The 288,358-nt window shown below is 41.3% G+C and overlaps 13 protein-coding genes and 2 non-coding genes across 29 annotated transcripts in view; 6 read left to right on the top strand and 9 right to left on the bottom strand.

Moving 5' to 3' along the window:
* Positions 1-2,679: 2,679 nt before the first annotated feature.
* Positions 2,680-19,505, bottom strand: LOC141768517 (desmoglein-2.1-like). Its single transcript, XM_074636870.1, has 14 exons — positions 19,389-19,505; positions 15,241-15,363; positions 14,929-15,087; positions 14,564-14,705; positions 13,320-13,480; positions 11,615-11,749; positions 11,205-11,390; positions 10,299-10,780; positions 9,100-9,242; positions 7,896-8,117; positions 7,522-7,764; positions 5,635-5,765; positions 5,201-5,494; positions 2,680-4,771 (listed from the first exon to the last, which is right to left on the bottom strand). The coding sequence occupies exons 1-14, from the start codon at positions 19,431-19,433 to the stop codon at positions 3,665-3,667; spliced, it is 3,573 nt and encodes a 1,190-aa protein (XP_074492971.1). The 5' UTR covers positions 19,434-19,505; the 3' UTR covers positions 2,680-3,664.
* A 326-nt stretch (positions 19,506-19,831) lies between these two features.
* LOC141768516 (desmoglein-2.1-like) lies at positions 19,832-35,776 on the bottom strand. Its single transcript, XM_074636869.1, has 14 exons — positions 35,626-35,776; positions 32,808-32,930; positions 32,500-32,655; positions 32,159-32,300; positions 31,421-31,581; positions 29,958-30,092; positions 29,548-29,733; positions 28,606-29,123; positions 27,407-27,549; positions 26,719-26,940; positions 26,021-26,263; positions 25,216-25,346; positions 24,694-25,017; positions 19,832-24,268 (listed from the first exon to the last, which is right to left on the bottom strand). The coding sequence occupies exons 1-14, from the start codon at positions 35,668-35,670 to the stop codon at positions 23,099-23,101; spliced, it is 3,699 nt and encodes a 1,232-aa protein (XP_074492970.1). The 5' UTR covers positions 35,671-35,776; the 3' UTR covers positions 19,832-23,098.
* On the bottom strand, positions 19,832-65,796 carry LOC141768529 (desmoglein-2.1-like). Its single transcript, XM_074636911.1, has 15 exons — positions 65,703-65,796; positions 64,652-64,774; positions 64,343-64,498; positions 63,978-64,119; positions 62,614-62,774; positions 61,151-61,285; positions 60,740-60,925; positions 59,888-60,318; positions 58,646-58,788; positions 57,444-57,665; positions 57,070-57,312; positions 56,270-56,400; positions 54,959-55,933; positions 41,864-41,910; positions 19,832-22,576 (listed from the first exon to the last, which is right to left on the bottom strand). Exons 1-13 carry the CDS (start codon positions 65,745-65,747, stop codon positions 55,727-55,729), a joined length of 2,325 nt encoding a protein of 774 aa, XP_074493012.1. The 5' UTR covers positions 65,748-65,796; the 3' UTR covers positions 19,832-22,576; positions 41,864-41,910; positions 54,959-55,726.
* A 13,593-nt stretch (positions 65,797-79,389) lies between these two features.
* On the bottom strand, positions 79,390-83,407 carry rpl36 (ribosomal protein L36). Its single transcript, XM_074636966.1, has 4 exons — positions 83,264-83,407; positions 82,416-82,510; positions 80,419-80,553; positions 79,390-79,514 (listed from the first exon to the last, which is right to left on the bottom strand). Exons 2-4 carry the CDS (start codon positions 82,506-82,508, stop codon positions 79,425-79,427), a joined length of 318 nt encoding a protein of 105 aa, XP_074493067.1. The 5' UTR covers positions 82,509-82,510; positions 83,264-83,407; the 3' UTR covers positions 79,390-79,424.
* Positions 83,408-85,310: 1,903 nt separating this feature from the next.
* lmnb2 (lamin B2) lies at positions 85,311-99,134 on the top strand. The gene is made up of 13 exons (XM_074636928.1): positions 85,311-85,742; positions 90,329-90,465; positions 90,609-90,765; positions 91,859-91,984; positions 92,306-92,404; positions 93,846-93,917; positions 93,998-94,123; positions 94,257-94,477; positions 95,049-95,286; positions 95,378-95,485; positions 95,966-96,085; positions 96,256-96,333; positions 96,686-99,134. Exons 1-13 carry the CDS (start codon positions 85,530-85,532, stop codon positions 96,719-96,721), a joined length of 1,731 nt encoding a protein of 576 aa, XP_074493029.1. The 5' UTR covers positions 85,311-85,529; the 3' UTR covers positions 96,722-99,134.
* Positions 99,135-103,889: 4,755 nt separating this feature from the next.
* Positions 103,890-111,957, top strand: commd2 (COMM domain containing 2). Its single transcript, XM_074636579.1, has 6 exons — positions 103,890-104,140; positions 108,289-108,366; positions 108,647-108,729; positions 110,264-110,338; positions 110,441-110,539; positions 111,465-111,957. Exons 1-6 carry the CDS (start codon positions 104,074-104,076, stop codon positions 111,660-111,662), a joined length of 600 nt encoding a protein of 199 aa, XP_074492680.1. The 5' UTR covers positions 103,890-104,073; the 3' UTR covers positions 111,663-111,957.
* A 186-nt stretch (positions 111,958-112,143) lies between these two features.
* On the bottom strand, positions 112,144-123,745 carry LOC141768349 (scavenger receptor cysteine-rich type 1 protein M130-like). 4 transcript variants are annotated; one of them, XM_074636576.1, is made up of 14 exons: positions 123,588-123,732; positions 121,632-121,729; positions 121,274-121,375; positions 121,161-121,193; positions 120,777-121,061; positions 119,371-119,685; positions 118,993-119,277; positions 117,567-117,881; positions 117,189-117,473; positions 115,771-116,085; positions 115,393-115,677; positions 114,128-114,442; positions 113,744-114,034; positions 112,144-112,794 (listed from the first exon to the last, which is right to left on the bottom strand). In XM_074636576.1, exons 2-14 carry the CDS (start codon positions 121,654-121,656, stop codon positions 112,775-112,777), a joined length of 2,871 nt encoding a protein of 956 aa, XP_074492677.1. In that variant the 5' UTR covers positions 121,657-121,729; positions 123,588-123,732; the 3' UTR covers positions 112,144-112,774. The 4 variants fall into 4 exon arrangements, with proteins under 4 accessions (XP_074492677.1, XP_074492676.1, XP_074492678.1 ...); XM_074636575.1 differs by lacking the exon at positions 121,632-121,729 and having other exon boundaries at positions 123,588-123,737; XM_074636577.1 differs by lacking the exons at positions 121,274-121,375; positions 121,632-121,729 and having other exon boundaries at positions 123,588-123,745.
* Positions 123,746-125,541: 1,796 nt separating this feature from the next.
* On the top strand, positions 125,542-153,853 carry trappc8 (trafficking protein particle complex subunit 8). 2 transcript variants are annotated; one of them, XM_074636573.1, is made up of 30 exons: positions 125,542-125,840; positions 128,119-128,328; positions 130,908-130,991; positions 133,681-133,770; positions 134,815-134,989; positions 135,245-135,398; positions 135,550-135,640; positions 135,973-136,235; positions 137,560-137,675; positions 137,781-137,931; positions 139,593-139,693; positions 140,130-140,235; positions 140,815-140,946; positions 141,367-141,591; positions 141,728-141,833; positions 143,208-143,402; positions 143,580-143,758; positions 143,835-143,909; positions 144,259-144,364; positions 144,895-145,052; positions 145,242-145,675; positions 146,938-147,094; positions 147,193-147,289; positions 147,602-147,670; positions 147,773-147,831; positions 148,967-149,149; positions 149,589-149,690; positions 150,023-150,162; positions 151,196-151,285; positions 152,643-153,853. In XM_074636573.1, exons 1-30 carry the CDS (start codon positions 125,684-125,686, stop codon positions 152,875-152,877), a joined length of 4,440 nt encoding a protein of 1,479 aa, XP_074492674.1. In that variant the 5' UTR covers positions 125,542-125,683; the 3' UTR covers positions 152,878-153,853. The 2 variants fall into 2 exon arrangements, with proteins under 2 accessions (XP_074492674.1, XP_074492675.1); XM_074636574.1 differs by lacking the exon at positions 130,908-130,991.
* Positions 153,854-155,737: 1,884 nt separating this feature from the next.
* On the bottom strand, positions 155,738-168,751 carry ctns (cystinosin, lysosomal cystine transporter). Of its 4 annotated transcripts, none has more exons than XM_074636572.1 (11): positions 168,624-168,751; positions 166,500-166,584; positions 166,140-166,218; positions 164,626-164,716; positions 162,988-163,091; positions 162,536-162,673; positions 161,745-161,844; positions 160,903-161,022; positions 160,257-160,427; positions 159,653-159,770; positions 155,738-156,217 (listed from the first exon to the last, which is right to left on the bottom strand). In XM_074636572.1, exons 2-11 carry the CDS (start codon positions 166,573-166,575, stop codon positions 156,069-156,071), a joined length of 1,146 nt encoding a protein of 381 aa, XP_074492673.1. In that variant the 5' UTR covers positions 166,576-166,584; positions 168,624-168,751; the 3' UTR covers positions 155,738-156,068. The 4 variants fall into 4 exon arrangements, 2 of the variants coding, with proteins under 2 accessions (XP_074492673.1, XP_074492671.1); XM_074636570.1 differs by having other exon boundaries at positions 166,500-166,604; positions 168,624-168,745; XR_012594058.1 differs by lacking the exon at positions 155,738-156,217 and adding an exon at positions 157,954-158,071 and having other exon boundaries at positions 158,838-159,770; positions 166,500-166,604; positions 168,624-168,745.
* A 2,336-nt stretch (positions 168,752-171,087) lies between these two features.
* On the top strand, positions 171,088-171,159 carry trnap-cgg (transfer RNA proline (anticodon CGG)). The gene has a single exon. It is a non-coding gene; the product is annotated as a tRNA-Pro (tRNA).
* Positions 171,160-171,606: 447 nt separating this feature from the next.
* trnap-ugg (transfer RNA proline (anticodon UGG)) lies at positions 171,607-171,678 on the top strand. The gene has a single exon. It is a non-coding gene; the product is annotated as a tRNA-Pro (tRNA).
* A 131-nt stretch (positions 171,679-171,809) lies between these two features.
* On the top strand, positions 171,810-174,266 carry LOC141768632 (uncharacterized). The gene is made up of 4 exons (XM_074637022.1): positions 171,810-172,126; positions 172,639-173,173; positions 173,617-173,721; positions 173,818-174,266. The coding sequence occupies exons 2-4, from the start codon at positions 172,803-172,805 to the stop codon at positions 173,861-173,863; spliced, it is 522 nt and encodes a 173-aa protein (XP_074493123.1). The 5' UTR covers positions 171,810-172,126; positions 172,639-172,802; the 3' UTR covers positions 173,864-174,266.
* A 4,223-nt stretch (positions 174,267-178,489) lies between these two features.
* rab6ba (RAB6B, member RAS oncogene family a) lies at positions 178,490-253,362 on the bottom strand. Of its 6 annotated transcripts, none has more exons than XM_074636564.1 (8): positions 253,069-253,362; positions 221,092-221,150; positions 206,011-206,064; positions 205,476-205,611; positions 204,154-204,265; positions 195,755-195,848; positions 191,923-191,989; positions 178,490-181,500 (listed from the first exon to the last, which is right to left on the bottom strand). In XM_074636564.1, exons 1-8 carry the CDS (start codon positions 253,136-253,138, stop codon positions 181,436-181,438), a joined length of 657 nt encoding a protein of 218 aa, XP_074492665.1. In that variant the 5' UTR covers positions 253,139-253,362; the 3' UTR covers positions 178,490-181,435. The 6 variants fall into 6 exon arrangements, with proteins under 6 accessions (XP_074492665.1, XP_074492666.1, XP_074492667.1 ...); XM_074636565.1 differs by having other exon boundaries at positions 205,476-205,602; positions 253,069-253,361; XM_074636566.1 differs by having other exon boundaries at positions 205,476-205,581; positions 253,069-253,360.
* A 2,676-nt stretch (positions 253,363-256,038) lies between these two features.
* Positions 256,039-281,453, bottom strand: slco2a1 (solute carrier organic anion transporter family, member 2A1). Its single transcript, XM_074636563.1, has 14 exons — positions 280,903-281,453; positions 273,387-273,524; positions 272,054-272,216; positions 271,308-271,520; positions 269,515-269,613; positions 269,284-269,423; positions 266,621-266,693; positions 265,685-265,849; positions 264,083-264,287; positions 262,081-262,228; positions 259,151-259,314; positions 258,400-258,464; positions 257,487-257,607; positions 256,039-257,390 (listed from the first exon to the last, which is right to left on the bottom strand). The coding sequence occupies exons 1-14, from the start codon at positions 280,960-280,962 to the stop codon at positions 257,270-257,272; spliced, it is 1,875 nt and encodes a 624-aa protein (XP_074492664.1). The 5' UTR covers positions 280,963-281,453; the 3' UTR covers positions 256,039-257,269.
* Positions 281,454-286,806: 5,353 nt separating this feature from the next.
* ryk (receptor like tyrosine kinase) overlaps positions 286,807-288,358 on the bottom strand; it is a 61,932-nt gene continuing 60,380 nt past the window's right edge. For all 3 annotated transcript variants that reach the window (XM_074636560.1, XM_074636562.1, XM_074636561.1), the window contains one exon: positions 286,807-287,968. In XM_074636560.1, coding sequence (XP_074492661.1) covers positions 287,857-287,968 — 112 coding nt within the window. In that variant the 3' untranslated portion in view covers positions 286,807-287,856. The remainder of the gene's footprint in view (positions 287,969-288,358) is intronic.

The raw sequence follows: 288,358 nt of genomic DNA, 5'->3' as shown, positions 1-288,358 counted from the left end.
TCAGCTTTAAGAAAAGAAAAAAGGTACAAAAGGCACAAGGTAATTACAGTACAAAATAAGTAGAACAATCAACTCAACACAATAAATAAATAAATTATTAAAATATAAAACGCCCTCAGTGTGGTCAATAAATAAACTGAACTACCCTCTGCATAGGAACGATACCCCCAGAATACAAATATACAGTATATGCTCCATGACCATGTCAAAAGAACTTGTAACTCTCAAAAATATTTATTCACACACTAAAACAATTTGGTTTTGGCCCAACCTGTCTACACTGGATTAAGGCTCTTTATCACAAACCAATTGCATGTGTCAAAACCAATGGTATGATATTGCCCCCCTTTCAGATTTTCAGGTCCACCAGACAGGGTTGTCCAGCTTCTCCAATTATTTCCACTCTAGCATTCGAACCTTTAGCATGTTTTATCAGAGCCAATCTAAACATAACTGGTATCAGCCTTTTTGGGTATGAATTTAAAACTTATCTTTATGCTGACGACATTATTTTAACATTATCCCACCCAGATGACTCAGTCCCACACCTTCTAAAAGTAATTGATCATTTCAGCCAGTACTCTGGTTATAAGGTTAACTGGAGTAAGAGTGAGGCCATTCCGCTTAACCATCTTACACACCCAGCAGATTTGGCTTCTACTCCCATTGTATGGAAGAGACAGGGGATGAAATATCTCAATATCATTATCAGATCTCCGGTTGAAAAAATATATGACCTGAAAGGACCGAAGCTTCTGAAAACTGTAAATCAAGATCTTAAGAGATGGATGACTATGCCTTTATCATTGTTTTGGGAGAGCAGAAGTTATTAAAATGAATATACTCCCAAGACTAACTTTCCTCACCTCTGCAATTCCTCTAAAGTTTCCTCAGCAGTGGTTTAAGGAAATAAATAAATTATTCAATATGTTTTGTGGAATGATGAGAATAAGTCTGAAAAAAATTAAAACACCTAGAAATTTGGGAGGCTTAGGTATACCCGATGTTTATTCATATTATTTATCCTATAATGGCAGATACGCACTATCATGGGCGTACTCAAAGCACTGTGAAGAAGATAGTTGGAGGTGGTTAGAACAAAAATTATAGCTGAAAATAATAAGTATATGTCTCTAGCCTCTTGAAAGTGAGGAAACCTAACTGTTTCAGTTTGGACAATTGGCTTAAGGAATACCTGGACTTGGTCTCAATGGAACAAGCGGCCACAACTCTTCAAAAACTGGACAGTGGCCTTGAAGGTCCTTGGACTTCTATCAGGTCATTCCTGAACGCACCGCATTCTGTCGCGACACACACTCTTGTGGAGTCTGACTGTCCATGAATAAATTATGTCTATGCTGAAATGACATGCAATGTGGAATGGATATTTTGTGCGACTGCTGTCAGTCATTAATATATTTAAAATGTTTGTTGTAAGCCGTGATTGCTCTCTTCTTTTTATTTAGTTATTTATTTTTCCTTTCCTTCTTGGTATCGTCATGTTACGTGTGTGTACATGTATGTATAATACTTTTTTTTTTTTTAAAAAGAGTAAATGTATCCTCTCACCCCGGGTTCATCAAGCTTTTCTGGTCCATGACCTCCTTTTTTAGTCTTTAGTCTCAGTATTGGTGACAAATGCTCCAATTTGCAAATGTATATGACAGTGTTGACAGTCAAGACCACCTAAACCGAGACCAAGTCATGACCAAGATCAGAGTGTATCGGGACCCAGACAAGACCAAGACTTTGAGGGGTTCAGAGCAAGTCAAGACCAAGACAGGGTGAGACTGAGTCAAGACCAAGACCAAGACCAAGACAGGACGAGACTGAGTCAAGACTAAGACCAAGACCAAGACCAAGACTAGACTGAGTCTAGACCAAGACCAAGGCAGGGCGAGACTGAGTCAAGACCAAGACCAAGGCAAGGCGAGACTGAGCCCTGCCTAAACACAGTGTGTTAACTAATAAATCAGTGCACAGGCAATTAAGTGATATCCCCACAGTCGTGGTCTTGACCGGTCTTGAAAAAAAATCCTGAGTCGTCTCTGTCCGAGACTGAGTCGAGGCCGAGTAAAAATGTGGATTCCGAGACGAGACCGAGACCTTCAAGAAGTAGTCTTGAAACTAGTCTTGAGTACTACAGCACCGGTATATGAAAAGTAGGAGTATTTTATGGTGTTCACAAATGTATTGTCCAATCCACAAGCAAATAGCAGCCAAATTCCACAAATTTAAATTGTTTTTACAAATAGCGGCTGTCCCTTTCCCAGAGTCAACTTCTTCCAGCTCCCCCCCGGCTGGTCGACATGGGCGACCTCCAAGCAAGGTATAGAGATGCACCGCCTCAGTGGTCCCATCTTCCACCACGCTTTTTATCAGTACCCCTAACACTGCTACTGCAATTACTATCACGACCAATAGCGAGCACCGTAATACATATAAAACGCTATGTTTCAGACACCTTATGTGTATCTTTCTGAGCTTCTCTCACTGAGATATTTTAAGCGGCACATGATGTTAAACAGTAATTTGTGTGGTACATTGTGTTAAGCTCTTCAAAAACAAAATTGTACTTGAGAAACATGAAAAACTCGATGAATATGAAGGCAGCAGAAAAGACAGCACATGTTCATATTGTGCTCGTCTCGATGACATATGCCAATTTTGACCAGTAGGTTTTTATATATCTTTTTTTATTGGTGCAAAACAACAGACAACATACAATAACAAGAGATAATAGAGCCAGAGCCAACAGAAAACATGAAGATGTACATTTGTACAAAACAAGTGTGAATCCGCAATAACTGCCACCATGTTCGCACATGTATCTACACACCTCCAACAAGCGTCTACAAGAAACGGTTCATGAGTTACGAAAGAAGCTTAGGGCTAACCTACACCATGGAGGAGGAACTCTGCTGCAATGATACCTCCCACAGCGCTTCATGAGTTTGGCAATGGTACGTGAATCTGTTTACAAGTTAAGCGCCTTTTTGGCATAGGCCACACACACTGCTACACCCCCTTTTTGCCAGTTGGCATGACCACAAACACACACCTTCACACCCACACACTCGAACTCCATGCCAAATATCAGCCTCCTCCACCTAAAGGGTGGGGAAAATTTTGTAGATCGACCGACAGAGAGCTACAGAGCTGCTGGACGCAGCTAAAAAATAAGAATAAAAAAGTATTACAATGCAAGACATATTTTTGGGGTCTGGAGATAGCTGTGCTGCAGTGCTTTATTCCCAAACCCAGTTTATAGCAGTTGAGACATTAGATAGGTCTGCTGGGATATTTTCAGAGTCTCCAATTGCTATTGTTATTATTCCACTTCAACGTTCACATTTTATGTCTTTATTTTCCCTGTCTGGTGTATTGAAGAACTACTGGAATGTTGCCTCTGGTTTGGGCCGCCCCCAAACCTTTGGGAAGTCAATGATTGAAGGGAGTCTCTCCTCATTTGGGATTGACAAACTTTTTTGAAAACTGTACTGTCAAATTTAAAAGAGGGATTATGGGGATCCTTCCCTCTCTCCATTAGCGGTCTTGCATTAGTTGAGTCCCACAAGCATCCCATCACCACCTGGACCAGGCCAGAGGAACAATCTGATTGGCATCACTGGAAAGGTCCTCTCTTGTCCTGACAATCTCTCACTCAGCGACTTTCTCTTGTCTCCTGCACCACCACCTTGCTGTAGGTGGGGATAGAACTCACTGTGGTGGTAGAGGAACCCAGCGTGCCGCTCTGAGGACCCGTGGATGAGCTGCCCTTGCTGTAGAGAACTCTTTGAGGCCCAGAGAGAGACCCAATCTTCTGGGACAAACTTCCTGCCTCCTGGACCAGGACCCTCTGAGATCCTGAAAGCCCTCCTGACTGCAGAGTGCCCCCCTGCACGACACCAATCTGGCTTCCATTCAGCCCTTTCATTGACCCTGTAGGGAACATGCCCTCCACCACCATCATGGTCTGGGAGCCAGAGAAGTTGCCAGTGTGGACCAGGTTGGCACCGCCGCCTTGGATTCCGCTCCTCTCCACCAGCATCATGTGCGGGCCCTGGGCTGGTCCGCTGGACATCATTGTCTGCCCTTGTACAACCATGCCTTGGGCAGGTCCAGTCTGGATGCCGTTAACCAGTACCATGCCCTGCAGGTTGGTAGCTGGTGCCTCAGCCAACAGCACAGTGTTTTGAACCTGTGGCTGGACTACGTAGTGCATGGGCTGCATCACAGGGGCGGTGGTGTAGTAGACAGGCTGCTGCTGCTGCTGCGGCTGTAGCAGGAGCATTTGGCCTTGATTTGCCATCCCTTCCTTCACTATAGTCATCCCTGTCCTCACTGAGGGCATCCCTTCCTTCACTATGGTCATCCCTGTACTCACTGAGGGCATCTCTTTCCTCACTGTGGCCGTGCTTTCCTTCACCACCTCCGATACCTCCTTGACCACAGTCTGAGGGGGGGTCGGCTTGGGTAGAGGGGGCAGCTGTTGGGCAGTCATCATACTTGACACTGAGGTCTGAGTGTTGATGGAGGCACTGGGCCAAGGAGTGTACACTGGTTTGACTTCAGTCGGGATCTTCTTGCCTCCGCACACTTCAGCCAGGGTCTTGAACTTCGTCCCGAGGTCATCGACGAACCGCAGGTCGTTGTCAGACTCCAGGAGGCTGCAGCAGCCCACTGACCCAGCGAGGGAGCCCTGGCCCTCGTAGTCATAAACCAAAAGACCGTCCTTCACTCCAAGGTTCTCGTTATCGCTGAGCACCTTCTGTTGAAAGAGAAAAAGGAAAACCACCAAGGTTATCTTTTTTTGTTGACTGAGCAGTCAAGTTTATTGGCATTCATGATGCAAACTCTGTTTTAATTTAATGAATGTAGAGGTGTCACCAAAAAGGTGTGTTTATAAACTGTTAGTATGTCCATTAACACACAGTGAGTTAGTTACCTTAAAGGACTCTTTAGAATAGGTTCTTACGAGTACAGGCCAACCTTAACCTTTGCTTTAACTGACAGGACAAGTGCACAGCGTGATTCTTTTGTTACTGCACAGACATTTGCAGTTGAGCTATTCAAAGTATACCTCTTTTATTTGTTTTCCAAACATATGAAAACAATCAAATTAATTACTTCCAGGATGACAAAATCCTACCATGGGTTTCAGTATGTAAAGAGTAGAAATATGTAAATGATTCCCCACCTGAGAGTAGTACTGTCCCAGAAAGTGGTCTGGCAGAGCCATGCCGTCATACATTCCTCCACCTCCTTGTGATTCTCTGCCATCAAACTCAGAGTGGAAGACACTGCCGCTCGTCTTGTTCATCATCCCCCACTCTCCCTGGCCAATTCCAAAAGCCCCACTTCCATAAGCCCCACTTCCAAAACCCTCTTGATAGGCAGCCCCGTTCATCCCATCAACGACGGATTTCTGGATATCGAAACTTTGGATGGGCACCACTGCCTCTTGTGTTGGCATGTTCAGCAACGGCACCGCCTATAAAAGGCCAATGATCCAAATGTTAGAGAACAGAATCAACAGTTTTTCTGCTGCCTGGAATCAAAAATCACTCAATGCAAACAAACGTCGTCAACACTGAAGGTCGTGTGTTTAAAGGGTAAATATGTTGGTCTTACCGTGTTCTCTCCCTGACCCTCGGTGTGGTAGTTAATGAGGTGTGATTTGGTCTCGAAAGGCATTTTAGTAAAGCCCCCTGGCAGACCACCAGCCCCGCCACAATGGCAGAAGAGCAGCAACAGAAGAAAGACTGTAAAACAACAACAACAAGTCTTAGTCGAACTTAATGATTCCTAAAATGTGGTGTGGGGACTGCATGGTTCCTCCAGAAAAGAGGGTGCAGGTACAGTTGACCTGGCACAATACAATGCGGTTATGTTTTTCTTTTATAACAGGCAACCATGTCGTTCTTTATGACCAACACTGGTGTAAGCTGCATGTTGTTATTCGCTTGACTTCAGTCTGGCCACAGATTTATCTACTGCCATTTGCTGGACAGACCCATGATCACATCTAAAAGTAAAGGGATCTGAGAATTTACCTTCAACAAAACTGTGGCTGTTAGAGACTTTACTATGTTATGGATAAAAACTTCATACTTGAAGCTACGTTTTCAGGGGCTCAAAATCTCCAGTCAAGACAGTGTAGAGGGTATTACAGTTTTTCTCGATTGTTTACACACATTTTCTGAAAGCATGCCTCATAGTCTCAGAACTCTACACACAAATCAAAAAACACACACACAATGGGCAAAACCCCTCAATTCTCCTGCAAAATGAAACTTTACATTCAAAACAATGTTATTTCTTCTCAAAATGGTATTTTGTTTTCAAATGACACACACAAACCATCATATGAATAGACATTTATAAGAGCCAGTTGAACACTGATGTGCTCAATGTAAAACACTATGATGAATGGAAAACACTTCTTCTCCATTCATCATAATGACTTAGGCCTTTTTGTTTGTTCAGTGTTACACTTACTACAGACAGTACATACATAAGTGTGTTGTAAAATATTTTAGAATATTGTTTTTATACTCAGAACACACAAATACACGGTAACAAATATATTTTATTTTCCCCACAAAAACAATGTACACAGTGTACATCCCAACCAACACAAAGTTGCACATACAGTGGTCTACATACAAAACAACAGAAGAATTTACTGTATACAGTTACAGTAAAAAAAAAAACGAAAAAAAAAACTATGCTGCATCCTCTCTTCTGTTTCGGTCTGGCCACAGCACCTCATCCACATCACAAGCAATGTTTTCCCTGGCCAAGCAGCGGGGGAAATATCGCTTAGCATGTCGAATCCAGCCATGAAAAGCATCAACTGCTATATCTCCACATGCGTCTTCCAAAGCTTGGAGAAGGGGTATACGCGTTTGTGGATTTCGGTCATACACTTTCCATGATTGCTAATTGTAACACTGTGTGACAGGTGTTTGCCCATGTGATGAGTCAGTGTGCATAGTAGGGCAATTGACTTTAGAATTTTGAATGACAGTGTGTTCCTTGTGAAAACGAGATTTTCTTCATGAAAATTGTGCCAAATGCAGAGAATTGTGTGTAGTGTTTTGAAAAAAGTGTGTTTTAGAACTGCAATTTGAGTGTAAAGCAGGAATTGTGCTTGTAGTTTAGCAGAATTGGTTCAGGGGGTTGGTGCATGAGTTACATGTTGTAGTCATTGTGTGTCAAGTACCAGTATTTGTGTGTAAACAATTGAGAAAAACTGTAATGCCCCAGGAAGTCCTTTTATGTCACACTTCTGTTTTTGTCTCGTGGGGTTACAGCTTAGAACAATATCCTATGAATAACAAGGCCATATACTGTTCATGGCTTGTGCAACTCTGCAGGCATTATTGGCTTTTATCAGCCGACATATATGTGGCTATTCACACACATATTTTGGGCCTTTTCAACTAAACTCAACCTGTCTGGGAATTGTCTTGAACACACAACCCTTCATCAGAATGAGCATGACATCCTACTTACGTAGTAACAGCAGCAGGCCCAGGAATAGCAGTCCGATGCCTGCAGGTCCTAACGATGATCCTTTGTCCATCTGACCTTGGGCCCCTCGTTTTCCACACACCACCCCATCCTCACAGGTGCAAACTTGGACCGTCGCTTTCTGTGGTTCTGGACAGAACAGTCCCTGCTGGTCCGTCACCATAAACTCCACCTCAAATGAACCAGGCCACACGGGCCCTTGGGCCCTCAGGATAGCTGCAGTGTCTGCAGGCAACAGGACAAAATTATGAAAAGTGTGGCAAGTCAAGAACCATTTCTAACTTCTATTTGTATGTTTTTATATCTCTTATATACTATTTACACAACTTTTGAATATTTGGCAGTTTCCTCCTCACCACTTAAATGCTCCACGTGCCATTTGCCCTGAGTGCCCTCTGGGATGACGGCAAAGTGAAACGGAGGCCCGTTAGGGTAGTAATCATCATCTTTAGCGTTCACGATAACACTATCAGCGGTGGTACACATAGTCTCGAAGGTACTGGTCAGGGTGGGGCAGTTGTCATTAAAATCTTCCACCTGGATGGCTACTGTGCCGGTCGCTGTTTTAGAGGGCATGTCTGTGTTGGAAAAAAAACAGAAAAAAAACCGATCATCATTCAGCTTTTCGTTTGTTTGTATTTCCATTCTTCGCTTCACTCGTCCTGCTGGGGGACAACGGGTGGTTTTTCTTTGTGCGAATTAGACTGCTGGATTGATTGCACAGTCTATATTTCTTTACCAGAAAGAGCCAATGTACTGACGTAGCAGAGGCTGTATCCTAATCCTACTGGTATGCAGCTGGGTAAACTCATGGATGAAATGTCAACACTGCACAAATTTAATAATCTAATAGGTAGGTTGGCATGACATTTGTCATCTATGCTCCTGAAAGGCTAATATTTTGTGATTTTAAAGGGTAACTACGTTCGTATTTTTCAAAATTCATCCATGTTATTCCTATGGTCAAAGACAGTCCAAAAATTTTAGTAAACATGAACAACTCTTTCTTAAATCCAAAAACTAGAGTACTAAATCTCAAACTTGTGATGTCATAAGGTATAAAGTCTGAAACTGCTCCATAGATGATGAATGGGGAGAGATGTTCTAGATGACTCTGAGAGCACCAATGGGAAAGTTCTGACTATATTATGGTAACATTTTCACAACTGACAACACTACAATAAAATAAAGAAAAAGAAAACAACCATTCTGTGTGTCCATTCATTGTCTATAGAGCAGCTTCACACTTTATACCCTATGACATCACCAGTTTGAGACGGTGACGAGCTCAGGTTCACACATATTGACTGAACTTTCCTAGGCCATGGAGATAACATATTGGAATCCTTCATTTAGGTGGTGTTCTTCTTTAACGGCATTTCCTCTAAAGCCATCCTCTGAGCAAACTTTACATTTCAGCTCCACAATTGGCAAGGCTGTATGATTAGCAAAAAGCTTGATGTTTCATACTGTCCCGCAGCTACATTTCACTAAGAATACTAACTAGTATTACATGTAAAACATCTGAAGCTGGAGTAGAAACATGTTGGAAACGTGTACCTTCTGTAATGCAGAGTACTTCAGCTAAATATGTCCCATTGACCAGGAATGGGGATTCTCTATCAGGCATCTTGTTCAGTCTGATCTCAGCTGTCTTTGGGTCGATGATCAGCCAGTTGTCAGGGTCGGAGTTCTTGGCATACCTAAAGCAGAAACAAGCTGCGTCAGTTATTACCACGGAGTGTAGACAATTAAAGTGGAAGTGAAGCATTCAACCAAGTTAAGCTGCTTTACTAAATAGATTTCCACTCTAATGAACAATTATGTAACAAACATGACAAATGGCAGCATTTAAAAGAAAAGAAGAAGCCTTGTTTCATCTTTCGTGGCAAGAGCGCCGCCATGTAGCAGTACTGTAGTCAGTGACATCACCAGGTTGGTTGGCTCGGCTGAGTTACACAGATACAACGGTAGAGACCGTAAAAGACAGAGAACGAGGAGACACAGGACGGAAGAAGACAAAAGAGGGGACACTATTGTTTTGTTCCTGGATGTAAAGATGAGTTTTACAGTTTTACAATGTTAAAACCAAGGACAAAACAGTCCGTTTCATAAACTGAACCTGAAACGGAGATCAGTAACGTTACTGCAGCGCTGGCTAGTGGCACTGAAAGAGTCCTCCGACAGGCCAGCTGACTGTCTCCCCATCTCCCGTCCTCTCTCCGCAGGAGATGGGGAGACAGAGACTGGTGATCAGAGAGGGGAAAGGACGAAAGATTGAGAGACAGCCAGCTGCAGAGTGCCTTTACTCCCACTAGCCAGCGCTGTCGTCAGTAACGTTACTGATCTCCGTTTCAGCGACAGTTTATGAAATTAACTGTTCGGTTTTTACATTGTGAGACTCATCTTTACATCCAGGAACAATACAATGGTGTCCCCTCTTTTGTTTTCTTCTGTCCTGTGTCTCCTCAGTCTCCGTCTTTTACTGACTCCACCGTTGTATCTGTGTAATCAGCCGAGCCAACCAACCTGGTGACGTCACAGACTAGGGTACTGCAACATGGCTGCGCTCTTGCCACGAAAGATGAGACGGGTCTTCTTTTTTCTTTTAAATGCTGATATCTGTCATGTCTGTTATATAATTGTTCATTAGAGTGGAAATCTATTTAGTAAACCAGCTGAACATGATGACCAATTCACTTCCACTTTAAGTTGACATTGAAGTTTTAACTGCAGAGGCTTTCATGTATAGCACTGACCTGACATTCTCAGCTGGTTTCCCAGTGTCTTCATCTGTTGCCTGGTATTGGGCAATAACATCCTTAGTGGTGTAGCTGCTTCCTTCTGAGATGGGAATAGCTTTGACTTTGGGGTCAAAACTTGGCCCCTCCGGCTGGTTCTTCACATTGATTTTAAGTGGATAGGTTTTAAATGTGGTCCCACCTAGCCATGTTGTTGTCCCACTTCCCACACCAGCACTAGTTGGTCCCCCTGTTCCAGACCCACCTCCCACACCAGCACCTCCCCCACTTGCCCCACCTGCTCCACCTGCCTCACCTGCCCCACCTGCTCCACCTGCTCCACCTCCTCCACCTGCTCCACCTCCTCCACCTGCTCCACCTCCCCCCCCTCCTAAAGCTATACCAGCTCCAGCATTTGTCGCAGATCCATCATACGGTGGAGCCACGTTCCTCACAGCTAGTCCTAGGTCAAGGTTCTTCATATCCTCATAGTCCACAGCCTGTGAAATGACACAAGCACAAAGTTTTGCTGTTTGTGTGTATTTGTCAATACAGGCTCAGACAATTCAATAAAATGAGGACTGAAATGCAGACGTGTTTTATATCCATCCATAATGATAAGGCTGTGTGCCATTGATGAGCCATTTTCACTGGTTCTTCACATCATCAAACAAAATGTACTGTGTTATTTTTAGATTACAAATGAGCCCAAATGAGACTTCAGAAGGGGGCCTTGGGTTGGTGTCGACCCTGTGACTTGCCATCTTAAGACTGCACCCCTGCAAGTATGTAAAATCCCAGAATGCCCCTGTCTAACACAGGCCTATACAATACATTTCCACAAAACATACCACTTACCACATTTATCCCACAAAAGACTGGGATACTAACCCATATGATTCATCCAAAGTGAAAGTGCAGTACCTTGTCGAGCATTAGGACGCCCTCGTTGGTCTTGGGGTCTGTATGGATGCTGAAGTACCCAGCCTCGTTGCCTTTGACAATTTCAAACACAGCTTTCCAGTTTTCTGTGTCCTTCAGGTCCAGGTCCTCTGCTTTGATCCTCATCACCTCCACGTTCTGTGTGTTCTCCTCAATGCTGCCCTCATACTGCAAGTACAACCCAGTATGAGATCAAAGTAACAGGGTTCATTTCTGTTCATTTGTTGATTAGCATTTCTTTGACTTTAATTTTTGATCTGTGACATAAGCATGTCAACATTTCCAATTTGTTTTCCTTAAAAGAAAACACGGAGACCGTTCAACCCCTCATGGAAACCATTTCTTCTACAGTACCACATGTCAATACAGAAGAGTGTGAGAAAGAAATCTACCTGCTGTTTTTCCAGGGTGGGAAGGTTGTCATTCACATCTCGTACATTAATGGTGACTGTGCCGGTTCCACTCATTCCCTCTGGTATGCCGTTTAAGTCTTGACCTTTCACTGTCAGAGTGTACTTATCTGCTTTCTGAAATTAGAATGGGAAGAGTTAGAGCAGGGACTCAGGACTTTGCTGTATGTTTCAGTCAAATTCCCCAAATAATCTAATAGGATGGCAAATGATGAAGCTACAGATTGTACAGTACTTTAAGCACTATAGAAAACATGTGAGGCATGCACATTACAGGTGACATGACATCCTGTGGACGTACAGTACCAGAGGTACATGCAGCGATGGCCGTCTGTGGCATGTCAGATATATGTGTTTATATGTTCTTGTTTGGTGCGTTTTGTTGCCAGTAATCAGTGTGACACCAACTACTGTCTGACGTCTGACATGCATCGAAGGCACTAAGGATGCATCTAATAGTGCACGTGTTGGCTGATGACCACCTGCTCTAACAACAGGAAAACACCCTTCCACAGCTGAGCAGACCAGTACAGTGACTGATTCCCATAAATATCACTTTAGTAAATCCTGCCCCAAGCGAGGGAGTTTCCCTCCGGCCGATGGGCAGTGCTTGGTTTTGGCTCACACTGTTCTAAACATGGCGGCCAGGTGACAGTACACTAAAATATCTTTCTAAGCAGCTGTACAATGCATTCTTGTAGTGTGACGGGGCGATTCAAGAGACAGGGCATCTCGTTGGCGGCTCCTCATTTGCATAAAGTTGAGGTCTAGGCTACTTTATGCAAGTCAGGGGCGTCCGACGCAAGTCGCCATCTCTGGAAACTCCCTAGAAACTTTTAAACTAACTGTTGTCAATCTAAAATAAAGACAGATTCATCAACTGCAGGATTATTTCTCATAAAATGTGTTCAGAAACACATTTCGGCGAACTATTTTTGTAATGTATGAGAAAAAGATTTCCAAACGAGCCGTCGTGTTGGTTCCGGCTAAAAAAAAAGCTGGGAGCAGCAGCCCACGAGGGAAGGTGTTCGTCCAATCAGGTGGCGAGTGTCTAGTGGCGGCCCATCAAGCGTCCATTGCTGGAACACCCCTGTGGACACGTACCATTATACTCCCAAAGCGGACGCGCACACGGACAGCTGCAGACACCACGAACGTGTAGTAATTATGTTTATATTGTACACTTGGAGGACGTGTTCCACACATGTGCAGTAGATCACTACAGTACCGTGTGGACTTTTCCGGACTTGTCCTTATGACTATTACGTCACAACATATTGGCGGTACGCAGATGCACACACAGAGCTAATATGTACGCCCACTGATGATGAAATTTACATCACAGGGACCCTAGCGGACCCAGAAAGTATAACTTCAGCTTTAAAGATAGGGTGAGGAGCCCAGACATCCGGAGGGAGCTCGGAATAGAGCCGCTGCTCCTTCGCATCAAGAGGAGCCAGCTGAGGTGGTTTAACATCTGATCAGGACCCTCCTGGACGCCTCCCTTTAGAGGTTTTCTGGGTACGTCCAAATGGTAAGAGGCCCCGGGGTAGACCCAGAACAGGAGAGTTCAATGTGATTGGTGATTGGTGATTGGATTGGCAATTGACATTGATCAGCTGATGGAGTGCAGAATTTCAGTTCTCTGGAATTGGCACTGGCCATTTCGATGCAATTCATACTGTACCTCTCTATCCAGGGCAGAATTTTTGACGCAGATGGTCCCATCCTTGGTAATGGTGAACATGTCACCAGGTGGGTTCTGATCAACGATGGAATAGGCGATCTGAGAGTTCACATTCCCTGGTTCATCAGCATCAGTTGCAGTTATTTTCATAACTGAAGTTCCTGTAAAAACAGCATTAAATGAAACAGTCATTAAATTTAATGTCGGTAAATTCTACTGTCTTCAGTCTGGTGTGCTCTGATGATAGCAAACTGAGAGCAATAAATGTTGATGTGGAACAGACAAACTGAGTTCATTAAAGAGGACATATGCTTATTTCCAGGTGCATACTTGTATTTTGGGTTTCTGCTAGAATATGTTTACATGCTTTAATATTCAAAAACGGTTTATTTTACTTCTCCCGAATGGTCTGCAGCTCCTCTTGAATTCCCCTCGGGATCAATAAAGTTACTATCTATCTATCTATCTATCTATCTATCTATCTATTTATCTATCTATTTATTTATCTTTTCACCCTCTATCAGAAATGCTCTGTTTGAGCTCAAAAGGCCCAGTCTGCTCTGATTGGTCAGCTGGCCAAGCTCCGCTCTAACTAACTTCGAGGGCGTGCCAAACTAGCTGTTATGCGAATGAGTTACTTGGTGACATCACCACGTTACAGAAGAAAAGGCGGGACTTCAAACAAAGCATTTCAGGCAGTTCAGGAGCAGTGTTTCTGTGGGGGAGAGTAGCTCCCTTTGGCCTGGACTTTGGGCTTTGTTACTTTGCAGAACTTTTACATGCACAAAAAATGATGTAACACACTAAAGGAAAGAGGAAAAAGCACAAAAGCATAATAGGCCCTCGTTAATGTTGATACTGAATGATGACTTCCACGGTTGAAAACCCAAATGATGTCAAAATGTTAACCAGAGCTGCTAGTTGCTATGTACCTTTTTAATAGCAGTTCAAGCTGTTTATAAAGCTCTTTACACACATTATGAACCTTTACAAGCAGTTTAGTTTTAGTTTAGTATTTAGCTAGATAAAGATGCACTCCCTGATTTAGTTGTAGCATCTACAACCAACCCCTCTTGGAACTACAGTATATTTTACAGTATGACCTTAGTAACAAAATATATAATGTTGCATATACAGAACCACAATCTTTTGTTTTATTGATATGAGGTCCAGTGGGATTATTTTGCCAACACATATCAGGGTGGGAATTCGTGTGATTTGTCCACAAAAGAGGAAACACTAACCTGCAGCACTGAGCTCCGGCACATCCCCGGCCTTTATGACTCCAAACACTGGTGCGTTGTCGTTCTCATCGACGACCTTGATTCGTATGTCAATCTTTGTCTCTGCCGCTCTGCCATCATTGAACTTAGCAACACCAGACAGCTGAAACAGAAGCATTTCTTAAATGTTGTTGTCTTTATCATCTTGTTTTAGCACGTACACTTGCAAACATAAATTGCCTGTGACGTTAATGTGTAGCAAGTAGCTACCAAATATCTCAATATGTGACATGAAAAGCACCAACCACTGAAGCTCATGAAGGGAAAAGTGACATCACAGTCAAAAAGTACAATAAATAGAACAGAAACTGTCATGTGTCACTCACATTGTACGTATCGATTTCCTCCCTGTCGAGTATTTTGGTCACCCTAATTAATCCAGTTTTACGGTCTACTACAAACACGTGGAAGGGATATTCACTTGCACCAATACCTTCCAGAGAGTAGTCAATATTTATTGATTCAGTTTCAAAATCTGACCGAATCTGAAACACAAAGCAGAAGAACAAAAAAAACGTGAAGACATTTGCACCAGAAAAGCACATGAGTCCTGCAGATCCATGCATGTCTGTGGTCAGATAGTCCCATCTTTGTCTGATTGTTCCACAGTTAGTGGGTATAATTAATCAGTGACTCACCTTGGCAATAGACTCCAGTTTAGTGTAGTCCATATTTTCCTTCAGTGGCTTTGGAGGGAGAATCCATTCTCTTCTTTTTCTTACCAGATTGTCTCCAGACTTAATAATCACCACAACAACAGCCTGCAACACAATAGATGTAATGACTTCACAGGGAACCCTCACTTAACAGATGAATCCATTTGTGTATGTAGGTAAAGTCAGCTGCATATCTAGGTACTATATGTAACTTTTTACACGTATAAATCATTTTTTTATTGCAAATGAGGGGACAGGTTGTAACCTAACCTAAAAAATGAGACCTTACGCGACTTTCTGTGTTTCCTCTTTCAGCCTGTAGACTGCTTTTAATTGTGAAGGGAGAAACCTTAACAAAACTGTCAAGTGTTCTGCTTTACATATTCTCAGACAACCCCACTAGAGCACTGCGCTCCCAGAATGCAGCGTTACTTGAGGTTCCTAGAGTCTCCAAAAGTAGAATGGGAGCCAGAGCTTTCAGCTATCAAGCTCCTTGTCTTAGAAAGCAGCTCCCAGTTTCCATCCAGGAGGCAGACACCTTCTCCACATTTAAGCGTAGGCTGAAGACTTTCCACTTTGATAACGCTTATAGTTAGGGCTGGCCCAGGGCTGGCTCAGGCTGCCTTGGACCAGCCCCTAGTTCTGCTGCTATAGGCCTAGACTGCCGGGGGACTTCCTATGACACACTGAGCTCCTCTCTCCTTCTCTCTCCTTCTCCTTCTGTATATATTCATGTCCGATTCATGCATGTTACTAACTTGGTTTCTTCCCTGGAGTCTTTGTGCTTTCTCCTCTCGCAGGTTTCATGGGTTATAGTTGCGCCTGGATTGTGGATTGTGGCTAAGCCGTGGTTCTGCTAGAAGCCAACTGCTATTTTTATTATTATTATTAGTCATATTTCTATTATGTTATTGTTGTTGTAGCTGTGCCAATGGGAGGGAACTAAAGGGAACTTTTTCCTTTCCGTCGCTCAGAGGGGAATGTTGGGTCTCTGTAAATGATATATACGGTCTAGACCTACGCTTCAGGAGATAACTTCTGTTGTGATCTGGCGCTATATATATATATATGGTGGAGAATTTATGCTGAAGATTTTATACTATAAAAAGAAATAGTAAGAAATACAACATGGTTTTAACTTACTGAGAGTTCATCAAATATGAAACATTGCTTTTCTGTTTTTTTTATATAACATAACAACGAAGGCAATGGGGGGGGGGGGGGGGGGGGTTATTAACAAGCTACACATTCCGATCGATGTTTATTATATGATTTATGGTCATTTTGTTTGGGCCAATACGATGCCCCTCTGTCTTCATAAGCTTCATCTACTGCAAAAAAAGATGTCTGACAGAAGTATTCATATTCTTGCCTCTTTCTATCACCTTTAGGTAGCTTGTTCAAATTGAAATCTTGAATTTGTTCTTATAGAACTTGAACTTGAGTATTTTTTGCTTCCTTTTTCAGTTGACTAGTGTCTGCTGACTAGTCCGGTAGATCTCTCTTAATCTTTACTTTTAACTGCAGTTTCAGTAAAACATGAAATTCTTAGTTAGCTCATCAACCTGCACAGGCGTTTCCAGTTATTCTGGCTGATTGGGGCTCTAACCAGTTTGAAGCTGGTGGAGCTATGCGTCATGAAACTCCATACACTCAAAAGAATGAAATCTGAAAGGTCTAACAAGAACAAAACAAACACGGTATAGTCGGCAAGATGTCAGTCGAGCACAGCGTGTACATGCCCAGACAGTCCTGAGAAGAAGTCTGATCTTTATTTCATGTAAATAAAGAAGGGGAACAGATGCAGCTCTAACCTCCTGCTGCTCTGGCCCAGTTCAGTCTGGCTGAAATTTGACATGCCAGTTTGAGAGAGCGGGTGGGGCTGACTTGTTGTTCAGGGCCTACTGACGGCCGCCTTTTATACTGTCTATTGCTGCTTGGTGAAAGTCACGGCATGTGTGTGGGCAGTGTGAGAAGCATGAAGCGACAGCATTCTACGTGTTTAAAATGAAGATGCGGCTTTCATTAAACACTGAGCTGTCTTTGTCATCAGTCCTCATTTTGATGTACCTGTAACTCCACTTCTGTGAGTAAATCCCTTCATCATCGGTCTTCATCAGAGACTTAATGGGATTAACCAACAGTGGGGCCCATTTAACCGTGTTTCCACGGCTGGTAGTACCCCCTTAGTGTATAGGGATTCTCAGCTGATCGCAGTAGCGACAGCATGTGAAACTGCCGTGATGTCATCTTCAACAGAACACTCGCAGATTAATTTCAACGGCAACCAAACAGAGGAACTTCCGCACTTCCGTCTATTCTACGGTGTCGTGTACGCTGGAGTTTTGCAAGCTGCCATTGTTTAAAATTTAACTCCACCTTCTAGTGTCAGCTCAGCTCGCTTGGAACCTCGGCTGAGGTGGTGCCAAGAATGGAGGGGTTCTGTTGGTACCAACCACAACTTCTGCTAATGGAAACACAAAAATAACCGTTCTAATGTGTAAAAAACTGAACTGAGCAGGTTTCACTTCCTCCACAGTTATCTCCTCAACAGTAGTTGACAACTAGAATTCTGGTCTTATTCATATCTAACAACCAAAATCTTCTGAGATAGGGGGTCCGTGACCTAATATGTATCAACGTAGGGGTCCTGGACACGATAAAGGTTGAGAACCACTGATGTAGAGCACCACAGTCTTGAGATTTAAAGTATTGTGAGGCCCTCTGTGTGAAAACATAGACACTTGTCTGGTCAGGTACTTGGAGGCGCCGACACACCCTACCACTCCCAGCAGATTTACTGAGCCTCACCTATTCAGTCAATGCATGGACATGTCAGGATGACACGTGAGGTATGGTCGACTCAGAAAGGAGTGGCCTCTCATCTCTCAGTGAGTAGGGAGGACAAGATCTTACTCATCAGATGCATGACATGGAAAGCTATCACACGTGATCTTAATTATTCATGTAAGACATTATCTCTATGGTCATTGCTATCCTTTCTCTCAGTCGGATAATTATTATTAAAAGTTACGATACCAGTACCACTAGCAACCAGTACCCTTGAAGTGATAGCGATACCAATAGAGTAGCCTACCGAGGATTTGGTGGCATCTCGGCATGCTGAACTAACTCAAAACGTCAAATATACCACGGTCTACTTCACCACAGCACAGCCCGTATGGGTTGTAGCTGTTGCAGTAGTGGGCCAATCACACGTCGCATTAAACCGAAGAACGCTCGTGGTGATTGGCTGCGAACGAAACCGTACAAATAGTCATTTTCTTTCTAGATCTGGGTACAAAAAGGATCAAGCAACAACATGATAACCTGGTCTGGTATCTGAACTGCACCGCATAATACTTGGTTCTGATTCGTAGTCTGTGGAGTTTGTTTCTCTTGCAAATAAACTGTTGTTTATGAATCATATTCTGCTGAGTAATCTATTACTGATGCACCTGGCATGATGTTTTTTGACTGTTGTTTTTTTTTTCAAAAGAATTAGTCAGCATTAGTTACTGCTATGCTTTTTAGGATGAATATGACAGGTTTGTACCATTGCAAGAGATCATAAATTATAATAATGTTTTCTAACACTTTTTTTTCTATGATTCATCCTAAACACACTGACCACAAATGGATTTGTGGTTACTAGGCCTTGTTTCATTAAGGCTGATGTAAACAAGCTCTCAGATGATGTTGAATGAGAAGTGAAGTGATGTCTCTAACTTGTGAAACTCAACACACCTGTCTGTTGCCATGGCAGCCAGGTATTTGTTCAAGTCAACATAGACAAGATAATTAGCCTGAGATGTAAATGTGTTTCAGAAGATGAGGACCAGTGGTGTGGACAGGTGACCGTACTGGAAGTACTTGTTTCTGAACGCGGATTCTTTGTCAGTTGTTGAAACTTGAGTACTCTGGCTCCAGGCAGATAACTAGGCTATAGGTTTATAACAACAGTGAAGTATAGTAGAGTATTGAGGAAATATTGTAGTATATAGTATATACAGTAGTATATAGTATAGAGCCTCTACTTAGAGCCGAGACCTATCTAAACCACATACAGAGTTAACTAAACAAGAGAGTTTCTAAAACACAGTAAGAAACTCCACAGGTAGGTTACTCACCGCACATAGCAGCAACACAAAGACGGGAGGAGAAACCCGAGTCATGACTGGAGAGAAGTCCTGTTATCCGTATCAAGTGAACCGGTAGAGTCCTGGTGGTGCCGGTAAGAGTTCCCGACAGACTGTGAGCTGATGGAGGCGAGGAGGAGGCTTATGAATGAAGAGGAGGAGTGCTCCACCACAAACACACACACCCACACACACCCTCAGGGTAGAGGGTGTGTGTGAGTGTGTGAGAGAGAGAGAAAGTAGCCTATATTACTTCTGGGTCATTCCTGTTATGCAGCAACATCTCTGTCCCCATGAATTACATTTCCTCTAACATGTGTCAAATATATATAATAAATATATAACAATATAAATAATATAAATATACATAACAAATGGCACAACTTATGTATTATAAGATCTTATGATAAAAAAAAGAATAATTCACATTAGAATATGTTTTCTTATTTTATTAAGTAGGAAAGAATAGTTTAGGAGTTTTGGAGACACGACAAAACTAAAAACAGACTCAAAGCAAATACAAAATGACTACAAAGACACACAAAACAATTAGAAAGAGACATGAACGGTTAGAAAGAGACATAAAACAATTACAAAGAGACACAAAATTACTACAAAAAGACACAAAGCAAATAAAAAGAGACACAAAACAATTACAAAGAGACACAAAATGACTAAAAAGAGACAAAACATAAGAAGACACACAAAACAACTACAAAATGACTACAAATAGAAACAAAACCACTACAAAATGTCCGCCCCTGGATCACGTGGCACACCCACTTTTTCTGACACACACCCAGCGTTTTTAGTTTTTTCTTGCAACGCTAGTGAACGAGACTCGCTCCCCCCAACCACCTACCTTAACCTTAACCACCTTAACCATTCAAGGTCAATTCACCATATTCACATGGCAGCTATTTTGCTCTTACGTCACACTCAGGGTGGGAAGGAGTGTTGAAACTAGTCAGACAACTACATAGCTATGGTGAAGTGGTCCAAACGTTTGACCCGTTCACCGCAGCGAAGTGTTGACACAATCAAACGTGGACGGATAGTTCTGTGAAGATCCCCAAAAGAGTCCAAACAAAGAGATACAGCGACTGGACTGAAGGTCCACGATGTTGGGGTACGCAAGTCAGATGTTTGGACCACTTCACCATAGCTATGTAGCTGTCTGACATGTTTCCGGAGATCCTTCCCACCCTGAGCGTGACGTAAGAGCAAAATGACTGCTGTGTGAATATGATGAATGCCTAACCTTAACCATCTCGCGAGAGTTTCGCAACTTTTGGGCTACCTTCTAGACATGACCCTCATCAGGGGGCTGGAAGTATCATGGCAGTTTTATACTATCTGACTGATATCCTCAGCACTAAATCCTCAGACTGTTGTTTGATCGGTTGCCATAGCAACTATCCAGGTGAAGTTAAACAGCAGATATATAAAAGTCTTTGTGGTTGATTCCCATGTTAGTTTGGTGGGCTGTATTTAATGAGAAACCTATTTCCTGATTCCTATTTCCATTTCCACCAGGAGAGACTATGAACAAAAGTTTTACCATTATAAATTAATACAGTGCCAGTGGGAACTGAGAGGAAGGCCAAACAAAACTTGCTCTCTACGTTGGGCGTCTTGTGAAGAACTCAGTGCGGTTATTCACAAAGCCACTTTTATACATTTCAACTTTTTATTCTTTGCTGCAGATTCATTAAATGGGATAATTTATCTAAAGCCTAGCAGTGGTTCATGTGCCACAATGACAAGAGTACAAAGCTGTTTTTAAGCCCCCGAGGTCCAAGGACAACAGTTTGAAACATTCGTATATACAGACATTAAAATATTACCAAGTTCCACAGGAAGGAAGACATTCAGTGGAACAGTAAGTGTTACGGTGTTTTTCTTTGACATTGAGTTTTTGCAACAAAACAAATGACTCAAAGGAGGGCTGTTAGTTGACATAAACAGGCAGGCAGGGCGTGGTGCTGTTTTCACTTGAATCCAGGTGTGTCTATGAGTCATGAAGCCAGAGCATGAGAATGCTATTGGTGTCAGTCAGTCTCTGTTTTGGGACTTTTAGTGCCATTGGCAATTTGGCACATGAAGAGAGATATTTAATTTTGATGGTGTCGGTGTTCTGCTTCACTTCTCAAAAGTTTTTTCTCAGAGCCACATCAACCATCTGAGAAACTGCAATCAACTGGAAAAGCTGAACGATAAAACTGAAAGGGAGTTGAGTAATCGCCGGTAGATTTTTACACTGTCACATCAATTTCTTGAAGATAGTCCAAGTGCCCCAAAATAAATATATGATGATCAAATATATGGGAAAAAAGCTGAGAAACAGCAGAGTTGAGGTGTGCCGCTGTGTGTTGTCCAAGGAGGGTGTGGACTGCAGGTTACAGGGGTGGAGTGAATCTATTCAGTGTCCTCAGGCTGAAAACTGGTTTTACAGGAAATTGAAATGAATGAGCAATCACTCACACACAAAGAGAAAACAGACAGAGAGAGTAAGCTGCCTCGACACGTCTAGTAATGTTTACTGAGAAACTAGTATGGCCTTCAGTGACCCTCCCTGCATGTCTGCATGCTGAAGTCAGCCATGTGGTTTTTCTTCAGAAACATCTAGAATCCCTTAGACATCATAACTCTTTACTGTCTGAAGCATTTATAAGCAGCATATGAACACTTAATAAATGGTTCATAACAGCAGATATAAGCGCATTTATTCACTGAAATATTTGTCAACAATTATAACTTCTGTTAACACAACATACTGTAGCTTTAGTCGTATTTAATGATGTCATTACACTCGGTTACATCCTTACAGTTGGTTTTAGATTGATCAACTGTTTAAACAGTTTCAACTGGTTAGATATGCCACATTTTGAGCTTAATAACTCAAGGTCCACTTCCTAGATTTCTTCCAGACCTGTCAGCCACATCTCATGGCCTTCAGTTGAGCTCAGTTATCACAGACGGTGAAGAAGAAGTATTTATGATTACTGGTTAATTATGGTACTGGGAGGGTGGTGATGTAGTACTGGGAGGGTGGTGGGTGGTACTGGGTGGGTGGCTGATATTTTTTTATCATTTACCATTTTACGTATGTTTGTGTATTCAAAATTAAACAGAGTTAAAGATGGTACTGTAACAGGTGGAGCAATGATTGGTGATGTCTAGTTAAAGAATCAGAATCAGAATCAGAATCTTGTCTATTGCCAGGTGTATCAGGTATACACTAGGAATTTGCTTTGCTTTGTTGGTGCAAATAGGCAGCAAAAATAACAATAGAATAGTTCAAAATGTCAGAATAAAGTAAGAATACCAATACAATATAAGATATAAACAAGAAATAAACATAATATAAACAGATAGTGCAAATATTGCCAGTGTACAACAATCAGGTACCAGAGAGAGAGAGAGAGAGACAGAGAGAGAGAGTGTGTTTTCAAAATTGAACAGAGTTAAAGATAGTACTGTAACAAGTGGAGCAATGACTGGTGATATATATTGTTAACTTTGCTGAAAACTGTACTGTCAAATTTAAAAGAGGGATTATGGGGATCCTTCCCTCTCTCCATTAGCAGTCTTGCATTAGTTGAGTCCCACAAGCATCCCATCACCACCTGGACCAGGCCAAAGGAACAGTCTGATTGGCATCACTGGAAAGATCCTCTCTTGTCCTGACAATCTCTCATTTAGCGAATTTCTCTTGTCTCCTGCACCACCACCTTGCTGTAGGTGGGGATAGAACTCACTGTGGTGGTAGAGGAACCCAGCGTGCCGCTCTGAGGACCCGTGGATGAGCTGCCCTTGCTGTAGAGAACTCTTTGAGACCCAGAGAGAGACCCAATCTTCTGGGACGGACCTCCTGCCTCCTGGACCAGCTGCCCTCCACTGCTTGTTGGCCCTCCGACCACCAGGACGCTCTGAGATCCTGAAAGCCTTCCTGACTGCAGAGTGCCCCCCTGCACGACACCAATCTGGCTTCCATTCAGCCCTTTCATTGACCCTGCTGGGACCCTGCCCTCCACCACCATCATGGTCTGGGAGCCAGAGAAGTTGCCAGCGTGGACCAGGTTGGCACCGCCGCCTTGGATTCCGCTCCTCTCCACCAGCATCATGTGCGGGCCCTGGGCTTGTCCGCTGGACATCATTGTCTGCCCTTGTACAACCATGCCTTGGGCAGGTCGAGTCTGGGTGCCATTAACCAGTACCATGCCCTGCAGGTTGGTAGCTGGTGCCTCAGCCAACAGCACAGTGTTTTGAACCTGTGGCTGGACTACGTAGTGCATGGGCTGCATCACAGGGGCGGTGGTGTAGTAGACAGGCTGCTGCTGCGGCTGTAGCAGGAGCATTTGGCCTTGATTTGCCATCCCTTCCTTCACTATGGTCATCCCTGTACTCACTGAGGGCATCCCTTCCTTCACTATGGTCATCCCTGTACTCACTGAGGGCATCTCTTCCTTCACTATGGTCATCCCTGTACTCACTGAGGGCATCCCTTTCCTCACTGTGGCCGTGCTTTCCTTCACCACCTCCGATACCTCCTTGACCACAGTCTGAGGTGCGGTCGGCTTGGGTAGAGGGGGCAGCTGTTGGGCAGTCATCAAACTTGACACTGAGGTCTGAGTGTTGATGGAGGCACTGGGCCAAGGAGTGAACACTTCATTTGGGATCTTCTTGCCTCCGCACACTTCAGCCAGGGTCTTGAACTTCGTCCCGAGGTCATCGAGGAACCGCAGGTCGTTGTCAGACTCCAGGAGGCTGCAGCAGCCCACTGACCCAGCGAGGGAGCCCTGGCCCTCGTAGTCATAAACCAAAAGACAGTCCTTCACGCCAAGGTTCTCGTTATCGCTGAGCACCTTCTGTTGAAAGAGAAAAAGGAAAACCACCAAGGTTATCTTTTTTTGTTGACTGAGCAGTCAAGTTTATTGGCATTCATGATGCAAACTCTGTTTTAATTTAATGAATGTAGAGGTGTCACCAAAAAGGTGTGTTTATAAACTGTTAGTATGTCCATTAACACACAGTGAGTTAGTTACCTTAAAGGACTCTTTAGAATAGGTTCTTACGAGTACAGGCCAACCTTAACCTTTGCTTTAACTGACAGGACAAGTGCACAGCGTGATTCTTTTGTTACTGCACAGACATTTGCAGTTGAGCTATTCAAAGTATACCTCTTTTGTTTTCCAAACATATGAAAACAATCAAATTAATTACTTCCAGGATGACAAAATCCTACCATGGGTTTCAGTATGTAAAGAGTAGAAATATGTAAATGATTCCCCACCTGAGAGTAGTACTGTCCCAGAAAGTAGTCTGGCAGAGCCATGCCGTCATACATTCCTCCACCTCCTTGTGATTCTCTGCCATCAAACTCAGAGTGGAAGACACTGCCGCTCGTCTTGTTCATCGTCCCCCACTCTCCCTGGCCAATTCCAAAAGCCCCACATCCATAAGCCCCACTTCCATTAGCCCCAATTCCATAAGCCCCACTTCCAAAACCCTCTTGATAGGCAGCCCCGTTCATCCCATCAACGACGGATTTCTGGATATCGAAACTTTGGATGGGCACCACTGCCTCTTGTGTTGGCATGTTCAGCAACGGCACCGCCTATAAAAGGCCAATGGTCCAAATGTTAGAGAACAGAATCAACAGTTATTCTGCTATTCTGCTGCCTGGAATTAAAAATAACTCAATGCAGCTTTGAATCAGATATCATCTCAGTAGCAAGTGGACAGAATGTATGCCAATAATCCTGTCGTCAACACTGAAGGTTGTGTGTTTGAAGGGTAAATATGTTGGTCTTACCGTGTTCTCTCCCTGACCCTCGGTGTGGTAGTTAATGAGGTGTGATTTGGTCTCGAAAGGCATTTTAGTAAAGCCCCCTGGCAGACCACCAGCCCCGCCACAATGGCAGAAGAGCAGCAACAGAAGAAAGACTGTAAAACAACAACAACAAGTTTTAGTCAAACTTAATGACTCCTAAAATGTGGTGTGGGGACTGCAGGGGTCCCTCAGAAAAGAGGGTGCAGGTACAGTTGACCTGGCAAAGTTTTCTTTTATGACAGGCAACCATGTCATTCTTTATGACCAACACTGGTGTAAGCTGCATGTTGTTATTCGCTTGACTTCAGTCTGGCCACAGATTTGTCTACTGCCATCTGCTGGATAGACCCATGATCAAATCTAAAAGTAAAGGGATCCGAGAATTTACCTTCAACAAAACTGTGGCTGTTAGAGACACACTATGTTAGAGACACACTATGACACACTATGTTATGGATAAATACTTCATACTTGAAGCCACGTTTTCAGGGGCTCAAAATCTCCAGTCAAGACAGTGTAGAGGGTATTAATGCCCCAGGAAGTCCTTTTATGTCACACTTCTGTTTTTGTCTCGTGGGGTTACAGCTAAGAACAATACCCTATTAATTACAAGGCCATATACTGTTCATGGCTTGTGCAACTCTGCAGGCATTATTGGCTTTTATCAGCCGACATATATGTGGCTATTCACACACATATTTTGGGCCTTTTCAATGAAACTCAACCTGTCTGGGGATTGTCTTGAACACACAACCCTTCATCAGAATGAGCATGACATCATACTTACGTAGTAACAGCAGCAGGCCCAGGAATAGCAGTCCGATGCCTCCAGGTCCTAACGATGCTCCTTTGTCGTTCTGACCTTGGGCCCCTCGTTTTCCACACACCACCCCTTCCTCACAGGTGCAAACTTGGACCGTCGCTTTCTGTGGTTCTGGACAGAACAGTCCCTGCTGGTCCGTCACCATAAACTCCACCTCATATGAACCAGGCCACATGGGCTCTTGGGCCCTCAGGATAGCTGCAGTGGCTGCCGGCAACAGGACAAAATTATGAAAAGTGTGTCAAGTCAATATGCTTTATGGTATTCTGGATTAAAGACTTGGTCAAATTTGAATTTAAATTTGTTAGTCCTGTCACAGCATCCTCTGCACTCTGAATCACAAAGTAAATATTATGGTTTGAAAAATCGACCCAGAAGTCTGGAAGTTTGAGTTGGGAAAAGTATGGAATATTGAAATGGAAAATGTGTAGGAACCCTGCTAGTCAAAACAAGCTTAATGATAGTTTTTAGGTCATAAATTGTTATTAACTCGTATGTAGAATTTGAAAATGTTTCACTTTGGCAGCCCCTAGTATTAAAACAAAGAAAGACATCTGTGGCAGACACCAACACAGAACCATTTCTAACTTCTATTTGTATGTTTTTATATCTCTTATATACTATTTACACAACTTTTGAATGTTTGGCAGTTTCCTCCTCACCATTTAAATGCTCCACGTGCCATTTGCCCTGAGTGCCCTCTGGTTTGACGGCAAAGTGAAACGGAGGCCCGTTAGGGAAGTCATCATCATCTTTACCGTTCACGATAACACTATCAGCGGTGGTACACATAGTCTGGAAGGTACTGGTCAGGGTGGGGCAGTTGTCATTAACATCTTCCACCTCGATGGCTACTGTGCCGGTCGCTGTTTTAGAGGGCATGTCTGTGTTGGAAAAAAACAGAAATAAAACAGATCATCATTCAGCTTTTCGTTTGTTTGTATTTCCATTCTTCGGACGCTTCATTCGTCCTGCTGGGGGACAACGGGTCCAACCATTCTGTGTGTCCATTCATTGTCTATAGAGCAGCTTCACACTTTATACCCTATGACATCACCAGTTTGAGACGGTGAGGAGCTCAGGTTCACACATATTGACTGAACTTTCCTAGGCCATGGAGATAACATATTGGAATCCTTCATTTAGGTGGTGTTCTTCTTTAACGGCATTTCCTCTAAAGCCATCCTCTGAGCAAACTTTACATTTCAGCTCCACAATTGGCAAGGCTGTATGATTAGCAAAAAGCTTGATGTTTCATACTGTCCCGCAGCTACATTTCACTAAGAATACTAAATAGTATTACATGTAAAACATCTGAAGCTGGAGTAGAAACATGTTGGAAACGTGTACCTTCTGTAATGCAGAGTACTTCAGCTAAATATGTGCCATTGACCAGGAATGGGGATTCTCTATCAGGCATCTTGTTCAGTCTGATCTCAGCTGTCTTTGGGTCGATGATCAGCCAGTTGTCAGGGTCGGAGTTCTTGGCATACCTAAAGCAGAAACAAGCTGCGTCAGTTATTACCACGGAGTGTAGACAATTAAAGTGGAAGTGAAGCATTCAACCAAGTTAAGCTGCTTTACTAAATAGATTTCCACTCTAATGAACAATTATGTAACAAACATGACAAATGGCAGCATTTAAAAGAAAAGAAGAAGCCTTGTTTCATCTTTCGTGGCAAGAGCGCCGCCATGTAGCAGTACTGTAGTCAGTGACATCACCAGGTTGGTTGGCTCGGCTGAGTTACACAGATACAACGGTAGAGACCGTAAAAGACAGAGAACGATGAGACACAGGACGGAAGAAGACAAAAGAGGGGACACTATTGTTTTGTTCCTGGATGTAAAGATGAGTTTTACAGTTTTACAATGTTAAAACCAAGGACAAAACAGTCCGTTTCATAAACTGAACCTGAAACGGAGATCAGTAACGTTACTGCAGCGCTGGCTAGTGGCACTGAAAGAGTCCTCCGACAGGCCAGCTGACTGTCTCCCCATCTCCCGTCCTCTCTCCGCAGGAGATGGGGAGACAGAGACTGGTGATCAGAGAGGGGAAAGGACGAAAGATTGAGAGACAGCCAGCTGCAGAGTGCCTTTACTCCCACTAGCCAGCGCTGTCGTCAGTAACGTTACTGATCTCCGTTTCAGCGACAGTTTATGAAATTAACTGTTCGGTTTTTACATTGTGAGACTCATCTTTACATCCAGGAACAATACAATGGTGTCCCCTCTTTTGTTTTCTTCTGTCCTGTGTCTCCTCAGTCTCCGTCTTTTACTGACTCCACCGTTGTATCTGTGTAATCAGCTGAGCCAACCAACCTGGTGACGTCACAGACTAGGGTACTGCAACATGGCTGCGCTCTTGCCACGAAAGATGAGACGGGTCTTCTTTTTTCTTTTAAATGCTGATATCTGTCATGTCTGTTATATAATTGTTCATTAGAGTGGAAATCTATTTAGTAAACCAGCTGAACATGATGACCAATTCACTTCCACTTTAAGTTGACATTGAAGTTTTAACTGCAGAGGCTTTCATGTATAGCACTGACCTGACATTCTCAGCTGGTTTCCCAGTGTCTTCATCTGTTGCCTGGTATTGGGCAATAACATCCTTAGTGGTGTAGCTGCTTCCTTCTGAGATGGGAATAGCTTTGACTTTGGGGTCAAAACTTGGCCCCTCCGGCTGGTTCTTCACATTGATTTTAAGTGGATAGGTTTTGAATGTGGTCCCACCTAGCCATGTTGTTGTCCCACTTCCCCCACCAGCACCAGTTGATCCCCCTGTTCCCCCTGTTCCAGACCCACCTCCCACACCAGCACCTGCACCAGTTGGTCCCCCTGGTCCCCCTGACCCGCCTGCTCCCCCTGCCCCGGCTGATATCCATCCCCCACCTGCCCCACCTGCCCCAACTGCTCCACCTGCTCCACCAGCTCCACCTGCTCCACCTGCCCCCCCTCCGAAACCTATACCAGCTCCAGCATTTGTCGCAGATCCATCATACGATGGAGCCACGTTCCTCACAGCTAGTCCTAGGTCAAGGTTCTTCATATCCTCATAGTCCACAGCCTGTGAAATGACACAAGCACAAAGTTTTGCTGTTTGTGTGTATTTGTCAATACAGGCTCAGACAATTCAATAAAATGAGGACTGAAATGCAGACGTGTTTTATATCCATCCATAATGATAAGGCTGTGTGCCATTGATGAGCCATTTTCACTGGTTCTTCACATCATCAAACAAAATGTACTGTGTTATTTTTAGATTACAAATGAGCCCAAATGAGACTTCAGAAGGGGGCCTTGGGTTGGTGTCGACCCTGTGACTTGCCATCTTAAGACTGCACCCCTGCAAGTATGTAAAATCCCAGAATGCCCCTGTCTAACACAGGCCTATACAATACATTTCCACAAAACATACCACTTACCACATTTATCCCACAAAAGACTGAGATACTAACCCATATGATTCTTCCAAAGTGAAAGTGCAGTACCTTGTCGAGCATTAGGACGCCCTCGTTGGTCTTGGGGTCTGTATGGATGCTGAAGTACCCAGCCTCGTTGCCTTTGACAATGTCAAACACAGCTTTCCAGTTGTCTGTGTCCTTCAGGTCCAGGTCCTCTGCTTTGATCCTCATCACCTCCACATTCTGTGTGTTCTCCTCAATGCTGCCCTCATACTGCAAGTACAACCCAATATGAGATCAAAGTAACAGGGTTCATTTCTGTTCATTTGTTGATTAGCATTTCTTTGACTTTAATCTTTGATCTGTGACATAAGCATGTCAACATTTCCAATTTGTTTTCCTTAGAAGAAAACACGGAGACCGTTCAACCCCTCATGGAAACCATTTATTCTACAGTACCACATGTCAATACTGAAGAGTGTGAGAAAGAAATGTACCTGCTCTTTTTCCAGAGTGGGAAGGTTGTCATTCACATCTCGTACATTAATGGTGACTGTGCCGGTTCCACTCTTTCCCCCTGGTTTGCCGTTTAAGTCCTGACCTTTCACTGTCAGAGTGTACTTATCTGCTTTCTGAAATTAGAATGGGAAGAGTTAGAGCAGGGACTCAGGACTTTGCTGTATGTTTCAGTCAAATTCCCAAAATTATCTAATAGGATGGCAAATGATGAAGCTACAGATTGTATAGTACTTTTAAGCACTATAGAAAACATGTGAGGCATGCACATTACAGGTGTAACTCCCTAGAAACTTTTAAACTAACTGTTGTCAATCTAAAATAAAGACAGATTCAGCAACTGCAGGATTATTTCTCATAAAACGTTTTCAGAAACACATTTCGGCAAACTATTTTCGTAATATATCAGAAAAAGGTTTCCAAACAAGCCGCCGTGTTGGTTCCGGTTTAAAAGCTGGGAGCAGCAGCCCACGAGGGAAGGTGTTCGTCCAATCAGGTGGCGAGTGTCTAGTGGCAGCCCATCAAGCGTCCAATGCTGGGAGGCGAAGCGATCCGTTGAGTCCAATAACACCCCTGTGGACACGTACCATTATACTCCCAAATGAACGCGCACACGGACAGCTGCAGACACCACAGACGCATAGTAGTTCTGTTTATATTGTACACTTGGAGGACGTGTTCCACACATGTGCAGTAGATCACCACAGTACCGCGTGGACTTGTCCGGACTTGTCCGCATGACTATTACGTCACAACATATTGGCGGTACGCAGACGTCCACACAGAGCTTATGTGTAAGTCCTCTGATGATAAAATTTACATCACGGGGACCCTAGCGGACCCAAAAAGTATAACTTCAGCTTTAAAGATAGGGTGAGAAGCCCAGACATCCGGAAGGAGCTCGGAGTAGAGCCGCTGCTCCTTCGCATCAAGAGGAGCCAGCTGAGGTGGTTCAACATCTGATCAGGATCCACTTGGACGCCTCCCTTTAGAGGTTTTCTGGGTACGTCCAACTGGTAAGAGGCCCCGGGGTAGAGCCAGAACAGGAGAGATTATACATCTGGTCTGGCCTGGGAACGCCACGGGGTCCCCCAGGAAGAGCTGGAAAACATTGCTGGGGAAAGGGACGTCTTGAATACCCTGCTAAGCCTGCTGCCCCCGCGATAAGAGGAAGAGGATGGATGGAAATGTTGTCCAATATTAACTATGTATAGGTCACTGTGTTGTGTTGGTAGAATTAGCAATAATAAAAGTCATGAGGGTGAGAATGGAAAGAAGTAAATTGACATAAGGCATGGACTCCACCCCGTTGTTACCAACATGTCATTCTTGACTGAAGATGATTGGTGATTGGATTAGCAATTGACATTGATCAGCTGATGGACTGCAGAATTTCAGTTCTCTGGAATTGGCACTGGCCATTTCGATGCAATTCATACTGTACCTCTCTGTCCAGGGCAGAATCTTTGACGTGGATGGTCCCATCCGTGGTAATGTAGAACATGTCACCAGGTGGGTTCTGATCAACGATGGAATAGGCGATCTGAGAGTTCACATTCCCTGGTTCATCAGCATCAGTTGCAGTTATTTTCATAACTGAAGTTCCTGTAAGAACAGCATTAAATGAAACAGTCAATAAATTCAATGTCGGTAAATTCTACTGTCTTCAGTCTGGTGTGCTCTGATGATAGCAAACTGAGAGCAATAAATGTTGATGTGAAACAGACAAACTGAGCTCATTAAAGAGGACATATGCTTATTTCCAGGTGCATACTTGTATTTTGGGTTTCTACTAGAATATGTTTACATGCTTTAATATTCAAAAACACTTTATTTTACTTCTCCCGAATGGTCTGCAGCTCCTTTTGAATTCCCCTCGGGATCAATAAAGTTACTATCTATCTATCTATCTATCTATCTATCTTTTCACCCTCTGTCTGAAACGCTCTGATTGGTCAGCTGGCCCACTGTTGTGATTGGTCAACGGAACCAAACTCTTCAGACTCTGCTCCAGCTCCGCTCTAACTAGCTTCGAAGGCGTGCCAAACTAGCTGTCATGCGAATGTGTTACTTGATGACATCACCATGTTACAGAAGAAAAGGCGGGACTTCAAACAAAGCATTTCAGGCAGTGGGCAAGTGGGAATTTGTGTGATTTGTCCACAAAAGAGGAAACACTAACCAGCAGCACTGAGCTCCTTCACCTCCCCGGGCTTTATGACTCCAAACACTGGTGCCTTGTCGTTCTCATCGACGACCTTGATTCGTAGGTCAATTTTTTTCTCTGCCTCTCTGCCATCACGGTACTTAGCAACACCAGACAGCTGAAACAGAAGCATTTCTTAAATGTTGTTGTCTTTATCATCTGTTTTAGCACGTACACTTGCATGCGTTGCAAGTAGCTGCCAAATATCTCAATATGTGACACGAAAAGCACCAATTACTGCAGCTTATGAAGGGAAAAATGACATCACAGTCCAAAAAGTACAATAAATAGAACAGAAACTGTCATGTGTCACTCACAATGTACGTATCGATTTCCTCCCTGTCGAGTATTTTGGTCACCCTAATTAATCCAGTTTTATGGTCTACTACAAACACGTGGAAGGGATATTGATTTGCACCAATACCTTCCAGAGAGTAGTAAATATTTGAGTCAGTTTCAAAATCTGACCGAATCTGAAACACAAAGCAGAAGAAGAAAAAAACTTGAAGACATTTGCAAAAGAAAAGCACATGAGCCCTGCAGGTCCATGCATGTCTGTGGTCAGATAGTCCCCTCTTTGTCTGATTGTTCCACAGTTAGTGGGTATAATTAATCAGTGACTCACCTTGGCAATAGACTCCAGTTTAGTGTAGTCCACATTTTCGTGCAGTGGCTTTGGAGGGAGAATCCATTCTCTTCTTTTTCTTACCAGATTGTCTCCAGACTTAATAATCACCACAACAACAGCCTGCAACACAATAGATGTAATGACTTCACAGGGAACCCTCACTTAACAGATGAATCCATTTGTGTATGTAGGTAAAGTCAGCTGCCTATCACTTAAAGGTACTGTATGTAACTTTTTACACGTATAAATCTTTTTTTTATTGCAAATGAGAGGACAGGTTGTAACCTAACCTAAAAAATTAGACCTTAAGCGACTTTCTGTGTTTCCTCTATCAGCCTGTAGACTGCTTTTAATGTGAAGGACTGGAAGGACACCAGGTCAGTGTTCCAGTGGATGTGACGTGCTCGCGCGTCCTTTCTCTCTTCAGTTCAGCTGAAGAAATGGAGAAACGACCAGCCCCCATCACAACGCAGACTCAAACAAAATAAACATGGTATAGTCGGCGAGATGTCAGTCGAGCACGCGTGTACATGCCCAGACAGTCCTGAGAAGAAGTCTGATCTTTATTTCATGTAAATAAAGAAGGGGAACCGATGCAGCTCTAACCTCCTGCTGCTCCGGCACAGTTCAGTCTGGCTGAAATTTGACCTGCCAGTTTGAGAGAGCGGGTGGGGCTGACTTGTTGTTCAGGGCCTACTGACGGCCGCCTTTCATACTGTCTATTGCTGCTCGGTGAAAGAATACAAGTGTAACCACGGCATGTGTGTGCACGGTGTGAGAAGCATGAAGCGACAGCATTCTACGTGTTGAAAATGACGATACGGCTTTCATCAAACACTGAACTGTCTTTGTCATCAGTCCTCGTGTTGATGTACCTGTAACTCCACTTCTGTGAGTAAATCCATTCATCATCGGTCTTCATCAGAGCTTTAATGGGATTAACCAACAGTGGGGCCCATTTAACCGTGTTTCCACGGCTGGTAGTACCCCCTTAGTGTATAGGCGGGATTCTCAGCTGATCGCAGTAGCGACAGCATGTGAAACCGCCGTGACATCATCTTCAACAGAACACTCGCAGAATCCTTGCAACGACAACCAAACAGAGGAACTTCCGCACTTCCATCTGTTCTACGGTGTCATGTACGCTGGAGTTTTGCGAGCTGCCATTGTTTAAAATGTAACTCCACCTTCTAGTGTCAGCTCAGCTTGCTTGGAACCTCGACTGAGGTGGTGCCAAGAATGGAGTGGTTCTATTGGTACCATCCACAACTTCTGCTAATGGAAACACAAAAATAACCGTTCTAATGTGTAAAAAACTGATCTGAACTGTACTGGACTGGACTGGACTAAACACTGGACTGCTGGGAAAAAAAATGGTTAATTGGTTATCGTCACTCTTTAATCCACTACAGAAGTGAATCCAGTGTGAGTCATAAGAGAGACTACTCTGATCATAGGTTTCACTTCCTCCACAGTTATCTCCTCAACTGTAGTTGACAACTAGAATTCTGGTCTTATCCATATCTAACAACAAAAATCTTCTCAGACAGGGGGTCCGTGACCTAATGTGTATCAATTTAGGGGTCCTGGACACGATAAAGGTTGAGAACCACTGGTGTAGAGCACCACAGCTTTGATATTCAAAGTATTGTGAGGCCCTCTGTGTGAAAACATTCACACCTGTCTGGTCAGGTACTTGGAGACCACTCCCAGCAGATTTACTGAGCCTCACCTATTCAGTCAATGCATGGACATGTCAGGATGACACGTGAGGTATGGTCGACTCAGAAAGGAGTGGCCTCTCATCTCTCAGTGAGTAGGGAGGACAAGATCTTACTCATCAGATGCATGGCATGTGTGAGAAAGTTACTGAGCACAAAGCATTCAAACGTGATCTTAATTATTCATGTAAGACATTATCTCTATGGTCATTGCTATCCTTTCTCTCACTCGGATAATTATTATTAAAAGTTACGATACCAGTACCACTAGCAACCAGTACCCTTGAAGTGATAGCGATACCAATAGAGTAGCCTACCGAGGATTTGGTGGCATCTCGGCATGCTGAACTAACTAAACACGTCAAATATACCACGGTCTACTTCACCACAGCACAGGCCGTGTGAGTTTTAGCTGCTGCGGTAGTGGGCCAATCACACGTTGCATTAAACCGAAGAACGCTCGTGGTGATTGGCTGCGAACGAAACCATACAAATTGTAATTTTCTTTCTAGATCTGGGTACAAAAAGGATCAAGCAACAAAATGATAACCTAGTATGGTATCTGAACTGCACCGCATAATACTTCTGATTAGTTCTGATTCGTAATCGTAGTTCGTAGTTTTTTATGATTCATCCTAAACACACTGACCACAGATGGATTTCTGGTTACTAGGCCTTGTTTTATCAAGGCTGATGATTAGAAGTACACTTTCCCATGTAAACAAGCTCTCAGATGATGTTGAATGAGAAGTGAAGTGATGTCTCTAACTTGTGAAACTCAACACACCTGTCTGTTGCCATGGCAGCCAGGTATTTGTCAACATAGACAAGATCATTAGCCTGAGAGGTAAATGTGTTTCAGAAGATGAGGACCAGTGGTGTGGACAGGTGATCGTACTGGAAGTACTTGTTTCTGAACGCGGATTCTTTGTCAGTTGTTGAAACTTGAGTCCTCTGGCTCCAGGCAGATAACTAGGCTAAAGGTTTATAACAACAGTGAAGTAGAGTCGAGACCTATCTAAACCACATATAGAGTTAACTAAACAAGAGCGTTTCTAAAACACAGTAGGAAACTCCACAGGTAGGTTACTCACCGCACATAGCAGCAACACAAAGACGGGAGGAGAAACCCGAGTCATGACTGGAGAGAAGTCCTGTTATCCGTATCAAGTGAACCAGTAGAGTCCCAGTGGCGCCAGTAAGAGTTCCCGACAGACTGTGAGCTGATGGAGGCGAGGAGGAGGCTTATGAATGAGGAGGAGGAGTGCTCCACCACACACACACACACACACACACACCCTCAGGATGGAGGGTGTGTGGGTGTGTGTGTGTGTGAGAGTGAGAGTGAGAGTGAGAGTGAGAGTGAGAGTGAGAGAGAGAGAGAGAGAGAGAGAGAGAGAGAGAGAGAGAGAGAGAGAGAGAGAGAGAGAGTAGCCTATATTAATTCTGGGTCATTCCTGTTATGCAGCAACATTTCTGCCCCCATGATTTACATTTCCTTTAACATGTGTCAAATATATATAATAAATGTATAACAATATATATAATACAAATATACATAGCAAATGGCTTAAATTATGTATTATAAGATCTTCAGATAAAAAAAGAATAACGCACATTAGAATATGTTTTCTTATTTTATTTATTATTATTATTATTATTATTATTATTATTATTATTAAGAAAGAATAGTTTAGGAAAGAATAGTTTAGGAGTTTGGGAGACACGACAAAACTAAAAACAGACACAAAGCAACTACAAAATGACTACAAAGACACATAAAACAATTACAAAGACACAAAATTACTACAAAGAGACACAAAGCAACTACAAAGCAACTACAAAGAAACACAAAACAACCACAAAGAGACACAAAACAACCACAAAGAGACACAAAGCAACTACAAAGCAACTACAAAGAGACACAAAACAACCATAAAGAGAAACAAAACAACTATGGAAGCAAACATCTGTAGAATAATGTGAGAGAGCAGGTCATGTTGATTTTGGTTTGTACACACGTACGTACACAGATACTATGGAAGCAGTCCAAGGAGCGATTTGTATTTGACTCTAATATGTCAACAAAATGAAACAAGAATGTTTAACCTGGCTTTATTCAATGTTCACATTTCATTTAATTAGATAATGCCTCATTTGCACATTTAAACATAACATTTTCAAAAATACAAAAAAGAATCGTCTTAATATCAAAGAATCAACTGGTGAAGTTTTATGGTGATATCTAATTGTTATGGTTATTACCCCGTTTACATGTAGTGTCTCCTCTTAAACTCTTTATGAACTTTTAGTTAGAACTCAGAGCTGTTACATTACTGTGAGGTATTAGAGTAGTAGTAGTAGAAGTGGTAGTAGTAGAGGTATTAGGGGAGGAACCAAAGAAATGTATTGACAATGCAGGTGGCCTTGCATTTTTTGAAAAGTCTCTAAGCTACCTGCTAGTTAAAATCACAATGTGTGATTCATGGGTCAGATAGGCCTATAAAAGATAGAGCATGTAAGAGCAGCCTGGGATTAGTTGGAATACTTATTGGAGGCAGATTTTAACAGTATTTTGCCATGTTCACATCCCCGCAGGGATGACGTATTTCTGTAGCATCGCCCTGGTTCCCTCCACTAACAGCCAATGGGATTGTTCCATTGGGTTTTGGATTATTGCAGAAAATAATCTCTGTGGCGAACACACGTTTATGATATTTACACGTTTTATTCAGCAAGATAACACTTTATGAATTTTAAAGTGTGAATGCAATCAGCAGAAGTAAAAAGCTAATGTTAGGCTATAAACGAACGACACCACGGAGTGTGAATATACACAACGAGGCTGTAAAGGAGGACGAGTCGGCATGATGACGTTTAGTAGTCTCATTTAGCCTTTTTAAGACACATAAAGGTTTCAAAAGTCCTGAGTGAGATATTTCCTGACGTATTTTATGTCGTAGAACAAAACGTTAAAATCTCTTCAGCTTGTGTTAACCACAGACCTTCCTTCAGCCATCTAACTAAAAAGCTGTTGACCTCCAGGTGAGGGAACAGGAAGTGCTAAAATGCTAACTCATTTCTGGGTTTTAGGACTCTAAAGAGACCCAGATATGACCCCAGCAGAGAACAACAGTGCTCACTGTTAGATATGATGAGGTATGAGTTACAGATTTAATAGTGCTGATCCACTGTAGTAACTGGAGAGAACACTTGGAGTGTCACCAAAAATAACAATCATGATCTATTCCGAAGTACAACTCAGCTCTTATGGCAGCAAACAAGAGCAAGCACAGACACATCCTTTTTCAAAATAATCCCTCCCCTCCCTCATCAGGGAAGGTAACCTACAAGTGGTGAAAACATGTGAAAACTCACACACACAAGACCAGCATGAGAGGCAGCAAGAGGCAGCTGGCACACCCAAAAATCAGATGCTGAATGAATTGTTAGTCTTAGCCAGTACGCAAAGCCAAACTTAAGCCTGGTGCTATTAGGCATGTAAACAAAACACCCAGCCTCTATCCATCTGCAGCTGCTCTGTATTTCTACAAGGAAAAATGCCCTCAGCAGTCGTTGTGTGCAGCCGGCCGGGGACGGGGACGGGGCTATCTTAACCTTAACCACCTTAACCATTCCAGGTCAATTCACCATATTCACACAGCAGTTATTTTGCTCAGGTTGGGAAGGAGTGTGAAAACTAGTCAGACAGCGACATAGCTATGGTGAAGTGGTCCAAACGTTTTACTTGTTCACCGCAGCGAAGTGTTGACACAATCAAACGTGGACAGATAGGTCTGTGAAGATCCCTGAAAGAGTCCAAACAGAGATACAGCGACTGGACTGAAGGTCCACGATGTTGGGGTACGCAAGTCAGATGTTTGGACCACTTCACCATAGCTATGTAGCTGTCTGACATGTTTCTGGAGATCCTTCCCACCCTGAGCGTGACGTAAGAGCAAAATGGCTGCCATGTGAATATGATGAATGCGAGAGTTTCGCAACTTTTAGGCTACCTTCTAGACATGACCCTCATCAGGGGGCTGAAAGTATTGTGGCAAGTTGATACCATCTGTCTGATATCATGAGCACTAAATCCTCGGACATACGTTTCGCGTCTGCGGACAGCTGTGGCCAAGTACCAGTCGAGACCCACATGCAGTTCCATTCATACCACAACTGAGGGTCTGTGTCGGCCTGGCGTTCCATGCATGCGCGTTTCCCGATCCGCGCTCCATTCCAGTTGGTAGCGGTAATGCACCATAATGTTGTTTGCCAGGAGTTGCCAGGAGTTTTGTCAGCCTTTGTATTCCTTTAAAGACGACCTATATACATGTGGGTAACGGCAGATCTCCTCGCACAAACTCTCTTCTAAACAAGCCTCCACTTTGTTATCTCCTTCTTCTTCTTCCTGGCAAACCAGTTAGAGGTGCATACGTGTGTCCGTCCACAGACATGGACGGATGACGACATTTACATCACACAGACCAAAGTGGACCATCGCAGATTCGCGGACCGGGACCGTCGCGGATACGCGGACGCGTAAAGTATGAATTGGCCTTGTGACTGTTGTTTGATCGGTTGTCATAGCAACTATCCAGGTGAAGTTAAACAGCAGATCTGTAAAAGCCTCTGGGGTTGATGCTCATGTTAGTTTGGTGGGCTGTATTTAATGAGAAACCTATTTCCTGATTTCCAATTCAGTGGAACAGTAAATGTTACGGTGTTTTTCTTTGATCTTGGGTTTTAGCACCAAAACAAATGACTCAAAGGAGGGCTGTTAGTTGACATCAACAGGCAGTCTGGGCATGGTGCGGTTTACAGTTGAATCCAGGTGTGTCTGTGAGTCATGAAGCCAGAACATGAAGATGCTATTGGTGTCAGTCAGTCTCTGTTTTGGGACTTTTGGTAGATTTTTTATTTTGCTGGTGTCGGTGTGGTGTTCCTTCAGATTTTTGGCAGCGTTTGACACAGAGATTTCCAAAGAGATGCTGCTTCACTTCTCAAAAGTTTTTCTCAGAGCCACATCAACCATCTGAGGAACTGCAATCAACTGGAAAAGCTGAACGATAAAACTGAAAGGGAGTTGAGTTTTTGACAGTGGATTTTTACACCGACACCGACACTATCTTGAAGATAGCCCAAATGCCCCAAAATAAATGTATGATGATCAAATAAATGATATAGGAAAAAAGCTAAGAAACAGCAGAGTTGAGGTGTGCAGCTCGCTGTAACCATTAACAGACAATGTGCCACTGTGTGTTGTACATGGTGGGTGTGGCCTGCAGATTCTATTCAGTGAAAAACGATTTTACAGAAAATTGAAATGAATGAGCAATCACTCACACACACAAAGAGAAAACAGACAGACAGAGTAAGCTGCTTTGACATGTCTAGTCTGAGAAACTAGTCTGAGAAACTAGTATGGCCTTCAGTGACCCTCCCTGCATGTCTGCATGCTGAAGTCAGCCATGTGGTTTTTCTTCAGAAACATCTAAAATCCCTTAGACATCATAACTCTTTACTGTCTGAAGCATTTATAAGCAGCATATGAACACTTAATAAATGGTTCATAACAGCAGATATAAGCGCATTTATTCACTGAAATATTTGTCAACAATTATAACTTCTGTTAACACAACATACTGTAGCTTTAGTCCTATTCATATATATATATACAGACGTAGGCAAAGTTGTTGGTAACGTTCCGTTAAAGAGAGAAAAACCCACAATGGTCACTGAAATAACTTGAAACTGACAAAAGTAATAATAAATAAAAATTCACTGAAAATGAACTAATGAAAATCAGATATTGTTTTTGAATTATGGTTCAGCAGAATCATTTAAAAAAACAAACTAATGAAACTGGCCTAGACAAAAATGATGGTAACATTAACTTAATATTTTGTTGCACAACCTTTTGAGGCAATCACTGCAATCAAGTGATTTCTGTAACTCTCAATGAGACTTCTGCACCTGTCGACAGGTATGTTGGCCCACTCCTCGTGAGCAAACTGCTCCAGCTGTCTCAGGTTTGAAGGGTGCCTTCTCCAGACTGCATGTTTCAGCTCCTTCCACAGATGTTCAATAGGATTTAGATCCGGGCTCATAGAAGGCCACTTCAGAATAGTCCAATGTTTTGTTCTTAGCCATTCTTGGGTGTTTTTAGCTGTGTTTTGGGTCATTATCCTGTTTGAGGACCCATGACCTGCAACTGAGACCAAGCTTTCTGACACTGGGCAGCACATTTCGCTCCAGAATGCCTTGATAGTCTTGAGATTTCATTGCACCCTGCACAGATTCAAGACACCCTGTGCCAGATGCAACAAAGCAGCCCCATAACATAACCGAGCCTCCTCCATGTTTCACATTAGGTACAGTGTTCTTTTCTTTGGATGCTTCATCTCTTCGTCTGTGAACATAGAGCTGATGTGACTTGCCAAAAAGCTCCAGTTTTGTCTCATCTGTCCAAAGGACATTCTCCCAGAAGCTTTGTGGCTTGTCAATATGCATTTTGGAAAATTCCAGTCTCGCTTTTTTATGATTTGGTGTCCTCCTCGGTTGTCTTCCATTAAGCCCACTTTGGCTCAAACAGTGACGGATGGTGCGATCTGACACTGATGTACCTTGACCTTGGAGTTCACCTCTAATCTCTTTGGAAGTTGTTCTAGGCTCTTTGGTTACCATTCGTATTATCCGTCTCTTCAATATGTCATCAATTTTCCTCTTGTGGCCACGTCCAGGGAGGTAGGCTACAGTCCCATGGACCTTAAACTTCTGAATAATATGTGCAGCTGTAGTCACAGGAACGTCAAGCTGCTTGGAGATGGTCTTATAGCCTTTACCTTTAACATGAAGGTCTATAATGTTCTTTCTGATCTCCTGAGACAACTCTCTCCTTAGCTTTCTGTGGTCCATGTTCAGTGTGGTACACACCATGATACCAAACAGCACAGTGACTACTTTTCACCCTTTAAATAGGCAGACTGACTGATTACAAGTTTGAAGACACCTGTGATGCTAATTACAGGACACACCTTAGTTTAACATGTCCCTATGGTCACATTATTTTACATCTTTTCTAGGGCTACCATCATTTTTGTCTAGGCCAGTTTCATCAGTTTGTTTTTTAAAATGATTCTGTTGAACCACAATTCAAAAACAATATCTGATTTTCATTAGTTAATTTTCAGTAAATTTTTATTTATTATTACTTTTGTCAGTTTCAAGTTATTTCAGTGACCATTGTGAGTTTTTCTCTCTTTAACGCAACGTTACCAACAACTTTGCCTACGTCTGTATATATTGGTTTGTGTTTTTTCAAAATTGAACAGAGTTAAAGATGGTACTGTAACAGATGGAGCAATGACTGGTGATATCTATTGTAAAGCCTATTGCAGCAGCACACCGTATTATAGTATATAGTCAATGATTCATGTCAGGATGCTATGTGAAACTAAAATGGCCTCGCATAAGTACGAGATGTGTGTGTGTAGGTGTGGGAGAGAACAGGGCGTGGGAACTCGTCACTGTGTTTTCTGTCTGCCTCTCAGTCGGGTCATCGCGGCCTTCGTCTGTTTCCTCCACATTCCTCCTCTCAGCCTCCCCCTGCTGTTCACCTGACTGAAACATGAGCCTTTACTAAAGGGAAACATGTTGCCCTGTAATGTGAGAGCTCAGGCCAGTCGCTCAGACAAACACCACACTGTTCATAGAATACTGGGGAGCTCTTAACACGCCGTTTAAATCATCTTCAGCAGCGATACTGATGACTGAAGGAAGCATGAATTAGAGCAGAAAGTAGTGTGTGAAATAGTTTGTATATATATATATATATATATATACTGTATTAGAATGAGCCGTTGTTTGTGTTTTAACGTTTCGTTTAGGAGTTATTGATCCCGGATGTTTGAATCTGTCAATATTTTTCCAACTTTACTGAACTAGTTCAGTTCTGCATTAGTCTTCCATGATGAAAAAGTGACTATATTGTCAGGGTTCATTCAATATTCTCAGCATTTCATTCAATATTCTTAGGATTTTATTCAATATTCTCACAATTCATTCAATATTCTCAGCATTTCATTCAATATTCTTAGGATTTTATTCAATATTCTCACATTTCATTCACTATATTCAGGATTTCATTAAATATTCTCAGGGTTCATTCAATATTCTCAGCATTTCATTAAAAATTCTCAAATTTCACATTATATATCTATAATAATTTCCTAAACGGCATGCCATAGTATATATGTGTGTATATATATATATACTGTATAGTGTGTGTGTGTGTGTGTGTTGGCAAGTTATGTAAATTAAAACGTAGCTGGAAGAAGACATGAATGCTTTCAGTGGTCTTTAGAACATGGGGTAGTGGTGCACTACATGCCTCTTGTGGCCAGAATGAGCTTGAAATGAATGAACTTAGAAAAATTATCCTGGCCAGACATTTTTTCACCTGTTCTTATAAACACAGGACAGAAAACTATTTGGATTGATTTTTTGTTCTCGCTTGCCTCTCAGGGCGTCTGTAGCTGTCACAGTCATGTGCCCACATCTGTCATCACCAACCTGTCATCACACAGGTTGTTGGGATACAGTCAGCTTTACGTCACATGCGGGAAAGTATCGACTGTGTCTGGTCACTGGGCATTGCCTTTCAATTGTACATGGCAGTTTGATGAGAGTGCAACGCAGACTTCAGGAATGTTTTGTTCCACTATACGGCTATGTTTTTAACCACAGCTTCTCCAACTCTTATATAACAACACAAGAGTTTTATTCTTTTATGTTTTATTCTTGTTTTATGGAGTCTGTGTTGACGTTCTCTTTTATCAGCTGGTATGGGTTGCTTACCCTCAAAAACAGGAACAGGTTGCAGAGTATAGTCAAAGTGTGCAGCAAAATTGCAGGCACCACCCTGAATGACTTGACTCCTCTGTTCCAAAGTAGGACCTTGAAGAAGGTTCAGTCGTTTCTAGCTGATCCTAGCCATCCCCTGTCCATTGAGTTCAGGTTGCTCCCGTCAGGCCGCAGATACAGTTTGCCTAAACTTAGGACCAATACACTCAGAAATTCTTTTGTTCTGACTGCCATTGGTTTCCTAAACAATGCCCTGTAATGTTGTATGTTGTAAGCTTTTGTATTTATTGCCTTTAATAGGCTATTTATTGTGTTTATTGTAATTGTTTGATGACTGTGTGGTTCTGCTGACTGTACAACAAATTGCCCCTAGGGGATAATAAAGTTTTCCTTGACCTTGACAACATCTATTGGCGTGTTGCAATGCAGCCAGGACTCAATGCAAAGCAGCACTACGTGAATGCAGAAGTCGGCAACGGACAGTAAGTTCAGCGGTTTAGAGCCCTCTTCTTTCCTCTTTTCAAAGGGAGACAGAGAACAGCAACAGCCCAAGTTCTTTATCCATCTATTATCTCTCCACCTGCTCCACCTGGTCCAACCAGCACGCATCATGCTGCTCCATCTCTCCTGCATCCTCCAAACTCATTTAGAGTTTTAGAGTGAGCCCTGTGGCTGAGGTTATGCACAAACACTCATAATGGATGCAGCCTCAAGTCTAAATGCTCTACATGCTGAGTCTCAAAGTTTGATGGATTCCACCTGTGCAAGTGTGATGTCATTTCCTGTCAAACACTGACTTCTTATATATAAACTGCAAAAAACAGTACACTTTGAAAAAATGTACACAATAGTCCTCCTCACACCGTACAGCCTAGTGAGTATGTAGTCAGGCATACTGGCATAATAGTCCAGATGCTGGGATGACAGGCCAGGCAAATATATGAATCAAGAAGGCCTTGTGAATAATATCAATAGTAGCACTGGAGTATGGTGCCCACTGGTGCAGGTTAGGTGAAGGATCCCACAGGCAAGTACACCTACATGTTGGAGAGCCTGGTGCTTGTACATTCCTGCCTATGGTGGCATATTATTTTGCCCATGAAGGCCTGTCTGGAGGTGTCTGTTGTCAGTTTGCATATTTGCTTTGATGATTGCATAGAGCAGCATGGCTTTTACAATGCATGCTCTGACTTGAATGAACAACTAAGACTGTTTTTATTCAACATGTTGTGTTGTGGGGACACCATTACTTCATGTGAAATTGTGCAAATTGAAATGTGTGTATATAAAAAGAAGATGTAACAATAAGGTTGTTACATGGCAGTAGTGATGAACTTATGGGGTCTATATCCTCTGTTAACCAGAGACACTGTGATCAGCAGACTTGAAGGACAAGATGAAAATGACCTGCCTGATGCTTTTCTTTTTTATTGGGGTTCACATACTCTACACGCACTCAATGGGCCTCATTAACTATTTCTACTGCAGTGTCAAACTACACATGGACTAAAGCAAATCAATCACATACTGGCACCGATGACAACCTGAATGTAAAAAAAAATTAAGAATAAGACGGGCACTTACAAAAAGGTGGTTAAAATACAAAATTACCAGAGATGACTGAATCATATTTACCTTCAAATATATTAAGTTACTGCCTAATGGAACTAAAGGAGGTCCGTGTCAAAGGCCCGAGACGGCTTCTGGAGGTGGTTCAGAGCAGAGCTGTGTGTTATTCAGGGCGGTCACATCAGAGGGGAGTTCCAGGTTGATAACCATCAAACACCCCCAACTGAAAGGGCTCCAACCAGCTAGAGATTTATTATGATGTTTAGATATGACAAATATGTCATTATTACCTCCGCCAAGGCCTAGGAAGGAGGTTACGTTTTCTCCGGCATTGGTTTGTTGGTTGGTTTGTTTGTTTGTCCGTTAGCAGGATTACTTTAAAAGTCTAAGATGGATTTGAATGAAATTTTTTGGAAGGGTTGGGGTGTGGCCCGATGAACAATCCATTAGATTTTGGTGGCGATCCGGATTCAGGAATATATTTAAGGATTCCGATCAGCCTGAGCATTAACACATTCGCAGTGTAGTTGATGACTCGTTGATCAAGCGTGACCACGCCTCCTTCTGAGAGCAGAGATACGTGTGTGGATGTGTGTGCGGGAGCTGCTGGCCGTCCGCGGTGAGAAAGAAAAAAGCGGTAGATAGACATAACAAGGCTGCTGAATGAGAGAGGCATCCGCCGATACGTTACACGGAAACACACCGTATTAATAATAAGCCGACCATCTCACGTAACCGCTGTGAGCTGTTTTTAAAGGTCCCATTTTGTAAAAAGTGAGATTGTCATGTCTGTTATCGTATAAAGCAGGTTAAAGTGCCATATAAATACTGTGAAAGTATTGAAATGTTCAATATACGGAGAAATACACACAACCCGTATTCAGAAATTGTGCGTTTGAAACAAGCCGTTAGGATTTCTGTCCATTTGTGATGTCACAAATATACAACATATATCACCACATGGTTTTAGACAAACATTCTAAATGTGTCCCAGTTTATTTCCTGTTGCAGTGTATGTAAATAACATCAGCTGACAGGAAGTAACCATGGACCCAAACTGTTGCCTAGCTACGTAATTCCGTTGTAATGTGCTAAAACAAAGTGTTTCAGACAGAGGGTGAATACAGGTATATTCAGGCAGACAGTACAAGGAAAATAACGTGTTTTTTTTAACATTACAGCATGTAAACATCTTCTAGTAGAAACACAAAATACAAGTATGAACCTGACAATGAACTTAATATGGGACCTTTAAAGTCACGCGTTGGCGGAGGTCTGTGCTCTGCGAGTGCCATTCTAGTGTTACTATTCTAACTCATTGTACCCCGAAATAACTTACAAAAGTCCTCCATTAACACCTGTCAGTGGTCTTAATGTTATGGCTGATAGGTGTATATTCTAGCTTTAGTCCGTTCAAACTAATTACTAAAAAATATCTTCCTTCTTTTTATGCCGGTCCATTTTAAATCGTGTGCATCGTGGCACTGATTCCATATAAATAAACCTGACTGGATTGATCATCTTTTGTTTCTCAGGAAACCCAAAGACATCTCTGGAATTACTTTCTACTAGAGAGGGAAAAGGTGATAGTGTAGCGGTGTCTTTGCTGTTATGGAACACACTTATTTTGAGGGAGTGGCATCAATTCCAGATAATTATACCTCTTCTGTTGAGTCAGCAAATAAAGGTGCTTGTGACGAAATACCATAAACACATTTCTGTGAAGTTTACGGGAAAAACATCAGGAGCAGAGTTTACCGTTAACGTTAGTCAAAGCAGGAAGCTGCATGAGGCCCCAAACAGCTAGAGATTAATTATGTTTGATATGAAAAATATTGATTTATGTTACTATACTAACTCATTGTACCCAAGAATAACTTACAAAAGGCCCCTAAAGCACGTCAATTGAATTGCTAGGCAACAGCTCGGGTCCATGTTTACTTCCTGTCAGCTGATGTCATTCACATACACTGCACCAGGAAATAAACTGGGACACATTTAGAATGTTTATGTTTAAAACCGTGTAATGGTCTAAATATTGTTGTCGTGTGATGAGTCTTTAGAGTGAACCCAAACGCAGAGTGACAGGCAGGACAGGTAGTTAGAAAATAAAGCGAGCTTTAATCGAGCTGAACACATCCAAAACACAAAAGGCAGGGAGGGGAACCAAGGACCAAACAACAATTAGAAACAAACAACAAAAACCAAACAGAAGATCAAAACCAAAAAATCACAAACCTGGGAAACACGAGGAACACCAGGATAGAGCAGGAGGAAACAAGGAAACATGGAGGACAAGGTAGACGGGGCTGGAGAGACAAACGAACCGACAAGGGCAGAGGGGGAAACACACAGGCTTAAGTAATAGACAAGATTACACACAGGTGACACAAATCAGGGCGGGGCAAACAATCAACAAAAGGCGGGAAAACAAACAAAGAAGGGAAGTAAACCCAGACAAGACACAGGAGGAGTGAACTACCAAAATAAAACAGGAAACACCGGAAATATATACAAATAAACCAAATCACAAATCACAAAAGTAAATAATAATAAGCTGGCACAGCCAGAACATGACAATTGTAGATTTGTGACATCACAAATGGACAGAAATCCTAACCGCTTGTTTCAAACTCACAATTTCTGAATACGGGCTGTGTGTATTTCTCTGTATATTGAGCGTTTTGATAGTGTAACAGTATTTATATAGCACTTAAACCTGCTTTATAATATAAAAGACGTGAAAATCTCACTTTTTACAATATGGGACCTTTAACACCTGTCAATGGTCTTAATGTTATGGCTGATAGGTGTATATTCTAGCTTTAGTCAGTTCAAACGAATAACTAAAAAAACATCTTCCTGCTTTTTATGCCGGTCCATTTTAAATCAAGTGCGTCATGGCACTGATTTCCTATAAATAAACCTGACTGGATTGATCACGTTTAGTTTCTCAGGAAACCCAAAGACATCTCTGGAATTACTTTCTACTAGAGAGGGAAAAGGTGAGAGTGTAGCGGTGTCTTTGCTGTCATGGAACACACTTATTTTGAGGGAGTGGCATCAATTCCAGATAATTATACCTCTTCTGCTGAGTCAGCAAATAAAGGTGCTTGTGACGAAATACCATAAACACATTTCTGTGAAGTTTACGGGAAAAACATCAGGAGCAGAGTTTACCGTTAACGTTAGTCAAAGCAGGAAGCTGCATGAGGCCCCAAACAGCTAGAGATTAATTATGTTTGATATGAAAAATATTGATTTATGTTACTATACTAACTCATTGTACCCAAGAATAACTTACAAAAGGCCCCTAAAGCACGTCAAATATATGCAACTCACCTGTATGCTACTTATTTTTTATTATTTTATATACTTTATTTTTTCCCTTTTTTTCGAGGTTGTTTTCATATATGCAATTTACAGTTCATAATTACAATAATTTATAACCCAATTTTTAAGTAGTTTAGTTTAGAGACGAACACATTAAGTACACTAGAGAAAACAACTTCAGCATTCAAAATTGAAATAAAATTAAGAAAATAAATAATAATACAATTAATAAAAAGAAAGAATAGAATAAAAAAAGTAAAAAAAACAAAAAACAACAATAATACAAAGATAAGAAAGTTATAATAATAAATTAAATAAACAAATAAGTTAATAGAAAATAAAGGGGGGTGGGGGGCGCAGAGATATAGTAATATCATTTACATGGGCACACACATGCATCCTCCTACACATGTCAGCTCACCTCCAAGCATATGTACAGTGGAGGAAATAAGTATTTGATCCCTTGCCGATTTTGTAAGTTTGCCCACTTACAAATAAAAGAACGGTCTATAATTTTAATGGTAGGTTTATTTTAACAGTGAGAGACAGAATATTAAAAAAAAAATCCAGAAAATCACATCATATAAAAGTTATAAATTGATTTGTATTTTATTGTGGGAAATAAGTATTTGATCCCCTAGCAAAACATGACTCAGTACTTGGTGGAGAAACGTTGTTGGCAAGCACAGAGGTCAGACGTTTCTTGTAGTTGGTCACCAGGTTTGCGTACATCTCAGGGGGGATTTTGGTCCACTCCTCTTTGCAGATCATCTCCAAATCCTTAAGGTTTCGAGGCTGTCGCTTGGCAACTCGAAGCTTCAGCTCCCTCCACAGATTTTCTATGGAATTAAGGTCCGGAGACTGGCTAGGCCACTCCATGACCTTAATGTGCTTCTTCTTGAGCCACTCCTTTGTTGCCTTGGTCGTATGTTTTGGGTCATTGTCGTGCTGGAAGACCCATCCACGTCCCATTTTCAGTGTCCTGGCTGAGGGAAGGAGGTTGTCGCCCAACATTTCACGGTACATGGCCCCGTCCATCCTCCCTTCGATGCGGTGAAGTCGTCCTGTCCCCTTAGCAGAGAAACACCCCCAAAACATAATGTTTCCACCCCCATGCTTGACGGTGGGGATGGTGTTCTCGGGGTTATAGTCTCTTCCTCCAAACACGGCGAGTCGAGTTGATGCCAAAGAGCTCGATTTTGGTCTCATCTGACCACATCATCTTCTCCCAAGCCTTCTCTGAATCATTCAGGTGTTCATTGGCAAACAGACGGGCCTGTACATGTGCCTTCTTGAGCAGGGGGACATTGCGGGCGCTGCAGGATTTTAAACCATTACGGTGTAGTGTGTTACCAATGGTTTTCTTGGTGATTGTGGTCCCAGCTGTCTTGCGATCATTAAGAAGTTCCTCCCGTGTATTTCTGGGCTGATCCCTCATCCTACCTACCCCACGAGATGAGATCTTGCGTGGAGCCCCAGACCGAGGGCGATTGATGGTCATTTTGTGTTTCTTCCATTTCCAAATAATGGCACCAACAGTTGTCTCCTTCTCACAAAGCTACTTGCTGATGGTCTTGTAGCCCATTCTAGTCTTGTGCAGGTCTACAATCTTGTCCCTGACGTCCTTAGACAGCCCTTTGGTCTTGCCCATGGTGGAGAGGTTGGAATCTGATTGTGGACAGGTGTCTTTTATACAGGTAATGAGTTGAGACAGTTGTCTTTTATACAGGTCACGAGTTGAGATTCGGAGTACTTTCTTAAAGCGAGAGGACTAATCTAACCGGTCTGTGGGGGCCACAATTCTTGTTGGTTGCTAGGGGATCAAATACTTATTTCCCACAATAAAATACAAATTAATTTATAACTTTTATATGATGTGATTTTCTGGAATTTTAATATTCTGTCTCTCACTGTTAAAATAAACCTACCATTAAAATTATAGACCGTTCTTTTCTTTGTAAGTGGGCAAACTTACAAAATCGGCAAGGGATCAAATACTTATTTCCTCCACTGTATATAATACAAATATACATAGCAAATGGCTTAAATTATGTATTATAAGATCTTCAGATGAAAAAAGAATAACGCACATTAGAATATGTTTTCTTATTTTATTTATTATTATTATTATTATTATTATTATTATTATTATTATTATTATTATTATTATTATTAAGAAAGAATAGTTTAGGAAAGAATAGTTTAGGAGTTTGGGAGACACGACAAAACTAAAAACAGACACAAAGCAACTACAAAATGACTACAAAGACACAAAAAACAACTACAAAGAGACATAAAACAATTACAAAGACACAAAATTACTACAAAGAGACACAAAACAACCTCAAAGAGACACAAAGCAACTACAAAGCAACTACAAAGAGACACAAAACAACCACAAAGAGAAACAAAACAACCACAAAGAGACACAAAGTAACTACAAAGCAACTACAAAGAGACACAAAACAACCACAAAGAGACACAAAGTAACTACAAAGCAACTACAAAGAGACACAAAACAACCACAAAGAGAAACAAAACAACCACAAAGAGACACAAAACAACCACAAAGAGAAACAAAACAACCACAAAGAGACACAAAACAACCATAAAGAGAAACAAAACAACTATGGAAGCAAACATCTGTAGAATAATGTGAGAGAGCAGGTCATGTTGATTTTGGTTTGTACACACGTACGTACACAGATACTATGGAAGCAGTCCAAGGAGCGATTTGTATTTGACTCTAATATGTCAACAAAATGAAACAAGAATGTTTAACCTGGCTTTATTCAATGTTCACATTTCATTTAATTAGATAATGCCTCATTTGCACATTTAAACATAACATTTTCAAAAATACAAAAAAATAATCGTCTTAATATCAAAGAATCAACTGGTGAAGTTTTATGGTGATATCTAGTTGTTATGGTTATTACCCCGTTTACATGTAGTGTCTCCTCTTAAACTCTTTATGAACTTTTAGTTAGAACTCAGAGCTGTTACATTACTGTGAGGTATTAGAGTAGTAGTAGTAGAAGTGGTAGTAGTAGAGGTATTAGGGGAGGAACCAAAGAAATGTATTGACAATGCAGGTGGCCTTGCATTTTTTGAAAAGTCTCTAAGCTACCTGCTAGTTAAAATCACAATGTGTGATTCATGGGTCAGATAGGCCTATAAAAGATAGAGCATGTAAGAGCAGCCTGGGATTAGTTGGAATACTTATTGGAGGCAGATTTTAACAGTATTTTGCCATGTTCACATCCCCGCAGGGATGACGTATTTCTGTAGCATCGCCCTGGTTCCCTCCACTAACAGCCAATGGGATTGATCCATTGGGTTTTGGATTATTGCAGAAAATAATCTCTGTGGCGAACACACGTTTATGATATTTACACGTTTTATTCAGCAAGATAACACTTTATGAATTTTAAAGTGTGAATGCAATCAGCAGAAGTAAAAAGCTAATGTTAGGCTATAAACGAACGACACCACGGAGTGTGAATATACACAACGAGGCTGTAAAGGAGGACGAGTCGGCGTGATGACGTTTAGTAGTCTCATTTAGCCTTTTTAAGACACAAAGGTTTCAAAAGTCCTGAGTGAGATATTTCCTGACGTATTTTATGTCGTAGAACAAAACGTTAAAATCTCTTCAGCTTGTGTTAACCACAGACCTTCCTTCAGCCATCTAACTAAAAAGCTGTTGACCTCCAGGTGAGGGAACAGGAATTGCTAAAATGCTAACTAATTTCTGGGTTTTAGGACTCTAAAGAGACCCAGATATGACCCCAGCAGAGAACAACAGTGCTCACTGTTAGATATGATGAGGTATGAGTTACAGATTTAATAGTGCTGATCCACTGTAGTAACTGGAGAGAACACTTGGAGTGTCACCAAAAATAACAATCATGATCTATTCCGAAGTACAACTCAGCTCTTATGGCAGCAAACAAGAGCAAGCACAGACACATCCTTTTTCAAAATAATCCCTCCCCTCCCTCATCAGGGAAGGTAACCTACAAGTGGCGAAAACATGTGAAAACTCACACACACAAGACCAGCATGAGAGGCAGCAAGAGGCAGCTGGCACACCCAAAAATCAGATGCTGAATGAATTGTTAGTCTTAGCCAGTACGCAAAGCCAAACTTAAGCCTGGTGCTATTAGGCATGTAAACAAAACACCCAGCCTCTATCCATCTGCAGCTGCTCTGTATTTCTAAAAGGAAAAAAGCCCTCAGCAGTCGTTGTGTGCAGCCGGCCGGGGACGGGGACGGGGCTATCTTAACCTTAACCACCTTAACCATTCCAGGTCAATTCACCATATTCACACAGCAGTTATTTGGCTCTTACGTCATGCTCAGGGTGGGAAGGAGTGTGGAAACTAGTCAGACAGCGACATAGCTATGGTGAAGTGGTCCAAACGTTTTACTTGTTCACCGCAGCGAAGTGTTGACACAATCAAACGTGGACAGATAGGTCTGTGAAGACCCCTGAAAGAGTCCAAACAAAGAGATACAGCGACTGGACTGAAGGTCCACGATGTTGGGGTACGCAAGTCAGATGTTTGGACCACTTCACCATAGCTATGTAGCTGTCTGACATGTTTCTGGAGATCCTTTCCACCCTGAGCGTGACGTAAGAGCAAAATGGCTGCTCTGTGAATATGATGAATGCCTAACCTTAACCATCTTGCGAGAGTTTCGCAACTTTTGGGCTACCTTCTAGACATGACCCTCATCTGAACTGAAAGTATTGTGGCAAGTTGATACCATCTGTCTGATATCATCAGCACTAAATCCTCGGACATACGTTTCGCGTCTGCGGACAGCTGTGGCCAAGTACCAGTCGAGACTCACATGCAGTTCCATTCATACCACAACTGAGGGTCTGTGTCGGCCTGGCGTTCCATGCATGCGCGTTTCCCGATCCGCGCTCCATTCCAGTTGGTAGCGGTAATGCACCATAATGTTGTTTGCCAGGAGTTGCCAGGAGTTTCGCCTGCCTTTGTTTTCTTTTAAAGACGACCTATATACATGTGGGTAACGGCAGATCTCCTCGCACAAACTCTCTTCTAAACAAGCCTCCACTTTGTTATCTCCTTCTTCTTCTTCCTGGCAAACCAGTTAGAGGTGCATACGTGTGTCCGTCCACAGACATGGACGGATGACGACATTTACATCACACAGACCAAAGTGGACCATCGCAGATTCGCGGACCGGGACCATCGCGGATACGCGGACGCGTAAAGTATGAATTGGCCTTGTGACTGTTGTTTGATCGGTTGCCATAGCAACTATCCAGGTGAAGTTAAACAGCAGATCTGTAAAAGCCTCTGGGGTTGATGCTCATGTTAGTTTGGTGGGCTGTATTTCATGAGAAACCTATTTCCTGATTTCCAATTCAGTAGAACAGTAAATGTTACGGTGTTTTTCTTTGATCTTGGGTTTTAGCAACAAAACAAATGACTCAAAGGAGGGCTGTTAGTTGACATCAACAGGCAGTCTGGGCATGGTGCGGTTTACAGTTGAATCCAGGTGTGTCTGTGAGTCATGAAGCCAGAACATGAGCATTTATTTTGCTGGTGTCGGTGTGGTGTTCCTTCAGATTTTTGGCAGTGTTTGACACAGAGATTTCCAAAGAGATTCTGCCTCACTTCTCAAAAGTTAGTTTCTCAGAGCCACATCAACCATCTGAGGAACTGCAATCAACTGGAAAAGCTGAACGATAAAACTGAAAGGGAGTTGCGTTTTTGACAGCTGATTTTTACACCGACACCGACACTATCTTGAAGATAGCCCAAATGCCCCAAAATAAATGTATGATGATCAAATAAATGATATAGGAAAAGAGCTAAGAAACAGCAGAGTTGAGGTGTGCAGCTCGCTGTAACCATTAACAGACAATGTGCCACTGTGTGTTGTACATGGTGGGTGTGGCCTGCAGATTCTATTCAGTGAAAAACGATTTTACAGGAAATTGAAATGAATGAGCAATCACTCACACACACAAAGAGAAAACAGACAGACAGAGTAAGCTGCTTTGACATGTCTAGTCTGAGAAACTAGTCTGAGAAACTAGTATGGCCTTCAGTGACCCTCCCTGCATGTCTGCATGCTGAAGTCAGCCATGTGGTTTTTCTTCAGAAACATCTAGAATCCCTTAGACATCATAACTCTTTACTGTCTGAAGCATTTATAAGCAGCATATGAACACTTAATAAATGGTTCATAACAGCAGATATAAGCGCATTTATTCACTGAAATATTTGTCAACAATTATAACTTCTGTTAACACAACATACTGTAGCTTTAGTCGTATTTAATGATGTGATTACACTCGGTTACATCCTTACAGTTGGTTTTAGATTGATCAACTGTTTAAACAGTTTCAACTGGTTAGATATGCCACATTTTGAGCTTAATAACTCAAGGTCCACTTCCTAGATTTCTTCCAGACCTGTCAGCCACATCTCATGGCCTTCAGTTGAGCCCAGTTATCACAGACGGTGAAGAAGAAGTATTTATGATTACTGGTTAATTATGGTACTGGGAGGGTGGTGATGTAGTACTGGGAGGGTGGTGGGTGGTACTGGGTGGGTGGCTGATATTTTTTTATCATTTACCATTTTACGTATGTTTGTGTATTTAAAATTAAACAGAGTTAAAGATGGTACTGTAACAGGTGGAGCAATGATTGGTGATGTCTAGTTAAAGAATCAGAATCAGAATCAGAATCTTGTCTATTGCCAGGTGTATCAGGTATACACTAGGAATTTGCTTTGCTTTGTTGGTGCAAATAGGCAGCAAAAATAACAATAGAATAGTTCAAAATGTCAGAATAAAGTAAGAATACCAATACAATATAAGATATAAACAAGAAATAAACATAATATAAACAAATATTGCCAGTGTACAACAATCAGGTACCAGAGAGAGAGAGAGAGAGAGAGAGAGAGAGAGAGACAGAGAGAGAGAGTGTGTTTTCAAAATTGAACAGAGTTAAAGATAGTACTGTAACAAGTGGAGCAATGACTGGTGATATATATTGTAAACTTTGTTGAAAACTGTACTGACAAATTTAAAAGAGGAATTATGGGGATCCTTCCCTCTCTCCATTAGCAGTCTTGCATTAGTTGAGTCCCACAAGCATCCCATCACCACCTGGACCAGGCCAGAGGAACAATCTGATTGGCATCACTGGAAAGGTCCTCTCTTGTCCTGACAATCTCTCATTGCCCCCCTGCACGACACCAATCTGGCTTCCATTCAGCCCTTTCATTGACCCTGCTGGGACCCTGCCCTCCACCACCATCATGGTCTGGGAGCCAGAGAGGTTGCCAGTGTGGACCAGGTTGGCACCGCCGCCCTGGATTCCGTTCCTCTCCACCAGCATCATGTGCGGGCCCTGGGCTTGTCCGCTGGACATCATTGTCCGCCCTTGTACAACCATGCCTTGGGCAGGTCCAGTCTGGTCTTGAACTTCGTCCCGAGGTCATCGAGGAACCGCAGGTCGTTGTCAGACTCCAGGAGGCTGCAGCAGCCCACTGACCCAGCGAGGGAGCCCTGGCCCTCGTAGTCATAAACCAAAAGACCGTCCTTCACGCCAAGGTTCTCGTTATCGCTGAGCACCTTCTGTTGAAAGAGAAAAAGGAAAACCACCAAGGTTATCTTTTTTTGTTGACTGAGCAGTCAAGTTTATTGGCATTCATGATGCAAACTCTGTTTTAATTTAATGAATGTAGAGGTGTCACGAAAAGGTGCATGTTCAGCAACGGCACCGCCTATAAAAGGCCAATGGTCCAAATGAGTCAACAGTTATTCTGCTATTCTGCTGTCTGGAATTAAAAATAACTCAATGCAGCTTTGAATCAGATATCATCTCAATAGCAAGTGGACAGAATGTATGCCAATAAACCTGTCGTCAACACTGAAGGTCGTGTGTTTAAAGGGTAAATATGTTGGTCTTACCGTGTTCTCTCCCTGACCCTCGGTGTGGTAGTTAATGAGGTGTGATTTGGTCACGAAAGGCATTTTAGTAAACCACCCTGGCAGACCACCAGCCCCGCCACATTGGCAGAAGAGCAGCAACAGAAGAAAGACTGTAAAACAACAACAACAAGTTTTAGTCAAACTTAATGACTCCTAAAATGTGGTGTCAGGACTGCAGGGGTCCTTCAGAAAAGAGGGTGCAGGTACAGTTGACCTGGCACAATACAGTGCGGTTATGTTTTCTTTTATGAAAGGCAACCATGTCGTTCTTTATGACCAACACTAGTGTAAGTTGCATGTTGTTATTCGCTTCACTTGTCTCACAGTCTGGCCACAGATTTGTCTACTGCTATCTGCTGGACAGACCCATGATCAAATCTAAAAGTAAAGGGATCCTAAATTTACCTTCAACAAAACTGTGGCTGTTAGAGACTTTACTATGTTATGGATAAATACTTCATACTTGAAGCCACGTTTTCAGGGGCTCAAAATCTCCAGTCAAGACAGTGTAGAGGGTATTAATGCCCCAGGAAGTCCTTTTATGTCACACTTCTGTTTTTGTCTCGTGGGGTTACAGCTAAGAACAATACCCTATTAATTACAAGGCCATATACTGTTCATGGCTTGTGCAACTCTGCAGGCATTATTGGCTTTTATCAGCCGACATATATGTGGCTATTCACACACATATTTTGGGCCTTTTCAACTAAACTCAACCTGTCTGGGAATTGTCTTGAACACACAACCCTTCATCAGAATGAGCATGACATCCTACTTACGTAGTAACAGCAGCAGGCCCAGGAATAGCAGTCCGATGCCTCCAGGTCCTAACGATGCTCCTTTGTCGTTCTGACCTTGGGCCCCTCGTTTTCCACACACCACCCCTTCCTCACAGGTGCATACTTGGACCGTCACTTTCTGTGGTTCTGGACAGAACAGTCCCTGCTGGTCCGTCACCATAAACTCCACCTCATATGAACCAGGCCACACGGGCCCTTGGGCCCTCAGGATAGCTGCAGTGCCTGCAAGCAACAGGACAAAATTATGAATAGTGTGGCAGGTCAAGAACCATTTCTAACTTCTATTTGTATGTTTTTATATCTCTTATATACTATTTACACAACTTTTGAATATTTGGCAGTTTCCTCCTCACCATTTAAATGCTCCACGTGCCATTTGCCCTGAGTGCCCTCTGGGATGACGGCAAAGTGAAACGGAGGCCCGTTAGGGTAGTAATCATCATCTTTAGCGTTCACGATAACACTATCAGCGGTGGTACACATAGCCTGGAAGGTACTGGTCAGGGTGGGGCAGTTGTCATTAAAATCTTCCAACTGGATGACTACTGTGCCAGTCGCTGTTTTAGAGGGCATGTCTGTGTTGGAAAAAAACAGAAAAAAACAGATCATCATTCAGCTTTTCGTTTGTTTGTATTTCCATTCTTCGCTTCACTCGTCCTGCTGGGGGACAACGGGTGGCTTTTCTTTGTGCGAATTAGACTGCTGGATTGATTGCACAGTCTATATTTCTTTACCAGAAAGAGCCAATGTACTGACGTAGCAGAGGCTGTATCCTAATCCTACTGGTATGCAGCTGGGTAAACTCATGGATGAAATGTCAACACTGCACAAATTTAATAATCTAATAGGTAGGTTGGCATGACATTTGTCATCTATGCTCCTGAAAGGCTAATATTTTGTGATTTTAAAGGGTAACTACGTTCGTATTTTTCAAAATTCATCCATGTTATTCCTATGGTCAAAGACAGTCCAAAAATTTTAGTAAACATGAACAACTCTTTCTTAAATCCAAAAACTAGAGTACTAAATCTCAAACTTGTGATGTCATAAGGTATAAAGTCTGAAACTGCTCCATAGATGATGAATGGGGAGAGATGTTCTAGATGACTCTGAGAGCACCAATGGGAAAGTTCTGACTATATTATGGTAACATTTTCACAACTGACAACACTACAATAAAATAAAGAAAAAGAAAACAACCATTCTGTGTGTCCATTCATTGTCTATAGAGCAGCTTCACACTTTATACCCTATGACATCACCAGTTTGAGACGGTGACGAGCTCAGGTTCACACATATTGACTGAACTTTCCTAGGCCATGGAGATAACATATTGGAATCCTTCATTTAGGTGGTGTTCTTCTTTAACGGCATTTCCTCTAAAGCCATCCTCTGAGCAAACTTTACATTTCAGCTCCACAATTGGCAAGGCTGTATGATTAGCAAAAAGCTTGATGTTTCATACTGTCCCGCAGCTACATTTCACTAAGAATACTAACTAGTATTACATGTAAAACATCTGAAGCTGGAGTAGAAACATGTTGGAAACGTGTACCTTCTGTAATGCAGAGTACTTCAGCTAAATATGTCCCATTGACCAGGAATGGGGATTCTCTATCAGGCATCTTGTTCAGTCTGATCTCAGCTGTCTTTGGGTCGATGATCAGCCAGTTGTCAGGGTCGGAGTTCTTGGCATACCTAAAGCAGAAACAAGCTGCGTCAGTTATTACCATGGAGTGTAGACAATTAAAGTGGAAGTGAAGCATTCAACCAAGTTAAGCTGCTTTACTAAATAGATTTCCACTATAATGAACAATTGTGTAACAAACATGACAAATGGCAGCATTTAAAAGAAAAGAAGAAGCCTTGTTTCATCTTTCGTGGCAAGAGCGCCGCCATGTAGCAGTACTGTAGTCTGTGACATCACCAGGTTGGTTGGCTCGGCTGAGTTACACAGATACATCAGTAGAGACAGTAAAAGACAGAGACTGAGGAGACACAGGACAGAAGAAGACAAAAGAGGGGACACTATTGTATTGTTCCTGGATGTAAAGATGAGTTTTATAGTTTTACAATGTTAAAACCAAGGACAAAACAGTCCGTTTCATAAACTGAACCTGAAACGGAGATCAGTAACGTTACTCCAGCGCTGGCTAGTGGCACTGAAAGAGTCCTCCGACAGGCCAGCTGACTGTCTCCCCATCTCCCGTCCTCTCTCCGCAGGAGATGGGGAGACAGAGACTGGTGATCAGAGAGGGGAGAGGACGGGAGATGGAGAAACAGAGACTGGTGATCAGAGAGGGGAGAGGACGGGAGATGGAGAGACAGCCAGCTGCAGAGTGCCTTTACTCCCACTAGCCAGCGCTGCAGACAGTAACGTTACTGATCTCCGTTTCAGCGACAGTTTATGAAATGAACTGTTTGGTTTCTACATTGTGAGACTCATCTCATCCAGGAACAATACAATAGTGTCTCCTCTTTTGTTTTCTTCTGTTCCGTGTCTCCTCAGTCTCCGTCTTTTACTGTCTCTACCGTTGTATCTGTGTAACTCAGCCGAGCCAACCAAACTGGTGATGTCACAGACTACAGTACTGCAACATGGCTGCGCTCTTGCCACGAAAGATGAGACGGGTCTTCTTTTTTCTTTTAAATGCTGATATCTGTCATGTTTGTTATATAATTGTTCATTAGAGTGGAAATCTATTTAGTAAACCAGCTGAACATGATGACCAATTCACTTCCACTTTAAGTTGACATTGAAGTTTTAACTGCAGAGGCTTTCATGTATAGCACTGACCTGACATTCTCAGCTGGTTTCCCAGTGTCTTCATCTGTTGCCTGGTATTGGGCAATAACATCCTTAGTGGTGTAGCTGCTTCCTTCTGAGATGGGAATAGCTTTGACTTTGGGGTCAAAACTTGGCCCCTCCGGCTGGTTCTTCACATTGATTTTAAGTGGATATGTTTTATATGTGGTCCCACCTAGCCATGTTGTTGATGATCCAGACCCACATCCAGTTGGTCCGCCTGGTCCCCCTGCCCCCCCTGCTCGCCCTGCCCCACCTTCCCCACCTGCTCCACCTGCTCCACCTGCTCCACCTGCTCCACCTGCCCCCCCTCCGAAACCTATACCAACTCCAGCATTTATCGCAGATCCATCATATGGTGGAGCCACGTTCCTCACAGCTAGTCCTAGGTCAAGGTTCTTCATATCCTCATAGTCCACAGCCTGTGAAATGACACAAGCACAAAGTTTTGCTGTTTGTGTGTATTTGTCAATACAGGCTCAGACAATTCAGTAAAATGAGGACTGAAATGCAGACGTGTTTTATGTCCATCCATAATGATAAGGCTGTGTGCCATTGATGAGCCATTTTCACTGGTTCTTCACATCATCAACAAAATGTACTGTGTTATTTTTAGATTACAAATGAGCCCAAATGAGACTTCAGAAGGGGGCCTTGGGTTGGTGTCGACCCTGTGACTTGCCATCTTAAGACTGCACCCCTGCAAGTATGTAAAATCCCAGAATGCCCCTGTCTAACAGGCCTATACAATGCATTTCCACAAAATATACCACTTACCACATTTATCTCACAAAAGACTGAGATACTAACCCATATGATTCATCCAAAGTGAAAGTGCAGTACCTTGTCGAGCATTAGGACGCCCTCGTTGGTCTTGGGGTCTGTATGGATGCTGAAGTACCCAGCCTCGTTGCCTTTGACAATTTCAAACACAGCTTTCCAGTTTTCTGTGTCCTTCAGGTCCAGGTCCTCTGCTTTGATCCTCATCACCTCCACATTCTGTGTGTTCTCCTCAATGCTGCCCTCATACTGCAAGTACAACCCAGTATGAGATCAAAGTAACAGGGTTCATTTCTGTTCATTTGTTGATTAACATTTCTTTGACTTTAATCTTTGAACCGTGACATAAGCATGTCAACATTTAAAAAAAAAATTTTCTTAAAAGAAAACACGGAGACCGTTCAACCCCTCATGGAAACCATTTATTCTACAGTACCACATGTCAATACAGAAGAGTGTGAGAAAGAAATTTACCTGCTCTTTTTCCAGGGTGGGAAGGTTGTCATTCACATCTCGTACATTAATGGTGACTGTGCCGGTTCCACTCATTCCCTCTGGTCTGCCGTTTAAGTCTTGACCTTTCACTGTCAGAGTGTACTTATCTGCTTTCTGAAATTAGAATGGGAAGAGTTAGAGCAGGGACTCAGGACTTTGCTGTATGTTTCAGTCAAATTCCCCAAATAATCTAATAGGATGGCAAATGATGAAGCTACAGATTGTTCAGTCCTTTTAAGCACTATAGAAAACATGTGAGGCATGCACATTACAGGTGTAACTCCCTCCAAACTTTTAAACTAACTGTTGTCAGTCTAAAATAAAGACAGATTCATCAACTGCAGGATTATTTCTCATAAAACGTTTTCAGAAACACATTTCGGCGAACTATTTTCGTAATATATCAGAAAAAGGTTTCCAAACAAGCCGCCGTGTTGGTTCCGGTTTAAAAGCTGGGAGCAGCAGCCCACGAGGGAAGGTGTTCGTCCAATCAGGTGGCGAGTGTCTAGTGGCAGCCCATCAAGCGTCCAATGCTGGGAGGCGAAGCGATCCGTTGAGTCCAAAAACACCCCTGTGGACACGTACCATTATACTCCCAAACGGACGCGTACACGGACAGCTGCAGACACCACAGACGCATAGTAGTTCTGTTTATATTGTACACTTGGAGGACGTGTTCCACACATGTGCAGTAGATCACCACAGTACCGCGTGGACTTGTCCGGACTTGTCCGCATGACTATTACGTCACAACATATTGGCGGTACGCAGACGTCCACACAGAGCTTATGTGTAAGTCCTCTGATGATAAAATTTACATCACGGGGACCCTAGCGGACCCAGAAAGTATAACTTCAGCTTTAAAGATAGGGTGAGAAGCCCAGACATCCGGAAGGAGCTCGGAGTAGAGCCGCTGCTCCTTCGCATCAAGAGGAGCCAGCTGAGGTGGTTCAACATCTGATCAGGATCCTCTTGGACTCCTCCCTTTAGAGGTTTTCTGGGTACGTCCAACTGGTAAGAGGCCCCGGGGTAGAGCCAGAACAGGAGAGATTATACATCTGGTCTGGCCTGGGAACGCCACGGGGTCCCCCAGGAAGAGCTGGAAAACATTGCTGGGGAAAGGGACGTCTGGAATACCCTGCTAAGCCTGCTGCCTCCGCGATAAGAGGAAGAGGATGGATGGAAATGTTGTCCAATATTAACTATGTATAGGTCACTGTGTTGTGTTGGTAGAATTAGCAATAATAAAAGTCATGAGGGTGAGAATGGAAAGAAGTAAATTGACATAAGGCATGGACTCCACCCCGTTGTTACCAACATGTCATTCTTGAATGAATGTGATTGGTGATTGGATTGGCAATTGACATTGATCAGCTGATGGAGTGCAGAATTTCAGTTCTCTGGAATTGGCACTGGCCATTTCGATGCAGTTCATACTGTACCTCTCTGTCCAGGGCAGAATTTTTGACGTAGATGGACCCATCATTGCGAATGGTGAACATGTCACCAGGTGGGTCCTGATCTATGATGGAATAGGCGATCTGAGAGTTCACATTCCCTGGTTCATCAGCATCAGTTGCAGTTATTTTCATAACTGAAGTTCCTGTAAAAACAGCATTAAATGAAACAGTCATTAAATTTAATGTCGGTAAATTCTACTGTCTTCAGTCTGGTGTGCTCTGATGATAGCAAACTGAGAGCAATAAATGTTGATGTGGAACAGACAAACTGAGTTCATTAAAGAGGACATATGCTTATTTCCAGGTGCATACTTGTATTTTGGGTTTCTGCTAGAATATGTTTACATGCTTTAATATTCAAAAACACTTTATTTTACTTCTCCCGAATGGTCTGCAGCTCCTCTTGAATTCCCCTCGGGATCAATAAAGTTACTATCGATCTATCTATCTATCTATCTATCTATCTATCTATCTATCTATCTATCTATCTATCTATTTATCTATCTATTTATTTTTTTTTTCACCCTCTATCAGAAACGCTCTGTTTGAGCTCAAAAGGCCCAGTCTGCTCTGATTGGTCAGCTGGCCCACTGTTGTGATTGGTCAACGGAACCAAACTCTTCAGACTCTGCTCCAGCTCAGCTCTAACTAGCTTCGAGGGCGTGCCAAACTAGCTGTCATGCGAAAGTGTTACTTGATGACATCACCACGTTACAGAAGAAAAGGCGGGACTTCAAACAAAGCATTTCAGGCAGTTCAGGAGCAGTGTTTCTGTGGGGGAGAGTAGCTCCCTTTGGCCTGGACTTTGGGCTTTGTTACTTTGCAGAACTTTTACACGCACAAAAAATGATGTAACACACTAAAGGAAAGAGGAAAAAGAACAAAAGCACAATATGTCCTCTTTAATGTTGATACTTAATGATGACTTCCAGGGTTAAAAACCCAAATGATGTCAAAATGTTAACCAGAGCTGCTAGTTGCTGTGTACCTTTGTAATAGCAGTTCAAGCTGTTTATAAAGCTCTTTACACACATTATGAACCTTTACAAGCAGTTTAGTTTTAGTTTAGTATTTAGCTGCATAAAGATGCACTCCCTGAATTAGTTGTAGCATCTACAACCAACCCCTCTTGGAGCCTCTCAGGAACTACAGTATATTTTACAGTAAGCAGCTGTTAAGCAGCTTAGTAGAAAGCTTAGTAGAAAGAGGTAACAAAATATATAATGTTGCAGATACAAAACCACAATCCTTTTGTTTTATTGATATGAGGTCCAGTGGGATTACTTTGCCGTCACATATCAGGGTGGGAATTCGTGTGATTTGTCCACAAAAGAGGAAACACTAACCTGCAGCACTGAGCTCCTTCACCTCCCCGGGCTTTATGACTCCAAACACTGGTGCGTTGTCGTTCTCATCGACGACCTTGATTCGTATGTCAATCTTTGTCTCTGCCTCTCTGCCATCAGTGTACTTAGCAACACCAGACAGCTGAAACAGAAGCATTTCTTAAATGTTGTTGTCTTTATCATCTTGTTTTAGCACGTACACTTGCAAACATAAATAGCCTGTGACGTTAATGCGTAGCAAGTAGCTACCAAATATCTCAATATGTGACACGAAAAGCACCAATTACTGCAGCTTATGAAGGGAAAAGTGACATCACAGTCAAAAAGTACAATAAATAGAACAGAAACTGTCATGTGTCACTCACATTGTACGTATCGATTTCCTCCCTGTCGAGTATTTTGGTCACCCTAATTAATCCACTTTTACGGTCTACTACAAACACGTGGAAGGGATATTCACTTGCACCAATACCTTCCAGAGAGTAGTCAATATTTGAGTCAGGTTCAAAATCTAACCGAATCTGAAACACAAAGCAGAAGAAGAAAAAAAGCTTCAAGACATTTGCACCAGAAAAGCACATGAGCCCTGCAGATCCATGCATGTCTGTGGTCAGATAGTCCCCTCTTTGTCTGATTGTTCCACAGTTAGTGGGTATAATTAATCAGTGACTCACCTTGACAATAGACTCCAGTTTAGTGTAGTCCACGTTTTCCTGCATTTTCTTTGAACCGAAACACATTACTCTTCTTTTTCTTACCAGATTGTCTCCAGACTTAATAATCACCACAACAACAGCCTGCAACACAATAGATGTAATGACTTCACAGGGAACCCTCACTTAACAGATGAATCCATATGTGTATGTAGGTAAAATCAGCTGCATATCACTTAAAGGTACTGTATGTAACTTTTTACACGTATAAATCGTTTTTTATAGATCTGGGTACAAAAAGGATCAAGCAACAACATGATAACCTAGTGTGGTATCTGAACTGAATAATACTTTTTTTTTTTTTTTTTTTTTTTTTTGGGGCATTTTTCCATTTTTTATTGACAGGACAGTGGATAGAGTCTTGAAAGGGGGGAGAGAGAGAGAGAGTGGATGCGGAAAGGGCCACAGGCCGGATTCGAACCCGGGCCGCCGCGGCCTTAATACATGGACGCCCGCTCTACCAACTGAGCTAACCCAGGCGCCCCATCGCATAATACTTCTGATTAGTTCTGATTCGTAATCATAGTTTTTAGTTTTTTATGATTCATCCCTAAACACACTGACCACAGATGGATTTCTGGTTACTAGGCTTTGTTTTATTAAGGCTGATGATTAGAAGTACACTAACCCATGTAAACAAGCTCTCAGATGATGTTGAATGAGAAGTGAAGTGATGTCTTTAACTTGTGAAACTCAACACACCTGTCTGTTGCCATGGCAGCCAGGTATTTGTCAACATAGACAAGATAATTAGCCTGAGATGTAAATGTGTTTCAGAAGAAGAGGAGCAGTGGTGTGGACAGGTGACCGTACTGGAAGTACTTGTTTCTGAACGCGGATTCTTTGTCAGTTGTTGAAACTTACAGAGTCCTCTGGCTCCAGGCAGATAACTAGGCTAAAGGTTTATAACAACAGTGAAGTAGAGTCGAGACCTATCTAAACCACATATAGAGTTAACTAAACAAGAGAGTTTCTAAAACACAGTAGGAAACTCCACAGGTAGGTTACTCACCGCACATAGCAGCAACACTAAGACGGGAGGAGAAACCCGAGTCATGACTGGAGAGAAGTCCTGTTATCTGTATCAAGTGAACCGGTAGAGTCCCGGTGGTGCCGGTAAGAGTTCCCGACAGACTGTGAGCTGATGGAGGCGAGGAGGAGGCTTATGAATGAGGAGGAGGAGTGCTCCACCACACACACACACACACACACACACACACACACACACACACACACACACACAGACCCTCAGGATGGAGGGTGTGTGAGTGCGTGTGCGTGTGTGTGTGTGTCAGAGAGAGAGAGAGAGAGAGTAGCCTATATTAATTCTGGGTCATTCCTGTTATGCAGCAACATTTCTGCCCCCATGATTTACATTTCCTTTAACATGTGTCAAATATATATAATAAATATATAACAATATATATAATATAAATATACATAACAAATGATCTTCAGATAAAAAAAGAATAATGCACATTAGAATATGTTTTCTTATTTTATTTATTATTATTATTATTATTATTAGGAAAGAAGAGTTTGGGAGACACGACAAAACTAAAAACAGACACAAAGCAACTACAAAATGACTACAAAGACACAAAAAACAACTACAAAGAGACATAAAACAATTACAAAGACACAAAATTACTACAAAGAGACAAAACAATTACAAAGACAAAACATTACTACAAAGAGACACAAAGTAACTACAAAGAGACAAAACAACCTCAAAGAGACAGAACAACCACAAAGAGACACAAAGTAACTACAAAGAGACACAGAGCAACCACAAAGAGACACAAAGTAACTACAAAGCAACCACAAAGAGACACAAAGCAACTACAAAGAGATACAAAACAACTATGGAAGCAAACATCTGTAGAATAATGTGAGAGAGCAGGTCATGTTGATTTTGATTTGTACACACGTACGTACACAGATACTATGGAAGCAGTCCAAGGAGCGATTTGTATTTGACTCTAATATGTCAACAAAATGAAACAAGAATGTTTAACCTGGCTTTATTCAATGTTCACATTTCATTTAATTAGATAATGCCTCATTTGCACATTTAAACATAACATTTTCAAAAATACAAAAAAAGAATCGTCTTAATATCAAAGAATCAACTGGTGAAGTTTTATGGTGATATCTAGTTGTTATGGTTATTACCCCGTTTACATGTAGTGTCTCCTCTTAAACTCTTTATGAACTTTTAGTTAGAACTCAGAGCTGTTACATTACTGTGAGGTATTAGAGTAGTAGTAGTAGAAGTGGTAGTAGTAGAGGTATTAGGGGAGGAACCAAAGAAATGTATTGACAATGCAGGTGGCCTTGCATTTTTTGAAAAGTCTCTAAGCTACCTGCTAGTTAAAATCACAATGTGTGATTCATGGGTCAGATAGGCCTATACAAGATAGAGCATGTAAGAGCAGCCTGGGATTAGTTGGAATACTTATTGGAGGCAGATTTTAACAGTATTTTGCCATGTTCACATCCCCGCAGGGATGACGTATTTCTGTAGCATCGCCCTGGTTCCCTCCACTAACAGCCAATGGGATTGATCCATTGGGTTTTGGATTACTGCAGAAAATAATCTCTGTGGCAAACACACGTTTATGATATTTACAAGTTTTATTCAGCAAAATAACACTTTATGATATTTTAAAGTGTGAATGCAATCAGCAGAAGTAAAAAGCTAATGTTAGGCTATAAACGAACGACACCACGGAGTGTGAATATACACAACGAGGCTGTAAAGGAGGACGAGTCGGCGTGATGACGTTTAGTAGTCTCATTTAGCCTTTTTAAGACACAAAGGTTTCAAAAGTCCTGAGTGAGATATTTCCTGACGTATTTTATGTCGTAGAACAAAACGTTAAAATCTCTTCAGCTTGTGTTAACCACAGACCTTCCTTCAGCCATCTAACTAAAAGCTGTTGACCTCCAGGTGAGGGAACAGGAAGTGCTAAAATGCGAACTAATTTCTGGGTTTTAGGACTCTAAAGAGACCCAGATATGACCCCAGCAGAGAACAACAGTGCTCACTGTTAGATATGATGAGGTATGAGTTACAGATTTAATAGTGCTGATCCGCTGCAGTAACTGGAGAGAACACTTGGAGTGTCACCAAAATAACAATCATGATCTATTCCGAAGTACAACTCAGCTCTTATGGCAGCAAACAAGAGCAAGCACAGACACATCCTTTTTCAAAATAATCCCTCCCCTCCCTCATCAGGGAAGGTAACCTACAACCGGAGATCCTTCCCACCCTGAGCGTGACGTAAGAGCAAAATGGCTGCCATGTGAATATGATGAATGCCTAACCTTAACCATCTCGCGAGAGTTTCGCAACTTTTGGGCTACCTTCTAGACATGACCCTCATCAGGGGGCTGAAGGTATCGTGGCAAGTTGATACCATCTGTCTGATATCATGAGCACTAAATCCTCGGACATATGTTTCGCGTCTGCGGACAGCTGTGGCCAAGTACCAGTCGAGACCCACATGCAGTTCCATTCATACCACAACTGAGGGTCTGTGTCGGCCTGGCGTTCCATGCATGTGCGTTTCCCGATCCGCGCTCCATTCCAGTTGGTAGCGGAAATGCACCATAATGTTGTTTGCCAGGAGTTGCCAGGAGTTTTGTCAGCCTTTGTATTCCTTTAAAGACGACCTATATACATGTGGGTAACGGCAGATCTCCTCGCACAAACTCTCTTCTAAACAAGCCTCCACTTTGTTATCTCCTTCTTCTTCTTCCTGGCAAACCAGTTAGAGGTGCATACGTGTGTCCGTCCACAGACATGGACGGATGACGACATTTACATCACACAGACCAAAGTGGACCATCGCAGATTCGCGGACCGGGAACCATCGCGGATACGCGTAAAGTATGAATTGGCCTTGTGACTGTTGTTTGATCGGTTGCCATAGCAACTATCCAGGTGAAGTTAAACAGCAGATCTGTAAAAGCCTCTGGGGTTGATGCCCATGTTAGTTTGGTGGGCTGTATTTAATGAGAAACCTATTTCCTGATTTCCAATTCAGTGGAACAGTAAATGTTAAGGTGTTTTTCTTTGATCTTGGGTTTTAGCAACAAAACAAATGACTCAAAGGAGGGCTGTTAGTTGACATCAACAGGCAGTCTGGGCATGGTGCGGTTTACAGTTGAATCCAGGTGTGTCTGTGAGTCATGAAGCCAGAACATGAGCATTTATTTTGCTGTTGTAGGTGTGGTGTTCCTTCAGATTTTTGGCAGCGTTTGACACAGAGATTTCCGAAGAGATTCTGCCTCACTTCTCAAAAGTTAGTTTCTCAGAGCCACATCAACCATCTGAGGAACTGCAATCAACTGGAAAAGCTGAACGATAAAACTGAAAGGGAGTTGAGTTTTTGACAGCTGATTTTTACACCGACACCGACACTATCTTGAAGATAGCCCAAATGCCCTAAAATAAATGTATGATGATCAAATAAATGATATAGGAAAAGAGCTAAGAAACAGCAGAGTTGAGGTGTGCAGCTCGCTGTAACCATTAACAGACAATGTGCCACTGTGTGTTGTACATGGTGGGTGTGGCCTGCAGATTCTATTCAGTGAAAAACGATTTTACAGGAAATTGAAATGAATGAGCAATCACTCACACACACAAAGAGAAAACAGACAGACAGAGTAAGCTGCTTTGACATGTCTAGCCCTGTAATGTGAGAGCTCAGGCCAGTCGCTCAGACAAACACCACACTGTTCATAGAATACTGGGGAGCTCTTAACACGCCGTTTAAATCATCTTCAGCGGCGATACTGATGACTGAAGGAAGCATGAATTAGAGCAGAAAGTAGTGGGTAAAATAGTTTGTATATATATATATATATATATATACTGTATTAGAAAGAGCCGTTGTTTGTGTTTTAACGTTTCGTTTAGGAGATATTGATCCCAGAAGTTTGAATCTGTCAATATTTTTCCAACTTTACTGAACTAGTTCAGTTCTGCATTAGTCTTCCATGATGAAAAAGTGACTATATTCTCAGGGTTCATTCAATATTCTCAGCATTTCATTCAATATTCTTAGGATTTTATTCAATATTCTCACAATTCATTCAATATTCTCAGGATTTCATTCCATATTCTCACATTTCATTCACTATATTCAGGATTTCATTCAATATTCTCAGCATTTCATTAAAAATTCTCAAATTTCACATTATATATATATAATAATTTCCTAAACGGCATGCCATAGTATATATGTATGTATATATATATATATATACTGTATAGTGTGTGTGTGTGTGTGTGTGTGTGCGTGTGTGTGTGTGTGTGTGTGTTGGCAAGTTATGTAAATTAAAACGTAGCTGGAAGAAGACATGAATGCTTTCAGTGGTCTTTAGAACATGGGGTAGTGGTGCACTACATGCCTCTTGTGGCCAGAATGAGCTTGAAATGAATGAACTTAGAAAAATGATCCTGGCCAGACATTTTTCCACCTGTTCTTAAGTCATAAACACAGGACTTTTTTCTCACTTGCCTCTCAGGGCGTCTCTAGCTGTCAAAGTCATGTGCCCACATCTGTCATCACCAACCTGTCATCACACAGGTTGTTGGGATACAGTCAGCTTTACGTCACATGCGGGAAAGTATCGACTGTGTCTGGTCACTGGGCGTTGCCTTTCAATTGTACATGGCAGTTTGATGAGAGTGCAACGCAGACTTCAGGAATGTTTTGTTCCACTATACGGCTATGTTTTTAACCACAGCTTCTCCAACTCTTATATAACAACACAAGTTTTATTCTTTTATGTTTTATTCTTGTTTTATGGAGTCTGTCTTGACGTTCTCTTTTATCAGCTGGTATGGGTTGCTTACCCTCAAAAACAGGAACAGGTTGCAGAGTATAGTCAAAGTGTGCAGCAAAATTGCAGGCACCACCCTGAATGACTTGACTCCTCTGTTCCAAAGTAGGACCTTGAAGAAGGTTCAGTCGTTTCTAGCTGATCCTAGCCATCCCGTCCATTGAGTTCAGGTTGCTCCCGTCAGGCCGCAGATACAGTTTGCCTAAACTTAGGACCAATACACTCAGAAATTCTTTTGTTCTGACTGCCATTGGTTTCCTAAACAATGCCCTGTAATGTTGTATGTTGTAAGCTTTTGTATTTATTGCCTTTAATAGGCTATTTATTGTGTTTATTGTAATTGTTTGATGACTGTGTGGTTCTGCTGACTGTACAACAAATTGCCCCTAGGGGATAACAAAGTTTTCCTTGACCTTGACAACATCTATTGGCGTGTTGCAATGCAGCCAGGACTCAATGCAAAGCAGCACTACGTGAATGCAGAAGTCGGCAACGGACAGTAAGTTCAGCGGTTTAGAGCCCTCTTCTTTCCTCTTTTCAAAGGGAGACAGAGAACAGCAACAGCCCAAGTTCTTTATCCATCTATTATCTCTCCACCTGCTCCACCTGGTCCAACCAGCACGCATCATGCTGCTCCATCTCTCCTGCATCCTCCAAACTCATTTAGAGTTTTAGAGTGAGCCCTGTGGCTGAGGTTATGCACAAACACTCATAATGGATGCAGCCTCAAGTCTCCATGCTCTACATGCTGAGTCTCAAAGTTTGATGGATTCCACCTGTGCAAGTGTGATGTCATTTCCTGTCAAACACTGACTTCTTATATATAAACTGCAAAAAACAGTACACTTTGAAAAAATGTACACAATAGTCCTCCTCACACCGTACAGCCTAGTGAGTATGTAGTCAGGCATACTGGCATAATAGTCCAGATGCTGGGATGACAGGCCAGGCAAATATATGAATCAAGAAGGCCTTGTGAATAATATCAATAGTAGCACTGGAGTATGGTGCCCACTGGTGCAGGTTAGGTGAAGGATCCCACAGGCAAGTACACCTACATGTTGGAGAGCCTGGTGCTTGTACATTCCTGCCTATGGTGGCATATTATTTTGCCCATGAAGGCCTGTCTGGAGGTGTCTGTTGTCAGTTTGCATATTTGCTTTGATGATTGCATAGAGCAGCATGGCTTTTACAATGCATGTTCTGACTTGAATGAACAACTAAGACTGTTTTTATTCAACATGTTGTGTTGTGGGGACACCATTACATCATTTGAAATTGTGCAAATTGAAATGTGTGTATATAAAAAGAAGATGTAACAATAAGGTTGTTACATGGCAGTAGTGATGAACTTATGGGGTCTATATCCTCTGTTAACCAGAGACACTGTGATCAGCAGACTTGAAGGACAAGATGAAAATGACCTGCCTGATGCTTTTCTTTTTTATTGGGGTTCACATACTCTACACACACTCAATGGGCCTCATTAACAACTTCTACTGCAGTGCCCCTGTTCAAACACCCCCAACTGAAAGGGCTCCAACCAGCTAGAGATTTATTATGATGTTTAGATATGACAAATATTTCATTATTACCTAGGAAGGAGGTTACGTTTTCTCCGGCATTGGTTTGTTGGTTGGTTTGTTTGTTTGTCCGTTAGCAGGATTACTTTAAAAGTCCACGATGGATTTGAATGAAATTTTTTGGAAGGGTTCGGGTATGGCACGTTGAACAATCCATTAGATTTTGGTGGCGATCCGGATTCAGGAATATTTTTAAGGATTCCGATCAGCCTGAGCATTAACACATGTGCAGTGTAGTTGATGACTCGTTGATGAAGCGTGACCCCGCCTCCTTCTGAGAGCAGAGACATACGTGTGTGGATGTGTGTGCGGGAGCTGCTGGCCGTCCGCGGTGAGAAAGAAAAAGCGGTAGATAGACATAACAAGGCTGCTGAATGAGAGAGGCATCCGCCGATACGTTACACGGAAACACACCGTATTAATAATAAGCCGACCATCTCACGTAACCGCTGTGAGCTGTTTTTAAAGGTCCCATTTTGTAAAAAGTGAGATTGTCATGTCTGTTATAGTATAAAGCAGGTTAAAGTGCCATATAAATACTGTGAAAGTATTGAAATGTTCAATATACGGAGAAATACACACAACCCGTATTCAGAAATTGTGCGTTTGAAACAAGCCGTTAGGATTTCTGTCCATTTGTGATGTCACAAATATACAATATATATCATCACATGGTTTTAGACATAAACATTCTAAATGTGTCCCAGTTTATTTCCTGTTGCAGTGTATGTAAATAACATCAGCTGATAGGAAGTAACCATGGACCCAAACTGTTGCCTAGCTACGTAATTCCGTTGTAATGTGCTAAAACAAAGTGTTTCAGACAGAGGGTGAATACAGGTATATTCAGGCAGACAGTACGAGGAAAATAAAGTTGTTTTTTTAACATTACAGCATGTAAACATCTTCTAGTAGAAACACAAAATACAAGTATGAACCTGACAATGAACTTAATATGGGACCTTTAAAGTCAGGCGTTGGCGGAGGTCTGTGCTCTCCGAGTGCCATTCTAGTGTTACTATTCTAACTCATTGTACCCCGAAATAACTTACAAAAGGCCTCCATTAACACCTGTCAGTGGTCTTAATGTTATGGCTGATAGGTGTATATTCTAGCTTTAGTTCGTTCAAACTAATTACTAAAAAATATCTTCCTTCTTTTTATGCCGGTCCATTTTAAATCGTGTGCATCGTGGCACTGATTCCATATAAATAAACCTGACTGGATTGATCATCTTTTGTTTCTCAGGAAACCCAAAGACATCTCTGGAATTACTTTCAGCTAGAGAGGAAATGGTGAGAGTGTAGCGGTGTCTTTGCTGTTATGGAACACACTTATTTTGAGTGAGTGGCATCAATTCCAGATAATTATACCTCTTCTGTTGAGTCAGCAAATAAAGGTGCTTGTGACGAAATACCATAAACACATTTCTGTGAAGTTTACGGGAAAAACATCAGGAGCAGAGTTTACCGTTAACGTTAGTCAAAGCAGGAAGCTGCATGAGGCCCCAAACAGCTAGAGATTAATTATGTTTGATATGAAAAATATTGATTTATGTTACTATACTAACTCATTGTACCCAAGAATAACTTACAAAAGGCCCCTAAAGCACGTCAAATATATGCAACTCACCTGTATACTACTTATTGTGTACTTGTACTTCAGAGGATTGTAGTACATTTACCCGACAGAGAATTGTTACTGGTTACGAAGGAGATTCAGATTTGACTCAAAATATAACAATTCGAATATGATAGTCAGTAAATGATCCAGCATCATATTAGAACATAAAGCTCCACCTTGAACAGACGAGTACATTTCAGTACATTGTGCTGATAATACCTCTCTGATCAGCAGTGTAACTGATGACGCTCGACCCCGCCTCCTTCTGAGAGCAGAGAGATACGTGTGTGGATGGGTGTGCGGGAGCTGCTGGCCGTCAGCAGTGCGAAAGAAAAAAGCGGTAGATGACGGGATGAGAGACAACGTAGTGTAACGTTATACAGACATAACAAGGCTGCTGAATGAGAGAGGCATCCGCCGATACGTCACACGGAAACACATCGTGTTAATAACAAGCCGACCATCTCACCGCACCGCCAGCTGTGAGCTGTGATCTGTTTTTAAAGTCAGGCGTTGGCGGAGGTCTGCGTCCTCCAAGTGCAATTCTAGTGTTACTATTCTAACTCAGTGTACCTCGAAATAACTTACAAAAGGCCCCCATCAAAGGTCCCATATTGTGCTAATTTTCAGGTTCATACTTGTATTTTGTGTTTTAACTAGAACATGTTTACATGCTGTAATGTTAAAAAAAACAACTTTATTTTCCTCATACTGTCTGCCTGAATATACCTGTATTCACCCTCTGTCTGAAACGCTCTGTTTTAGTGCATTTCAACGGAATTGCAACGGAATTGAGTTGCTAGGCAACAGCTCGGGTCCATGTTTACTTCCTGTCAGCTGATGTCATTCACATACACTGCACCAGGAAATAAACTGGGACACATTTAGAATGTTTATGTTTAAAACTGTGTACTGGTCTAAATATTGTAGATTTGTGACATCACAAATGGACAGAAATCCTAACCGCTTGTTTCAAACCCACAATTTCTGAATACGGGCTGTGTGTATTTCTCTGTATATTGAGCGTTTTGATAGTGTAACAGTATTTATATAGCACTTAAACCTGCTTTATAATATAAAAGACGTGAAAATCTCACTTTTTACAATATGGGACCTTTAACACCTGTCAATGGTCTTAATGTTATGGCTGATAGGTGTATATTCTAGCTTTAGTCAGTTCAAACGAATAACTAAAAAAACATCTTCCTGCTTTTTATGCCGGTCCATTTTAAATCAAGTGCATCATGGCACTGATTTCCTATAAATAAACCTGACTGGATTGATCACGTTTAGTTTCTCAGGAAACCCAAAGACATCTCTGGAATTACTTTCAGCTAGAGAGGAAATGGTGAGAGTGTAGCGGTGTCTTTGCTGTTATGGAACACACTTATTTTGAGTGAGTGGCATCAATTCCAGACAATTATACCTCTTCTGTTGAGTCAGCAAATAAAGGTGATTGTGACAAAATAACATAAACACATTTCTGTAAAGTTCACGGGAAAAACATCAGGAGCAGAGTTTACCGTTAACGTTAGTCAAAGCAGGAAGCTGCATGAGGCCCCAAACAGCTAGAGATTAATTATGTTTGATATGAAAAATATTGATTTATGTTACTATTCTAACTCATTGTACCCAAGAATAACTTACAAAAGGCCCCTAAAGCACGTCAAATATATGCAACTCACCTGTATACTACTTATTGTGTACTTGTACTTCAGAGGATTGTAGTACATTTACCTGACAGAGAATTGTTACTGGTTACGAAGGAGATTCAGATTTGACTCAAAATATAACAATTCGAATATGATAGTCAGTAAATGATCCAGCATCATATTAGAACATAAAGCTCCACCTTGAACAGACGAGTACATTTCAGTACATTGTGCTGATAATACCTCTCTGATCAGCAGTGTAACTGATGACGCTCGACCCCGCCTCCTTCTGAGAGCAGAGAGATACGTGTGTGGATGGGTGTGCGGGAGCTGCTGGCCGTCAGCAGTGCGAAAGAAAAAAGCGGTAGATGACGGGATGAGAGACAACGTAGTGTAACGTTATACAGACATAACAAGGCTGCTGAATGAGAGAGGCATCCGCCGATACGTCACACGGAAACACATCGTGTTAATAACAAGCCGACCATCTCACCGCACCGCCAGCTGTGAGCTGTGATCTGTTTTTAAAGTCAGGCGTTGGCGGAGGTCTGCGTCCTCCAAGTGCAATTCTAGTGTTACTATTCTAACTCAGTGTACCTCGAAATAACTTACAAAAGGCCCCCATCAAAGGTCCCATATTGTGCTAATTTTCAGGTTCATACTTGTATTTTGTGTTTTAACTAGAACATGTTTACATGCTGTAATGTTAAAAAAAAAAACTTTATTTTCCTCATACTGTCTGCCTGAATATACCTGTATTCACCCTCTGTCTGAAACGCTCTGTTTTAGTGCATTTCAACGGAATTGCAACGGAATTGAGTTGCTAGGCAACAGCTCGGGTCCATGTTTACTTCCTGTCAGCTGATGTCATTCACATACACTGCACCAGGAAATAAACTGGGACACATTTAGAATGTTTATGTTTAAAACTGTGTACTGGTCTAAATATTGTAGATTTGTGACATCACAAATGGACAGAAATCCTAACCGCTTGTTTCAAACCCACAATTTCTGAATACGGGCTGTGTGTATTTCTCTGTATATTGAGCGTTTTGATAGTGTAACAGTATTTATATAGCACTTAAACCTGCTTTATAATATAAAAGACGTGAAAATCTCACTTTTTACAATATGGGACCTTTAACACCTGTCAATGGTCTTAATGTTATGGCTGATAGGTGTATATTCTAGCTTTAGTCAGTTCAAACGAATAACTAAAAAAACATCTTCCTGCTTTTTATGCCGGTCCATTTTAAATCAAGTGCATCATGGCACTGATTTCCTATAAATAAACCTGACTGGATTGATCACGTTTAGTTTCTCAGGAAACCCAAAGACATCTCTGGAATTACTTTCTACTAGAGAGGGAAAAGGTGAGAGTGTAGCGGTGTCTTTGCTGTCATGGAACACACTTATTTTGAGGGAGTGGCATCAATTCCAGATAATTATACCTCTTCTGTTGAGTCAGCAAATAAAGGTGCTTGTGACGAAATACCATAAACACATTTCTGTGAAGTTTACGGGAAAAACATCAGGAGCAGAGTTTACCGTTAACGTTAGTCAAAGCAGGAAGCTGCATGAGGCCCCAAACAGCTAGAGATTAATTATGTTTGATATGAAAAATATTGATTTATGTTACTATACTAACTCATTGTACCCAAGAATAACTTACAAAAGGCCCCTAAAGCACGTCAAATATATGCAACTCACCTGTATGCTACTTATTGTTTATTATTTTATATACTTTATTTTTTCCCTTTTTTTCGAGGTTGTTTTCATATATGCAATTTACAGTTCATAATTACAATAATTTATAACCCAATTTTTAAGTAGTTTTGTTTAGAGACGAACACATTAAGTACACTAGAGAAAACAACTTCAGCATTCAAAATTGAAATAAAATCAAGAAAATAAATAATAATACAATTAATAAAAAGAAATAGAATAAAAAAAGTTTAAAAAAAACAAAAACAACAATAATACAAAGATAAGAAAGTTATAATAATAAATGAAATAAACAAATAAGTTAATAGAATATAAAGGGGGGGGGGCGCAGAGATATAGTAATATCATTTACATGGGCACACACATGCATCCTCCTACACATGTCAGCTCACCTCCAAGCATATGTATATGTGCATGCGTGTTAACCCATGTAGCTATATTTTTCCTTCTGTTAGACTCCATCTCTTCTCAAAAACATCCTCCATTTTCCTTATTTGGTGAGTTCCCTTTTCCATAACTTTTACTTCTTGAATTACACTTTTCCATTTTATAAAATCTGGGGGTTTAGGTTTTTTTTCCACCCTTTTGTTATTTGCTTCAGTGCTGTGATTCTGAGTATTCTAAATAAGTAACATTCATCTTTACCGAGACCAATTGGAGTTATATATATTTGGAGGTTATTTCAGGTGTCAAGAAGTATCTCAAGCGAATTCTCTCCAGAACAAAGAACTGGTTGTTATGTATTTCACTCGACATCTGTTTCCATTCTTCGTCAGTTATTTGTGTTCCCAACTCTTCTTCCCATTTTATCTTTGTATTTATTGTTTCTTCTTTCCCTTGTAAGATTTGATATACATTACCTATAGTATATTTGAGTTTGCCATTATAATTGCTTAAAATATATTTCAACAGGGGGTGAATATTTTGTATGTCTTTTATTTGTTTACTTTTTACATAACTTCTAATTTGTAGATATCTATAAAATCGATAGTTAGGTATGTTATAATGTTTGGAGATGTTTTCAAAAGTGTCCATTTCATTACCAGTAAACATTTGTCAAAATCAAACTAATCCCTTTTTTTTTACCCATGTGTGTTAAAGACTGTCTCTTGCAATTGGTTTAAATTCTGGATCTCCAGCTATTTCCTTCAGATAAAACATTTCATTTTCTGTTATTTTCATTACCTTAAAAATCCTCCTCCATGTTTTTATTGTGTTTGAAATGCAATAGTTATTTATTTCTCTATTTTTTCCTTTACTTCTACCAAATATTACTGCATCTAATGATTGGACTGAGCTTTTTTTCTATAACTTTCCATTTAGTTTTTTTCTGTGTCACTCATCCATGTCAATAAGTGCTTTATCTGGGCAGCATTGGATTTTAATTGTTTTACATTTTTCAATTTCACTCTTAGTTTTTTGTCTTCTCATATCAATTTTCTAAGGGTATTGTGCCATTCCTTAAAATGTTTTGGTTCCAACAAAGTAGGTACGTTTTGGAACTGTATACTACTTATTGTGTACTTCTACTTCAGAGGATTGTAGTACATTTACCCGACTAATGTTACTGGTTAAGAAGCAGATTCAGATCTAACTCAAAATATAACAATTAAAATATGATAGTAAATGATCCAGCATATTAGAACTTAAAGCTCCACCTTGAACAGACGAGTACATTTCAGTACACTCTGCTGATAATACCCCTTTCACTATTCACTTGAAGTTAACATTTGAATGCAGGACTTTTACTGTGCAGTATTAATAGTTTATAGTTATACTTGGTATAACAGCGCCCCCACCGGTGCATCAGTACAGTTCAGGTGGAGTGGTACTGCAGCACAGGAGACAGCGAGATGCTTCCAAAACAAAAGCCTACATTTGTGGGGAAATTAAACTCTCCAAGTACACCAATGTTGTACTGCAAGGCTGAAGATGAAATTCTTCTAATGTAACATTCATGTGTTATGCACACACATACACAAACAGTATAGTGCCAGAAATATCCATACAATCTAACATATACAACAGCCCTGCAGTAAAACATGTATACATTAGTGTCCATTAACACCACTTGTGAATTGCAGTACACCATGTTGGTATTTTGAAGCCAGCTTAATGATTTTCCCAAAAAGAAAGCACAACATCCTCATAGAACACACCGAGGTGGATCTCATTAGCGATCGGGGATTAACAAACATGCTGATAATGGACCTGATGAGCAAAGCAGAAGACAAAACGGAACACCAGGGCAGAGTTTGTAGTTTAGCAAACGTTTATTTAAGTGACAGATTAGTCCTTCTTGGCAGCAGCTTTCCTCATGGCAGCCAGTACGTTGCTCAGCTCCTCTCTCTTTCTCTTGGCACGAATGTGAGTGCCGATCTGTCGAGGAAATACAGAAACATTAGAGCGACCCAACGGCACAACTCGGCAGGAAAACAAAAGCTCAACATTAGGACTGAGCTAAAGCCAGTGTTTCCCATTAATTACCTAGATGGCTCGCCATAGTCCAATTAGTCACACCACAGTAATGTAATTAACCAAAAATATTTTCACATTTCAGCAGGTGGGGGCTGGCTGGCCCCCCTCTAGTCCGGCTATGAAAAACAGCTCCGGCTGTGAGCTTTACAATTTATAATTATTGATGCATTAATGTGCTCCTCACTTTAATGTTGCAGCTGATAAATGTGAAGCTACTTTGAATGACTTTATATACATCATAGTGTATTAGCTGATTTATATTTAGTATTAAGAATCTGAACCTGTAAAGTAACTAGTAGCTTAACTAATAATGTCAAATGTAGTGAAGTTAAAGTACTTATTTCCCTCTGTGATGTGGTGGAGTTGAAGTACAAAGTTACATAAAATGGAAATACTAAGTAAAGTACAAGTACCTCAAAATTGTACATAGGTACAGTACTTGAGTAAATGTACTTAGTTACATTCCACCACTGCTAGAGCATAAAGTTCTTCATAGATATAGCCTCTTCATTTTGCTCTCCAGGAACACCAGATTGAGGCATTTAACTTTAAAATGTACAACATTGTGTTCCGGGGGAGCCCGACCTCTGACGCCCCCCCCCCCCCCCCCAGAGGGTCCCAGGTCCACCCACCAAAGCATCACTAAGTCCTGTGGGAAACACTGGAAGCTGTGTGCACACGTCGCTCAGGCACTGAAAGTCTGTTTTCCACTCCGATGGTTACCATAGATGAGACATTAATGGTTAAGGTGCTACCGTGGCTTTCCCAGCAGGTGGCGTATGAGCCAACAGAAATACCAACTCACCCTCTTCTTGATAAACTTGAGGGCTCTCTTGTCCTTTGACACCTTCAGCAGCTCCATGGCTCGCCTCTCATACGGAGCGAAACCACACACCTCACGGATCATGTCCCGAACAAACTTGCTGTGTTTGGTGAGACGCTGCAGAGGAAAAGACGAGGTGCATTATAGACAAAGCTTTTTAAATGTGATCCACTCTAACTGAGCGGTGTGATCCCTTTAACTCTCCATTGTCATTATATATATTACATCTGCAGCATGTTAATAACACTGAAACAATTATCAAAGTCTTATGACAATGTGATATACACATGCTTTACAGAGGAGTTTTGTCTTCCACATATAGCAAACATCAGCCCTGAGAGCTGCATCTGTGACAGCTTCACCACAGTTCGCTGTAGAACACAGTAATTGTAAAAAGGACTTTAACTGGAAGACATATGACCACTAATATTACTGTACGCATTTTAGGGAAATATTAGAAATGTATCTGACATATAGAGGACACGTAGAAGGTAGGGGTGTAACGATTCATCTACAACATCGATAGGTACTCGGCAAGTTGTCCTTCACAGGAGACGCATATCAATATAAAATCGTTCTGAAACGCAAAAATCGATACTAAGGATTTGCACCTTGTATTTAAGGACGAAAGATGTTATATAAAAATGTGTTTTTTTGCACTTTTATAGTAAAGAAATGTGAATGTTATTCCGGTTCACTCTGCAGACATGCGCCAGCTTGTCAGCTTGCCCTCTGCAGCACGAGCACGCATCCATGGCGTGCATGCGGACGAACGGCGCACTGGACTCCTCGCTCTCTCACCCGGTAGCGGCGTGGAGGGAGACGGGCGTCGGTCTGCATGTTTAAGGCGATATCAATCCACTTGACGAGGGCGGCTTCACCCACAGGTGCTTTCCCCGTGCGCTGTCGTTTTTCCATTCAGAGAAAATGACTTTCCTTTCCCCATCATGATATCTATGTGCACGCAGCATCAGCCTCACGTATCCAACTGGAGAGCAGACGGTCCGCAAGGCAAATTATCACAGAAGTAAAAAAATAAAAATTTGACTAACGTTAGTCCAACGTAGTTTTAAAATGTTTCTCTCAATGTTTTCATGTATGAAAAGACCCTAAATGAACACTGTAGGTGGACTACTTGATTACTTTAAGCAGATTATTTAAACAGTGTTTGTAGGGGAATGATTCTGTCCCAAGCTGTTTGATCCCTATCAGCGGTTGATCTCTGTATTATTGCTCTACCGTTTATATTGAAAATGAGAACAGAAGCAGCAGGTTAAACCACTGTTCATTTAACTTGAATAGAAGTTGGTTTATTCTATTTTTTCTTAATATTGCACTGCCTTGTATCTTGAGAACTGAATCAGCAGGTCCTGAAGTTGCACTTTTTTATTATTTTCAAATACAAGCTGTACGTATTTACCATTAATCGTTGTTTATATCCATAATTAGTTTATCCCCGATTGCCTTACAAGAAAATCTTTGAGGAATCCTGACCTGCACTGTACAGTATCAGATATTTTCTCAGTCACACTGACGGAATCTTTGGCAAAAAAAAGTTACTGTATCAATTTCAAATCATTGAATCGTATCGTACTGCATGAGCCAAATATCGTCTTTGAATCGTATCGTTACACCCCTAGTATAAGGCCATCTGTGGATCAAGCTGCAGGATAGAATATTTGTTTGTGGTCTGATGTTAAAGCTGAGCTGTGGAACATTCAGTGTGTAATCCTAATCAAACATCCATCACCTTCAAGTGGTGGATTTCACAGATTCACAGCACAACAGCACACAAACTGCAAAATGACATGGTGTCATATGTGGTTGCAATACACATCTTTATACCAACTGCTCTCAAAACCAGCTCATAAGAGTATCAAATCCACTTTATTATTATAGAGTGGTTCACAGCTGCATGCTTCAAAATGTTCGGCAGGAAAATAGAAAAGCAGCTGACAGACAGACAGACAGGTACTCACCCCGCGCCGGCGGCTGTGTTTGGGAGCAGTCACATTCTTGGTGACTGGATGGCCTTTGTTGAGGCCAACAGCCATGGGGTAGCGGATAGCCATATCTGCAGAACATCACACAAACAGGGTTTCATTAGCTGCTCGGTGACAGACACGTTGTAGTCAAGATGAGGAGCACCTTCAGCCACAGACTCATCCCCCCTCGGCCCAACACAAAGCGCCTGGGTCAGTCCTTCATGCTGGTAGCCATCAGGCTCCACAACCAAGTCTGACCCCCATATGAGAACTATGAGGACTTTAAACATGCACTATCTGCAACCATCTTGGACTCTAAACACTAGCGCACTTTACACTATACATCCTATATACCACTTTAAAGACCGCACATATGTACATATTACATGTATTTATTGCAGCATAAACAGCATCCACATGTTCAACAGCAGCACCAGGTTAGCTCAACATGGTCCTCCGAGACGAGGCTTCATGATCCACACAGGAGTTCAGTGAGCCGGTTAGATGACTGATAGTCACGTTAACTGCACATGTACGAGGTTCAATAATACCGTTTCTTGTCTCCGTACGTCGTGTACCGTATCGGGACTGTGAATGTATTAAACGGAGGAGTGAGTAGCTGCTGCAGCGAGCTGAACGAGCGGAAACATGGTCGCTGGTTAAGTCGCTGACGCGGAGTCATCTTTATCATTACTTTAACGTGTTGTTGTGCTACAATACTGCACACAAGTGTTAGATGAAGTCATTATATAGTTGTAGTTTCAATTCCTTCGGTTGAAATGTACGGATGGCGGAGATTAGAGGTGGGTTTTGTGTGATGGTTGTCAACATTAAAGTCTTACCTGCTGTCTGTGATGGCGGTAAAACCGGAAGGACTGCGAGGAGAGAGAAGCGGGGTAATGAGAGGGTTGACCCGGAAGTTACTCGACGTCAGCAGCGCAGAGCAGCGCCCCCCGGCGGACTGGAGGAGCTACTGCTGCTGCTTCATTAGGGCCTAAAATAGATTCCTGAAATCAAGACCAAGTTTCTAAGTTTTTCATAAGGAGCTGTGTCTTTACTTTTCATCTCTGAAACATATGAAGAAAAAGAATGCTATGAAGCTTTCAATGTCAGTTGAGGACCTTAACCTTACAGAGAACCCCTATAGCACTATTAGCACTATTCACACATTCCCTTACTTTGGTTTTTGTTTAGGTTTTTTTTCTCTCTCTTCATCCACACTCTTATCCACTGTGAGCCAATTTCCAGGCTTGTCTGTTCCCTTGTTAGTTGTGGACTGTTCTGTACGATGCTATATTGTTATGTAAATTTCTCAATAAAAAAAAGTAAAGTTTCATCAGGGCCGATCCCACTGTACTGTGTCAGTGAAGCTCCAGGTTTGAATGATAGATGTATAAAGAAAAAAACATATTCTGACGGAAATCTGATGATGTTTTAATTTTTTTAAAGAATTAATTTTGAATAAAGAAATGTGAGACCAGGAGTAAACTGGTCAGTTTTAAAGATCAGCTCTAATAGCAGAGGACTCATCACAAACTGTAGTGCATTGCCAATTGTAAGGATTTCCTTAGGATTACCACGGTTTTACACTTGCCGGCTGCTACAGTTACCGCAGCCTTGGAAAAGGAGGAGTAGGCAGAGGGGTATTCAGTTGGTTGCAATCTGTAACTTCAACACTAGATATCACTACACACTATGCCTTTAACTTAAACTTTAACGCTCTTCTTTTCTTTATTAGGCTATGTGTTCCCTTTTGTAGTTGTTATGTTATGTACTTGTGAGTTGTCTTTAGAGTGAGAAATCAAGGGCTGTGCTCTTGAAGTGGATTTGTTTGGTAAACACCCTGGAAAATGTAAGATAGCCTGTCTTTATTATAGGAAATGAAGGAATGAAGGACAAAAAAAAAAACTACGATCACTTGGACAAAACTAAGTGAACAAACTAAACTACATAAGTGACTAAGAATCTTTGACCTTAACTGAATAAAGTGAAATATGAATCGTGACTGATTTCCACCTTTAGCAGCCATCATTCTCGGTTCATTCATGGATGTAAAAATATTCCTTTGCTGGGTGGGGTGTTAAATTGTGGTTGTAGTTTGGTGTGTGTTAATATCTTAGCTCAATATTATATACAGAAAATGATATGGCTTAAAAGAATACCCTCCTTTTATACTTTTAAAGATACTGATTTTAAAACACATTTGACTATGATTGAAAACTTAAAAATCCAAAATTCTAAATTGGCAAAAACTATAAGTTTGTTTAGACAATTTCAATTTATTTCAATTGTTTAAAAGACCCTGATTATGTTTTTTTTAATTCATCTTTCCCTTTCCTTACATTTTATTTGTTGTATAATCTTTTAATCTTTTTTATTATTTTTTAATTCATCTTTTCCCTTCCTTACATTTTATTTGTTGTATAATTTATTTTATTTTTTTAATGATTTTTTAATTCATCTTTTCCTTTCCTTACATTTTATTTGTTGTATAATTTATTTATTTATTTCTATTATTTTTTAATTCATCTTTTCCTTTCCTTATAATTTATTTTATTTTTATACTGTAAAATATATTTGCAGATTTTTTGTAATGAAAAATCTGGACGTGTTTTATGTAACTACTGTACTGAACTTCTTAAATAAAGCATGAAAACAATCCGTTTTCAAATAAGGTTTAGTGTGTGTGTGTGTGTGTGTGTGTGTGTGTGTGTGTGTGTGTGTGTGTGTGTGTGTGTGTGTGTGTGTGTGTGTGTGTGTGTGTGTGTGTGTGTGTGTGTGTGTGTGTGTGTGTGTGTGTGTGTGTGTGTGTGTGTGCGTGCGTGCTTGCTTTCTTTCCCATTCTCCCAGCATGCATTGCGAGACAGGAAGTCGTCTCCGCTTTTGGCGCGGTCTTGATAGCGGCGTCGGCCATCTTGGATCACATCATCAGGTTCCACTCAGAGCCGTTGCATGAGCACGCGACTCATTGATTGACCTCCTGCCGTTGATTAGAGAAGACCAACCGTTTAACCGTTCACCGACGACAGCCGTTAAACCCGTGTGTGTGTTTTTATTGCTCGCGGAGCGGACAAGCTAACTGAAGGATTGTTGAAAGAAAGAAGCGTCATGGCGACCGCTACCCCAAGCCGTGAAGCTGGCCGGTCGGCGGCCTCGACTCCTCTCTCCCCGACCCGCATCTCCCGCTTACAGGAGAAACAAGACCTGCAGCACCTCAACGACCGACTGGCCGTCTACATCGACCGGGTCCGCTCGCTGGAGCTGGAGAACGACCGGTTGATGGTCAAAGTGTCCGAGAAAGAGGAGGTGACTACCAGAGAGGTGAGGCAACTCTTCACCGCTCAGTTACCGCTCCATGCAGCCGAGTCTAGTCTGATTAGCTCCATGCAGCCGACCAGCAGACCACCACCTGGCCACTACCGCTAGTCTCACTAGCTCCAGTTGCTCTACCGCAGGGCTCAGCAACCTTCACTATCTAAAGAGACATTTTAGGCAAAAAAACAGACACAAAACATCTGAGCATTGTGATGAAGGTAACAGTTTATAGTCTAAGTGTATATAGTATATAAGTCTAATGCAGTGAGGGCCAAAGAGCAAATGTACCACGGAGTATTAGGGTCACATTGAGGGAAAAAACATAGGAGATTTACAGAACAAAGTCATATTACGAGAAAAAAATCGTAAAATTACGAGATTAAAGTCATATAATGAGAATAAAATCATCATTTTACGAGAATAAAGTTATATAACGAGATAATAAGTCGTAATATGGCCCTAATACTCCATAGTACCATAGACTTGCAACAAGGATAAATAAAAATGTAAACAAAAAAACAGTTATTAATTTCCACTATTTTTGTATAAACCCCAGGGAGCCACTGGAGAGGGGCTAAAGACTAAAGTGCTTAGAGACCGCTGATCCAACGCTGATCTAACGCTAGCTAAACACGTCTACGTGAATCAACGGAGACTGTTACACAGCAGTAACTATCCCTCGTTACTCAGCGTTACTTATAGCTGCCATCTGTCTATAAAAACATGTGAACTAACGTTAGTTTACCGGTGTTGTGTAGAATACTGTTTCCCCCTCGATATGTGTGTGACATACTACCGGCGGAGATTCTCTAGAGATACGTTAATGTGACTGTGTTAACGGTAGTAGTATTAATATAACTGTTAACGGTAGTAATACATCAAACACTGCTGCATTTCCTGATCTGCATTCAAACGTAACGGAACCGGGAAGATTGAGCGGGTGGTTCTGCGCGCCAATCTATGAGTATGAGCTAATGTTAGCTTCTGAGGTTTTATTGACTCGTGTGTGTAAATTCACTTCACTTGACGGCAAAACGTTTCATCTTCATTATCCTGAAGCATTTTCATGTTTCAGCAACGTGAAGTTAACGCTTCAGGCAGACTTTGAATGAATCTGTGTAATGTCCTGCTTTGGATCATCATTACTGGTGCAGATCCAGGTCTCCTCTTGTCTAGTTGTGACCTACTGAGGAGTATTCTGTTAGTCAGTCAGGTCATTAAAGGGCTGTAGTTGTACTTGTATTGGTAATAGGTCAGCCTATGTCTGCTGATGAATCCAGTCTTTTCTCTTTCAGGGTGGTTAACCCACCCAGAGACCACAACCACGGTCTGAGATTAACTTTTTTTCCGCTGCCTGCCACTGTGGCAGGCAAGTATTGTTTTTATCTGCCACTTTTGAAATCTGTTCGCTAAATGAAGAAATCTCATTTTAGATCTGATGTCATTCAATGTTTGATATATTTTACATGAAAAAAACATCATATGTATGGTAAATTACAGTGTTGGAATTACACCGTAGCTTCTGGGGAGCCCTGTTTTTGGGGGGTGGGAGGGTACTGTACACAGTACTGTACTTTTCTATTGTCATTTATAGTGGTTATTTGCATAACACACAATTCAAATGATTATTTAAATATTTGCTTTGATTAAAAAGAATCTTGGCATTAGTAGTTTTAATGGTGTATTATAAGCTGCTTGGAGCTAGTGTTAGGAAGTTAAACAGGTCATAAACTCTAATGTCTATTTTATTTAGCTGTGAAAAACATCTTAAAACAACTTGGTTTATTCAAGTTTCTCACCAAAAACTATATTTTACAAGTTTACATTTGAACACATCACAATCAGGGCGCGAGCTTAAGGACGTCCCGTCGCCCCGGGGCCGAAAAAATATGATCGGGGAGAATGGAAATTAATTTCGGGATGAATTTAGGGCGAGAGTTGAAAGAAAAATACCTGTTACATTAGAATGAACGGTGATGAAAATGACTGCACGTTTTGTGTAGCGCCCTGTTATCATTAAACCTCCTTGACAACATAAACACACACACACACGAAGTTGCCAGGGAAGTTCAATGGTTTCATGCTTCAGCAAGCAGAGTAAAAAGTGAATAATAACCGCAATCTAATCAAAATGAAAGATTTTGCTCATGCTCAAGAAGAGAGCCCTGATCAGAAAAATACTGGACCTCAAATTCAAAAGGATTGCTGATGACAAGGATGCCACATTAATTAATGTGTGATTAATCCATTATTATTTTAATCAGTGTATGTCACAGCAGCCCTTTCCCTGAACTGGAGAATCAGCATTTTAACTTAAGTACTTGACTTCAAACTTAAAATGGTTATGACATGGATTTGATTTCATCGCTGGAGTAATATGCAGTTAAGATTATCCCTGGCAAATGTATTTTTGCATCAGTGTGGGGCAAGGGAAACAATTGAAACGATTTACAGTCTGTAACGTTAGTTAAAGCCACTGTCTCACTCATACACGGTCGTTAAAGTAAACAGTCTTGCTGCCGTCTTGACAAAACGCTTTCTGATGAAGTGTTGGTGCATAACCGTTGTACTGCTGTGTTAAACCATTTCCAGTGTGCAGAGTTTACAGAGCAGCACATTGTTTTGTCTGTGTCCAAACTACTTCCAAGCTGTAGAGGATCGAGGGTGGGGTTTTGTAGCTGCAGCTTGTTCTCTGGCGGAATGCCTGCTTTGACCGTTGATACTTGCAGCATGCCGAGGCACGTTATGCAAATCGACATATTTTTGTGATTGATGACGTCAATTACGTCGACGAATTGGCCCCAGCCCTGGGTGGGACCCACATCTGGAAATTCCTGCCGCTAAAAAGGCTGCGTTCAAGAGCAGCCTGCAGTATCATAAAGCCACTCTCTGGACGGGTCTACATATAAGTCTTCAGGCATTCAGCTGTAAACTGAACCCCCGACATCAGAACACCTGATTAGCAGACTGTACGAACGGTTTTATATGTTTTTAATTGTCTTGTTCAGAGATGAGCGTTATTTTAAGCACGGGCCGCCAAGACCCTAGAGTTGGTGAATTTTTGGTGGCCCAAATGTAAACGTATCAGAAAAGGCACTTTAATGCAACTTTCACAGCCTTCTTTAACTGTGACATTAAAAGAATGAAAATATGTAATTATTTATTTAAATTTAAAGTTTATTTAAAAGTTCTTTGTTCTCTCACACTACAAAAGATACATCTGAAAGTCGCATACTCTGCACCACATACTCAACAAGTGTGCTATCGTTCAACATAATTCTGTGTGAATAAACAGTAGTTTGTATCTTTTCGGACACACTGAGCAGTAATTTACGTCGTCACTTCCTGAGAGCTTCCTTGCTGGTTGGAGACGTGTAACCAGGGTAACCCGTGCCAACCTCACGTGACCAAAACGACAGTTTGTGAGAATCAAAGTCTGAATTAATTAAAAATATATATTACGCCTAGCAAAGTGAAATCGTATACTTACAGTTATGTTGAAGTGTTATTGACGTTACAGAGCTGTCCGTCAACATCCGTTACGCCGCCGTAGTGTACAGCGTTGCATAGTGTAATACTTCACCGGAAATAATATGCAATTTGCGTACTAGTATTGGTATTGGTTTCATACTAGGGTTTCGGACATACTAAAATATCTCGCATACTGTTTTAGCTACTAAATAACATGTTAGTGTGGAATTTAGGATGCAACCACAGTCTGTCTTTTTCACATAAAAACACACAATTCAAATGATTAAGAAATGAATGATTGTATTTTTATTTAAATATTTGCTTTGGTTTGATTGCCATTAGTAGTTTTACTTATGTATTTCAAGCTGCTTAGAGCTCGTGTTAGGAAGTTAAACGTGTCATAATTCACCCTCTAATATCTATTTTTTATTGATATGAAAACTTCTCCTTCAAACAACTGGATTTTTTCAAGTTTCTCTCCGCCACATTTTTACTGAATATAGCTTGATTGCACAATGTAACTCAATGGAACCTCCATTGAGCTGTTAGCTCCATTAATTAGCCAAGCAAGACTGTGCTGCCCGCCGACTGCTAACGGCGACTAGATAGCATGAATGCTGCTCTCCCGATCACATCCCTAAAGATAACCCCATTTCAACTTCATGAATCAGTCGTTCCTCGTCAGGGCGTCAGACAAAAGTTGAGTCGCGCTGCGTCACTAGCGACAAGTTAGGACACTCCAGTAGAAAACAATGCTATCAAAGTGATTTTGACGCTGACGCTTCATTTAGGACACGGACACCGTAATCTCACTAAGACTTGCAGTCTAAATCTCAAGAGAGACCTGATGAAACAGGGGGCCACCTACAGCGGGTATTTGGTGGCCACAGAGTCACTTTTTGTGGCCGCGGGCCATGGTTAATGTCGGACCCTATGTGTTGTAATGTATGTACCCAGGACTGACTGGAAAGCACTATTGATACTGAGTGGATTATCCTTGTGAAATTAAAGTAAATTAAGGATTGAGAATTGTAGAAGATTAGAGTCAGTAAATTGTAATTTTACCTTTTTTTCACCTTGCCAAGCCATGTTGTAATGAATGTGTGTGTCCTTCTCCTCAGGTGACCGGCCTGAAGGGTCTGTATGAGGCAGAGTTAGCTGATGCTCGACGGGTTCTGGATGAGACCGCTAGAGAGAGAGCCAGGCTCCAGATCGACCTGGGCAAGGCTCAGGCTGACCTGGAAGAAGCCACACGCAGGTGATACAGTACACCTAATTATCACAACACATCCCTTTGTTTGAGATCAGATGAATCTGGGGAGCAGATAAGATAAGAAAGGGAAGGGCCAGTGGCCAGTTTGAAGCTGTAACCGTTTTCTCCTTCCTCTGTCCATTTTTCAGTGCCAAGAAGAAGGATGGTGATCTTGCTGCAGCCATGTCCAGGGCCGCTGGTTTGGAAAGCCAGCTGAACAAGAGTGAAGCATCTCTCGCTACAGCTCTAAGCCAGAATAATGCTCTGACTTCTGAGCTGGCTGATGTCAAGGGCCAACTGGCTAAGGTGTGTACTGCACAGAGGAAAGAGACAGGAAAGGCGTTAATAGTCTGAAGAAAAATCAAGTGTGCTTTTAATAAAGGGCAGTGTTTCCCCACAGTATCTAGTGAGACTTTGGGCCTAATTCCAATCCGGCCCCTAAACCCTCCCACTCCGGGGTGGAGTGAACTCCGTTTGTAGTCACACTCACAGCTCAATGAAGCTCCTTTTTGAAGGTGGAGGGTATCAATACAAAACTTCCCTCTCTCCGGCAAGGAAATAAATAAATATCAGAAATACTTTATTGATCCCCATGGGGGAAATTGAGTTACATTTTGCTCCTGTTCTAGAATATAAATATATACAAATAGAGTAATAATAAGAAATATATATAACAGTGCAAATAATAATGCTGGACAAATAGGATCTATGCAAATAATATATATTCAAGTGTAAAATAAGAATATTCTGTTCTGTATAAATAAGTGCATGTGTCTATATATCCTGAATGCAATCTATTTACTTTGTTGTTGACGTCTGGCGTCGCAAGTCATCGGTAAGGGCAGCTGGTTAAGTCGGCATCGATGCAGGCTCGCTGTTGGGGGGATTTTATAACCCCCTTACTCTCCCCGCTAACTGGTTTGGAATGACACTTAATATGGGAAGCACAAAACGGAGTGGAAGTGGATAGTGTGGCGCACCGTGGAGGAAATTCGCCTGGCAAAGGCCAGTCAGCCAATGGGTTAAGAAGTGTTAAAATATTTTCTGTTCCTTATGAAACTGGTGGGACAAACTAGGTAATTAATGGCAAACCCTGATGTTGAGGTTAACTGAGGTTATCTTTATCACCCGGCTGGCCCTAAGTGGGGTTCACCAGTGGTGACGGTGTCAAAGCATTCTCCATTAAACTGAGGTTGTGTAGAAAGGTTGAGAAAGTGTGGCAGTGAAGGCTCAGAGCTCCATAAGAGACTCTTGTAACCATTTTGATGTGACGTGGATGTGAGGACTGAAAGCAGAGGGCATCGCCGCATGATGACATCATCCACTGGGACGGAAATAAAGTGAATGTAGTGGAGTCAGGTAAACGTGTTGAGCTTCCTTGTGCTAATATTTGTTATAGGCAGAGGACAGCCATGCCGTTGCTAAGCGCCAGCTGGAGGCAGAGACGCTGATGCGTGTCGACTTGGAGAACCGCTGTCAATCACTGAGTGAAGATCTGGAGTTCAGGAAGAGCATGTTTGAAGAGGTAAGAGTGTGTGTGTGTGTGTGTGTGTGACAAATTCTCATCTCAAATTAATCTGACTAAAGTAACAATCCACGCAAAATTAGAAAGAACTGCTGTTTATTAACTATTGATTCAATATACTTAAATGTTTTCTGTTGCTTTGGGTAACGGTTGTGTTTTCTGCTGTAGTATCTCCCACGATAGATTTGCATTGTGTTTAGAGGAGAATACCATTCCTAATAAAGTCACATCTGCATCCAAAGCAGGGATATGGTTTTGGTAGATGGATGAAATTTCTGTGACATCTCACGGTTGCACTCCCATCTCGTTCCTTGTGTTCAGGAGGTGCGTGAGTCTCGGCGTCGACAGGAGCAGAGGATAGTGGAAGTGGACTCTGGAGTCAGACAGGACTACGACTTCAAACTAGGACAAGCTTTACAGGTATGTTGAGGGACATACTATCTGTGGAAGGGGCTGGGCAATAGAAACAATATATAGAAATAAACAGTGAAAACGAATGCAAATATGGGGTTGATATGAATTTATGAAATCCCAGTACACTGTTGATCACTTGACAACAGCAAGAGCCAATCACATCGCAGATGTGCAGAGTGAAAATCAGTGTTTTTGAATTTTAAATGTGTCTGTGGGCAATGTTTTTCTGTAAATTACAATGACAGCACTACAGTACTGCACCTTTGACCATCTTATTGCACTTGCATGTTACCTCAAAGTATGATCCATGTTTGGCTGGGCCCACAGTGAATGTGACTATTTATGTGAAAGGGGCTCTGAGGCCTTAAAGTTAGGGTCGGTAATCTTGAGAAACTACAGTACTGCAGTACTTAAACCCGGCCCAGTGTTGCCAACTCTTCTTCAATGAAATTAGCTAGCAGCACTAGCTCCTAGAGAGAAAGACACCAAGTCATCAACAGTGACAGTCCGTCCCTTCAGGCCTCCCTCCAAAGCCACTCCCCCAACATTATCATTAGGTAGTAAGACAGGTAGGTAGACAGTCCGTCCCTTCAGGCCTCCCTCCAAAGCCACTCCCCCAAAATTATCATCATCAACATAAACAACCAACATGGCTATTGTTAGTACTCACAGCGGTCAAGCTAGCAGCTGGTGGAAAACTCTGGTGATGAGCAATGAGTGCACGGGAAGAGTGCAGACAGGCAGGCAGGTAGGTAGTCTGTCCAATCATTACCTTCAGGCTGAATGAAATGATTGGACTGGTTTACAGTCCTGCGACAGCCACAGATACCAGATTTTCTTCTTTTTGATCGGAGCATTTGATTGATTGATAGCCGTCATGATGTAAAGAGAATTTCAACAAGTATAACAACAATGTTTTTGAAGAACCCTACTAACCCTACCTTTTAAATGTCCACCAGTCTAAAGATCATTAAACTGAGATTTGAGTTTATCAGGTCTCAATTTTAATAAATCAGATTCTGCATCCGTTTTGCCAGAATTAGCTGATGACCTCAATAAACCCAACCAACCTAAATGCTTAGCACCACACTAGGACAGGACAGTCCCCTTGTACTTACCCAAAGACAGAAATCAAGTAAAAAGCTCAATAATCAGTGTTAAGTAGAAAAGCTATGACTACATGGTTCTGTTGTTGTATTAACTGAATAAGTGCTGTGGGAATGTGCAATTTGCTGAATTTACCATGTGACCGTTAAAAGCAGCATAGGGTAGCAAATATGATTATGCAGAAGTCTAGTTATCTCTCAGAACACTTGAATTACAATATGAGGAAATGTTATTATGGGATGTTTGCCAGTGATGCCAACAATTTTGTGCCTGCCCCCGCTTTAAGGGAGAGCTTTTCTTTGAGAATCGGTATTAATCGTGTCTGTGTGATTCTCACCAGGACCTACGGAAGACACATGATGAGCAGGTATCTCTTTATAAGGGAGAACTGGAGCAAACCTTCCAGGCCAAGGTGAGAGACAAATCATTTTTCTTCCTTTTATCTTTCGAAGCTCCGACTCTCACACAAAGTCTGTCTTGTTCTCACTCTAGTTGGATAATGCCAAGGTGTCCTCGGAGATTAATGACAAGGCGATGGGCACGGCCAGGGAGGAGGTGCAGGAATCCCGTATGAGAATAGAGAGCCTTGGATATCAGCTCAGTGCCCTGCAGAAACAGGTATGGCTTTATGACCACCTGTGTACACACATCTCACCTTTTCGTTTCAGCTCCTTGTGCCATTCAGCTTCAGGAATTGTATTGCTAATTAGCTGGTTACGCTGGTCGGATATGTGTGTTTGTATTTTTGCAGGCGTCTGCCTCAGAGGATCGCATCAGAGAGCTGGAGGAAATTCTGTCTGCAGAGCGGGACAAGCATCGCCGTACCATCGAAGGAAAAGAACAAGAGATGAGTGAACTGAGAGAGAGGATGAACACTCAGCTCAGTGAATACCAGGAGCTGCTGGACGTCAAGCTTGCTCTAGATATGGAGATCAATGCATACAGGAAACTGCTGGAGGGAGAGGAGCACAGGTACAACACACACTCGCAGGCCTAGGATACACACTACACACACAATACTATGTGCAATATGTACTATGTGTGAGCTCCAGACAGGAAGTTTGTTTGAGCCAGAGTTTCCCCCAGGTTGTCAGCCAGTCAATACAACTCTCTGACTTATGGAACATTATGGGACATATTGTGCAATATCATCCACATTCAATAACATAAACCAACTAGTGGAATTCTTGGCCTCTGGCGTTCTGTTTCTGGAGAACTACTTCCTTGGGTCGTCAGCAATACACCTGCCATGACTGATAGTCGCGTCACACACCCAAGTCACAGCTACTCATGGTCAGAAAACACGGTGAAATACACTCCAGGGGCATGTTTTTAGGGTAGCCAGTGTAATTGTGTCTTGTTTTTACGGTAGAAGGTGCAGAGGAAATGCGTAAACCAGGTTGGAACCAACAAGAACAGATCATTTGTTTTTTGTTAGTATTGTCATTTTAATAGTGGCGTGGCCTCTGGCAGCTCAGACCCTTGCTGTGTCATGGAGCGATGCACAGGTTTAACTCGCTGATGACCGCTGTGCTTCTTTCAGACTGAAGCTGTCCCCCAGCCCATCTGCTCGAGTCACTGTTTCCAGGCTGACTGGATCTTCCTCCTCTCGCACCACCAAAAGGAAGAGGGCGGAGGTGGAGGGTATGGAAATGCCAGAGGTGGAAAGAGGAGAGGGGCAGCTGCTGGTGTCGGAAGAAGCCACAGCTAGCGGAGCAGTCACCATATCACCCACCGACATGGATGGAAACGCAGTCACACTCACCAATGATACTGAGGAGGTGTGTAGGACTGGACATGGTGATGGACGAGGTTTGCTGTTGAACGGTCAGAGATCCTGTTCTTGTATGTTAAAGCTCTTGTGTTTTGTAGGACCAGCCGATGGGCAACTGGAGGTTGAAAAGACAGGTCGACGATGGGGACGAGGTCATCTACAAGTTCTCCCCAAAGTTTGTCCTTAAGGCTGGACAGACTGTCACGGTGAGAAATATCAAGTAGAAGAGAAAGTGCGAGTGCTGTCTCTAGTTTCAAATGTTTCAGGAAAGTTATCACTTTATTCATTTTGCAGTGTTCATATATAATGTCACACTTAATCCAAGTGATGTGTAGTAGTGTTATCAAGATTTCTACTGCCGCCGCTGTTCAACGGGGTTGAGTGATGTCTTTCCAATCACAGCGTCACTCAAGATAATCCACAGCGCTCCATGTGAACACTTGTAGTTGGACCAAAGAAATAGAGCTGGGTGCAGTAGTCTAAATGGTACCGTTCATACCACTGTCTCAGTTTCGTTGAGTCAGGGAGGTGAACACAGATCAAACTCTCCGTGGTATAAAAGCAGCTGAGAAGTTTTGCATATTGACGATACGTTTCAAAGTGAAAGATTTCTTTTTTTATTTCTCCGAGTGCCATCTCAAGTCTTTGAAAGTAATGATGTATTTACCTGCACTGTGTGTATACAGGTGTGGTCTGCTGATGCTGGCGTGACCCACAGTCCACCAACTGACCTTCTGTGGAAGAGTCAGACTTCCTGGGGCACAGGAAATGACATCGTTACTACTTTGATCAACGGTGATGGCGAGGTAACGATGATCGATACATTTCCATGTCTTTGATTTGGTGCTCAGAGTCAGACCACCAACACATGCTACATGTGACATGTTGTTCCTGTGTTATCCTCGGTGAGGGCACCTGAGCTTGGCACGGTGGTGTTTCTGTTTTGACTCATGTGGGCTGACTGACTGTCCTGCAGGAGGTGGCCACGAGGAGCGTAACCAAGACTGAGATGGAGATAGAGAATGGAGAGGACGAGGAGGAAGAGGCACAATCGGTGAGTATACTTGTTTTTCTTGCCAGATTTAGTTTAATGAGGCCAGAGTAAATAACAGAAACACAGAGGGATAGAGAGAGAGCAGCGATGGTGGAGGGGGCTGTAGACTGACTGAAGAGAGGAAGCGGCGATGGTGAGAACAAAGCAGCGAATCAGAGAAAGAGGAGGCAAACACGCCATGACCATGACTTTTTAACTTGCCTGAACATGTCATAATGACAAATGCCGATTCAGCCGGTTGCATAAGATCAAACTGGTTTAAGCTGGTACAACGGACCAGACCTGACCGACTTTAATGTATGCCTCATACAATGTCTTTATGATAATCTGAATCTTTTTGTTTGTCCTACAGGGCAAGGTGTCCTCCAGAGAGTGTGCTATCATGTGAGGTCTTCCCCTTCTGTCGGCTGTCAATTCCCCATTATATATCTATTTTTTTTCTCTAGAGCCACTCGGATATGATCCTATCCACTGCCTCATCATTATGCGTTTTTTATTCAAGACAATATAAGAATTTTTGGACTAATGGACTCTTTTTACCGTTCTCCATATTTGTGGAGCTGCTTTTAATGAGTCAAGTTTCTTAAATATTACTAGCAGTGCCACCGTCTGGATCACACTGATGATGATGGATCCAAATCTAGAGACTGTGGTGTAGCAGCCGACTATTCCCATCCCGACTACTACTAGTACTCTACATGTCTGCGGTCCATTCGTCCTTCATGCACAGTAGAACACGATGTGCAACCATTGCACAGAAATCCACTGAAAGAACCTGGTGTTTTGAGTTCTACAGATAAAGCTCCTACATGGATGGATTGCTAACTTAAGTGTTGAACAAATGATGGGCAGCTCTTAATTGGATTTCGGAGAACAGTGTTTCCCATCTATAACATTTATCTGTGTGGTTATCAGATAGATATCCTCTGGATTTTTTTTTTATATACGTCTTCCGTTGAAAGGTCAAGTCAATTCTCTTTATATAGCCCAATTATGACACATTTTCCTCCCGAGCTTTACAGTGTGTACAGTACAACGACACCCTCTGTCCTTAGAGCCTCCCTTCAGATCAGGAAAAACTGCAGAGATATGCAGTTGATATGATGCATCGTTGTGCGATCGTGTCTGGTTTCCTTAATCTAAAATGTGCTTGCAAATCAGTCAAGTGTTGGGACTTCAGAGATTAGACCAGAATGCTGATCTCAGTCCTGAAGCAGGCCGGTGACTCCTCCAGGCAGCCCAGCATATACCTATGAGCTTCACAGTGATGACATGAGCACACTACTAGTGTAAGCTGCTCGAAGGTCGGTGGTTAATATACCTGTAGGAGACGTCACCTGCTTCAGGACCGTTGGCTTATAATGAGAAATCCTTTGAGTTCAGTGATGGTCCAGCTCTGACTTGAGTCCTCTGTTGATCTTAGAGCTGCAGACCAGACCTGACTCAGCAGGCTTCTCCTCATCTGGCCACGTGTTTTGTAATTCGGGTGGGAAGAAGGGGGGCTCGTGACTGTCCGACCATTGTACACACAAGATACGGAGTGAAAGCAACCCTGGTGCGATACCTGCGTCCTGCCGTGCTAGAGGACATTGTACGAGTGTTGCTCTCACACCTTGTGGACCGTCTTGGGAATACTCCATTTTTCTCGTGTGTCTGTATGCTGTGCTTTACATCGCTAGTTATTTTTCTATAGAGTGCTTGTCTATGTAATCAACCTGTTTACACGCTATATCTCATGTATTAATTAGTGTTTGGGATCTCTGGGAGGATTATGGTTGGGTGTTTATCACCTTAAATGGGTTTCAGGATCCCGATGAATCGATACTGAACACTACTCCTGCAGTGTTCTGCTGACAGTTTAAAGGCATCACCGAGTTTCTTATTGGCAGAAGCAACTACTTCTTGTCTCATAATTAACAAGTGACCAACTTTGAAGTCTGGCAGTGTTGGACTAACTGCCTATTAAGTTAATACTGATCTGATTTTGATTGTTTGTAAGGCTCTGAAATCCGATGGTAATGCAGTCCCTCCAGGATTCTTTTGATTTACCCACAAGAATTAATGCTTAGAAAACTTGTCAAATGAAAAAGATGGTAAGCTAATGCAAATTTTACCAATCACTAATAATCGAGCTTCAGTCTCGACAAGAACAACTTCCTCAGAACTACATGGTGGAGTTATTGTTGCATATTTGTATGCATGATCATCAGTTTGCAGCTGAGTTGCAATTTTTAAGTTTTGGAAAATAACACAAAATGTCAAAATGGAGCCAAAGGTTAATTTAGAAAAGCTGTGCTCCTGGAGGGACTGCGAGGTGACACGGGTCTGACCAGCTGTGCTACATTATATTATGTGACTGTGATTTTCTGTTGAACACCATTTAAGGGGAGACACTCCAGGTGAACAAGGTAAAACATTTAACTAATAGATACCGTCAGGAAACTTCCCCAGTTGATTACTGACATAATTGTTTTGTATTACAAGTTTTCTGAAATGTTGTGATTAATTATGCAAATGAGGCGTTATGTAATGCTAACTGAAATCTACAGACGCAAATAAATGTTTTCTTTCCACTGGTCTGAGAGAAGACGTGTTATGGAAGCCAAGTAGCCCCCAAAAAGTTCAAAATTGATCAGTGCACGAAAACTGATGTTTTTGCCTGTTGTGTCTCCGCTTAACCTGGTATTGTTACTGTGGGCGGGGGGGGCATGCCAAATGTGAGTTTCATTCATTCATTCATTCATTCATGATTAACTGTTGTTGAACTACTTTTTGTACACACAATAAATGTTTTACATATACACATTTGATATCTCTAGTGGTTATTAATACACACCCGTCTGTTGAGCTGCTCGTCGGGGTAAGCAACACTGAGTGTTTGTACACTTCTCAGGTAGAAATCATTCAACTTGTGTTTTTATTTACTGTTAAAATTTTCCTGAAAGACCAGGAATCAGAGATGAGGCAGTAAAGCACCGTGCTCTCTGTAGTAACGGTCTGTCAGGGGAACTAAATAGAAGTTCTATTGTCATCTATTTATTATTATTATGGAAAGCATGCTGACCAGTGCTATTAGAGCATGAAATAGTGTCTGACTGGTCTCATCTTGACTGTCATTAAAGAGATAGATACTACCATTCAAACCCTGCATAGTATAACTCTCTATCCAAGATGAGATCACACTTTATTTCAAGGGCAACTGCTGTGCAGCAATCACAATACAAACTGGGAAGAGTGCAAATACAAACAGAAAATGTTTATGTTGTGAAAATGTTTCATATAGTTACAATAAACTGGGGAAAAAAAGTTCGGAAACTTGTGTTTGGTGGATTATTTCTCTGTTACAATGCTAATTGTCATTGTATTTTACATCGTTGGAAAGCCTGTTTATTTACCTTTGCAATGATGTCCAACTTGTAAGGATCATGCATTTGTGGGATGAGCAGCACAGCTGATTATGTGGGTAGCGCCAAAGAAAAATTTGCCAAAATGCTCCGCCAATGGTAAACAAGTTGGACATCATTGTGAAGGTAAATAAACAGGCTTTCCAACGAGGTAAAATACAATGCCAATTAGCATTGTAACAACAGAGAAATAATCCACCAAACCAAGTTTCCGAACTTTTTTCCCCAGTATATATATATATATTTCAATCAGGAGAGACTCGTATGAATTGAATGGTGATTTGTTACAAAGTGCACGAATTATGAATAGTAACATTCTTTGGCGATTTAAACCCACAATGGTCACTGAAATAACTTGAAACTGACAAAAGTAATAATAAATAAAAATTTACTGAAAATTAACTAATGAAAATCAGATATTGTTTTTGAATTGTGGTTCAACAGAATCATTTTAAAAAACAAACTAATGAAACTGGCCTGGACAAAAATGATGGTACCCCTAGAAAAGATGTAAAATAATGTGACCATAGGGACATGTTAAACTAAGGTGTGTCCTGTAAATAGCATCACAGGTATCTTCAAACTTGTAATCAGTCAGTCTGCCTATTTAAAGGGTGAAAAGTAGTCACTGTGCTGTTTGGTATCATGGTGTGTACCACACTGAACATGGACCACAGAAAGCTAAGGAGAGAGTTGTCTCAGGAGATCAGAAAGAACATTATAGACCTTCATGTTAAAGGTAAAGGCTATAAGACCATCTCCAAGCAGCTTGATGTTCCTGTGACTACAGCTGCACATATTATTCAGAAGTTTAAGGTCCATGGGACTGTAGCCAACCTCCCTGGACGTGGCCGCAAGAGGAAAATAGATGACATATTGAAGAGACGGATAATACGAATGGTAACCAAAGAGCCTAGAACAACTTCCAAAGAGATTAGAGGTGAACTCCAAGGTCAAGGTACATCAGTGTCAGATCGCACCATCCGTCACTGTTTGAGCCAAAGTGGACTTAATGGAAGACGACCCAGGAGGACACCAAATCATAAAAAAGCGAGACTGGAATTTTCCAAAATGCATATTGACAAGCCACAAAGCTTCTGGGAGAATGTCCTTTGGACAGATGAGACAAAACTGGAGCTTTTTGGCAAGTCACATCAGCTCTATGTTCACAGACGAAGAGATGAAGCATCCAAAGAAAAGAACACTGTACCTAATGTGAAACATGGAGGAGGCTCGGTTATGTTATGGGGCTGCTTTGTTGCATCTGGCACAGGGATGAGCAGCACAGCTGATTATGTGGGTAGCGCCCAAGAAAAATTTGCCAAAATGCTCCGCCAATGGTAAACAAGTTGGACATCATTGTGAAGGTAAATAAACAGGCTTTCCAACGAGGTAAAATACAATGCCAATTAGCATTGTAACAACAGAGAAATAATCCACCAAACCAAGTTTCCGAACTTTTTTTCCCAGTATATATATATATATTTCAATCAGGAGAGACTCGTATGAATTGAATGGTGATTTATTACAAAGTGCACGAATTATGAATAGTAACATTCTTTGGCGATTAAGACCCAATGTGAAATAATAAGGGGGAAGTGAGGCTGTAGTAGGATTTAGGATTATTCGCCCGGGTCTAGACACTGGTGATGGTGGTAGTGAAGATTGATGCAGATCTGATGAATGAAGTGGAGCAGGAGTACTCTGATGTGATGAATCTGGAGGTGATGGGGTGGCGGAGGGTCGCATCCGTTTGTGCTGAATACTGACACTGAAAACAGCATAGAGGAGAACGGTTTTTAAACTTTTGACAGCAGCAATGTGATTTGTTTAGGGAGATACGGCAAGATCTGATTGGTCACTGAAAAGAGAGACGCCCATAATCAGCTGACATATTAATAGCCCATGAGAGAGACCCAGAATGAATGAGAATGAATGAGATTGCACCCCTAGTCTTCCTGACTGAATTTACGCATAAGCTTCATATATATACAGACGTGGACAAAATTGTTGGTACCCTTCCGTTAAAGAAAGGGTACAATGCAATCAAGTGATTTCTGTAACTCTCAATGAGACTTCTGCACCTGTCGACAGGTATTTTGGCCCACTCCTCTTGAGCAAACTGCTCCAGCTGTCTCAGGTTTGAAGGGTGCCTTCTCCAGACTGCATGTTTCAGCTCCTTCCACAGATGTTCAATAGGATTTAGATCAGGGCTCATAGAAGGCCACTTCAGAATAGTCCAATGTTTTGTTCTTAGCCATTCTTGGGTGTTTTTAGCTGTGTTTTGGGTCATTATCCTGTTTGAGGACCCATGACCTGCAACTGAGACCAAGCTTTCTGACACTGGGCAGCACATTTCACTCCAGAATGCCTTGATAGTCTTGAGATTTCATTGCACCCTGCACAGATTCAAGACACCCTGTGCCAGATGCAACAAAGCAGCCCCATAACATAACCGAGCCTCCTCCATGTTTCACATTAGGTACAGTGTTCTTTTCTTTGGATGCTTCATCTCTTCGTCTGTGAACATAGAGCTGATGTGACTTGCCAAAAAGCTCCAGTTTTGTCTCATCTGTCCAAAGGACATTCTCCCAGAAGCTTTGTGGCTTGTCAATATGCATTTTGGAAAATTCCAGTCTCGCTTTTTTATGATTTGGTGTCCTCCTGGGTCGTCTTCCATTAAGTCCACTTTGGCTCAAACAGTGACGGATGGTGCGATCTGACACTGATGTACCTTGACCTTGGAGTTCACCTCTAATCTCTTTGGAAGTTGTTCTAGGCTCTTTGGTTACCATTCGTATTATCCGTCTCTTCAATATGTCATCTATTTTCCTCTTGCGGCCACGTCCAGGGAGGTTGGCTACAGTCCCATGGACCTTAAACTTCTGAATAATATGTGCAGCTGTAGTCACAGGAACATCAAGCTGCTTGGAGATGGTCTTATAGCCTTTACCTTTAACATGAAGGTCTATAATGTTCTTTCTGATCTCCTGAGACAACTCTCTCCTTAGCTTTCTGTGGTCCATGTTCAGTGTGGTACACACCATGATACCAAACAGCACAGTGACTACTTTTCACCCTTTAAATAGGCAGACTGACTGATTACAAGTTTGAAGATACCTGTGATGCTATTTACAGGACACACCTTAGTTTAACATGTCCCTATGGTCACATTATTTTACATCTTTTCTAGGGGTACCATCATTTTTGTCCAGGCCAGTTTCATTAGTTTGTTTTTTAAAATGATTCTGTTGAACCACAATTCAAAAACAATATCTGATTTTCATTAGTTAATTTTCAGTAAATTTTTATTTATTATTACTTTTGTCAGTTTCAAGTTATTTCAGTGACCATTGTGGGTTTAAATCGCCAAAGAATGTTACTATTCATAATTCGTGCACTTTGTAACAAATCACCATTCAATTCATACGAGTCTCTCCTGATTGAAATATATATATATATACTGGGGAAAAAAGTTCGGAAACTTGGTTTGGTGGATTATTTCTCTGTTGTTACAATGCTAATTGGCATTGTATTTTACCTCGTTGGAAAGCCTGTTTATTTACCTTCACAATGATGTCCAACTTGTTTACCATTGGCGGAGCATTTTGGCAAATTTTTCTTTGGCGCTACCCACATAATCAGCTGTGCTGCTCATCCCACAAATGCATGATCCTTTCAAGTTGGACATCATTGCAAAGGTAAATAAACAGGCTTTCCAACGATGTAAAATACAATGACAATTAGCATTGTAACAGAGAAATAATCCACCAAACATAAGTTTCCGAACTTTTTTTCCCCAGTTTATTGTATAAAAACGCATTTGTTTTTTCACAATATCAAGGTTCTATATTTTTTCATATGATTTTTCATTTTGTAACGTCTCATTTATATTAATATTGAACACTTTGTATAACTTCTTCTGCCCACATCACAGTCATGAGTAGCGGACCGGTACTGGTCCTGGTCCTGGTCCGGTCCAGTAGAGGGCAGCAATGCTGAAAACACCACAGAAGAAGAAAAGCTGCGGGCCAGCTGCTCTTCCGGTTTCAGGACGAGGCCTATAGAAAGGAGGCTGGGCCCCGCGTCATCAACGCGTCATATCTTCGGGGTACAACACATGCGCAGTAGAACCTGGTCTGTACCGGCTGAAATTGAGCCAATAGCAACGCGCAGCTCCAGTTACACTGCGCAGGTGTCAGACCCCGAGACCCGGGACCCTGTCTGGTCCCAGCCTTCTGCTATAGGCCTGGTTCAGGGTTCTGTTGCCGACTGTTCCGGACTGACTGTTGTTCAGGACTCCGCCGGTTGTTCGGGGCTCTGCCGGTTCTTCAGGATGCTGCTGGTTCTGTCTGAGGACCATAAAGAGCACCTCTCCTTCCTGCCGAAGGTTGATGCAGCAGGTCAGTAGCTGGTCTTGGATCAGTAACCGTGACAACGTGTTGGCTGCTGTAACAGTTAACGGCTGACTGTCAGCTGACTGTACACCTCTGCATGCTAACATGCTATGTTAACACCAACATACTAACATACTACATACTAGTGGGGGGGCATTTAGTGTACGTTACGCGGGAGAGACCCGGATGATTAGCAGGACTCTGATCTGAGACGTGAGTTTACTGTTTTTACTGTTTTTACTGCTATTTAAAGGTCTTATTAATAACATTTTTATGTAAACGAATAATTTTTAGACAATAATACATCCACAGAATAAAAGTATGACTTTTTCCTCAAAAAGAAATAATGATTGTGAATGAATCATTATAATATGTTTGATGGGTTCAAAATGAATGTTTGGTTCCCATTTCTAACAAGCCAATAGTATACTGATGTTGGTATCACGTGGTGTCTCACGTGATGACCAATCCAAGTCCATTTCCTCTCCCTGATCTGGGTATCGATGAGTTCTTGGCTGTATTCGAAACCGCATACTGCATACTACTCAGGAGCGCAGTATGCAGTATGCAGTACATACTGCATACTGCGTTCCTGAGTAGTATGCAGTATGTGAAAGTTATGGTACGTGTCCACAGGTGCGTTTTTTATCGCGAGGCGACGCGACGCTTCCCAACATTGGACGCTTGGTGGGCTGCCCTAGAAACAAGGCACTCGGCTCCTGATTGGACGAACGCTTTCCCGCTGTTGGCTGCTGCTTCAAACCGGAACCAGTATGGAGGCTCGTTTGGAAACTTTCTTCTCTTATTTCACGAAAATAGTTCACCGAAATGTGTTTCTGAAAACATTTGAGGCGAGAAATAAGCCATGCAGTTGCTGAATATGTCTTTATTTTGGATCGACAACGTTTATTTTAAAAGATCTTCGGGAGTTTCGAGAGGCGGCGAGTCGCGTCGGACGCCCGTGATTTGCATAAAGTAGCCAGGACTTCAACTTTATGCAAATGAGGAGCGGGCTTCCTGCACGCCTAGTCTCTCGAATCGCGACGCCACGCTACCGGAATGCATTGCGCGGCTGCTTGCATAGACAATGAATGGGGAGCGTGGAAAGCACGGAGCCTGTGGACACGTACCATTAAAGTGATGTATTTAGCAGTATGCTAGACGAGGCCTAAGCCTTCAAACCAGCTCTTAAAGCACAGGACAAAAAAACTAACTTGTACCACTATTACAATATTATCAAAAAATACAACTTTGATTTTGTTGTTTATGTTGTGCTTGTTTACTTTATAAGATACTGCAGGTTTAAACTATTTATTCTGACAGCTCATAAAGAAGTCCGACAAACAGGATCATCAACGAGGAGAGACGGGAAATATAAAACATTCATCCACAACGTTTACTTTACTCAAACTGCTTTTTCAGTTACAGCAAAAGGACTGATCTCCCTCCAGATATTAGAGAAATGTTAAAAAAGTGTCATGTTGTCTCAGCAGGAATCTCTCTGCCCCGTCAGAAGCTGCTCTTTCCCTCTCCTCTTCTCTCTCCTCTCCTCTTCTCTCTCCTCTTCCTCTCCTCTCATCTTCTCTCGCCACTCTGCTGCTCTGCAGCCGCTCTGTGAGCGTCACTGGCCGGCTCTCCAGCGAGCTACGCCCGCGGGTGATTGTGGAGCTTTTTAACTCGAAAAAAGGCAAATAAACACAGGTTCCTGTTAAGTTATAATGGACATCTGTGTTGTGATATTTAAACAAACTATCCGTCAACAAGGAAATCAAAGCCTCTCGTCTACAGACCGGTCTCTAGAGAGCTCCAGCAGCTCATAGCGGTCTCTGAGCGTGACTACCCGGCTTGCTGGCAGCGACCCGGGCAGGCGCTCGCTGGCTGTCACGGTATTCTGTGGAGCTTCTAAACTCCGACAACGGTGGAACAAATGTTCGATTCGCCATCTAACTTCGTAAAACTGCCGATATTAATAATCTACACAGTTGATTTCTCGCCTCAAAAACTTTCAGAAGTGAATTTAGTGTTGAAATGGCTACAGAAAACGTAAAAAAAGAGCAGCTTTTGGCTGCTGTTTTTATACCCGTAGCCTGTGCTGTTCCGCCGCTTTGCATTGTGGGATACAGTAGGCGAGATAGACTGGTCCGATGCATACTGGAGAATTTTTCCAAATCAGTACGTCATCCGGGTATTTCTGGCATACTGTAGATTTTGCTTTTGTTCGCATACTGCATACTACATACTACATTTTGGCCAAATCAGTACGTACTACTAGTATAGTATGCGGTTTCGAAAACAGCCCCTGTCTTGTTGCTTCCCATAGTCTGATGATGTTGCTGATGGTGTTTGGCCAGGTTATGTGTAGGATCTGTCTTAGGCATCTGTTGATAAAGGACTGGATTTGTTTGAGAGATGTTTTTGTTGTTCGCCATGTTTCTGAGCCATACAAGAGCACCGGACACTGTAATAGTCCTTATTTAAATCATTAGGTCCTAAAAGTTGTAAAATACACTAATAGCTGAATCCAGAGTTATTTCCCTTCATTCGTTCATGTGAATGAGACCCAGACCGAGGCTGGAGCGAAGGCTGGGTGGCGGGCTTAAAGCTGAAGTAGGCGAGATTGGAGCAAATATGATTAAAAAAGTTATTTTTATACAACGGTTGCTATATCGTGACAGTAGTACATGAAACAGGTAACCTGAAAAAAATCATGTTCCTCTGTGTCCTCCGGTGTCCTCTGGTTCTCCTAACGGCATCTGCAAGATTTCACAGACCGGAGGAAAACAAGCAGTAAGAGCTGATCTGAGGTCTGCTGTCCAGCTGCCGTCTATGAGAGCCGGCTGTCAATCACTCGCCAACTCCGACCAAACGGTCAAACTAGGCAGCGCTGATCAAATATGAATCAATATTCTGTTACGTTAATGCCTATTTCTATCCTCAAATGTTTTCAGAATCATCTTGTAGTGCACGGTTTAGCTGTAAAATGAGAGTTTGTGAGTTTGGCCGTCATTGTGAAATCTGTTGAAGGAACGACAAATTCTGGTCACATGACCGGAGCACAGCCAATAGGAACGTTCTCTCTCTGAAATGACATGTGATTGGTCAAAGTCTCCCATCACAGGCTAGATTTACAAAAGCCTGAAAGCAGAGCCATGAGGAGGAGCAGAAGTCTAGTTATCTCTCAGAACACTTGAATTACAATATGCTGAAAGGTTGTTATGGAACTTTTGCCCAATGATGCCAAAAATATACTGCCTACTGCCACTTTAAAGGAAATGCTACTGCCCAGCTGTAGGTTGGTCCGGTGGCGAGCCAAACAGGAACATGTGTCGGCCGGTCCAGATTTTCTTCTCGAATGTTTGCTGTTTTCACTCAGGTTGTTTTGTGCGTGAATTGAAAATGTGCATAGAACAGGTGGATGGAAATGCCCCGACCTAATAACACTATCATAATCATCACATCAGTCATAGGAAGTCAGTCAGATGTGATTATATTATTATATTATTATTAATAGTGATGAGAGAAGGAGCATGAGACCAACTACAGCCGTCTCTGTGGACACTGAGGGGAGGCCTGCTCTCTGTCCTGCCATAAGGGGGACGTCAGGCTAACTCACAACTACCACATTATAGTTATCATTTATAGTACACAGTAGTGGAAGAAAGATTCAGATACATGACCTAAGTAAAAGTAGGTAAACTACTCTTATTTATTATGTGACTTTATGTACAGTATGTTTCTTAGTTGTCAGTTAGCACCGCTCAGTGATTTACTGCTGTTATGTGCCACTGTTATGACATAGTTATTTTAAATTTTCTTCATTGTTACGTCCCTTGTGCAATCCATGGAAGTGTAATATTAAACTGAGACGGTCAGAGACATTGGACACTGTGTGATACTCTCTACACTACCAGTCAAACCAGTTGGAGTAGCAAAGCAGCCCTCTGCATGTGGCTGACACCAAAGGAACATTTGTTCTTGATAATGGCGGTGACCCGTCTCTGGTTGAAGGTCCACGTACGTCTCTTGTTTGTCAGGTGCTGTTTCTGTGTGAATCATTGGATCATTGCATAAATACCAGAAGAGTCTCTCACTTCTATATATATATAATCCTGTATTAAACTGAGCATATGTGTCCACGTGTCTTTTGTCCTCAGTGGTTGGAGAGTTTGGTCGCATCGCGCTGGAGTTCTTAAGGAGAGGAACCAGTCCCAAGATCTATGAGGGAGCAGCCAGTAAGAACACAGCTTTCATTACATCCTCCTTACCAAGCAGCTGATTGGTCCACTCCGACTGCTGCTAACAGCACTAGTCCACACTGTGGTGTTGGTGGACTCATATTAATCTGGTTTGATTTATGTGTTGACTAACCAATACATCCCATGATTATAGGGGTGGTTTAAGTTCATTATTATTAGTCGTTAGTATTCATTAGGACATGCTACCTACTTGCAGCATGAACTGTACCACCTGCCAGGATGTCAGAGTAAAAGCATAATGAGCCTCTGCTTGCAGGGAAGCTGTGTGTTCCTGTGGAAATGGTGCAGCATGGAGTGGAAGGCCTGATGTTCCTGATGACCGAGAGCTCCAAACACATGGTGACTCACACACACTGGGACACTTCTCTCTGTGTTTGACATGGCAGAGGTTCATAAAGATTGTTTGACATTGTCTACACTACTCTGACGGTCCTCTCCACAGATCAGGTTCATTGTCCACATGCAGCTGCCATTGCATGTGCCATGGTGCTAACGCTAGCTAACGTTAACGCTAGCAGCCAGAATCCAGAAACAAACCTCTATGGTTCATTGTCCGTTTGATAATCTAAACAGAGAAGATGTTTTCTTGCTTCTGGCTTGCTTCTTCCTAAAATGAGCAGTGGTGAAACTCAGCCTGCTATATTCTCTTATATCTACAGTGACCATACAGTGACCATATTTTCAAACCCCCAAACCGGGACACTTAAAGGGACTGTTTGTAACTTTTTAAGCGTATAAATGTACCGGGTTGGGACACATGTGCGCTGGCATATGCGCGCTCGCGTGTGGCCGGAGCCTCTGCTCCTCTGCCTGCTTGCCTTCACTCAGACACTGCGCGCGTTCTCGCGTACTCACTCCACCTCTAGACGTGAACGCGCGCGCACTCCACACTGCAGGAGAGTTAGTAGCTCTGAGAATATCTAGTGAATGTACAGTGGACGTTTGTGCAGAAATAACTGCTGCAGCTCCTCCAGACCAACAGAGGTTTCCCGTGTCTTGTGAAGTGACTGAGCTCCGCAGCGAGAAACATTATCGTCTCGTTACCGACCGGGTGCCGATGTCTCCCTGCTCTCTCCGGCCGCGGGCGGAGGCGATAACGTTACTATCTGTGGAGCCCCGCTGCCTCAGCCTGCGCTGAGGCAGGAAAAGCCAACACTAGGATCAGCATTGATTCATGGAGAGACCTTCGTCTGGTCAGCTAACATTACTGCCAAGCAGGTGAAATATAGAGTAATATTGTGGTTTTAGCTGACGTGTGTCGCCTCACTGTTTTGAGCGATGCTCGTTCAGGTATATTTAGAGCGAGCAAGCGCGAGCAACAGGACGCTGACTTTCGTTGACTTAACAGCCACAGGTGTCGCTGTTAACAAGCATTTCTGAAAGTTACAAATAGTCCCTTTAAGTGTACCGCACGGGCACGCACTAATATGCACGCACCATAGGCGTTTTCATCAGTTAACACCCGTTAACAGCGGGTTACTGTCGTTAACAGTGGGTTACTGTCGTTACTGCCGTTAACAGCGGGTTACTGCCGTTACTGCCGTTAACAGCGGGTTACTGTCGTTACTGTCGTAAACGGCGGGTAACTGACAGTAACCCGCCGTTAACAGCGGGTTACCGTCGTTAACAGCGGGTTACTGCCGTTAACAGCGACCACACTGCTCTCTAAATTCTAACCACATTGAACACTTCTTCCATAAACACTCTCTTAACTTGCATTACACCCAAGAAATGATTCTGTTTGATAACCTACACATGACTTATTGTACATTATACATACATCCAAATATTGAGTCATCTTTTCTCTGTGTGTGTGTGTGTGTGTGTGTGTGTGTGTGTGTGTGTGTGTGTGTGTGTGTGTGCGTGCGCGTAGATCTCTGAAGTGGATTTCCTGGACTCAGTGTTGGTTTTGGGCTTCGGTGAAGAGCTTAACCAGATCCTCTTACAGGTGACTTTGACTGTGTTTTATTGATCTGAGGTGATTTGCAGTGTACTCTTTGAGTGACAGTTCCCTGCTCTCCAGCTGAGTGTGTGTGGGTTTATGTTGCAGCTCTACCTGCAACACCACAGTCAGATCCGCAGCATCCTGAGCCAGCTACCCTCCAACTTGCCTGCCTATCACAACCTGGAATGGAGACTGGATGTACAGGTGTGTGTGTGTATATAGATTACTGTTAAACTGCTGTGGATTCAAGTGGAAAATGTGCTAAATATGTTTTTTATATTCAGCTATGTGCAATCTTTTTATGTGTGATTGTGTTTGTTCATCAAAGTTACTGTGAGGAACTTTTAACTGGTGACGAAACCGTCTCAGTTTAATCCTGATGCCTCTATATGGCCTGTACCTAGTAAACGAGACCACCAGAGAGAAGACTGTCTGTTTCTATATAGTTATTCTTAATGCTCGTCATCGGTGCCACCGGGGTCAGATTCCGTTGAAATCAGGCGAAATCACGCAGGTTGACCAGAAACTCCTTCAGCTCAGACTCCAGCGGGGCCTCCGGCAGCGACCTGCAGTCGGAGCTCCAGCGGGAGGTGGAGAGCTCCGCACCCGGGAGCAGCGGCTCTTCCTTCGGCCAGGAGCAGAGCTTCACCTCGCTGCTCCACCGGGAGCCGACACCACGCTGCTGGAGGCCCAGGCCGTACTGGGCCCGCTGGAGGGAAGGGAGGCACGGGAGAACCAGAACCAGGACTGAGCGGGGCAGACTGTCAGACTCTGCTGCAGTAAAATGAGAGGTTTTCTAATGGGACTCTGGTGCTCGGAAACACTACCGCTTTTGTCCACAGGGACCGCCAAAACCAACACAAAATGATAGTTCCTCATAGTAATTTTAAACTGATCAATTATCGAATCACTTTCCGCCATCAGAACTTGCGAGCCTGCAGGTATGAAATTAGGAAAGGAGGAAGTCAGGGTACACTACAAACTGAAAAAATATGTGTGCTCATATATGTTGTGTTTTTGGCACTTGGAGCTGTAAAGGTTCTGTTTACCAATGTTCAGATTTGAACTTCTTCTTCTATATGTTTCTCCGTCACTTCTTATTGTGGTTTCCCCCACTCCTTCCTGCCAGTTGGCGAGTCGTCCAGTCCGTCAGCTGGTCATTCCCACGCTGACGATGCGTCTGCTCCTGACGGGCCACAGTGACCACAGCAAGAAGGTTCTCCAGACAGACCCCAGTACCCTCCTGCACCTCATCTCCACACTGGAGGCCGCTCTGGCCGCCATGAAAACCAGTCACGCTCGCCGCATATTTCGCAACATCAAGTAACCCCCCCCCCCCCCCCCCAGATAACTTTCTGTGTAACATGTGCCTTCTACCACCTGCGAAACATCACATGACTGCCTTCATACCTGGACACATGAAGCCGGGTCTCTAAGTTCTGCAGCGCAGTGTTGATCCGATCCTGAATGGTAAACTAGGCTTTTGCCCACCTGACTGGCAAAAGGTCGTCGCATTATTACCCTAGTTGAGTCACAATATGTGCCAGATGGTATTGACTGTATTGTATATAATGTTTCTACTGTGCTGCTGATATTGTATTAAAGTGAAAGACAAAATGAAACGCCATCCTTGTGGTTTGTCAAAGCATTTACTGTTTACAAGAGACAAACGGTCAACCCCATCAGCATGACTGTTGAAATAAGTCAACACATGCTACCAAATGAATATTGTTGCTGACCATGTCCATCCCTTTATGACCACTGATGGCTACTTCCAGCAGAACAACGCACCATGTCACAAGCTCAAATCATCTCAAACTGGTTTATTGAACATGACAATGAGTTCATTGTACTCCCAGTCTGTCACCAGATCTCAATCCAATAGAACAGCTTTGGGATGTGGAGGAACAGGAGAGTCACATCGTGGATGTGCTAGCAACTGTGTGATGCCATCATGTCAATATGGACCAGCATCCCTGAGGTTGAATGTACTGTATGCCACAAAGAATTAAAGGGGACATATCATGCTCTTTTTTCCGTTCACGTACTTGTATTTTGGGTGTCTACTAGAACATGTTTACATGCTTTAATGTCTGTCCTGTCTGTCTGAATATACCTGTATTCATATATATATATATATATATATATATATACAGTATAGTGTGTATATGTATGTATGTTATATATTATGTATGTTTATATTTGTATATATGTATATACTGTACTGTATGTAAAGGTATGTATATACAGTATATATATGTATTAGGGATGTGGCGATTCACTCAGCTCACGATACACGATATTGGGTTCTTGATCTATATACGATATTATAACAATAATTTTAATAAAACTTGAATGATGAAAATATATGACTGAAAAAGTAGCCATTTATTCAAAAGACACAAAATCCTCCTGTCCTCTGTCCTCCATCAGTCAGTATCAGTCCTTCCTCCTGTCCTCTATTATGAAATAAGAAAATTCCATAAGTACAAAATAAAGTAAAATTCTCATTAAATACGAAAATTCCTTAAGTACAAAATTAAGTCAAATTCTTAAGAAATAAAAAAAATCCTTAAGTACAAAATTAAGTAAAATCCAACTCCTCTCTCCTCGCGTCTCTACCTCGCCTCCTCAGCTCGCATCTTTCATGGGCGGGACTAAGACGCGAGGCGAGGAAAGGAATCGAGGATGTACAAACTGGGAAATGGGAAAGGCCTACAGACAGACAGGTGCATAGAGAACATAGAGACCAATGTCATGTGTCCAGCTCGGAGGAGGGCTCGTTGTGATTAAAACGAGGCTGTAGCTCGTTGACTACCTTACTACGGTTAGAAAGAGCCCTTGTTGGTGTTTTAACTATGTTTCTCTTATGAGTTATTGATCCGGGAAGTTTGAAACTGTGAATATCTTTCACGCTTAACCGAACTATCCAAGTTAGCAAAGGCTTCTGCTAACACTGTTCAGATGCTCTGTTGGGCTGATATCCAATGGGAAGCCTTAATGAGCAACGTCATGACAACAATTCTGACTAGTTATAATGAGGTTTGAGATATCTGTAACTGTAATTTAGGATAGTCAGAACTGAATTCCAGATATCTCTAACTGTCGTTTTGACTCGTCACAACGACGTTATACGTAGATATCTGGTAAAAAAAATTCTGACTAGTCACAATGTAAATACGACTAGCCAAAATGTAGTTGTAGGTATCTCTGATGTTAATTCTGGATAGTCAAGCTGAGCTATTAAATGTTAAAACGGCTTGCTATACACTTCTCTACACTTTACGATGTCATTGTCCTAGATGACTTTACAGTTCAGTCCAATGGAAACCACCGATTGTCACTGTGACGGAGGAAGGGACATACTGGAAACATTACTGTCATAGATGATGTCACTGATGGGCTTACCTGAGCAGGTGAGATCCAGGATGTAGAGAGAGGAATCTGATGTTGCACAGTCCCTCAGAGAAGATCCAGACTGAACACAGTCAGACCTGATCCACCACACAGATCTAAGTGAGGACTCATTTCTCCGTCCTACAGAAACAGCAGGGCCACAGTCCAAGTGTCTGCAGGCAACAGCTGCTTCCTTGAGGGTCCAGGCAGAGATACCGTCCCTCACTGGTCTCCAGTCTCCCTGATATTTCACCTCCAGTGTACCTGCACAACGACTATCTCCTCCCACCAACCTGACGGACTCTGAACAGAAACAAGAGAGTCGTCAGTAAAAGAATAAAGTGAGTTTCATTAGAACAGAAATGAACCAGATCAGAGCTGCAGCTCCTCTTCTACCTGAGCAGGTGAGTCCAACAGCTTTGCCAGGTGAGCAGCTGTTTCTATCTGAGTCTGAGCTTCTACAGTCCAGGAGAGCAGACTCATTTCCGCCACACTGGAACTCTTTGGTCCACATTGGATCCTCCACTTCTCCATAGAGCGCCCCCTGGAGGACTGAAGGAGCCCCACAGTCAAGCTCCCTACAGACCACCTCTGCATCCTGCTGGTCGAAGTCAGCTTCACACACTGAGGACCACCCCTGGTTAGACTGGTTAGACTTCACCTCCAGTCTGCCTGAGCACAGATTAATCCCATTCACCAGCCTGACAGAGTCTGGAGAGATGATAGGAGATAAAATAGAGAGAGATAAAAGACACCAGACGCTAAATAAAAAGATGTCATGAAGCAACAATTCAGTGATTCAAACTGGACTCAGAACAGTTCCAACATGAGTTCATCATCAGGACACATCTTTTCACTGCTCATTGACAGTGACAGACTGGAGAAGTTTAGAACGGTTCATGCCATCGATTAGCTAAGTTAGCTCAAAACACAAATATCGAAAGCCAAAAGATCAAAAACATTTTTATTCAGACTGGGAGAAGGATCATCCTTTTGTTGCCTCATACTCTAACTGTCTGTCTTATCTACAATGTGAGCATGGCTTTACCAAAGAAGGTCAATTTGGAGCGGCATTACAAAACGGTGCACTAATAGTTTGACGCCAAATAAAGAAGCGTCAGGTGAAGGCTCAAGAGGGATATAGCCACCTGAAAGAGTGTATTATATACAGATTCCCGTTAGGGAGGGACAGGACCAATACATATTGAATTCGATTTGCAGGGTCTCTGTGGCGGCGGATACATGTTAGATCAATATTTGGGTTGACTCTGGGCTATCACCTGTTCCAGTGTGCCCTTTGGATCATTTTGCACTGAATCAACCTGTGCCTGGCACAAATAGAAGAGTGGTGGACCTTACCAGGATAGCCTCCCAGGTCAAATCATCTTTGCCCTCACCTATTTCCTGAGACCAGGCTGTTCTTAACTTATCAGTTATAGCCTTTAAGGGTCAGACTCATGAAGAAGGTCAATAGGAGAGGCAGAGGGATGGATGGGAAACAGAATAATAATATTGGTGCATTCGGCAGCTGATTTACTGAGGCCGATACTCATCAAACTCCATCATGGCTGCTGGAGACAGTCTGCTGCCATTCTAGCTGGTGCCTGTGTGTGTCAACCTGGGTACATTATTATCATAGATGATGTCACTGATGGGTTTACCTGAGCAGGTGAGATCCAGGATGCAATCAGAGGAAGCTGATGTTGCACAGTCCCTCAGAGAAGATCCAGACTGAACACAGTCAGACCTGATCCCCCACACAGATCTGTATGAGGACTCTATTCTCTCTCCTACAGAAACAGCAGAGCCACAGTCCAGCTCTCTGCAGGCAACAGCTGCTTCCTTCAGAGTTGAGTAATAGCCACTCACTGGTCTCCAGTCTCCCTGATGTTTCACCTCCAGTGTTCCTGCGCAGCGACTGTTTCCTCCCACCAACCTGACGGACTCTGAACAGAAACAAGAGAGTCACCAGTAAAAGAATAAAGTGAGTTTCATTAGAACAGAAATGAACCAGATCAGAGCTGCAGCTCCTCTTCTACCTGAGCAGGTGAGTCCTACAGCTTTGCCAGGTGAGCAGATGTTTCTATCTGAGTCTGAGCTTCTACAGTCCAGGAGAGCAGACTCATTGCCTCCACAGTGGAACTCTTTGGTCCACATTGGATCCTCCACTTCTCCATAGAGCGCCCCCTGGAGGACTGAAGGAGCCCCACAGCCAAGCTCCCTACAGACCACCTCTGCATCCTGCTGGTCAAAGTCAGCTTCACACACTGAGGACCACCCCTGGTTAGACTGGTTAGGCTTCACCTCCAGTCTGCCTGAGCACAGACTAGTCCCATTCACCAGCCTGACAGAGTCTGGAGAGATGATAGGAGACAAAATAGAGAGAGAGACAGAGCATGGAGACATGCTAAAGAAGAGCTCCTGATTTACCACAAAACATTTGGATTGTTAAGAGAGAGAAAAACGTCTTGAACAAGAGAAATACAATTATAAAGATACATATTTTTTCTACCTATTTTTTCATCTCTGAAGCGGAATTACAACACAGTTAAAACTAAACTACATCACCTATTGGCAAACACAAACAAAGGCACAGAGCAGAATGCAGCGCTGTCTGGCTCTAAACCAACAGTACACCACAGCAGACTATTTGAGCATGGTTACTGATCTACATTTAAGAAGAACCTTGAAAAAAGGCCAGACTGAGTGAGTACTAAGAGCTGTGAGCTGGTAGCAGTCTGCCATAAACTGAGGGACAGGGACAGGGACAGGGACAGGGACAGGGACAGGGACAGGGACAGGGACAGGGACATAAACTGAGGGACAGGGACAGCTGTCTGCACCTTGTTGTTGTTTGTTTGTTTGTTAGTTTGCTTTGTTTCCTGTTGATATCGTTGTTCCAACAACTTTTGACTTACGGAGCGTTATGATTTCTATTTTATTTTACTGATGTTAATGAAATGTAATTAATGTACATTTTTCATCATTTGAATATGCTTTGGCAATATATACAGTGTTGCAAGAAAAGATGACGGTCAATATGTGTAGCGCGCTGACCGTCGGGTGGCGGTGTGTCTCGCCTCTCCAGTGGAGCTTTTGCTGAGGGGCTGTAGGGGTCTACCCAGCACCGCTGCGCCGCACACATCGGCTGTGACCGCTCCGTCCTCCTTGCGGCGATTAGCTCATTAACGTTATTGTCATTGTCCCCTCATAGTATTTGGGTTTATATTTGAAATATTGCCAAATAGGCGCATTTGCTTTTCACTTCGACACCAATATATCTACAGATATATATCTTGGTGCATTCAGCACCTGATTTACGGAGGCAGCAGATCAACAGACTCCATCATGGCTGCTGGAGACAGTCTGCTGTGATTCTAGCTGATGCCTGTGTGTGTCAACCTGGGAAGATTATTGTCATAGATGATGTCATCGATGATGCCACTGATGGGTTTACCTGAGCAGGTGAGATCCAGGATGTAATCAGAGGAAGCTGATGTTGCACAGTCCCTCAGAGAAGATCCAGACTGAACACAGTCAGACATGATCCTCCACACAGATCTGTATGAGGACTCTATTCTCTCTCCTACAGAAACAGCAGAGCCACAGTCCAGCTCTCTGCAGGCAACAGCTGCTTCCTTCAGGGTCCAGTAATAGTCACCCACTGGTCTCCAGTCTCCCTGATGTTTCACCTCCAGTGTTCCTGCGCAGCGACTGTTTCCTCCCACCAACCTGACGGACTCTGAACAGAAACAAGAGAGTCACCAGTAAAAGAATAAAGTGAGTTTCATTAGAACAGAAATGAACCAGATCAGAGCTGCAGCTCCTCTTCTACCTGAGCAGGTGAGTCCAACAGCTTTGCCAGGTGAGCAGATGTTTCTATCTGAGTCTGAGCTTCTACAGTCCAGGAGAGCAGACTCATTGCCTCCACAGTGGAACTCTTTGGTCCACATTGGATCCTCCACTTCTCCATAGAGCGCCCCCTGGAGGACTGAAGGAGCCCCACAGCCAAGCTCCCTACAGACCACCTCTGCATCCTGCTGGTCAAAGTCAGCTTCACACACTGAGGACCACCACTGGTTAGACTGGTTAGGCTTCACCTCCAGTCTGCCTGAGCACAGACTAGTCCCATTCACCAGCCTGACAGAGTCTGGAGAGATGATAGGAGACAAAATAGAGAGAGAGAAAGAGCATGGAGACATGCTAAAGAAGAGCTCCTGATTTACCACAAAACATTTGGATTGTTAAGAGAGAGAAAAACGTCTTGAACAAGAGAAATACAATTATAAAGATACATATTTTTTCTACCTATTTTTTCATCTCTGAAGCGGAATTACAACACAGTTAAAACTAAACTACATCACCTATTGGCAAACACAAACAAAGGCACAGAGCAGAATGCAGCGCTGTCTGGCTCTAAACCAACAGTACACCACAGCAGACTATTTGAGCATGGTTACTGATCTACATTTAAGAAGAACCTTGAAAAAAGGCCAGACTGAGTGAGCACTAAGAGCTGTGAGCTGGTAGCAGTCTGCCATAAACTGAGGGACAGGGACAGGGACAGGGACAGGGACAGGGACAGGGACAGGGACAGGGACAGGGACAGGGACATAAACTGAGGGACAGGGACAGCTGTCTGCACCTTGTTGTTGTTTGATTGTTTGTTAGTTTGCTTTGTTTCCTGTTGATATCATTGTTCCAACAACTTTTGACTTGTGGAGCGTTATGATTTCTATTTTATTTTACTGATGTTAATGAAATGTAATTAATGTACATTTTTCATCATTTGAATATGCTTTGGCAATATATACAGTGTTGCAAGAAAAGATGACGGTTAATATGTGTAGCGCGCTGACCGTCGGGTGGCGGTGTGTCTCGCCTCTCCAGTGGAGCTTTTGCTGAGGGGCTGTAGGGGTCTACCCGGCGCCGCTGCGCCGCACACATCGGCTGTGACCGCTCCGTCCTCCTTGCGGCGATTAGCTCATTAACGTTATTGTCATTGTCCCCTCATAGTATTTGGGTTTATATTTGAAATATTGCCAAATAGGTGCGTTTGCTTTTTTCACTTCGACACCAATATATCTACAGATATATATCTTGGTGCATTCAGCACCTGATTTATGGAGGCATCAGATCAACAGACTCCATCATGGCTGCTGGAGACAGTCTGCTGTGATTCTAGCTGATGCCTGTGTGTGTCAACCTGGGAAGATTATTGTCATAGATGATGTCATCGATGATGTCACTGATGGGTTTACCTGAGCAGGTGAGATCCAGGATGTATCGAGAGGAAGCTGATGTTGCACAGTCCCTCAGAGAAGATCCAGACTGAACACAGTCAGACCTGATCATCCACACAGATCTGTATGAGGACTCTATTCTCTCTCCTACAGAAACAGCAGAGCCACAGTCCAGCTCTCTGCAGGCAACAGCTGCTTCCTTCAGAGTTGAGTAATAGCCACTCACTGGTCTCCAGTCTCCCTGATGTTTCACCTCTAGTGTTCCTGCACAGCGACTGTCTCCTCCCACCAACCTGACGGACTCTGAACAGAAACAAGAGAGTCACCAGTAAAAGAATAAAGTGAGTTTCATTAGAACAGAAATGAACCAGATCAGAGCTGCAGCTCCTCTTCTACCTGAGCAGGTGAGTCCTACAGCTTTGCCAGGTGAGCAGGTGTTTCTATCTGAGCCAGAGCTTCTACAGTCCAGGAGAGCAGACTCATTGCCTCCACAGTGGAACTCTTTGGTCCACATTGGATCCTCCACTTCTCCATAGAGCGCCCCCTGGAGGACTGAAGGAGCCCCACAGCCAAGCTCCCTACAGACCACCTCTGCATCCTGCTGGTCAAAGTCAGCTTCACACACTGAGGACCACCCCTGGTTAGACTGGTTAGGCTTCACCTCCAGTCTGCCTGAGCACAGACTAGTCCCATTCACCAGCCTGACAGAGTCTGGAGAGATGATAGGAGACAAAATAGAGAGAGAGACAGAGCATGGAGACATGCTAAAGAAGAGCTCCTGATTTACCACAAAACATTTGGATTGTTAAGAGAGAGAAAAACGTCTTGAACAAGAGAAATACAATTATAAAGATACATATTTTTTCTACCTATTTTTTCATCTCTGAAGCGGAATTACAACACAGTTAAAACTAAACTACATCACCTATTGGCAAACACAAACAAAGGCACAGAGCAGAATGCAGCGCTGTCTGGCTCTAAACCAACAGTACACCACAGCAGACTATTTGAGCATGGTTACTGATCTACATTTAAGAAGAACCTTGAAAAAAGGCCAGACTGAGTGAGTACTAAGAGCTGTGAGCTGGTAGCAGTCTGCCATAAACTGAGGGACAGGGACAGGGACAGGGACAGGGACAGGGACAGGGACAGGGACATAAACTGAGGGACAGGGACAGCTGTCTGCACCTTGTTGTTGTTTGATTGTTTGTTAGTTTGTCTGCTGTAGTCTGTTGATATCGTTGTTCCAACAACTTTTGACTTGTGGAGCGTTATGATTTCTATTTTATTTTACTGATGTTAATGAAATGTAATTAATGTACATTTTTCATAATTTGAATATGCTTTGGCAATATATACAGTGTTGCAAGAAAAGATGACGGTCAATATGTGTAGCGCGCTGACCGTCGGGTGGCGGTGTGTCTCGCCTCTCCAGTGGAGCTTTTGCTGAGGGGCTGTAGGGGTCTACCCAGCACCGCTGCGCCGCACACACCGGCTGTGACCGCTCCGTCCTCCCTGCGGCGATTAGCTCATTAACCTTATTGTCATTGTCCCCTCATAGTATTTGGGTTTAAATCTGAAATATTGCCAAATAGGTGCGTTTGCTTTTTTCACTTCGACACCAATATATCTACAGATTAATATCTTGGTGCATTCAGCACCTGATTTACGGAGGCAGCAGATCAACAGACTCCTGCCAGAGACAGTCTGCTGTGATTCTAGCTGATGCCTGTGTGTGTGTGTCAACCTGGGAAGATTATTGTCATGGATGATGTCATCGATGATGTCACTGATGGGCTTACCTGAGCAGGTGAGATCCAGGATGGCGGAAGAAGTATCTGATGTTGCACACTTCCTCAGAGCAGATCTAGAATGAACACAGTTAGACATGATCCACCACACAGATCTGTATGAGGACTCCTCTTTCTGTTTGACAGAAACAGCAGAGCCACAGTCTAACTGTCTGCAGGCAACAGCTGCGTCCTTCAGGGTCCAGTAACTGCCACTCACTGGTCTCCAGTCTCCCTGATGTTTCACCTCCAGTGTTCCTGCACAGCTACCGTCTCCTCCCACCAACCTGACGGACTCTGAACAGAAACAAGAGAGTCACCAGTAAAAGAAGTTAATTTAAGAAAAGATGAAACTGAGACTTGACTTTATTTATTTTTGTCTCTTTTTTTATTTACCTGTTGAGGCGTGGTTTTCTTCAGCCTGGAGTCCTGTAAAAATACACAAATATTTATTGTTTTAAGTTCATTTTTGGAGATGCGACGTAGCCGCTGGCGGGGTGCCTTGATACCGGCCCGGCCGTCAGTCAGGTGATACAGGTGCGTCGTGCGTCGTGCGTCGTGCGTCGTGCGTCGTGCGTCGTGCGTCGTGCGTCTCGTTGAGTGTTCACAGTCTGCAAATTTAATCGTTCATTTAGTCGGCAGTATGCAGAACAATATGGGTGTGAATCGTTCAGTATTTCAAGAGTGGATTCAAAATAGATATTTATAATCGATTCTCAATTCAGTACATAGCGGTGCTAATTTCAGGATCCACTCCGGATGGGCGGTGTGGTAAATTATGTCTAAAAGCAGAATAAAGTGTGTATAAGATTATGGAGTTTATGGAGTCTCTTTTCTGATATGATAGTACTAGTTTTTAATAATGACCTAATAATTGATTGAATCCCACCATATCGAAGGACAGACCGCTGATCCAGGAACCGGAGGCAGTGACGTTAACGTATTTAACAGTTTTTCACCAAAATCTTTGGGAAAATGAAAAAAAAATTAACTTTAGCTTAACATTACTCCTCGTAGATCATAAACGTTTGAATATAAAACGACTGGTTGAGAAATGTAGACGTTATAGTGCTTTTTATCCAGAAAAACAGCAGCTCCCCCGTTCACTTGTATAGGGTCCAGGATACGGGTACGATCCAGGATTCAATGTGGCGTCTATGTATATTTGTCTATGTACTGTATGTCTATGTATACATGCCTATGTATATATGTCTATGTATACATGTCTATGTATACATGTCTATGTATATATGCCTATGTATATACACTATGTCTATGTATACATGTCTATGGATATATGGATATATGTATATGTACAGTATATATGTCTATGTATATACTGTATGTCTATGTCTACATGTCTATGTACATACTGTATGTCTATGTATACATGTCTTTGTATGTATATACTGTATGTCTATGTCTACATGTCTATGTATATACTGTATGTCTATGTCTACATGTCTATGTATATACTGTATGTCTATGTAGATATGTCTATGGTCTCTCCCGTTTTTTCTTCCCTCCTCTCTCCTATTCTCTCTCCTATTCTCTCTCCTCTTCCCTCTCCTCTTCTCTCTCCTCTTCTGTCTCCTCTTCTCTCCTCCTCTCTCTCCTCTTCTCTCCTCTTCTCTCTCCTCTTCTCTCCTCTTCTCTCTCCTCTTCTCTCTCCTCTTCCATCTCCTCTTCCATCTCCTCTTCCCTCTCCTCTTCCCTCTCCTCTTCTCAGTACGATATCGGGTTATTTTTGGCATACTGTAGATTAGCTTTTGTTCACATTCTACATGCTACATTTTGGCCAAATCAGTACGTAATACTAGTATAGTATGAGGTTGTACTACTAGTATAATATGTGGGTTAGAATACAGCCTTGGTGTGTGTGTGTGTGATCAGTTTGTTCTCTGATTTAAAGATCAATATAAATGTGTGAATAATACAGTTTTTCTCGATTGTTTACACACATTTTCTGAAAGCATGCCTCATACTCTCAGAACTCTACACACAAATCAAAAAACACACACACAATGGGCAAAACCCCTCAATTCTCCTGCAAAATGAAACTTTACATTCAAAACAATGTTATTTCTTCTCAAAATGGTATTTTGTTTTCAAATGACACACACAAACCATCATATGAATAGACATTTATAAGAACCAGTTGAACACTGATGTGCTCAATGTAAAACACTATGATGAATGGAAAACACTTATTCTCCATTCATCATAATGACTTAGGCCTTTTTTTTGTTCAGTGTTACACTTACTACAGACAGTACATACATAAGTGTACAGAAGAATTTACTGTATACAGTTACAGTAAAAAAAACTAAAAAAAAAACTATGCTGCATCCTCTCTTCTGTTTCGGTCTGGCCACAGCACCTCATCTACATCACAGGCAATGTTTTCCCTGACCAAGCAGCGGGGGAAATATCGCTTAGCATGTCGAATCCAGCCATGAAAAGCATCAACTGATTGCTAATTGTTACACTGTGTGACAGGTGTTTGACCATGTGATGAGTCAGTGTGCATAGTAGGGCAATTGACTTTAGAATTTTGAATGACAGTGTGTTCCTTGTGAAAACGAGATTTTCTTCATGAAAATTGTGCCAAATGCAGAGAATTGTATGTAGTGTTTTGAAAAAAGTGTGTTTTAGAACTGCAATTTGAGTGTAAAGCAGGAATTGTGCTTGTAATTTAGCAGAATTGGTTCAGGGGGTTGGTGCATGAGTTACATGTTGTGGTCATTGTGTGTCAAGTACCAGTATTTCTGTGTAAACAATTGAGAAAAACTGTAACACATCATGTTTAAAGCAGAGTCCTACCTGAGCTCCACAGCAGCAGCAGCAGCACCAACAGTTGATCCATGACATCCAGGTAGACTGTCTGTCTGCTCTGTGTGTGCTGTCCTCACTGGATCGCTGCGTACTGGAAGAGCTGCAGCTTTACTCATCATTTATTTGACTTTAGTGTTATTTACACTCCTCTGAACTGCATGTCTGTGAAACTGATAATTTCACAATAGTCCATGAGCCTGACCCCCAAAATTTGGCCGTCGTGCCACTTTGGAGGGACTTTGTCACATGGGGATTTTTTTTAAAGGTCTATGTCCCTAGTGTTGGAAAATGTATGATAGCATTGCAGCAGTGGTAGCTTTCTATGTGCTATCACTCCTTTTTTCATCCCTCCATCATTAAAGTTTTTCCATCTTTTTTCGCCATTTTACACATAGATCCAGTATAAAAGAGGGTAACCAACACACAATATCATGAAGTCAGATATCAATATGTAAAGCTTAGACCATAATCTATCCATCGGTCACATTGTCATGACACTGAGGACAAGAGAATTTGACTTTTGACCTCTAATGCTGTAATTGGGCAAATTCTGAATGCCACTCCAAATGCCCTTATAACTAGCTCCATATTGATCTGATGTGCACATGGATAGTTCCAGCATAAAGAGCACAAAAAGAGCTTTAAAATGATATATTACACGAATAACAACAATATAAACATTTCTTATCAGAACAATTGTATCTGTATATATGTCTATGGTATTGGGTATGACACATGCGCGGTGTAAGTGAAGCTGCGGCCGTGCGTCGCGATTGGTTCATTTTCGGCGAGTGCAGACCAGATTTTACTGCGCATGTGTTGTACCCCAAAGATATGACGCAAACTCAGCCTCCTTCCATAGGCCTTGCAGAGCAGCAGGAAGAGGCTGCAGCTTCAGCCCCGGAGTCCGTATGTGCGTAATAATAATAATAACAACAATAATAATAATAATAATAATAATAATAATAATAATAATAATAATAATAATACATTTTATTTATGGGCGCCTTTTCAAAACACTCACGGTCACCTTACGTAGAACCTATTATGCCTTGATATCGCGATTCAGTTTTGCCTCGACGATGCATATCGTCACGTTTTTATATCACGATATTTCGTGGCACGATATTTTGTCACACCCTTAATATGTATATATATACAGTATATATATATATATATATACTGTATATATATAGCCAAATCAGAATGGCTATATATATATATATGTACGTATATATATATACATACAGTATGTATGTATGTTATGTATTATGTATGTATGTGTATGTTTATATAGGTCTAATGTACGACGGAGTATTAGGGCCACATTGAGGGAAAAAGAATCGGAGATTTCGAGAATAAAGTCATAATATTACAAGAATAAGGTCAGAAGTTTACGAGAAAAAAGTCATAATATAATGAGAATAAAGTCATTACATTATAAAGTAGTAATTTTACGTGTTATTTTCTTTTTTTTCGTAAAGTTATGTCTTTATTCTCGTAATGTTACGACTTTTTTCTCGTAATATTATGACTTTATTCTGGAAATCTCAGAAATCTCAATCTCATCACATTTGCTCTTTGGCCCTCACTGCATTAGACTTATATACTATATACTTAGACTATAAACTGTGTTACCTTCATCACAATGCTACAATGTTTTGTGGCTCCAGACAGATTTTTATATATTTTTTTTTGCCTAAAATGGCTCTTTTGACAGTAAAGGTTGTTGACCCCTGAGTTAAGGCAAACAACGTATATTGCCTCTACGATATACAGTATATATATATATATTTATATAGTCTCGCGAGAGTTTTTTTTACAGATCGCGGATCAGATTTCGCGATTTTCGAGTTCCCTTCTAGACCCACTCAGAGTTCTGTTGCTGTTGCCGTGGAGAGGAACAGGAAGTGGTCGTCAGGCCTCATCAGCTGACCGGCTCAGCTCTAACAGGAAGTCTGCTGGTGAAGTCAACATGGCTGCCGTCTGCTAGTAGAGGAGGAGCAGAGCTCTAGAGATGAGATAGTCTCCAGGACAGTTGACTCGGTTCCGTGTGTTTAGCTGGTGTCGCCGCTGGTTCCGACATGGCCCAGTGTGTTCAGTCCGTGCAGGAGTTCGTCCAGGACTCGTTCGTCCCCATGGTAGCCGTGTTGTGTAGTGAAGAAGCGGAGACGGTGACTCGCAAGAACAACCTGAGCTTCGCGGAGCTGCTGCGGCCTTTCTGCAGACTGACGTCCGAAGGTGAGACGACTATCCGGGCTGTCAGCACCACACACAGCGGTGCTGACGGAGCTGTAGAGAGATAGCTTTAACATCTTCAGCCTGCCTGGTTCACGTTAGCTCAGCGCTAACAGACGGCTAACAGACTAGCTAGCAGGCTGGACTGTGTTAGCAGATGAAGTCCAGGCTGACATCTGAGAGGGCCGACTGACACCTGACCATTGAGCCACTGACAGCGGAGAAAGGAGACATCTCAGACAGACAGCTAACCACTCTGTTGTTCTGCTGTTTCTACTATCAACACATAGCTCATTGGCTTACAGGCTTTAGTTCAGTCCACACATGAAGACTAGCTCCATACAGACAAGATGACTAACCGACGATGAGCTGCACAATAACACAATCTGATCAGAACAATTCATTCACTACACAGTACATGTTGTTCTGTTTGGCAGGGTGGTTTATTAAAATGCTATATTGGCTCTGTGTTTATGGTTTAAAGGAATACTTCACCCCCCAAAATGATCATTCATATATCAGTTGCTCATCCTGTGTTAGGGATGTCACGATACCAGAAATCTAGTAGTCGATAACAATACCAGTGAATTTCCACGATTCTCGATACCCATTCGATACCACAGTAAAAAACAACAACAACAACAACAATAAATCCCCTGTACTGTAATTTAACACAGTCTTTTATTAAAAACATTTGAACATTACAAATAACAGAGGCATGTAGCCTTTAAGTAATAAATAATTGACCCATGTTGTTCTTTTTGGCGTATCAGCGGCGTGCTATCAATCGATAGTCAGACGATGGACACTGCATACTGACCGTGAACGCATCTGGTCCGTCAGCTCAGAGTAGTAGGAGTAGGAGGCAGAGGATTTATTGTGGAAGCGAAAAGCAAACGCACCTATTTGGCAATATTTCACGTTTAATCTCAATGCCATAAGGGAACCATAATGTTAATGAGGTAATCGCCACGAGGCGTATGGAGCTGTCACAGCCGGTGTGCACGGAGCAGCGGCGCCAGGTAGACCCCCGCTGCAAAAGCGCTACCGGAGAGGCCAGACACACCGCCACCCGACAGTAAAGATCAGAGTCAGCGCTCTGCACATATTGACCGTCATCTTTTCTTGTAAAATGTCTGGTGTAATCGGTAACACCGGTGTTGTCACAAGTTTATTAACTGGTGGGAAAATTTTCCTCACTGTCACATCCCTACCAACGACCATTACAGACATCGTACGGTACCTTCGGTACTGTAGAATAAGAGTACCGTCACGTTTTTCAAATTTTGGCATCAACTTGGTAAAGAAGTATCGGTTCTCGTGACATCCCTACCCTGTGTTACCTTGAACTCTTGAAGAAAACCTAGTTTTTCTGTCATGCCTCCATAGGGAACGGAGAATCAAAAACCAGAGAGAGTCTGGATAAATTGAAGTAAATGGGGGGCTGCGTTTCACATCAGCAAAACTATATCAAAATATCTGTTTACAAACTCTCACCCAGCTGGTGCAGAATAATCTAGGTCTCATTTATCCAGGTCGTACGCTCACTGCACTCTAAAACCTGACTATTTAAAACACTTCTACATGAACGGTACTTGCACGGACGGGTAGCTAAATTACGATTTGTGTTATGGCGAAGACATGATCCTCCCTACTTTTCCTCTGATTGGCTAGCACTCATTGCCTTTGTGGGTTGGATTGCTTACGTAAGGGATTGTTGAGAAAGAATCTCCTTCAGGGCGATAGAGCATCGCCCTGAAGGAGATTCCTCACAACAATGACCGACTCGCTGTACATTATCCCGCTTATGACACGGCTACCAAACACCGCCAGAGTCCGACATCAGAGCTGCGCCCATAGCAACGGTTTACTATACATAGCAACGGTGTGTTATAAAGAAATTACAGACCGCAGAACGCCGTGATTGACCAATCAGAATCCAGTATTTAACACAGCCGTGTAATAAATAGGTTTAAGGCATGGTCACATGCCACACTCCTCCCAGCAACGAGGTGAAAAATAAATTGCTTCCAGTTGCGAAGCAAATTTGCATCTTTGCATTCTAAATGCAGTTGAACTTTAGTGAACTTTATCAGCTGAATATCGACTTGGCTGCATTCGCACATGTGTGACTGTGCCCTTAGGCATGAGGAGTGAGATTGGTTATCAGTGGCAGAGTTGGGCGGGTCATGCCTTCGCTGTAGTAGGATGTAGTGAAAAACAAAACATTGCAAACATTGCCGACAGCAAAGATTAAATGTCCTGTCTTCGTCTTCTCTAGGACACATCCGGGACCCCAATAACCAGGTGCAGGTTGTGAAAAACCTGCGCATCTGTGTCAACAATGTGGTGACGAGCCCAAACACAGCATCTGCTACGTTCAGCCCCGCCCAGCGCCGACTGCTCAATGAAGTGGTCTTATCCTGCCAGCCACAAGAGGGTGCTGCTAACAGCGTGATCACAGCAGGAGACTACGACCTCAACTTTAGTGGTAAGGACTATAGCTGGAATCATACAGAATTTTTAACATTAATGCCGATCTCAATAAAGCGAGAACGATATATCACAATAACTTTTTAACAAAAACTCATGATGCCTGGTTCAGACTACACTATTTTTTTCTGTTACGATGTGTCAGGTTACGCAATTTATAGTCATAAATTCTTGCCAAGACTCGGCCGAGAGACGTGACAGACTGCACGTTGGTCCCCAACCGCTGATGTATTTTAACCGTATTGTGAATAAACTGTCATCAGGAAGGGGGTGCTTTAATCTTCTTCCAGCTTCATTTGTTAACTCATCCGCAGAGCGTTTTTAACAGCAGGGCATCGCGATACCTTTCTAGTATCGGTATACCGTGCAACACTACTTCAAAGAGAACTTGAGGTAAAATGCAATGATGTGGGAACCAGAGGGTGGGCGCTACGCTTCCGCAACGACCGTCGGCGTCATCAGCCGTAACTGCCGTAAGAGAGCAGTGCACAGCGGCTGCCGTGAGCTAGCCAGCGAAGCACGCTCACATGCACTATCATGCACTAAAAGAACAGAGAAGCTCTTATTCCAACACACACAGAGAGAGATAGACTTCATTCTCTGCTCAGGTAGACATTACTCGTCTATATCTTTACATAGACAATAGTTGATGATGATATATTAATACTGATATCATTGACTCAGTACCACCACAGGGTATTTTACAAGCCAGACTGTTGGAACACGTCATGGAACACGTGGAAGGCAAAAAAACTTCGAACACGCTAGTCTTTCCGTCGCGATGCCCTACGTCTGCTGGGTCGGGCTATATTTGGGCTGATAACGTGTAATCTGAACCTGGCATTACGTTTAGTTATTGAAGAGTCATACACTATACTATTATATAGTTATTTTTTGTTCTTCGGTTATTACTACTGATTCATTTATGTGGAGGCAGCATTTTACTGACAGAGTTGGTTTTAAGAATTTAATATTCTGTTGGGCAGTGCAGTCTATAAGAGTGTATCATATTTTATCAGTTCATCATTTCTTTTGTATGTAAAAGCTTAATCCGTTAAGTTGAAGCCAAAGTATACCCACCTACCAAAACCCTACTAAATCACTAGTACCAATAGCTAACAACCACTGACTATTTAATTTTCATGTATTAAAGGTCCCATATCGAGCTCATTTTCAGGTTCATACTTGTATTTTGGGTTTCTACTAAAACATGTTTACATGCTTTAATGTTTAAAAAAAACTTTATTTTCCTCGTACAGTTTGTCCAAATATACCTGTATTTACCCTCTGTCTGAAACGCCCCGTTTTAGTACAATGCAACGGAATTGCGTTGCTAGGCAACAGCTTAGGTCCATGTTTACTTCCTGTTAGCTGGATGTCACTGACATCCACTGCGACAGGAAATAAACTGGGACCCATTTAGAATGTTTACATTTAAAACTGTGAAATGGTCTAAATATTGTAGATTTGTGACATCACAAATGGACAGAAATCCTAACGGCTTGTTTCAAATGCAGAGTTTCTGAATACGGGCTGTGTGTATTTCTCCATATATTGAGCGTTTTGATAGTTTCACAGTATTTATATAGCACTTAAACCTACTTAAAAATATAAAAGACATGACAATCTCACTTTTTACAATATGGGACCTTTTAATGTTTCCAGTTTATTCACAAGAGTAAACTCCACTGCAGAAACAAAAGTACAATGAGAGGAGGGAGGGGGGATGGGGAGTGTCTGAGTCAGCGTTCAATCTCATTTACATGTCTCAATGTGTACAGTGCTTATCTGCTGGCCTAATTATTCCTCTGACATTAACAGTTGTTGTTAATCAGTCCGCTACCCTCTGAAGGGAACATGGGATGGGGAAAGTTCAGAGTTCAGTAGATGGATGGAGGTAGGTACAAAACTAGATGTGTGCCCTTCTGGTTCTGAGGGGCAGGGACCTATATCGGCGTCCGGAGGTCATGAGGTTGTAGTAGGTATTGAGGGGTGTGTGTGTGGTGTCTTCAGCTATTTGTGAGGTCATCTTTACTGTATGTTTCTTATGGATGATGCTAAGTGACTCCTGTTCCCGCCCGATGATATTACTGCTGATCTTAACAATCCTGGTGAAGGGGGTTCAGGTTGATAGCACGATTAATTAATAACATTATCTCTATCTATCTCTAATAGTTAAGCCTATTAGCAACATTTTCTCTCTATCTCTCTAATAATTTAGCCTATTACAAAACATTTTCTCCATTTCTCGAATAGTTTAGTCTATTAGCAACATTTTCTCTCCATCTCTCGAATAGCCTGTTAGTCTCTCTAATAGTTTAGCCTATTAGCTACGCAGTAAGATGACATTTTGGATGTGTAACTTTAGTCTACTACTCTGAGGTGATTGGTGTCTTTTCTTTGTTCTTACCTCCAGCTAACACTGTGATGAAATCGTGACTATGAAAGGGTCTACATTGTTTCTCCTCCCTGTTTTGTTCCTTGATCATCTGTAAATTCTCATTTTGAATGAAAAGACCTTGAAAGGAAATGGGATGTTGCTAACATTAGCCCCGGCTGTCTGCTTCCACCTATCAGATCACTCTCTTAAAGCTAGCACGCCCTGGTACAGTGCCTGGAGAGAAACACTGTTGGAAGTCAGCACCTCCAAGCACTACACAGGTATCACTATCTCCTGGCTGATGTGTGGATAGCTATAGTCCTCTCAGCTCAGCCACATCGGCCATGCTTCTCTCCCTCTAGTTTCCAGTAGTTGCACTGTCTCTCTGCTTTTTGTTACAATGTGGTGGTTGCTTTTCTTGTTATGTATTGAGATTGCCAGAAATATGAAGTGATAACTGGTTATTATTGACCTGGGGCCAGATGTATAAAAACAACACAAAAGCCATACGCATACACCTTTTCTCACACATGAAGTGGTATTTTATAAAGGAGGAATGGGTCACCTCACACAGACTTCAGACCACGATATAAACAGCCACAACCGTGCACAACGGTAGCGTATAATGACTCATGTCACACAGTCAGTGAACATGCACTTGTTCTTTGCCGTTCTTCTTGCCGACAGGTCTAATAAGTGGTGGAGCAGGCACAAGTATTGATATGCAAACTGATGTTTAAGGGTGTTTTCTATATCCATTCATAGCTAACTGTGGGAGTGGAAATGAGGCTCAGTGAGCGCTCAGCTCCACAATGACTGAGATTTATAACCAGGTGTATGTGCCACTTTATAAATCTGAAGAAAAGAATGCTTATGCATATTTTATCTACTGCAGTCTCTAATACTGCATTTGCATATGGTTAGGGTGTCTGTCCTGTACTGCACACTCATCATCAGAGGCTGTGATGAGTGGGATTCTGTGTGTCAAAACTGGCAGTGTGCTTTGAACAAATATTTGGCATATTCTGCCAGGCTTGAGATTTTGTAGATCCTGTAGGGATCGGAGAGCAGAGTTATAGAGCTGGTAAATTCAAAGACACAAAATGAACTTTTCCATCATTCTTCTCGAAATGATCAGTGTAAAAAAACGTCCCCCCCGTCAATGCCAGAATCCCATTGGATGCGTATTGTAGAGGTCAGGGTATTTTATCTTTGTCGAAGTTCAATTCAGTTGAACTTTTGCTGCTCAACCTAGCAGAAAATGATACTGATATGTCTCAGGAGAGCGCAGCCGCTCGGGAACAATGGCCTTGCTCTGCGCAATACTGAACTTGTGCTTTTGGAGTGAAAGCCCCGTGATGGGGTTGTTCACTAGCTCACTGTGTCCAGATCAGTGACAGCTGGTGACCTGAGGACAAGAGGGAAAACTAACCCATACGGTGTCATGTTATTTTATTTAGTTATTCCTCTTATTTTGCACTTGTACCTCCATCTTATGTATACATATGTGGTCTCAGTCAGTGCTGCTTGATATATGTGGTCTCATATTCCTAATGTATGTGTCATATAGGAGGAAATACATGGGATTCAGATTTTAATCTGGAAAGCCCTTTGTGCTTATCTCCCTACTTTCTAACATAAACGAAAAAACTGAGCAGTAAAACAATACCTTATAAGATTTGTTAACAACAATTACTGCAGCCTCAGGGTGGGAATAAACCTTTGAGTGTGTAATGTGTCACTAGAAGCCTGTCTGTAAACTGCTCGTACAGCAGTCTGTTGCCCACACCGGGAACCAATCCCAGGTGACAGGTCGGGCTGCAGCACGCCACGGAGTCCCGCTGTGGGTCCAGCCCCGACAGCTGACAACGAGCCCCGTGGCTGCCCCAGCAGAGCGGAGCTCTCCATCCACTCCCCGCGGGGTCCTGCTGCTGCCGCGGGGCCCCCGGCAGCGTCGGGCCCTCGCTCAGCCGTGCTGCCGCTCTCTGCTCAACCGGGACTGGATCCCGGTATGGGCGACAGACTGCTGCACGGGTCCTTCCGGGCTAACACTAGTAGTATAGCTCCTCGACAAAAAGGGACACTTTAGACTCTGTTGTACAGGCCTACATTTGGACATCATCATTGGACCAACGCCATGTCAATCTTGTATTCTGCTGGTTGTTGATGTGGTAACAAGCTAAGGGAGGTTATCCTCCCTTGGAGCGTCATTTGACGTGTTTTGGCCAATCACAGATAAGCATGAAATAAATGAAATGCATTGAATTGATAGGAGAGATCTCGCCCTAAGAGAGGACGAGGACCTCCCGTCCTCCTCTACCCCCCACAATGCCCCCAATCACTTCACACACACAGGCTGCCCTTCCCCCTCTGCCCTGCAGGTGTCGCTGTTGAGGCATTTTAATCAGTGCAGTATTGGTGACACACCAATACTCTTAGAGGTCAGGTGGAACAGGAACAAAACTATGAAGAAGCCTACATTATATTGTAGTTATTGTTCTGTGTGTGGTGGTTTGTTCCACCCTTTAATATCGGTGAGCAGTGCCAGAGGATGACGTCACTGTAGGAACTCAGTGTACATGATGTAGTGCAGCACAGCAGCCTGTCTGATTGGCAGCTGAGCTGCAACAGTCTCAGTGTGGTGGAGAAGTTGAGCCTGTTCAAAGATGACAGCTACTCACTGGATGGGAGAAGTTAACATGAAGTACCAATGGAACTGATAGTAACTGATAACCTTCACAATGGATACTAATGATTTATGATTTTGTTATTACAATTGTGGTTAAATAGTAAGAAAAAGTATGGAAATAAATAAATGGATGGATATTTTTTCTTTTCTTTTAGCATGTTGGGCCTTTGGTGGATGGTAGAGTAGATAGAGATATACAGACAGACAGACAGTCAGTCAGTCGAGTGATTGTTGTCTGTTTGGATGAAGTCCTCCATCTCACTTTGTCTTTGTGTCTCCAGCAACCACGCCCTGGTTTGAAGCCTACAGGGAGAACTTCCTGCAGTCGATGCCCGCCTCCGACCACGAGTTTCTCAATCACTACCTCGCCTGTATCCTTCCGCCAGCACGCGAAACTGGCCGCTGGTCACCGTGCCCTGGTCAGGTCATTTTTTTAAGATTCCAGTTAGGTTGAGCAGTGTTCTGGGTCAGGTATGTGATCTCATGCCATTGCACAGGTTCTGTTCAAATACAACATTGAGTGTGTGCTATTTATTCACTTCAGCAGATCTTAGTACTGTGAAGTTTTAGGCATGTCTGAAACCTCCACTGTAAGGGGAAGGTGAGGATAAAATGAAAGTAAGAAGTTTTACTTCAGTCAGAATTTATCCCTTTATCCCCTGAAAACATACTCTCTCTAACATTAAATAATAATAAGCAAACAATCCTGAATATCATCAAATTTTGATGGAAATGTTGCTTAATCCTGATTGGTGCGCAGAAATTCACGACATCACCTTTTTCCCCAACTGAGTCTCTCACTTCAAAACACTGAGGAGAGCTCAGACAAAACAAAAAAAATACGGTAAATAACAAAGAAAGCAGTGTGTTCATCTACCGCCTCACCGCTCATTTCCAGGGTCAGCTTGCGCTGCCTGTCAGTGTACGATGCTAACATTAGCTCGTCCTGTAAAGCTAAGGTTAGTCCAGCCGCTAAAGTGCAGGGTTGTCAACCGCATCATCCGTATTTAAACGCTGTCATTATCATCCTAACTGGGCGACTGTAGCTCTTATCATTAACTGTAAAACTGATTTTGAATGCCACGATTGTGTTTGAAAGTTATTGAGTCGTTTCAAGTATACGCCTTCTGTAAGTTGTGCATAAATAAAGATCTGGAGTTAATTTTATTGAAAAATATTCACAAATTGCAATATTTGTCAGAAAAGTTGGATTAGGTATTCTCTTCAATTCTACTGTTACCGATACTCTGCACAATGTGATGTGTTTCCTGTTGATTAAGGACATAACATTATTATTATTATCATTATTAGTAGTAGTCTTTGGCTCCCATAGACCCTCCTGCTTTAGTGCATGTGCTCTTCTCTGATTGATCCACGTGGTTGTGTGTAAGTCCTTGACGCCCTGGTCCTGACAGGCCTGCTGGTGGTTTCCTCCACTGAGGCAGTCCCAGTGGAGCAGTTCCTCAAGCTTTCCCAGGAGCAGCACAGGATTCAGCACAGTGGAGACTACACCAACCCCAAGTGGTTCATCCCCAACACGCTCAAGTACTACGTCTTACTGCACGACATGAGCCAGGGGGGTGAACAGAGGTACTGAGAGGAGCTTCACCATGTACACGTATAGATTAGTGTACAGATATCATTACACCATCTAAAGTTGTGTAACATTAGCAATATAGTCCATGGTGTATTTTCTCTGTTCAAGAACTATCAATGACTCGGCTAAAAGGAATCAATACTTTGACTAAAGAAAAACGCTACTACTGTAGGTGTTGGTGTATTGATTGGGGTTGTAGGAAGGCTACGCTGTTTTGTGTTTGATCAGTATTCGTCCGTCCTCTCCAGGGCAGATTCGGTGTACGAAGATATGAAGCAGAGGTACGGCCATCAGGGCTGCTACCTGTTGAAAATGAACTCTCGCACCATCTCGGCGGAAGAAGATGAACAGATTCCGGACCCCTGGACTCAATACCTGCACAGGAATAATCTGCAGAATCAGGTGAGCATTTGTAGCTTCCTCGAAAACGCTGCGACTGACCGCGGTCCAGCGTCAGCAGTCACGGCACGGGTGTCACTAGAGAGCTGACATGTGAAATCAACCAGAGGATTCCGTCGTGTGCGTTGTGTTAACGCGGTGACCCTTATTGCAGGATGTGCTCGATGATGCAGCTGTGAACAGTGCTGCTGTTGAGAACAACGTCAGTGCAGCTGAAGTTGACTGCCATCACTCAGCAGAGAAAGGTCAGTCGATTCAACAGCTCAGACTTTGGCTTCCTGTTCTAGATGACCAATAGCTGTCTTCTGAGATACCTGACATTTTAGGTTAAGTTATTTTAGCAGACTTTTATGCTCTATTCAGAATGCTTTTATTAACTACATGTATGTATGTCATTATATGATCATAGGGTGCCTCACCACAGGAAATCCTTGACAACGTTGAGTGCAAATGTTTTGTGTAAAATCCCCCTGGTTCATCAGGGTTGATTGGTTGCTGAGACAAATAAAAAGTCTTATGAAGTGAGTGAACATCAAAGGTATGTGCGTTGTGATAATATGTTGTATTTCCTACACAGATGGAGCATCCAACAGCCTGGACAGCCATCCTCTCCAGCTGGACACAGTGAGCAGTCCAGGAAGCCTGCACACCCTCAGTGCCGTTAACACCGACCTGAAGAAAGGTGCGAGAGATCCAGAGGGCCCGGCGGGTGGCGCAGGGAGCCACGGGGCGTGTCTGACCCTGAATGACCACGACCACATCAGACAGTTCATCCAAGAGTTCACCTTCAGAGGCCTGCTGCCGCACATAGAGAAGAACATCAGACAGCTCAACGACCAGGTACCGCTCCAAGCCTGCCTGACCCGCAACATATTTTAAACACCAAACTCAAACTGGTTTTGCCTTTTCATATTGTCAGTTGCTTTTGTTTCTTTGTCTTTTCATTAGTAGGATTTTTTTTAAAACTACTTTTAAATTTAAAAAAATCAAAATACAAATGAAAGTTTGGCCCAGGCGGCAACCTCCGGGTCTGAGAAGTGAAGCCAACGCTGAAGAGCCTTAAACCTGCATTCTCTGTACCAGTCAGCAGGGGAGCGACTCCTCTGGTTGTATAGAAGTCTATGAGAAAATGAGCCTATTTCCCTCTTGATTTATTACCTCAGTAAACATTGTAAACATGAGTTTATGGTCTCAATCGCTAGTTTCAAGTCTTCCTCAATACAGCATGATATTCATTTAGTAAATTATGGTCCCATTTAGAGTCAAAATAGACTTTAATAGAACTTTAACCCTTTCACAGTGTGTTTTCACTTCATCAAAGTTAATTATAACATTTTTGGTCGCCTAAAAATGTCTTATTCAGCATTCGGTTGTACTTAGCTCCAGCCTCTTGTGTCACTTCTGGTTGCAAAAAAAACAAGATGGTGACATCCAAAATGCCAAACTCGAGGCTTCAAAACGGCAGTTCACAAACCAGTGGGTGACGTCACGGTGACTACTTCCACTTCTTCCAGACAAGTCTATAGTTAGGCCAAACAGCAAGGAAAAGGTGATTAGTTTTGGGAGCAGTGGTGCCACAATGTGGCCATCTATATAGCACTTCATGTTTTGCCCCCAAAACGATTGGACCCTGAGGTTCAGTAACCACAGGAACATATTATTATTATCAGTGGCTTATTATGGTGGCATTGTCATAGCAATATTATTTGCAAATGTGTGTGGAGAGTTGTGAAACTGTACCTCAATCCATGAGTGCGTAATCAGATTTGTGAATGTGTACCAGAATCTCTGAATGTCCATGTGTAAAAAAATCTGAACGTAGGTACTCAACAAACTGAATGTCCTTTTATTAATGAGTGAAAAGGGTTCAGCGTCAAGAGCTGCAACAACAGACAGTTCTTCAGATCCATCTCACGGCTCTTTTTACTGCTCTGACCCTCCTCGCTAAAGAGCTTCCGCTGCCATGGGGGAGCGGCCACAACAACGATGGCAGCGTGCAATAGACATCAATTTATGATTTTACAAATTTGTGTAGGATTGAGATCCAGTTTCACAGCTTTCCGCACACATTTGCAAATGGTATTGCTCTGTTAATACTCCCATAGATTGATGAGAGCTACATTCTTCCAGCACTCAGACACATGATCTGCCCCTCTGTCCACAGCTGGTGTCCAGGAAAGGTCTGAGTCGGTCTCTGTTCACTGCCACCAAGAAGTGGTTTGGCGGAGGGAAAGTTCCAGAGAAGAGCATCAGTGAACCAAAAAGCACATTTGGCCTTCTGTAAGCATCACACTTTCATATGAGACTGGAGCAGGGCTCCTATTGCATTTCTACATTAACGTTGTACACATTGCTGGTTTGATCTTCCACATCCTGTGATGTCAGATATCCCCCAGAAGCCCCCGAGCTGCAGATCAGAAAGATGGCCGACCTGTGCTTCCTGGTCCAGCACTATGAGCTGGCCTACAGCTGTTACCACACTGCCAAGAAAGACTTCCTGTCAGACCAGGCCATGCTGTATGCTGCAGGAGCACTGGTGAGAGCACACACCTTCCTACCTGTACCTTATGAAGACCATGGCTTAACCCTTTGAACTCTGCAATATTGATGTCATTTCTTGGGAGTATCTTCAAATGCTTCATATCAATAAAATGTGTACAAGCTAAGCTAAAAGGTAATGTAAACCATAATAAATAACATAACATAACAAACCATAATAATTGATAAAAAGTATTGAAATTGTGTCATTAAAAACATACAAAAATGTGTTTTCATCAAATAAACACAGAAGAAACGTGATTGTGACATCATCACGAGTGTACAACACGATGACGCGAAAGATGAGCCTCAGCTTTCTGCTGCAAAAAGAATGAACGCTCTAGCTGTTGTGGTTTTATTTTAGATCGATTTTAAGAGGATCACGCAAACAACGATGAGCCACGGGAGGTCTGTTTTTAAAGGGTTAATAGTATCAATTCCTTAAACCCAAATGTTAAAGCTGCATTAAGGGAGCCTGGTCTCATGCAGGCCTCTCTAACAGCCAGTTCAGCTTCAGGATGAAAGGTTCCTGACAGTAATGCTCACAGATTTTTTTGCTGCGTATGGAGCTTGTAATCTTCAGAGTGTGTAAAACGGTGACATTTCAGTGACATCAGTTTGTGCTGAGCTTTTTGCATAGAGTTCCACTTCGGTAAACAATTGTTGACCAGTATTAAACTTTCTTGACGGTGCTCACCTTTGAGAGAATGGAAAAAGAATCCAAAAACAGAGGAAGCTATCATACTAGCTGTGGCACAGCATCCCATTTGATGAAACTAAGGCCGTCCTTGACCAGAGAAATTCTTCTAGTTGACAACGCTACACTTAGTCAACAACACTCGTAGGATTTTGTCGACTAATGGATCAGTTGATTTAATAAACAGATTGGTAAAACTGAGTTTCTCCACAGAGAATCACTCAAAAGCACCACTTTAAATCTGGTGTTTACCAGAGATGGGCTCAGAAGTTTCTTGGAAATAAGTCATTTAGCATGAAAAAAAGGCATAAAAAATGACTAATAGACTAAAGAACTGTTAGTTGACTAAGACCAAAAGCACTGATCAGTGGACTAATCGACTAAGAGGGGGCGGCCCTAGATAGAACCCTGCTCTGATGGAGTATCAACTGCTCCACAAATGAGATGCAGCATGGTCTGCAGTCAGTCAGAAGTGGCTGGGCCTTGATTTAACTTACAGTGTAGTTAGTAGCACTGAGAGCGCACTAGTCTCCATGTTGCCAAGCTTGTTTTGCAAGGATGCTGAAAAGAATTAGTCTGTCAGGTTTGAATATGCACTACACCTGCATTTGAGTCTGCATTTGATCCCTTCAGTACTACTGTAGACATTTGAACTGCACTCACAGAAGTAAGTCAGAAGAGAATTGACATGAAACCTTGCTGCAGTGTAGCAGTAGCACAGAGTCATGAAGTCAGTTTCACTTTCATAGTAATATCTAACATTAGATAACACAAGCCACCGTCATACCAGACCAAGTAAAGCTGTGACAGCCAAAACCCTTCAGTGGATTGAACTGAGCAATGTTTGCGTTCTATCGCTCATCATATATGAAGTGTTAAATCCTAATCATATTTTCCTCAATCCCCTCTGTTCTCTCCCCGTCCCTTCCTTTGGTCCTCATTCATTCTGACATCTTCTGTAGGAAATGGCTGCAGTATCAGCCTTCCTGCAGGCTGGAGCTCCCAGACCATATCCAGCACACTACATGGACACGGCAATACAGACGTACAGAGATGTCTGCAAGTACGACCTCTTCACACACTGTTTTTACTGTCTGCTGTTTCAGTTTAAGGTCAGGCTGATTGTGCTAATGCGAAGGCTCACCAAAGTGAATCTTTCTCTGTGCACCCTAATGAAAGTTTCAGGTGTTTAATATGTCTATTGCACCCAGGAATGACATGACAGCAGGGTTTTCTGGCTCTCAGTACAGCTACAGTTAGCTACATGGTGTGCAAAGGCCTTTATTCTCAGGTTTTAGGTGCATGAATCCCATCTGAGAATGTTAAAACTACTGAATAAAAAACAAAGATATGCTGTTTCCAGGCTGTACCCTGATCATTGCGACCTTGCAAGACCACTTCCAGAGTAATAAGTACCTTAGAATATTCCCTTTTAGTTTAGCTTATCTTTTTGTCTTTATCCGTGTGTGGTGTGTTAGCGTGTTTTCTTCCCTCTACAGGAACATGGTGCTGGCTGAGCGCTGTGCATTACTCAGTGCTGAGGTACTCAAGAGTCAGGGCAAATACTCAGATGCTGCAACTCTCCTCATCAAGATGACCAGCGAGGTGAGGAAACCCACATCACTATCAGTCCTGTTGTATTAGGGAAACTGTCATAGTATAAAGAACACACCACCATATGCATGAAATCTGAGTCAAATAAGTGAACTTTTTTTTAATGCAATCCGAACAGTGGGATCTGCATTTGCATTTATCACAATCCCTGTAACATCAAAACACAACACAAAATGAGCCACTGCATGGGACTATTAATAAAACATCGATACGGTGTTTTTGCGAATCGATACGGTATCAGACAACATAATATCGCAATACTCGAGTATATCGACGTGTCCGTACACCCATATTATGTAGCGCGTTGGCCGTTTTGTGGTGTCTAAATGAGAATTGTTATACCTTTTTTATATATTGGACACAAATGATCCCACAATGCAATGTATAAAGATGTTTAAAATCGAAGGTGGCCATCCAAGAGATAAATACTGTACCATCAAATACTGTAATGACTTAGTACTGTCTTTATGCCCATGAATGGATTCATTCATAAAAAGTAGAATAATCAAGTCAACTTGCAGTGGATGACTTCTGCTCAGAGCTTTTTTCTTTCCTTTTGTTGGTGTGCAGGACTCTGACCTGCGCAGCGCTCTGCTGCTGGAACAGGCTGCCCACTGCTTCATTAACATGCGTAACCCCATGGTGCGCAAGTTTGCCTTCCATATGATCCTGGCTGGTCATCGTTTCAGCAAAGCAGGACAGGTGAGCCTTTTCAACCATCTACTGACTGTGGCCTAACTCTGGTGCCCAGCTTTATACCTGTGACTAAGGTTGTGGGAAAAAACCCAGAACTAGCCTGGTGGAGTCTGCCTCCTAACAAACCTTCCAAACCACTCTGGTCAGGCCTCCCCACACTGTATGATTGATCTGCTGTTAGTGTTGGAGAAGATGTTAGAGGGATCCTGTCAGGTCCAACTTCTTTGAGCTGAAAGGTCATGAAGACAAAATATGGCGCGAGTTCAGTGCTCCGTTATGAAACCTGACAATGGGGTATGATAATAAATCTGTTGTTGTCCTCCTTGTGCATCTCCTCATGTTCTGCTCCTTGTTGATCGCCTTACGCCCCTCACCACCTCTTCTCTCTCCCGTCCCTCGCCCCCTCTCTACGGTCTCTTCATATAGAGGAGGCACGCACTGCGCTGTTACTGCCAGGCCATGCAGGTGTACAAGGAGAGGGGCTGGTCTCTGGCGGAGGACCACATCAACTTCACAATCGGCCGTCAGTCCTTCACACTCGGTCAACCAGAGAGCGCCGTAACAGCCTTCAGACAGATCCTGACTAATGACAGCAGGCAAACGGCCACACAGCAGGGCGCCTTCCTCAGAGAATACCTCTATGTCTATAAGGTAACCCACACATCGACGTGGGAGTTCCCCCCGAGGCTCCATTCTCACTCCTCTTTTCTCCTGAACACGACACAAATGCAAAATAACCCAAGTTTTGTGTGTGTGTGTGTGTGTGTGTGTGTGTGTGTTTTCCCAGAGTGTGATAGTGGGGAATGAAGACAGCCTCCCCCAGCTGCCTCTGCCCTGCATCCACAGCTCAGCCACGAGGGTCTACTTCGGACATGAACGCCGCCTCGCAGAAGGTAACACACTGATGATGAGTCATCTGTCATCTCCTCCCAGCTTGACTCAATCTAAAGAAAAGAATGGTGATTTGGGTACATGCTCTGACACACACACAGACGCACCACTGAGAGTCACAGCTGTAAGCTTTATAAAAAGCCCCTTTCAGACATGCACCCCTTTACCTCCATCTGATCGAATCGTGTTAAAATATGATGGAATGATGTTTATCAGTGGATTCACTGTGGGAAGCAAGGGCACTCACTATGCTCATTAACTTTTCCACTACAGGGGGGTCTTTAGGGGGAGATAGCAGGTCAGCAGAGTAGTCACATTAAAGTGGTGTACACCATCTGAAAGCTGGGAACCTGAAGATTGACTGTGTGTCAAGTTGGTATAGTCATAAATCAGAAATAAAAAAACAAAATTCATTCATCAATTAGAGTATATTGTGAAAGTGTATAGGGGTTTAGAACATTATAGTAGTGCTCTATTATGTCTCATAAGTTGATACCATTTGTTACACAGATTTGGTGCTAAATTTAACAATTTTTTCCACCATTTTCATTCACATATCTTGAGGTCAGAGGTCAAGGGACCCCTTTTGAAAACGGCCATGCCAGTGTTTCCTCGCCAAAATTCAGTCCAACTTCAGAGTGTTATTTAGCCTCCTTCCCTACATACTTACGGAACATGTCTTCTCTCCCCTTCTCTCCCCTTCTCTCTCCTCCCTTTCCTCTTCCCTCTCCTCTTCTCTCTCCTCTTCTCTCTCCTCTTCACTCTCCTCTTCTCTCTCCTCTTCTCTCCTCGTCTCTCTCCTCTTCCCTCTCCTCTTCTCTCCTCTTCTCTCCTCTTCTCTCCTCTTCTCTCCTCTTTTCTCTCCTCTTCTCTCCTCGTCTCTCTCCTCTTCTCTCTCCTCTTCTCTCTCCTCTTCCCTCTCCTCTTCTCTCCTCTTCTCTCCTCTTCTCTCCTCTTCTCTCCTCTTTTCTCTCCAATTCTCTCCTCTTCTCTCCTCTTCTCTCTCCAGTTCTCTCTTCTCTCTCCTCTTCCCTCTCTTCTCTCTCCTCTTCTCTCTCCTCTTCCCTCTCTCCTCTTCTCTCTCCTCTTCCCTCTCTCCTCTTCTCTCTCCTCTTCCCTCTCTCTCTCTCTCTAATTCAATACAATTTGCTTTACTGTCATGGGAAACACATGTTTACATTGCCAAAGTAAGTGTGAAATAAAAACAAAAAATGTAAATACAATAAGTAAAGATCTAGTGACTACTACTAATAAGACTACTGAGGGGCCTTTGATCTAAGGTGTACTCTAACTTGTGAATGTGTAAGTGTGACAGAGGGAATACATTACAATGAACAACTAATCATCAATTGATTGTGATTACCTGATGTGTGCAGGTGAAAAGCAGGCAGCCACTAATGTGTCCCTGGACCAGGAGTATGACCAGGACCTGGCATCCATGTGGTGCCACCTAGAGGAGCAGCTTGTGGCTGCCACCAGCAGGGGGACTGTCCCAGCGGGCTTCCAGCCCACCCAGTGCTGCCTGAACAGCCAGACAGACAACCTGCGCTGCCCACTGGCTGTGGCAGAGGGTAAGACCTCTATTTGAAAATGGATCGTAGACTATTCCTTAGTACTCGTCTACTCCTAAGTTCTAGGTGTTCTGACGTACGGCCAGCCAATCAGAAATGTTCTTTTGCCGTAGTGTAAAGAATCCTAGCACTATCTGCTACCTGCTGGGTTTACAGCCTCTCTCTCTGTCTCTGCAGAGCCAATCGTAGTGGAGGTGACATTCAGGAACCCTCTGAAGGTTCCTCTGGCTCTGTCCAACCTCTCACTCCTCTGGAGGTTCGCTGATGATGATGATGATGATGATGACGATGATGCGAAGACGACTGAAGAGTTGTCAGGAGAGGCTATCACCAGTGAGGAGACCCTGCCTCTATGGGTGGGTGATGGACGGATGCGATAAACACCAAAACTAAGGTTTCCACGGTCTCTTTAATGTCCGTTTCTTCTTGCAGACGACACAGAGAGAAGACATCGCCACCACTGAGATCATCCTGGAGTTTCTTATGGGTCCAGAGGAGACCAAAACGGTAAGTAAGGTTCTCTGAGATCTACAGGCAGACCGCAGACACAGTAATTAAGGAGTGTGATAGAATGAAGAGTGTAGAGATATCTGTGTTATTAAGAGTTGTGTTCTGGATTTATTAGCAGAGTGGAGTAGGCGTCATCAGCCTGATGAGTATCAAAGCTCCATCAACACTTGGCTGAGAGGGCTGGACTCATCAAGCTGATATGCTGTTATAAAAAACATAAACTGTTAAAATCTCCAGTAAATAATAATTGGGACTGTTCTTTCTTTGGCTCATGCGATACTTCAGACTGAACAAAACATCTAGTTGTGTTGCACTGCTGTCAGTCACTGTGACCTTTTGACCTCAGGCTCGACTCCGGCTGCTGCCACACAGAACTGGCCAGCTGAACATTGTGGGTGTGGTGTACAACCTGGCTGCGGCTTCCTCTGGAGAGACGGCTCCCAGCACTGAAGGTGAGGCACATTCCTCAGTGGTTATTGCCGGCTGCTGTAGCATCACTTCCTTCTCATTTAGGTGTCGGTTTATCTGATCTGATGTTTCATTGCTTCCTGCAGGGATTCAGATCAGCGTTTTCTGTTTTTTCTTTTGTGTCAGGTCAAAAATGTTTTAGAGAATACGAGGGCTGTCCCCGACTGGAGAAGTTCTTAATCTACTAACATTCGTACCATTTAGTCGACTAATCCATTAGTTGATTTAATCGACAGATATGTTAAACCGAGTTTCTCTACAGAGAATCACTCAAATGCACCACTTTAAATCTGGTGTTTACCAGAGATGGGCTCGGGTGTTTCTTGGAAATAAGTCATTCAACATGTAAAAAGCATAAAAAAATTACTGATAGACTAAAGAAATCTTGTCGACTAAGACCAAACAACCGATTAGTGGACACATCGACTAAGAGGGGCAGCCCTAGAGGAAACATTTCAAAAGAGTTATTCTCTAAACCCACTAACACACAGGATGGATTTCCTCCTGTCTACAGGCCAGCAGACGTCGGATTTAATGGTGGTTCGTGGCAGACAGGACCTGAAGATCCAGGGCCCACGACTGAACCAGACCAAAGAGGACAAGATGGTGATTCGACATGGTCTGGATCGGCGTCTGGATCCCATCATAACCCCACCCATGCCCCTAATGGAGGTACCACTGACTCACTGACCGTAGAGACTTCATGTTTAATAGTTCTTCCATGTTTGTCACATTTTCCTCCTCTACAGTCCTCTGGATGGCTCACAAATTCTCCTGTGACGCCACCTAAACCAAATGCAAAAGACAAATCAAAGGTTATGCCAATGCTGCCTGTTTATCAACTGTGTTTGTGTGTGTCAGGTCTTCTTCCTGCAGTTTCCCACTGCTCTGCTGTGTGGTGAGATCAGGAAGGCCTACGTCGAGTTCTGTAACGTCAGCGGCGTTGCTTTGTGCGGCCTCCGAGTGGCGTCCACACACCCAGATTTCTTCACCTTCGGCAGCCAGAACACTACTCCCCTCACGCCCGTCAGCCCAACCTCAGCTGAAAACTGCTCCGCCTATAAAACCATGGCCACGTCCCGGCACCCGGGCTCAGTGGCAGCTGAGGTGTTGGTCTCAGCGAAGGATTTCAGCCAGCCGTCCGGTGTGATGGAGATCCCGATAGATGGCAGCACGCTGCAGCCGGGGGAGACCACACAGCTGCCTCTCTGGCTCAGAGGACCAGACCAGGAGGGAGTCCATGAAATCAACTTCCTGTTCTACTACGAGAGCACAGAGAAAGGAATGAAAATCAGGTACATACAGTATGATTTATAGGTACAAACCATACACATTAGCAGCCTGTATCACAAAGGAAAACCACATATAATAAATGTCATTAATATGGAGCATGTTTAGGAACAGGAAATCAGGTTTCAGGAACAGGAATAGGATCAGGATCAGGTTTCAACTACCTCATTGTGGTACACTTTATGGCGGCCCGTAGTAGGGTTGGGAGATGTGTTCGAGCTGCGAGTCCGTTACGTTCCACAAGCTCTCTTAGTTTTTGTAGTCTAAAGCTTTGTCCACACAGGGAACGTTAGGAGTGCGTGGCGGCTGCCTCACTGAACGACTGGGGATTCACGCGTCGGGTGTTCACATCAGCTGCCTTTCTGCTGCTGCTGTCAGCCCTTTCTTTCTACATAGAGTTTGCCTTTCATAATGGCCGTTTCATTTAATTATAAATGTTATATATATTTATTTTAGACAGAGAAAGGTTAAGAAGCGTGTGGTTATTTGTAAATAATAGTAATAATCCACCATTAAAAACCCGTACTATATTCATTCATTGAGCTCTGCAAGTCACTGCATGTTCTACAACACTGTCTGTCCTGCACATATTTCAGAATAAAAGCCTTGTGTTAACAAATGAAGGAATTCTATCCACAGAAAAAAACGTTAGAGGGCTTTTATTTTGAAATAAAAGCAGGAAGTGTTGATTTAAAAATAAATCTTTACTTTTTTTCATGTCCGTGATGTATTCTACAGATGTCTAGACATTGAAACTAGTAATGTTGCTGATATGATGTCAACATACAGTCAATGGATCCCTTTTAAGTCGCACGTCTCACGCTGGCTGTGTGGCTGCTCTAACCTGTTAATACGGACGCTGAAATAATAAAACAACAGGTAACACAGCGGCCACGCGGCCGGTCTGGACAAGCCGTAATAAATAAACAAAAGAAAAGAAATAGTCTTCCACCTACTTCCTTATTAAACAAAAAATACAACCGTACACAGTCCGAATTCAAGTTTCTCTCTCAGACCAAACCTAGACTGGCTTCATTGCCTTGTTAACTCATCGTAAAACTGGACAGACACAAAATAAAACTCACCAAACACGTCTTACCTGGTCTTTCCACTCCTCCAACAACCAACAACTCTGGGTTGATCAAACATAAACCTGAGAATTCACAGAGTAAGATGTGAATATATGCCGGCTCTAAATGAATTAAAATAGCTGAGGTCTGTTTTGTTGACACTAACCCTCCTCTTTCTCCTCTCTCTTCATGGGAAGTCATCGGGTGTTGCGTCACACAGTGTTCATCTGTGCCAGTCGCTCTCTGAGTGTGCAGGCGTCGGCCTGCCGCAGCAGCGTTCCTCCACATCACAGCCTGGATGACAAAAGCAGCGGTGGAACGCTGGTCTTCATTGATGTAGAGAACATCAACACGGTGAGATGCACAGCATGCCACACCGCCTCCAGTACACACTTACAGTATGCAGCCTTTTTGTTGAGCAACCTTTTAATCTGCCTCCTGTGGGCTCCCAGAGTGAAGCTGGTGTGCGCGAGTTCCACATCATCCAGGTGTCCAGCAGCAGTCAACACTGGCGCCTCCACAAGTGTATCAACCCAGCCAAGGATAAAGGTGTGTTAGTCATCTGTGCTTCAACTCTTTCATGGTCTATTTCAGTTTATCCTTTTATTCTTTATTATGCACATCCGTATGTAGCAGCGTGAGTGGTGAACACAGCTGTGGTCTCCATTTCAGCAGAACCTCCAGTCTGTACTGAATTCACTACCTGTTTTCCCCAAACCCTCTTAGTTTTTAATATTACAGGACCCTTGTTTTCCACCCTGACACCCTGGATGTTGTAACTCAGTTAGCTACTAGTGGCCAAAGCCTGTTAGATGTCCGTATCAATCACAGCTCCTCTCCGTCTACCCTCTTCCCCTCCAGACTGTAAACTCACCAGCAGAGAAAGAGCCAAGCTGTGTTTCAGGGCCACACGATGCAAGCCCCACCAAGGTACTTCATATAAATAAAAAAAACAACATCATCAGTCTGCTCTCATTCGATTTAGGGCTTTTAGAATAAGCATTGATTTGCCTTTGTTTTGTCTGTTTCTAGCTTCCTCGGGTGTCGTTGAGAAATACACTTTTGCAGACCTGAATCTGGGAAATGAACGGGTAACTGGAAAGCAAAAATGTTGTCGTCAGTTTAATTTGTCCGACTGAATGTATGTTCTCATTTTGATTGTTTTGTTATAGGCCTGTCACAATATCTACTTTTGTTGGAAATAATTGCGATAATTAATAATATTGTCATTTTAAGCCACTGATATGATGATAATATAAAAGCATAATAATGCAAGTACAACCATTTCAAAATGCAATGAAGTTTTAATTTCTTAAGAATATTCAGACATTGGAACTGGAATATGAATTTTTTTTTTTAAATATTCTAAATAAATAAAACATAAATAAAATGAAACAATGCAAGAGCATTTCAACCCGCAATAATGTCTACCTGATGAATGCAAGTCCAATATTCACTCTCTTGAGCTGCAAAGTGCTCCACTATGTTCACCAGCTAGTCTCTAACTGTGTCCGTCTGCTGGTTGCTAGTGGTTACAGTGGCTTTTTAGCTGCCTGCTGCAGCTTAAAAGATGCTGACAAGTGCGGGGAGAGTGAACCAGATTAGTAAAGCTGTGGATCGTAAAACCAGAGCCGAACCATAGAACTGAGGGGAAGTGCAGAGTTTGGTAATAGTTCTCTGTAACGTCATCACACCTTTCACATACAAGGCGTCATGTGATCCATCGTTAATATAAAAATATTCCTATGATATTCAGTTCCCAGTCAGGAAGACCGCTTTACCTCGCCATCAGATAGCCGCTTTACCTCAGAACACGGGAGTGTACATACAAAACCACTCCGAACTAACCCTTTCAGTTATTTCTTAGCACAGCTAATGTTGACTCAGCTAGTGCTAGTGTTCACATTATTCATAACCTTATTGATTAGCTTACTGTGTTAACCTACGTCACTGCTTTCTGATAACGGCTGAGTGGGCGTTTGCATTTGAAAAACCCAGAAAACAATGCAGATCGACTCTGTAGCCGGTGCGATAAACCTGCGGCAGTGCACAACAGATGGCCCTCTATAGGTGGAACACTAGGAGAAGATGATGAAAAGCATAGCATAGCTGGTATGGACGTCACGGTGGTGACATTCACTCAACGTAAATGTCAATGTTCTTTCTGCTGTCTATGTCGACCCACCTCTGCCTTTCCCTTCACCTCTTGCTACCGTCTCCGTGCAGATCATCAGTTCCTCCACACCCTGTGGAGATTTCTTCTTCCGTGGCTGTCGAACATCAGAGACTCCGAAAGTGGAGGCGGTATCATCCAGGACAACATCCAGCAGCAGGAGTCAGGTTCCTGACATCACCAGCATTGTGAAGAAGTGTAATGAGCTGGACCTCAACATAATCGTCATCTGGAAGGTACATACTTAGTGAAGCCAGATACGTCAGAGAAAGCCTGATGACGCTGGACTCCCTTCCCGATATAGGCGTTGTGGTATAGACCGTGGACAAGACGGTTGTTAGATTTACCCAAAGAAAAAAAAGAAAAAAAACAACATATAAATCAAAAATGTATATGATTAACAGAAGTTTTTAATTCAGTCCTAACAAGCTTCAGGAATCCGTATTCAGTTACAGATACAGATTGATGCCAACACCTTGAAACACTGCCATATTTATCATTCTGTTCATATTTGGGTGAAACCAAGCAGAGGTGGTGATTTACAGATGTAGCCGATGCTTATGATCCGTGAGGAATCATAACGTTTTCATATTTTGGTCTCAGCTTATAATGTAATAATGTAATCTAACTCTAGTGTATATGAGTTTCCATTATGTGCTGTGTGTGTCTGTACAGGCCTATGTGGTAGAGGACAACAAACAGCTGATCCTAGAAGGCCAGCTCCATGTGGCGCTGCAGACCATCGGGAAAGAGGCCAGTTCTCTGACTCCCAAAGAGGTACTGTAAGCACGCACACACACACACACACACGCACACACACACACACACACGCACACACGCACACACACACAGATCCACCTCACCCTCTCTTGTAGCTCAGTGAACATGATTTATGTAAGGGATAATGTACAGCGAGCCGTTCATTGTTGTGAAAGAATCCACGACGGGGCGATGCCGCACCCCTCGTGGGGACACGCTCATGTGATTGGCTGATAAGGAGGGAGACATCTGATATGTATGTTTATGTATACATATATACAGTATGTATGTATATACTGTATGTATACATAAATATACATGCATGCAATGTCTGTGCATTTGTGTTGCAGGAAGCTCAAGAGATGGTGCTGCTCAAGTTTAAAGCAGAACTACCTACTCCAGTCATCCTGCCCTCTGCAGAGCTGTCCCAACTCATCAAGACCAACCTGCACTACCCCGAGACCTACACACATCCGTTTGTCCAGGATAGGTGAGACACACACACACACACACACACACACAAACTAGGGGGGAAAAGCAGAGCTCTCAAAGAATTGCCATAGGCTTACAGCGTACACACACTCATTACACACATCATGTCTGCACACGGAATGTCTTTGTTCTAGGGATGTCACGAGATCCGATCGGTACCAAGTCGATGCCAAAATTCTTAAAACGTGATGGTACTCGTTTTCTAGCAGTACCGAAGGTACCGTACGATGCCTGCAGGGTCCGAAATTAACACCCGCCAAGCGCCAAATGCGGCTGCTTCTGTCCTCTGCTCTCTGTGTCGGAGTTTGACACACACACACACACACACACACACAACAGCGCCATGCAGCAACGAGATCCAGAGATGCAGAGATCCTTTATGTTCGAGAAGAGGATTCACTCGTGGGGGAAAAAACTGAACCGAGCAAACTGAATTTCTATCTCTCGTTGCTTATTGCTAAATCTCTGAAAAGCAATCTGAGGATATACAGTAAATAGACACATGTACACATTACATGGGATTTATTGTTGTTGGTATCGACTACTAGATTTCTGGTATCGTGACATCCGTACTTTGTTCATAAGGGTGTATGTGCTATAGTAGCACTGCAATACAACGCAGGCATTCAGAGGTTAGGCAATGTGATCTGCATGTCCTCTTCATTAAGACACATTAAGGTGTGACAGCATCTCACCATTTTATTGGACATAAAGTTGCTACTGATGCTCTCACACCTTACAGCTGGCCTGGCGGGCAAAGACACCACAGGTTAGCTGGTACATTAGTTTACACATTTTTACTAGAACATTTAGACATTTCACAATTCACAAATTTGTCTCAGGAGGCTTTACAATCTGTACAGGACATGACACCCTCTGTCTTTGGACCCTCCATTCAGATCAGGAAAAAAAAATCAAAAAAAAAATCCTTTAATTAACAGATAAAAGGGTAGAAAGCTCAGGAAGAGCAACTGAAGAGGGATCTCTCTCCCTGGACTCACTCCTTCCTCTCTCTCTCTCTCTGTCTCTAGTCTCTGTGTGGTGCCGGTTACTCTGACTCTGTCCAACTGCTCCTTGGCTCAAGTGGATGTCATCATTGACTTAAGGCACAAAAGCACCAGGTAAGTTTGTTAATAGATTATGTATTGTGTGTGTGTATATTCACTGATCAGCCATAACATTAAGACCACTGACAGGTGAAGTGAATAACATGGATTATCTCTCGTTACAATGGCACCTGGCAGTGGGGGGGATATATTAGACAGCAAGTGGACATTTTGAACTTTGAACTTTGTGTTGGAGGCAAAAAAATGGGCAAGCGTAAGGATGTGAGCGACTTTGACAAGGGCCAAATTGTCTCAATCCAGTGGAGCATCCGTGGGATGTGCTGGACAAACAAGTCCGATCCACAAAGGCCCCACCTCGCAACTTACAGGACTTAAAGGATCTGCTACTGACGGCTTGGTGCCAGATACCACAGCAGACCTTCAGAGGTCTAGTGGAGTCCATGCCTCGACGGGTCAGGGCTGTTTTGGCGGCAAAAGGGGGACCTACTCAATATTAGGCAGGTGGTCATAATGTTATGGCTGATCGGTGTATATCAAGCTAGTATGACATGGTTAATACGAATGGATTCCTTAGTTTCATATGATACCAGTATCTTCACTCTAACGTTAAAACTGAGCCACTACAACTTCCGAAAAGATCGATTGCGTTACTTCGTTAAAGAAATTGTGGGATTGTTCCATTGGGTTTTGGATTATTACAGAAAATAATCTCTGTGGCAAACACACGTTGATGATATTTACATTCTCATTTACAGTTTACAGTCTCATTTAGACACTTTTTAGCAATATATAGGCTTAAAAAATTCACATGTGAGGTATTTACTGACATATTTTATGTCGTGGAACAAAACGTTAAAATCTCTTCCGCTTGTGTTAACCACAGACTTTATTTTAGACATGTAACTAAAAACCCATTGACCTCCAGAAGAGGGAACAGGAAGTGCTAAAATGCTAACTCATTTCCTTTTTTAGGTTTTAGGACTCATTCCTGCAGCTCTCTATAATGAGACTTATATAATCTGACTTCATACACTCACACCTGTACGTAGAGCTGTCCACTTGTGATTGGATCACCCGTGATGTGAATGCCAGGTGTAAACAGGGCCTATGATGTCATGAAGTGGTACTCCTTAGGATGACTTCACTGATCTTCATGCGGTGGCAGAAAACCAAGCTTACCTCGTAATTTAGGACCGTTGGTTCTGGGGACTTAAAATAAGTGACAGTCACGTGGCTCAATGTTTTATTTCGTAGATGTGTGTATCCAATAAGAAGACACGGTGAAAGCATGTTACTGTCTGACAGTGGAAAGATGTTGACAACAGGACTTGAATTTGATGGCCTGTTAAATATAGTCCAGGTTAAAGTGAACACATTGTCTAAGCTCTCCATCCATCCATGTCTCTTTCAGCCCAGAGTCTCTGGAGGTCCACAGCTCGTTCACCTGGGTGGGTCAGACCCAGTACAAGCTGCAGCTGAAGCCTCAGGAGGTGCTGTGCCTGACTCTGCGAGCCTGTTTCCTCCAGGCGGGAGTGTACAACCTCAACACGCCGCGAGTCTTCGCCAAGCTGACCGAGCAGGGCGCCGTGTGTGAGACGAGTCAGCAGACGGCTAGTCCTGCTCTCATTATCATCAACAACGCCTGAGTGCAGCATCATGGGACCTGGACTCTGAGTCCTCCTCACACACACACACACACACACACATATACACATACACACATACACACGACATACTTGTTCTTCTTGATTGATACTGGACAGCAGGATACTGAGATGTTTGTACCGATTACTAAAATAGACAAAGGTGTATTTAAATGAAACCGTTTATAGAGATTGATGAGTTTATGGACCTCAGAACTGTTTAGTTTCTTCATCCGAGCATCAACTAGTAACTTCACTTGCATGTTACTTTCTCTGTATGACGCCCTCTGATCAACACACAGGTTTACCCTCCTCCAGTACCACACACACACACACACACACACACACACACACACACACACACCTGCCACAAGCACCTCAAACATCCGCTTGTGTTTGGAAGCTAACAACAGCAAGGTCATCTGTTCAGACTGGTGCTGGTGTTAGACCAGGATGTTGACTCTGTATATCAGGGTGTGTGTGTGTTCACGTTGAGCCTCATCACCAGAGTGCTCTCATCACTGGGATACATCCGTTTGTGTGTGATTGGTTCAGTTCAGCTGGACTGGCCTTCAGCTCCAGACTCTGGACTGATGCAGCAACTTCAGATCTAAATCTAAATGTAACTGTGGAGGGATGAGATGTGTGACTGAGCAGTAGTTACTGTGACATTCTAACAAGAGCTGTTTACATCCTGAGTATTGTACACCTCACCACCCCGTCGTACTGCCCGCTCTCTGTGTGATAGTGACAGTACAACACACCACCATGTCCTCGTGTACAAGAAGTTCATTTTCAAAGAGTCAGCCAATCCAATCAGCATACCCCCCCCTTCCCCAAACCAGTGTATTTAACCTCACCCTATTGTGATTGAGCTCTTGTATGCATTGACTTGACAGCTTTTCTGGAAATTATGTATTATATTTATATAACAAATTGGTTGTAAATAGAAAATAAAACTGTAACTAATGATACTGTATCATCTCCTGTGAGAGACTGTCTGATATCTGGGCAGGGGAAATGTGACATTTTATAGATGGAGAGTATTGTTGTGACTGCTCCAGTCTTATTATATAAAGATAGAAAACATTCTATAATTATTGTCTGAAGTCACAACATTACAGGTGTGGATGCTTCACAGGGTGCTGACATTGATGACCAGGAGGGTCAGAGCTCCACCAACGACACATTCTCTGTATAATTTAGAGATTTTTGAGAATTTGGGGGTTCTAGCGACCTACCGTACATTACAGATATTAAATACTCACACATAATTGGTATTTTACTATTTCACTGGCTGATTGCGAGTGTTAGATTCGGCATATTTAAATGTACAGTAAATACTTTTAGGCCGCCAAAATAAATAAGAGATTAAATATTTCTCAAACAGAATGTGTGCCAGGCAGTGTAGAGAAGACTTAACGGAAAAAAAAGTCAAAGTATAGTATGTCGAAAATTTCATTTTATATATATATATACAAATGTACATATACATATACCTATATATACACACATATATATATATATACACACACATATATATATATATATATATATATATATACATATATACATATATATGTATATATATACATATATATATATATATATGTATATATATATATACATATATACATATATATGTATATATATACATGTATATGTATATATATGTATATATGTATATATATATATATACATATATATATATATATATATATATATATATATATATATACATATATATATACATATATATATATATATATATATACATATATATATACATATATATATATATATATATGTATATATATATATATATATGTGTGTGTATATATATATATATGTGTGTATATATAGGTATATGTATATATATATGTGTATATGTACATATACACATATACACGTATATGTACATACATATATGTACATATACATATGTATACTCTATATATACTGGGACACTTTATTCATTTAATACACCGTCAGGAGCCTCAGTAGAGGTGGAAGATCCATACGCAGCCACAACAGCCTGGCACCTCCTCCTCATGCTGCTCACCAACCTGGTCACACGTTGCTGTGGGATGGCGTTCCATTCCTCAACCAGGATTCGTTGCAGGTCAGCCAGCGTGGTTGTGTTGGTCACTCTAACACGTACAGCACGCCCAAGCTGATCACACAAGTGTTGAATTGGGTTGAGGTGTGGACTCTTGGCAGGCCGTTCCATTCTCTCTACTCCCACATTGTGGAGGTAGTCTGTGATAACCCTGGCTCTGTGGGGGTGGGTGACAAATATCATATGTGCGATTCATGGTGTAATTCAAACGGGATCAAAAAAATATTTTTCTTTCACCGTTGACTACCGTTCACCAACGTCCCATGGTGGTCCAGGGGAAGGGGCGGGACACGGGCGGACTGGGACAGAAATTTTATGCGAGCGCCCAGAAGCAATATTATATATATATACTGTATATATATATATATATATATATATTAAAAGTTTTGGCTGTTCGGAAATTCACAAGAGCAAAAATGAATGCAGCAAGAGATGACGCTATTAGTAAGACTATTTAATGACTTTCAATGCCTAATATTTATAGAATGGTAGTGGACATTAAGACATTTTTTTAGGACCTGCAAACACCTCGATAACTTGAAATGATTGATCAGTCCCTTCACTATAGCTTACCATAGTCACTAAGATAGTAGGTAGGACAAAGCTGACAAACGAGTAAGCTGGTAGCTAACATGTAGCCTATGCTCCGTATCGGCACCTGTGATATGCTAAAATTGTCTGATAATATTGGCCTGGCAATTTATCGATTAGGCTCTCAATTATATTAATTCAAAAATACTATGATTTCAGTTGTGAGATTGCATTTAATAAAAAAAGTTTACATTGTTATCATTAGTTTTTCGTACACCGTTGGTCAACCATTTTCATACAGTGGTAAAAAAAGACAAGTGCTGATCCTGTGATATTTTAGAAAGCAGCACACTAAGCTCAGAGCAGCCGGATACAAATCAGACAACGTGTGTAAAACCTGCCCGAGAGAACTCCTCAACATATCATGATGGGAGTCAGAGATGACAACCAGAAGGACTTCTCTAGAGCAGGTTGAATCATTTATTGTGGACTGGTGCTCCCTTGTAATTATGTGTTTTTAGAAAAAGTCTATCCACAGTCAACATCAGTCCTCTTCTTGCTCTGCAACAGCTTCGTACTGTCGTGGCCGTTTGTAGAGGCAGTAGTGCTGAGTCATGAAGAGGATGTCAAACACCACAGAGAACAGACCCAGACCAAACTTCGTAGGGTCACCAAATATCAGCGTCCACTCGTCTGAGGAGAGACACATTACAGTTAGTACCAACAACATGCTCGGTCAGTCAGATATACAGTATAGGCTTAATATTTGTTAGTACATTATCACCAGCAGGTGCTAAAAGTATTCAGAGCACTTCAATTTTTTCACTTTCTGTTAGGTTGCAGCCTTGTACGACGGAGCTTTAGGGCCACATTAAGGAAAAATATTATCTGAGATTTCGAGAATAAAGTCGTTATATTACAAAAGTTTACGAGAAAACAAAAGTGGCAGTATTATGAGAATAAAGTCATAATATTATAAAGTAGTAATTTGACGTGTTATTCAAGAGGTGAAATAGTGTGAAAATGAGGAACGTGGAGCATCTTTTGAAGTTATACTTTAGTTAAGGTTTCACAAATTTTCTCATCTTTTGGCACATCAGCACCACATTATCATCAGTATCAGGACCTTGAAAAGATTGAACAAGAAACTGCGTTTATTTTTGAAGAAAGAACCACACGGAGCTGATGAGGAAAGTGACTCTTTGGTGGAGAAGAAAATTACTTTCTTTCTCCTAAAGTTATGATTTTATTCTCGTAATATTACAACTTTTTTCTCGTAAAGTTATGACTTTATTCTCGTAATATTACGACTTTTTTCTCATAAAGTTATGACTTTATTCTCGTAATATTACAACGTATTTTCTCGTAAACTTATGACTTTATCCTCGTAATATTACGACTTTATTCTCGTAATATTACGACTTTATCCTCGTAATATTACGACTTTATCCTCGTAATATTACGACTTTATCCTCATAATATTACGACTTTTTTCTCGTAAAGTTATGACTTTATTCTCGTCATATGACTTTTTTTCTCGTAAAATTTAGATTTTATTCTCGTTATATTACAACATATTTTCTCGTAAATTTATGACTTAATCCTCGTAATATTACGACTTTATTCTCGTAATATTAAGACATTTGTCTCGTAAAGTTATGCCTTTATTCTTGTAATATTACGACTTTTTTCTCGTAGTTATGACTTTATTCTCGTAATATTACGACTTTTTTCTCGTAAAGTTATGACTTTATTCTCGTAATATTACGACTTTATTCTCGTAATATTACAACTTTTTTCTCGTAAAGTTATGACTATTCTCGTAATATTACGACTTTTTTTCTCGTAAAGTTTTGATTTTATTCTCGTTATATTACAACATATTTTCTCGTAAATTTATGACTTAATCCTCGTAATATTACGACTTTATTCTCGTAATATTAAGACATTTGTCTCGTAAAGTTATGCCTTTATTCTTGTAATATTACGACTTTTTTCTCGTAGTTATGACTTTATTCTCGTAATATTACGACTTTTTTCTCGTAAAGTTATGACTTTATTCTCGTAATATTACAACTTTTTTCTCGTAAAGTTATGACTTTATTCTCGTAATATTACGACTTTTTTTCTCGTAAAGTTTTGATTTTATTCTCGTTATATTACAACATATTTTCTCGTAAATTTATGACTTAATCCTCGTAATATTACGACTTTATTCTCGTAATATTAAGACATTTGTCTCGTAAAGTTATGCCTTTATTCTTGTAATATTACGACTTTTTTCTCGTAGTTATGACTTTATTCTCGTAATATTACGACTTTTTTCTCGTAAAGTTATGACTTTATTCTCGTAATATTACAACTTTTTTCTCGTAAAGTTATGACTTTATTCTCGTAATATTACGACTTTTTTTCTCGTAAAGTTTTGATTTTATTCTCGTTATATTACAACATATTTTCTCGTAAATTTATGACTTAATCCTCGTAATATTACGACTTTATTCTCGTAATATTAAGACATTTGTCTCGTAAAGTTATGCCTTTATTCTTGTAATATTACGACTTTTTTCTCGTAAAGTTATGACTTTATTCTCGTAATATTACGACTTTTTTCTCGTAAAGTTATGACCTTATTCTCGTAATATTACAACTTTTTTCTCGTAAAGTTTTGATTTTATTCTCGTAATATTACAACTTTATTCTCGTAATATTACGACTTTTTTCTCGTAAAGTTATGACTTTATCCTCGTAATATTACGACTTTTTTCTCATAAAGTTATGACTTTATTCTCGTAATATTACAACTTTTTTTCTCGTAAAGTTTTGATTTTATTCTCGTTATATTACAACATATTTTTTCGTAAATTTATGACTTAATCCTCGTAATATTACGACTTTATTCTCGTAATATTACGACTTTATTCTCGTAATATTAAGACATTTGTCTTGTAAAGTTATGCCTTTATTCTTGTAATATGACTTTTTTCTCGTAAACTTATGACTTTATTCTCGTAATATTACGACTTTATTCTCGTATAGTTATGATTTTATTCTTATAATAATAAAAAATTCTGGAAATAGTATGACTTTATTCTCATTAAATTACGACTTTATTCTCAAAATCTCCGATTTTTTTTACCCTCAATGTGGCCCTAATACTCCGTCGTAGCCTTGTGTTAAAATCATTGAAATTATTTTTCCCTCGTCAATCTACACTCAATAACACCCCATAATGACAAACAGGATTTTAGAGAATTGTTGCAAATTTGTAAAAAAATCAAAAACTATCCTGAACTATCTTAAGTATTCAGACTCGTAACTCAGTACTTAGTTGAAGCACCTCAGGCAGCGATCACAGCCTTGAGTCAACAAGCTTCTCACACCTGGATTTGGGGACTTTCAGCCATTGTTGCAGATGAACCTTCAGCCCAGTCTCATAAAGGATCAGCACTGAGGAGACGCTTCCTTCTGGCCACTCTGCCATAAAGCCAAGATCAGTGGAGTGTGTGCAGAGTGACCATCGGGTTCTGGCTCACCTCTCTTACCGAGGCCCTTCTCCCCCAATTGCACAGTTTGGTCTAAGAGTCTTTAGAGTCCTGGTTGTTCCATTTAAGAATCATGGAGGCCACCTTGCTCTCTCAAATCTGTGTCTCGACACCATCCTGTCTCTGAGCTCTGCAGGCAGTTCCATTGACCTCCTGGTTTTATCTCTGATATGCATCGTCAGCTGTGTGGGTTTGTTCCTTATCATGTCTACTCAATCAAGCCCTCATTTCCCTGTTAATAATCTTTTCATTTTATCCTGAATTGTGAAGTACTTTGTAAAGTCTGTTTCAATATGAGCTCTATGGATTAATCATTGATCCTTCTGATGCTTAATAATTATAACTGCGATATCACTACGAAGATGGTTTACAGATATTTGTGATAAATTAATGGTACAAGATTAGCGAGATGAGATTAGTGATGCAACCGCAGAAACCCAAATTAACGTTTTTCTCAAAACATCCTTTAAGTTAAACGTGTTTGCTATTTATTTATTCATCTGTAAGTAAATTATATTTTGACTGCCACCAAATGCTATAAATGAAACCAGATGAAGAACAGGACAGAGCGTCAAATAGTTACCATTGTTGTAGGACTGTAAGATCATCTGTAGAATACTGAGGGTTCCTCCAGTGAAGTCCAGCAGCACGTTGCCAATACTCCAGCCTTCAGTGCTCTGGTTTTTGTAGTTCATGTACGCCTGGAGAAAAAACGCCAGAAACAAGAATCAGTTTGTGATAATTCATCCAATTAACAACAACAAAATAATACTGAACTGATTGATGAATAGCATTGAAACTCACTCTCATAGTATATGTTATACAATAAACATGGAATTAATGAAACTGCATTTTATCAGCATATTTTGATACACAGAGTGGGTAGAAAAATATAGAAACACGTCTACAACAGTCCTGTAACAGATCCTAACGTTATGACAGTGACACTGTCAGAAAGGGGAGTCAAATGTGCTCTGGATTGAGGTTGTAGTTCATACTATTGCTGTATTGGACTGTATTATATTGTTTTTAATATGTTTTGAAGAATAAGAACATAAGTAGAGTCTCAAAACCTATAACGGATGTAAACATTTTAACAAAGCTAGGATTTACTGCATGGCTACTGTATTGCAATGTCCGGGTGTTTCCATTTTTTTGGCCCCTCAGTGTGCATGTGCATAGCTTACCTGCGGCACATATTTGATCAGAGTGACCGCCAGTTTAATGTAGGAGAAATAGTAGAGGTAATCCAACCAGGAGATCTGTTTGGCTACAGCAAGAAACAAGCTGACCAAGGCAAATGTCCATCCTACCGCCAACAACAACCAGGCCGTACAGGAGACCTTTTGACCGCCCCTCTGGAAGAGAGAGGACACAGAGGACAACACATTGATACAGAGTCAAGGATTCCTGTCAGACAAACTGCACTTACACACATTATGATGGAATCAAATACTTAAATCTACTACGAGGAACTTTCATTTTGTGTTGGTTTTGGCGGTCCCTGTGGATAAAAAGCAGTAGAGCACCAGAGTCCCTTTAGAAAACCTCTCATTTTACTGCAGCAGGGTCTGATGTTCATAATAACTATAGAAACAGACAATCTTTGTGCTGATGGTCTGGTTTACTAGGTACAGGTCATATACAGGCATCAGGATTACATTGAGTCTGTTTCATAACCAGTTAAAGGTGCCTCACAGTAACTTTAAAGTAATTCCAAAGATTCATCTAAAAATTTGAATTCCTTGTACTATACCTGGCCCCTGTACATGGGAAGTTCAGCATTTTTAACATCCACTCCATCACAAGCTTCTCTACATTACAGACACACACCTCATACACAGCAGCCTGGCCGATGTAGACCAAACAGAGCAGGACAGCATGGAGACTGAAGAAGACATCATTAGCGCTGACGGGGTTAAGACCATTCGGGTTCTTCGTCAGAAACTCCTCCTGCAGGACAGACACACAGTAGACACTATATAACATACAGGCTTCATTCAAAACCTCCTGAAGCCACAGTTCAGCCTGTTAGGAGTGGTTGAAACTCTCCATGCCAATATGAATACATGAACAAGAAATGACACTGTGTTGTTAATGTGCTTCACTGTGAACTGGCCTGAGATTCAAAACCTCAAACCTGGGAGTAAAATGTATCAGACAAAAATATGAAACTGTGTCTGATTAGGAAAACATGAATGTGACTCTAGAGGCATGGGGATGGAGTCACTTTAGTTTCTTTATTATGCAATCAAACAGAAAAGGTTTGACAGCAAAACTTTCTACACTGCAATTAAATAATGTTTTATTGCTAGTAAAATAAACGTGTGATTAATAATGTATTATTGTGAATCACACACTTTTGTTAGATAGCTTTTAGCATCGCAAACAAAGCTTTTAGCTTCTCAAAAAAGCTTTTAGCTTTGGAAACAAAGCTTTTACATTCGCAAACAAAGCTTTTAGCTTCTCAAACAGAAGTAATAATTAATACATTATTAATCACACATTTATTTTACCTGCAATAAAACATTTTTTTGATTGCAGTGTCGATAGTTTTGCTCTCAAACCTTTTCTGTTCTGTTTTCATGTTGCGATTATCCTGGCCAAAACAATTCCAAAATCACAATATCAGTGGACTGAGCTTCATGTGTACAAACAGTGGAGGATGAAGTTACCTTTATGTAAGGCACCCAGAACAGTCCTATATTGAAGACACTGTAAGCGATGAAGCCAGTCAGGTTGAGGGCCAGGAAGTCAAAGTTGAGACCTACAACGCTGAAAACAAACATGTTGGTATTATTTGTCCGACTCACTTTATTGAGTCATCCCCATCTCACAACCCTCCATTCCTGTCAGCTATCATATAAAGACACAAATAAATCATTATGTTAACATGAACATGGTTAATACTTTCATGTTTGTAATGACTGCGTGTATGGTACCAGTAGTTTAGTAGTAGTAGATACAATGCAAGCCGCTGAGTGTAGGATTAAAGCACATTTCACTGTGTACGGACGACTACTGACAGGAAAAATACAGATAGTAGTTTGTTTGGTTAGATGAAGTAAATAATGATTATTCACATATTTTGAATTATATATGTGCCAGCAGACAAATATTACATTTTTAATATGTTCAGCTAACCTGCTGTTTAATGACTCAGAAGAAGTTACGCTAGATGGCATTTAATTTATTGTAAGGGTAACAACTGAATTAATAATAATGATAATAATATAATAATTAATATTATTTTATTAATAATAATCTAAATGTATTTATTTTATCTTTATATATATATAGATACAGAAACTATCTCTTGTAATGAGTTACTAAAGTAAGAGTATATTTGAGTGGTTCAGTATATCGGTGTGTTGACGGTATAGAAACATCATCCATTTTAGTTCACTTGAGCAAAACTGCACAGGGAAAATATCCCAGAAAACTTCAAAGAATGAAGAGAAAGTACCTTTTCCTCCTACAGTTCTCCCAGGCTTGTGGATAGAAGGACACCGACCAGGCCAGAAAGTAAATCCAGCCAATCATCTGACTGATCACTGACAGGACGTTGCTATGGATGACCGTAAAGTGGATCCTGACGTACGAACTAGATGAGAGAAAGAGAGAGTCAGGCTTACAGACACAAAGAAGCTGGACAGTGGCGATGTACCATAATACTCCACAGGCCTGTCAGCGTACGGTTTACAATCCGTATTGGTAATACACGTGTATATGTGATTGGCAATTTCACATAAATTCAATAAGGTAGTCAGAAGAAAGTAACCGTTTATATTTCCAATGTGTGGTCAGTCGATCTAAATCGACTGACCACACATTGGGAAAAACTGATGGAGGAATTCATCCAGTCATTCTGCTGTCACTGCATGCTGCTGCTGCTGCTGCTGCTGTGCAGATACCAACCTGTTGAGGTCTGTGTTGTTGCTAAGCAGGTATGTGGTCACCTGACCGACATGATGGGCGGTCGCATTGAAGCTGACTGAGGTCGCCTCCGCTGGCAGCAACACCTAATCAAAAACAACAAGAGCTTTAGTCGACAGCTTATTGGTAGACAGTCCCGAGTTAAGAAATGTGATACTTGTCTGCTGCTGTTTGCTTTGGCTGATCCGCGCGATTCATTTTGCACTTCAGGATACACAATGTTGACTGTTAGGAATCTCACAGGTTCCAGCTCACAGAGGTGAGCTCGCTTTCTTTCTTTTTGAGGCATCTTAAAAGGTCCCATATCATGCTCATTTTCAGGTTCATACTTGTATTTTGTGTTTCTACTAGAAACATGCTGTAATGTTAAAAAAACACATTATTTTCCTCATACTGTCTGTCTAAATATGCCTGTATTTACCCTCTGTCTGAAACGCTCCGTTTTAGTGCATTTCAATGGAATTGCAACGGAATTGCGTTGCTGGGCAACAGTTTGGGTCCATGTTTACGTCCTGTCAGCTGATGATATTTACATCCACTGCAACAGGAAATAAACTGGGACACATTTAGTATGTTTACGTTTAAAACCGTGTAATGGTCTAAATATTGTATATTTGTGACATCACAAATGGACAAACGGCTTGTTTCAAATTGACCAAATTACAATTCATCCTCTTCTCTATTCCATCTCTTTTACCATTTTACCATCTTTGGTGCAAAGTTCAGGGTTCCTACACATTTTCCATTTCAAAATTCCATACTTTTCCCAACTCAAACTTCCAGACTTCTGGGTAGATTTTTCAGACCATATTTACTTTGTGATTCAAGGTGCCGAGCATGCTGTAACAAGACTACAGTGCTTTTGCCTTTGCATATGGTTTACAATCGCCGCCTCCCCCATGTTGGAGATGTCGAATTTGATTTTACACAAAGTTTGCATCCAGCTTTCTTTTCCCATTTGGAATCTTAAGCCAACCAGGCTTTATATTTGGGATCGTCAAACTAGCCCTCAGAAATCTTGCATTCACTGACTGTGGCCGCTCAGTCCCCAGTCCTATGCAGAAAGCTGGACGACGCTCTACCGTCAAACATTTTGCACTAGGGACAGAGCTGTGTTGCAGGCTGTGCCGTACAGGCGTAGAGGCAGCTCTGCGTAGGAGCGTGCGTTCAGTTGCACGCCATTCGCCTACGACAACATCAAGTTCACTCTGGCCCACTTTCTCTCTCACACTGTGGTCAACATTTAGGCTGAGCTGGCTGGCTGCTCCAAACACCATGAAAAACACTCTGCTGCTCGTATGATCAATTTATTTTGAGAAATTCTGAATTGTATATTTTAGAAAACAGAACAGGAGCAATAGTCTGAAATGTTTTTCCATAATCTCTTTTCTTTTTTCCACACTTATCCAGACCTGGAAATGACTAAAATCAAACTCCATACTGCGTAGGAACCCTGGACGTTCGCAGTTTGGAAGCATGTAAACCCAAAATAACAGTTGGGTGTGGCTACAAGTACAACAGAACACAGTTTCCTTCTCCCTATTTAGACAGGGAGATGGAGAAGCATGTGGTCACCAGCAACATGCGGCATAACTGGTTTTATGAGGTGTCATGTGTTACCTGCTCAGGCACTGTGAGGACAGATGAGGAGTTGGACTTGGAGCTGAAGGTTACATTTAACTGAATCAAAGCGGACTGGTTGAGAGGGGAACTAGAGAAAGACAGACACAAAGGTCAAGTCAGAACAACACTGATCCTGACAGCTGCTTTTATAAACGACACATGAGCTACAGTACCGGGATCTGGATTTACTTCCTTCAATTTAACTGAGCATATTTGCTTTGTAAGGTTTTTAACTGCTTCGCATTCACACCTTTGCCGTGAGGCAAAAGCAGTAGATCAGCAGCTTCAGCAATGCTGTGCAGTCAGCACTGTAGTACTGTGTAGTGTAGGAGTGTTGTACAAGCTGTTACACAAACACACAATTTCATTGGTTTAAAAGAAGTGAAAAACACAGCTGTTTGGACATGTTGTCCAGTTTAAGCTGCCACAGGAGAACTACAGTGTGCAGCTCATTTATTCATTAACAGACCACAATCACAGCCTATAGTAGTTTAGGTTGAAGCTATGGCTTTTAAAGAGTAACATCAAAAATTTGCAAACTATAGCAGAAATCAGAAGTGAGTCGACCGAGTTTAGACCGTTGACCTATTGATGAATGTGAGGTGCAGTCATGGATTGTTTAAAGGGGACATATCGTGCTCATTTTCAGGTTCATACTTGTATTTTGGGTTTCTACTAGAACATGTTTACATGCTGTAATGTTAAAAAAACACATTATTTTTCTCATCCTGTCTGTCTGAATATACCTGTATTCATCCTCTGTCTGAAACGCTCCGTTTTAGCTCCTGTCTCTTTAAGACCCCCTCTTTAAAAAGCCTAGTCTGAGGTCAAAGTCTCCCGTCACGAGCTAGATTTTTTAAAGCCTGAAAACAGAGCCATGAGGAGGAGCAGAAGTCTAGTTATCTCTCAGAACACTTGAATTACAATATGCTGAAAGGTTATTATGGAATTTTTGCCCAATGATTCCAAAAATATACTGCCTACTGCAGGTTTAATCCCTGACAATTTTTAACTTAGGAATTGCTTTAAAAAAACATAATATTTCTTAATATAAGGAAAACCTATCTGCCATGGTGGCAGGTGACCTGAAATTTTTACCTGCCACAGCCACAATTTCCCCTGCATTTTGCAGGTGGCAGGTGTTTATTTCATTCCCCAACTCCAGATATTTAAATGTATGTACACAAGCACTGAAAAGGTTTGGTTATCATAATATATCCCCTCTAAATCCACTTTGAACAACTCTAAAGGAAAAAAAAAACATCCTCAAATGGCTGGAGCAAACAATAAGTTAACATGTCTCAACGGACCCCTAACCAATACAACATGTACTGCTCCTGAATTTACAGTAAAAGACTTGGTGGTAATTCACCTTTAAAAAGAACAGACAGACACAGCCAATCAAACAGTGACTGCCGTCTCTCATGTCCTACCTACACTGGTGTCAGCTAGTGTGAGACTGAAAGAAGTCAAAGCTACATATTTGCATATTGATGTGTTTGTGTGGTTACCTGGAAGTAATGGTGATGTTGGCTTCAGAGTTTTCCTGAAGCGTGACAATATCTGGAGCAAAGAAATTCACTCTAGACTCTGGAGGACAGACAGAATAACAATAATATATGACAATCAATCCAATATGCTCGCAGAAAACAACAACACATAGGTTGGCATATGAATTGGCATCATTATCATAATCATCATGAGGTTACTACATGCTTCAAGGGTGACTGAACATGTTCATCTTAATCCCCATTTACTGGGTGAAAAAACAGCAGCTTCCATGTCAAAAGAAAAAACAGCCAGTTTGTGGGTCAGCGCCTCGCCGTGTCAACGCACTGAAATAAATAAAGTAATGAGAGTCAGTCAGTCACCAGAGATGTTGGTCAGCACACACAGGAGCAGCAGCTGAGCAGGGAGCCATCTCTTCACCGACCCCAGACCAGCCATCTCTGACCACTATGATGGACGCTGCCAACCTGAAGGACACGAGGGGACACAGAGGATCCAGTCATTTCAACACATCGCCACGTCAGGATATTCACACTGTAGGTGTTGTGGAATTTCTGATACTCAGGTTAACTCAGTCAACAGGAAGGAAGAGGCCCCGGAGCTGTTGATGTCTTACAACATTAAGTTTATTGAAGCTTGATGAAGGAGAATTGTCAGGTCTCCAGCATCGATGTGTTCTCTCTGTGAAGGCCTCACAACTCTGCCCTTTCTCCCTGGTGCTCAGTGTTTTACCCTTATCATGTTTGGACTTTGGCATCTCTGAACCCTGGTTGCCCCAGCGACTGACTCTATGGTCCCTACTGCAAACACAGCAGTACAGATAACGGTGGCTCCTCTAGACAGGAATCCAATCCAATAATGTCAACAGAGGGACACTCTGAGAGACACTCTGACCTCCCGACCAAGGAGAGAGGAATTGGTAGAAAATGCCATCACAGTAGGGACTGGGCTGGACCACCACTGGCTCCTTCTGGCTTATACACATCTTTACATGGGTTTGATGTACAGTATGTAACGTTACTCTACCTTATACGATAATACGATAATACTTTATTGTCAGACAGGTCTGATATTTGTTTTGCATCACAGCAGCTCCATTTGCAACATCACCGAAAGGACAAAGACAAGAAACAAGGATACGTACATTTAAACATTACAATCACAGAAGACGATATCCGGGGCCCTTCAACATACATTTGATCTGGGATTAGGCTCCATATTTAGTTTTAGGATTGACTGGTGTACAACAGAGTGCTTCAGTCTAACCTTATTAAATCGTGGAACCCTGTATCTCGGATTTGATGGTAACAATTGATATTCACTGTTCAAAACATGTTTGGGGTCAGAGACAATTGTGTTAGCCAGCCTTAATATATTATTATGATAGGCTGATTCAGAGAATTTCTCATGGGGGTTGACCTAAAATCTTTGAGCAGATTTTCATTTGGTGGAGCAGTTTTGACTTTAAAGTAATGGACAAACTATTGTACCATGTAGTATAACAATACTGTAGAACAACTCATAATAACAGAAGTAAAAAAACAAAAGAAGAATGTGTTTACTCGCCCCAAAAGACCTGAGGCGGCAGAGGAAGTCAATTCTTTGTTTTGTCTTTTTACAGACAAATTCAATGTGGTCTTTCCAAGATAACAAATAACAAGATATCATTACTCCCAAATATTTATATGAAAATACCTGCTGGATTTTTATCGTTATGAATAACAACAGGAACTTTATGAGAGTCAGATGGTGAACCAAATACAATCTCTTCCGTTTTCTTTGTGTTAATCATAAGAGCATTACTGTCACTCCACTCGACCATTTTGCTCATGTATACAGTATGTAACGTTACTCTACTGTATTACTCTACCTTATACAGTATGTAACGTTACTCTACTCCTGTATTACTCTACCTTATACAGTATGTAACGTTACTCTACCTTATACAGTATGTAACGTTACTCTACTGTATTACTCTACCTTATACAGTATGTAACGTTACTCTACCTTATACAGTATGTAACGTTACTCTACCTTTTTGTCTGTCACTTTTACATCAGAATTCATTCTAAACTCCTCTCTGTAAAGATCTAGCCAGGTGAAACGAGCTCTAGTAGTAAAGTACAGCTGCCCTGTGTATAAAGGGGGCTGTATATACAGTATATATGTATATATGTGTGTATATAAAGACGGACATTACTACTCATAGCTCCTCGTGTATTGGCCTACAGCTGAAGCCCAGTAGGAGGTTTGTCTTTAGAATAATTGAACTAAAGCTCTGATGGTAGAATCACTGTCCAGATGTGAAGTATCGTTTGAACAGCTAGTCACCACATCAACACATCATCATTCTGCTGAGAGGAAGAAAACACCTGAGAGTTTACACTTCACAGCAAGTCATCGACTAACCGACTAACTTCAGCTTCATGCTTCAAACCGAACCAGACATTTACTTAATCAGAGGAGGTAAACTTGATGAAACTTACCCAGTAGAGCTGTCTGCTTCCTCATCAGCAGGTCACAAGACATCTGATCTAAAAGCTGCTCTTCTTCTTTTCATGCTGAATGCTTCTTCTTCGTTGGTGTCTGTTGGTGGCTGACAAACCAGCTCAGAGGCGCATTACCGCCATCTACTGGACTGGACTGGACAGGGAACTACAGTTTATTCACGTAATAGTATCACAGCATATCTGGCTTGCTGTTTTTCCCAACAGACCTCACAGTGATGTTTTGTCGCTCCCTATTGCCTGAAGAAGGGGATTTCTTCCTCTCCTTTTAAAAGAAAACAAACTTTTATTGTAAATTACTCATCAATTATACATCCACAATATGTGCAATATATAATATATATATATATATATATATATATATATATATATATATTATAAACTGGGGAAAAAAAGTTTGGAAATCTATGTTTGGTGGATTATTTCTCTGTTGTTACAATGCTAATTGTCATTGTATTTTACCTCGTTGGAAAGCCTGTTTATTTACCTTCGCAATGATGTCCCACTTGTAAGGATCATGCATTTGTGGGATGAGCAGCACAGCTGATTATGTGGGTAAAAATTTGCCAAAATGCTCTGCCAATGGTAAACAGTGTATTCTCATAAGGCTACCAGGAAGCCTGCAATGACTGCCCTTCACCGTCTGGCCCGTTTGCGCTGGTGTCGACAACACAGACAATGGAACCTGAACATGTGGGGGAATGTCATGTTCAGTGATGAGTCCAGGTTCTGTCTGTGAAAGTTGGATGGCAGGGTCAAAGTATGGAGATGACGCGGAGAACAGCTTTTGGTGGGGGCAGTGTCATGGTGTGGGGGAGGCATCTCCCTCACTGGCAAATCAAGGCTTGTCTCAATGCAGTGAGATATCGGGATGAGATTCTGCAGCCAGTGGCGATCCCATATCTCCACAATCTGGGACTTAACTTCATCCTCCAAGATGACAACGCTCGCCCCCACAGAGCCAGGGTTATCACAGACTACCTCCACAATGTGGGAGTAGAGAGAATGGAACGGCCTGCCAAGAGTCCACACCTCAACCCAATTCAACACTTGTGTGATCAGCTTGGGCGTGCTGTACGTGTTAGAGTGACCAACACAACCACGCTGGCTGACCTGCAACGAATCCTGGTTGAGGAATGGAACGCCATCCCACAGCAACGTGTGACCAGGTTGGTGAGCAGCATGAGGAGGAGGTGCCAGGCTGTTGTGGCTGCGTATGGATCGTCCACCGCTACTGAGGCTCCTGACGGTGTATTAAATGAATAAAGTGTAAAATAGCCAATATTTCTTGTTTGTTCCTTGTTACTGAGAGAGAGTTCAATCATCCAATCCACCAAACAACTCAAAACAAGAGTCAACACCAACAGGAGAATACACTGTAATTGGACATCAATGTGAAGGTAAATAAACAGGCTTTCCAATGATGTAAATTACAATGCCAAATAGCATTGCAACAACAGAGAAATAATCCACCAAACACAAGTTTCCAAACTTTTTTTCCCCAGTTTATATATTTCTTGTATTTTGTACACCAAGTGGTACATACATAACAGAAGAGTGAGACCTCCAAGATGTGTATATAGTGTATAGTGTATGTCTGTCGGTTATGTTTGTTTGCCTAAAATCTGCCTCAGCCCATTTATTTAAAAATCATTCTATTAATCTGAGTGTCAGTAATTTCATAATTTAAAATCTGGCCACATATTTCATCCACTTAAACCAGTGTCTTTTCTACTTTGACTCTTCATTTCTAACTATATTTGATCTGGGTAATTTCCTACATTAAGTTATGTCTTATATGCCTCTTATATTCTGTCTCTTCATTTCTGACTCTATAAATTATATTCTCTATTTCTGAAATTTCCTGTATTTCTTCCTTCCATCTTTGAGTTGACGGACTTGAAGGCGCTGATATGGTTAGCAAATGTTAGTAGCTACTGTTAGCTAGTTTCAGTGCGTCTATCTGCTTGTGTTTACATCGTTAACTGAACTACGTTACACTCAACATACAGGTACATATACAGCTACACATACAGGTACTAGTATGTCCTGATGTAAGGTGGTAGCCCCGCCTCCAATCTGTGACGTCAGCACGCTGTAAACCCTATAATCTGTCTCTGCATCCAGGTAAAGGCTAAAATACATCTAGTAACGCGCACCTGTTGTAATACAACCACATTAGGATATTAATCCAAATGTGTAGCTTTTAGAGCAATAAATGCTGCAGTACAGCCTTTTTACATTTTGCACACTGTTATTAATCATATTTCCATAATCTGGAGTCAAAGTGGTACTGGGACTGCAATAATTAGGGAAACTATATGTAATCCACATAATCATCGGTATACGCAAGCAAAACAATTTAATTATAAATCGTTTTATCCTTGTGATCCTGCCGAGCTTGATGGTATAAATAGTGTGCTGTCGCCCATCGTGGACACGTGGCTCGTTGGTCTAGGGGTATGATTCTCGCTTCGGGTGCGAGAGGTCCCGGGTTCAAATCCCGGACGAGCCCAGCCTTTTGAAGACTGGCAGAGACCGCTGTAGCTAGTGACAGTGTGAGCTAGTGTTAGCTGTGTGAGCTAAAGCGAAGCTGCGATACGTTGACTATTAGCGTTCGCGGTATTTTAAAACATCCTTCTGCCCTCCTAACTAATCACAGTTGCGGTGGGTTGTTTTCACACAACCATGTTGGTTGTAGTGTGACTGAATCAAGAGATTGAATTTAGTTGTTTTAAAAGCATTTAAGTTACCCTCCTTAGCTAGCAGGTAACCTTATAAACTAACCTAACGTTAGCTGTTCAACCATGGATCTCTTCACAACGGTGTTATGAGTTTTTAGTTTAGGATGGAGTAGAATAGAGGAAATACTCAGAATGAAGTCATATATCATAAATAACAACATAAAACCAACAACTAGCCAGTTGGATATAAAGATTGACCAACGGCCCTCTATGCATGTGGCTCGTTGGTCTAGGGGTATGATTCTCGCTTTGGGTGCGAGAGGTCCCGGGTTCAAATCCCGGACGAGCCCACTCTTTTTTGGAGAATTATATGTTTGTTTATCTATTCATACAATATTATAATGCCGTGGCTTACGTTTTGAACAGGGGAGTAGCTAACTAGGTTCTTCATTACTGTATGTCTGCCTGTATACCACCCTCCCTCCCTCCCTCAACTTCCTGCACCCGTTCCTCCACCTGCCCTCCTCATCGTCATCCAGTGAACAAAGAGCGCCTCCACCGCTCTGCTTCCACAGCTGTTGTGTCCTGATGGTTTGGGCCGTGAGAAGAGAGAGAGAGACGTTTCTTTACCGCCCCCACAAACACAGCAGACACTCCTAACAGGCGGCAGACGAGCCGGCTCTCCATTCACTGCAGTGTGGCTGCACTGTCCACTCACACAGGGACAATACTCTCTAATAGGCTGGAGCACTGAGTCTGATCTGGGAATAACATTATTACAGCAGCTTCACGGACACTGTAAGTAGACTTTGCAGACATACATTTTTATAATTATAACTTTTTTTCCTCTTCAAGTATAATGTTTAGTAGTGGATACTGTTTTTTGTTATCAATTTCAGTGTTATTAAACTCCAATTTTTCTTTATTGTCAGCTCTTTACTATACTCATAATATACATCTGACTGTTATCCTCTAGGCCTAAATAACAATATAATTGAAGTCTTATCAGAGAAATATCTGTGGAAATTAAATTAAGTAAGATATATTTAATTAATTTACTTAATTAAATATATCGTACTTAATTTAATTTCCACAGATACCTCTCATAAAAGACTTCAATTATATTAAATTAAATTAAATTAAATTAATCAGAGAGATATCTGTTGATATTAAATTAAGTAAGATATATTTTCAATTCAGTTTTGCTAAAAATCTAATCTTCAAATATTGCTGCTGTGAAAAGGTTTATAATTTTTTTATCAAGAAGCACATCCAATAACCATTTGAAAAAACTAATTTTTATTTAACAGAGAGAAGCAAATTGGGAACGTGGGACCTGCAGCAACCATCTCCTCCAACAAGCCCTTGTCACCAGTGTTAGTTGCTAGATAGTGGACTGGTTTTCATTGGGATCCCGATCATCCACTTGTCAGTCAGCTTGTCAAAGCCTGTGGTCCACCAGCTCAGCTCGACCATGGTTCTGTGCGAGGACGGTGAGTGCAGTGTCTGCCTCTCGCCCTACTCACGGATGGACAGGATCCCCCGGGTGCTCCACTGCAGACACACCTTCTGCGAGCCGTGCCTGGACACTATGTCGCAGGCCAGCAACGGGCTGCTCACCGTGGGCTGCCCTTTGTGTCGTCGGGTGACCTGCATAGGACGTGGCCTCAGTTTGCAGGAAGCTCTGTGGGTCAACAGCAGGCTGTGGGACCAGATACCAGAGGACGTGGACGCGGATGCCGAAGAGGAGGAGGAGGAGGAGGAGGAGGAGGAAGATGGACTGAAACGAGTAGCTGAGGAGGAGGGGATGGAGACTAAGCAACAACCTTCTTTACAAGCAGAATGGTGGGTTTAAACAGACACACACATGGACATTAACATAAGTAGAAACTCATGCTGGTTTGCTGTAATTGTAGGTACTTTATTTATTGTCATTTTAAACACTATTTACAACTACTGACAACTATGTGACCTTTGACCTCTTGTTTCCCTTGATTTTAGCTTCAATATTCAGAGTTTTTTCTCCAAACACTGCTGTTCTAAAGTGCGTTAGAAGTAAAAATGTCGAAAAAGAAATAATAAAAAAAAAGAAATTGAGAATAGTGACTCTTTAAAAACCAGTGTTGCATTCAAAGAACTGGAACCTGAATCCAGTACATTCCAGCCATACCTATCCATTCACACGTCGGCGTCAATCAGCACGTTTGTCATTAGCACCTCAGCTCTGAAGTGCCACATGTTGTTGTGGGAGTAAAATCCTGGCTAACATCGGAACTTTTACTTTTCAGTGCTTCCTCCAGGTCTGCCAGGACAAAGCTCAAACTGCCTGCTTTCCTCAGAAAGTTCAGTTTGACAAAACAACACCAAGAGAGGATTGTGCCCGGCAGTAACGTGTAAGTCCTGACTTTGTGGTAAATTGCTATAACAACATGGAGAAATTGAGAAATTTATTGAAAACTAATATTTTTTTGTTTGCTTTTTTTTTTAAGGGAAATGAAATCCTGGCGCAGGCTTCCAACTGAAGAGACTATTTAAAAAAGAGCCGGATCAACGATGATGTGACAGTTCCTCTCAGGATATTATTTGCGGATGGTAGACGCCACTAGAAGACTCAACCTTTTGAGGGAAAGTTGAAGCCGTTAGGACCAAGAATCCATTTGTGTTCCTGTCAAGACATTGTTTTGTCCTCAGCCAAAGGTGCCTCTGTCTGTCTCCCCATTATTTATTCTAGGCTTAATTCTCCCAGCTGGTGCTGTGGGATTTGGTTCAGCTGTCCCAGTGGGACTCGCACCCCGAGACCCCCACGTAACAGATGGTCTCCTGAGGACGCTCCCTTTAGCATAGCCACTGCTGAACATTGAATCTTTTTTTTTTTTTTTTTTTTAATTTATGATAGCTAGTTGACAAAGAATTTAATAAAACTATTTTTGAAAGAACTTCTCTGTCGTTTATTTACTAATTAATGCTGATGTGTCTTTGGGAGATGAAAGAACCATTAGCTCAAAGCAAAGACATGACAATTCTCTACTTTACCGCGTACATCATTTATGACACATTAAGTATTTAAGTGACTGGAAAAAAAAAAGTGAAGCCAGTAGGAGATTTTCTGAATAGCATAATGTCAATATTACTTTTGTGGGCTCGATACACAACAAAGGCATGTCACAAAAGACTCATCCAGCCATGAAAGTGGATTAAAAACTCCATTCAATGAGCATCTGGCGAGTATTCCACGTTGGAAGATGTTAGAATACTGGACTGTCATGGAAATGGACTTTATTCTTTTGTGTCACCTTATGTTGCATTTCAAAAATATACAGCACGTTCCATTCGGAGATGAAAAGAGAATTAAATCTCAGTCCAAGGTCACTGTTAAGTATTAGTGTCTGGCGTCTCAGTCATATTAAGCTCATTGTTATTTGCCTGTTTGGAGACGCAAGAATATCCGTTAGTCGTCACACTGGTTTGGTAGCCATCTAGTCATAACAGGTTGTCTCAACTGTACGCCTGTGAAACACACATGGGGTCCTGTTATTTTTCCTCTCAGTACCATTAATGTGACATCATCTCCTCCATAAAGCCAAACGCTGCGCTGCATCCAAGTTGTAAATGAACTGGCATCAGCTGTGTTGGCTGTCACAGCTGCAGTCAGCAACAAACAACACAGGATTGTGAAAGTGGCGCAGCACCAGTTTCAGTTTCGCAATGCATTTAACTGGCTCCCAGTGCGGTCTTGGTAATGTTGATCACTGGGATTTAGGGTGAGACAGAACAGGAAACAATTCCCAGGTAGTGGTGGAAGAAGTACTCTATCATTTACTGAAGTAAAAAGTAGCAATACTGCTATATAAAAATACTCAATTACAAATAAGAGTCCTGTATTCAAAAGCTCACAAGTAAAAAAGTATTATCAGAAAAATGTATTCAAAGTAAAAGTACTCTACTCTTATGCAGTAACTGTCATGTGTCTTGTGTATAAAATATGAATCTGCAAAGTACCTTCAGCTACGGGACTAAAAGTGCAGTTTCCCTCTGAAATGTAGCGCATCATAAAAAAAGAAATACTCACATAAAGTACTTAGTACCTCAAAATAGTACTTCAGTACAGTGCTTGAGTAAATGCACTTAGTTAAGTTGGTGTTGTCAGACTGACTCATGAGGCAGTTATTAGACCAGGTGTCACAACATATAAACATATTTTATGGGAGGAATTTGAGTGGGGGATCTTTGCAACAAACATGATGCAAGACAGTTTCCACAGTACAGTACTGCCCATTCCACAGAGCAATAGTACATTCCTTTTGGAGTATGTGTGTTCCACTGAATGTGTTTTGAGTGGAATAAACCCAAATACCCTCAGTGCCATAATGTGTGTTTGTAATACAGACACAATCTGGCACTGAACTAGGACAGAACTTTAATATAGTGCCAATAAAACTGGATTAGGAACTTTGGAAAGTTAGCAGGTTCACTTTGTGACAGTTATTTTGGATTCATTGCAAATGTGTTATGATAATATTCACCACTAACGCACCATTTGTTGATAAGGGCCTTAAAGTTAGACTAAGTACCTTTTCTCAAATTGGGGCCAACAGCTTGTTTTCGCCCCCGGGGCCGCCATACAGGTTAATCCAGCCCTGAGGAACAAATACCAAGCAATAATAGATTTTAACAGGTCAAAGCACAGTACAGTACAATAAGCACAGTTCATAGTATATTTGTGTAGGTATATAGAGCCTATATTGAACACCCTTTTCCTGCCTTTTAGTAAGAGATGTTGTGAATGGGGAAATAGAGTGATTTCATCACGGTGTCAGCTGGAGGCAAAACAAAGGAAAGACCGGATGAAAAACACGAATCACCTCAGAGCAGTGGGCTAAAGTTACACATCGAAAATCATCTTGCTGTGTGGTTGGGTGCCAGAATCGAATCGGAGAGACGGAGAGATAATGTTGCTAATAAACTAAACTATTAAAGAGAGATAGAGAGAAAATGTTGCTAATAGACTAAACTATTAGAGAGACGGAGAGAAAATGTTGCAAACAGACTAAACTATTAAAGAGAGATGGAGAGAAAATGTTGCTAACAGACTAAACTATTAGAGAGATGGAGAGAAAATGTTGCTAACAGACTAAACTATTAAAGAGAGATAGAGAGAAAATGTTGCAAACAGACTAAAGTATTATAGAGATGGGGAGAAAATGTTGCTAACAGACTAGCTTTCTGCTAACTGTAACCGCAGCCGTGAGCATTTGACTGTGGTTAGTTGTAGCTAAACTAAATTATCAGCAACATTTTCTCTCCATCTCTGAAACACTTCATCGATAATGTAAAACTCTTTCTAACACTAACACTCGCGGTCCCTGAAAATGACTGTACATATTCAGAAAAACTTATATTTTCTTCAGCCATTGTTTAAAAAAACAAGCCACCAAACTTGCTGGCCAGCGTTAATGAACGTGTTCAGAGAATTATTCCGCCTCCACCTACGCTCCACCACAAAATGCGTCATCATGTCTACTAACAGGAAAGGGGTTTATACAGTATGTAATTCCAATAACAGGAATGACCTCTTGTCACTGATGGAAACTGGGGATATGTTGTTGTATCACACTAGAAACCATGCATGCCACAACATGTACAGATACTTCACACTGACACAATTATTGCTTCATGTATTGGTAACTCCACCAGTGGATCCCAGCCTTTCCTGTCTGGTGTACTGTACCACCACATTCCTAACAGATGACCTCAAGTACTCCTTCAACCACACCATCCATGGCTAATTTGCATTGTTTTACCTTGTTTTACCAGCGCAAAGCGTCATGGAAAGGCTAAATGGAGAAGCTAATTTGACTAATCAAATCGAAAAGCTGATACGAAAAGGAAAAGCAGCAGGGAAATGGAAATGGGCAAAGAAGTTGCCCTTTTAAATGCCTGATTAAAGCCTGTATTCTTAATTCAATTTGAGAATCCAGTTATTTATTTCTCTTTTAAATTGTATTTCAAATAGATTTTTAAATTCCATTATTTATTTATGAATTCATTCATGTGATTTTAAATGATGTACTTATTGACTATTTTATTGTTTTTGTAAATCCCTTTTTTAATGTCCACTATTTATTGATTAATATTTAATTTGTAAATTGCTTTCAGAATTCCTCTTTTTATTGCCCATTACACAAATTCATGAGTTGTGATATTGGGCTATACAAATAAAATTGACTTGACATTAAAATGTCAAATAATAAATTACTTTGCGATTTAGTTTATTTATTCATAGATTAATACGTTAATTTATAAACAAATTTATTAATGCCTATTTTTATTGTACAATTAGTTATTAATTAATGACATGCTTTATCACTATTTCCGTGGCACTTGTGGTCCTCCGTACCAGACGTGTACAGCTATAAAGAAAACTTCAGGGAAAGAAAGAATTGTGCACGACTTTGGTAATAAGACATCTTTATTAATCATTTGGAGAGACATGCTAGATCTCTGTACAGTGTGAATGGAGAGTCAGCTCTGGACTGATCAGGTCCGTTGCACAGAGCTGTGACAGAACATACACCCCCCCCCAGGGAATGACGAAGGCCTCCATCCTCAAATGCAGACCCCCCGACACGTTAAGACATTTGTTGCACTACTTGGTCCATTTCCAGGGAATGCTAAAATGGGCCTCTAAATGGGACTCTACTTTAATATGGAAGGGGAATAAATACAGAGGAAAGTCTACAGCAACTGATTAATCATTTGTTCTCATTTAAAAATAAATACCCATCGAGTCATTTCTCAAAAAGTGCTCTCCTTACAAGGCTGTGTGGTCGGTAATGAGAGCAGTACATTCCTGTTGGGAGATAATAAATAGGCAGCAACACAGAGGGTCGATACATCATTACTTTTTTCTTTCAGTTCCAGATTATAACTTGAAACGCAACCTGTCTTTGTCATTCCCAAACCCACGAGAGAATGTGTTCCAGTCAATAACTCCTGTGGTATTTGATCCAACTCTGTCTCTTAGTATTATTATTATTTGGCTCATTATATGTGGGTTAGAAAGGTTCACTAGTTTTCACAGGAGTGCTCCCCTTTTTTGGACATGTGTGTGAACAATTCATAAACATTTACACAGTACTCCACGCGTTCTGGAGATAAAGATTATTTTTTTTTTTTACCATGTTTCTAAGACTTACATTGTCACTCTAATTCTAAAACATGTTCTTCAAAAAGTGCAGTAAGATTTCACTTCAGAGACGAGTCAAATCAAAGTAGTGTTCTCAACACTGGCTGACTTCACCACCTCACCACCAGTATGTTATGATACCTGGCTCTAAAAATGAAAAAAAGACCAAATTTAAACAACATTGCATAACGTCAGTAGTCAGTTTAAACACAAGCAGCAAAGAAACCCTCATCTCAGTGGGGATGCGTCACGTGACAATCAGACGGGTCTTGAGTTAAGTTACTGTACATTTACAATGAAGCTTCTCAGAACTTCATATTAACCTGAAAGGTCTACATGTGCAAATTAGTCTTCTGTCAGGAATGGAACTGGTTTACAATGTTAGCGGTCTGTTTTCGATTACAGAACCGACATTAAAGTCTACACATCACCACACGGGGAACTTTGTCTTTACGTTCCTCTGTGACACAAGGCAAGGCCTTTGATTCTCCACTGCTCACCTACAGCAAATGTGCAGACTACCGTAATCACAACTACCAAAATATTACACGATGCAACGGTCATATTGTTGTGAGTGGGGGGGGGGGAATCTATGACACGCTGCAAACAAATGGTGACCTAAATGGTGCCGTGATGTGGCGAGAATGACGCGACTTGGCAGTGGCCCTCTATATAACTGCATTCTAACGTTGCCTATACAGAAAGCACACATTTACACGCACGCACGACGAAGAGATATTCTGAAGTCAAGTATACAAATCAAGTTCAACAGTTTTCATCAACAGAAAGACAGTCATTATCAGAGTGCATTATGTCACTGGTGTAATGGTACCATTTACATATTCAAACTTGTGTACACTGGTAGACAGTACCTATGCTCAAAAACTAGGCATGCATTAGATACTCAAGATGTTACTGTTCACTTCCTGTAACGACCTCAAAGCAAAGTTATGGATCCCACAGGGGTTATGGGCAGCAGTGCCATGATTGGCTCGCCAAAACGGAAGGCTGGGGTTAGGCTTAAAGGTTCTCTATAGAGAGTCCGGTGGACCACTATAGGACCTTATTTCAGAAAAATATGAACGGTTGTCAACGGCAAGAGACAAATTTTGTTTTGATCCAGTCTGAATTGCACCATGAATCATATGATGTTTGTCAATTTAAAATATAATTTTGCAAGTCAAGAAAATCGCAGTTTGTTGTAAAACCATTGAAGTATCAGACTGTGAAAATACGTAATTAGAAAGACGACACACCCAAAAGTCGCGTTAAGTGACGTCTCTCTCTGAAGCTACGATGTCTGTGTAATTCGTACTGGGATGTATTCACAACAGCAACGGGTCTGATCCTTCTTTCACTTCCCGGTTGATAAAAGTCACTGGATAAAATACATCAGGTAAGATAACGTTTAATTTGTGCGTGGAACATAGCTAAGCTAGTGTTGGTGACGTATATTGTTCGAGACGAGAGATTTAGTTCACTGAGCAGTTTCACACAAAACTAAATGATACTACGACAAACCCACAACAAACTGTGGTTTTCTTGACTTGCAAAATTACGTTTTAAATTGACAAACATCATATGTGTGATTCATGGCGTAATTCAAACAGGATCAAAACATATTTGTCTCTCTCCGTTGACTACCGTACATCCAAAATATCCGAAATAAGGTCCTACTGGGTCCACCAGAAGGGTAGGGACTTTGCCTCTGTACACGGAATTCAAAAGCATGTCTATTGCCTCCACATGGCTCTCAACATGGAGACGGCTGAGCTGGCGGCTAGCAGCTAACAGCGCTAACAGTGGAAAAAATGGCAACAGTGCTGACAGAGCTAACAGTGTTAACCAGTTTTATGGGGACTGCTGGCTCCATTAGTCTGTTTAAAAACAAACATAATATTATGTTAATCACATTGTCATATTGCTTATTATTAATGCAATACAAGCTGGATTTAGCGCCGTGATGCCGTCGGCACCTGTTGCCGATGTTGGCTACTTTAAAATTTTCCATAATTTTTCATAATGACAAATACCTGTTTAACCGGTTGGCATTGAATCAAACCGGTGTAAGTTCGTACACCGAACCGGACCAGCAAAACCGTAAATCACTCAACTCTACTCACATGCATTAAAATGCACATACAGCCAGCCCGGCTATGTAAACAAAGCACGGAGAAGCTCGGATTACAACACACACAGAGGGAGAGTGACTTCCTTCTCTGCTCAGGTAGACATTAATCCTCTATATCTTTACATAGCAAATAACTGTTTGCAGCTATATTAATGCTCTGAAAATCGTATAGAGAACCTTTAAGATCAAAACTGGTTCTGTTTAGGCAATAAGCCTTGAGATGATTAAGTGTAGGTATAAAGTCTAAAATGGCTATGTTCAGGGTTAGGTAAGGGGGATTAACATTTGGCTAATAATGTGGGGAGGATCTCCATTTTTGCCTATAACATGAGTGGGATCCATAAAAACACGTCTAAAGCCATCTGATCTTATCAAGCCCTCAAACACAGAGCTTAGTTGTTGCATCTTTTAAAAAAAACATCCTTCCAGAGAGAGATTTCCCTGAATATACAAAAATACAAAAAAGAAACTGGGGAAACTTCCTTTTCTACTTAAAAAAATCGTATCCACATATGTAACTTGGGGATCTTTTTATCACATCTTTGTCTTTTTCTATCTTTTTTTTTTTTTGCAAGTTGTAAGACTTTTTGGCAGTTTCATTAATAACAAAGTAGGCTACACTACTTTAGAACCAAATTCACATATTGCTAGTTCCAACCAATGACCAATAGTCAGGTGAGGAGGCCAGATTCTCAACGTGCAAAGTCAACTGCAGGTTAACCAATAGGAAGCAACATAACAAGCATGTGGCGTAAATGATGTGGGTTTTTTTCCAGGACGGTGCTGAGTATTAACAGGAACAGCCGCCTTCGGTAGTCTGGGGCTCCTGCGGTTTGTCCAGCTTGATGTCGATCACTGGAGAACAACGTTAAGGAAGCTTTGGAAACATTTGGTATTGATTTAGCTTATTCAGCTCCATGCAATTGAATGGATCAATTAGCTGATATGCATATTTTCAAAGAAGAACAGCAGATGAAAGTGATGAGCTCTCCTATAATATTCATTCATGTTGTGTTCAGAAAGCCCAAACTCTGTACTTTTACAGTTTTTCTAAATTGTTTTAACACGTTTTCTGAATCATATACTCTCAGAACTCTGCACACAAATCCAAAAACACACACGCAAAAGGTAAAACTCCACAAATATGCAAAATGAAATGTCTTCTTAAAATGGTATTTTGTGTTCAAATGACACGCCATCATATGAATAGACTTTTCTAAGAACCAGTCGAACACTGATGTGCTCAATGTAAAGCACTACTATGAAAGGAAAACACTAGTATTAATTTGTTATCAGGAGACTTATGCCTTTTGCATGTTCAATGTTACTCTTGTAAAATAAAATACGTAATGTTGTAAAATATTTTTGCGTAATATAATAAAATATATGCGCAATTATAAACAAAAACATGTTTACGTTTTTTTCAAAAATACTGTATACATCCAAACAAACACAGTCGGATGTACAAAGTGTTAATCATACAGAACAAACGTACTGTATACCGCACCTCATCAACACTACCACTTCTCCCTAGCCAACACTGTAAGTACTGTATATAGGTACAGTAGGAATATAGTTCACAATCTCAGACATACTGTATATGAAACATACTTTCTGTTTACAGTACTATGGTCCAGCATTTTGAATGGCAGTGTGTTCCACGTGAACACAAAAGATTTTATCCTTGAAGATTGGGCCAGAGAATTGTGTGTTGTGTTTTGAAGTATGTAGTATCACTTTACTACCACTAGATGGTGCCGTTTCCCATGAAATTGATTTAATGTCTTGACAAAGCACCAACAATTCTAACAGCCAAAATACTTATGTGAGACAATAATAAATAAATAAATAATTTACCAAACACGTTTATTTTTAAATATTCCTAAAATATCATTACAACACTCTTACAGCACTTATTCTAAAAATCCTCCTCTGACAACATGTACGAGTCATTCAGCTCAACAGGGAATCCTCTCCTCTATTGTTAGTGTGGTAATAAACTGAGAATTGACGCTGTTGGCACTGCTGTGCTATACAATTAAAGCTGATGAACAATGGCGTGTTAATGAGTCAGAATGATTCTGCAGTTTTTTTCCCCCCTTCACAACTCAGATAAGGTGTTATTCCCAGTCAATCCTCTAGAGCATTTTTTCACATTTTGCAGTGAGAGTGAGGGGCAGACCTGTTCTGTCTTAAGGAGACAGGAAGTGTATCATGACTGAATGCTTCCTGCTAGTGAGTGTGGCAACACAGCAGCAGCAGCAGCAGCACACTCCTCATTATTCATTTTCCTGGTGAACATTATGCATGTATAAGGAGGGGGGCCTACGAAAACTGTGGCCTACATATTGTATGCGACTGAGTCTGGGATCAGTCCCACTGTGGCTTTCAAATGCCCGTCCTACAGTGGCTGCTGCTGTTAAATGCAGCGGTTGATGTGTGTGTTTTCAAACTTTTACGGTAGCATTTCATCACAGCGTGGTGACATTTGAAGGACGGTCTTTAAATGCGAACGCATATTTGAGTGTTCCCATTTGGATTGGTTCCCATCTGGAATCTGGAGGCCTTATCTCAGCAGCTGACATTACCAAACCAAATGAGCAGTCCGGAATCTTTCAGTCCTCTCATACCTGTGTGTGTGTTTGTGTTTGTGTGTAGGTGCAGTCTGCAGCATCTCCTGAACAGTAGAGTAAAGAGTCCCATTACTGTACCACTAGTAGAATATTTGTTTCATATTGTAAGGGTATGCACAAGTTGTTAGTTGTTTTTTCTTAAAGCTGCAGAGGGTAGAATTGGAGCCAATAAACTAAAAAAAAGTTATTTTTATTAAACGGACACTATATCCTGACAGTAGTGCATGAGACAGGTAATCTGAAAAAAAACATGTGCCTCTGTGTCCTCTGGTTCTCCTAATGGAATCTGCAAGATTTCCCAGACCGGAGGAAAACAACCGATCAGAGCTGATCTGGAGTCTGCCGTCCAGCTTCCGTCTATGAGAGCCAGCTGTCAATCACTCGCCAACACTGATCAAACGGTCAAACTAGGCGCGCTGATCAAATATGAATCAATATTCTGTTGTTATGTAGTAGCTAGGAATGCCTATTTCTCGCCTAAAATGTTTTCAGGATCATCTTGTAGTGTACTGTTTAGCCTTTAAAATAAGAAAGTTTGTGACCCAGCTGCCATGTTGAGATCAAGTTCAGGAAATACCAAGCACCGCCCACCAGCCGGAGCACAGCCAATAGGAACGCTCTCTCTCTGAAATGAAAAGATTTTTTAAAGCCTGAAAACAGCCATGAGGAGATGCAGAAGTCTAGTTATCTCTCAGAACACTTGAATTACAATATGCTGAAACTGGTTATTATTATATTATTATTATGGAATTTTTGCCCAGTGATGCCAAAAAATTTAAGCTTTAAACCTGCAATAAACCTCTTCCGAACATTGTCTGTTCCAAATGGCAGCCAGAGTAAACATCAATAACCAGAAATCATATGTTAAAAGGTACTATTGTTAACATTCAGCCACTAAAAAGCAACTAAATTCTCCCTCCACCATTCCATTGCATTCCCTTCACAACAAATGGTTGCCAGTTCGTTGCACAACCTGCATATTTTACGGTTGAGTGGAGTGACTCAGACAGCCATGTCCAGTAATGAATCTTTCATGCTAGAGAAAAAGTCATTTCGTAACTTACCATGGTAAATATTCAAGTATTCTGCAGCCTGATGGAGACGCCACTGTCAAACTCAGCCATTTATCCGTTTGTTTGTTTTTCACACTAACTGACAACTCGATCGCAGACGACACAGAGACATCACGTGATACCAACATTGTATATTATTGGCTCACAAGCCTTGTTAGAAGTAGGAACCAAACGTCAGATATCTTCCACACATGTAAACAAAACATTAATTTTGGACCCGCCAACATTTTTTTAATTATTAATTCAGTCATAATGATTTTTTTTAAGGAAAAGCCATACTTTTATTCGGCACCTTTCTAAAAGCTCTGTTGATGTATTATTATTTTTTAATGATTTGTCTACATAAAAATTGTTATCAATATAACCTTTAAAACTGCATTAATTGATTGTTATGGCCACTTGGGGGCAGCATAACAAGCTGTAAATACAACGTTGACATAAAGTATTATCATCTTATAAGTTGGATACATATTTTGATATTAATTAATGATTGATTATTAATCTGCTCTATGCAATAATGCTACACACTACAGCAGGTATGCAACAACATATCTGTAGTCTAATATTCACTCTCTCTTTTAGCTCTGAAGGAAATATCCATCTCTTTAACTGCTGAATGCTCCACTATGTTCACCGTCTTGTTGTATGTTTGTAAGTTTGTATGTCTGCCATTTACTGTTGGACAGGCAGCTTTCTCAGTTTATCAGAGCTTCTTTTCTAAAAACAGCTGCCTGCTGCAGCTGGAAACGCTGATGATGAGAGGGGTGAGACTGAACAAACAAAAGTAAAGCCTTGGGCCGTGAAAACAAAATAATGAGCTGCAAGATGCTAAAACGCTAAAAAGAGCTGGGGAGAACAGCAGAATCTGGTGATAACATATCTGTGGCTTCTCCACTACAAGCAACCCCTTTCACATTACTTATGGTCATTTGGTCCACTGTTAAGATAAAAATATTGTAGCGGAGCAGCATTTAAAATCATATCTTATAAAATACAAATTGAATGAGACAGTCCTCGTTATTCTCCGAGGGATGGCACAGGAACCTGACAACACATTTCTTTGGGGCATATTTGGATGATGCTATGGGGGTCTCAATTAGGTGGAGAATAGGGCTGCAACTAATGATTATTTCACTGTTGATTAATCTGTCAATTATTTCGATTGCATCGATTGCATTGTATCGATTAGTTGTTTGGTCTATAATATGTCAGAAAATGGTGAAAAATGTCGATCAGTGTCTCCCAAAGCCCAAGATGACGTCCACAAAAAATGTCTTGTTTTGTCCACAACTCAAATATATTCAGTTTACTGTCATAGAGGAGTAAAGAAACCAGAAAATATTCACATTTAAGAAGCTGGAATCAGAGAACTTTGAATTTGTATTCTTAAAAAATTACTCAAACCGATTAATCAATTATCAAAATAGTTGGCGATTAATCTAATAGTTGACAACTAACCCAGCTCTAACTAATGCAGCACTAGTGGAGAAGCGAACCTATCCTCTGTTGTGGCTGCAGTTTATGATTTATACTGAAAACAGATGCAACGTCCACTTGTAACTGCTTCACCTGAACACAACACAGTGACAATAGTGGCATCAATCTCATTTAAAAGACGTCTCAATCTAAACCACAAAGCTTTACCATGAAGATGTTGTGAATGGAACCGGCATGATGTGCTGTTAGTACTTCACAAAACGCCCCTGAATAATAAAACTTCTAAACACAATTTTTTAACAAAATCATGGAGTTGCTTTCTTTTTTCGGATCAACGTGAGACTGACGTGATTTATTTTGCTATCTGGCTCTCTCTCATTAACGTGAATGACCCTAGCAGTTGATCTGGGCCAAGCGGCCTCTTCACTCTCTCTGCAGCCCCGCAGTGGTGATAACACCCAGTGACCCTGTAGGAAATTATTCTCAGACAGAGAGCAGAAGACTGTGCCCCATAGGCCCCGACATCCACCATAAATCAGCGTGAACCATCCGCCCCCAATTTAAAACAAGCAATTAAAAGGAACAGAGAGTACACTTTGAATACTGTTTAAAGGGGACCTATTAAGCATATTTTCAGGTTCATGCTTGTATTTTGGGCTTCTACTAAAACATTTTTACATGTTTTAATGTTCAAAAAACACTTTACTTTTCTCATACCGACTGTGCTGCAGCACCTCTTTTCACCCTCTGTCTGAAACGCTCTGTTTGAGCTCCTCCCCCCTCCTGAAAAGGCCCAGTCTGCTCTGATTGGTCAGCTGGCCCACTGGTGTGTTTGGTCAACCGAACCAAACTCTTCAGACTCCGCTCCAGCTCCGCTCTAACTAGCTGTGTTTGAGGGCGTGCCAACCTAGCCGCTAGGCAGGTATTATGCAGATGTGTTACTTGGTGAATCACCACTTTACGGAATAAAAGGCGGGACTTCAATCAAGGCGTTTCAGGAGCAGTGTTTCTGTAGGGGAGAGTAACTCTCTTGGGCGTGGACTTTGGGCTTTGTAACTGCAGACTTTTTACATGCACAAAAAAACATATAACACGCTAAAGGAAAGCACAAAAGCATAATAAATCCCCTTTAAAAACCAGGAAGTCGATCTAGTACTTGTTCTGTCAAAGAAACACAAGTGGAACAATAGTGAGAAAACTTGTGTTCAATTTTCTTGCATTTTTTGTTGGTGACTTTTGTTTGCTTTCTGTCTTCCGTTACAGTCCATGAATTGTAAAAATGTTAATATCCAGTGCACCATGCTTTGTGATAAAACAGCCACGTTCAGGCTATATAACATGCATGTATGTATCCCGGACCGAGCCCGTTTCTGTCCTTCTAGTAAAATCAATACTACTCACGATGCAATAACAACAGAGGAGCTGCTCCATTAACTGACAATGACAGCAGAGGCACAGAGCTGCTGAGGAACTGTCATCACCTGCCATCCATCACCACACCTCCACCTCACACAGCTCTCCCCCCACATCCATTATGCCTCATTAAAGATAGAGATGATGAAAAAAAAATAACAGGAAGAGAGATAAAGGTAATTGGCTGAATATGAGCGATGCATTATTCCCAGGGAATATATCTGACTGCAATAAAAAGCAAGGGGTGATCTCCGCAGTTCAGAGGGCTGTAAGGTTACTGAGTTTATTATTGAGGCCATGCAGTTAGCAAAGGCTGGATGACTCCCTGTAAATAATGAGTGGGCTATAATCAGAGATGCACAGGGAGACAAATGTAGGCATTCCTTCGCTACACCAAGGTCAGCATCTGATTTATGTTGAAGTTAGATCAGATAAATGTCTTCACACCCAACAAGTAATGACAATGCTATATGCACATGGTAAAAATCAAAGGCGATTTCATAATTCACCCACGGTTACCATAGAGATGGCACCCTACTTTGTGTGTTGACGAGGATGTGAAGGACTAATGCTGTCAGAGGAGAAATAGCAATAACATTAAACGGTGTTGATTTAATGTATATACGTGAAAAATGTCGATATACTTTAGCGCCTTTAGTTGCAAGTAGCAACTTTCAGGGACAACAGCATTAGACGACAGCAGATGTATTGGATACGGTTCAGTATAATATTGAAAAGAGACAATGATGTAAAAAATAGTTAATAAGAATACAAGGGCGGCCTTCGTCGGAGCCTCCTCAACTCGTCTGTTTAGGTGACAGCCTTTGTTAATCTATGATTTCTCTGATTGGTTTTGTTTCAGCAGCCATATAAAAAAAAAAAGGCTAAGTTAGACCTGAAAATATAGAATGGGATATTTTAAAGGATAGGTTCACCTTTTTTAAAGTCTGTCTTAAAACATTCATCAGGTGCCCATATGCACATTCAAACAGGATTTGCTTGCTGTCATCATTCCTCCTGTTCATACTGGTCATTTAGAGAACCCTTACTAATACAATTGTAATGTAAGTGATGGGGGGCAAAATCTACAGTCCTCTTTCTGTTCAAAAATAAAGCTAAAGCTAATACGAGGCTTCAACAGTTTGAGTTAGACAAATCAAGTGGTTATCCTCAAAAATACAGACTTATTTATAGTACAAATTGCCTCCTAATAACTGCAGAACTTGCTTGAGAATCTTTTTTCTTCAGTATCAGTGTAATCCAATGATAGTTGTTTGTACATTGCAAACAGGAACTACTAATAATTAATTCGGCATACCTTTAATGGTGCCAATTTTAAAAAATTTAAACAATATTGGCTAAAAAAAACAGGGCTCAATCTGTATGCCTGCTACAAGCTAACTCATGGCAACATTAAACTTCCTGTTTACAGCCCCTAAATTGTGGGAACAGTAGTTTTTTTCTGGGAAATCTTGAAAACCAATGTTTGTCAATTTGCACAACTATAAAGCAACATATCTGCTTTATTTTGTTACAGTCTTTTATGAAATGGCGGGTGCATTTTTATTATTATTATATATTTTTTCTAGGTTTTGATATCATTCTGTAGCTTCACAGTGGTGTTCCTTATGTATTCAAATCCTAACCTTATAATTTTGGTCAAAGTACGTATGTTTAAGCGTCAAAATGCGTATTTTCCCAAGCCTTCTAAAAACTTTTCCCCATGTGACCTGACGTAGGTTTCCACATTATGACGTTGCTACATGTACGGTAAATATACATCCTTATAGTCAGTGTAGTAACGTCACATACAGTGACTTAGATGGCGGACGACGTGCTCCCAGTTTGGAGAAGCAGACAGGTACCGGCGCAGCAGCTAAGCATTGCTGACGGCGAGGTAAAGTGGTGAAAATATTCTAAATATAGCATACACTTAAACTGATATTGATTATTTTAAGTAGTTAAAATACAGCCGCTCTACCTCGCCGTCAGACAGCCGTTTCTGACGGGGAACTGAAGCCGTTATATCGCTCTCTTCAAACCACCAGACTACATTCACAAAAGCAGTAATTTAACCTTGCGGAAGGCGGGAGGATACATACAACCCCACTTTAAAAAATCCTAACTAACCCCTTCAGTTATTTCAAAATTTAGCACAGCTAACATTTGACTAAGCTAGTGCTAGCATTCACATTATTCATGACCTTAGTGATTAGCTTCGATTAACTTCCTTAACTTCTGAGTGGGCATTTCCATTTGAAAAAACTGGGAACAAAACACAGATGGACCTGCCCTTTAAAGAAGAAAACTGAACAGGTATTAAACCTGGCCTATGGGGGAAGCATATGTATATATAGTGATGACCCATGTGGTGGAGGAGGCTAGACGGACCTGATTTAACATGCATGGGAACAACTCAGACACTTAGCAGCCAGTGTTGTCGACTGTACGACTTGATGTGTGGGTGGGTTTAGCTTTTATGGCCACATAGCTTATTGTCTGTTGGTGAATAAAATGTGAAAGGCTTATCATTGGTTTTACCACCATTTACGATTATTATCTCTCTATGTGTTATATAATATGTGAGTGGTGTTTGTAGGAGCTGGCATTTATTTCACTCTGTGACTTGGACTGGTGCTGTGATAATGGACTCCAGCAGTGTTGGTGAGACGATGCTGCCTGTCATCTTGGTTGGTCTGCGTTGTTAGGTTCTTTTCATTATGCGACTGATTTTGTTAGAGCTCGAGTGAAGATACAGATATCATATGAAAGTAGAAAACCTAAGGAATCCATTGATACCAACCATGTCATGGTAGCTTGAGCCTCGAGAAGGAGGCTAAATAATGCTCCAAAGTTGGACTAAATTTTGGCGAGGAAAAATTGGCATGGTCACTTTCAAAAGGGGTCCCTTGACCTCTGACCTGGAGATATGTGAATGAAAATGGGTTCTATGGGTACCAACGAGTCTCCCCTTTACAGACATGCCCACTTTATGATAATCACATGCAGTTTGGGCAAAAACCATGCGTTTTTTTGAATGCAGTATAAATGTGTTATTTTTGTCTATTCTAAAATGAAGTATCTGAATATTCTACATACTGGGGTCCCTAAACAGTCCTGACCTATGGTGACCTCTAGGATAATCACAGCCTCATGAAACTTTACAACCACAGAGACCTAGAGCATTCAGAAGATGGATGGCTTTCCTAGCTAGATTGACAATAAGGAGGTTTTTCTGAGCAGTTTCCACAACAGAAGTGCTCGCCATCCAATCGGTGAAAAATGAAATTCTTGCAGAAATCTCCAAATGTCAAAATCTTTTGATACCAAATCACAGCATGGCTTTTTCAATTGGGTTCCTCGAGGTCTCGTTGTCTTAATGTGGTATTTTGGAGGGATTATTTATAATTTTGATCAATTCTCGAGTGGTAAAATTTTTTTAAATTTAGCACCAAATCTGTGTAACAAATGGTATCAACGCAAACTAGAGCAACCTGTACACACAGTGCTGAGCTGCACGTCTAATTAATCTTCAGGTTCACAGCTTTCAGATGATGATCTACTGTTGACCTGCTATCTCCCCCTAAAGACCCCCTGTACCCCTCTTAAAAAGACAAAAACGTGTCGATTGTGAGTCTCAGAGGGTTAAAAGAAAAATAATCTATACAAACTTAAATAGCACAAGAAGAAAAAGGATAATGTAAAGCTTCACAGAAGCATACTGTGCCAATCTTAAATTAACTAAATTATGCTTCAATTATTGTAAATACACAACTGTAGGGGGTTCCAATCAAAACATGGTCTAAGGAGCTCAAATATTTCTCTGAGAATCAAACCAATCAAAGTGGAGTGCAGATACATTATGCGTTGAAATGCCTCTTTAAACCGCAGACTACAAAAATCATCTGAAAGAGTCTGTGAAGTGTAGGCTGCCTTATTGTTACCCACATCGGATATATTTACAGATGTGAAAATCAATGCGGGAGCGTGAGAGGAGCCGAGACAGCCTGAGGGCTCGCTTTAGTTACTGATGAAAATTACCGCCGAAATCTTTCTCAGCTGCTGTGTTTATCTCCTTTGACATCACATATAAACACGTGCGTCTCTCGAGTCGAATCACTCCTTAAATAAACAAATAAATTCTACACTGTGTGTGTTTATAATTCATGAGTCTGAAAACCCATCTATTATTTTGCAGTATTGAATGCTGCTTCCTGAAAATGTTAGAATTGTGTTTTATGAGAGTGAAAAAGTCTGTAAAGGCTGCAGCCCCTGACAAATCTTGCCCAGATGGAGCTTTGACATGCTCAGTTGACAGCAGCAGATATGAGGTGCCAGTTAGAGGAAGTGTGTGCAGCAGCACCACAGGCTGAAGGCAGGACCCCGAGACTCCTGTCACTGGTTTAAATGAGCGAACCTGACTACCAACCATAGACAAAACTGTAGGCGCCTACTATCTGCACTTGTAAGGCACCACTGCTGTAAAACAGTTAGCAAGGCTGTTGTGCTAAAAACACATTTAATTGGACGGCTAACTCTATTTAAATAGGTGTCAGTATGCAGGGTTCCCTTTCATTTCGAAGTGAGCAGTGAATGATGCCATCACATCCAGATTAAAATGAGGAAAAGTCTCCTCTGGGCTTAGACTGTTCACATATCATTATTAAAATAGGTTTCATGAAAAGGGGATTTTCATGACATGTAATTAGGTCAAAGGATACTCCCCTCTTTGCTTGTTTCTTGCATACTTTCCATTCCGGGAAGAGCAGCTGCCACACGCCGAAACAGCTGGAAGGAAAGACACAGAATGAGGGCACTTTGTCTTTAGCCTGAATCAGGGATACACAACATGAACATTTACTAATATGCAGTGATCCAGAAAATATAATTTGTGCTTTTTTTAAATTTCCATACAGACATTTACTACTATTCATTTGACTTGGATATTAAATATACAAATTGTATGGGCAAGAATCTGGCAATACATACGTAACATGATGCAGGGGTTACAATTCAATATATTGCAATACTGTAAGCAAGGCGATATATTTAGATTTTTTAAATCTAAATTTAGGAAAACTGTCATAGTATAAAGAACACACCACCACATGCATAAAATCTAAGTAAAAAAAGTTAACTTTTTTATGCAATCAGAACAGTGGGATATGCATTTGCATTTATCATAGTCCCTGTAACATCCAACATCATAGTACTACTTTGAGGGTTTGTAACCCCCAAAAGGCACAACTACACCACACTGTCAACCATCATACCAAATTTGAAGTTCCAAAGTTAAATAGTTTTCAAGTTCTGCACTGGAAACGAAAGTGAAGTCGAAAAAAATCACAGTTTTTGGCCAAAATTTCAAAAATTTTGAGCACCCTGGACTTCTAACCCCCAAAAGGCACAACTAGGCCACACTGTCAACCATCAGACCAAATTTGAAGTTCCTAAGTTAAATATACTGGAAAAACAAAGTTCGGAAACTTGTGTTTGGTGGATTATTTCTCTGTTGTTACGATGCTAATTGGCATTGTATCTTACATGGTTGGAAAGCCTGTTTATTTACCTTCGCAATGATGTCCAACTTGTAAGGATCATGTATTTGTGGGATGAGCAGCACAGCTGATTATGTGGGTAGCGCCCAAGAAAAATTTGCCAAAATGCTCTGCCAATGGTAAACAGTGTATTCTCATAAGGCTACCAGGAAGCCTGCAATGACTGCCCTTCACGTCAGGCCCATTTGCGCTGGTGTCTCCAACACAGACAATGGAACCTGAACATGTGGGGGAATGTCATGTTCAGTGATGAGTCCAGGTTCTGTCTGCGAAAGTTGGATGACAGGGTCAAAGTATGGAGACGACACGGAGAACGCTATGCTGATTGTTTTACTGATGGAGTAAGAGCTTTTGGTGGGGGCAGTGTCATGGTGTGGGGGCGGCATCTCCCTCAATGGCAAAACAAGGCTTGTCATCACTGAAGGCCATCTCAATGCAGTGAGATATCGGGATGAGATTCTGCAGCCAGTGGCGATCCCATATCTCCACAATCTGGGACCTAACTTCATCCTCCAAGATGACAACACTCGACCCCACAGAGCCAGGGTTATCACAGACTACCTCCACAATGTGGGAGTAGAGAGAATGGAACGGTCTGCCAAGAGTTCAGACCTCAACCCAACTCAACACTTGTTGGGTGGCTGACCTGCAACGAATCCTGGTTGAGGAATGGAACGTCATCCCACAGCAACGTGTGACCAGGTTGGTGACCAGCATGAGGAGGAGGTGCCAGGCTGTTGTGGCTGCGTATGGATCTTCCACTCGCTACTGAGGCTCCTGACATATTGTATTAAATGAATAAAGTGTAAAATTTCCAATATGTCTTGTTTGTTCCTTGTTACTGAGAGAGAGTTCAATCATCCAATCCACCAAACAACTCAAAACAAGAGTCAATTCCAACAGGAGAATACACTGTTTACCATTGACGGAGCATTTTGGCAAATTTTTCTTGGGCGTTACCCACATAATCAGCTGTGCTGCTCATCCCACAAATGCATGATCCTTACAAGTTAGACATCATTGCGAAGGTAAATAAACAGGCTTTCCAACGATGTAAAATACAATGACAATTAGCATTGTAACAACAGAGAAATAATCCATCAAACACAAGTTTCCGAACTTTGTTTTTCCAGTTTAGTTTCCGAGTTCTGCTCTGGAAACGAAAGTGCGACACGCAAACGGACGGACGGACAGAAGGACGGACATGCGGAGCGCTATATACCCCCCGACTATAAAAAGGATAGCCGTGTTGGACAAACAAACAAATATCTCAGCATATGTTTTCACAGATAACTGTATACATTCAAATCAAAGGTTCTAACTACTGTATGTCGCTGCTTCACATTAATACATTCATCATCTGTAAGTACAGGATGTTTCTGGGAATGTCACTTTTTTATCAAGCATGTGCACATTCTGGTGCAAATTGTGGCTAAAGCGTCTGTCTCTTTTATCTCTTCTGGGTGGTATTGTAAAATTCAGTTTTCATTTTTAAAGAATTGAAAAAATGTTTAAAAAAAATTACAAATAAAGATGATATAATAGAGAATTAATAAAAAAACAACAAAAACAAATAAAAACATGTCTAAATTAATTACAATTTTGTCAAAACACAACAAAAAAAGTCATGTTTATATGCTGATTTGGGACATCTTTCAGTCTTATTATATAACTTGTCAGTTGTCATGAAAGATCGTAAGAATTGATGCCTGAAAGATAGTGTACAGTATTTGCTGACACAACATCTCAGTGGAGAGTGATGACACAGCCAAACAGTGTGAACACTGCAGCCATTGGAGGCAGCACTGTGACCTTTGTTTTGTAGGTTTCACACCGCTATGTTCCCATCCTGGCATTTCACTGTTAGAGTCCACAGTCCTGAAGAATAGCCTCCTCTGTCTGCGCTGCTACGGGCTGAGAGAGACGCCCGCCAGCAACACCATTCACTGACAGACACAATACAGCCTGCCTTCATCTCACTGCTTATTAACTTAACAGACAGTCGTTGTTTCCCACCGCAAACATCTGTTTAGAGGCAAATCACTGTTGAACCAGGCTGCGTTTCTCTTCCTATCCGGAACCCACAAATTTCTCGAAACATTAGATTCACTAATTAAATGTCACTAAAAGGAAGGAATATATGCACATTCAGTCTTGGTCAGATGCTGGTAGTGGCAGCATGGACAGGAAGAAATACTGGACTCTCACCGGTATTTACCTTCTAGGAGTTGTATTTATATGAAAAACAAGAGACCTTTAAATGTACCTTGTGGAGTTTATGACCTCTGGTAGTGATATGGTGCAATGTATGTTTTGATGAGTGGGTCCCTGTTTTGTTTGTATTTTGTGCATTCACACCATAGACTGTATATAAAGATGGACGACATCACAGCTCCCCAAAAATGAAGCCAAAACATCTGGATCACCCCCTGGTGGCTGGCTGCAGTATAGGTTATAAGTCCCGCCCCCTCCATGTTAGCGGATGGGACATGGACCAAACTAAGAAGTCAAAGTACACATCAAATACATTTTTCCCAAAGATGGTTTCTGTCATTTTAGGTAGTTCTTATTACGCTGATGTAAGTTCAAGTCTGCATTTTTCTTTACTCAAATGTTAATTTATATACAGAATATATGACAAAATAAAGCAAAATGAATTCTGTTATTAACTTGTTTAATTTATTCTCTTAAAATAACAACATAAAGAACCGTTAAGAGTACCGTTAAAGTACCAGATCGATAAGCAGTATCGGTAAGAGTAGTAGTACTATTAAAATCTTAACGATACCCATTCCTAATCAGAACAGTGTGTGTGGGGAAGGGGGTTTCGGACGCTGTTCAACCATCTTCGGTTGAAGTATATGGACACCAGTCATGCATGTTGAAAGAAAACACTATCATAATCTCTGATTACATTTCCCTAATTGCATCAGCCAATCATAGGCAGAATGGCCTGGAATTCTTTATTGAAGACTTGACATTACTCTGAACTCACCTGTTTGACGTTGTAACCTGTCTTGGCGCTGGTCTCTATGAACATGACGCTCAGCTCTTTAGCCCTCTGTTCCCCTTCCTCAATTGTGATTTGCCTGTGAAAAGAGGGGGAATTACCATTAAACGCTGCAGATTAATGCATCAGAAATAATAATAAAGTGTTTACAGACTGTTGGCACAAAAACAGAGGCTGATTTCCTCAAATCAACATTCGACAAAGACAAGAAGACACTACACCAAGACTCACAGTAAAGCCCACTATCTGCAGCTGGAGCTCCTGTTGTTCTGGGCTAGTGAGGATACACCAGACCTAATTAGCTAATGACTGAGAATGATTAATTACATTGTCCTGCGAGGAATTAATAACAGCCAATTTGCATTACATTTTAATGAATCTGGCGGTGATTGTTTGGTGCCTGCTGTGAAACGGAGACCGTGTCAGGTGTCCATTAACACGAACGGAGAGATCGGTGCCGTCCTGCTGACACTGCAGCCTGCGCAGCAGCAGGTTCGTTAAGATGACCGGCTTAAATCAACCTGCCACTGGTCTTCTGGGAAAACTATGACGTAAGCAGACTTCTTTTGCTCCTCTCAACACAAAGGAAATCTGTACTAACTCAAAAATACCACTTCTTTACTTTTCACTAACCTCTAACTGGCTGTAACGCCAGTCTAAACATACTCAAGCACAAGTTATCCTGTTGTGCAAAGCATCAAACAGAGCAGTATATTTAACTGATCCTCTTCTCCTCCTTTAGTTACAGCACAGAAGAAAGAGAAAGTCAGTCTTTGTGAGGTAGGAAAAGAAGTTTGTGCAACGAGAACAGAAAACACTGCACTGGAGACGTATTTACATAATAACATCACCTGACAGAGTTGCACCAGTACTGCTGTGGCTATTTCTGGATGCATGCGTCTGAGCTCCAACTTAAACAACACCGAGGCTTGTTCATCATCAGACAGGCAGTTGGCAAGAAAATTGCATAATGGATGCGCAATATGTGGCGTCCTAGCAACATTCATGCACGTGGTGCGGAGCATTTGGAGCAGCCCACCGGTGATCACGTCTCTTCAAAAGCATATGCAAATAAGGGAGCGGTACCACTAATATCCATGGTCATTATGAACTCAAGTATTAAAATTAATTCTTCCCTAGATTTTTATTTTCTATGTACAAAATATTTTAGTGTCCATTAAAGCTACAGTGTGTAGGATTTGGCGGCATCTATTGGTGTACCCCTCCGCTCAGTCCTCCCTTTCCAAGACTGTGCTAACGTGAGCCGCAGAGTGCAAACCGTTGTAACGACGTTCGCCCTGCGTCAGAGGCCATCCATACCATAATAACACTACTTTAGGAGCAACGGAAGTCAGACGGCGGCTGGCGGTACCACGGTTTAGCACTCTGTGGCTACCGCAGTTTCACAAGCATGTCAGAGAACTACGCTGGCCTTCAGATAACGTAAAAAAAAAATGCTCTCGCTAGAAACCGGTGCTTGGTTTGTCCGTTCTGGACTACTGTAGAAAACATGGCGGAACAACATGGTGGACTCCGTGAAGAGGAACTGCTCTCTATGTAGATATCATTCTAAGCTAACGAAAACACAACGATTCTTAGTTTTAGGTGATTAACCTCTAATGGAAACTTGTGAATATTATAGGGCTGTCAAAGTTAATGCGATAATAACACGTTAACGCAAATTCATTTTAACGCCACTACTGGTATCATATGAAACTACAACCCTAAGGAATCCATTGGAACCAACCATGTCATACTAGCTTGTCAAGAAGGAGGCTAAATAACGCTCCAAACTTGCGCTAAATCTTGGAGAGGAGAACCTGGCATGGCCATTTTCAAAGGGGTCCCTTGACCTCTGACCTCAAGATATGTGGATGTAAATGGGTTCTATGGGTACCCAGGAGTCTCCCCTTTACAGACATGCCCACTTTATGATAATCACATGCAGTTTTGAGGCAAGTCATAGTCAAGTCAGCACACTGACACACTGACAGCTGTTGTTGCCTGTTGGGCCCTAGAATATTGTATTCCATTTCTGCTAATAGATCCCCTGAAATGCTAAAGGCTGTTCATTCAAAGCTGCACTGATAAAAAAATCTTTAAATTATATCGGATCACATTACAACATGTAATGCGAAAGGTGTCACCCATAGTGACGAACCCACAGAGAATTATCATCCAACTGCGTAGCTCCTCTCAGCTCTACAGAGCTTTTAGCATTCATTGCTTTGGTTTTATGGCCCCCAACTTTACTGCTTCGATTCAGCAGCAGCAGGCATATGGCGTCAGATTTATGTCACATGTCGTGAGCGTGATAAAACATGCTCATGCGCAAATTATATTATTTCACACGCGCAGATATTAACTGCCACTCCTCGCGCACCAATTCGACAACTGAGAGTTGAACAGGCAGCAGCGAGCGAGGAACAAAACACAGGGAGAGGCAAAGAATGGCACCTGTGTGTATAGAACCAAGCAGCGAGCGCACACAGCAGCCACCACGCACGAGAGAGAGTCTGCTTTGCGAGAACTGGGGAGCATACACACTCACTGGTAACTCTGCTCTCGAAGTGGAATCCTGCTCGCGCGAGAGCATAGTTACATGTGAGAGTGCGTATGTCCTCCGGCGCTCGCAAAGCAAACTCTCTCTCGTGTGTGGTGGCTGCTGTGTGCTTAGTTCTATACACACATCGGCCATTCTTTGCCTCTCCCTATGTTTTGTTTCCTCGCTCACAGCTGCCTGTACAACTCTCGGGTGTTGAATTGGTGCGCGAGGACTTATATTGTGCGAGTGGCAGTTAATATCTGCGCGTGTGAAATGATATTGTATGTAAATATTTGCATACAGGCAGCTGTTTTCAGCGAAAATGCCCCAGTAAACCCACTGTACACTACCTGCTCAGCACCAAACGGCAGACAGACACAGTTAGTGACGAGCTGGTGATCATAGTGGAGCATTTAGCAGCTTAAGAGCCAGATATTTCCCTCAGGAGTTGGTGGAGACCAAAACAGAGCGAAAAGAGTATTGGACTGATTGGATAGCACAAAAACACAATTTCAAATGAATGCTAATGTTGCTCTGCTTCAGCTGATTTGTTCATTTTAAACAGAAAACACATTTAATATTGTGATATTTACTGAAAATGACATACAATATAGCCAGCAGCAGTAGGAAACTTTCCCTAGCGATCTCCCTCCAGCCAGCTGCCTCCTTATTAAAGTGTTTGTTGTGAAATGAGGAGGTTTTTGTTATTATGGAGTGGGATCGGTGATTTGAAATTTCTAGCACTGTAATTGTTACGTCTCATAAGTTGGAAAATGTGCACCGACTGTAATCTGTGTCTGTGATGACATTTGGCTTCTGAGTCCAGGGCAGGCTGTTAAGTTAGCGTTGATAAATTTGGCACTTCAGCTGCTGTCCTTAGTGCTGCTCTAAGGCTGGTTTGCAGTATGGGAGTTACAATGTGACATGTTGCATGGCACCGGTGGCCAATCTCAATCATGTTACGCTGCTGCACCAAAGTATTTTAGTTGCAGTATAGAAGAAAAGAAGAGAATAGCTAAACTAAATACTTCCTTTCAGCGTATAAAGCACGTCAGGCTCCACTCGGCTGATGCTGCCTGGTGTACTACGCACACTAGGTTTCCCTAATGCAGGGGCTCCGGGGACTCTGCAGCACCTAAACTGTGCGTACTTCAACTCCCCTAGGTACTGAGCATTGTGAAAAGCTCCACCACGCATGAACAAGCCAACAAACAAAGAGAGAGCCCAGCCGACAGACAGAGGTGCCCCATCTCGACTCGAGCAGCCGATAATCTAATTGCACCATATCACAGTAATGCAAAACACACAAATCTCTGCTTCTTCTCAAGTGATGTCTAAGGCAGGATAAGATGTGTCAGTGCTGATAAAGTGTAACTAAATTGCATCATTGACTTATTTTAAGATGGCTTTTAAAGGTCAAGCGATACACACACACAGCTACCTAGAAACAGATTTAAGATGCCACAGAGAAAAATACATCCCTGCCAAACTTTATCTCTCCCTCATACTGAGATGTTTTCATGACTTCCAACTCATTTTTCAATGTCAGCCACATTATTTACAGTGCTGTCAGATCATATGCCAAGTAATTTCCTCAGACACTGACATACGACGCACATGCACTACTGTCAGGATATAGTGACTGTTTTATAAAAATAACTTTATTTTTGCTCCAATTCTACCCACTTCTGCTTTAAACATCTCATGGAGCATCACTAGAGCCACTGAAAAAACACCTAACAGTACCCATAGTGACAGCAACATTTATCATCTCTTGTATGTGAAACATTTCCTGGCATGTCCAACCACATTTGCATGAGAGAAAAAAAAAAACTGGAGCACAAAAAACTGCGGGGTACTAATAGGAAAAAGCCATTTACATTTCTCTGCACTGATTTGGGCAAAAACCTGTCAGGCTCACACACACACAGCAATAAGGCTGACTTACCTCTGAGAAGAAGCAAATTAGGAGAGGATGCTGAGGGGATGTTAATGCAGTAAATAGCCTTTACTTCTTTACCATGGAACATTTAATGGAGTTTTAACTCCCAGACCCCATTAAGACCAACTAAATTGCAGTTAAGATAAATTACCTATACATTAAAGTGAAAAGGTTCAGTAGGTTCCAGCTCACTGTTTTTCTGAAGGCCAACATTTTCTAAATAATGTCCTTTAGCACCACACCTAATTCTTTGGATTAATGACGCAGCTCACATAGTCTTCATTTTATGGATCACATAGGGGACTATATTAAAAATGATAATGTAAATTTGAAAATGAAAATGTTATTCCACGATAGCATTATAATCTTCCACATATGTAAGTAATTTGAGTAAAAAAATTTATTAAAATGTAATTAAATTTTCATTTTCACATACTCATAAAGGCATTCTATGACCATATTAAAATTAAAATGGAAAAGCTGTTGGACATTTCATTTTCAAAGTTGTACCCCTCTGTACAGTGGACAATATTCAAATGTTAATTAAAGTTTGAGAATCCATTTACACAAGCAATGTTAAGAAGTCAAAATGAAAATGAAATTTTCTAGCAATTTGAAAATGAAAATGGAATGTGACATTTCATTTTCAAAGACTTAACCTGCTGTACAGTGGACAAGATTTCTTTTGTAGGGCTGTCCCAAATAAAATTTTTGGGCTTCGAAGCTTCATTGAGAAATGTTCTATGGTATTCGAAGCTTCGCAGCATGCCTTACTCTGCCTGATATATTTTGTTCTGCTGCACCCTCAGGTGGTGGATGACATCCTGATGGAGTACACACTACAGCAGGCAAACACCAGAAACCCTCACAGGTACTGCATTTAGCATTATACAAATATGCTCAAATCTAAACATGGCAAACTGCAGCCCAACAGGCAGCAACAGCTGTCAGTGTGTCAGTGTGCTGACTTGACTATGACTTGCCCCCAAACTGCATGTGATTATCATAAAGTGGGCATGTCTGTAAAGAGGAGACTCGTGGGTACCCATAGAACCCATTTTCATTCACATATCTTGAGGTGAGAGGTCAAGGGACCCCTTTGAAAATGGCCATGCCAGTTTTTCTTCGCCAAAATTCAGCGCAGGTTTGGAGCGTTATTTAGACTCCTTCTTGACAAGCTAGTCTCTTAACTCCAGCTTTAAAACAGAGCCCGTTACAACCTAAAAAAGTTGCGTTAATGCATAAAAGAAATTAGTGGCGTAAAAACGAACTTGCGTTAACACGTTATTAACGTTATTATCTACAGGCCCCGTCGGACTTCACAGACTTCCAGATCCACCAGGAGCTGATCAAGGGCAGGGAGGACAATTCCTTCTACGAGATCTGTGTACCAGAGATGCTCATCCCTCCTCCCCATGCAGAGACACTCCATCTGAGACAGAGTAACTGTTTCTGTGTCCAGGAGGAAGCAACATTGGAAATGAAGATCTTACAAGCTGTCTGGGGTGTTTTTCCCCATATCATCTCCACATTTTACTGATTACTTTACATCTGTAATCCATCTCAAGCAAAGATTGTGCGCATAGTGGACAGTATGCACCATTGATGCATTCAGGCACAAGCACACAAACCATTTTTATGGTTTAGTTCTCCTTTTATTTCCCACTACTGTATATTTCTGCCTCATATCATCTCATTTTTTACCCCGTTTCTCTAGGTGTTCCCTTTTCAAATCAAATTATTTTTCCTTCTCAGCTATATTAAACATCCTGGTTCATCAGCATTCTCACTACAACTATAGGCAAGGCAAGGCAAGGCAAGTTTATTTATATAGCACATTTCATACACAAAGGCAATTCAAAGTGCTTTACATATATAACTATAGCGTTATGTCAGTTATATATGTGCATTTACAGTATGCATGTATGAAAAAAATAATTCCCTTATGGACACCGTTCATGATGCTCAAGTGTCACCAGGGGCGAAGTCACTGAGTAATATCTACAAGCAAGCAATCATTTTATCCTTTCAAAAGCAATAAGAGCAGCTGAGTCGACTAATTTTCCACCATAATTACTATGACAACATAACCAGTAATGCTAATGAGTGTATTCATTTAGATATTTCATATATAATGTAGCAAGCATTCATTTCTCATACCTTTCTTCAAGGTGACATTACTATTAAATATAAGGTAAAGTATTGAAGGACCAGTGTGTAACAATTACGTTTTTCCCAATGAAGATGTCCTAACCTTCATGTGCCAGCGAACATGACGCTCACCCCACCTCTACTTATGCGAAGTTTCGCGCACTTCAAACCTATTTTCACTGGTCAAAATCAACGCGGACAGTAAGTGACAGTTAATCAATGTCACTCTCTCTACGTAATAGAGAGTTACATCACTCGTAGTATATCTGGTACAATTTTTCGCACTCCATTTGCCAGAGTTCGCTTGGTCGCTGTATGTTAGGAAGAGGTGTTAGGGGGATCCATTGGCAGAAATGGAATACAATATTAATAAGTACTGTATGTTTTCTTATGTGTATAATCACCTGAAAATAAAAGTTGTTGTGTTTTCGTTACCTCAGAATGAGCCGTTTATATTAGGGCTGTCAGAGTTAATGCAATATGCGTTAATGCCACAAATTTCTTTAATGCATTAACGCAATCGATCTTCCCGAGGTTGTTCCAGGCTCAGTTAAAGCTCTGGAAGTCTGTTAAAGCTAGAGTGAAGGTACTGGCATCATATGAAACTAGAAAAACCTAAAGAATCCATTGGTACCAACCATGTCATACTAGCTCATCGCAAAGGAGCCTAAATAACGCTCCAAACTGGCGCTAAATTTTGGCAAGGAAAACTGGCATGGCCGTTTTCAAGAGGTCCCTTGACCTCTGACCTCAAGATATGTGAATGAAAATGGGTTCAATGGGTACCATCGAGGCTCCCCTTTACAGACATGCCCACTTTATAATGATCACATGCAGTTTGGGGCAAGTCATAGTCAAGTCAGCACACTGACACACTGACAGCTGTTGTTGCCTGTTGGGCTGCAGTTTGCCATGTTATGATTTGAGCATATTTTTTATGCTAAATGCAGTACCTGTGAGGGTTTCTGGACAATATTTGTCATTGTTTTGTGTTGTTAATTGATTTCCAATAATATAAATATACATTAATTTGCATAAAGCAAGCATATTTGCCCACTCCCATGTTGATAAGAGTATTAAATACTTGACAAATCTCCCTTTAAGGTACATTTTGAACAAATATTTAATTGCGATTAATTAGTGATATGGTGGACTCACTGAGTCCACCATGTTACTCTGCCATGTTTCTACAGTAGCCCAGAATGGACAAACCAAACTCTGTTAGCTTTTCCTGCTTGGGCCGGAGTCAATAACGTTACTCGCTCCCGTCGCCGCCGCTCTCTCTCTCTTGCTTCACCACTCACTTCCCACGTACACATACTAAGCACTCTACTCTTACAAAAACTGGCTCTAGAGAGGATCATTTATGCTATTGCGTCAGACACCATAGCAATCCGACACGCTTGGCCTATGGGAGAAGTTGTAATCTGCAACCTCACCACTAGATGCTGCCAGATCCCACACACTGCTCCTTTAAGGAGTTCTATTGGTCTCAAGATAATCAATTCTGTCTCATTAACATACAGATTTATTCAGCAAGACGCTCCGACATCTAATCACATCATCTACTCTGCAGGGAGTCGGCCTGATGCTTTTATCGTGTTTTGTTCTCGAGGTGCTCCACTGAATGCTCCTACAGACTGACTGACACTTTGCACATCACGGTTGCCATGGTGTCGAGACATGAAAGGAAACACTGCTGTAGGAGTACTGCTGTAGGAGGCTGGTTCAGCGGTAACTACATACCTCTTATCTGCCAGGTCTGTTTTATTGCCTACAAGCATGATGATGACATCACTTCCTCTCTCTGTTCTCACATCCTCGATCCATTTTGACGTCTGCTGGAATGAGTTAACATCTGTGGAGGAGAAAAGACGAAGCAGAGTCAAATTAAAGATGCTGTTTGTCCCACTGCAGTAACATTCAATACGCTGACACCTCTCCTGTTGTTACTGCTCTAAACAAACCCATTCATATTTCATCTGGATTTATATTAACACTGACATGCTTGGTGTTTTTATAATAATGTGAAATCTGCAGATACAAAAAGAACACAACATTTTGCATTACGCGTTACTGCTAATTATTAAGGCAAGAAGAAGATAAAGTCCCATGAGGTGGATCATATTAAATATATCTTACATGTCATGATAATAGCTGATAGATGATACTGTATGATACACGCAGCACTGGAATTGCACAATAAATCCATGTTATAGTGTACATGCCCAGCTCTGTAGCACGTTTAAGTTCTTAATAAATCCCTTTGACCTTGCCACGTCTATTGAGTATGCAGGCTGGCTGACATGCAGACTAAAGGCTGTATTGTATTCTTGGACTGGCAATTTGATGAGACAGGCCCCACGTCTTTTTCAGGGTGAAAAAAAGAGCATGGTTTTGGGGGAATGTAACCCATATTTTTCCATAAAATCAGGAATAAAATTAACTTCCTGAGGGCAGCCATATTACAGTAAGAGTACTTTGTTATTTTTTTAAACGATTAAATAGAAGCCAGTGACAGATTTGAGAGATAATAAATGTCATTTTTCTGTCATGGAAAATGATCAAGATTCCAGTGAGGCAACGCAACAGTCGACATTCGTCGCCGCTAGTTCTTTGATGTCGGTTTGGTGCGACTGGGCTTTTAAACTGCATTTGCTCTTAACATCAGTAAACAGGGTGTCGCCAAATCAATGAGGACTGAAATCTTAAGGATTGCCAATTTAACAGAACTTGAGAAGGAGGGAGGTTAATGCCATAAAGTGTCATCTCATTGTGCAGTGGATCCAGTTTGTTTATGGGAAATATCAAGGAGATATTTGATATTTGTGAAATCTCAACTTTGATTCCTCTACTGAGAGAAATCCATCTGTCACACATTACTTTTCATAAATAGAGAAGCTTTTGGCTCTTTAGAGTGAGATGAACTGTGGCTACGTGTCGACGGTTAACAGGTAAAAAAAAGAGAACTTAAGTATGATCTAAGATTAATATTTGCAGGTATAACATAAAAAAGGAGTTGGACAAGTGTAAGTATGACATTAAAATATTTCATAAGAGACACTGACTTGTAATGTCGTAGACCACCACAGCCACAGTTGAGTCCCGTATATAACTGGGAATGAGGCTCCTGAAGCGCTCCTGTCCCGCCGTGTCCCACAGCTGCAACCTCACCTGGGGTTCAGACAGAGACAGCTGAGAAGGCTGAGATTATTCAGATAGTCAGAGAGCCCTCCCTCCGCACACACAACCACAACCGTACACAACATAATAATAGTACAATAAGAATATGATGCGTGTGAGGGTACTCAGCACAAGATTCACAATCAGGCATTATTTATATGAGTGGACTCCTCATGATGACACTTCCAAGGTCGTACTGCTGTTTGAAAGATCCCCTCCAAGATAAACAGACATGCAGACAGATTGCATTCATCTACATATCACAAGCTGAACAGACAATATGCTGTTTATCAGTAAGTAACGTTTCAGCACATGCCGTATTTTAGTGATGAGCAGGTCTACAGTATGCTTCTGTCTGAAAGACTGCTGACACATTACAGACATTTAATGTCTTTGTCATGCTGTAACTGAGCTTCTTACCGTTCGATCTTCCAAGTACATGGTTTTCGACAGGAAGTCAATTCCAATTGTGGCCTAGTTTAGGGAGAGAAGATACACATGGATCAACATCACTGTAAATACCTCGAAAAGAAAACAACACAGTATTTACTTAGGAACTGAATAATGCAAGTTATACATGCAAAAGGGAAAAAAGAGGAGGACAGACTACTGTAAGATCCATGGCTCATTACAGTCCTGATCACATAACATCACCCCATGTATGGGTGCAATGAACTGAAAAACTGGCATGGCAATTTTCAAAGGGGTCCCTTGACCTTTGACCTTAAGATATGTGAATGAAAATGGGTTCTATGGGTACCCACGAGTCTCCGCTTTACAGACATGCCCACTTTATGATCATCACATGCAGTTTTTTGAATGCAGTATAAATGTGTTATTTTTGCCTATACTAAAATTATGTATTTGAATATTTCTGCATACTGGGGTTCCTAAACAGTCTTGGAATTACATAAATTGGGTATCACTGTAAAGCTGAGACTCTTGTGGATCCAATGAGCCCAATTGTATTCATGTGTGATGATGTTAGTCCCCATAGTAGCCATTCCATTGTAGTGAGACGATTTTTTGAAATTTGACCTCACTGTATAAAATGACCTGTGGTGACCTCTAGGATAATCACAGCCTCATGAAACTTAACAGCCAAACAAACTAGAGACCTAGAGCATTCAGAGGATGGTTTCTTAGCAGTTTCCAGAACAGAAGTGCTCGCCATCCAAAAAATGCAATTCTTGCAGAAATCTCCAAGTGTTACAAAGTTTTTGATACCAAATCACAGCATGTTTTTTTCTATGGTGTTCCTCGAGGTCTTGGTGTCTCAATGTGGTATTTTGGACGGATTATTGATCATTTTTATCACTTCTCGAGTCGTAATAAATGGTTAAATATAGCACCAAATCTGTGTACCAAATGGTATCAACCCAAAAAATGCTGCTACAATTTATGAGCCATAATAAAGCATGGGAATGACCATCACAATCACCATGTTCTACATCCCCAATTTATTTTAATTGATTAATTAGTAGTTTTTTTATTTCTTATGAATGACTAGAACAACTTCTATTTGGCATCTACAGTTGTCTTTTTATCCACCCCTGAACATCCCCTGTCCCCCACCCCTTCCCCTCTAAAAAAGAGGGCGGAATGGTATGGGGTTAAGTTAATCAACGTAGTTCAAATTGCCCCTTGGCTAGCCTAAAAAAGGCCTGAAACTGGGCTCCATCTAACAGTAGCTCTTGGACGAGGCTATGATATTCACAGAATTTTCTCTCTGAAGGATCATGTCATGCACCCACATCCTCCTCCTTGCTCTAACGTTACGGCTGTCAGGTTGAGCAGTGACAAGCTCATCCATACAAAGCATGAGGGCAAGCATCCTCCGTTTGGTGCTCACTGTGAGAAACAATGTCAAACACATAGATAGTAGCCCAAATAGATAATAAAAAGCAAAAGGGACGATGCTAGTCTATCATACAACGGGGGTTAGAGTGGTGATTGTCCAGATAATGTTGTCATAGAAACATAAAGCTGTATACATATAGCTCAGAGCGCTTTTCCCTAGTGCCAGGCGGGTGCTTTTCTGCCAGAAAAAGATGCTATATGGACACAGGCCCTAATGCAATCCAATACAACAGCACAGAAAATAATGACACCAGTTTTTTAAGATTGTTGATTTAACTCTGTGATCATTTTTGAGTAATGTCTGTGGATTGATTATCAAATGCAGTCAGTTTTTAAATTGGAGTAGGTTACAGTATGTCAGCTGTTATTGTGCAAATATTCCACTTGAATAATCAGAACAACTGTATTGTTTCAATATGTTTTTTATACTCCAATGGGCTGCTTCAAATCACAGCTCGTATCACCTCACATCATCCATTTATAATAGCGATCGACTCATTCCCTTATTGTGTCACGAGGCAGATGGCCCTGTGTGTGTTCCCTCTTCAAGGGATGTTTACTTTCCGCAGCCAAGCCCGCGGCTTTGTGCTTTGCTGCCTGCCATGATATCATCAGGTGCTCTGGCTTGGACAAATCAAAACCTAGAAATCAATGTTAAACTGCAGATCTGGGTTTGTTTGTGGAACCGAAATTTTTCATGCCAGAACCGTTCAGTTTTGGACGTTTGACAAAATGTGTTGGAAACTTTCCTAACATTCTATTAAGACAGAAGAAGATGCATTGAGAGAGACGGCAGAGTTTGGAATGATAATGACAGCTGGTTAAAGCAGATGTGGTTTGTAACACTATCATGTGGTGCATCCAGATGTTTGATGTCTCAGTGTACGCGTGAGGGGACGAGGGCGTAAAAAGGGCTCAGTGGTAGCGGGTGTAGACTGACCCAGGATTACGCAGAGGTCCCAAGCTGCGTGTTTAAAGCTTGTGAGACCCCAGCCTGCAAACTCCAGCACTGGCCAGCTGGAGCAACGTAGTGCAGATGGCTGATAGGTCTGATAGGCTAACAGGGAATTACCTGTCTGCAAAGGATTCAGTTTCCTGTTTGTATTCATCTTATTCTGCCTCGCCCATATTTTCGCTTCTGGTTCGAACGCAATTGTGTTAGTTTTTCCGGTTTGGCGTCAGCAGAGCTATTAAACAGCTACACTGCGGCGAGTGGATGGTTTTACCAGAGACGGTTTTACAATACCACATCCATCAGCCATCATTGACTGGGAGGACGACATACGAAAACGGCCTGAAATCACATATGAGGACATTTCTAGTGCCTCATGGTTTAGATGGCTCCGCTATGTGGAACTACAAAAGTACCGAAGCCTATCAGTACACCGGCCGGTCAGCACACAAAAGCACAACGTCATGTCGACAGTGTTTCTGTAAACTCTCACTGCCAGATAGATGCCGGGTGGCGGGTAGACAAATGTACGCACTTAAGAATTGAAATTTATAAAGAGTTGTCATTGCAGGCCACAAGAATGCTCAAACCAAAGCTCCTTTTTTCCAATATCTATCTAGCTAGCAGCTATGTCGTGCTAGATAGCTAAAGCTGGCTAGCTAGCTAGTTATCTATCTATCATACCAAATTGCAAGCTATACATAATTATCTAGCATTAGCTAGCTAGATAGTTATCTATCACCAAATTGCTATCTATAAATAGCTATGCCTAGCGCTAGCTAGCTGCTGCCGATCTGTCGGCAAATTTGCGGTTCTTGATTTAATTTAACTTTATTATTATTGTTTTTAGTACCCAATGGTTAAACCTGCAGTGTGGACCTGTGTCTGCCTCTTCTAGCAGTGAGAGTAATTACTAAAACACTGTTGACGTGCTTTTGTACGCTGACCGGCTAGTCTCACACAGCCAGCAGCTCCTCACTGCTCTGAAAACATCGGCACAAATTTTCAAATTGATTTGGTTAAACTGATCACATATTGGAAATCTAAATGGTTACATTCTCATCTGAAAAAAACAAACATTAAAACTTTATAACAGCTTTTTTAAGGCTTAAAAACAGCTTTTTTGCGAGTAAATGATGATAACCATGGATGTATTAACACTGGCGATGGGCGACAGGACGCAATGCGGAAGCACCCAGTTCAGGAAAAGAATAAGGTGAATTTAACAGCCACATTTATTATTATTCATTTAATTAGTACTAGGATACATTCTGATACATTTGCACCCATCTGTGATTAAGCAGGTGGGTGTTATCCGATGTGTTTGTATGGTAGGCAGTCCAGCAGGGTGCCCACTGCCCACTTTGACAGAACTGGGCATCAGCAGCTTGATCACGAACTCGTTTCCTCGGCGATACCAGCTACAACAGTGGCCTAACTCAGAGAGTCTGGCACGAAGACAGGACGTCATTTATGCTCTTCCTTTACACTCAGTCACATCGAGCACTGCTAGGCTGAAAATAAACTGCCTCAAAGAATTAAAATGATAAAGTGCTTGATACAAGATTATAGGAAGCAAAATAAAAATACTTTTTGGCTGTATCAACCCCAAAACAGACAGGTGGATTACATGCACTCCCAAATTAAATCCCCTATGTATTCTGAGGGAATAAGCTTGAAAAGTAAAAAAAATCACTGTGTGCTAGAGGTTAAAAGCACTAATTTGGTTAAACTGACCCACCACAACAGCCCATAAAAATAACTTTGAAACTAAAGAACGTTTTTAAAATTGAAAATAGCTGATTTGGAGTGACATCATTGACACAATAGCTTGAATGAAGTTAAAAACAGAGAGATGTGGCAGGAGATTTTCCTGGGAGATGGCAGAGGTGCTGATGAAGGCTCTTTCTGGCTCCAGTTTTAAATATAGAATCCCACACAGACAGCTATACATGAACGGATTAGATCACCAGAAATTATTAATATTCCTTTTAAATTTTTAACTACCGCACATCGTTAGAAGACAGAGCATGGCTCTCTGGCCCATTCTGCTGAGGACAAGGGTAAAAATGCTTTTAAGAGATCTGAGGGATTTCACTCACATTATATTTTAAATGGGTTTTTTTAACATACATTTTTTGAGGTGAGGACATTGGGACACATCTTATAGATCCGTTAACATTTACTCCATCACACAATAAAGTTTTAGAGTTCAAATCACTCTGAAGGTGATGGGAAAACATGTAGAATTTAAAAAATACTAAATAAAAAAGCAACAACACTATGATTGAGTTCGGGTGAATGAACTGCATCTTAAGGTACAGTGTGTGTGGTCTAGTGGTGTGGTTGCAGAGTGCAAACAACTGAGTACCTCTCTGCTCACTCCTCTCTTTCCAAGACTGCGGTAATGTGTGCCCCCCGAGTGCAAAACCGTGGTAACACCGGTTGCCTCACTCAGAGGACATCCTTACATAATAACACTACTTTAGGAGCAACGGAAGTAAGACGGCGGCTGGCTGTACCACGGTTTTGCACTCTGCAGCTCACGTTACCGCAGATTCACAAGCGTGTCGGAGAACTGCAGTGGCCTTCAGGTAACGTTTGTCCATTCTGGGCTACTGTAGAAACATGGAGGAGCAACATGGTGGACACCATGAAGAGGACCCGCTCCTTATATAGATATGAAGGGCTCATTCTAAGCTAATGAAAACACAACGATTCTTAGTTTCAGGTGATTATACACTAATGAAAACAAAGTTATTAATAATAAATTCCTTTTCTGTAAATAGATCTCCTGAAATATTACACTGTTCCTTTAATAAAACAACCATGTCAGCTGATCAAAATTAGTATTTGCATTGGCACAATTATCTAAAATAGTAATTTATTTTCTCTTCATATGTAAACTCCATTACCAGCAACAAACTGGATTTGCAAATAATTCTTTGTAATAGTTGATTTGTATGTGAATGTATGGATTTCCCACAGTTACCATATGTGTATATAAATATGGAATGACAGAATATGCGTTAAGACTAACAATTCATCAATTCATGGATTAGTTGATAGACTACAAAGTGTATTAATTAATTTAACTATTAATAACTTCAATTAAATTAATAACTATTTTGATAATCGATTCATTGTTTCAGGAAATTTTCAAGCAAAAATCCCCAATTTTCTTCGGTACCAGCTTTTCTAAGGTAGGGATTTGATGCTTTAGTTGTCATATTTAATTATAAAACAAAAAGCTTTGGGTTTGGGACTGTTGTTCAGGCAAAATAAGACATTTGAAACTGTCACCTCTGAGCTCTGGCAAAATATAATGGCTGGGTATCTTGAACTGTTTTATAGACAAAATGATGAATTTAAAAAGTTGAGAAAATAATAAGATTAATCGATCGATTAATAGATGATGAAAATAATCATTAGTCGTAGCCCTAGTTAAGATAATCAGAAATAATTCGAAGACAATTAGATATAGATATGGGTGACTATTACACTTGTTCTGTTATAGACCAAACCTGTAACCAGATCATGTAATGGCAGCAGGGTAGATGATGCACTCAAACATGATGACTCATCAGTGGGTACTCAGACAATAAAGATGGATATCACTGTTAGGTAATGTGAGACGTTTCCTGACAGATACTACTGCGCTCAACCAGATGGAGATGGAGGCACACATAACATTACTGGACTGACACATGGGGACGAGTGTTGAGCAACACCAGAACAAAAATCCATTGCTCCTTTTGATTTGGCCATAACAGTATCTCTCAATGTATTTAACATTCAGACAGCAAATAAAGTTTACTAGAACACAATTTATTCCGATGAATTCTGAAAGGAAGTATGATTAATGTGTTTCAGCAGTGAGTACAATACTGCAGTGATGGTTTAGGCCTTAAAGGTATTATTGATAACATTTGTAAATGTAGACGTCATGAATATAAAAAAATACATCCACATAGCCTTTAGAAAGGTGCAGAATAAATGTATGGTTTTTCTTGAAAAAATAATTATGATTGTGAATTAATCCTTTTAAAAATGTTGGCGAATCCAAAATGAATGTTTTGTTTATCTCTTTGACGTTTGGTTCCCACTTCTAACAAGGCTTGTGAGCCGATGTGGTATCTTTGGCTCGTTAGTTAGTGTGGAACAAAATGGATAAATGACTGAGATTGACTGTTAAATGTCTGGCAACCACTTGTTGTGAAGTAAATTCAATGGACCGGGGAGAATGCAATATCTAGTGGTTGAATGTTATCAATAGCATTTAAATCTAGTGAGGAGAAGGGATGTTTGTGAGTTTTTGGTGACAGCAGGAGTTGGAATAATCAAACACTTGAGGATGATTCCAAAAAATTTTTTTTATAATCCAGTGGGATTGTCTGACAATCAGTCTCATGCAACATACATGCTACTGATTTGACCAGCCCATCTCTTTATACTGAGATCAGGCTTCACTGTTTACTACTACTGTACTCAGGGTTCACCTATGAGGAGGTCATGGAGCACAAGGCCTGCAGTATAATCCAAACTAAATCCTATTTGGGATGTTTGCACCAACAAGATATTGGATTTATGACCAAAACAAGAATGCCACATTTGGCTTTAATCACTGCATGTAAATTAAATAACAAAGAGAGTATTTGAACTTGGACTTTTGAGTTGGAATCTTTTAGGAGATTTTTTCTAATTAGTTAACTCAAAGAAGAGGATTTGAATACTTCACTGCTGCTCCCACCAGGAATTTCAAGGTCCTCCATCTGGCGGGGATGCTGTTAAACCAATAGACCTTGAGTCACAGTGAGCATACTGGCTATTTGCTCACAGCACCGTATTTGACAGCAGTTTGTGGACACGCAAAATCGGATTAATTTGGAATTTACTGCCAGCACGAGAGGGAATAGATCAGTCTATGATTAAACCTTCTCCGTCAGACAGCAGGCTGTGTATATAATATATGTAGAACACAACAATTACAGCGTGCTATATTTGTAATTAGAAGTACCGGTGCAGATTCATAATTAGTCTATTTAACTCACTTTATTCATGTCACAAAGCATTATGGGTACGACATAAATTTAACATTAACCAATCTAGCATGCTGGATTATTGCAGCAGCAAAGGGAAGGCAATATTTTTTGCCATAACTAAAGCTCAGTAGGTCAGGGTGTTGTCGTGGGGTTAGAGGGTGTACATCGGGGGATTTTGGGGGCAGATTTTGAAAACTATCGCAAGTTGCGTTAATGCCTTAAAGAAATTAATGGCGTTTAAAACAAATTTGCGTTAATGAGTTATTATTGCGTTAACTTTGACGGCCGTAGTGGGAACATTTTTGCAAACTAAACTATTTTCAATTTTAGTGTAATGAAAGATTCAACTAAAATACAGAAATAGGACCACAATGGAAATAAGTAAGAATGTATATCTTTGTCTAGCTTCAACCTGTCACAGAGCGTGACGTTTTATATATTTCTGAAAATCAGATTCACCAGTTGCTCCACTAAATATCGGCGTATTTGGGCAGAGCAGACAGATGCAGTCACAGCCTGGTGGCCAGGCTTGACTGACAGCTCCACCACAGCTGACAAAAGCGTTGTGCCTCTGGAGGGCTCTGAGCCCTTTAGCATGTGCTGCCAGGCGGCGAGGACGCCTGCCTCTGTCTCTCTCGGCTGGGTGGCTGCTTGATGGGAGTCTGCTGCTTTAGAGGCAGCGAATCTGGCTCGCCTCGCTCACATCCTCCTGCTGACTAGAGCCACTACTACCATGCTCCGTTTCATCTTCCTGATGGCCCTCGGTCTCTAAATACACTCCTGCTCCTTCCTTCAAAGGATTGAACTGGATCAGCTCAAAATCTAAACGCCTGACGCACATGAAAACAAAAAAACATTCGGTGATTCAGTGTGTAGGCCCAGAAAAACCGTGGCTTCATAAATCTTCTCATCAGGGCAGATGTCTCCTGCAGGCTCACATTCACAACATCTTTCCTCCCTCGCTGGGCAAATCTAGCCTCCCCTCTGAGCAGCGGCAGAAACACTCAAACTGAGCTAATGCATGCAGCATTTTAATTAATACTCAAAGGTCTCTGGAGTTGAGCTAGAGAAAAAGAGACCTGCAAAGTCATTTACAGCCCTACCTGTCACTGAGCCGGGGAGGAAAGAGAAGTGGCATTAAGACACGGCGGGGAGAGAGGGGGGGGGGCAGCACACACAGCAGAGAACACACACTTTTAGAAGAGATTGAGCTTTAGCTTTGATCTATGGCTACAAAGTAGAGGTTGTGGCACCCATAACAAAATCATTACTCCATTACTTCTACTGACTGTAAGAAGGGCAGGAAGGGGCTGTTTTGTGGACAAAGGGTTAAGTGGTGGATGCAAATGTCTTTGCTTTACATACAAATACAACTGATTTTCATATTCCTCTTCGGTTGCTGCTCATTTGGTGCACAAGCCATTACAATAGTGTGGGGCAGAGACTGCCGTTAAACAGCATATGGGGGCATTATTAAATAAGCAGATGCTATCCGTCCGGCATCTGTCTGCCTCGCATGCCGCCTGGCCTGCCCACTTAAAATGGGAGGACAATAACTCGGCTGAAAAAGAGGTTGAGGAGAGACCTCCGTCAAAGAGTATAGAAGCAAAAAGACCAAACTCTGGTGCTTTTTTCGACAACAGCTGTTAGATGGGGCTGCGGTAGCGCTGCCGCCATTTGAGACTTAAAAAGCCAATGAGTCTTTGACCATGGATGTATAAAGAGACGTCTGTAAATCAGAGGATACATTTTTTTTTAGGGAAATCAACTTCACAGTACGAACTGTTAAATAGCCCTCATTTAAATAATTGTGTCGTCAAAGTTGTAAAATGAACTAACAGCTGAATCCAGAGTTATTTTCCTCGGCATAATGAACGTGCATCAGACCCACGGGACTGCACCACCCTGCACGCTCATATGACATATCCGGTTCTGCCGGCTTCCTGCTAGCTGTAAGCGGCTGTAATAATGGATATATTGGCTGTAATTCATCACTTTTATTATCTCATAATCCACCCATGGGCTGTATGCTGTAAGCCTGTACCGCGGTGGATGTATTAACGTCTCTGTTCCCAAACAACCGACTATCGGCCGGTAGCTAGTAGTGATAGCAGCATGACATAAACAGAATTTAATGTAGTTGTAGGCTATTTACTAACACGCAGGGCAAAAAGCACAGGACACAACCTCTTATACATCCATGGTCTGTGGTCTATTGGACAACGATGTTGGAGGTCCTGATTGAGATTGCTCTCAAAATCTGTGTGCTGGATTTTTCTAACTTCCATTAATGTTCATCGCTCACTTTATGCTCCTCTGGGAAGCAGCCGGGAAAAAAAGTTAATAAATAAATAAGTGAATAGTTATAATAGTATGCACATTTATAATATTTTTATTGTTCAACACAAATATGACAAAAGTACAGGAATAATTTTGTTTTACTTTTGTACATCTCTTTATAGGCGGACGTTTTACTGGCGTCAGGTAGTCGCTTTCAGTCCAAAATGGCCGAAGCGTAGCTTTGCTGCTGGGTGTTGATGTTGCAATGGAACAAACAATTGACTTTCATTTTTTATCAATATACGTTCTTTGCCTCCGTCCCTTCAGGCCTCATCACAACGAACCATGTTCCCCCATGCTCCTCAGAATGACTGCACTCAGTGCTGACTGTGACGGCTGTTGGAGAAGTCGTGATTTATCCGGCTGCATTCAGCAGGTTGGGAGTTACAGAAGTGGCCTTGGAGCGAGACAGACTGCGGTCAACAACAGACGCCCACATTCACTCCAGGTAATAGTACTTAGGAGTGTGCTACTCTCTGAAAACGAGGCAGGAAATGATCGTGTCACATTTACTATCTATGCATTATATGCCTTATTTGTAAAGATATTAATCTCACTTCAGTCCATACACATGGCATAATACTGGATTGAAATGAAGCAGGGATTTTAAAAATAAATGAATAAATTACTCAGTAAATAAATTAATAAATATGTCATTAAATGTAACAAAATAATACTGAAAATAAATGTAGTCATTAATTAATTGATAAAATGTGACATAAATTGATATTTCTGTTTTAATTTTCTTCTTTATTTATTTATCTTTTTATAAAGTCCCTTATTTCTTTACTCTTCTGATTAATTTTCCCCTTTATTTATTCATTTATTATTTTTGCATTTATTTAAGTTTATTCATTTATTTATTTATTTTTGCACTTATTTTTTATTTATTTTTAAATTTATTTATTTATGTATTTATGCATTTATTTATTTCTGTGCGATTTTCCCTTTGCATTTCACCCCTTATTTATTTCCCCAAACCTATTTATTTCTGTATTCTTTTCTTAACAAATTTCTTTTTACATTTCTTTTTACATTTCTGCCTCATTATGCAAATGAGGGAGCCGTCATACATATGCATACATGCATACAAAACACGTACAACAAAGTACACCCTCTAACCCCACGACTCTAACCTGACTTTCTGAGCCTTAGTTATGCCATAAAATATTGATAATGCAACATGAAAGAAGTTAATATTAATAGATTTTGTCACTCTTTGTATCATTCCTTGTCTTACTCCTATTAGGGGAAAAACATGCTCTAATTTTGGAACTACAGTTCAATAATTTGGGGAATATAAACAGAAAGTCTAATGTTGCCATGGATTCAGTGAGATACGTTGTGTGGGCTACAACTTTTTGGCCTATATTTGTTTACATTTTGGCACAATTAAAAGTATGCCGAATTAGCTATTAGCTGATCCTGTTTGCAATGTGCCAACAGATGTACAGACAAGTATCACTGGATTACTTTGATACTGACGAAAACTTAAAAACGTGATGATACCCAAGCAAGTTCTGGAGCTATAAGAACCGTTTTTCCCACTATGATTTTTAAGTAATTTATTGACGTTTATCTGACATCTGATACATCCTCGGAAAGTGTAAGTTACACTGTCTCTGTGTTTAGATTTGACTGAGTAATGACTGAGAAAGAGTATGAATTGTGATGCAAATTGCAGCAATTGGGTGCTTTAATTTTGAAAGTACCTTAATTGCATCGATGAGCTGTGTGTTACGCCCAATGCTGCTGCTGAAAACTGTTGATACTGTTGATCACTGTCAAACTACGATAACTAACTTTGTGTTGTTTTTACAACACCAGAGCGCACCTGTCTTTGCCTCATGTCTCTGCCCCTGCATGAATTCAAAACAATATTCCATTTCCTAACTTCACTGAAATACTAATAATGGACTTCAAAAATATAGAGGCATCACTCCAGTCTACCAGCAGCTAATCATCCAGCAAAAACTCTTGCCCCCAACCTTCCCTTTTTAACAAGAATTAATGACCATATTAATTTCTTTTCCCACCACTGAGACACTGATAAGATGTTGGGTAAACAGCTGCTCTAATAACTCTGTTTCTCAGCCTTTGAGTTCACAGCCAACTTTGCCCAAATATAAGCCTTTTCCACAGCAATTTGTGACAAGAGATGTTGAAAGAAACATCAATGCATCATGAGGATTCAGCGGCTTAACAACATAAAAGACACGAGCCCTACAAGTAGGTGTGAAATGTCTGGCTCTGTAGTCTTTCATGACTTACGAATGTAGAAATATAAGAGGATACAGCAGCAACTGTGACAGCACAGCATCACAGAGCTAACACGGACAATTTAATCCACACACAATGAGCTGTTCAAATCTCATTACAGCGCAGCACAGCACTTGTGCGAACACTGAAGAATAGAGACATTTATTTCCTTTTTGGGGGGTTAACAGGATGCAGTAAGACCAAACAAGACAGCTCTTTGTAGCAACACTGATAATATGATAAAAAATTTTTAAATAAATACAAGCTGAACAATATTTTCATGTTCAACCCTCTCCAGCTCTCCATGCTGTGCAACTGTAACAAAGCACAAATTTGACATTTTGGGAAATACGCTTACTTGCTTTCTGATAGAGAGTTAGATGAGAAGCTCGATACCACTCTCATATCTGTCTGTTAAATATGAAGCTACTGCCAGCAGCTGGTTAGCTTAGCTTAGCACAAAGACTGGAAACAATCAGCTTAGCTCTGTCACTAGGTAACAAAATCCGCTAACTCTCTGCTAGAAATAAGCATATTTCCCCAAATTCCAGGGCTGCAACAAGGAAATGGATTAAATAGATTAAAATCAATTATAAAAATAGTTGGCAACGAATTTGGTGATTGATTATTTGGGTGTATGTTATGCTGCACGGCACCTGCTTTAGCAATGTGGCTGCTTTTCTAGCTCACGTTATGAATTACAGGAAATGTCGCCTTCTCCGGAGTAATCATTTGAAAAGTGTCGTAGACAGAAACTCTTGACTGCAGGTTCTAATAGTCTGTTTTCGCTCCATTTTTGAGATGGATCAATGTAGCCGGGCCCCTGATAAAGCTAACGCTGGGATACATTGATCCATCACAAAACGGAGAGAAAAAAGAAGGATGGTATTTCTGTCCGCTACGTTTGTTTTTAAATTAACATGTAATCATGCATTTGCCCGTCAAAGAGAGAGAAGAGACGGCAGATTTAGCTAACGCTAATTAGCTGAAATAAGGTCGCAGAGACACTGGATTACCATGTCACAGCCCTTTTCAAAGCTGAAAGGGCTTTATAATAAAAACAATACATTTAAACAAGGTCAAATAGACGGAAAAAAGACGGTAGATGCTAAAATATAGAAGTGAAATTTACAAAAATAGAAACCATTAAGAATAATAAAAATGAGAGAATTAGTAAATATATATATATATGTTACATTTCCTTTTTATTCTCAGTGCATGGCTGCATCCTCAATGTGTAATAAAAGAGCATTGTACAAGAACATGTGGAATATATTTTGTTTTTCTTAATAAGACGTTAGTTGCAGCCCTACAAAATTCCCTATTTCTTTAACAAACCTCCATTCCTGGCGTTAGAAAGCAAGTGTTTTTAGGTACAAAATGTACCTAAAAGGGAGATTTGTCAAGACAATGCATGACAACAATACTCTTATCAACCTGGGAGTGGGCAAATATGCTGCTTTATGCAAATTGATGTATATATTTATTATTGGGAATCAATGAACAACAATAAAAAATGAAAAATTTAGCATAAAAAATATGCTCAAATCATAACATGGCAAACTGCAGCCCAACAGGTAACAACAGCTGTCGGTGTGTCAGTGTGCTGACTTGACTATGACTTGCCCCAAACTGCATGTGATTATCATAAAGTGGGCATGTCTGTAAAGGGGAGCGTCGTGGGTACCCATAGAACCCATTTTCATTTACATATCTTGAGGTCAGAGGTCAAAAAAAACTTTTGAAAATGGCCATGCCAGTTTTTCCTTGCCAAAATTTAGGGCAAGTTTGGATTGTTATTTCGCTTCCTCCGCGCTCCACAAGCTAGTATGACATAGTTGGTACCGATGGATTCGTTAGGTTTTCTAGTATCATATGATGCCGATATTTTCACTCTGGCTTTAAAACTGAGCCAACCTAAAAATCACAAGTTATCTTATATAAGAAATTAGTGGCGTTAAAACGAATTTGAGTTAACGTGTTATTATCACGCTTTGACAGCCCTAGCTTATACCGACGAGGACAAGAAAGTCAAGTTAGATGGAGGAGTTGAGGAAAGTGGAGGCAGGACTTGGATCGAGAACTGAGGCAATCTTTAGAGACCGCTGTAGGTGATTTAAAGGCAGGGCCAGATTAACACTTGGGCTTGTGAGACTTAAGCTTCAGAAGGAACAGGAGGCTGCGGAACATTATTAACTTGACTGGCCTGACGGCAATCCTGCCGGCCAATTTTTATACCTGACGGAAATGTCTTTTCCAACTCACAGATGTGTTTAAATGAAAGCAACAACTCCTCAAATTAAAATAGACATACTGTATAGTCGGACAGGGTGAGGTTCAGGTTTTGGTCAAAAAGTATGTACGTTTTTCTCACTTGAAGCCAAAGTTACCTCTTAAGTTTTCTTCCCGTTCAGTGCTCTCATATACTGATACCATACTGATGGTATTTCAGTGTTTCTGAGGCTAATCTGTTTGTGGTTTTTCACACAATACACAGGCTCATAACATTGTACACTCCCTCAATACAGAGCCTGAGCTAAAAGACACACACAGACAGACACAGACACACACACAAACTAAACTATATGAGAAGGAGGGCAGAATAGCTTTGTGAGATTTATTTCTAATTCCTTTTTTATTACTATACAAGTAGATACTTTTTGCTTATAAGGCAATAATACTGCAGGTTGTATTTTCTGCGTGTCTGCAAAGACCTCTATAAGTGCCGCGGCTGCATAAGCAATATTCTGTTTTTAGGATGAGGAGTGAGATTAGGCTGCTTTGGAGAATGGGGTTAGAAATAGTGATTGCCTAAAGGCCCACAGTGCTCCTGATGTTCAGTTCAAAAGGTGTCTGTTTTACGTAACATCCATGTTGGCTATAACTTACTCACACACACAAAAATGGTTATTTCTGTTGAATTTATTTCCATGATTATCTTGTCTTTGATTTATGCAAAGCTGTATGCTTCATTATGAAAGGAAAGATGATCAATAGAGACCAAATTGATCATTAGAGACAAAATATTCACTCTGCCGCAGCACCTACCTGATACGTGTTGTCAAAGCTGTCATACATGAACCGTGTGATCAGAGACGTCTTTCCAACTGCAAGAGAAGAAACAGACAGAATGCGTCAAATGAGAAACAGGAGGCTACATCTTCCTCTATTCAGACACTCAATAAAGCTAGCAGCAGGATTGGTGGTGACGGTTTCAGCCATGGCTGTCACTGCTGCCCAGGGAGCTCATTACTGTGTGCGGGGGTGACTAGGAGGTCAGCAGTGGCGTCAGGTCCAGATGTAATTACAATGCTGCTGCTGCCGCTGTTGGCATTGTGTGTCTTCCCAAAACACGGACATTTCTCATTTAATTTATTCAATGGGGAGAACGGGGTGATGAGATGCAACGCTGCAAACTAATTTTTACTGAACTACAGGAAACCTGAGGGAAAAGTCAACCACCTTTTCAGAAAAAAATACCGTTATGTGAGGGCTTCAACAGGTTTTGCTGATATTTATCTGAATAGCATTGAAACTGAATGCCAAGCAAACAGACTGATTAATTAAGTCTGATAAAGTGACTGGTTGGTTTTAAAGGCACTGCAACCTTATTCTCCCAATCATTGTCAAACTAGGAGTGATGTGGCTCTACACGAACACACCACTGTCAATGTTAAAGCTTCAGTAGGCAGTATATTTTTGACATCATTGGGCAAAAATCCCATAATAACCTTTCAGCATATTGTAATTCAAGTGTTCTGAGAGATAACTATACTTCTGCTCCTCCTCATGGCTCTGTTTTCAGGCTTTAGAAAATCTAGCCCATGACGGGAGACTTTGACCAATCACAGGTCATTTTATTGAGAGAGCGTTCCTACTGACTGTGCTCCGGTCATGTGACCAGAACTTGGCGTTCCTTCAACAGTTTTTACAATAGCGGCAGCGTCACAAACTTTCTCATTTTACAGCTAAACTGTGCACTACAAGATGATTCTGAAAACATTTGAAACAAGAAATAGGCATTAACGTAACATAATATTGATTCATATTTGATCAGTGCTGCCCAGTTTGACCGTTTGGTCGGAGTTCGCGAGTGATTGACAGCCGGCTTTCATAGACAGCAGATGGACAGCAGATCTCAGATCAGCTCTGACTGCTTGTTTTCCTCCGGTCTGTGAAATCTTGCAGATACCGTTAGGAGCACCGGAGGACACAGAGACACAGGATTTTTTTCAGGTTACCTATTTCATGTACTACTGTCACGATATAGTGACCATTTTATAAGCCATCTATTAAAGGTCATGTATAACATAATAATAAACATATAGGCTACATATGATCCAGTCCAGTCATGATTGATGAAAACCAGTGCAATAAGCTCAGCATTTACACTCGTTACAATAACATGCTTTGTAGGAAATGCAACCACATGGAATTTTTCTGCACAGACCTGCAAACTTGGAATAATAAGGAGCCTGTCTCAAGTGTGTAGAGTTGAGCATGGGTTTACTATAGTAAAAACAACATTGATGATTGTGTGACGCGCTTAACTTAAAACAACCCCAGATTCACTCTCCTTTTGGAACGAGCTTTGTCCGCTTGTCGACGACGATGATTGAGAGGGATTATTTTTGCATGAGTCTATACATTGTTTTTTTAGGGAATTCCTACTCATTTTGCCTTTAACTTTTTTTACAAACACAATATTGTGCTTGTTGATAATCTCCATCGCAGGCGTACACAGGGCAACTCTATGAGTAAAAGCAAAACACTGAATTGCACCTTTAAGCAAATACATTTATTCTATCAAAAACTGAATTTTCAACCGTCAAAGCACATTGCGATTAGTGATAGAAATCAAAAATCTGTTTCAAACTCTACCGTTTTTGTTGTTCAGCTCTGACACTATTGATTCCCCTGATCAATGTCTGTGCATTGCAAATAATAACTTAGAGTAATCCTGGACGGCACACTCTCTAATTCTTTTGCATGGGACTTAAGCGATCACAGATAGGAACAGGTCTTCTAGCATTTTATTTCAAGCAACATTGGCAATACCATCAATATCAAGGTGAAGCTAAAGAGACAACTGATTTAATGTATGTTTAGGAAAATCCATTTTGCAAAAATTAAAAATCATTATGGGGCCGTGCTATGGTATGTGATTGACAAATGACTGGAAAACAGCCACCTAATTTCATATCAATTCAATGATTAATTCATCTTTTTAGGAGCATAAGGCATGATACACCAGAATGAATCACTTCTAGAGAAGACGGCTGGTGAGACATGGTTGACTCGTTGATAGATGGCATGTATGGTTTTCAGATGTTTTATCCTCGGTGGTTGTGTTAATGAGGAGGACTGGAGCAAAGAAAAATGGGGAATCAATCACATCCTCTTCTTATATCCATTTAGCAGGAGTACAGATGGTTGGCTGGGAGCCGGTCTCTTATATCCCTATAACTCCAGTGGAACAGATCCAAAGTGCTACAGTTAAGTCCAATCAGACTGTAAACGCTGGCCAGTCTCTGGATGGTGCTGACTACCGTACACTTTACTGACATTTCATCTAATTGACTCTTGACCAATAGCCCTAAATCTACTCATATACCCCCAGTGCCACATGCAAACGTCTTTTTGCGCAGTTGCCGTTCTAGATTTGTTATTAAATATTTTTGAAATTTCAATTCATTATTCATGTGGGAGAAATGTACTGTGACCGAGTCCTCAAAAGTTGCAAGCACAGGCACACTCAGTAAACATAATCTGTCTCTAATTCACAGTTCATCAAATGGGCACCCAACTACAATTGTTTACAGAAAGAGTTTTAATCAGGCAGACTAATTACAAGTGTCTGTGCCCTCGCTCGGTTTCCATATCTGCAAGGCAGGATTTGATGCGCAGCGACTGATTATGCTAATGATCTCATGCTAATTCATCAATACATCATCTAGCTTACTTAACTCCGGAGCTGTCCTACTTTAGACAGATACCAGCTAATTCATCACGTTCTACTGACTCAGTCATGGTCTATTTGGAATTGAATCTCCATCATGGCTCGTCTGGTGAAGTCCAATTTGGTGTGCATGGAGCTTTAGTGAAAGTGGTGGGGCTGGGACACAGTCGGTGTGAGAAAAGTGAAGCGATTTTTGAACATTAAAGCATGTAAACATGTTCTAGTAGAAACCCCAAATACAGGTATGCACCTGAAAATAAGCAGAATAGGTCCTCTTTAATCACTTTAAAAAAAAAAAAACACAAGAGAAAAAGTGTAAGGAATATGTATCTGCTATAATCTAATAACTACATTATTATGTGGGTTTACAGATAAACCCCCATTCAGGATCGATATAACCACTGTGGTCATTCTTAACACTATGCTTGTGTTGTGTTGTGTTGTGTCCAAATAATTTATATTAGATATAATATAAAGTGTACATGTTGAACAGTGTTATGTTAGAAAGAAATAACAGTCTGATATTAGTTTTTTTTTCACCTGAGGATGCTGCCATTTTGCCGAGAAGCGGTTAACTTTAGCCTTAATCTTTGTTGCATTAGAAAGGTATCATATATGTTGTTCAGGCTCTTTTGCAGGTTTCTCAGTCGGAAACATTAAAAAGTCAGCCTTAAAGCTGTTTCACACCAAGCACGGATTTTCGTCTGAAAAAATTCACACGGAAATTTCTAAAAAATGATTTTGTGGGTTCTTATGAATGCTTGCACACCTCCGCGGAACATTCGTGTGGTGGAAAAAATATTAGGACGGGCCTCGATATCAGCAGATTTCCACTTCAGGAAATATATATTTGACCAATGACATCCTTTGTTCCAACTGATGTCATTAAAAATACTGCCGTCATTCTGCATAATAATTAGCAATGTGCTTCTGTTTGTTGCCCGGAGTGTTGATTTTCAGAGCAATGGCCGTTTGTTTTCGGGGTTTTTTTCAGACTTTTTGGTCTCCATCTCAACACCAAATAACTACAAACACCACAACAACTTCCTCAACAACCGTATGAAGAACAATATATGTCTTAAGATCGCCCAGTAGCTGGGCAATGATGAAGATGGTAATGTAGCTGATATGCACTTGCTAACGTTATATGTTGGTCACAAAACGGGGCTAGCCACAACAGCTAACATTAGCATACAATTTGTGGTTCGATTAGTTTAGGTATAGCGTAGATAACGTTAGCCCCTTACACATTCTCTGTCTGGATAGGTTTTTGTTGTGTGGAGTTGACACGGGCACTATTTATGAGGAAAATCATTGGGCCTCATTGACAAAAATGGTATACAGCAATGTGGATAATTCGCACCGGACACGGTGTGCATAGTTGTCAATATGAAAAATTTGATGCAGATTTTCCACCATTGTGCACCATATTTTCACATCGCACTGGTGAGAAATGGCGTTTACACTGAATTTTAAGAGTTGGAGCATGTAAATTGAATACCTTTTGAGTTTTGAATTGTTATTTGGACAAAGCATTTTGAAGACGTCATCTTGGTGCCATGTAAACTGTAATGGGCATTTTTCATTATTTTTTGACAATTAATCAGTCATAAAAATCCTCAATAGTTGCAGCTTTACACGTTGCAATACAATATTGACTTTACAGTATGTGGTTTAGCAAAAATATTTGTTTGGCACAGCATGAATTCACACATCCGTGGTAATGACAGAATGGAGAGTCTGATCCGACGTCCTTGTTGCTGACTCATCCTCCTCGACCACTAGTCAACATGACACAGCACTTTCTGTGCCTCTCAAGTCACTGGTGAAAGCTTCAAATCTCAGGGACAGACAGCGCATCCTTATTTCTTCCTCTAAGTCAAGTAGTATCTAGGAGAGTGCACTTTGAACAAAATCTGAAGCGACGCCAAAATCCCTTCCCCAGAAAGGGAGACAACAGAACACTTTGATTTCGCCTGGATGTATGTATAAAACAGTCTAAAACGACGCACATTGAATTACACAACTGAGATGTCACACCAAAGCACTACAGGGAGACATTAACATGTCCCTTTATGTCCCGATCTAACATACAGTGTTCTCGTAATCTTAAAAGGCTGAACTGAGTGTGGTATTCAATTTTTGTCAGTATCTTATAACTCCAGGTCTGTTTGTGTGAATTTAATTACTGGGGTAGAAGCAGGAAGCTTAGTTACGCTCATGGCTGCAATAATTTAGTGAATTTTCTGTAAGGCTAAAAAGAAATGATTAACAAGGCAGATTTTTGATTACATTTCAGAATTAGCTCTGCATTTCAGAACATTTCCCCTTCATAAGCTTTTCATCCCCTCTGCCATTAACACTATTTTAGAGATTATGATGGGATTCAAATGATTAGTAGCTTTAGTCAGACATAAAAGTAACATCCAAAGCAGCGGCAGAGATAACATAGCAATGAGCTCTTTTCATTCAGGTCGTAATAGAGGTGTGTTCTCACAGGGCGATGGGTTTGCAGAGAAAACTTTAGCTTATTACATTTCAGAAGGAAGGACAACATTGAACTACAGGAAGTTGAGCTACAATGAGAAACAACTGACAAATGCAGATCTTTTTAATTTACACAAACATGTCCTATAATCAGAGCTCGAAGTGGGCCGGTACTCACCGGTACGGACCCTGAATAGGATAAGCGGTCACAGATAACGGATGGATGGACTATACTAAATATACAAACACACCACCTTAACCCTGTAATGTTCCAGTTGGGATATTATTAGAGTATTATCGGCCTACTATAGAAGATTCATAACATGCTTAAAGAAATAATGAATAAATAGCAATAAGTCGCAAGAGATTGCCGATACACACGCCTACGTGTGAATAAGGGGAGTACCGGCACTTATTTCTTTCCACTTCAAGCACTGCCTATAATCCAAATGAGGAAGTTCAGCGATTATCATAAATATGAACAAAGGTAGAGAGAAAAGCTCGACTGGTTTGGTATTTAACTACATAATGGTACTTATTCTTTTCGGTGTGAAAGCAATGATGCAACATTTATTGATAGCGCCCATGATTCCAGGCCGTCTGTGTAAATGTCTCATCTTGACATTTAGGCTATTCAAGGTAGCTTATTTCTTCAGTGTCTGGCACTTATCGATTACCGACAGACTCTAATTAAAGTGGATAAAGTGTACAAGTTCCACCTTAATCACAGGAGAAAGCTGTCCACCATTCACAACATGTCTTCTGACGACAGCAGCTTAATTCACCCAAACCGCCTCCATGTGGCTCTCACCAGCCAAACTAACCTGCCCCCGTTAATAAAGACCCAGTGGGCTTGTTTTAACAACAGCTCCTTCTAGTCCTGATCTGTTACTGGACTCAAAGTGGGACCCCCAAAATGAATATGCTGATTTACTCCTCTTGCGTTACCTTGATTAGTGACTGTCTAGACTGTGGAGGGACGGGACGCTGCATGGTTTGTTGTGATTTCTTCATAATGTCCTGATGAAGAGCCCTGTCTTTAACGACATGATCTCTTTTCAGTTTTAATTTCTTTTGTTGCAAGCCTACATTATAATGTTTTGGAACAGCATATAATTTTACTCAAATGGCTGTGGGTTCTGAGTTCTTCCTTTCTGTTATGTAGCTGCAGTAGGGGTTAGACAGGATGAATTCATGAGGTTATGTAAGGCATTTAAATCTTTTACATCATAGAGCAGCGTTGTATGTGAACTCAACGACACCATTTTCCATTTAGACTTGCAGTTAGATGAAGTCCACATGGACAGCACCATGTGATGGGACTGTTTGTGTTATATGTAGTTGCATTAGAACTTTTTATTTTGGTGACTGCTCCATCATAGAACATCTTCAACATGTTTAAAGGATTACTCCAGTCATGTGGTATTGCACAGATTGTATAAAGACAGATTTAAAAAAAAAAGAAAAAAAAAGAAGGTCAAAATCAATGCAGCATGCCTGAAAAGTGATGCAGAAGTACCTTAAACTTGCATTCTTTCTAATAGCCAGCAGGGGGCAACTCCACTGGTTGCAAAAAGCAGTCTGATTGTATAGAAGTCTATGAGAAAATGACCCTACTTCTCACTTGATTTATCGCCTCAGTAAACATTGTGAACATGAGTTTATGGTCTCAATCTCTAGTTTCAAGTCTTCTTCAATACAGCATGATGTTCATTTAGTAAATTATGCTCCCATTTAGAGTCAAATAGACCATAAAGCGGGGTATGCTTTAGGGCGTAACTACCATTGTTTTTGACAGGTCGCTACCACAGCATTGTCCGAGTGTTGTCCGCATTTTATTTTGTCCGTGTCTTAGAACTTTAACCCTTTCAGTGTGTTTTCAGTTCATGAAAGTTAATTGTAACATTCTGATCGCTTGAAAATGTCTTATTCAGTGTTTGATCGTACTTAGCTCCACCCTCTCGTGTCACTTCTAGTTGCAAAAGAGCAAGATGGCAACAGCCAAATACCAAGATGACAACGGCCAAAAACCAAGATGGTGACGGACGAAAACCGAGATGTCAATGGCCAAAAACCAAGATGGCGACGGCCAAAATGCCAAACTCAAGGCTTCAAAACGGCAGTCCACAAACCAATGGGTGATTTCATGGTGACTACATCCAATTCTTATATACAGTCTATGCACTGCAGAGGCAGAGATATCCTGACATTTAGTCCCTCAAGCCCCAAAAACAGCCACAATGCAACTAAATGGCACCTTTCATTAGATCTTCCACCCTCATCCTCTAAACTCCACAGCCCCACTAGGATTGAAAACAGCTACATTTCACAATTCATTCCAATGGACTAACCGCGATCAGAGGATTCGCTCGAGGAGGCGAAATGAATACGTGCACATGTTCCAAGTAGAGTTCAACTTTGGTGAATTTTGACACACAAATCTGTGCCATCAACCAACAGCAAGCATTCTTTGCAATGCTGACCTTTGAGGAGATGGAGAGCCGAACTTGCTAACCTACCGTTAGCAAGCTTATTAGCTCAGAGAGCTTTATTTTCCCTTCTCATTTACTTCTCATTGAACTATATAAATAAAATTTACTGACTGTTCTTAAACTAGACTGTTAACTGAAAACAGTTCATATCATTTAGACCCTGCAGGAATTCAACAAGTAAGAACCCGCCACCTCACTATCCCTGTTGATTATTCAACCACACTGAGTAAGCCACCAGTCATGCAGTCGCCTTATAGACAACTTAATAAACAGTAACACAGATAGGGGATTCCTGCATGGTGGGTTTCCAATTACAGCCATAGTTTTAATGAAGTCTCTACTTGGTGTGATGCTTCAAAGACTTTGTGGAGTGAGTTAGCAACATGAGGGCCAATTAACGGAGAGGACTGAGCACCTGCTGCTGCACAACCTGCACTTTCACCAGCAGGACTCTGCTGAGCACAGTCAGCAGACACCTCATCAAGGCATCTCTTAAGAGCTTGAAATGCAATTTTATGGCACGTTAAAGGCCCAACACAGTCGGGCGCACATTAGGCTCTGCCATTTGTGAACTATGCAACCATAAAATGAGTTAGTTAAGGATTCTCCCACCTCTGCACCTAAATAATCACTGACTAAAAAAACGAACGTGTAACAAATATGCTAGAACCAAATTGATAAATACCTACGAGAGTTCACAAGAACTGTCGATAATTGTATTGAATGGTTGTGATTGAAATACAAAAAAACACACTTTTAATGACAAAATCCAGACCTTAGTCTTTTTCATTATTATCAGAACATATATTCAAAATAATAGATGACAAAAATGAATAGATAAAAATGAAGGTGATGAAAATGCATGTGAATTGAGAAATGGAGCGGTAAAAACAGATGTGAAATAAAAAATTGAGTGGTTTTTGATTGACATTTTGGGAGGACGTAACGTAACAAAAATTGAGTGATGTAAAGGACAAATGTCAGTTGGGTATTAGGGGTGTAACAATCCATCGATCTGATCAATGATCAACGAACCAATATCATTGATGTAAAGTGAAAACATCGATACATATCATCATCTTTAAGATGTGCCTTTATTTTGAAATTTCCATCCCCAAGCGCACCTCATTCCTAAACATCCAAACAGTGCCAGTGGCGTTAGCAAGCGGCGTTAGCAAGCGGCGTTAGCAAGCGGCGTTAGCAAGCAGTGCTGGCGGGGTTAGCGAGCAGGGTTAGCAAGCTGTGCTAGCGGCGTGACGTTAGCGAGTATGCGGTCGGCCGAGATAGAAAGGCGGGGAGAGCATGTGTGTGACAGTGAGTATCAGTAGCGTTATTGCTGTGAACCTAGCAGTGCAATGTCAGTAAGTTACAGTTTATTTGTTGGTGAATAGATGCTACAACTCCTCAAGACCCAAGCCAAGTTCCTGTCTTGCTTACTACTGTACCTGCTGGTTAAAATGAAGGGAGTTATGGTGCCTTCAAATGCAGTCGTGTTTACCGTATTCACGAGAAGAATCCATATGAACGCCCCCCCCCCCCTCTTTTGGTATTCACGACCTCGTAAGTGGAAAGTTTCTGAAAGCACCAAGTTCACAAGTTGTGCTGACGTTGTCAGAAATGGTGGAGGCCATGGAAGTTAATTTGTCAGTGCATAATAACTTAATATATTGTAATTTACGTACAGTATATTGTTTTTCTTTGTAATTTTATAATGTGTCTGAGGAAAATGTTGATATTCCTAACGGCCTCGTCTTTTTCCTCTGTCATTATGCCTTTGCATTTCTTGCATAATTACACGCTTGCTAGCTTGTTAAATTGTTAGCCTCTGTCGCTGTTCGTTCTAAACAACAATGGCGGCTCCTGAAGAGGTTAGCGTAGATGCTGCAATAGCATCAGTTATATCAGAACTGGAGAGTATTTCTTCATTGAAAGAAGAGCAAAGAACGACACTGAAGGCAATGATTTGCTCTTCTCCCAAGTGGCTTCGGCAAGAGTTTGATTGACAGATTGGTTCATCCAATCACCTGCCAAGTACTTTTTTAAAGTGCCTGCCCTTTTCCAAACAGTTTCCAATGATGGCTACTCAGATGGTTCTGAGTAACCATCTGGCGGGTCAGGTTAACCCCTTGACACCTTTCCTTAAATGATAAATGGCAATTTTGTGTTGTGAATGATGAATGTAAGACGGGGAAAATTATGAAACATGACTCATTTTTCACTATATCACGACTGTTTCAATCAAATCTAAATTAATCAAATCACTTGGTAATTTATCACTCTATTTTTCCATTTCACATCCATTGTTACTGCTCCATTTTTCAATTCACATGGATTTTCATCTACTCCATTTTTATCAATTAATTTGTGTTACTTCACCCCATATATTATATATACTGTATATGTGTGCAAATGTGTTTTAAACAGAAGATATATAATATAAACTTTAATTTAGAAGAACTTTTAACAAGGTAAGTTTAAGAAGAGGAAGTTTCTTTCCAATTAAAAAAAATAAGTACAGCAAAAATAATTTAAAAAGCTATTATGGCTGATGCTGGAAATATAGTTTTCATCAATTATATCGCCCTTGCTAGTAATGTGTGGACCAGACAATGCAAACACACACATACACACACACACACACACACACACACACAGTATAATAAACTTCCAACTACACTTCTTGCTGAGCTCTACAGTATAAAGCTGAATAATAGACTAAGTTTTGCATCCAGTCCTGAAGCTGTGTGCCAAGCAGTCAGGTAAAACCACTGCTGGTCACTTGGCGGCGGGCATCACGGAATACCCTTGAGGACTTGGCAGCCAATCAGAGCATGGCAGTGCTTTCTGCATGGGCCCGACTCCCACTCGCAAGGCGATGGATAAAAATAAAACGGAACGTGTCATGCCTTGCCTTCGCACGACACCGGGATGAGAGCAGGGCACGCTGGAGAGAGGCAGATATCTAATATTTATCAATGACTGAAGGAACAGAGACAAATAAGTGGTTATTTATGATAGTCCTAGCTGAGGAGGGAGAGAACAGAGACCTGAACAAGATACAGAACAGTGGGAGAGATATTATGGACTCATGCATCTGTGTACTTGTTTATTCATAGTCACAGCAGCTGGCATTCAGAACCCAACAGGAGAAAGCCAAACAGCAGATGGCCTCCAAATGAATTTCCTTCAGTCGAAGTTAACGAATTACACACGCATTAACAAATCAAAAGGAACTGCCAACGTTAGAGCAGTGAAAAAACGTTCTAGTTTCAATGCCATTTTGATACCAACTATACATGGATGTTGCACAAACTTTAACTACCTGCATCTGAGTTACATCATTCAATACTGCGTTAGAATTTACAAATTTGAGGGTCAGGTGCCTTGCTCAAGGGCTGCTCCACAGATAGAATTAGCATCATGTCATAGTTTACTTAACCCATGCACCTCATTTGAAGACGTTTAATCCTACAATAAAATGTCTAAAAAATGGTTTGGTCCCAGGATGTACCTCCAATGAGAGAAAGAATCCAGATCTTGCATTTTTCATACCAACAAACCCCAAAACTGAGCGATGATGAGCTCTCTGGATTCAACCATTAGATGTGAGGCTGCCTCAGGCAAACTGTGGGACCCAGCTACATCACCACATACCCAGAATAATGTGTGAGGCAAACACATAACTGGCTAGAATAAGTTGCAGCTGTGTGCTTCCCTGTTATGTGTTTTTATGAGTGCAGAATTATCCAGCCCTCATGTTGTCTATCTGGAAGTAAACTATGACATCCTGCACTCTTTGCTTGTAACCTCCCCGTTTCATGACGTTGTTAAAATAATGAAATTACATAGGCCAGGTTTTGTTAAGGCAAGCTCTCTCCTGAATGGTTTTACATGAGTGGATCTGCTTTTTTACCATGCTACCATGTTAGGTAAATGAGTCAGTGATGCATGACGTTTTAAAAAAAGGACCATTTTAATGAACACTGTTTATTTGTCGGTGAGAAGATATCTTAACGTTTAAGCTAACATCAGTCTTTTGGTTAATAAGGTCAAATCTTTAATCATCTGTTGCTGTTACAGCATATAGAGTTTGACCATTAAAACCTTTCCAGTATATCTTCATGTGTGTCAAGTTTAATAAAACACACAGGTGCTTTCGTTTAATTTGTCTGATTAGACCTCTCCTGAAGAATGTGTGGGTGTGGGCAGACTGTGTTTCATTGACATCTCCCTGCACATGTTAGGGCAGGTCTCTATTATTCTTGTTAATAGAGTAGCGCAGGATTGAGTCCTAATACCCGGCAATGAGTTAGCATTTTAGCACTTCTGGTTCCCTCGTCTGGAAGTCAATGGGTATTTTGAATGGGTTTTTAGCTAGATGCGTGAAATAAGGTCTGCGGTTTACAAAAGCCTAAGAGATTTTAACGTTTTGTTCTACAATATAAGATATGTCAGTTAATCTCCCACTTTTTTTTTTTAAGCTTTTATGTGTCTTAAAAAAGGCGGATGCTAACAAGTGGTTAAATGAGACTACTAAACAAAAAAAACGTGTAAGTATCATAAACGTTTGTTTGCCAAAGAGCTTATTTTCTGTAATAATCCACAACCCAATGGAAAAATTCCCATTGTCTCTTTGTCGAGGGAACCCAGGGCGATGCTAACTTCCGGGTTGGCCTATAAAAATATATCCCTGCACCACTCTATAGAGAAAGTTTGGTGATGTCACGTAACGTCCAGCATACCTCCACCCACCCCACAACTGTAGGCGAGGTCTAATCAGCCAGAATTGAAAACACCTGTGTGAGTTTACCAGGCAAGAAAATGGTCACTAACATGTTATGTGAATAGCTTCACAAAAAAAAAACTCCCTTCCTGACCAAATACTTTATAGCCTTTAGCCTAGACACTGGTCTCAACAATTCACCAAAACAAGATTAGTATAGTAACTCTTATTATATGAACATAACGCAGCTCACCAATCAGTCTCGTCAAGTTCAAAGAGGTCTGGAGACATAGACCCTTCAAGCTGTGATGCTCTACCATGTTCACAAAGAGAATTCACATTCACAGGCCGCAGTCAAGCACAAACATTAGGTAGAAAACAGGTGAAGATCCAATGTTGTTAGACCAGTACAATTAAACTGGTAAATGGCAAATAGCATGCACTCTTCCTCAACTGTGTGCTGTCCTACTAGCTTCACTCTGTTTTATGCTAGTGGAACAACTGTTGGATGGATTGCCATGAAATTTGGTACACATTTCCAGGATATGAGGTGGTGATGAATCAAATTAACTTTGGGATCCCCCCATGTTTCGTCTAGTATCAACATCCGGTCAAAAGTTGTCAGATCACATGGACTTCACCTGCAGAAAATTTGCAATATGAACTCTACCAGGACCGTCCATTTACCAATACCTCTGAATAATGGATGAACATGCTTTCAAACTCAACAAAAGGCTGAGTCTCCCGTGCACACATACTGTAAAGCACTCAGAAAGCCATTTCAGCCATTATGCAGTCTAATGAGGCATTTGATGTTACTAAAAGCAATAGCAACACACACACACACACACACACACACACACACACAAATACATACAGTACACAGCAAAAGCACAATGACATATCCACCAAGGTGTGACACCGGTTTTGAAATATATGACTCTCTCTGGTGGTTGAGATTGCCTTGGGTAAGGAGATAGAAGTCATATGTCTACTGTTTGAGGCCAGGGGCTTGAGACAGACCAACTTGACGTTTTAATGTTTAAATTAGATTCCATTCTCGCGAGGCAGAGGGCAGCTTGAGGAATGAAGACAGCATCCTCTCAGAGAAAGAGGACACTGCTTCCATTTCCATTGTACTGCTTCTAATATTCACAGATATGCTCATGTTTGCTATTTCACAAAGCAAATGCAAAAATATCTAATAAGTGTGATTATTGTTTAGGCCACCAAGTAAATTGATCACAAGCTGACATAGGTCACGATCTGGGTGGCTACCAACTTGGCTAACATTTTCTTTGGGGAAACCCAGCCATTGGATGTTAGAGAGCCCAACAACAATCTGAACATTTAACTCTGTAGCTGGGCTGTAAGCCAGCACAAAGCTACTGGAGATTTCTGAGGTAGAAGAAGAAGAAGAAATATCCAAATATTAGTACTTAATCAACAAGTCTTAGTCATAACCGAGTATACGGCTGGACCGTGTATGGTCAGTCTGTGAATTAGTGGCTAAATTGTTACACAAATAGTCAGTGATCGTGTCTATAATGTTAAATCCAGTAATGGTATGTGTCCACAGCCTCTATCCTTTCCACGTTTCCCATTCATTGTCTATGTAAGCAGCAGTGCAATGCATTCTGGTAGCGTGGCAGCGTGACTGGAGCGACGGGGCGTCACGCTTGCCACCCCTCATTTGTATAAAGTTGAGGTCTAGGCTACTTTATGCAAATCAGGGGTGTTCGCCGGCGGTGCAACTCGCCGCCTCTGGAAGCTCCCGAGAAACTTTAAACTAAACATTGTCTATCCAAAATAAAGACAGATTTAGCAACTGTATGGCTTATTTCTTGCATAAAATGTTTTCAGAAACACATTACGGTGAACTATTTTCGTGATATAAGAGAAGAAAGTTTCCAAACGAGCCGCCATGTTGGTTCTGGTTTGAAAGCTGGCAGCAGCAGCCCACGAGCAAAGAGCGTATATTGATCCAAGTTTGCCACAAGGGAAAGCGTTCGTCCAATCAGGTGCCTAGTGCCTTGTGTCTAGTGGCAGCCCATCAAGGGTCCAATCCTGGGAAGTGAGGCGATCACTCGCGAAGGCGAGTGGAGCCGCTGTCACGCCGCCCTGAAAACGTAAACAAAGGACTGTTCCCGTCTTTTCTTTTTGAAAGAGCAACGGAAACTCCAACACTCGGCAGACCAATCGTCTAACTTCATCACTCAGTCAGTCACTCAGTGACAGACTTTTGAGTTGAAGGGCTGCGGTCCAGCAAAAAATAATTATAATACCATCTAAAACCTTAATCTAACATCCTCCGTTCCCCTTATTACAGTCCTAATACACTTTCAGAGTGGGCAGCTTAATCTGCACAGGGATACGGATTCATTTTCATTGTTTTTTGGTCTCTATTCAGAATTTCTAGCTGTTGCTTCTACATCACCAGACATCAATACCTCTTAATTAAACATTGATACAATAAAAACACCAAATTACCTTCATTCATTTAAATGAAAACTTGTATATGTCTTCTGTGTGGACCAGACATCATATTTCCAGCTCAGACTCTTTCCACATTGCCCTCAGGAGTAACACTAAATAATGCATAAATCTATTTGGTGCACAAAACAATTAAGTCAATTCTGCTAATTAAACACAAACAGGAGTATATTCTAAATGACTAACATGGAAACACATGTTGGTTTTTTTCTAGCAACATAATATAATTTTTTTCAAGTTGCATTTATGGAACACTAATTTAATTGTACATCAATAACACAGTCAGCAATAGTATAGAGTGGTGCAGGGATGATGTACTTTTGTAGGCCAACCAGGAAGTTAACATCGCCCTGGTTCCCTCAACAACAAGCCAATGGGATTGTTCCATTGGGTTCTGGATTATTGCAGAAAATAAGCTCTTTGGAAAACAAATGTTTATGATATTTAAACGTTTTGTTCCGTAAGATAATCTTCACAAATGAACACCACTTTTATGATTTTTGAAGTGTACATGCAATCGCCAAGTAAAACGCTAATGTTAGGCCATAAAGAAACTACACCACTGTCACATGAGCGCAAGTATACACAACGAAGCTGTCAAGGCGGACGAGTCGGCATGACATCGTTTTATTAGTCTCATTTAGCCAGCGCTAAAATGCAAACTCATTTCCAGGTTTTAGTACTCGTTCCCGCATCGCTCTATAGAGAGCTGCTTGAAATGTCCGACAGCCCAATATGCAGCAAGACAGTGAGAGGAACGAGAAAGTTTCCTATGATTTTTCATAAAACGATGTAGTTTAAGAAGTTTAAAAGAATATTCTACATGAAAAAAAAATCAAAGAATACAGTATAGACCAAAGAGACTTATTGCACAACTAAAGGTAGTATAGGATGAAGAACCATTTAAAACAAAAGTACCCTGTAGCTATGTCTGGGAGTGGGAGTAAATTGTCTACGGACCTGATGACTGAATGTCCTGACAAAACCTGCGTAGTTTTCAGCTGAGAGGAAAATGACTCAGAGTTCTCATCTCACTACTAAAGTTGCTGGTATTTTGTTCAGTGCCAAACACTGTGTAGACCGGACTGTGATAAATGAAACCAACCGTAATATTCAACACCCTTTGTCTACTGTTAATTAACTAAAATGTCATTAACCAGGTGTCAATAAGGCAATTTCCTTGGCTGTTAAAACAAACAAGGGGCAACAAAGGGATAAGTTGGGCTAATATTGACCAAAGCGTAGTCGTGGTAACAATGAGGTTAGATTCAGTTTTTATCCTTTGGTGTGATCATGATGATTTCTTTAACCCTCTGAGCCATCTAATCAATTCATCACTAGAATTCTACTTAATTGAGTTGTAAAAAGAGCTTATTTACACTGTGCCAGTTAATGGTAAGAATGAGTCCATGTGTAGCACAGTAAGCTATTTAATCTTCTAGTACAAGGGGTGCCCAAACTTTTCCCTTGGAGGGCCAAAACTGGAACTCCCTGGTGGGCCACGGGCCAAAATTAAACACCTATTGTATTTTATTATTAAGGTGCAAAATGGTACTAGGATCCCAAGTTCCCTTAATTGAATATGTTTTACATAGTTAGCCCCTTAAAACCCATCTGCTGAATACAATTGGGCTCATTTATGCAATTTATGCATTTCCAAGACTGTTTAGGGACCCCAGTATGTAGAAATATTAAAATACACCATTTTTAGAATAGGCAAAAAAACCACATGTATACTGCATTCAAAGAACTGCATGTTTTCCCCAAAACTGCTTAGGATTATTATAAAGTGGGCATGTCTGTAAAGGAGGTCAAGGGACACCTTGACAAATGGCCATGCCAGTTTTTCCCCACCAAAATGTTGCCCAATTTTAGAGTATTAGCCTCCTTCCTGACAAGCTAACATAACATGATTGGTATAATGGAGTCCTTAGGTTTTCTGGTTTCATATGATGCCACTATCTTCTAACCATAAGCCCGAGCCTGGTACGGCCTCCAAAAGACAATAAAGTCGGTTGGGTCTTTCAATAAATAAAAGAATTTGCTAACATCTGGCGGGCCAAATCAAACCTGATGGCGGGTCAACTTTGGCCCGCAGGCCCCACTTTCGACAGCCCTGTTCTAGTAGGAGTACTAAACAACATTGTCATTGACCCAATGACTGACGTTTAAGACATTTACTAGGAGGAGGCTGAAAGACAACAGAACCTTTAGGCCTTCAAGTTCTCATGGCTTATAGAAACTCAGCAACATGGGCATCCCACTGGAGTCTTCAAACCTCTTATCTTGACCCTGGCAAACAGCCAACAAATATTCTGACCTGCCAAGGTCAGCTTTTGTTCGCATGCACCACTTAGACAAGAAGAATTATTCTCAGCCAATTCTAATTTAAAAAAAACAACCTCATCAAATGAGGATCTAATATAAAACACCAGTTGTGCATTACGTTAAAAGGCACAGTCCGTGCTCAACAGGTTAACAAAAGGGTCCCTCCACTGCTAAACAACTGGACATGCTACCATCCCTCTCAAATTGGCATTCAAAAATCCTGACAGCAAATAAATGTTATCAAAGGTTTGTTTACACATGTGTATATAATGTGCACTCTTCTAATAATAGCCAGCTGAGAAATTCACAAAAAGAAAATTGTTCATTTATAAGTAAATCAATTCAATTATAAATGTAAACATTAATCGACTGGGACTTTGAGCTGCAGTAGGATTAGAATATTTTTGGCATCATTGGGCAAAGATTCCATAATAATCTTTCAGCATATTGTAATTCAAGAGTTCTGAGAGAAAACTAGACTTCTGCTCCTCCTCATGGCTCTCTTTTCAGGCTTTAAAACATCTAGTCCGCAATGGGAAACTTTGAACAATCACAGGTCATTTCAGAGAGAGAGCGTTCCTATTGGCTGTTCATTCAACGGAGGCATCTGTCAATCGCTCGCAAACTCCGATCAAACAGTTGCGAACATTTACGCTAGGCAGCTCTGATCAAATATGAATCAATATTCTGTTACTGTAATGCCTATTTCTTGCATTAAATGTTTTCAGAAACATCTTGTAGTGTACTGTTTGGCTGTAAAATTTAAAAGTTTGCTCCGGCTGGCTCTTGGTATTTCCTCAACTGATCTCAACATGGCAGCCGGGTCACACATTTTCTTATTCGCATTACAGTAACAGCAACAGAATATTGATTCATATTTGATCAGCGCTGCCTAGTTTGGCCACTTGATCAGAGTTTGCGAGTGATTGACAGCTGCCCAGAGACGGCAAGGCTCCAGATCGGCTCTGATTGATTGTTTCCTCCAGTCTATGAAATCTTGCAGACGTCATTATGAGCACCAGAAGACACCGGAGGACACAGAGGCACATGATTTTTTTCATATTACCTGTTTCATGCAATACTCTCAGGATATAGTGACAGTTTTATAAAAATAACTTTTAATCATATTTGTTCCAACCTGCCTACTCCAAACCTTAAACAATGATGTGTAGCTAAATCTAGTTTTGCAGAGAAGCTGCAACATACTTACACATTGGCATGGAACCAGCAGTCTATAACAAAATACAGCTTTGATATTCAGATCGAACAGTCACAATAGGCCCAGCACAGAAATGCTGACTCAAGGCTGATCTCACGCTATGAATTTCTAGCTTGTTTACCTTTAGATCTTTGTTCTACAGTAGAAACAAAACAAGCATTGTGTTTGGGATCAAGGCTTGCCTTTGCTCCGAGGCTAAACTATCCCACAGCAACAGGACTGTGTGGGACAAAGTACTCTAAATCTAAACAGGCATCGGCTCCTAAAGAATCATTCAGGCTCCAGGAAGAAAAATAGACAAAAAGATGAAAAACAGGGCCTGGAGATGCCTTCCTATCCATCTATATTCATGCTGACAGGATACGCAGTATAAAGGGCTGAGGAAAGACAGAAATACATCTGATTAAAAAGAAAACCGCTTTTAAAAATAGCCGTCACTGACATCATATGTGGTCCTTAGGCTACAGTGCTGCAGCCCCACGGCATGTGCCACCTGTTCCTCTGCAAGTTGTCTGCTAGTGATTCATCCCTTTGTCCACTGAGTAAGATAAAACACTCCCTACTATGTTAAACTAGAGTGATGAATGTTCAGCTTCCCTCCACTCCATAAATCCCTGCAGGAGCTTCTGCATGGTGCTCACACTGGCATCTCAATGAGACGATCTATTCATACAGTCACATCTACGGCATTGAACAGTGCAGATTCTAAACATTGACTAATATTTAAAAAAATGACAACTAATCAAAATAAATAAAAACCCAGGGGAAATTAATCGATTCACCTATGTATCGCGATTTTGAAATAGATTTTTTAAATGCCAGAATCGATACATTTGCTTCATTTGAGTCTATGCGGAGGTAAAAGGAAGTTACCGCTTTTATTGTTGTAGTCTGAGTAACGTGACGTCATATCCGTTCCGTATCCTTCAACCAAAACAAACCCCAACAAGCCGAAACAACGAAGCGGAAAACAGCGGAAGGTCAGCATGGATACGACCTCCGCCCTCACATTTTTAAATCCAAGGTGCTAAACACTACACATCCAGTAAAGGATGGAAACACTTTGGATTTCTCACATTGCCAGGAAAAGCAGAGCTAGACATCACGGCTAAAGCTGCATTCTAACTCTGTCATGGACAGGAAACGTTATCGTATTGCAGTAACGTGCGGTCAAGCCAGCCGTCACTCTCATCTCCGTGGTCAAATCGGCCGACGCTACAACTGTAGAGCACCCATATACTGACATTTATGTTAAATGCATTCAAACACACCCGATGGAGCTGACCATGGATGTATAAAGAGAACGGAGCTGACGGGGGAGCTAGCAACGGACTTGGAGAAGATAGCGTTAATGTGTATACTTCACGTATGACTACGTCCGGTTTTCAAAATAAGGTGTTAACAAAGGGAACTGTATATACAAAATACATACAATATATGGAAATAAGATTAATTGGATTATATTCACCAGAAGTATAAAACATTACATGTACCTTATAAATTAAAAATAAAAGACCACTAATTAGTGAGGATAATGTCTTTATACTTTGATTTTGGGGTTGTTGGCTGATATTTGACTTCAGGACATCTCTGACTACATACATGCTGAACAGCAAACATTTTAATGTATTAATTTAGATGTTTTCCAAAGTAAAAGCTCTTAGAAGTGTAAGTATGGTGCGTATCGTCCCAGCTCTACTAAACATTGTAGCATTTTAAGGCTACAGCAGGCTGCATTCGGGCTGAAGCAGCCCCATGACGAGGGCTCATCTGGGGAGCTGGGGAAAGGGTAAACACTGATGGAGACCTGCTGAACTCAGTGAAGTGTCTCATCCCATGCTGGGTAAATGACAGCCTTCCTGCACAGCGGGGATTTTATTCACAGAGCCGTTCTGTTTGAGCAACTGGGATTATGTTTAAATGGTATTCTCTGTCTCTCTCCTTCAAAAGAGCTCCCATTAAGCGAGAGCCCAATCTATTTCTAAGAAACAATTTAGAGAGAATGGTCTGCAAATAGTCTCTTTGCCTGAATGATGTGAGGTACTTTAAAAGTTCCTGTTCCTCAAGTTTTCCTATAACATTTATTCTAACAAAGCTGGGTAAGAAGTTACATTTGTAATAAGACCGGTACCCACTCTCACCATTTTATTCTTGCCCTTTGTGAAATTGTGTCATCAGATATTGCTTCCAAAATCTTTTCACTGGCACTCAGGCGGGCGGATCTGATTCAGACAGTTTCTCTACATCGCTGCATGGGCAGCAGACAGATTTGCAATTCTGTTTTATTCTGGGCAGGGAGTATAAGTGAGGCTGTGCTCTCCCATGGGCCTTTGGGAACACGCCCACTCAGCTGCCTGTGCAGCATATGTAGAGGTACCGTCGCTCTGCTTGGTATTCCTTGGCTGCAGACCAGCTCCTGCAGGACTGAAAGCACCACTTAATAAGTCGGAAAATGTTACAATTTATTAAAAAAAACAAAAAAATACTACAGTTAATATTATTTTTAGGCCCCTCGATTTTTCTACATATCTTCAGGGATCTGCAATATATGCACTGTGAAATGTGTCGCAGCAGAAACATGCACCTTAGCAGATGAGGATTAAGGTTCTAGTCTTGTCCCAAGTTAAAGTCCCCCTCCAACCAGTGTTACTTCCTGTTTTTTTATTAACATTCTTTCTCTGCTGCATCGAGGAGTTGCACCGGCCACAGCGCACAGCAGTACGGATACACTTGTTGCTATGGTCCGCCATTTGAAATGCTGTTTCGGACTTTTGACCCGGACATGTTAGAGGCCGGGAAACCTCCAAAACATCCCGAAACTGCAACGGCGTGAGGCATCAGCTGCTTACCATTCATTTATCCCCAGCAGGAGACGGTAAAGAAGAGAGCGAGTGAGGGGAGACAGTCAGTGTGTTGTGCTTATTCTGCCGGTGGGATTCCGTGTAATCCACTGCCTGTTCACAAATACCATAGTGAAAATAAACATCACACTAAACGAAGGTGGAGGAAACCAAAAAAATAAAATGAAAACCCTCAGTAAGCTAATACAACAAGTTGGGCTAGCTAACTACACCTAACTAAATAAGCTAGCTAACTAACTACTGATGAACAGATTTATCGGTTTGCTGCTCAGACGCAAGGGAGCATGAGTGCACCTGCGCATTTGGAGGATGATGAATGACCTGCAGCTTGTACTATAGCCAAACATCATATTCCCGTTTTTTCCCCATCTTTTTTTAACTCTGAGCACAAAATTAAGTTATTTGTCAAAAAAAAATGGTAAATAGTGTGGCTAATCAACATTGTCAGGAAATGACTCAAATCAATATGAAAAATCATAGTAATGCCAAAAGACACTGAAGGGGGGCTTCAAGTGCAAAAGTATATGATTTTTGTGAAGGAATTCTGTGTTGGAAGTAAAAACAAGATTCATAGTCTACAGCCATGCTAGCTGTTCTGTGAGGCTGTACTTAGGCACAGCGGTGCTTCCAGCTAAATCACAATGTCTGCAGGGAATAACCACAGTCTGTGGGATCCATCTTCTGGTGTTGACCATGATTGACGACCATTGGTTGTTTCATTAAAAGCCAAAAACATCAACTTCATGGTGGCACTACAGGAAAAGTCAGGGGATCACCAAAGCCATTAGGATTAAGCCTAAGAGGACCATGCATGTCAGTACAAAATCTCATGGCAATTCATCCAATGGTTGTTGAGATATTTCAGTCTGGACCGAAGTGGTGGAGCGACTGACAGAACAACATTGCCATCCCTTGTGCCACGCCTCTAGCGTTGTTATATACTGTTTAGTATATAAAAATGCCCAGCGCGCCAAGCTAAGAAAAGAACACACATGCTCTAAGACATGTGTTCTTGCCCCAAAGCCTTGGATGGAGGGACTAGCCTGGCACGTTGCTGGGATTGATGTCTTTTGATCAATTATACCCATTAGCGGGCAGCTGAGCCGATCAATAGCAGATCAAAGCTGTCAGGAAGTCGTTTCCTCCAATCCATCAGAGAAGAAGAACACTTGCCGGGAAGATGCAATGGGATGTGAAATGAAAGAGATGACCAGTTATCTTTAGATGAAGCTAGATTATCAAATATTACAGCAGCAGGGCTGCTGCTTCTGGACTCCCAGAGACTTCAAGCTTCAAGTCAATATCGACAGACTATCTTTAATCCCTTTTTCAAGGAAAATCCTTCAAACTGAAGATCTGGAAACTCTTTTCTCCACAGCTTGTTGGCTTTGCCTCAGGATTCAGTTGAAGTGGAATGTAAGGATGTCGGGACAAGAAGACCCCAAAAAGAACAGATATTATGAAGGTATAATTGAGATTCAAACCTGTACGTATTTATCGGTAGCATCATTTCACTTCAACAGTGTTTTAGTTAATACCGGTTCCTCGTTGCTGAAGAAGAGCTGGTGAGGTTCAGCAAAAGAGAGCTCACCAGACAAGCCCTGTGACCCGCCCCACTTTGTTCTAACCTGCAGCCAACTGAACTCATCTGCCCCACCCTTCACACACCTCAGGCTCTCTACACAGACAGCATTACATGCTCTTGCACAACAAGGAATGATTTTGTTTTGACCAATTTTCAGGATATTGTGGTTTTACTGTTTTCTAGAATAGAATTTCTAAATCCCCATGGCAATTCTGTTGAAATGTGCTGTGTCTTGGGTGTGGCATCATATTTCCCTGGTTCATTCGCCACACAGCAACACACCAAGCTCGTGTGTGGTACTGCAGCAGGGAAAACATGCATCTACTTAATTGACCGATCCTAAGTCCCGACCCCCTTAGTTACTGTTGCTAGGTCGGACAGCTTGACAAAAAGAAACATGGCGACGCCGGTTCCGTGTAGCCAGGTGCCGCAGTGTGTATTATATAGTTTCTGGGCGCCAGGCAATATAGCTTCAAGGAGATGACAGTAAGGACTAAAGTATGCAATGGAAGGATATATTCACAATGATGAAAGCTTTACTCGGGTAACATTTCTCGTTGGGATGCTTGACGTCGTGTATATAAAAATAAATGACACCAAAAGTTACTTCGGAGTGGCACGTAGCCTTACAGATACAACACAAACAAAGGAACGAAATCAAACAAAATCTTGCAGGTTCACCAAAACCTCCTTCAGCTCAGACTCCAGTGGGGCCCTCTGGCAGCGACAAACCCGCCACAGACAGACAGAATAGGTCCTCGCTGGGAGCCAACACCAACACCGTGCTGCTGGAGGCCTATAGGCCATATTGCTGGGCCCGCTGGAGGGAAGGGAGGCACAGGAGAACCAGTAATAAAGTTGACCTTTGACCTTTGACACATCAAGTTAATCTGCTAAGAATCAGTCACTTCATTCAGGGAGCAACAAACCGTTCCTGCTGCTGCTAAGCGTAGCTTATTAGCCAGCTAGCTAGCTGGCGAGCATGGAGAAATGTTTGAGTCAGTCCACATCATCAAGTGACGCTGAGCCCAAACTAGCTAAATTGAGAAAATATGACTACAGTTATATCGGGCGTCATGTGTATTCAGGTGCTTGCAAACGAAGTCATGAAGCCAGCCAAGCTAAAGCGACATCTGATTACAAAGCACTCAGATTATCAGGGCAAAACAAAGTGGTACTGTATCTATGAAATCTGTTTCTGTTTATCACTATCGAAAATGTCTAAAGTATTTAGGTTGAAAAGTTATAGAATACAAATAGTTCCAAATGCCCTCTAAGAATACAAATAGTAGTAAGCATATGCATAATCGGTGTTACGATTAATGAGGGGGTCCTTGGAAAATGTTCTCCCCTTTAAAAAGTTTGAGAACCCCTGATGTAGCCTACCTTCACTGATATGATGTTATCTCAGGTTATTATTGTCCACTTGGTTGTTCTGTCCTGCTAAATGTTCAGTAGGCCTGATGAAGGAAACTTAATTTCATGTGCACCATCAATGGTTTAGGTAAGTTTCATTCAGTATCTTTCTCTGATAACTAATACCACCAATACACTAAACAATTGTGTGACACTGACTGATCCTACACTCCTGACTATTGGTCAAATATAAATATTTAAGTTCATATCTGTTCATACAGTTGGTTAAAAGGCCGAGGTAAGGCTGTCATTTGGAGGTCCTTTGTATGAGATGTGAAGGTGAGTGGCATCTTCTCTGCTTTTGTTTGCACTTCATTCATGATAGACCCACTGAGCACTGCGGTAAAGAAAAGCATTGAATTCTTGGGTTTTCAGGAAGAAGATTTCTGAATGGTGAAATGACTTTTGATCGTCAAACTGGAGGCGTTTTACATAAGCCGAGTTGGGCAGGAGTGAAATTCAACAGATTTTGAATTATTCTTACTATTAGACTGGCAGGTATTTTTTTACATTTATAAAAGATTTAATAACACATCAAGATAAATATAGATGACTCCTTAATGGCTTGTGTTACAATGGAATTATTCTTTTGTCATTTTTCTAAGTAGTTGCATAGAGTTTCAAGGAGCTGGAACAGAAAAGACAGAATAAATGAAACAAAGCAACCTACATGAAAATCACAGCAATGTTCTCAACACATTTCATCTCCATCCTCCTCTGATTCACAACAGAAAAATATTCTCATCATTGAATATTTGTTTCAGTTTCTGGGAGGAAATGGGTGCAGAGCCCCACATACATTATCTGGTATCAAGTCCCGGAAGCAGTTTTTCAGAAGTCAGTTTCAAATCAAACTTGCCTATACTGAGCCAAATATACTATAAGATTATTTTACTGCACTTCCTACTAGACTGTATTAGTGGTGTATACAAATCCAGACAGAATTGTGGCTTCTGTTTGCTACAGGATTTCTGCTAATCACGGTACAATTTCTGTATAAAAGCGCTGCATGTTTTTGATGTGTGCATGTGTGGGTAAATATGTAGTATCTGCATCTGCGGTTTCACAGCCTCAGTGAGGAAATGTGTCGGCTGCACAAGCCAAAACTCAGAGTTTCATTTGCTTAGAAAGCTGTTCCCTTGAGGCGCGCTGATTGATGCATTAGACAACCAACCAAACCCCACTTTGAAGCATATCGGTCCGGTGATTCAGCAGTATTTCTGAAGCCAGCTCTAGTTTGTGCGATGGCAATCTGTGTGCAGTGAAAGATGGAAGATGGCATTTTGATTCAGTGAGCAAAATCTCATGGCAGCCATGCGGATGCATCTACCAAACGTATTCCCATCTGTTTGTCTGAGGTGAAACGAAGCATGCAGCAGGGGGATTACCTCCAAACAATTAGCTTTTACAAAAGCACCATGCAGTATTGCTCCTTTGAAAAACGTGCCTATGGCAGAAACATCTATGACCCAATAAAACGCAGTAATCTGAGGTGTTCAAATAATGACCTGGTTGAATGCTCTGAGGCTGGAACTTGCAAAATGCTGTTTCCACCGCGAGCGTGGGCACACAGACTTGGAAACAGCTGATTGGCCTGCTTTACGCCTTCAGCTTTGTCAAGGAAATCTTTAGCCAGCCTCCTTTGTACAGGCAGTGTAGAAAACACCCAAAAAAGTATGCAGCAGGAGAGACTTCCTGACAGCTCATTTAACATTCTGCCTGCTTCCACCCACTTTCTCTGGAGCCCCCACCTCTCTGACGTTAGCTCATTCTTTTATGAAAAACAGAACATCATGCCATCTTTCCCTTTATAGACTTCCACCATTACGAGGTTTCTCTGACTGTACACAGGAACCCGGAGAGAACAAGTGGTCTCTTCACCGCAGCCTCTGTGCTCATGCCCCCGTTCCTGACATACTTGAGTCCAGTCGTGTACATTAATAAATGATAGTGGCAGAGCTGACGGGATTCACGCCCGCCTGGGCACCAGCTGCAATTATAGCAGACATGTCAGAGAGACACAGCTCCACCGGAGACAACCCAATCAAACACGAGGCTGGCGCTGGCGCTGCCGCTGTATGGATGAGCGCCGGTTGACAAATAAAGTCCCCTCCTCGCACTGATAACAGGCACAGACTTCACTCCTCCAGACTGGCTGGGAGAGACCCGTCACCAGTGCAGACCTGCAGGGTCTCCAGTGGCTTCAGAGTTCAAGCCATTTTACCAAACAAGCTACAGAATGAGGCCAACCACTGCATCGTACTTTCTAAAACCCTACAAACCTCCTTGATTATATTAGGCCAAAGGTTAATCTTGCCGATAAAACTTCACAGCAGTCACCATAATTACCATGCAGTGGTGATGTCAGCAGTAATTATGGGAAATGCTGATTGTGTGATCTGTGATCATTAGAGCAATACACAAAGACACTCTGCAATTCTGTAGTGCGTGGCATAATATATCACAAAAGGGCAGACAGACAGACAGAAACACATTAATAGATGTCTACGTCAATTTTCTTTTGCTAATGAAAAAACAGATTTTAATGAGCGATGTGCGAGCTATAACAAAGACTGAAGGAAGTTGCACCATTATGGAATTTAATAACATACATACGTTATTTACAGTGGTAGGGCTGTCAAAGTTAACGCAATAATAACTTAATTAATTCATTTCTTTAACGCATTAACTCAACTTGCAAGTTTTAGGTTGTCGTGGGCTCAGTTTTAAAGCTAGAGTGAAGATACTGGCATCATATCAAACTAGAAAAACCTAAAGAATCAATCGGTACCAAACATGTCATACTAGCTTGTCGTGAAGGAGGCTAAATAACGCTCCAAACTTACACTAAATTTAGGTGAGGAAAAACTGGTATCGCCATTTTCAAAGGGGTCCTTTGACCTCTGACCTCAAGATATGTGAATGTAAATGGGTTCTATGGGTACCTACGAGTTTCCCCTTTACAGACATGCCCGCTTTATGATAATCACATGCAGTTTGGGGCAAGTCATAGTCAAGTCAACACACACGATTTTTAGGTTGTAGCGGGCTCAGTTTTAAACCCATTGATACCAACCATACTAGCTTGTCACAAAGGAGGCTAAATAACGCTCCAAACTTACACTAAATTTTGGCGAGGGAAAACTGGCATCGCCATTTTCAAAGGTAGTCAGCACACTGACACACTGACAGCTGTTGTTTCCTGTTGGGCTTGAGTTTGCCATGTTATGATTTGAGCATATTTTTTACACTAAATGCAGTACCTGTGAGGGTTTCTGGACAATATTTGTCTGTTTTATTTATAAAGCAAGCATCTTTGCCCACTCCCATGTCGATAAGAGTATTAAATACTTGACAAATCTCCCTTGGAGGTACATTTTGAACAATTACAAAATTTGCAATTAATTTGCGATTAATCGCGATTAACTATAGACAGTGATGCGACTATTCGTGATTAAATATTTGAATCGATTGACAGCCCTACTAAGTGGCCATGATGAGAAAAGATTGATTGATGAGAAATGTTCCTCATTAAAAATTCAGGCCTACTGTCAGCTACAACAAATATGTTCATATATGTCTCACACATATTTGTAATTATTCTAGATATTATAAAATGTCCTGTATTACTTAGAAAATCTGCTCAAAAACATACACAGAATCTGACAATCAGGTAGAAGACTTCCACGAGAGAAGGAAAAGAAAGGGAGCCGCAGCAAACCTAAAAAGCACCATAAACCTCTGCTTTAACATTACTACCAGTTGCTCATTCAGCATCTAAATGACAATAAAGACAGGTGAATATTAAATAATAAAGCTTGACATAGCACACACACTCAAAAATAGTTTAAAAAAATTGCGCAATTCAATTCTGAAAACCTATAAATCCTTTTTTAATACTTTGCCTTTCAATGAAAAAGAAATGATGAGTCTTTATCTCTCCATCTCCCCAGTTTGGTCATTATTTATAATGTCAAAGCATTCAGCCATTTTCGTGGTCTGGTGAATACAGTACACTCCCTGATATTATGTTTGTGCAGCCAAATCCCCTTTGGCTTGTTGCTTGGCACTTAATATCCCAAAACTACCCAAGAGAAAAGCCAACCAACAGGCTTACATTTGTATGTTATTATATATCTAATTTACTTTCATTTAGAGATGAAAATACCGTGAAAAGATAGAGAGGAAAGTGTCCTCATTGATCAATTGACTTGTATATAGACATTTTATTTTATTCTTATTTCATTGTTGGCCATTGGTGCTTTTCTATATAATTATTATATAAACACCTATTTTTTCACGTGTTTTGAGTCCATAACAATCCACATCTTTACTTGTCCAGCTTTGTTGTCCTTGCTATTTCTATGTCTGTGTAAGTACAATGAGAGAGCTGCATAAAACCGGTGTCAAATTTCTTGCACCTATGGACTTGGCAAAATAAATCTGATTCTGATTGATTACGAATTGATATTTTTAATTAATTGATTATTGTTTCAGCACTAGTCTTAACCATAAGCACTGCAGGGCCTCATCCGTTGTCCGCATGCATTCTGCTAAATGTGAAATTGGGAGCATTTCTATTGCCTCCGCATGGCTCTCAACATGGCAACAGCTGAGCCGGCAGCTCGTAGCTAACGGTGCTAACAGTGCTGTCAGTGAAAACAAAGGCAACACTGCTGACAGAGCTAACAGTGTTAACCTTGGGGGAACCGGAGGGTGGGTGCTACGCTTCCGCAATGGTGCCACCGGTCAGGACGACATAAAAGAGTATAGCAGCAAAGAGACTAGGGATGTTAATAATTAACTGTTTAACCGTTAACCGACATTAAGCATTTTAACCGATTATTTTAACGTTTAACCTATTATTGGTTAAACGGTTAAAAGAAATATTAATAATGAATTAAAAAGCTGAGCAAAACTCAGCGGAGCGGCTCGTCACTTCAAGGAGAAAAGCTGGTCCACCTTAACAGCCCACCTTAAGAAAGTCTGAGCCGGAGTTGCAGAATACAGGAAATTGGCTCCCGTCTTGAGCTCACTTGAGCGGAGCGAAGGAGTTGTAGTTTCGTAGCATTTATTCACCGACAAATAAACTGCGCACACACTGCTACACCTACGTTCACAGCTATAACGCCACCAACAACCCCTCATTCACCTGCGCCACACACACGGTCTGTCGGGCACTCGCTAAAGTTACGCCGCGCTGACAGAGCTTATGTGTGTGGCGGCGGCGAGCACAAGCCACCGGTAATGCTAGAGCTGCTAACGTAGCACAAACACACACACTGTTTGCCGGACACTCGCTAAAGTTACGCCAGGCAGACAGATTATTGTTACACTGGGCAGACACACAGCTGACAACCTTCTAAACTAAACTAAATGTGCGGTGGAGAGTTACTGGGAAAGTGGCTGCATGTCCATGACACTACATGCAGCACCATGGCTGCTACAGTAACTCTCCCGGACGAGTGAACTGGAGACAGTGAACGCAGCACCGTGGCTGCTACAGTAACTCTCCCGGACGAGTGAACTGGAGACAGTGAACGCAGCACCGTGGCTGCTACAGTAACTCTCCCGGACGAGTGAACTGGAGACAGTGAACGCAGCACCGTGGATGCTACAGTAACTCTCCTGACAGTGAGCTGGGGACTCAGTTGTCTGTTGTGCTCATACACTGCAGCTGGCGCACTGCTGCATGTAAGGCACAAATCTTGTCAGTTCACAGTTAATAATCTGTTAACGAGGGTTGGTTATCGGTTAAGGACATTTTTTTAAAATTAGCATCCCTAAAAGAGACGAATCTCCGGTATTTTTTTGACAACAGACACTGCCGCCATTTTTGGACTGAAAATGCTTATTATATATAATATTTTATTGTTCCACACAGGATATTTTGGTAGAATATGACAATAGAATAGAAATAATTTTGTTTTACTTTTGTATGGCACTTTTTAGGCAAACGTTTAACTGAAGTCAGGTAGTCGCTTTCAGTCCAAAATGGCGAAAGCATAGCTTTGCTGTTGTGTGCTGATGTTGCCATGGAACGAACAATTGACTTTCACTTCTTGGCAGTATACGTTCTTTGACGGCGTTATCAGCAGTAATCGCTGTATGAGAGCAGTGCAGAGCAGCGGCCATTAGCTAGCCAGTGGGGCACGCTCACATGCACTAACATGCACTAAAAGCACCTGCAGCCGGCCCGGATATGTAAATTTAGCAGAGAGAACCTCGGATTACAACACACACAGAGGGAGAGAGACTTCATTCTCTGCTCAGGTAGACATTACTCCTCTATATCTTTACATAGACAATAGTTGTTTGCTGCCATATTAATGCTCTGGATATCGTATAGTGGACCTTTAAGTTCAGTTAAAGCATCTCAGTGTTACCCCTTGTTGGGTATAGAGCCAATGCTCCATTGTACAGATATCAGACAACATATATCCACTATTATTTAGATAATACGTATGCTATGGTGTCGTAAATTGAACAATATATACTATGTAATGCATGACCCCCCACTATACTGGATGATCAATAGGACCCACAGAAGGACTGAACCATGACTAATGTGGTTCATTTGGCTGCTCAAACCTCTGAATTAGACCGTAGACAGACGTGCCCCTGTTCAAAAAGACAAAGTAAATCTAAAGATTCAAATCATGTCTCAGCCCAGCTCAGCTCAGTGTAATCTTGTGGGAAAAACAATGTTGTTGTTGCCACATTGAAAACCTCGAAAAAAAAAAAGGAGAAGCTTTTGAATGTGAGGGTGTGGAGATGGCGGCAAAGACAAATCAAAGATGAGTCTCCCACAATAATGTCGCCATGCAGAGATCTAATACTCAGACAATTATTAATAGAACAAGTCATCATGCAAAAACACACAAACTTGGTCAGCCTCTGCAGACAGCTCAGACTGGAACAACTCCAGGACAGACTGCAGCCACACAAGTTATCTCATCGCCACTGACAACACACTGGGTGTGTCTCAGTCTCAACACAGGAATATTTATCAACTTGGATCATCCACAGCATCACACACAAGCTACATGCACATATTCAGCATTACTCATGTGAAACCCACCCTGTATAAATCCTAACAGCCAGTCCGGGCTGTTTCTAACTAATAGGCAGCTTAAAGCTGTAATGTTACTGTTGAACTTAGAGAGACTGCAGGCTCCAGTATGTGAAGCCTTACAGGCTGCTAATGTGATTAAAATCATGCCCTCCTCCTCCACACCCTCACAAACACACATTTCACCAGTGAAGACATGTTTTTATCCTCCAGTTTAAACCCAACAACTCAAACAGAGACGCATAACCTCCAGACTACAGCTATGGCTGCATGTAGGTGTCTCCATCAACATGAACTTGCTGCCCGGCAGCAGGTGAACCGGGTTCAACTCCACGTACACCACTAAACACATGATGAACTTCTTAAGAAGAGGATTAAAACACGTCTCACCACTTTGCTCCCCCAGAAAGACCAGTTTGAATTTTCTTAAAGGGTTTCCAAAGTCACTGCCCACGGACATGTTGAGGAGGAGGAGGAGGAGACACTGTGGACACCGGAGGACAGGCTGAGGACAGGCTGAGGGGACTTGTGTTGTTCCCACTCGAGGTCGGTGTTGGTCGGTGAGGATGCTGGGTGGAGCAGGCGGTTGTGTTTCCGTTCAGCCCCGCTCTCTCTGTCTGTCTGTCTCTTGGTGATGGGAGCACTCTGCTGCTGCTGCTGCTGCTGCTGCACCGGCTCGGCTCCGTGATGACTCTCTCCTCACCGGGGGGCTTCTGCGCATGCGCGGCCTCTCCTCGTTCTCCGTTCATCTGACAGCCGTGATATAAAATGACGTCATGTGAGTCAGGGAGAGAGGGAGAGGCAGCAGACAGACATGTCAGCTGTGCTGCTATAGGGCCCACAGGTTCATCTGTCTGGAGGGACCTCTTCTCTTGGTTCTACTCAAATTATAATGACATTAGTATACGTTTGTGTACATACGGGTGTATGTGTGGCAAAAAACATTCAAGCTAATATTTTTACATTATACTTAAAGGGACTGTTTGTAAGAATCAGAATTGCTTGTTAACAGCGACACCTGTGGCCATTAAGTCAGTGAAAGTCAGCATTGGGCTTGGGCTTGTGCTCGCTCTAAATAGACATTAACGAGCATCGCTCAAAACAGTGAGGCGACACACGTCAGCTAAAACCACAATATCACTCTATATTTCACCTGCTTGGCAGTAATGTTAGCTGACCAGATGAAGGTCTCTCCATGAATCAATGCTGATCCTAGTGTCGGCTTTTCCTGCTTCAGCCCCGCTCCTTCAGCCTCCGGGGCTCCGCAGCGAGTAACGTTATCGTCCCGCCCGCAGCCGGAGTGAACAGGTAGACACCGGCACCCGGTCAGAGACGATAACGTTTCTCGCTGCGGAGCCCCGTCACTTCACAAGACATGGAAAACCTCTGTTGGTCCGGAGGAGCTGCAGCAGTTATTTCTGCACAAACGTCCACTGTGCATTCACTAGATATTCTCAGAGTTAAACTAACTCTTATGCAGTGTGGAGGTTGCGCGCATGAATGTGAGGTGGAGCGAGAATGTGCGCGTTGTGTGAGTGAAGACAAGCAGAGGAGCAGTCTGAACAGCGTAGCCACACACAAGCACACATATGCGAGCACGCATGGCACCCCGACCCGGTAGATTTATACCTGTAAAAATGTACAAATAGTCCCTTTAAAAGGGATATTCCAGTGATTTAATATTGCACTCCCATAAAGTTAGGGAACTTGCGAGACACAGATTTGAAAAAGAATGGTCAAAATCAATTAAGGCAGAGAGGCAGAGGTATCTTGATTTTTAGCAAAGAGTATACTATAGAAGCAAAGAGATGAAATGACTGTGCTTTTTTTTACAACAGCCGCTGCCGCCATTTTGGACTGAAACCGCTCCGCAAGGCCGAAGGCCTTGTAAGGAGGTTATGTTTTTAATAACTCCGCTCAGCCTGTGCAAGCCTGGGCTTTAAGACATGCGCAGTGTAACTGATGACGCGATGTACATGAAACCTGCCTTGGCGGAGGTCTGTGCTCTCCGAGTGCACTTCTAGTTATATTTATAATATTTCATTGTTCAACACAGGACATTTCAGTAGAATATGACAATAGAATAGAAATAATTTAGTTTTACTTTTGTACGGCACTATTTAGGTGCACGTTTTACTGGCGTCCGGTAGTCCAAAATGGCGAAAGCGTAGCTTTGCTGCTCGGCGCTGATGTTGTAATGGAACTTTGCTTTTAGTCCCCAGTATGGTTGAACCCCAATAAAACACTGGATACAGTTCCCATAATGCAACTTGATAGGATCTTTCAAATACTCTCTTTGTCTCAAAATTAACTTTGTAGATTTGTGTTTCCAAGCCCGAGCTGCAATAACCCTTGGTTATTTTCTCAGACTTTAAAAAGTATCCGACATATATTTAAAGGGGACATATCATGCTCATTTTCAGGTTCATACTTGTATTTTGTGTTTCTACTAGCACGTTTACATGCTTTAATGTTAAAAAAAACACATTATTTTTCTCGTACAGTCCGTCTGAATATACCTGTATTCACCCTGTGTTTGAAATGCTCCATTTTAGTGCCTGTCTCTTAAAGACCCCTCCTGAAAAAGCCCAGTCTGCTCTAATTGGTTTGTGAGAAAAATATGGTGCAACCTTGCCATACCAATACAATATAAAGTAGGCCTATGTAGCAAATTTACACAGATCATGTACAGAATATTACCTATACTATATCATTGTGTATATTTAAGTCCAAGTTTTTAGTTTCAGTTCAGTTTCAAGTTAAGATTTTAGTTCCTCTAGTTTTATTTCTTATCTACTTCTTTGTTGTTTGTTTTGTGATTTATGTGTGATTTGACTAATGCTGCAATTTCCCATTTTCCCATTGGGATTAGTAAAGTTATTTATATTGCTGGCTATTATGAAACATGTCCCATAACTTGGGACTCCTATGATTATTATTTTCTACGCAATGTACTGTACCTGTTGGCTCCAAGTTTACATTGCACAGCAGACATGGTAGCTTAAATGCTAGAATACTACTACTTATCCCCAGGTTTTCTGTGTGTCAGTTAGTTTACAGTCAATTGATGAAATGCAGATTTATTTAGGAATATGCACTAAGTGAACACAATCTAAACTGCAGAAATAAAGGTGTTTAAAACTATGTTTTGACCCAGGGCCCCTCTAAAAGATGTGACCACAATATTATGTAAAAAATACAGCACCCACCTTAGCGGATATTGTACTTCAGTGGTGCAAATTTGCAATTAATTAAAATACCAAAACCAACGGACATGCAGTAAACCTGGGATATTTGGTTAGTTATCCAGACTTGGAGACATAGATGAAGACAGAAATGAATGAAAGACATCACGCTGACTTGGTTAATTGTACTGTATATTAGCCAGTAATGCTTACACGTTTATGCACTCCACTGTAACCAATATAACCACATCAGTATATAGCATAATATGAGTGGTTAATTACATTTATGAGTAACAGTGTTGATATCTGAAAATTCATTAGCATTGCAATTAAAACAAGTGTTACATGTGATCATCATATGTGAAACGAGTATTGCAGTTATCACAGATGTCTCTGTGTATGAGACAAACATCTATAAAAAATAAACTTAAATATTAAGCTAATACAGTTAATTAGTTACAGAATATGTTCCCATTGGAAATAGAAACCTGAATAGATTTATAGGAACAAGTAATGTACAAAGGTATTTATCTGTTGTTTGAACTCTGTCTCAGATGCATCTACAATATTGTGAGGTACCACACAAGAGAGGTGTTTTAGCTGTCCTCTCTTAAAGGAGCAGTGTGTAGGATTTAGTGGCATCTAGTGGTGAGGTTGCAGATTGCAACCAACTGAATACCCCCCCGGAGAATTACAGTGGCCTTCAGGTGACATAAAAACATGAAAGGCTCTCTTTAGAGTCAGTGTTTGGTTTGTCTGTTCTGGGCTACTGTAGAAACATTGCAGAGCGACATAAATATTAGCAACATTTACTTTTCATCTCTGAAAAGTTTCGCCGATATTGTAGCTCGAAGAGCCTCGAATCACAGTTTGTCATCTTAAATGTATGTGATATCTTGATTTTTGAAACCAACAACACAGCAAGATGACATTTTTGATGTGTAACTTCAGCCCACCACTTGTGTTTGCCTCCAGCCTTTTTCTTTGTTTTGACTGCAGCTAACACTGTGACGTAATTATGACATTGACACAAAAAGGGTCTATACACTAATGAAAACATAGTTATGGACATTATATTCCATTTCTACTAATAGATCCCCCCGAAATCCTACGCACTGGTCCTTTAACTTGTAATAAGTGTGTCATATTGTCAGAGAAATTCCAATCATAAGCTTTAAAGCATCCGAAAACATCAGACATTTTCCCTTTTGGGAAATGTATATCATAACTCCAGCCAGTGAGGCACCAGGTAGGGAAGTGGGTCTACAGAAATTGAGGTCAGTGTAGGCCTGTCTCGGCTGTGGCTTCCTCCTACTGACACAGCTTTGCTGTGCACACTGTTCTTCAACATGTTTAAGCACCACAGCAAAGCTTTAAGAGACAGAGAGGCTTGGATCTCAGCAGGGTCACAGAGGTCCTTCAGGCCTCTTCTCCAGACTGTACTCCTGGGTCCGCTTCGCCTTCCACCCCAGCATCATCAGCAGGATGATACCCATGACCTTATAACCCACCTGTAGGCCCAAGTACCTGCAGGGGTCACACAAATAAACATAAGTGATGTGGATGTACTGCCTGTGTGTGTGTGTGTGTGTGATATGTGTTCTGAGTGATACGTTTTCTTACCGGTTCCTCAAGATGTTGTTGTCATAGTAACCACAGCTAAACCTCTTTCCACACACACTCCTCCACCAGATACATGACGTATCAATGGCCGTCCCGAAGAGAGCAGGGGCGGGTAGCCAGGCTGAGGGGGAAACAGAAAGAGAGGATGTAGGGTAAACACATTTCTATCCCCATGTGGTTGAGCTGCAGCCACTAGAGGGCAATCCAACATTTGCTTGAACGAACTGATGAATGGAATTCAAAGTTATGTTTAATTACATTGTTGTAGCATCGGATAGCACATCCCAGTGAAACGTAACTGTACGGAGCCCTTAAGTGTGCAATATTAAATGAATAAATAAGCAATTACAATTAATAATGAATTAATAATGAATATAAATTATTCACTTTGTGAGATAATTTCAGAAATTAGTACATTTTCAGGTCTGTTTTTAATTCATAATTGCGGATTTCCCATTGACACTTTATTTGACATTTTATTTTTATTATGTCACTTTTTATTTGATATAAAGTTCTATAATGAAATAAAAATGAACTCCTATGACACTGTTACTATAAAAATAAGAATGATGAAATAATATTTATTATTATTATTATTATTAATAATAATATTAATAATAATAATAATAATAATAATAATAATAATAAATAAATAAATAGTTATTATAACAAATAATAAATTAATCTTTTTTTAAAATTACTACATAATTTATTGGTCCATTATATTTTACACAATTTATTAATGCGATTATTCATTTTAGAATGTCTTTTTATTTGTTTAATATTGGACACTTTGGGGCTCCATACAACAATGAACTTTGTTGAAGTCCAAAACAAAGTGTATCATTAATACAATAATTAGTTATTCATATGGGTATAGCACTTCACAAACAGTATTTGTGTCCTGACTTACCTAATACTCTCATGAGTAAAAATTGAATTCCTATAGCAAATGACTTCTCTTCGGAGGGAACACATCTGAAATGAGCAGGAAAAGAAATTAGAGAGTTTAGAGTTTCTCCATTGGTGCACGGTGTCATTCTTGAGTAAAATACTAGACAACAGTTGCAGCGATAAATCAGTACATGTGTTTTTATATTTGAAAAACTGTCATGTAAAATAAAAAACACGACTATATTTAATTTGGAAAAGAAAAGAATCTGTTTGAGCATCTTTATGAAACCTTGTAAAACTATTTTTTTCTTCAAATTTTCCAAATTGTGTGGTAGTTTATTTGCTCTCCATTCATTCTTAGCTGTCCTACATTGAGAGCCTAGAGCACTCCTTTATTAACTTTTGTGCTTGACTTTTTAATGGACTTCAAGAAGAGCCGTTCAGAGACTATTAAAGACGAGATCTGTTCTGCAGCAATCACTGGGAAGGAAATGTCTCATCTCTGTGGTCAGATTTAGATATATTTAGCATACGTTTTGTAAAAAATAGAAGATACTAAGTCAGTGCTTTGTCATCTAAAACAGTATTTGCAGGTAACTACATTCAAATATGAGGTTCATACAATCACAAGTAAGTGTTTGTACTGGAGGACAAGCAGATTATGTCATCCATTAGATACATTTTGGTCATATTGAATTGATTTTCAACATATAAAATATATACCAAAAGAATATGTGAATACACTGCAATATATTGTCATCCTTCCTTACCTGAGCACCATCATGTACATGGGGTTGTGACTGAGGCAGGCGATCATTGACGCCAGAGAGATGACCAGAATGACGGGGAGAAGAAGATGAGGGCAGCTGTTAGGACATGAAGCCGGGCGGGCGCTACTCTGGCTCCCAGATATACACCTGCAGTTGGTATACAGCTGTACCAAAAAAGAAAGCAAAAGGAGATATTATTGTTGTTAACTCCACAAAGAAAATGAAAAACATATTTTTTGCTTTAATTATGTTGTGATTGTGTATTTTCGCACTATAGTTTTGCAGTTGGACATTTTGGAAATTACGTTTATTAGCTTTTTTTGCTGTGTATGATATGAGAAGACACCACTCTCGTGTCTGTATGCAAAATACGAAGCTACGGTCAGCAGCCATTAGCTGGTTAGCTGGAAACAGGGGTCTCAGCTTCAGAGATTACATTTGGACAGAGCCAGACTAGTTGTTTCCCCCCGATTGCAGTCTTTATGCTAAGCTAAGCTAATTGCCTCCTGGCTCTGGCTTCATATTCACCGCACAAACATGAGAGTGGTATCGATCTTCTCATCTAATTCCCGGAAAGAAAGTGAATAAGCACATTTCCCAAAATGTCACAGTATTCCTTTAAAAAAAAAAAAACATTTAACAATTAAAATGTATTGCTTTTTCTGTGAAAACATGGAAAGCACCTGAACCTTAGTTGAAACGACAAGTTAACAGTAAGAAAGGCTGGGCTTTTGCAGATGTTGTGACAGCTTCATATTTTTTTAGGTTGAAAATGGACAAACACCACCATATACCTTTTGGCTGATTTATTCAAATCAAAATACAAAAATATCTTATGAAAATGTATTCAGACCTGATTGAATACCACTTTCAGCTGTCCACTTGTGGACATCTGAGTCCACAAGGAGGAGAAAATAATTCTTCTTCTATTATTCTTGGGATTAATTCATTAAGTTAGCTGTAGCCATCACTGTCTGTGTTTGTACTGCAGTATCACACAGCGGGCTTACATGACGAGTCAAACTGACTAATACTCTATTAGCAGTTTCACACAATCCACCCACTGGAAGATTATTCACAAGCTGTGACGTCTAAATACTGACGTTTGTCCCTCTTAAACACCTCCTATATGCTCTGTGACTAATAAGCATTGATCGGACATTGATTGTGAGCCGCTCGCGTCCTCCTTTTAGCAGCAGAGCAGTCTCTCTCTCTGTCTGTTCTCACTGCTCCTATAAGTTCCTGGCTGATGAGACACATTATGTATAATAGGTCTTGGACTTCATATCACTGCTGATATGAAATTTGTGATCATTTGGCAGATATGTCACAAAGTCTAAATACTGGGACACTGCTGTGCCAAGATGCTGTGATCTAATTTGTGTCTCAAATCTACAGAGGCATCTAAGGCCAAAATCACTTCCTGTTCCTAGTGTCTACTTAAAGAGACAGTTATCAAAAATACATATTTTTCCTCTTACCTATAGTGCTATTTATCAATCTAGTTTGTTTGGTGTGAGTCGCTGGGTGTTGGAGACATCGGCCCTAGAGATGTCTGCCTTCGCTTGAATATAATGGAACTTGATGGCACTCAGCTTGTGGTGCTCAAAGCGCCAAAAAAATACATTTGACAAAAAATACAACAACAGCAATGTCTCCTTCCAGAAATCATCACCCGGTTACTCAAGATAAGCCATAGACCTTGCAGTATCACCGCGCAGAAGGAAGCGTGCATCTACTCATGGACAAGAGGCTTACAGTTAAACGATACTGCTTACATTACAGCTCAGCCGAGGAGGATGCCATTAAAGGTATGGTTGGTTGTGTTGTTCAAATAAATTTTTTGTTATAGTTGTTGAAATTCTCATTACATCCCGACAGCAATCAATAAATCAAATGCTATGATAAAAAAAAAAGAAACAAATCTGGTATTTTAGGAGGTAGTGCTGCTCGCTCCTTTCATTGGAAAACAGTTGGCAAAACTGGGCTGGGTTTTTTTGGTTGGATAATTTTTTTAAATCTAGTGTACTCTTGCTAATTTCTCAAGATTACCAACCCTAGCTTTAATGTTTACATCTCGCCCTGTAACAAGCACAAGCCTCTTGTCCAAGAATAGATGCACGCTTCGTTCTGCGAGGTGATACTGCACGGCATTTTTTGGGGGCACTATGAGCACCATAAGCAGAGTGCCATCTAGTTCCATTATATTGGAGAGGCATGACATCTCTACGGCCGATATCTCCAACACTCAGCAACTCACACCAAAACAATCTCGATTGAAAAATAGCACTACTGGTAAGAGGAGAAATATGTATTTTTTGATTTTGAGGTGAACTGTCTCTTTAACACTGGAACAAAAATGTTTAAAGATCAAAGTCTAGCCCCTGAAGAGCAGATTTAAAAACATTCCCTAGAGCACTCTGCCCCTACACAGTTAAAGGTTAATTACACCCTTACAGGCTAATTTACGGAGCCTGTGCTAGGACAAGAACCAAAGACTTATTACGTCATCCTACACTCAGAACAATTATAGAAAATTATAGAAGAAAATTTGACAAGTTTTGAACTGCTATAAAAACAAATCTTATTTATTCAATTTTTTTTCTTTTCAATAAACTTATCTAGCATTCCTATCTTACCTGATTACTCTGCATGAGGTGATTTCATTCATTACTGCTGATGATTTATTGTAGACTACAATGTTATTCTAGTGTTGCACAAATCTTCCCCAGATAAAAAGGCAGCTAAAAGTCAAGCTGCATTTATACATCCCCCTATCACAAGCATGTCTTGATAACTTATCATCATATATATGTCCTATATAGTACACTGTATGCTAATTTTAAATATATCATTACACAACAGCTTAACCTGCAGGTATTTATACTATGGGAGGAAACCATGAACCGGTGCTTAGAGGAGGCACTGACCTGAACCCTGTGGGTGTTGTTGGGGTCTTTGGTGAAGTTGGTGCAGCCAGCATGGCAAGGAGAAATATACTCGACACCATCAGAGCCACACACAGGGTTGAAGGCACTGGTAGGGCAGGAGCAGTTGGAGTAGCACAGGGGTGGAGACCTGTGGAGGCAGAGAAAACAAGTTCAGAGTGAATGTTTGAGCAGTCAATGATTCATTAGCATGTTTGCTTTTGAATGTTGTGTTTTCAATATGTTTTAGATTTAATATACGCATATATATATTAAAGGGGACATATTATGCTAATTTTCAGGTTCATGTTTGTATTTTGGGTTTCTACTACAACATGTTTACATGCTTTAATATAAAAAAAAAACTATTTTTTCTCATACAGTCTGACTGAATATACCTGTTTTCACCCTCGGTCTGAAACGCTCCGTTTTAGCGCATGTCTCTTTAAGCCCAGTCTGCTCTGATTGGCTTGTGAGAAAAATATGGTGCACCTTTGCACCTTTCACAGCTTTTGGGTTGGTCGGCACTCCAGATACCCAAATGTATGGGCACAAGCTGAAAAAAAGTTAGTTTTTCACAATATGTCCCCTTTAAATTACAAAGAAAACGGAAAGCAAATAAAGTTAGTTACCACGCTAGCTTAAATGCTTTGAGTTTTTCTTTAATTTCTGCAGTTTTATTTCATTGAGGAAAAGAAAATTCCAACTTGATGATGACCTAAGAATGAGTCCTAGAACCCGGAAATGAGTTAGCATTTTAGCACTTCCAGGTCCTTCATCTCGAAGTCAATGTTTTTTTAGTTAGATGCCAGAAGTAAGGTCTGTGGTTAACACAAGCTGAAGAGATTTTAAAGTTTTGTTCTACGACATAAAATACATCAATAAATACCCCACTAGTGAATTTTGAAGCTTTTACGGGTCTTTAAAAAGGCAGTTGCTAACAAGTGGCTAAATGAGACTACTAAATGTCATCACGCCGACACGTCCACCATTACAGCCCCGTTATGTATACTTGTGCTCATGCAACCGTGGTGTAGTTTGTCTATAGCCTAACGTTAGCTTTTTACTTCTGATGATTGCATTCACAGATTATTTTACGGAGCAAAATGTGTAAGTATCATAAAAGTTTGTTTTCCACATAGTTTATTTTCTGCAATAACCCAAAACCCAATGGAAAAATCCCATTGGCTTTTTGTCAAGGGAACAAGGGCGATGCCAACTTCCGGGTTGGCCTACAAAAATACATCATCCCTGGAGCACTTTATGAGCATTTTGTTTAGGCTGTGGGGAGATCATTAAGGTACCCTGTAGATTTTTTTTTGCCACTAGTAGCGCTATAGAGCAATGTTTCTATGAGCGGGCCCTTGATTTGCTTTTATCTCATGTACACACACACACACAGAGACGCACATGCATACGCATGAGCTTAATACAACGACGTAACACACTCTCCTGTCACAGTTTCATTGCTATTGCACTGATCTACAGTCAGTGGCAGAAATGCGCCAAGAACTGTAGCAGTGTGCCAACCAAAGGCAGGGAGGAGGACTGCTAGCTGGCAAATATAGCTGTAAACAATGAAGGTTCCAAAATCCTGACACAAGCATGGCTGTATTTTCATGGCTGGGCATGCAGTTGGGAGTAATGTCGAAAGGTAACATTGGCTTACTTTAGCCCAATTCTTGGCCAGTCTAACCTGTAATTTACATATTAATGAAGACATAAGCTAACAAAGGAATGGATTGTACTCTATCAAGTGCCTTGTTTACTCCCTGTATATGTATGATGAATGAGTATGAAAATGTACTCATATTTCAGAAACTGGTAGGAAATTTTGGGACTAGGGGACCACAATGTGTTTTACAACAGGCTGTTTCTTGATTTAATTGTATTTCACATAAGATAGGCTATATGTGTGTGACTCTAACAATAAAAGTCCCAAAACATAAACCCCTTTGAGAAATGAAAGTATCATCACAAGAACGCCCCCAGTCTTCTCACTCACCCATACTGTCCGATCTGGTAGTGATTGACCTCTGAGACTTTTTGTGTGGGACAGCCCATGAAGAAGAGAGGGATGCATAGGAGGGTAGACGTTGTCAGCATGGCCACACAGAAGCGTGGGATGGTCTTCAGAGTAAGACCCGCCCTCTTCATGATGACCCCGCCTATCAGCATCCCCACCGCTACTGCCGGCAGATTCACAGCACCTGGGGAGCATGAACAGCTGAGTGATATCTCCACGTCAGGATGCTAATTATTGTCTACTTAAAGCTGCAGTTGGTAACTTTGAGCTAATTAATATGTTTTTTTTTATAAAACTGTCACTATATCCTTAGAGGAGTGCATGAGACAGATCATTTCAGAAACATATTTTAGTGTACGGTTTCGCTGTAAAATGAGAAAGTTTGTGACCCGGCGGCCAAACTGTAGAAAACAGTCAAGCCAAAACCAAGCTGCCAGCACTAAAATATTAGGGCTGTCAAAGTTAACACAATAATAACACGTTAACGCCACTAATTTCTTTAATGCATTAACACAACTTTTAGGTAGTAACGTAGTAATTCATTTTAACGCCACTACTGGCATAATATGAAACTAGAAAACCTAAAGAATCCGTTGGAACCAACCATGTCATACTAGGTTGTCGCAAAGGAGGCTAAATAACGCTCCAAACTTACGCTAAATTTTGGCGAGGAAAAACTGGCATGGCCATTTTCAAAGGGGTCCCTTGACCTCTGACCTCAAGATATGTGAGTGAAAATGGGTTCTATGGGTACCCACGAGTCTCCCCTATGGACAATCATGAGATTAATTGTGATTAATTATTTTAATCGATTGACAGCCCTATAAAATATGTTTCTGAAAACATTTGAGGCGAGAAATAGGCATTACAGTAACATGATTTATTTTCATAATAACATCAGCGCTGCCTAGTTTGACAGTTTGATCGGAGTTTGCATGTTTTGCGAGCATTGATTGACAGCTACTTCAGAGACTGATTGGTTTTCCTTCGGGCACCTTGAAATATTTCAAATGCCATTAGGAGCACTAGGAGGACACAGAGGAACATGATTTTTTCACAGATTATCTGTCTCATGCACTACTGTCAGGATATAGGGACAGTTTCATAAAAATAACTTTTTATCATATTTGCTAAAAGTTACCGACTGCAGCTTTAATATGTCCAAAGTGGTTTCCTACACATCATGTGCCATTTCATTGGTTTGCTGTCACAAATGACAACTGTAGTCTATAAATACATTCAATGTTGTAAAACCTTGAGGGAGGCACAAACCCAAATAAACTTTTCTTCGAGGAAAAGATGACAGTACAAACCCAACTCACTCTTTGGAAAGCGGCCATGGTGCAAGCCGGCTGACACACTCCAGAGCCTCCATTAAATGACTTTAACAGACTGTTTCATTTCACTTCCACTTCCAGAGTTCATAAAAATGGTTTAATACCACGCTGCACATTATGACTTGAATCATTTAACAGCTGATATTGATTGAAAGCAGTTAAATAAAAGGGCAAAAGTAATCTATTATAAGATCTTTTCCTGAAGCCCCCATCACATTTATATCTGCACTCCTACAGTACCTACCCACTAGCAGGCTGCTGTATGCCGTCGAAGCGCTGTACTGTCGCTCCAAAAACTTGTTGAGGAACGTGGCGAGACCTGCGATGACTGAGGAGAAGCAGCACTGGGCCAGGACAAGCATCAGGAAGAGAGGACTCAACAGGAGGCGGACGAACATCCTGGGAAACACTGATCAAACACAAGCACATACACACACGGGTTATTTCACTGATACTGGAAATGACTTCAGTAAAAACTCTTTCTCTTATCCATCTGTTACAGACCATGTTAACAGTGCTCGAAGTGGAAAAAAATAGGTGCCATAACTCTCTTATTCACATGTTGGCATGTGTATTGGCCGGTATCGTCAATCTCTTGTGACTTATTCCTATTTATTCATTATTTCTTTAAGCATGTTATACTGTGTCAGTCATAATCAGCTGTGGTTTTATTGTTATTGTTATACTAATGCTACGCATTTCCTATAGTAGGCCTATAATACTCAAATTAAGGCGGTGTGTTTGTATATTTACCCATAGTGTTAATAGTTGAAGTGCTTTCCTGTGTTATTTGTAGCCTATAATGGGTATCATTCAGGTTTTAGGTGCAGTGTCCCAGTCAGGATGCTCATACATATTAGGTAGCAGGATAAAGAGACACATTCTGAATTTCTACAGTGAATAAAAGGTACTAGGAGATATTGGAAAATTTGAAGTTTTTTTCTTTTACTTAAAACTGTGCAATTTTACATCATTTTTGACCATTATTATTAGTTAAATGATTATTTTATCATTTAGCTACAAGTCACCTACATTTAGGAAATGTTTGCTCTAAAAGAGCAGATTCAGAACATTTTTAAATAATGTTTCATTACTGATATTTGTTCACAAATAAAAGAAGTAGTGTCAGTTTGTGAATCTAACAGGTGGAACCTTTGCAGTCCGAATATAATACACTTACTTTTCAGGAAATCAAGTAAAGAGTTATCTGGCTTCTTGAAGTCATCATTCATGTCACTTTCACTTCCAATCAACTGGAAAATAATATGCAGTATAAAGTGTTATTTGTGAAGGCAAATATTCAGTGTGAAATGAACACATGGGCATTTATGTGATAAAGTTGTACCCATTCAAACATACAGGACAGTGTGAAATGTGGAGGATCACATCAGCTCTGTTCTTACTTGGAAGATTCATCAGATAAAACATCAAAAGTTTCTTTCTCCCACCTCTTTTTTCCCTCTTCCTCTCCCCCTTGTCTTTTCATGCTGCATTCATGTGAACATTAGAATGAATTGACAGCTCTGCACAATAGCTCCACAGTGTTCATGCATTGACAATCACCCAAAACTGTCAAACACCATAATGGAAGATTTCTGTAGAGCATTTGTCTCTCACAGAGATTTTTTGTGGCTTTTTTGTATTAAAATACAAACTCTTAGTTTTAATGTGTTTTTTTACAAGAAACCAAAAATGTTAATGCTACACAAATGTTGAGCTGCAACAATTAATCAATTAATTGATTAGTTGTCAATGTAGTGTATAATCAGCCTTTTTACTGTTATAAGATATTTTATTTACCACTGTATAGAAGGCAAAGGCCTCTGCAAAAACATGTGAGAACATGTTCTCTGTGTCATGTGTGAGCCACAATGGACCTCTGTCTCTCCTGTTTTTTATGTGTAAACACCTGCATGGGTCTCTGATGGTTCAAGGTTAAGGACTGAAAAAGGCCATATCGAAAGTGTATAAAAGCGCAGGAGGAAAACAAGTGTCAGACTTTTTTGATTCCACTCTGCAGACCAGAGGTCTCATCCTCTCATTAAACAGACAAGGAACTCAAGAAAACGGTGTCTTCATTTGCTTATTGAAAATTACTACATCACCAATTAAATTAATCGGCAACTATTTTAATAATTGATTAATAGTAAATACTAGAGTATTTTTTTAAGAAAAAAAGAACTAGGGATGTCAAAGTTAATGCGATAATAACGCATTAATGCTAATCTGTCTTAAAGTCACTAATTTCTTTAATGCATTAAAGCAATTTTTAGGTTGTAGTGGGCTCCGTTTTATAGCCAGAGTGAAGATCCTGGTATCATGTGATCATATGAAACTAGAAAACCGAAGGACTCCATCGGTACCAACCATGTCATAGTAGCTTGTCGAGAAGGAGGCTAAATAACGCTCCAAACTGACACAACATTTTGGTGAGGGGGTCCCTTGACCTCTGACCTCAAGATATGTGAATGTAAATGGGTTCTATGGGTACCCACAAGTCTCCCCTTTACAGAAATGCCCACTTTGTGATAATCACATGCAGTTTGGGGCAACTCATAGTCAAGTCAGCACACTGACACACTGACAGCTGTTGTTGCCTGTTGGGCTGCAGTTTGCCATGTTATGATTTGAGCATATTTTTTATGTTAAATGCAGTACCTGTGAGGGTTTCTGGACAATATTTGTCATTGTTTTGTGTTGTTAATTGATTTCCAATAATAAATATACACATATATTTGCATAAAGCAGCATATTTGCCTACTCCCATGTTGATAAGAGGATTAAATACTTGACAAATCTTGATTTAAGGTACATTTTGAACAGATGAAAAATGTGTGATTAATCGCGATGAACTATGGACAATCATGTGATTATTTAATGAAATATTTTAATCGACTGACAGCCCTGAAAAAAAATCTAAATCCTCTGATTCCAGCTTCTTAAATGTTAATAGTTTCTGGTTTCTTTCCTCCTCTATGACAGTAAACTGAATATCTTTGAGTTGTGGACAAAACAAGACATTTGAGGACGTCATCTGGGGCTTTGGGAAACACTGATTGACATTTTTCACCATTTTATAGACCAAACAACTAGTCGATTCATGGAGAAAATAATCGACAAGGAAAATAATCGTTAGTTGTAGCCCTACAAAAGTATAGTATGTATATCAGTGGCTCATAACCTTTTTGGTCACATGTACCCCCACATTGCTATCAGATGACGTGGAACAAGGAATAAAAAATGCTGTGCAGTCCCTCGTAGTGGGACACCTGGTCATCCTAGCGCCAGGTGGGCAAAGCTAAAACGAGAGTGAATCTGGTGTTGGCTTTCAACCTCTGGCGAGCATACTAACTCTTGTTGAGCCGGGGGAGGAGAGGCCAACTTTGAATGTTGTGTTTTACAAACCGCAACCAAGTAATTTTTGTGTCTTTAAGAAACACTCAACAACAACTTTATTACTTTTAGGACAAAGCTGGAAGAGCCAAAATGTGGTTTCACAAAGACGTGGGGGATCAAATCTGGCTTTATCTTGACTATGACTAATGTTCTTTCTGTTTAAAAGGTCAAAATAATTTGCGATCAGTTCTCAGTTCTTGGGAAGTGTAATGTGATCAGTGACATGATCATGTCAGTTTTAATTTGGAGTTATATGATAACACGGAGAAACCTTTTGTGCCTTCAAGATGGTGAAAAAGAGAGAGGAGGAAAAGTGAAATGCAATGCTGACATTATGCCAGTAGGTGTCACTAAAACATGAGTGATTTACTGCAGTTTTTCACAATCCACAGATAAATAGAATGAATGTTTAGTCACACAACTGGACTGAAGATCTCTGTGACTTACATTATGTTCTGCGGGCATTCTACGGGGGAAGAAGAAGTACGGGATGGATGTGAGGAGCAGGCAGCCGGAGGTGATGAGCATGCCCATCCACCAGGCCCCGACCCAGCGGGGATCAGTCGGCCTCAGCTCTTGTTCAGCTCCTGCACCAAACAACAGTGAACACAACGGTGAACCATCTTTCCTGTCGTAACCTGACTAGTAAATAACTTTGGGATGCCTTTCAATCATTACCTAAACCAGTTTTGTCCACGTCCACGTAGATCCGCAGCATGACTGAGCCCAGCAGGTATCCAATGGCTGGCCCGAATACAGATACAGAAAACAGGATGGCTGTGGACGATAAAGAGGCTGTTAGTTGCTGAAATATCGTTGAGCTGTTTTGTCATTTTCTTGTCAAATCATGAACTTACAATTATAAGGTTTTTCTTTTTGTCAATGCTCAATCTTTTAAAAACCTTAAAAATACTGACTTTATAAAAAAAAACATTATGAATGCAAACGTCAGCTAAGTTGGGAATCTTTTCATTTATATTGTTTGAATTTGGTGAAAAATTTATGAATTCAGGTTTCTCGCTGCTAGTTGCTAAACATTTTAGTGATCTGATGCCAACTCTACCATGCTCCTAAATGAGGTTGTGTCAGAGCAGAAAAGAAGAACAGCAGAGAGAGATGGCCGCAAACAGAAAGAAATGTAGAACAAGAAGAGAAAACATATGCGAATTAGTAGAAATAAATGGTTGTTTTATATTGCATTTTGACTAAAACTTTATGAGCCGTAACAGCTTAAGATGTGACCAAATATGTCCAAATTAAAAACACGTTTCTGTGACCAAATGTCCTATAGAACTCTCATTTTGTGTAATAAAAACAAGTAAGACTAAACTGTCTATAAACTTTTTTCAACAAAATCATTACTTTCTGTTCTGCCTCAGCAAACTATTATAGTATAAAGAAAAGCCTATTTAAAAATGTGATAGGGTTTTCATATCATATATTTAGAGCACATTAAGGATGCCAATTTCTTTTGACCAACAAAAGAAAACTTTGCTACATATCAGTTTAGCTATCTGCGATGTGAAGCCTTTGAAACTAAACACCTGGAAAAACATGTTTAAAACCACCTTTTAATTCCAAAGTCATAAAATACTGATGTTAAAAATCTGTGTCGGTAACTTTGAGCAAATATGATAAAAAAAAGCTATTTGTATAAAACGGTCACTATATCCTGACAGTAGTGCAGGAGACGGATAATCTATGAAAAAATCATGTTCCTCTGTGTCCGGTGCTCCTAATGGCGTCTGCAAGATTTCACCCCGCCGAAAGAAAACAACCAATCAGAGCCGACCTGCAGCCCAGAACAGCTGTCAATCACTTGCAAACTCCGATCAAACGGTCAAACTAGGCAGCGCTGATCAAATATGAACCAATATTCTGTTACTGTAATGCCTATTTCTCACCGCAAATGTTATCAGAAACATATTTTAGTGTACTGTTTAGCTGTAAAATGAGAAAGTTTGCTCCGATCGGTGGGCGGTTCTTGGTTTTGGCTCGACTGTTTTCAACACGGTGGCCAGATCACAAAGTTTCTTATTTTCTGAAAACATTTGAGGAGAGAAATAGGCATAACAGTAACAGAATCTTGATTCATATTTTATCAGCACTGACTAGTTTGACAGTTTGATGATCGGAGTTTGTGAGTTTCGTAAGCAGTGATTGACAGCTGCTGTAGAGACTGCTCAGCTCTGATTGGTTGTTTTCCTTTAACATGGTGAAATTTTGCAAATGCCATTAGGAGCTCCAGAAGGACAAAAAGGAACGTATTTTTTTTTCAACAAATTATCTGTCAGGATATAGTGACTGTTTTATAAAAATAACTTCTTATCATATTTGCTCAAAGTTACATATTGCAGCTTTAAAGAGCTTTTCAACATGCAAGCCTGCAGAATCAACCCAGGGTAACACCATGAACCTCAGATTGTGTCCTCTTTATCTAAACAAATTCATCTGAACTACAGGCCATTCACCTATGTAGAGAGGGGAGTTGCCGGGCCCAGCAAAATCATCGATGTAGGAAATCCCAAATGGCTGGATGGGCACCGAGCCCACGCCGAAGAGCAGTTGAGCGCTGGCCATGAGCAGCCACAGGTTGTGGGTGTCGGCCAGACGTCTGGTCTCTTCGCGGCCACAGGACTCGAGGCTGCTCGAGTTCTTCTGCAGGACGCAAATGTCATGGCGATCTGGATCACAGCAAGTGGTCACAGAGGGGAGGAGAAAAGGGGGTGGGGGGTTAATGACAAGCCAGTGGATGCAGATGTAAAACTCCTTTAATTTCCTGAAGCTTCTCTGGCCCTTCACTGACACTCTGTTCTTTGTCTGGGGGGCTAAATTTAAGAGGAAAGAGGGAGTTTTTACAAATTAAATGCCCTGGAGGTAGCTCAAATCTGCTTAACTTTCAGCGAGTACATCATGAATTTCCTCCTGATTTATGAAAGTTCAGTTGGAGTGCACCAGCAAGGCTTTCTAAATGCACCATTTGCTGCACAGTACAGACAGCCAAAGACTTGTTTGACTCCTGCTGAGTGCTACGGAGCCTTTGCTGAGAAGATGCTGCCGCGTTCTAGACGAACCCTTAGGCGAAGCCTCATAAATTGCATTGACATATTTGTACATTCATGAGTCCCCTGCTCTGGACTGAGTCACACTAGCTGTCACAGCGGTGCCAGCGGAGACAGAGAGGCAGAGTGGCCTCATGTTCAGGTCTTTGTCTTACTGTGGAGAACGGAGTCGTATTCGTAGGGCTGGGATAAGAAGTGAGGTAAGGTCAGCATCATGGCGCTGACAGCCATCAGCAGTCCGCCAATTCCGATGAGTCTGGGACGGTGGACTCGGTTTCCAAAGTAGCTCACGAACACTATCAGCACACTGTTGCTGACCTAAGAGACAGACACATGCGTCAAAAGGGAGCCAGAGGGAGACTTTTCTCTCCTTTCAAATCAATCCTGTCACACTTCTCAGGTCTCACAGCTTTCCAGCATTACTAATGGACTGTCAAAGCCAAATATGGATGTGGCCTGGGGTGCACTGTGATCCAAATTTAGTGGGGTCTGCACACATCCCAGGCCCGGTTCAGAATGAATGTTTAAGAAATGTAAAAGCAGAAAGAATTTCAAAAATGTAAAGCTGCATAAACTTATCAGAGAAGACAACTGAGCAGAAGCGCTGCTGGCTCTTTGTGGTAATCACATACAGGTGCTCTTTGGATCCTTCAGGTGTATTGTGCTTATTCAGTCTTGTGAACGGCTCATTGCATGGGTGGAATATAATCTCAAAAAAGTGCAAAATGCAAGTCTCCTTCAAAAATAATCCAAGGCACACTGCAGAGTTTGAACAAAATTAAAATGCCTTTATTTTACTTGGCAATAAATAAGACTTCAGCAGGGTCATCTTCAATGACCCTGCTGAAGACCTATGCTGATTATTTGACCGGAATTGAACCCGGGACTTTGCAGTTATTTGGCATGCGCTGTAACCACTCGGCTACCAAGGTGCTCCACTTGATCCATTGTTAATATAAAAATCATAGCAGCTTTAAATAACCACTCTAAAAGGAGATGCAAAACAGAAACCTTTAGGCTTTGTTTGATCTGTATTTTCATAAAATATCACACGATCTTGTAAATTTACACAAGAACTCAAAGTGCAGCCAAACCCTGAGAGGATCCGTGTTGCAAGAGACTTTAAAAAGCCTTAAAGCAGCAAAAGTAAACATAGTGATTTAATTAGTGAATAGTGACCCCTGGTCATGCATACTTGAAGCCTGAAAACAACTGGAAAACATTTATCTGCGTGGTGCATTTAAATATCACTTCAGCATAAAAAAAATGCAGCATCCTTCACCACGAGCACGTACGGTACATTTTATCATCTCCTTGACCCCACGTATCCGTGGTTAAACTGTTCCAAAATACTTGAGTCTGGCTTGACTTCAGGAAGTGTGATTGTGATACGTTGCTTGTTCTCCAATTCCTCCTTTGTCATCGGTATCCTTGAAATGAAGCGATCATGATCTGAGGGCGTGAGGGTATGTTATTGTTGGCCCTTACCTCGTGGAGAGAGGAAATGGTTCCAGAGGAGTAGCTGCTGAGGCCGTAGCGTCTCTCGATTGTGCTGATGGTGCTCTTGAAGCAGGCGCTGTACAGCAGCTGGGAGAGCTGCAGGAGGCCATGGCACAGGACAAACAGCTAGGACAGACAGACAACACAGGAGGCTTGAGTCTCTGAAATAGGTTATACAGTAGTGTCAAGTGTCTTTTGTGCCATTATCAGCTGCAAGAGATGCTTGACTGCACTCACATGGAGGCAGATCAGACTCAAAGCCTAAAACGTATTTCTTGAGGAATTCACCCATTTGATAGACATGAAACAACATTTTAAGGGCTAAAATATACATATTCAAGACAGAAAACACAGACGGATTGAATGAGGTGTAAAATGAGGCGATATATGGAGAGGTAATATAAAAAATGCAAGTCGAATGTAAGTAGAATTATTGCATTCAAAAATTGTACTTAAGGGGCAGTGTGCAATCCGTAAAAAAATTCCTGAATCCGTATCATGATCTGAATCGCCACCAAAATCGAATGGATTGTTCATTGTGCCACACCCCACCCCTCCAAAAAATATTCATTCAAATCCATCGCGAACTTTAGGAGTAATCCTGCTAACAGACAGACAGACAGACAGACAGACAAACAAACAAATAAACCAACTCCGGTGAAAACATTACCTTCTTCAAGACCCTAGGTCTTGGCGGAGGTAATGACTCTGGCCACGGCTGTCGCCGGCACAAAGGCATAAAAATGTACTTAAATACAAAAAGTAAAAGTATTCATTTTGCAGAATGGCCTTTTTGAATTCTGTTCATTAGTATATATATTATTGGATCATTATTAATGATTTATCAACAGGTAGGCAGCTTTTTAATGTTGTAGCTAGTTGATATGGAGGTAATTTTAACAACTGCCTAGGTAAACTCTACCAATGCATCATATTTATAATCACATCATATGTTTTGTATATATAATCTTAAACTGCAAAGTAACAACAGCTGTGAGATAGCCTAAGTGGAGTGGAATAAAAAAAAGTCAGCGATGGGACAGAGTCAACGTTTATTAAGTCACAAGTAAGTGCCAAGTCTTTGCTATGAAGTCCTGTGTCAAAACCCAAAGTCAAGTCCAAGTCTAGAAGTTTGTGTTTGGACTCTTAAACCAGCTATTATGCAGCCTTCACCAAATTGAATGTCATTTTATATGTTAAACAGAGTTAGTACAGTTAATTAAAAAAAAATTACTTTTTTCAAATAAACTGCATAGGATTTAAAAGTAGGGTCGGTAAGGTCGACAAACTAGCAAGAGTACCCTAGATTTAAAAAATGATCCAACTAAGAAACCCAACACAGTTTTGCTAACTCTTTTCCAATGAAAGTAGCTAGCAGCACTAGCTCCAAAAGTCTCTAAATCTAGAGAGAAAGTCGCCAAGTAAGCAACACTGACAGTCCGTCCCTTCAGGTCTCCCTCCAAAGCCACTCCCCCAAAATTATCATTATGAACATATAAACAATGAACAGGGCTATTGTTAGTACTCACAGTTGTCAAGCTAGCAGATTTATTGATTGCTGTCAGGATGTAATGAGAAAAAGTGTATTTGAACAACACTACCAACCCTGCCTTTAAGGGAAGAGTTGGGCATTTTAGAAAATATGCTTGTTTGCTTTCTTGCCAAGAATATCGTTCTCACGTGTGCACTAAATATGAAACATGGCGGAGCAACATGACGGACTCCGTGGAGAGAGGTCCCGCTTCCTATGTAGATATAAACGGCTCATTCTGAGGACACAAAAACACAACGATTCTTATTATCAGGTGATTAAACACTAAAGAATACATACTTATTAATGTTATATTCTTTTTCTCCCAATAATTTGCCTTAATTGTTACACACTGGTCCTTTAATCCGTACAAAAAATGTAAAAATGACACCCGGCACATGGAGGGATATGCGCTAGACTATTTCTGGACCCTCCAGGAAGTCACAAACAAATCAAGTACTTGTAAAATTCTTTGTTACTTTCCATCTCTGGTTTCAGAAGCTGATTTGATGAAAGTTTTCGCAATATGACAAATAGTGGTGTCTTATGGCAAAGCAGTAATTCATCTGGTTTTCCTAGAAACCAACAGCACAGCTCCAAAACAGTTTATGTGTGTTTTATGTGATGAGGTTTTGGACTCGTTTCCAGCCAATGATTTAGCCTGAAGTCATACTGTTTGTATCTCCAAATGATTGCATTAGGAGGCGTTCATAGACACTCGTACGACTTCGCTCGGGGGGTCATGAATGCATGAACGACACTGAAGATAAGTGTTGAGATTAGGAGTGAATTTGCTATGAAAACAGGGATGAATCCAAAGCTTTCAGTTTGCTTACCGGCTGCCAGGTCGGCTGAGGGAGAATAAACGATGTGTTTGACTCAGAACAGTTAATGCTCCTATTAAAGCTTGGCTTTACGGTTTGTTAGCACACACAATAGATGCTTTTCACACTATTGCTAATATTTCATCCTCATGTCGTATCAAATGGATCCATTTGCTGAGGCAAGCAAAGAGCCTCTTGTTTGTGATTTAGAGTCAAACAAAAAGTTAGTGGTTCGCGACTGCGTCTTTAGCCCTGGTTTCAGGTCAACTTCAAATCCACTATAAGCCTTTAACGAAGTCGGATTTATGTTGTTATTGTAGATAACGCGTGATACAAACTTGATGTTTCAGACACAAGGCTTTGGCTTTCTGACTATCTGGCTTTAACACTGGAAACACATTATCATTTTGATAACACATAATCCATCGAAGTGCAAAATTTCACCGTTAGCGTGAGAAACTACAAAAACAGTTTTCTTGCTCCCCAATCAAAAACAATAGAATACAGCAGGTCCAGCGATGTTGTATGGTGTTGAAACTTGGATAAGATATAAGATATATAAACTGTGAAGACGCAGGATTTACTATTCATCCACACTGTTGATACAAGTGATTTAAGCCTATTTGATGTTTGCAAACAGGCGAGGGTGCAGAGTTGAATCCTCAATGGATTATATACATACTTTTCCTTTTTGAAACACTCTCAGCTCCGTCTGTCGGGACGTTATTGTCCCAGCCTTTAGCCCTGCTGCGAGGGGAAGAATTGAGGGAAGTTCACACTTGAATTTCAAACGCTTTTATTTCAGGGACGCGTGTTGGATATAAATCTTTTTTTTTGCTAGAAAAAATACCTGACCCACTTGGTCAAAAAATTTAATAAAGGGAAAGCTAAGGGTATGAAGTCTCCCAGGATACTTGAAAGAAACTAAAGCCACAGAATTGCCTCCCTTCATTGTGAAACAAACATAAAAAGGTTTTGCTGCACAATAGCTTCTGGATCAAAAGAGCTTTTTCTCAGATTTAAAGCAATAGTTTAATATTTTGGGATATATGCTTATTCCCCTTCTTGCAGAGAATTGGATAACAAGATTGAAGCACTTTCATGCCTTTCCACTAAATATAATGCTACAGCAAGTCAGCCCGTTAGTAGGTTAAGGAATGACACGATAATGTGTACTGTCAGACATTTAGCGTGCAATAAGAACGCTGCTCTTGCTTTTGGCATGTCATTTGTACACCGTGTAGTCTATGCTGACTAGGATGAAACGCATCCACGTAAATCTGCTACGCTCAGAGCCAGTGACGTAGAATAAAATGTGGGAAAGACTGCTTATGGTGGGAAAGAAGGGAGGTGGATGGGTCCAACAAACACAGGACTTTCAACCAGGATACCAGTGTACGAGACCGGTGTTTTGTTTTGTAAGTTACGTTAGCAACGTTTATCAATAGTTTTTTAGTGATGTTTGTGACGTGTTTCCGTACTTATGTTACGTTTTTTCCATAAGTATTTTACTTAGGTTATGTACTTATTTTAAGCCCAACCATGATGTTTTTCCTAAACCTAACTATGTGGTTTTGTTGGCTAAACCTAACTGCAGATGTTACCATAGTTTAGTTGCGCGATAGTTTAGTTGTTAAATGACATGTGAAAAGCGACATATAAAGACACGCAAAATGCCTAAAAATGCGTCCTCATGACACGCAGAATGTTCTTGTAATATCATGCTATTTATACGCCTCCCGTGAGACAGGGTTGCAGCAAGTAGACGGTTAGCTTAGCCTAAAGACTGGAAACAAAATAACTACGTTTGTTACGTAACTGGCGTCTCCTGGAAGAAAGTCCTATGTTTGTGTGACCTGTCCGTTGTCCCCTCCCTCCCATCACATGCAGACTTTTCTTGCTCTTTATACTATGTCAGTTGCTCTGACCGTCTAATGATGTGTGTTGGTTGAAAGTTAGTTGAAGCCTGGTGCGTCTCACACCTCTTCCTAAGATACAGTGATCAAGCAAACTGTTTAGCATGAAAAATTACTACTTCTTGGCTGGGACAACAATAAAAGTGCTTTAGAAGTGCTGGTAGATTAATTTTGTTACATTCAAATATAGCTAGGCTAGCTGTTTCCCTTTGTTTTCAGTCTTTGTGCTAAGCTAAGCTAACCAGCTGCTGGTGGTCGCCAGTGGGCAACTCCGGGATGTGAAAAGTGAAGCCAATGCGGAAGTGCCTTAACCCTGCATTCTTTCTAACAGCCAGCAGGAGGCGACTCCTCTGGTTGCAAAAAGAAGTCTGATTGTATAGAAGTATCTGAGAAAATGAGCCTACTTCTCACTTGATTTATTACCTCAGTAAACATTGTAAACATGATTTTATGGTCTCAATCTCTAGTTTCAAGTCTTCTTCAATAAAGCATTGATGTTAATTTAGTAAATTATGGTCCCATTTAGAGTCAAATAGACCATAAAGCAGGGTATGCTTTAGGGCTACCTTCTGATTTACAGGTCCGGTCTGGGAGTTGTCCATGTTTTCGTCTTACAACTTTAACCCTTTCACAGTGTGTTTCCAGTTCATTAAAGTTAATTATAACCTTTTTGGTTGCCTAAAAATGTGTTATTCAGCGTTTGGTTGTATGTAGCTCCACCCTCTCATGTCACTTCTGGTGGCAAAAAAAACAAGATGCGACTGCGAAAAAACAAAATGCCGAACTCAAGGCTTCAAAACGGAAGTCCACAAAACCAATGGGTGACATCATGATGGCTACGTCCACTTCTTATCTACAGTCTACGGCCTTGGCCTTATACTGAACGGACACATATGAGAGTGGTATCAACCATCTTATCCAACTCTCAGCAAGAAAACAATGAGTATTCCCCAGAATGCTCAACTATCGCTTGAACTCTACGACACAGACGATACAACAAACGTGAGAAACACGGTGAGGTGCACTGATGTGTGGAGGGTGTTTTTGAGTTTTGGAATATTTGCTGTCCCACTGTTCAGGATGTACACATCATGAGCAGAAACTTGGTTCTGACGTTGGCACAATTAAAGAGTTTGAATGTTGCAACCCGGGTGCAGCCTAGGTGCAGCCCATAGCAGATAAGAACAAAGCTGTGAAGAAAACAAACAGAATGTCCTGATGAAACTGAGCAAATATAGCAAAGCGCTGTACAGCATGTACTAGTGAAAGACGGATGAATAAGATTTGGTCCCCGTGAAACCATTGTTGACCGGCTGGCTCCGCTTGAGTGCAGAGTGATTTGCAATCATGTGAAAAGCAACAATTTTATACTTTTTGTTGCAGTTGACGGGAGGTCAGCAGGAACGAAGAGTGCTGGCTTCACAGTTTGACACAATTTAAAAAGGTACTTCTCTGCTTCCACTTATCACCGCCGTAGGAAAGACTCGCAGAAATACACATTACCTGCTGCTCTGTCTGCTTTTGAACTACTCAACTACTCCCATTATGTAAATATACCGTTATATAGCTTTGAACTACATTCATACTGTGCAGGATGGGTGAAAGTTCACTATGAACTCTCAAATTGAACGATGTTTCTATAGAATCTGTTTCACCCTCTCTATATTTGCACAACAGAGGGGGGCTTTGAGGTGAAGATGATACACAGAGAAGGTTTGCCATAACTGGACCCACCACAGTCTGAGAGAGAATGCTGAAAGTAAACACTCAAGACTTTTCAAAGAAACCCTCACCTCCTGGAAATTTAGTTGTTGCTTAAGTGGTGTCCTCCAAACCTCCAGAATATAAACGTATTAGTCATAATTCACTCACACAACAGAACAGCAGTGAAGAAGACATGTCATTTCTCGCTTATGCAGCAACCAACATGAAGTTTTGCCTCATTATTACTCACAGCCCTGGAACAAACTGTTTCTCTCACATTATTTACATACAGTGAAGTACAAGTGCTCCATTTGGCACTGCATTTTCTCCCACAAGTCAGTGTTCAGGGAGACTTTTAATACTGGAGCCACAAGTGTAGAAAATAAACCAAACTTTGAACTGGATAAAGCTGCCAAACACATAACAAATCTTTTGTCAAAAGGTCTGAGTCACCGACGTATTTAATGAACGAAACACAAACCGTCAGCCTTTATCTCCATCAACATCCATCTGAAGCAGAGTGACATTTCTAGAGGTGCATATCTTTAATTATATATTATTGATTTTTTAAATTTATTTTATCTTATTTAAAGTTATAGTTGGTGTGCACATTTATATAGAGATTTGTAAATAGTGTTTTTTTTTTCTTTTTTTGTGAGTGATGCACATTTTTTGTGATCTATGTAAATTGCTACTGTAACACAGCAATTTTCCTTTTAAAGTCTATATCTATTGACAGAAAATTAATTTAACGAGTAACGAGTCATTTTTCAAGCAAAAATGCCAAACCTTCTCTGGGTCGAGGCTCTCAAATGGGAGACTTTGCTGTCGTTCTAACATTACTGTAAATTAAATATTTTGGTGGTTTTGGACAAAAACATTTGATCATTTCACACGGGGCTTTAAAACATTGATTTTTTAATGTTTTATAAATCAAATCAAGAAAATAATCAGCAGATTAGTTAAATAATCTTTAATTGAAGCCCAAGAATTTGCATTTTTCCATAAATTCAATTTTTTAATTTGGCATTAAGATTAGAAACACCTCACAACATTACTAGAGTAGTAAAAATAATGAAACAAGTGTATTGTTCTGAACGATTTGAGGGAACAGAAATATCTTTTCAGTCAAAAAACAAAGAAAAAACAGTTTTTCATCACTTCATCATTAAATAACTATCAAACATTCACTTCTTCTCAGCTATGTCAAGTTTTTTTGCACTATTGAAGACCAAAATAAACATTTTGGCATTTTGGTATTTGGCACAACACCTCGACATTGTGACAGAGAACTTGTTTATCTATAAGGTGAAGCTCTGTTTACTCTGAGGCAACACTACACAGGAGACTCTCTGAGAAAAAAACACCATAAAATCACTATAGTCCTGTTGTTACTTCAGTATTATTATCTGTGTAATGTTATGCAATCCTCTAAAAATAAATGTAGCTCAAGTAGGTTACATAAACAATGGTAGAGCTGCAGGTTAAAACAAGACATGTCATAGTAATGGTGTGTGATGTCTGTCTACCTTGATGCTGCAGCCCACCGTCCTGGGTCTCTTCATGTCTTTGGAGGAAAGTATGTCCATTAGTTCAGCTCGTTGTCCTCACGCGCTCCTGAGCTCGCAGATGATTGTCTTCTTGTTGTCCCTCCGGTGAGCCGGACTGCTTCTTTATGGCTGTCGGTGATGTAATGGGACTCAGCCCGCGAGCTCCACGCGCAAATGTTTTGAAAGTAGTGAATTGGGAACAGACAGTCCTCGCGCTGATTGGCTGAGTCACCGACTCGAGCCTGGCTGGGTAACACTCACCTGTGAGCGCATGACCTAATAACGCCTCAATCATGACGCTATTAAACATGACCACACACTGCAGGCATTTAAACAAGTAATACACTGCAGGCATTCACACTCCTTTTAAATATGAAGAGGTACCATGGTTAGATGGTACCATTGTTCTCCTGCAGCTAAACGAGCTCAATGCTTCATTAATATGATGGTATGCGGCTAATGAGTGGAGGTGGTGGAGGTGGTGCTGGTGGTGCAGCTAATGAGTGGTGGTGGTGGGCCCACTGAGAGAGACACAGACCACTGCTAGCTGATGGAGGAACTCTTCACAGTGCCAGTGAAGCTGTTGGAGGCTGTTAGTTCACTAGAAGACATGTTTAACGAGGTGTTTACTTATTCCAGATGAGCAGGGAGTTATTTTCTTTTTTTTAAATCATCTTTGAACATAAATTAGCTAAAATACAAAGCAGAACTTTTAGAAGAAAGTGCTGCAGGGATGAGTCCTGAATAAACCAAAGGCCTATTATTGAAGGAGGCTGGACAGATTTTTACTGCGCATGTGTTGTACACCAAAGATATGACGCGTTGATGACAGGTGACCTGGAAATGAGTTTCTAATGTGACATGTCAAAAGGTCTTGCTTTCAATGTTAGTTGATGACTTTAGAGGGACTGTTTGTAAGAATCATAATTGCTTGTTAACAGCGACACCTGTGGCCATTAAGTCAACGAAAGTCAGCGTCGGGCTCGCGCTTGCTCGCTCTACATAGACATGAACGAGCATCGCTCAAAACAGTGAGGCGACACACGTCAGCTAAAACCACAATATCACTCTATATTTCACCTGCTTGGCAGTAATGTTAGCTGACCAGACGAAGGTCTCTCCATGAATCAGTGCTGATCCTAGTGTTAACTTTTCCTGCCTCAGCCTCCCGACCGCGGTCAGAGGAGACACCGGAGTTTTGGTCGGAGACGATAACGTTTCTCGCTGCGGAGCCCCGTCGCTTCACAAGAAATGGGAAACCTCTGTTGGTCTGGAGGAGCTGCAGCAGTTATTTCTGCACAAACGTCCACTGTACATTCACTAGATAGTCTCAGAGCTAAACTAACTCTTCTGTAGTGTGTAGTGTGCGCGCATGCATGTGAGGTGGAGCAAGCTGAGAGAAGGCAAGCAGGCAGAGGAGCAGAGTACAGTAGAGACTCCGGTCCTGGAGACCAAAGCTACGGTCTCCCCCTCGACTACGACCGCGACCAACACTGTTTAACAGACGGCTTCACTAGATATAACTTTGCGGTTTTGGTGCTTCCGTGTAGTTTGTGTTGGAGTCTGAGTCTGAACAGCGCAGCCACACGCGAGAGCGCATGGGACACCGACCCGGGTGATTTATACGTGTAAGAAGTTACAAACAGTCCCTTTAATGTTTGTAAATGAATTATCTTCATTAAAAAAAAAAAAATAATAATTTAAAAAGGTCTTCCCATGACCTGATTCCTCAATGTCAGCTACGGCCTGGATTGCAAGTATGATATCCTAAAACCTAAATTTAAAAGTTTTAGAGGTGTCACATTAACATCACTACATTCACAAACATGAAAACCATTAGGCTGAAGACGTAATGTCACATGCGATTTTAGGACATACCTCAGGAGGTAGCGAGGTCGTCCGCTAATCCATCTCTGGCCCCTGCAGTCAACATGTCAAAGTGTCCTTGGGCAAGATACTGAACCTCAAATGTGTGTGAGTGTTTATCGCTCCTGATGAATGTGTACACAATAGATTACACAATATCAGCCCGATTATAGCTCGACACAGCCGCCGTTCGGTGACGGCTCAGTACAGGGACGACAATGAATCTCACGCACAACAATTGATAGTTTTATCCCGTGTAGTGTGTCATAGTAGACGACAACCTAGGCTTTATAAGCTATATACTGTATAACAAAGGACAAAGGAGGACAGATAATAATGCACAGTGCACTTTCATAGACTGAGCTACTTTTTAATTGTGCACACCACCAACAGCTCTACTCTGCACCTTTATAGACTGGTTTTACTGTATTCTACCAATATGTACAGCTTATTCAGCACTTTCGTCTACTTAATAAAAAGAATTCTCCACCTCAGTTCTCATCCATCGCATTATATTATATTTGACATTTTTTAATCCCCTGGTCTCTACTGTATATCTCCTATATTTATCCAGCACTATATCACTTTTTGCACTATATTCACATTTTTAATAATCCCGTATCTCAGCTGTTACCCTGCACTATATTCAGTTTTAACAGTTTTCTTCATCTCCTGGTACATTTTTTGTACTTTGTACTACTAACTTTTTACTGCCTTTTTACAAACATGTTTTGCACTATGGAACTGTGATGCCGGAAACTTGAATTTCCCTCGGGGATCAATAAAGTTACTATCCATCTATCTATTTATCTACCACTATTAGCATTAAGCTTCCTTTCCGATGACTCATGACGACCAATGATTGGTCGGCGGCCGGCATGTAGTCTGTCATGTCTCTTGGCCAAGTCACAACAAGAATTTATGACTCTCAATCGCCTTATCTGACACAGTGACCATCGTAACCGACAAAGACGTCACATATGAAATGACCAGAGATTGTGTTGCTTGTTCAGGATTGAACCAGTATTTCCTCTCAGTTCCATAAACAAGACTCCTACGTGTGTTTCCACTAAATGTTCGACACACCCTCTCAAAGGCTTGAGCATTGGCCTGTCTGTAGCCTTCGGTATGTCTGAACAATATCTATAAATGCTTATTGTACTCGACGCAGGCGTTCAATAGCCGTGAGTCACAGTCATAAATTACCAGGAAAGAAAACTCAACTACATAATAATCATTCTTGTAATAATGACTGCTATTATGAGGCATTATAACAGCTTTTATAATGCACTGTACATCATGTTTTGTAAGTTTATATAATACATTTGAGGGTGTTGGTTCCACAGAAAGTGTTGCCGATGGATTAATACCCCCTCAATATAAGTCATAACCAGCTCACTGGTCGAATGCACGTGCTTCTAAGCAACACAGATATGAGAGTTGATCTTTGGTAGGACATGTACACCAGTACGAAAATGTCGAGGAAATTGAACCACAATAACAAAGGCAGATCCAAAGGTGAATCATATTAGGCTGAATCCAGGCTGGAAGCTCTGAAAGAGGAAATCCATCTTGTATATGTGGCTACGAGTATGAACAGGGGCCTGTTTCTAGCGTAAGTAGCAGGTTTACAGAGTTACAGAGTGGATGCGGTTATTGAATAAAACCCAGAAACCCCCTCAAACCTGGTGACGTTCTGGGTTTTACTCTGTAAACTTGTCTGATTAACTCAGTAAACCTCACAGTATTGTGAAACGACAGTCTGGTAACGACAACTTCCATTTACTCAACACGTCCTGCGGCTGCATTGCATTATTGTCTATTATGACTGGCTGCTGGTGAGGAAATCAAAGCGCGTTGCAGAACTGACACACAGGCTCTTTGACTGTGACGAACTGAAAACCCAACAGCGGCTGGTATTTTGAAAGGATGTCGTCTTCAAACGCCGCCGTGCGGGAAATATGCCAACGTGACTTCCCATCACTGACGTTTAGCTGGTTATCCGAAGAATTAAGAAGAACACTGCACCACCAGAAAGAACAAAATCATAAAATTGAAGCATGAAATGGAAGTGAGATTGAGAAAATTTGTCAGCAAAACATCATAAAACATTATTTAGTTGAGTAATATCTAAGTGAACAAATATATCAGGTTGACATTTAAGCCCACACAGAGTACAAAAATATTGCCCTTGATCATCGCTGGTGTTAAAGGGTAACTTCTGTATTTTTCAACATGGACCCTCTTGTCCAATGCGTTTGTGTCTAAGAGACTAATGGGGACCACACCTTTTTGAAATTGGTCCAGCATTGAGGGAGAACGCTGTTACCGGCAGCCAGAAAACCAGCTGACAGGGCAAGTGAGTCAATGTAACGAACTAAAAGTGCTCGTTGTGAAATCTGAATATCCGTAAAGCCTGGCTCAAATAAATACGGGTGGTCGTTGAATTCAAAGGCCTCGTTCCCATTGTTGGAGTCATCTAAATATTCGGCCATGACATTGAAAATCTTTTAGATAACACTAAACTACGCTTTCTGTACTCAAACATAACAAACTCTGCCCGGCTGCCACTCGCGTTTCCACCATGGATGTATTCCACTATTCTACCGGCAACACGTCACCTCGCCAGATTTCAGAACAAGTCTTCTCCTCAGCCAGACTCTTTCCATAATGTCAGACACTTCTAATAACAATCAGAGTCTGTCGTGACGTAAATGACGGTGCCAGCTTGCCCCGATAGGTTCATACTGCACCCCGTGAGCAACTGCCGTCTACAGCGTTGTACCTCAATACTAGACCAGTTTCTGACATTAGTGTCACCATTAGTCACTTAGACACAAAAACGTGGGAAAATAGGGTCCAGGTTGAAAAATACCGAAGTTGCCTTTTAGTTTACACAAAACAAATTGCCATTTTTGGTCAATAGTGTCTTTAAGGTGGATTTTCCCTCCAACTTTTTGCAGCAGATGCAAATGCCCACCACAAATATAACGGATTACTATCTCAGGTCGAGGACTTGCAAAGCAGGGGATTTCAAGATTCTGCACAAATTAGATATTACATAACTTTCCATTACAACATCATGAAGAAGTGCAGAGTTCATGAGACATCAACGTCAGCCGAATGCTAAAGAAGCAAAACAAAAAGTGACTTGAATACAAACTAAGGAAATGAAGAATCCACAACAACGTTCTTACATTTCATTCCCACGGACGATTATTTGGTAACACGGCTACTTGAGAATAAAGGGCAACTAAGGCCATTTTCAAAATTCATACATATTATTCCTACAGTCTAAGACAGTCCAAAATCATATTAGTAAACATGAACAACTGTCTCCCAAATCCAAAAACTAAATCTCAAACTTGTGATGTCATCGGGTATAAAGTGTGGAGCTGCTCCATTGACAATGAATTGGGAGAGATGACACAGAGCACCCGGGAGGATGTTCTGAGTATATTGGTACATTTTCTGTTTCACAACTGACAACACTACAATAGAATAAAGGTCGTTTGAGTATAAAAAGGAAAACAAACATTCTATGGGTCCATGAAATCAGTTTCCCATTAATTGTCTATGGAGCAGCTCCACACTTTATACCCGATGACATCACAAGCTTGAGACTTACTTCTCTGGTTTATGGCTTTGAGAGAGAGGAGCTCATGTTCACAAATATTGATTGAACTTTCCTAGGCCATGGAAATAACATATTGGAATTCTTAATTTAGGGGGTGTTCCCCTTTAATAGTTGAAGCTTTACTCACTTGGCTCTTTTTTTCCTATCTTGAACAGTAAAAGCATCACTGTGGTTTAAAGCTTTGCAGGCTAAACAGAAAAACATTCTTGTACCAAAACACTCTGCTTCAACTGCGGCTTTCGTGGTTCAAAACAAACAATGTGGTATCGGGGGTTCTCCCCAAAACACCGACAAGAGCTATTGTGTTGCAGTTTGTTCAGCAAGTGAGCGATACGGATACGCCGCATGCTTTTGATGTGAAAAAAATAAATAAATAGACGTTCTATATTTAAAAGATCCCATTTAATTTGTGGATATGAAATCGGGAAGCAGTTTAAAACCTTAATTCAACATGCAGTGACCATAAAAGACACCTCACAAAGATGTTAAAGGTGTGAGAATCAGATTAGACCCAGCTGGTAGGCCGTTTCTGTGTGTTCCCGGTGATTATTAGTGTTCTAGTTACTCACAAAAATCAGTCCATAAAATCCTGTGAAGGGCTGTGTTCTGACGCAGAACAATCAAGCTTATAAAATAAAGACATAATGATGATGATTCTGTTTGGATGTTGTGATAGTGGAACATAAAATGTACAAAAGAGGAAGAAGGTGGTGGCATTCAAATAACAGTGTCCAAAATTCACTCGGGATGTTGTTTAAAAAAAATCAAGGTCATATGTGAAGCTTTGCGGTGCTGATGTTGTACAAGCTGCGGCGTCCATACGGCTGATCCACGAAGGAAGAAAACTCATCTGTGGCACAATTTTTAGTGTCATCCAAAAGGAAACGGTGTACCTTTCGTAAAGAAATCATCTCAAGAAACTCCAATCGGGTTTCCAAAAGGCCTCTCGTACCATAGCAGAGTATGGTTCCATACACAAATGAAGCCCTTGAGTCTACTTTGGTACCCAAATCATTGTGCTTACTCTCGTCCACAACACATTTACAATTTACACTGTTTCACTAAGTTACAAAACTGTAGAAAATACTGTCTTTAAAACCAGCTGGTGTAAATTGCTCTTTAAACAAATTTGTCCGATGGCATATATAAATGTCCGGGAATGCAATGGAAGAGCATCATAGTTGCCATCTCTTGACGATTTCAAAGCATACGAAACAATATTCGACAAAGAATCCTTTTACGTTGCTATGCTGTAAAAAGGTAATTCAACTATATAAAAACTCCAAAAGAACTGTACAAAATAAAAGCATCAGGCTTAAGTCATCTGGTACGGCACATTTTCATACATGTATTCCTTATGAGTAGTGTCCGCCAGCCTTTACTGTTGCTGTTCTTGGTAATAAAAAAAAGAAAGAAGAAGAAGCTTGTTTTCACACGTAAGCGCCCAATGCTGCGTGGAACTCTGTGAGACACTGAACAAGCTGCTGAAACTTGGGCCTCTCCTCCGGGTCCAGGGCCCAGCAACAAGCCATCACTGCAAACCTGCAACACAGAGGGAAACAGAACAATATGGGTCAAATCAAATGTCTGACCACAAGCAATTTCAGGGTAATGTTGGGTGGTTTGTACGACGGCGTATTAGGGCCATTGTGGGTTTAAAAAAATGTAAATTATGGAGCCAGTGGGAGGGGGTAAATTTCCAAGAAAAAACTCAGAAATTCTCTGAGATTAAAGTCACAGATAGTGTTTTTTTTATGTCAAGGAACCACATCGCTTCACTTTGTAAGGTAGGATCAACCTCATCACACCACAATCAAACACTGCGGTAACGTGAGCTGCAGAGTGCAAAATATATTAATTATATTATTATTTATGTTCATAAAAAAACACAGAAAGAACATGAAAGAAAACGCGCCGTATATGTATCTTTCA

The sequence above is a fragment of the Sebastes fasciatus genome, chromosome 5, assembly GCF_043250625.1.
Source record: "Sebastes fasciatus isolate fSebFas1 chromosome 5, fSebFas1.pri, whole genome shotgun sequence".
NCBI classification, from domain to species: Eukaryota; Metazoa; Chordata; class Actinopteri; order Perciformes; family Sebastidae; genus Sebastes; species Sebastes fasciatus.
Note: the sequence above shows the minus strand (reverse complement) of the source record. Positions and strands in the feature narration are given on the sequence as shown.

Excerpts from the sequence above, each read along its gene's own strand:
- LOC141768632 (XM_074637022.1), top strand. The coding sequence starts at position 172,803 with ATGGTTCTGTGCGAGGACGGTGAGTGCAGTGTCTGCCTCTCGCCCTAC. Across the intron at positions 173,174-173,616 it reads CCTTCTTTACAAGCAGAATG|TGCTTCCTCCAGGTCTGCCA; the intron begins GTGGGTTTAAAC and ends TTTACTTTTCAG. Across the intron at positions 173,722-173,817 it reads ATTGTGCCCGGCAGTAACGT|GGAAATGAAATCCTGGCGCA; the intron begins GTAAGTCCTGAC and ends TTTTTTTTTAAG.
- rpl36 (XM_074636966.1), bottom strand. The coding sequence starts at position 82,508 with ATGGCTATCCGCTACCCCATGGCTGTTGGCCTCAACAAAGGCCATCCA. Across the intron at positions 80,554-82,415 it reads AACACAGCCGCCGGCGCGGG|CGTCTCACCAAACACAGCAA; the intron begins GTGAGTACCTGT and ends TTTCCTCTGCAG. Across the intron at positions 79,515-80,418 it reads TCAAGTTTATCAAGAAGAGG|ATCGGCACTCACATTCGTGC; the intron begins GTGAGTTGGTAT and ends TTTCCTCGACAG.
- trappc8 (XM_074636573.1), top strand. The coding sequence starts at position 125,684 with ATGGCCCAGTGTGTTCAGTCCGTGCAGGAGTTCGTCCAGGACTCGTTC. Across the intron at positions 147,290-147,601 it reads CAACCCAGCCAAGGATAAAG|ACTGTAAACTCACCAGCAGA; the intron begins GTGTGTTAGTCA and ends CTTCCCCTCCAG. Across the intron at positions 147,832-148,966 it reads TGAATCTGGGAAATGAACGG|ATCATCAGTTCCTCCACACC; the intron begins GTAACTGGAAAG and ends GTCTCCGTGCAG.
- rab6ba (XM_074636564.1), bottom strand. The coding sequence starts at position 253,138 with ATGTCCGTGGGCAGTGACTTTGGAAACCCTTTAAGAAAATTCAAACTG. Across the intron at positions 221,151-253,068 it reads CTTTCTGGGGGAGCAAAGTG|TTGGAAAGACGTCTCTGATC; the intron begins GTGAGACGTGTT and ends CTTCTCTTGCAG. Across the intron at positions 204,266-205,475 it reads GGTGGTCTACGACATTACAA|ATGTTAACTCATTCCAGCAG; the intron begins GTCAGTGTCTCT and ends TCTCCTCCACAG.
- ctns (XM_074636572.1), bottom strand. The coding sequence starts at position 166,575 with ATGGCTGGTCTGGGGTCGGTGAAGAGATGGCTCCCTGCTCAGCTGCTG. Across the intron at positions 166,219-166,499 it reads TGTGCTGACCAACATCTCTG|AGTCTAGAGTGAATTTCTTT; the intron begins GTGACTGACTGA and ends TCTGTCCTCCAG. Across the intron at positions 156,218-159,652 it reads CTTACAGTCCTACAACAATG|ACGAGTGGACGCTGATATTT; the intron begins GTAACTATTTGA and ends GTCTCTCCTCAG.
- commd2 (XM_074636579.1), top strand. The coding sequence starts at position 104,074 with ATGCTGCTGGTTCTGTCTGAGGACCATAAAGAGCACCTCTCCTTCCTG. Across the intron at positions 108,367-108,646 it reads GATCTATGAGGGAGCAGCCA|GGAAGCTGTGTGTTCCTGTG; the intron begins GTAAGAACACAG and ends CTCTGCTTGCAG. Across the intron at positions 110,339-110,440 it reads TTAACCAGATCCTCTTACAG|CTCTACCTGCAACACCACAG; the intron begins GTGACTTTGACT and ends TTTATGTTGCAG.
- LOC141768529 (XM_074636911.1), bottom strand. The coding sequence starts at position 65,747 with ATGACTCGGGTTTCTCCTCCCGTCTTAGTGTTGCTGCTATGTGCG. Across the intron at positions 57,666-58,645 it reads AGTACTCTGCATTACAGAAG|ACATGCCCTCTAAAACAGCG; the intron begins GTACACGTTTCC and ends TTTCCAACACAG. Across the intron at positions 57,313-57,443 it reads GCACGTGGAGCATTTAAATG|GCACTGCAGCTATCCTGAGG; the intron begins GTGAGGAGGAAA and ends TGTTGCTTGCAG.
- LOC141768517 (XM_074636870.1), bottom strand. The coding sequence starts at position 19,433 with ATGACTCGGGTTTCTCCTCCCGTCTTTGTGTTGCTGCTATGTGCG. Across the intron at positions 8,118-9,099 it reads AGTACTCTGCATTACAGAAG|ACATGCCCTCTAAAACAGCG; the intron begins GTACACGTTTCC and ends TTTCCAACACAG. Across the intron at positions 7,765-7,895 it reads GCACGTGGAGCATTTAAGTG|ACACTGCAGCTATCCTGAGG; the intron begins GTGAGGAGGAAA and ends TGTTGCCTGCAG.
- LOC141768349 (XM_074636575.1), bottom strand. The coding sequence starts at position 123,630 with ATGGATCAACTGTTGGTGCTGCTGCTGCTGCTGTGGAGCTCAG. Across the intron at positions 117,474-117,566 it reads TGTTGGACTCACCTGCTCAG|AGTCCGTCAGGTTGGTGGGA; the intron begins GTAGAAGAGGAG and ends GTTTCTGTTCAG. Across the intron at positions 112,795-113,743 it reads CCTGGATCTCACCTGCTCAG|AGGACAGGAGGAAGGACTGA; the intron begins GTAAGCCCATCA and ends ATTTCATAATAG.
- lmnb2 (XM_074636928.1), top strand. The coding sequence starts at position 85,530 with ATGGCGACCGCTACCCCAAGCCGTGAAGCTGGCCGGTCGGCGGCCTCG. Across the intron at positions 91,985-92,305 it reads GGAAGAGCATGTTTGAAGAG|GAGGTGCGTGAGTCTCGGCG; the intron begins GTAAGAGTGTGT and ends CCTTGTGTTCAG. Across the intron at positions 96,334-96,685 it reads AGGAGGAAGAGGCACAATCG|GGCAAGGTGTCCTCCAGAGA; the intron begins GTGAGTATACTT and ends TTTGTCCTACAG.
- LOC141768516 (XM_074636869.1), bottom strand. The coding sequence starts at position 35,670 with ATGACTCGGGTTTCTCCTCCCGTCTTTGTGTTGCTGCTATGTGCG. Across the intron at positions 32,656-32,807 it reads AACTGGAGTCTATTGCCAAG|ATTCGGTCAGATTTTGAAAC; the intron begins GTGAGTCACTGA and ends TTTGTGTTTCAG. Across the intron at positions 27,550-28,605 it reads AAACCAGCTGAGAATGTCAG|GTATGCCAAGAACTCCGACC; the intron begins GTCAGTGCTATA and ends TTTCTGCTTTAG.
- slco2a1 (XM_074636563.1), bottom strand. The coding sequence starts at position 280,962 with ATGGACATACTTTCCTCCAAAGACATGAAGAGACCCAGGACGGTGGGC. Across the intron at positions 271,521-272,053 it reads ATACGACTCCGTTCTCCACA|ATCGCCATGACATTTGCGTC; the intron begins GTAAGACAAAGA and ends GCTGTGATCCAG. Across the intron at positions 257,608-258,399 it reads TTTACTCATGAGAGTATTAG|CCTGGCTACCCGCCCCTGCT; the intron begins GTAAGTCAGGAC and ends TTTCCCCCTCAG.